This window comes from Cryptomeria japonica, chromosome 2 (assembly GCF_030272615.1).
Source record: "Cryptomeria japonica chromosome 2, Sugi_1.0, whole genome shotgun sequence".
NCBI lineage: Eukaryota > Viridiplantae > Streptophyta > Pinopsida > Cupressales > Cupressaceae > Cryptomeria > Cryptomeria japonica.
The window spans coordinates 187,835,083-188,123,440 of record NC_081406.1 but is presented as its reverse complement, the minus strand read 5'-3'; the positions used below and the strand labels follow the sequence as shown (position 1 = coordinate 188,123,440).

The 288,358-nt window shown below is 36.1% G+C and overlaps 1 protein-coding gene and 1 pseudogene across 2 annotated transcripts; both read right to left on the bottom strand.

Annotated features, from left to right (window-relative positions):
• Nucleotides 1-55,424: 55,424 nt before the first annotated feature.
• Nucleotides 55,425-148,264, bottom strand: LOC131859682 (photosystem I P700 chlorophyll a apoprotein A1-like; annotated as a pseudogene).
• A 5,065-nt stretch (nt 148,265-153,329) lies between these two features.
• On the bottom strand, nt 153,330-273,060 carry LOC131029046 (DExH-box ATP-dependent RNA helicase DExH10). Of its 2 annotated transcripts, none has more exons than XM_057959443.2 (17): nt 271,804-273,056; nt 270,691-270,893; nt 263,500-263,817; nt 263,111-263,215; nt 262,823-262,891; nt 230,068-230,235; nt 229,883-229,954; nt 229,678-229,794; nt 216,021-216,242; nt 215,705-215,863; nt 214,544-214,633; nt 214,335-214,430; nt 206,905-207,058; nt 206,642-206,790; nt 206,424-206,519; nt 173,925-174,017; nt 153,330-153,637 (listed from the first exon to the last, which is right to left on the bottom strand). In XM_057959443.2, exons 1-17 carry the CDS (start codon nt 272,618-272,620, stop codon nt 153,527-153,529), a joined length of 3,039 nt encoding a protein of 1,012 aa, XP_057815426.1. In that variant the 5' UTR covers nt 272,621-273,056; the 3' UTR covers nt 153,330-153,526. The 2 variants fall into 2 exon arrangements, with proteins under 2 accessions (XP_057815426.1, XP_057815427.1); XM_057959444.2 differs by lacking the exon at nt 153,330-153,637 and adding an exon at nt 193,406-193,472 and having other exon boundaries at nt 271,804-273,060.
• Nucleotides 273,061-288,358: the final 15,298 nt, after the last annotated feature.

Genomic DNA, 288,358 nt, shown 5'->3' with positions numbered 1-288,358 from the left:
AATAACATTAACCATGCACGAAGGATCAATAAGCACTCCACGGCAAGGTTTATTTTTGACTTTTGCAACTATGTATAAAGGACCATCAGGTGCTCTAATGGTTTCACTAGAATCAAATGTGATGGAAGGTTCTTTAGGGATTTCTTGCTGCTCTACAAAGTTAATCACATTCGGAGTCATAGACACAAGACCATCAGATGAGAAAGAGGAATCATTAGCCTCAATCGCATTAGAGGTATGAGAGGTATGAGAAGGTAATGGATCAGTAAAAATTTGAAGATTTTGGTTAGGAGGAGCTACAGATGTGTTGCCTTTATCATTCACTCCAGAAACAGAAATAGTATTGTTATCAATCAAATCTTGAATTTTACCCTTTAAAGAAAAACATTTTTCAGTATCATGACCAAGCTGACGATGAAAATGACAAAAAGCTTTGTGATCAAAATAAGGTGAAGTAATCTTTGCAGGATCAATTTGTCGCACAGGAGGAAGAGTAAGCACATTTTGTCCCAATAACTTATTCATAATATCATGCAATGATTCATTCAAAGGAGTATAATTTCTTTCTTTCCTGAAAAATTTAGAAATAGGAGGCACACCTGATGCTGCATTCACATTGTTGTTGATGATGTTTTCATTGAATTTGATGGAATCTCTGTTCGGTTTAAACTTCCCAAATGGTTGTTGACTGCTATCACCCTTATCACTCGGAGCCATAGGATGTGATTGTTCCATTTGACTCACAATCAGTTGATAATTGTGAAGAGTGGCACACAACTGTTGGAAAGAAGTAAACTCAGAAAACAGAAGTTTGTCTCGAATGTCTTTTTGAAAATTAGAAATAAAGATTCTTTGAATATCATTATCAGGCACTGGAAAAGAAATTTGAGCATACAAATGCTTATATCTACCAATGAAATCAGTCACTTTTTCTTTAACACCTTGTTTACAATGCATTAAATCAATCAAAGTAACTTTAGGACTTATATTGTTTTGAAATTGTTGAATGAAAGCATTTGCAAGTTGTTCAAAAGAAGTAATAGAATAAGAAGGCAACGAGCAATACCATTGTAGGGCTTTATCTCTTAATGTTCTAGTGAATAGTTTTGCAAGCAACCTTGGGTCGTAAGCAAAATCAGTACAAATTGTTTGAAAAGTCTTAACATGTGTTAGAGGATCTCCTTTACCATTATAAAGTTCCAAATGCAGGATTTCAACATGTTTAGGAGGGATAGCTCGAACAATGTCAAGAGAAAGTGGGCTCGCAACATCAAATGTGGGCACACTAAACTTAGATTGATTCATAGAGGCAATTTGTTGTTGTAAAGAAGAGACAGTTTGTGCAAGATTATTAATGGTCGCTTCAGTCGAAGAATTCATATTGGATGTGTTAGATTGAGATGGAGGTGTGATGTTATTGAAAGAGGGTAAAGAGTAAGGTGGTGGGACCCTATGATATTCAACCATAGGGGGTGATTGGATAGGAGGAACACTACAAGGAGGAATGGAATGGTTAAATGAATTGCCCCCTTGCATCATGTTCATTTGTGAAGATGTAATAGGAACACTCATTGAAGGAATGTACGAAGAAGTTGGATTGTATGAAGGAAGGGGATTAATTGAAGAAGAGGGATTGCCCCCATGACTGGTAATCACAAGAGGAATGTCTTGTATAGAGGTAGCCATTATGTTTGATGTAAAGGTAGGTATACTAGCAATAGGAGTTGTCAAAGGAATAGAATGATTGACTTGTGTAGGAGGTTGTGTATAACCTAAAGATTCAGCACAACTCTTCATAGGCATCACATTCGAATCCACAATATGTGCAATACCACGCAAAACATCAATTCCATTCTTATCACTTTGAAGCATGTGTTTTAGACCCTCAATTAAAGGAAGAGCTTGACTATCGGGATACTCATGAGACATCCATTGGTGAAAATCGTCAAATTGGTTATCCAATTTGGAAAGTTGATCAACGGAAACTTCATGGAGAGCTTCTTCATCATTCGGAGGATTAGAGGAATTACCCATGTCCTCATTAAAAAGATTATTCAAATTAGGTTCCATCTCCTCGGTAGTTAAACCTCGGAAAGACTTAATTCTACGGCTTCATCTAACGGGAACAGTATAAGTAGGGCTTATTGTTGTAAAACTCATGCACTAGAGAGAGAGAAAAGATTTTGAATTTAGAGGTAGCAATTTTCAGTAAAAACAGCCAATCTTCCAGATTTAAGCTGTTAAATGCAATCACAACAGTCTCCCGAAATTTCGGAAAAAATGTTCGGGACCGTGGCGCTCGGAGTGCAACACGGTCCTTGCAACTTTTTTCGAAATTTGCAGGGATGAAAGGTATGATGATTTTAGAGCTAATCTGAAAAAATTGAGTGATTTTACGATCTGTAGATAGGCCAAATTAAAGTTGCAATCTCAAAATTGAACCCTATCAAGATTGTCGAAAAATGCAAAATTTTGAATTTTGAAAAAGAGAGGGAAACTGAAATTTTGAATTTTATGATTTTAGAAGGAATGTCAAAAGCAGTGCAAATTTTGAATTTTGAAAATTGACTCAATTTCACGCAAAATTCAATTTTGAAAGCGGAAATCAAGGTTGTTGTAATTAAGCACTTAATTTCAAAAGCCACAAAATGCAAAAATTTGAATAAAGCACTGAAATTTCGAATGAATAAAAACACACTTTTCAGATTTAGGACAGTAAGAACACAATTTTGACACAAAATTTCAGTTTCGATAATTTTTGAATGATTAGGAGCCTTAAACCAAGCAATCACAAGACCAACTTTGACTGTAATTTTGAAAGTGTTATAATTGACAAAATCAGCCAAAATTCTGGATTTTAGCAGGAAAATGCAGCAAGATCTCGCTCCCGAAATTTTGGAAAAAATGTCGGGGACGATGGCGCTCGGAGTGCAACACGGTCCTCGCAACTTTTTTCCAAATTTTCAGGGATGAAAGATATTGTGATTTTATTGCAGAATCCAAAGTTACAACTGATTTGGAGATGTTTTGATTGGTCAAATTGTCGGACAAAGGTTGAATCAAGAGGGTTTCAAAAATTAGGGTTTTGACACTTAACCACTTAATTTTCAAAATTAAAGTACAGATATGAATTGATAATTTATAATAGAAAAGAAGATCTGAAGCAAGCATTAATAATTAAACATTTCGCAAGTCCAATGTTCAAAAAGAAAATTTAGGGTTTTTATGCAATCACCTCTAAAATTTTGCAAAAGATCAAACATGGAAATGTAATCAAGGAATCAAATTTCAGATCTAGGCATGAAAAATCAGAAAGGATGTTCACGTCGGGTTCACCAAAATGTAAAGCGGAAAATCGCTGTCGAACCCCAGTTGGTCTCCCCTCTTCCAACTCCGAGGAGAGAGAAGGGAGGTTCGCTAGGATTCGATGGGTTTTCACTTAGGGGGAAGACTTTACATTCAAAAGAGGGGTTGAAACTCATAAGATCCAATCCCACACAAGGTAAGATTGGATGCTAGATGAATTTCAAGGGTTTGGAAAGCAAAGCTACCCTCTTTTGTAAAGAATGTTGATTAAGGAAATTAAGCTAAGAATGCATAGAAAGTCATAAAGATTCGCTTATAAACTGAGTTTAGGTTATAGGATGAAGCTGCGGACCTGGAATTAGCAGTAAAATGTCGATACGACGCTGTCCTACAAATTTGAGCAAAAGTTGTCGGGACGATGGCACCCGGCGCCACGGTCCTCCGAAAAATCCGCGAAACGAAGGGGGATCGGTTCGTCTCTGCACAAGGATTCCAGATCTTCAATCTCAGCCGCGTACCTGCAACCTACACACAAAAAAGCGAAGACGATGGGGGGTTATGGATTAGGGGTTTGCCTTTAGGTCAAACCCCGGTTTTGGAATTAACCAAGAAATGAGCAAGAGCTGTAAATGTAAATGACTGTAATGTAAAACAAGTACTAATACCTTGTTCTAAGGATGTTTGTATCCTTATGTGCGAAGGTTTAGATGTTGTATGTTGTAGTATGTAGCATGTAATAAGTGATCTCCTCTTCAATGGTTGAATCCTTGACTTGAATGCAACACTTAGCCTTGAATGGAGACTTGAAATGATCAATTGCTTGAATGCTTGAATGCTTGAGTATAATTTCCACGCCTTTTCCATCATATGTCCTTCTCATGCCAAATGAGAGAGAAAAATGTAGTTTATATACTTGTCAATTAGGGCTGATAGACTGATTTTCCCGACCTTAGGCCGACCAGGGAAGTATATTTCCAAATTGCAATCAAAAAGACCCGATACCACTTAGGAAACCGGGCCCAAAATAGGACCCAGGGACCAAGGCGCTAGGCGCCATGGTCCTGGAGGACCAGGGCACTGGGCGCCTTGGTCCTGAGGGACCAGGGCGCTGGGCGCCCTGGTCCTGAGGGACCAGGGCACTGGGCACTCTGGTCCCACCTCCGGGACAGCGGGGTGCAAAGGAGGTTCAGGCCAGGGTGCATGAAAAATGCAGTTTTCAGTGTCGTGAGCAAGTTTTGGGGTCTCCATTCAGGTTGCGTGTTGCGTCGCCATCGTGAAGACCGAAATGCAGTCGAAATTGCAAGTGTCACAATTTTAGGACGCTACACAAATGTTCTACAATGATCTCTCTTATATAAGAGTCATTTTACAATGATGCCAAGTCGGCTTCCAAAGATTTTACAATAATAAACAAAATATAATATAACAAAAATCATGTCGGCCTCTGTGTCGGTATGCTTCCTTTCTCTGCCGGTGTCGCTGGTCTGAGTGTCAGTGTAGAGTCTGATCTTGCTAGTGCTGGTGTAATGCCTTGCCGGTGCCATAGGATTCTAAGGTTGCCATCAATGACAAAACCTTCAATCACCTACAATGTCTCATTGGAGTGTGCATATGCCGACAAATTCATCTTTACATGCCTCAATTATTGATACTGGTTCAACTTGTGAAATTAAACATACCTCATTAGTTGTCAGTCTTCTTCTTGTCATCACTCCATTTCTCTTATCCCCAATGATTTGATCTTCAGAATGATTCAATCTCACATACCTAGGAGTATTCTGACTCTCAGTTCCTCTTCCATGTTCTTTAGTTACTATAGAATTTTTTGATGTTCCTGGAGTAACTGATTCAATTCTATGTTTTGATAAAGGTGCTACCGGTTCAGATATAATCATTTCTAGTGTCATTTCCTTCTCATAAATTCTGATATGACTTTTGCTCAGCTCATCTACTTTGACATTAGCACTCTCCACTATTTTCTACAATCTCTTGTTATAACATCTATATGCTTTGTTTTCATTAGAATAACCAATAAATATGCCTTCATCACTTCTAGGATCAAATTTCCCAATAGCATCATCTCTCCTGATATAACATTTACTACAAAGATTTTGAAATACTTAACTATAGGTGTATTGCCAAACCATAATTCATAGGGTGTCTTACCAGTTTCTCCTTTGATATGTACTTTTTTAAATGTATAAACCATTGTACTAACTTCTTCTCTCCAATAGATATGAGGTAGATTTGCTTCTATCATCATTGTTCTAGAAGCATCCAAGATAGTTCTATTTTTTCTTTCCACAACTTCATTCTGCTGAGGTGTCTGGGGAGAAGAAAATTGTCTTCTGATACCATGCTTGTCACAAAATTTATTAAACTCACTCGATGTGAATTCTCCACCATGATCTGATCTGAAACATTTAATCTTCAATCATGTCTCAGTTTCCACTTTAGCCTTAAAGATTTTAAATTTTTCAAATGTTTTAGATTTTTCTCTCAAAAAAGTAACCCACATCATTCTAGAATAGTCATCAATGATTAGCATGAAATATCTATCACCATGAAAACTTTTAACTCTAGTAGGGCCACATAAATCAATGTGAATAAGATCAAGAACATCCTTTGATTTATCTTGTATACTCCTAAAAGAGGTTTTGACCTGTTTACCCATTTGACATTCTTTACATACCGGATTATGGGCTTCATAATATTAGATATATCTCTAATAGCCTTAGTTGAACTGATCTTCATAATGCAATCAAAATTTACATGACACAATGTTTTATGCCATAACCAACTTCCATCAATCTGTGTAATCAAACATGTCTTCTCACCGGAATTCAAATGAAATATGTTACCTTTTGTCTACATACCGGTTGCAATCTCCAAACTAGATTTGTTAATGATTTTACATTTTCCATCCTTGAACTGTAATTGAAATCCCTTATCTACCAATTTTCCTACACTCAAAAGATTATGCTTCAAACCTTCAACATAATAAACATTATCATTATTGTTCTTACCATCCAATGATATAGTTCCTTTTCCCTTAATCATACATACCTTATCATTTCCAAATCTAACTAATCCACCATCAATTTCTTGTAAAGACAGAAACTTTCCTTTATCTCCAGTCATATGATGTGAACAACCACTGTCAATTACCCATTCATCCTTATCCTCAATTTTAGCAGCAAGTGCCTTCTCCTTAGGTACATTCTCTTACAGTTCTAGATCATCTTCCTTGATAGCCAAGAATACCAATTCTTTCCCATTGCCAGTTCAAATAACTGGAAGACAACTGAGAGGGGGGGTGAATCAGCTGTCATAGATTAGTGAAAGTATTATCAATTCAAAACAGCAATACATGAATAGCAGTTAATCCAATTAAGCACAAACAATAATCATAGAATAAAATCCATCCACACAACACCAAGATTTGTATGTGGAAAACCCAGTAAGGGAAAAACCATGGTGGGAAGCCTACCCATAGTCAGATAATACTTCTGTAGTAAGTATGTGAATTTACAATGAAGGGGCCCACACTTGCAAGAAGACCAAAATCCTAGAGCACATTCCTTATTACAAAAGGAGTCTCACTGATCACATACAAATCTACACTACAATTTGGAGAAGTGTTGAACTGCAAAAGATAGCATCTCCTATGCCTGAGTACAGTTTTGGTTAAGCTCAATGTTGGAGAACTGAATCCTCTTACAAACCCAATTCGATCTCCATTGATTGACCAACTCCTCTGTCTGAATGATATTACAATACATTACATTCCTTGACCATGACCTCTTACAATAACCATGATGATCTACAATGAGATCTTACATCTTATTTATACAAACCCTCGACCATAAACAATCAGGTTAGCTACCAGACAATAAACTAATTACATCATAACAAACCATGTCAGCCTTAGACCAAAACAAATAATATCCAACACATAAGGCATCCCAGAAATACAACAATAATTCTTGTCCACATGTTACATTGATGTCGGTCCATAACCTAGATCAACCGGGACCAAGTATGGGTCCATACACTTCAGCAATGATCTCCAAATGCCAAGTCTCGAACAATATTACCAACAACAACCTAAAAATCCATCAAAAGCTGCACCAAAGATCTCCACCAAAAGATCTGTCGGCAAAACCCTTGCCGGAACCAGAAACCAATCTTTTGTGCAAGCATAATAACATACAATCACTAGACGGAAACCAGCTGACCATATATGAGTATAGGCATTATGAACAAGCCAATTCCATCACTAGATTATACCAGAGTTAACCAAAAAACCACTCAACCTACCGGGACCAGAAGGATGTTGGTAAAGCATCCAAATAGCTAGTGTTGACATCAATGACAAAACATCCATGCAACACATAATCAATTCCACCAAATGGCCAACAAGATCTAATAGAGGAGGAGAGTTGACTTCAAGTGAATTTCATATCTTTTGTGAAAAACATGGAATTAGACAAGCATTTTTCTACCCCAAGAATACCTTAGCAAAATGATATTGTAGAAAGAAAGAATAGGATTGTTATTGAGATGGCTAGAACTATTTTGAAATATGCTAACTTGGAAAATGTGTATTGGAAAGAAGTTGTGCATAGTGTTGTTTATATTCTTAACATGGTACAAATAAGAGTAAATCATACTAAGATGTCCTATGAACTTTAGAATGGAAGACCTCTACTATGAAATATTTCTGAATTTTTGAAAGTAAGTGCTACAACAGGAGAGATGAAGATGATCTAGCAAATTTTGATACCAAAGAAGATAATGGGATATTTATGGTATATGCTACAAACAACAAGGCCTACTGGTGTTACAACAAGAGACTAAAAAAGACAGTAGAAAGTACAAACATAAAAGTGTCTGAAGAGTGGGGTAGACTATCTCTAAACTTAAACTAGAGACTAAATTTGAGATTATTTTGGTTGCTAAAGAAGAGAGGATTGGTCCAAAAGATAATAGTAAAAAAGATACAAATGAAGAAGAAGAAGAAGAAGATCCTAAGAAAGTGTCCAAGGCTCCACTAAAATATGTGTGAAAGAACCACTTAGAAGATCAGATTATTAAAGAAAAAACAAAGGTATCCAAACAAGAAAAGTTTCATAAGCCAATGATCAAGCTAACTATTATTATCTTTCACTCGTTGAACAAAATTCTTATGAGGAAGAAAGCAGAGAAGATAGTTGGTTAAAGGTAATGAAAGAAGAACTAAATTAGATACAAAAAATCAAGAATAGGACCTATTACATAGACCAATGGAAAAAAATATGATAGGAACTAAGTGGGTGTTCTAAAACAAGCTAAATGAACAAGGAACAAGGAAAGATTGGTATGTAAAGGCTACTCACATGTTAAAGGTATTGATTTTTAGGGAACTTTTACTCTAGTAGCTAGGATGGAAGCTATAAGAATGATCTTTTTTTTTTTGCTTATAAGAAATCTAAGGTTTATCAAATGGATGTTAAGTCATCTTTTCTAAATGTAAAACTTGAAGAAGAGGTATATGTTGAACATCTAGATGGATTCAAGTTGTCAGAAGATCCAATATGGTTTTCAGATTCAAAAAGGCCTTATATGGACTCAAACAAGAACCTAGGGTTTGGTATGCTAGATTAGATAGATATCTATTACAGTAAAATTTTAGAAAAGGAACTGTTAATAGAAATCATTACTTTAAAGTTCAAGCTAACAAGCTACTAATTTTTGTTGTCTATGATATTATATTTGGAGGAAATGATGAATTGTGTAAGAAGTTTACAAAAGAGATGTAGAAGGAATTTGAAATGTCAAATGATTGATGACCTGCCATTCTTTCTTGGTTTACAAGTTACACAATTAGAAGATGGAATTTTTATTTATCAAGACTAATATGTCAAATAGATGCTACAAAAGTTTTAAATCAAAAATTATAAACCGGTTGCAACCCCTTTGGTTGTTGGTTGTAAATTGAGAAAAGATGATGAAAATTTGGAAGTTGATCCAAAGTACATATCTATGATAGGAGGACTCCTATATTTAACCTCCTCTAGAAAAAATATTATGCAAATTGTTTGTTTAGTTGTAAGATTTCAGGCTAATCTGAAGTAATCACATGATCAAGCAGTGAAGAGGATTTTCAGTTACTTGATAGGAACCCTGAATTTTGCTTTGGTATGAGACGAATGGAGATTTCATGTTGAAAGAATACATAGATACTAATTGGGCCAAAAGTATTGATCACAAGAAAAGTACAAGTGGAGGTGAATTTTTCTTGGGAGACAGGTTGGTTTCTTTCTTAAGTAATAAATAGATTTTGATATCTCTATCTACTACAAAAGTAGAATACATTGCAACAACTTCTTGTTGTACTCAAGTTATGTGGATGAAACAAATACTTAAAGATATTAGCATAATGTGTGATGAGTTTTCTCATCATGTGTGATAATACTAGCACCATAAATATCTCAAAAAATCCAATAATGCATTCAATAACTAAACATATCTCAATCAAGTATCATTTCTTAAGAGACAAGGTTGCAGAAAAAGAAGTCAGATTGGAGTATATTTTTACAAAATAAAAGGTGGCAAACAATTTTACTAAACCATTAGTGAAGGATACCTTTGAGTATCTCAGAGTAAAAGTAGGGGTCAGTGCCCCTGCTTTCTCTAACTAGATGCATGGATTAGGTGCATCTTTCTAAGAGGAGAGTTAGATCTTATTTCATGTCTCCTAGATTGATATTGGTATTGCTCACACGGGGAGTAGTGGAGTATGTGATTTTTCCTTATTGGAGAGTAGTGTTAAATGGAATGATGGAGAAATAAGTATGTCATGTTGTGCCTTGTATCTTTGATGTCAGAGGTGGAGAGAACTATGTTAGGGGGAGAGGACTTTTGGGAGAAATTTTAGTGCTACTATGCTTATTTCTCAAATGTTGTCTTCAATGACAAAGGTTGAGATTGTTGGATATCTAAGTTGTGTTGTCATTGATCCCAAACTTGGTGGTCCAGATGAAGTTTGATCCAAATATAGTATCAAATTAAGAATGAAGTTTCAATTTAAATTAATATAAAACATTAGCTTCATATCAAATGAATTATCTAGATTTCAACTCTTGTTCTCTTGGTCACCAAATGTAGGGGCTTTAGGCTATGGCCACATTCTAAGATGAAAAGTAAATTTAATATTCATTCACAACCATGTTGAAAACACATCATATACTGGGGGGGAGAGTGGGGGAATGAATCAACATAAACTAAATTCATTCATTCAATAATACTTAAAACATTAAATTCAAATGTGTAGAAGTAAAAAGTAGAGCATTCATCACACATGGACACCAATATTTTTACGTGAAAAACTCAATGAGGGAAAAAGCACGGTTAGGATCTACTAACAATATATAAAGCAAGTATGACAATGTTTGTTTTAGGCTCACTGCCACCTAGACTTGCAAGGTAAGATGCACTGCCCTAGGAAAATATACAAGGACTTGTAGACTAAAGATCACTTCTTGAGAATAAGGTACAATATCACAATATTACAATAAATCATGTTAGGTGAACTATTATAAAAGAAGCATCTCAAATGTTGATAGTGTAGTCCTCTTTGTAGCCCAAAATTAGTTTATCATACTGATTTCACACACTTCATATGGTTCTAATATCTCATTGTCTTATTTCATAATATATGAAACTTCACATCAACTCTCACATCTCCATCAAGATAAGTATTTGTGAACACCATAAAATGGTTTATTCTTATATATATCCCAAAACATCAAGTAGGTTAGCCCAATAGGCCCTAGTAAGTAAAACATATGAAAAGGCACAAGTCAACTCCAATACATGATGCATCATCAATAAATGGGTTTTGTATCAACCCAACATCATAGTTGGCATAAAAAAGTGATAACACACCTCTAAGAATTCTTCAACAAAAGTAGAGTAGGTCAAGAACCACCACAATTAACAAAATACACATAGTTAGCTTCAACCATCAGACTTGCTTTTCAAAGGTTGATCCCAAAAAAAATTTACATCCAAAACATACTGCAAACCACCAAATAATACATGTGACCCATAGACAATCATCCTAGAACCATCTCCTATAGTGGTGATTCCCCAACTACTGATGCAAAGGAAATGTCATATTAAACAGGTAAGTATTGTTTAGACCTAATAGATTGTGTAACAATAGTACACAAAGAAAAATCCACTAAGGCACCAATAGACCTTAAATTAATTTCATTGATCCACAACACCATCCTTATCATATCCTCAAATCGGCACAATCATATCTATTAATATAGGAGAATGAAAAGAATTCTTTCGACTATCCTAAAATTGTTTCTTTGTCAAACTAGAACCAAAAGATAAGACACATATTTTTTATGTAGACAATTAATCAATAGAAATATTGATAGTGAATAGATAAGACATTACCAAGCTTAACTCTAGAAATACATAACTAAAGAATGTAATGTGATAAGATGCAAAGAAAAACACTAACCTGTGGTCATAAGACAAACCCATTGTCACAACACTTAGATATTTTTCTTCAAACTCTCACTCATGAAATTGAACCAAAACTAATATTAGGACATCTCCCAAGAATGCAAACTCCAACCAAATTGCCTTTATCATTAAAATCTATATATCATAAGATCCCATACATACCATGAACTTCAGACTAATATGCAATCATCTGATGAATCTCTAAACGACCTTATCCAACACAAATCCATCACCTCTCAAATATCCCAACACACATCATCTGATCTACCAATGTTCTATCTAATGAACCTAGTTGCAACACATATTTCTATACATCAATGTTGACATCAATGACAACACATTTACAAACATACTCTCAACAAATCTCCAAAAAACTCCCCCTTTGTCATTGATGACAACACTATGTATAAATATCTTTATAATCTCCCACTTTAAAGTCAAGGACAAAGTTCATAGTATCAACACCAATCAAAAAAAGAATTGTACATACTCCCCTTAACAATTTGCATGACTATAAAAATTCTCCCCCTCAAATAAAGAGCACTCAATAAGATTATGTATAACAATATTTTAACTATTTATCCAAGATTATAACCAAAAACTATGCTTTAGTAGATCCTTTGGAAGGTAAAATGGCTTTATATTGCATCTTAAGTTCTACAAGAGTAGTCCCCCATGTAGATATAGTCAAAGAAAGAATCCAGTTTTGATATTCAAACTATAAGTACAATTACTTTGCTACATCAATGTTATCTATCACCTTCATTTATTGTACAACCTTCTCATCTTTTCTTAAAATACTAGACAAAGAATCTAATCTCAATTTCACAGACTCCCTTAACATGTATAACTGCTTATTGATCTAATCTCTCTATTTCTTCAATAGGTGCAACCGCTCATGTGATTGTCTTATATGCTTTCTAATTGATCTATCTACATTCTTCTCTAAATCATAAATACTAGTCATCTGAAGAATCTGAGACTCACTTAAGTCAATTTTCCCTTTAATAATCTTGGTAAATTTTGGCCATCCCAAACAATATTTATAGAGGGTTGTAGCCTCATCAGTATATCCCTTAAATTTCTTCAAAATCTCTTATAGTGAGGAATGTACATTAGCATCCTGATCAAAAACTTCAATCATGTTCTTGTCATTTATCCTTAATGTTTCCTCTTCTACTTTCTTCTTCATTGTTTTTGAAACATCTCTAAATGAATACATTAATAATTTTAATTTATGCTCCATGGAAAAGGATGTGTAAATATTTACTTTCAGTGATCCATCCTAAATTATCTTTATTGCATCATCAATAAGGCGATTTTTCTTCATATGATCCTATGCAAACTTCTTTTAACCAATGCATTTAATATCACTCAATTAAAGTTATGGAGGGAAGAAATGGTAGATAGATCTGAACCAAGGGAAATTAGAATGAAAGAAAATGGTTAGTTTGAATAAAAATAAGCCTTAAACATTCGAATAAACCCAAGAGACACCATTATACCTCCATAGATCTCCACTTGTTCCTCAGAGTGAGCTGGATGAAGTGAAGGCGCCCCTTTGATTTCTCCACTTGATCTTCTCTTTGCTTGTTGTGGATGTGGATTTCTCTCAAGTTCTCAACAAGATTGATGTATTAAGGATCTAGATTTGGATGATGGATAGAAGGATTTGATAGAGAATTATGAGGAAATATGATATGAGGAGAAATTGGCAGCATAAGGATAGAAGAATGGAAGACTCCCTTTTAGAAGGAAAGATGCTCCAATTTATAGATTGGAGGAGGCCAATGGAGGGCCAAGATTGATTTGATTATGAAGGGATAAGATTGATTCAATATAGTGGACATGGATCAAGGATGCATTGGAGAAATAAAAAGGAATATAAAATTCCTTGGGAAAAAAGGGGGGAAAGAGATTTGAATTTCAAAGTGATGATTCATAGGGGGATTAAAAGAAATTTGAATTTATTTGAGAGGTTCAAGATTTATGTGACATGAGTAGGGGAATTAAAAAATTGGAGAATAATGATAAGTGGGATTATGAGAGATTCTAGAAGGATTAATTAGGCTAAGCAGGGATTAGGAAAAAGTGATTTGTAGGAACCACATGATTAGGTTAATTAATTAAAATTAATTAATTGAGTGGGTTTAGAGGAAATAATTATTGGAGGAACTTTAGAAGAATGGGGAAATAATTAATTTATTTGATAAATTAATTATTGGACTATAGGATTAATTAAATTAGATTTAATTGACACTGAGAAGAATAAGGATGTTGGGTGAATATTTTGTCACTAGCATGCCAATGACAAAATATATGATTCACACACAACTATGTTGAGAAATGAATCCCTCCTCTCAGCAAGGGGAGGTTCCCTTTGAAATTTCTTCTCTAATTACAAGACACTTAAATCTGTGGGTAAGTTTCGGGCATATAACTCTCTTTTTTCAGAGTTTATGTATTCTCCCTCCACTTTATTACAATTCTCTATCACTTTTCATACTTAAAGAAATTAACAAACTACTCCAACAAATTACACCAAACTTACAATCAAGATGCACAAAGTCTTTCTTGAATGTAATTCTAACTAAGCTAATCACTACAAATGATAAAAATGTTAACCTGTGGCCAAAGTATTCAAGTATAAATTCCCAATTCCTTAAACCACAAGTAATAGCAACAATACAAAGCCTACCACTAATCACTTAACATCAAAAAATTTCCCAAGTATGCAAGGAGCACAAAGTCTACTTCCACAATTAGAAAGCTCTCTTACTCACATAAACAATATCACCAATATCAAGGAATTAAAGAACATACATAAGCAATGAACATAGGAACATTAACTCATATAAACAATCTTTGACACAACACAAAGTTTGAGATCAAATAGAATTGATTTCTTTATTTGCTTGATTGAATCTTCACAACAAAAGCTCAAAGTCTTAGTTGAGGCAAAAATTTGGTAGAGTCTTGCTTAGCATAATAAAAGATAACTATTTACAAATTAGGCTCCTCTATATATAGGAGAGAAAAGGAGAAAAAGGTGGGCATAGTTGACTAATTCAACTGCATAGTCCCACTTGACTACAACTACAACATAAAGGGAACATGTAGCTGCGAGAAAACTTATAGCATCTAAAAATGCATCTACATGAAAAAATAAGTGCCAAAAAGGGGACACTTTATTCATCTTTCTCCTCCTCATTGGATTTAAATTCTTCAAATTTAGCCAAGATGGATCTCATCTCAGCTTCATATGGCAGGGCAATGGAACTAGATATGGCATTGATCCAGCATATAGCATCTCCTATCTTCACATGTTGCTTCTTTCCATCCTTGAGCAAAGAGGCAAGCAACTCTAAACCAACCTGTATTTCAAGAAGTTTATCAAAGGTGTTCAAAGTGAAGTCTTGCTCTGTCCAATGTGAGATCAAAGAGTGGAATTCTTGGATGAGGGTATCACTTGAGACTAATTATTGATTATCCTTACCATATAGGTAGCAAGGGATATCAGGTATTCTTCCTTAAATCTAATCAATATCATTATCACAACTCTTGGTCTCACTTTCAAGATCAGTGACCATATGCTTGATCAGTTCATTCCTATGTGTTAGTAGAGACAAAAATTGAACATATTTTCCTCTCGTTTCTAACACTTTATTATCTACAAGAAAATCAATGTCAAAATCCTCCATCTTTTTCCACACTTGCATGTTTCTTCCATTAGCATCCATCTCTTGTGTGAAAGTAGCTTTGATTCCTTGCATCTGACTTTGCATGATTTCAAAGTCTTTCAGCATCTTGATAGTTGAATCTAAGAGGAGGGAGCCTTCAGATTTCAACCTTTCAATCCATTGGTCAACCACTCGACCCTTAGCCCCCACTTGTTCCATTCTTTTTTGGTGCTTTTGTATCAATGGATGAAAAAATGGGTTCCACCTGTTGTGAAGTATAGGTTACCTTGATCAAAACATTAGTCAATTGCTCACACTTTTCCTTGAATTTGATCTTCTTAGCACGCTTTTTGTCCAGTCTTCTCATGATAGCTTCACTTGCAACTCTTGAGTTGTGCTTCACACTTTCATGGGTTTCTTCTCCAAGCTCGACAGTTTGAACTGTATAATCTGCAGCTTGGATGTTTTCTTTGGTCTTACTTGTTGCTGGCACAATTACTTCAACATACTTTTTTACTAACTGGATCAAAAAGAACCCTTGATATTGTCTTGGGATTTTTGGCTACCTTATCCTTTGAAGAAATTAACTATTCAAAATCAAAATCATCGGGTGAGATAACTTGATTCTTCCTTTTTGGTGCCACTATGTCCAACCAAGGAAGCAAGACTGATTGTGTGGTTGGAGTAGTGACCTCCACTTGTGTGGCCACATGAAAACTAGTGGACAGATGGCTGGAAGATACTGCTAGTGCTGATAATCCCACATGTACCAAAGCCATTGTAATAATAAACCAACTGGAATTGTAGAAATTGATACTGGTAGTGGCAATAGCATAGAGTTTGGTAGAATGTTAATTGTCTCAACTGCTGCATTTGTTGGTAGTGTTGATGTAATAATAGGAGTCGTTGCCATAGAAATGACAACTATAATTATCAAGGGTGAAGTTTTTGTCATGGCAGAAGAAACTGACAGACTCACCACCTGTTGTTCCTTGGTGACCAATTCCATAGCTTCATTAAAGTCCAAGATTGATGACTCAATCATTGAAGTTAGAATGTCATCGAAACTAGGAAGATTAGAGAGAGTTACAAATTTTGCATTTCCCCCTTCTTGTTCTTGTTCTTCCCCCAAGTCAACATCTATTGCTTCTTCATCATGTACTCGCACCTCCTCATAAGAATTGGAGTCAATAGAATGAAACACAACATGATTTGATGATGATGTGTGAGAGACAGTAGGAGTAGAGCTTTCTCCTTGTTCTTGTTCTTCCCAGCATGAGGAATTTCTCCCTCTTCTTGTTCATATTCTTCATCCATGTCTTGATCAGGCCCTTGGACTGATTCTTGTTGCACGACCATGGATGAGGATTCCTCTTTCTTTGGGCCTTTAAGTGTGAACTTGAATTTTGGTGCCTTTCCCTTAGATTTTGTTGGTGAAGGTGCCTAAGTATCTTCATTATTCTTGGTTCTCAATTCTGAATTTTTTCCCATTGGACCATAATTATCTTCCTCACCTAAGCTAGCAGGAAATTATTTTCATCTGGATTCCCTTCTTTAGTAGCCATTGGTTTGTATTTTCCATGATAGGCGTAAACCTCTTAGAAATTGATTTTCTCTCTTTCTTTGACCATTGAATTAAAGGAAAGGGAGTATCAATGATTTTCTTCTCATAGTAGACTGGGTCCACTATATCATTTGTATCTTCCATGGTATTTAGAATCTTTGCCAAATCCAAGTTCTCTATTTGCTCCAATGTAAGACGACTATAGTCCATCCTCCTTAAATATTCATCACTTTTACAATTTGCCCAAACATCCTCAAGCCTATATACATGCACATAGGTCCTCTTGGTCTTTCTTCTCATATTGTGAAAATCAAAGTTTTCTCGAGCCTTAAATATCCTCATTGTGACCCATAACATTTCATTTTTCATATTCTTGGCCTTGGGCATGGTAAGCACTAAATACCGGCCAATAGACTTAGGCCATTTGAGACCTTCTTTATGAGCATAAGCTTTCCTTGCATGCACATGTACCAATTGATGATAAATTTCCATGAGGGCAATATTGTCTAAGGGATACCAAGGCAACATGAATGGCTCACCTGTAAAGCATTCAATGCGGATATACGTAAATGTAGGAAATTGCAGGAAAACACAACCAAAGGAAGACACCAAGTCATATGCTGCTTTTGAAATTGTCTCCTTGTGTAGATTCTTATTGAATTAACATCTCCACACTGCGAAGAAAGCATCATTAACTCTTTGGAAATGAGCTCCCTGATTATTGATGACAAACTGATCATAATAATCCCAAACAGGTAACAGCCTTCTATCTCCTTTTGTAGACAAGCCTGGATATTGCCTCATTGAGGTGGCTGCATACACAAGATATGAATTCATATAAAATTTCAATGATGTTTTGACCTCTTTTAACTGAATACAGAGAGCATCACTGGTTTTCTCCCCCCAATCAATCTTGGTTTTCCCTTTCTTAATGATTTTCATGTAGTAGCACATCCACTCCTATAAGTAGTAGGAGTCTTTCAAACCTTTAACTCGTGCAAGCATTGTAACCATTGTTCAACCCAATAATAAGAATAATAACTATAGTTAAAGTCTCAACCTAAAGTTTGGACATTTACTCTATGAAGTTACTATCTCCATAGCTGGTGTTCATTTGTTTGTCAACCTAAGGACATAATACTTGAAATGGGTCTGCATTATATATGCACTAAGTTCCTATGATAGCTACCCTGCATTACTGTAGCAACTAACATCTATGCGGGAAAAGTAAGAAAGAATCAAAACAATTGAATGGCTACAGAAACAACTTTACATTAACATAAATTTCACTCAAGAAATACTAAATAAGTCCAAAGTTGTCAAACAAGAATTACTTTGTTTGCTTTGGTTGTAGGAAAAGTCAATGGATATGTTTCCAATGGCTGCAGGAACAGTCAATGCAAGAACTTCTACTACAGCTAAAGAAGAAAATTAATTTTAACAAAGGCATGGGAACACTCACCAAGTGGGCCCCTTGGATGAGTACTTACAGGCTTCCAAAATAACTCTAAGTGCTCAGAATAACATATCTTATTCCTTGTTCCTCAAAATTCGATACATTATTCAGAATCAAAAGAAACTCAAAACACTTTGTAACTTTATTTTTAAATCTTCTGCTCTTTTTCTTCTCTTTTCTTTCTAACCCCTAAAAAGAGACAAAGACCCTTATTTAAAAGAAAACAACTACTTCCTACAACACAGATCACACCAATGAGAAGAGGCGGATAATATTCATGAAGGGAAATAGTCAAAGTTAAGCCACAGATAAGGTGGATCTAAACCAAACCACAACCATAACATAGCGTGGCGGTATTTACAATATTGACACCCACTTGAGTTAGACATCAATGAGTATTGCATGCCTATTTCTCCTCTGTCGTTCCTTATGCTCATCATCTTCTCTACTAATTTGATCTTTTAGTCACCTCCTTGAATATCTCTTACTGCAATTGGCATGACATGAGATCTTTCACCGCAGCATCTTATTTATTCCTGCAATTCAAAAGAAACAACATACAAGCACATACACATCTATTTTAATTAATCAAAACATCTATTAATTTCACACATGATATTTCCTAACACAATCTGTATGGCAATAGGAATGAATCACATGGCTGTAAGAACAACTAGAAAAGACAAAACATGATTTAATAGGTTCAGCTAACATCTGAAATGCATATAGTCAACTTTTAATACATCATCACTATCCCATCATATAAATCAAAACATGGGAAAAACTTATAAATTTTGGGAATAAAAAGAGCTAACGTCTCAACTCATCATGCCCCCCAACTTAAGGTCTTGTTGATCCTCCAGCAAGAGGAAAATTCCTAATTTTGGCACTAACTCTTTAGTCACCAACAGTTCCTTGACCTGTTCCTCCTGAAGCCAAATTCCAATAAAACCCCTTCATCTTTTCTAGCTTGGACCATCTAGCCTCTTTTGTAACTGCTTCATAGGGTTTGTCTATAATCCTACATCCCAACAATGGCCACATGAGGATAGGGGGCTGAAATATCAAAGGTAACCAGTTATGGTTTTTCATCCTACCCAGATGGATGTATTTAGGGGCTCTTTGTATAGCTACATGAAAATTTGGCAGTGAATTAGGTTCTCCCTATTTTAATTCCTCTGGCAAATTGTTCCAACACTGATTCAAATAGTCGATTGCAGTTGCACTTTCATTCTGAATTAAGTGTTCATATGCTTGGAATATTTCTTCCCTCATTGGCAATACTCGGTCCCTTACATTTGGCCTTGCCAATAGCTTCTGCCAATCATAATAAAGAACCCTTGGGTCTTTTGCTTCCTTCCTAAGTGGCAATGGAAAATCAAATTAAATATTCTTATGTGTTTTGGCCTAAGTTCCCATGTTGATCTCATTCTGAATCCATGACATTAAGGCTTTTATGTGGATATCACCAATGTATAGCAAGGGATTCCACTCACTGTTAGAAGTCATGACATAGTTATGCAAGTAGAGTTCCCACAATAAATTTTTCATAGCTACTAGAGAATTCTGATAGGCATCATAAAATTCTTCAGGGGTGTCTAAAGAAGGGCTAAGGTCCCTAATAATGTGACTTAATTTAAAATTTAAATACCCCTCCTTTAGATGCAAAGCATAAACTCTTGGCGGAGCCCTACATTGCATTAACTTAGGGACCATACTAGTAATTGTATCAATCTTGGCTTCTAATTATTCAATTTTATCATCCCTTCTTTCTATTTCCCTTTGTTTCTTATCAATAATTTCCTGTAATATAGCCCTCTCTATCTCCCACTGCCTATAGAATGTTAATGCAATAGATAAACTGGTGAGAGATGATGGAGGTCTAATAGATTTTACCTTAGGATGTGGAATTTCTTCAACAAGTTCCTCAAGTTGTTTTGTCACATATGCCAGACTTGAAATTCTATCAACGTCATGTTCCTCCTGGGTTTCAACCTTTGTTGGACTCTCCCATTCCTCTTCTAATGCTTCAACTGAAATAACCTCTATTGCATCACCTGTTGGACAGACTTTTTGGGTACTACTCCGAGTCCTTGCATAAACCTTTGGAGAGACTACAAAAATGGTTTCTACAAAAGGCTTTGCTGAAGGGGTATTTCCCTTTGGCTTACACCTCTTGGCTATAGGAGAAACCTGTGTTGCCTACGGTTGAACCATAGTTTCATCTTCTGCATTAATTGCCTCTAATTCTTTCCCTTTTCTTTTAGAAGATGTCACTCCTCTTTGGAAAGAAGTGGAGGGCTTCTCAATGTTTGTTTCTATCATCTCTTCCTCCGTAATAGTCAAAGCTTCTTTGGTGAAAAGAGATTCATTCTCTGTAGAAATTATAGGAGACAAGGGCCCTTTTGTATCCTCCTTTTGAACTACTAACTCGTCTGCAACAGGAGCATCTTCAACCCTAAACTATAGTATGTCTTCAAATACCCCCATGCCATCTGTGAAACATCCCTAAGAGAACATTCTACCAACAATTTTATCAGACCATGATGACTAACAGAACGATTTCCATTCTTTCGTATTTCTTTGGCACTTGTTGAAATGAGGTGGTATAATTACCCTCTAGTCATGCCGTAAATGACTAAGAAATTTGAAATGGGTTGAATGTAAATTTGAATACCTTCCATCTCACGTAATGTACTTCATTATATACAAGGCCACCTGGGTCCATTCTGCTAGAAGAGACACCCATCTGGTTCCTTGCTTGCCCACCATTAGAGGTCCATTTGTGGGTTGCGTAAATTCTGCTCTGGTGCTTCTTGCATCCTTTGATTTAGGAAACAGTTCTCCTTCGTGGAACAACCCAGTAACTTCAAATATTTGTTGTTCTATAGCAATAACCCTTAATCCTATGACAGAAGCTTCCCCTTGATCGAATGAATGCATGAACTCGAAAGCAATTTCCCCATTATAATTTGTTATTTTCAGAAAGTAGTCAATCCAACCATGCAGACAGAAATAATGCTCACATGGGGAATCCTATAGCAATGCATCATGGATTACTGGTTCATGGCGGATAGGATCTCTACCCATGACTACCTTAGCTCATAAAATAACTTCCGCAGCTGAGAATGAGGACCTAAAGTAATCTGCAAACTGAAAATATTTGCTTGAAACTTCCTTCCTTACTTCCAGTTTTGGTGGGAAAATTCATTACTTACTCATGCCAAAGAATATCTCATTAAAATAATGATGGTAAGCAATCAAATCAAGTTACTGAAAAGGACGAATAATTACTAATTTTGGAAATAAGACCATAAAACACCCCTCTAACTTATTTTGGCACGTGTCCACACATGCAGAAAGGATTTAGGGAAGTGTACACATATTTGGCATAGGCAATAATCATAGTGAAATAATAAATGCATAATTAAAAATAATGATATATGTACATACCTGCAGTCGTGCGAATAAATGTTGCATGAAAATGGTTAGCCAAAAAAATGGTGAAATGAAATGATTTGACATGAATGAAATGATAGATAAAGAAATAAGATGGGATGACATGGATGGAAAATTTATTTATGGAGAATAATATTTCCATAAGACATGGAAATATCTTTATGAAATGATGCTTGAAAAATTATAGTGTTAGGAACATTCCCTGTAGAAGCTGCAAGAACCGTACCCCGAATGCTCCCTTCTGTGGTAGTAGGAACTTGCCCAGTTATTGCAGGAACTGATGTTTGATCTTTCTTGGTGAATTGCTACAGGAACTGCTCTTTGGTTGCAGGCTTATGATAGAGACATAGTCGGTGACCATTTACTAAAAGCTTAAATCAAACTGGATCAATAGTGTTCAAATGAACAACTTCATTTTTTAAAACTTCCTCTATCTCATATGGGCCTAACCATCTGGTTTGCAACTTTCCCATAGTATCTTTATATCTTGAATCATATAGCAGCACCCAATCACCTACTTGAAACTTCTTCTCCTTGATGTATTTATCATGCCACTTAACTCTTTGATTTTGAATTAGCTATGTCTATTGGACAACCATTTTTCTCCACTCATCCAAAGCATTCAATTGTTGAATACAGTCTTTTGTGCTTCAGAAAGTGGCATATTCAAGTGCAGAGTTGTTCTTAGAGTTTTGTGTTCAAACTCAATAGGCATCATTGTTGCTTTCCCATACACCATTTCAAAAGGTGTAAAACCAATTGGTGTCTTCCATGTTGTTCTATATGCCCAAATGGCTTCTGGAAGTCTATGAGACCAATTTTTTTTATGAACAGCTACTGTTTTGGTAAGAATGGCTTCTAGCTCCCTATTTGTGACCTCTACTTGTCCATTTGCTTGTGGATGGTATGGGGTAGATATTTTGTGCCTTATATTGTATTCATTGACCAAGGCTAGAATCAATGTGGAAGTAAACTGTGGTCCTTGGTCTGATACAATTTCTCTTGAAACTCCATACCTAGTAAATACCTCTAAATAAAGAAACTCAGCCACTTTATTATCTCTTGCATGTGTCATAGCTCGAGCTTCCACCCATTTGGTTACATAATCAGTACATACCAGAATGTAAGATTTTCCATTAGAAGGGGGATCAATTGGCCCAACAAAATCTAATCCCCATTTATCAAATGGTGCAACTATTATTTGTGGGTATAATGGCATCTCATCATATTTAGTAGGCCTACCCATGCACTGGAATCTATCACATTTCCTTGTATACTATGTTGTATCCTTATATAATGTTGGCCAATAATATCATGTGTTCAGTATTTTAAGCGTGGTTCTCTTAGTAGAAAAATGTCCTCCACATGGTTCATCATGAAATGCATGCAAGATATCATATAATTCATCCTCTCTAACACATCTTCTCATGACTTGGTCAAGTCTAGTATAAAACAAACAATCAGCAATCCATGAGAAGTTAAAGTTTTTCTCAACTAACAACCTTCTTTCTTTAGGAGAGAAATGAATTGGCATTTTAGCAACAGCTAAATAATTGGCAATATTAGCATACCAGGGACTGTAGGATTGTATAAGGAATAAATGTTCATCTGGAAAAGCATCATCTATGGCTACAGGATCTTCCTACAATTGAAGCCTTGAAAGATAATCTGCAACCACATTGGACTTTCCTGGTTCATCAATAATTGTGATATCAAATTCCTGCATCAACAATAACTAGTGAGCTAATCTTCTAGTAATTGAAGGCTTAATCATGAGATATCTGATTGCAATATGATCGGTGTGCACAAATATAGGATATCCTATTATATAGTGCCTGAATTTGTTGAGTTCACATATAACTGCTAACATTTCTTTTTTAGTGACTGTGTAATTTAACTCAGGCCCCTACATGTTCTATCCTAAGACTACTCCTATTGCATAATCAGATGCATCTGTATGAATTTTAAATGGTAAGGACCAATTTAGACCTTTAAGAACTAGTGCTTGGGTCAAAGCTTGTTTGAGCTTTAAGAAAACTTCATTGCATCAAGAAGTCCATTTAAATTCAATATCCTTGGTAAGAAGAAAATATAAGGGACTTACAATTTTGCTGAAATCTTTGATAAACCTTCTATAATATCTAGCAAGACCAAGAAAACTTTTGACATCTTTCTACTTTACCAGTGCAGTGATATTTTGAATAACTTCATTTTTTGTTGAGTTAACTTGTATTCCATTTATAGAGATATGATGACCAAGGACTATACCTTCTTGTATCATCATGAAGCACTTTTCACTATTTAATGACAAATTATAGTCTTCACACCGTTGCAAAACTTTCTTCAGGTTCTCCAATGCTTCTTCAAATTTTGAACCATAGGTTGTAAAATCATACATATAAATTTCCATGTTGTCCTAAGAAATATCTAAAAATATGCTTATCACAGCTCTTTGAAAAGGAGCTGGAGCATTACATAATCCAATAGGAAGAACAAAATATGCATATGTTCCCCAAGGACAAGTAAATGTAGTCTTTTCTTGATCCTCTGGGCCAATTTGAATCTAGTTGTAGCCACTGAATCCATCAAAAAATGAGAAGTATGACTTCCCTGCCAAAGAGTCTAATACCTGATCCACAAATGGCAATGGAAAATGATCTTTTGTGGTTGCTAAGTTCAAGGCTCTGTAATCAACAAATACCCTTCATTTTCCTCCTTTCTTAGGAACTATTACCAAAGGTGATACCCATTGACTATCAGAAATAGGATAGATAAATCTAGCATTCAACAACTTCTACAATTCCTCTTTAACTATTTCTCTTAATGCAAGATTGATTCTTCCTTGTGGCTGTCTAAGTGGTCTACAGTCTTATTTTATGTAGATGTGATGGGTACAAACTGTTGTGTCAATTCCATGCATATCCTTGTAATCTCATGCAAAAGCATGTTTATGACATTTGAGCAAATCCACAAGTGCTACTCTTTGAGTATTTGTAAGATTGTTGTTGATATTCAGATATTTATTTGAATCAACTTCCACTTTGATAGTAAGATCAATCTGAGATATATCAAAAAAATGAGAAGTGCAGACTTCTTGCAGCAATAGAGTATGCAATATATCAATGGCTACAAGAAAGTCTGATTCTGCAATATTTGGTACTAACTCCTGAGATTGTTGCTCTTGTCTTAACTCATTTGTCAGAATTTTATAAAGAATTGAGTCATCATCATGAAATTGGATGAATGGTCCTTTATTAATCATCATAAGGTGATTGATAGAGTCAACTCCTTCTTCAAATTCTTCTCCCAAGTTAGGCCAAACAACTTGTTGTTGATCAAATTGGGGCTGAGCAAGAGAATACAAAGCTAGTGTTTTGGTAGAGTTCCCATCTGAAATAGTCATATCCTCTAACCTACATCCAATATATGCATCAGTTTTAGCAAGCCAAGGTCTTCCCAAAATCACTATATATCCTCTCAATGTGGCCTTAGGAGATAGGATCATAAAGTCTGCAGGGTATTCCCAAGAATCCAAAGCAACAACTATATCTTCAATCATACCATCAAGTCAAACTATAGAACTATCAGCAAGTTGTAGGACTGTAGGTGTAGGTCTGAGACTAGTGATTTCAAGCCACTACATAATATCCCTTGTCATAACATTAATGGTTGCTCCCAAATCAATCCAAGTGTAATTTATCTGAGTGCCATTAATGATTATATTCACAACAGAGCTACCAGGATCAACATACTTAGGAATTGAAACCTTTCCTAGCATAATATCTATCAATTGACCCATTACATGCACTGTTTGCAGATCTTTCTTCTTTCTATCAGGCTTCTTTAGACATGCTTCCCTAAGTGCCTTATTGTATACAAGAACATCCTTTATTGCTTGTAACAATGGGATTTTAACACATACATGTTTCAGTTTATCTATAATATCAAAACCTTGCTCTTGTTTTAGAAGAATCTCTTTTTCTTGCAACCTCTAAGGAAATGGAGGCAGTTGTTATTTTTGAGGTATTGGGACTATTGGACTAGAGATTTCTTGTTCTTTGGGTATTTCAGTTATAATTGGAGGGGATGGATTAGGCAAAGTTGTCCCAAATTTGAGGTGAATATCACTTATAGATAGAGAATAGGTTGGGTATTGATTAGGATCAGATGAATAAACTTGTTGTTGTTGTTGTTGAGATTTTCTATTAGGATTCAGCATTGGTTGAGTGGGCAACTATGTGGGTTTAGGTGGAACAGTAGTGGCTGCAAGGGGAGGCATTATTGTAGGTGGTTGTTCCTATTGAATAGACTGTTGATATCTAGAAGAGTGATTGGTCCATGGTTGACTCCCCCTCCATTGAGGAGTAGGTTGCCAATTTCCTTGAAATTGTTGCCATTTTCCTTGAGGTGGAGACCAATTTCCTTGTGGTTGTTGCCACTATGGAGTTTGACTGGCAAAATGTTGCCCTTGGCCTTGAGGACCATACCGGTTTGGATAACTACCAAAATTTTGAGCATATGGTGATTGCCATTGATTATTTGGTGCATAAGAATTTCCACTATAACCAGAAAAAGAAAGTGGATTAGGAGGCATACGTTGTCTTGGAAAATTTGGCCTTCTTTGATCAACATAGAAAACTTATTCATCATCACTTTGTATTGTCTTGAAGTTAGGAACTTCAAGATTTGTAACCATTTTACATCTGCAGTCTCTTTTCCTTTGTCTACAATGAGGGCAGAATTCTATAAGAACTGCATCAGCTTCCTCATGCTTCTTCTTAGCTGAGAGTGTATCCAATTCAGTAGCCATATTATTTATGACATCCTCCTTAAAGTCCTTCAACAAATGGCTAAGTTCCATTCTATAAACTCCAGTACTAGATGTTGATGAAGAAACTCCTAGCTTGAAACACCTATTTTTTTTAGAAGCAGATCTAGAATACTTCTGACAAATTCATCAAATGTCATTCCATGTGGATTGTGTTATGTCGCCTCCTCCCATAAGATCCAAAGCATCAGTGCATTCATCATTGATTCCTCTCAAAAATATCATCTTGAGAGAATCTTCATTTAGAGTCTTATGCTTGGACTTTTTGACACTGAATAGAAACCTCTCCAGATAATCTTCAAGACTCTCATCTTCTTTCTATGTCATTCTAAAAATATCATCTCCATGGTGATCAATGCCTCTACAATAATCCTTATACTTTGCAAGAAACAATCATTTCATCTCATCCCATGTAGTAATTGTGCTACTCCCTAAGCTCATAAACCATCTTAAAGATGATTCTTTCAGAGTAGCAGGAAATATTTTGAGTCTATGGGCATTTGTAGTATAATCAAAACTCCTACAGAGAACATCAAACTCAAACAAGAATGTGTCTAGATCCTCTGTCACTAATCCATAGAATTTAGGGAGGGAAGACGCTGGAATGTTCTTGAGATTAGCATTATCATGCTAATCAGAGATAGGAAACTCAAATGTTCGTGCCAAAGGTGGGGGTGGATTTCCTTGCATTTGACTTTTAGGGGAGTTTATTATATGAATTTCTTCTTCTGGAGGTCCAAAAAGGAAATCGAGGTTGTTCTCAGGAAATTCAAATTCATGGTGGTTCAAATTCTCTGAGGTTTGATAAAGTTTAGAAAAAGGATTTACATCTAGGGGATCAATTCCTGCATGATTAGGATAACTGGGGAGGAATCTACCTTGATCATCTCTTCTTTGCCTATGCATGCAAGTTCATAGAAATTATTTAACAATCAGGTTTATCAAAAACAACTAAAATGAAAACTAAAGATAATAATCATAACAAGTTCTTAGTTTGACACCATCCCCAACAATGGTGCCAAAAATGTTCAACCCAACAATAAGAATAATAACTATAGTTAAATTTTCAATCCGAAGTTTGGACATTTACTCTGTGAAGTTACTATCTCCATAGTTGGTGTTCATTTGATTGTCAACCCAGGGACATAATACTTGAAATGGGTTTGCACTATATATGCACTAAGTTCCTGTGATAGCTACCCTACATTATTGCAGCAATTAACATCTATGCAGGAAACGTAAGCAAGAATTGACATATTTGAATGGCTACAGGAAACACTATGCATTAACATAAATTTCACTCAAGAAATACTAACTAAGTCCAAAGTTTTCAAACACGAATTACTCAGTTTGCTTTGGCTACGGGAACAGTCAATGCAAAAACATCTACTGCAGCTAAAGAAGAAAACTAATTTTAACAAAGGCACGGGAACACTCACCAAGTAGGCCCCCTTGGATGAGTACTTTTAGGCTTCCAAAATAACTCTAAGTGCTCAGAATAACATATCTTTATTCATTGTTCCTCAAAAGTTGATACATTATTTAGAATCAAAAGAAACTCAAAATACTTTGTAACTTTATTTCTAAATCTTCTTCTCTTTTTCTTCTCTTTTCTTTCTAACCTCTGAAAAGAGACAAAGACCCTTATTTAAAACAAAAACAACTACTTCCTATAACACAGATCACACTGATGAGAAGAGGCAGATGATATTCATGAAGGGAAACAGTCAGAATTAAGTCACTGATAATATGGATCTAAACCAAACCACAGCCATAACATAGCATGGAGGCATTTACAATACTGACGCCCACTTGAGTTAGACATCAATGAGTATTGTGCACTTGTTTCTCCTCTATTGTTCCTTACGCTCATCATCGTCTCCGCTGATTTGATCTTTCAGTCACCTTCTTGAATATCTCTTACTGCAATTGGTGTGACAGGAGAGCTCTCACCGCAACATATTATTTATTCCTGCAATTCAAAAGAAACAACATACAAGCACATACACATCTATTTTAATTAATCAAAACATCTATTAATTTCACACATGATATTGCCTAATACAATCTGCATGGCAACAGGAATGAATCACACGGCTGCAGGAACAACTGACAAAGACAAAACATGATTTAATAGGTTTTCATTAACATCTGAAATGCATATAGTCAACTTTTAATACATCATCACTATCCCATCATATAAATCAAAACATGGGAAAAACTTATGAATTCTGGGAATAAAAAGAGCTAATGTCTCAACTCATCAACCATGTCAGTGTACTCTTCACTGAAATCACTTATATGAAATTACTTAGGCCATCTGGTGATAGTTGAGTCATGTGGAGTAGATAAAAACCCGGTGTTAATGGTTTTCTTACACTTATCTGTGTGCTTCTCATAGTATTCTTGTGCACTCTCCAAGGTTACATCAGCAACTTCAACTTCCTTTAGGCCCTTAAAAAGACTGTTGAAAAATACACTATCCAGTGTCATCACCACATTATTATCAGCTTCCTTTACCTGATGAGTGTTTGCATCAATGTGCTCTGCCATAGCCAACACAAATTATGGGTCATGAGCTGCAACAAGAAAAGACACATATTTGTGTAATTCTGACCTCATCAAATTAGTGACACGGGATGGAGCCTTCTTGCATCTATCTTCAAACTCTTTCATGTCCACATGCCCAACCCATCTGTTTCCTATAAGGTCAATGTTGTGTTTCTTTCTGAGGTTGTTGGAAAAAGTTGTGTGTATGTATCCAAGTGAAGAGATACGTGATTCTTGCCAGACCAGAGGAGAGAAGTGATACCTGCAGAGTGTAAGTACAGAAGGTGAAGAGGAGCTAAAGTGGATCTGCATTGGCATTGAGTGTTGTTACCAGATCATTGTAATACCTGTTGATCTCTAACCACTTCAATAATTGGGAAATCCCTTAACAGGGTAGCTTTAACTGACTTACTGTAAATCTTTTGATAGGGTGACTTAAAACCATTGAGTTCTTGAAATCCTCTAACAGGTAACCTTTAACAGGGTTTAACCCTTAACTAGGTATTCTAGCCATCCCTTAATCGGGTGATCCCTAATAGGATCGGTTCCTAACAGAACCTATTGTATCAGTCTTTAAATGGACAAGGCTTCTAACAAAGTGGACTTCTAAAGAGTTCAAAAATAGCTTATGGGTATTCATCCCCACCGTGGTTTTTCCTAGTTGGGTTTCCACATGAAAAAATTTGTGTGTCATGTGTGGTGTTATTCATGTGATGGTTTAAGTGATTTGTGTCTTAAGGTAAATCATGTTGATCTAGCTATTTATATATTTTGATGATAGATTACCTGTTCATGCACTAGGGTGAAATAGAAATAAAGTATTAGGTTGTATGAAAAGATAAGTGTCAACCGGTTTATGCTTGTCTCAGTTATTCTGGGTTTTGCTGGTTGTACTCTGTTCAAGACCGGTGTTACTGTTTGTCTGCTAAAGCACAGTGTCTGGTGACAAACCAGTTTTAGGAATGTGTTTTTGTCTATACTGACTCGCCCCCCCCCCCTCTCAGTACCGGTTTGGTACCATCCGTTTATCATTTATTTATCAATTGGTATCAGAGCATCCTCCAAGTCCTTTGTGTTATAAGCTTAACCGCTTGAGAAAAAGATCCTAGTCTAATGATGAAGAGGGAAGGTCCAAAGTTCAATAGAGATAATTTCAATATATGGAAAGACAGAATGAAGATATACATCAGAGGCATGGGTGCTCAACACTGGAGCTATGTTGAGAATTCTTATGTTGCCCCTACTGGTACTCTCACTGATGACCAAAAGAGAGAGATGTAGGAGAATGGGCAAGTCATGGAAGCCCTAATTAGTAGTTTATCTGAGATTGAGTTTATTGATATCCAAGATAAAGTTAATCCCAAAGTAGTATGGGATACTCTTGAAAATATCTATGGTGGTGATGAGCATGTAAAACAAGCTAAGGAAGAAAGCCTTAGAGGGAAGTTTGAAGACATGTGGATGGTTGAAGGTGAGACCATTCAACAGTATGGAATAAGAATCAAAATTGTTGTCGAAGATATCAAAAGTGCAGGTGGTAAAATGGAAGATTCCACTATGGTAAGAAAAGTTTTGATATCCTTATTACCGGTCTATGCAATAAGGGTTGCTTCTATTCAGGAGTTGAGATCAATAGACAAGACTAAGGTATCCCTAGACTCCATTACAAAGTTGACAGCCTATGAGCTAAATAGTTTTGATGGTAGTGTTCAAAAGATAGAATCAGCTTTTAAAGCTTCTGTTGTACCATCCAAAATAGGAAAAGAAGCAAGCGCTAGTGGAGAACCAAGACAGAGCAGAGAAATGGATGATGAGGAGATTATGATGGAATTTGAAGCTCTTCTTGCCACGAAACTTGCTAAAGGAACCGGTAAATACAGAGGTAAGCTCCCTTTGAAATGCTTTTCTTTTAGCTAGATAGGACATATTGTTGTTAAATGTCCTAATGGTGACAACAAGGACAAACCGGAAAGGTTCAAGAAATTCAAAGGAGGAAACCAAAGAAACTGTTTTGTGCCAGTTGATGAAGGAGTCACAGATGAGGAATCAGAAGATGAAGAAAATGAAGATATTATGTTTGTTGTTGTCAAGGAATATGTGTCAGACAAGAAGGCTCTTGTCTCGCGCTTTGATAATTCCAATGAGTGGATTACTGATAGTGGTTGTTCTCACCATATGACTGGTGACCGGAGCAATTTTCTATCCTTGGAAGAGTATGATGGTGGTGTGGTTCGCTTTGGTAATGATGCACCATGTATGGTCAAAGGTAGAGGGTCCATCTCTCTGAATGGAAAGAGTAGTGCTGACAATGTGGATTGGGTTGATGGTCTCAAACACAACCTTCTGAGTGTTTCCCAACTGAATGATAGTGGTCTCACTCTGGAATTCAAGAGTGGAGTGTGCAGAATCAAAGGAAAGAATGGTGAATTGGTGGCCACCAACATCCAGACCAAAGGTAACCTATTTTAGCTAAATGCAAATATCAGTACATGTCTTATGGCCAAGTTCGATGACAGTTGGATATGGGGAGACTCTACCATGTAAACTTTGATAACATTGTGAAGGTCTGCAAGATCAAGGTAGTTAGAGGATTGTTGGTGCTGAGAAAACTAGAAAATACCTTGTGCAGAGAGTGTCAACTGGGGAAAATGTCTTCCTCAACCTTTAAAGGTAAACCTTTCACTGCTGACAATTTACTTGATCTTGTGCATACTGGTTTGTGTGGTCCTATGAAAACTAGGAGTGTGCAGGGTGATAGGTACTTCATGATTCTCACTGATGACTACTCAAGAATGATGTGGGTCACATTCTTGAAAGATAAGTCTAAAGCTTTTGGAAAGTGCAAAGCTTTCATAGCATTAGTGGAGAAGGAAATCGGTAAAAGGATCAAGTGCCTTAGAACTAATCAAGGAGGGGAATTCACTTCTAGTGAATTCAACTACTGTGAAGAAAATGGCATCAAGAGGCAATTGTCTGCCCCGCGAACTCCACTGTAGAATGCCTAGTAGAGAGGAATAATCAGATTGTGGTTGAAGCAGCAAGAACAATGTTGATTCAAGGAAAGGTTGCTCACACCTTTTGGAGAGAAGCGGTGAGAACTGTAGTCTACACAATGAACCGGGTACTCATCAAGAAAGGTAAGGATAAAACTCCTTATGAGTATTGGACCGGTAAGACACCTGTGGTTAGCTACTTTAGAGTGTTTGGTAGCAAATGTTACATCAAGAGGAGTGAACATCACAGCAAATTTGATGCGAAATGTGATGAGGGAATATTCCTAGGGTATTCCACCAAGAGCAAAGCTCTCAAGTGTTTCAATACTAGGACTCAGAGAATTATTGAAAGCATCAATGTGAGAGTTGATGAAACCTCTAAGAAAACTGAGGAAACCGGCAGTGAGCAAGCAGTAAATGAACCAGTTGTAACCTTTTGGGAACCGGTTGCCAGTCAACCAAGTACCAGTAATAGTGTTCCTACACCGGTAGATGTAGATGCTGATACTGATGGAGATGAGGATGAAGAAGAAAAGCAAGAGGAATCTGTTAAGACCATTCCTCGATATGTCAAGCTGAATCATGATCCTAAGCAGATCATAGGAGATAAGGATGCAAGAATCCTTACAAGAAAAAAGGTCAAAGAAAACTTATGTATGATCTCTGAATTTGAACCTAAATCATTCAAAGAGGCACATAAAGATGAAGACTGGATCAAGGCAATGGAAGAGGAACTTGACCAGATAGAGAGAAATGGTACATGGTCTTTGGTACCCAGACCGGAGCATAAAAATGTCATCGATACCAAATGGGTTTTCAGAAATAAGCTAAATGAGGATGGCACAGTGATTAGAAACAAAGCTAGACTGGTGTGTAAAGGATATGCCCAAGAAGAAGGAAAAGACTATGGAAAAACCTTTGCTCCTGTAGCCAGATTGGAAGGAGTTTGTATGCTTCTTGCATATGTAGCTTTTAAAAGGTTCAAAGTATATCAAATGGATGTAAAATCTGCATTCCTAAATGGTGTACTTGGAGAGGAGGTGTATATAGAGCAACCAGATGGGTTTTCCCTATCTGAAGACACTGACATAGTGTGTAGGCTACATAAAGCCTTATATGGTCTAAAGCAGGCACCTAGAGCATGGTATGAATGCTTGCACTTTCATCTTATGAAGATTGGATTTGAGAGAACAAGCGAAGATAGCAATATCTACTTGAAATCTGAAGGAGATCAAATCCTTATCTGTGAGGTATTTGTTGATGACATTATCTTTGGTGGAGATGACAAGATGAGTCATGAGTTTGCAGATGAGATGAAGAAAGAGTTTGAGATGTCACTCATAGGGGAGATTAAGTTCTTCATTGGACTGCAGATTTAGCAAATGAAAGATGGAATCTTTATCACTCAGTCCAAGTATGTCAAAGAGGTGTTGAAGACCTTTGGCATGGAAGATAGCAAACCAGTTGGTACATCGATGGTGACTAGTTGTAAACTATCCAAAGAGGATGACTCGGTATTGGTTAATGAGAAGGAATACCTATCAATGATTGGTAAGTTGCATTATGCAGTGCATAGCAAACTAGATATTGCACATGCAGTTGGCATTACTGCAAGGTTTCAGAAAAGTCCAAGAGAATCCCACTTGGTTGCAATCAAGTGGATTCTTAGGTATCTGAAGGGAACTATTGATTATGGATTGTGATATCCATATAGCAAGTATTTCAACTTGAAAGTATTCACTGATGTTGATTGGGTAGGTAATGTGGACGATCGGAAGAGCACAACCGGTGGTGCATTCTTTCTTAGTGGTAGACTAGTCTCATGGATGAGTAAGAAGTGAAGTTGTATCTCTCAGTCTATAGTGGAAGCAGAGTATGTTTCAACTTTCATGAATTGCACTCAGACAATTTGGATGAAGCATGTATTAAATGGCTTCAAAGTTCCGGTATCTAAACCGGTAAGTATATTTTGTGACAATACTAGTGCAATTAACATCTCCAAGAATCCGGTTTTACATTCTAGAACCAAGCACTTTGAGCTTAAGTATCATTTCTTGAGGGAAAAGGTTCAAAACAAAGAGATTGCACTAGAACATGTTTCTACTAAGGAGCAGTTAGCAGACATATTCACCAAGCCTCTCCCAAAGGCTACATTTATGTACTTAAGAGGTGAATTAGGGGTGTTACCCCTTCAAGAGGTGAACTAAAGGTATATGCTCCACATCAATTAGGTATTGCATAGTCAAAAAAAATTTCAAGATTGATGTGTTGAAGGATGCTACTCCTCAGGGGGAGCAACATAATGGAACAGGGCAGCTTGTGCCTCCACTTTGGCATTATTGTCAAAGGGGGAGAAGAAGTGAAGTGGAGAAGATATCTAAAGCAATTGGGGGAGAAGATGTGAAGCGGAGAGATATCTTTGTATATTGCCATCAATGCCAAAGGGGGAGATTGTTGGCATTATGTGAACCAATATGAGGATATGATGACACTGTATGTTGTCATTGATGTCAATATGCTGAAGAAGAGAGAACTGGTGTGTTTGTCCAAGGTGAACCGACATGTTGATATGGAAATCGGTACATGGATGCTTTGTATGACTATCGATTGGTAGTCTCAACTTCAGGGTTTCCAGTTGAAGTGCTTCAAGCTTGTAAGACTTAACCAGTGACTTTGTGTGATGAGTTAGCATTGTAATGAAGAACAGATCATGTTGCCACATCATCCTTGTGTACGTGAAGGAGATTGCTCCTATCTACCTTGGGAATGTGCGAAGTCTGTAAACAGTGAAAATGCGTGATGGGTTATCAGTCGCCATGAAAGCAGTGGAAAATGAACGATGGAGAACATCTTGAGATTGATTCAAAACTATTGCATTTAATGCAATGTGCTCAACAGTCAGGATTGAACTGTTTGAATTGTTTAACCTAATAGGTTTAGGGTTTAGGGTTTATGGTACCAACCTATCTATTTCCTATAAGGTCGATGTTGTGTTTCTTTCTAAGGTTGTTGGCAAAAGTTGTGTGTGTGTATCCAATGAAGAGATACGTGATACCTGTAGAGTGTAAGTACAGAAGGTGAAGAGGAGCTAAAGTGGATCTGCATTGGCATTGAGTGATGTTACCAGATCATTGTAATACCTGTTGATCTCTAACCACTTCAACAATTGGGAAATCCCTTAACAGGGTAGTTTTAACTGGCTTACTATAAATCCTTTGATAGGGTGACTCAAAACCATTGAGTTCTTGAAATCCTCTAACACCTTTAACAGGGTTTAACCCTTAACCGGGTGATCCCTAATAGGATCGGTTCCTAATAGAACCTATTGTATCAGTCTTTAACTGGACAAAGCTCCTAACAGAGTGGACTTATAAAGAGTTCAAAAATAGCTTGGGGGTATTCATCCCCACTATGGTTTTTCCCAGTTGGGTTTCCACGTGAAAAAATCTATGTCATGTGTGGTGTTATTCATGTGATGGTTTAAGTGATTTGTGTCTGAAGGTAAATCATGTTGATCTACCCGTTTATATATTTTGATGATAGATTACCTGTTCATGCACTAGGGTGAAATGGAAATAAAGTATTAGATTGTATGAAAAGATAAGTGTCAACTGGTTTATGCATGTCTCAGTTATTTTGGGTTTTGCCGATTGTACTCTGTTCAAGATCGGTGTTACTGTTTGCCTGCCAAAGCACAGTGTTTGCTGACAAACCGGTTTTAGGAATGTGTTTTTGTCTGTACTGATTCACCCCCCCTCTCAGTACCATTTGGTACTATCCATTCATCATTGAGTTATTTGGAACTTCCTCACATGTCGGGTTTCAAACCCCGACATGTGAGTTGAAGGTTACTGTTCAACTCACATTTTTGGGTTTGAAGCTCGACATGTGACTTGAGGATTTTACCTCCTCGCATGTCAATTTTTGAACCCCAATATGTGAGTAAGGTTACTCACATATCTCACCTACATTTTGGGCTTCAACACCCAACATGTAGGAGGATTTTTTCCCCATGTCGGGTTTTGAAGCCCGACATGAGGGCTGAGGGAAAGACAAAAAACAAATCCAAATTCGGGTTTTGAAACCCGAAAAGAGAGATGTAACACAGGAGAAGGAAGACAAAGAAACAAAATAGGAAATCAAAAGAAACAACGAAAACCTAATACCCTATTGAAAACAAAATAAGGAAAAACCCTGACTTTCGAAAAGATGGAGATGAAGATGAATCTAGGTAGCAAATCACCAATCGTGCTAAAAGAGGGAGGAAACGAGCTAAGATGCCTAACCAAGAGGAAACAAAAACTTAAAATACCCAAAATAATGATTAAAAAGCTATTAATAACAAATCAAAAAGATAACATGACTTGTAGTAAATGCAACTCATGTTGATAGGTCGGTGTTTAAAACCCAACCTGATAGCTTAAGACCCTGATAGGTCGGTTTTTAAAACCCAACCTATCAGCTCATCAAAACAGTAGGTCAGATATTAAAGTCATGTCCGACTTGCTAGAAAAGCACAATGACAGGTTGAGGTTTAAAACCTGACCTGTCAGTCTTAAACTGACTGGCACATAAGACTTTAAAGTCCAATGTGCTAACTCAAAAGACTGACATGTCGGGTTTTAAAACCCGACCTGTCAGTAAAACAAAGAAAACTTCAAAACTCAAAAAATACCAAACAAAAAGACATGAAATGAAAAGCGATTAATTGACAGAGTCGATTAGCCTCTCTCAGAGCCCATGAGGTACGAAATGGACGAGTTTTGTAAGGTTGCCTCATGATTTAGGCCGAGCCAAAATTGAGGACAACAAAGGATAACACAATTAAATCAATTAATTATGTTGACAGACTTAAATTAATTAAATATTGATTTAACTAATTTTAGGTGTCTACATTTTGCCCCTCTTTGATATAGAGTCATGAAGTGATGTTAAATCAAAGAAGAATAAAACATAGTGGAAGAAAAGGATAAGGACATAGTTTTTTATTTTTCTTTTGGGGCCTTTGCGGCCTTTTGGATTGTCCTTTCTTTCGGATCATATTTTTATTTTGAGCATGTCATTTTGAGGGGACATGTTGATCCTTTGATTTTTATGGATTTTGAGCTTTATTCTTTTTAGATTGGGCATCCAAATTGCTTCCAATAGCAATGGGATGGGTGCATGAGAATTAAGGGTTTAGGAATTTTATGGATGGTGGGATGATGGAAGGAGAGTATTGGGAGGCATTCAATGATGTGTGCCTTTGTTGATCTTTCTTAGGGATTATTTGAGGTGATGGAGTGGTGGATGGAGGGATGTAAGGGCCCAAAAGGGATGGATGGAATGGAGGATTTAGCTTTGGAATATAGGGTCCCAAAAAGGATGTGGAAGATGAGGGATCGTGGGATTTTGACTAATATGAAGGAATTTTGGATTTAGGAGGAATAGAGGATGTACCAACATCTTGAGCATTAGCTTGAGAACCCTTATTATTTTACAAACAATATGCGAGTCCATTTTGAGGGGGATGGGATGTGGAAGGAGGATTAGGATGTTTAGATGGATTGTGATCATGACATGGAGATGAAGGGATACTTTGATCTTGACTAGGGAGGGTATCATGAGATGGAGTGGGAGGGATGATTGGGTCATGATATGGGAGGAGAGCATTGGATGGAGGGATTATGTGATCATGAGAGGAAGTGAAAAGGATGATATCATTAGATGGAGTGGAGGATAGACATGGATTTTGAGATGGAGAGGTATCATGAGATGGATGGATGCTTTGATCTTGAGATGAAGAGCAATCTATGATAACATGCATTGGAACAAGCTCTTGGTATGTTTGGAGTTATGGGGGTGGTGTGATGGAGGAGGATACAGAAACTTTGATGTGATGAGATGTAGGAATGGGGGTATCATGAAGTATGGGGAATTAGGATTTTTATTGAGGTGGATGGAGGACTTGAGGAGATTCGGCAACTTTGTTTCAAGGTGAAGATTTTGTCTCCTTTGCTAGCATGTCTTGCATAAGATTTTTGGATTATGGACTTGGAGGATGTGGATAATAAGTATTTTGGAGTATTAGGATTAGATGGAGGATTGGGATTAGATGAAGGATTGGGATTGAATGGAGGATTGGGATAATGAATTGGGGAATTAGGATTAATACTTGGACGAGTGTGGAGTAAAGGATTTGGATGGGGAGTAGAGGTAATGAAGGTGATGCTCTGCAAAAAGGATTAGAAAATCTGTTTGATGGCAACACACACAAGAGCACAAGAAACAAACGTTAGTGTTAGCAACAAAACATTATCCTAAATAGGCATATCAAGAGAGATATTAAGCATGAAATAGAAAGCATATAAACATAGAATAAAATAGCTAATCAAGATGCTCATAGTTGCTCCTCCCTTGTTCCTCTCCTCTCCAAGTCCCAAATGAGTGTAGCTCTCAGCTTTTAGCACTAGCCATGGATGCCATATGGAGATTCAAGATAGTTGAATATGATAAGCAAATGCTATGCAAGTGTAGATAGTGATGCTATGAAAAAGCTCTATGCTAATGCCAGTATAACAACAATACTCTAATGCTTCCTTTTTTTTGCTTGAGGAGAAGGGTTCTATTTATAGAAGAAATGGGGAAATGAAGGGTTAAGATTGAATGGTTTAATCAAGGGCCAAGTTTGAAAGTTGGGGATCCATGTGCACAATTGGCACCAATAAAATGGTGACAAGTGTCAACATAGGATTGGGTTGAGAGAAGAGGTTGGAGGCATTAAAGGCCTGAGAAGACCTCACGGTTATCTAGAGGCTAAGGGTCAAGTCCAAATTAAGATTACCCACTGGATTAAGAGTTAATCCAAGGATAAACCTTTGTGCAAATGTTTAAGAGATAATCATGGTCAAAGCAGTAATGGCCTGATGAGACCTTTGGGTTGGGTAGAGGTTGAGTCAAAACAAATGTTTTAACCATGTGGGAGGGTTTGAGGTAACCATTAATGGTTATTGGAGACTTTGGGGATAAAGTGGTTGAAGGTTGAAAGCCTTCAATGGTTATCAAAGACTTTGAGCCATTTAGTGGTTGAAGGTTGAAAGCCTTTAATGGTTATCAAAGACTTTGAGGGTTTGAGAAGTGACTTCCCTTTTGCTTAGGAATGTGACAAAGTTTAGAGAAGGGGTTAGGTTATTTAGAAGTGATTAGAAAATTCTAGAAGGGGTTTATGCAAGTGGATTTTGTAGGAAAATGCAAGTGGGAGAAATTTTGGTATTTTCAATTAAAATAAAATCATTTATTTCAATTAAATGGTGTAATTTGCATTTGGATAAATATTCAAATAAATATTAATTTATTTAAATGAGAAAAATGAAGATAAAGCATTAAAATGCTTGAAGACTTTGAGGGAAACCATTAAAGGCTTGAAGACATTAAGGAAAACCATTAAAGTCTTAAGAAGACTATAGAAGGAAGCCATCAAGTTTGAAGACTTTAAAGCCATCAAGTTTGAATACTTTAAGGGAAACCATTAAAGGCTTAAGAAGACTATAGAAGGAAGCCATCAAGTTTGAAGACTTTGAAGCCATCAAGTTTGAATACTTTAAGGGAAACCATTAAAGGTTTCAAGTGGGTGAGGATAAATAGGATTTTAAATAAATAATTTATTTAAAATAGTTGTGCAACTTGCTTTTGTAGGAAAATACAAGTGGGTGGAGGATAAAGGTGATTTAAATAAATTATTTATTTAAAATAATTGTGCAACTTGCTTTTGTAGGAAAATACAAGTGGGTAGAGGATAAAGGTGATTTAAATAAATGTTAATTTATTTAAATGTGAGAGGTGGGATTTTGGGGGATTTAAATAAATATTAATTTATTTAAATGTGAGAGAAGATTTAATTAAACAAATATGATTTATTTATTTAATTAATGGTCTGAATTTGGTTAAGTGAATTAAATCAAATAAATTCAATAATTTATTTAATTAATAGGAGAAGAGGGTTAAGATGAATTAATTAAATATTAATTTAATTAATTCATTAATTGATGGTTAAATAATCAAATAAATACTAAGTATTCATTTAATTAAGTGGACAGATTTATGTGACTACAGAAGGTATTGTAAAAGGATGGGGATTGTGATATGGATGGGAGGGGAGATGAAGGTATAGATGTGGATGAGGGATAATATGGAGATACGGAAGGGGAATAATATGGATTTCCCTTGTATGGATTGGGGAATTAGGATTAATGCTTGGACGACTATGGAGTAAAGGATTTGGATGGGGAGTAGAGATAATGAAGGTGTTATAAAAGGATGGGAGGGGAGATGAAGGTATATATGTGGATGAGGGATAATGTGGAGATACAGATGGGGAATAAGATGGATTTCCCTTGTCGAAGGTAGAGGAAGGATAAGATATATGATATAGATTGGGATTGGATACATTGTATTGAGATGAAATGTATGGGGATATGATAGATGGATGGGAGGTTATGAGATTGAATTGGTAGGAAGGTTGGGGTGGTTCATGAACTTCCATGACCATCTACTCATACCAAGCCTTGAAATTTAGGGTAGCCATGTTGAGAATGAGGGACTAGATTGGAAAAATGATGACGATGAGGATTAGGAATTGGCTTTCAATGATGATGGATTGGATTGAGGATTGATTGGATTTGATTGGATTGGATTGGACTTGATTTGATTGGATTTTATTGGATTTTATTTTATTGGATTAGATTGGTCGATGGCTTGATCGACGATTGATGAAGATTGCACCCTAGTCCTTAGATTAGGATTTTGGGTGGAGGGTTTATGATAAATACCACAAACCTAGGTGATGACCAAGGTAGGGAAAAATTTAGACCTTATGAAGATTGATCAAATCTCCCTCTACTAAGGATAGACTTATGACACTAAGCAAATAGGATATGAAAGGATAGTGGTCTGGATCGACCACAAAAGGATTGGGCAAATATGTTTGGGGGAGACGATTCCCAAAGCACACAAGCCAAGGTGATTGATTTGATTTAAAATAAAGGTCTAAATAAAACTCTCACAAGGTATTGACGTTGGATTAGGGTTGATGATTGATTGGGGGGATGATTGGATTAAAGGATTGGATGATTGATTGATGGATGATTGGATCACTGGATTAGAAAGATGGATTGATTGATTGATTAGAATTTTGGATATTTGATTGGATTAGAAGGTGAATGATTATGGAAGAATGGATAGATAATAGGAAGAAGAAAGGAAAAGGTTACCCAAAGTCATATGAATGGTTTGGACAAAAATGTTGGTTGAGGAAGGATGATTGTTTGGATGGATGAAAGTAAATTAGGGATTTGATGATGACAAGATGGAATTTGGAAAGAGGGAGGATTGATTGGTTGGAGGAAGGATGTACTTGGAAAGAGATATCAAGAAAGAATACACATTGGCCACATGGCACGCTATCCTAGGAAGTTGGCTGAGGAGGAAAACCTTTTCTTGTTGACTCAGGTACACACCCAATAGCTAATCAGAATATGATCGTTGAGTCTCACGCAATGGATTCTCAACATCGTATTAGTTGACTCCAAATGCTAATGGGAGCATAATATGGCAAGTCTCTTGGGGGAGTTACTATCTCCCTTGCACAAAGATTGTCCACCTTTCAGAGGTGAACTAGGTAGTTTTTATTTCTAGGGTTCTTGGTAAGGGTTTCCGTTCGAAGACTACTCTTTGCAGTCATGCAAGCGCGATTGAGGCCTATAGCCCTACAAAGTACCAAGAAAAATGGTAGTCGTGCAAGCATGATTTATGATGGTATGATGAAAGAATAAGTATTTGATCAACTACTGAGAGGGGGGGTGAATCAGTAGATAGAAAAATGCATACAAACTTCACCAATCTCAAAATCAATCTCTCAAAGTAAACTTAGAACTGTCAATATAATACCACTGTCAAGATAAAAACTCATAAGATAAATCGGTTGATTGTTACAACAAACTAACAGTAAACAACTTCTTCATTTCTCAATACTTCTGGTTATCATGACTTATCAAAGTAGTTAAGTAGTTAAGTAAATCAACCATAAAAACATAAGCACTAAAACATTCACCACTTGACACAAATATTTTTTGACGTGGAAACCCAAATAGGTAAAAACCACGGTGAGATGAGACTCACAAGATAACTACCTGAACTCTTCTGAAGTCCGCCCTATTAGGAGCTTAGCCTGTTAAAGCTTTACAAAAGTCCTGTTAAGAACTAATCCTATTAAGAATCACCTAGTTAAGGTATTGACTACAATAACTTGTTAGAGGATTTGAATAACACCGAGCTTGTTAGAGCTTACCTAGTTAGGGGATTTCAATTTTGTAGTAATTGTTAGAAAACAACAAGAGTTTGTTGGTCTGTTTGAATAGCACTACACTTGCTTGATCAAATCCATTTCATGCTCCTATCTGCCTTTACTCTAACTGCATATACATCATCCGGTTTGGCAACCACACACTCAACTGATCTTTGCTAACTCTTTGCCAACTCATTAAACTAAACAACTTCATCGACCTTATAAACAAATCAATTAGGTCGGTAACACAACAAAAACCTAATTCTCATAGAGATTACAAACAAATTGGTTCAAGTATGACCATTGGATTACATAGCAATCTTTGCACATCAATCAAGAAAATATTGAATGCTCCTTAATCACCACTTCATCAAACTTAGTAACTCATCATGTGCTTTGCATTAGATGAAATACTTTTTCTCATTCCCTAGACAAAAATCGTAACAACTTGCCAAAATCTCTTGAAATTGTCTTCATACAATAATCATACGTGTTATAATCATTACCTCTCCTCATCAGATAATAAACCAATATAACCAATTCACCAAAATTAATCAGTTAGGGTTTATTAAAAACAACAGGTAAGGTTTACCAACTACATCAACAGATAGGGTTTATAATGGTTACAAAACAATAATACAACAATATCTACAATATCATTACCGGTTAATTGACATCAATAACATAACATATCATTAATGCAATCTTCATGCAAATGCTAACAATTTAGACCTCAAGGGGCCCTACAAAGTGCTCCATATGAGTATAAACTCAAAAAGCTCCATCCTCAGAGATTTTCATCTCAAAATACCTATTTATTATAGTGAGTTGGAATGCTTGGGTTGTTCCCCTCTCACCAAATCGGGAGGGCAGGCCCGCTAAGAGTAAAAAGTGTGCAAGCAAACTAGAAAATCTTCAAGGGTCTGGATTTCTAATTGTCTATATAGACAAGAGCATACTCGCCTACCTCTACACTTTTCTCAAACACATAAAACAAACATTTTTTTTACCCAATGATATTTAAATGCCTAAGAAAGCAATTAAAAAGACACGATGTTTGTTTGTATCTCCTTAGGCAACCTGCAAAAATAGTGGATTAGTAGTCTCAAAATATGTCTTGGACCACTCGGATATGACCTATAAAACACAAAAATCTGGATAATAGACAAAATTCTGCAAAAATAACGCTCACGTTGTTTTGTAGACACATGCACTGAAATGCAGGTGTACACGCTGTAGGGGGTCAGAAAAGCCAAAAAAATAGGAAATACAGAGAATGAAAAAAATTCCTGAAAAGCACAGATTATACCTGTAGTCGGTCATGTTGCTCAGATAGCATTAACGTTGAAGTGTGTGTGCTCATACCAAAACAAAAGGGGAGGTTAGCAGTTAGACAGAAATTTAAAAATTCAAATTTTGAAAACGAGCAGGATGCACTGGAAGTGCTCACGCTATTCGCAGAGTGCTTGTGCTAAAGCGACGCATCTAGATAAAAAAGACTAAATTTAAAGGATTAACTAATTTTTCTTTTTATTTTCTTGGTTATTTTTCTTTTTATGTGTTTTTTAGATGACTAATTAAAGAACAAAAAGCAAAATATGTAAAAACAAGAATAGGAAAGTGAATAGAAGAATGTTGCAGGCGGATGTGCTATTCCAGAAGTGCTCATGCTAATCGGGAGACCTACAAAAAGGCAGGTTAGACAGATTCAAATTCAAATCGCGTGCTCTAAAGCATGTGCACATGCGCCAAAGGCCCTGTCATTGTACTAATCTCATGTCGCTCATGTTGGAGTGCAAGCACTCGTGCTATTCCGACACCTGCGACTAAAAACTTGCAAAAACTTCACAAAATCATCAAATTTAGGGATGTGCGTCCCACCGGGTGTGTCAAAATGAACCAAGGGAAATTAGAATGAAAGCAAATGGTTAGTTTGAATAGAAATAAGCATTAAACATTCAAATAGACCCAAGAAACACCATTATACCTCCATAGATCTCCACTTGTTCCTCAGATTAAGCTGGATGAAGTGAAGGCGCCCTTTTGATTGCTCCACTTGATTTTCTCTTTACTTGTTATGGATGTGGATTTCTCTCAAGTGCTCAACAAGATTGATGGATTAAGGATTTGGATTTGGATGATGGATAGAGGATTATGAGGAAATATGATAGGAGGATAAATTGGCAACATAAGGATAGAAGAATGGAAGACCCCCTTCTAGAAAGAAAGATGCTCAAATTTATAGATTGGAGGAGGCCAATGGAGGGCCAAGATTTATTTGCATATGAAGGTAAAAGATTGATTCAAGATAGTGGACATGGATCAAGGATGCATTGGAGAAATAAAAGGGAATATAAAATTCCTTGGAAAAAAAGGGGGGAAAGAGATTTGAGTTTCAAAGTGAGGATGCATAGGGGGATTCAAAGAAATTTGAATTTCTTTGAGAGGTTCAAGATTTATGTGACATGAGTGGGGGAATTAAAAAATTGGAGAATAATGATAAGTGGGATTATGAGAGATTCTATAAGGATTAATTAGGCTAAGTGGGGATTAGGAAAAAGTGATTTGTAGGAACCACATGATTAGGTTAATTAATTAAAATTAATTAACTAAGTGGGTTTAGAGGAAATAATTATTGGAGGGACTTTAGAAGAATAGGGATATAATTAATTTATTTGATAAATTAATTATTGGACTATAGGATTAATTAAATTAGATTTAATTGACACTCAGAAGAGTAAGGATAACATAATTAAATCAATTAATTATGTTGGCAGGCTTAAATTAATTAAATATTGATTTAACTAATTTTAGGTGTCTACAAGATCAACTTTCTCCACATGAAATGGTATCGTCAACAATTGCGGTCACAAATAGCTCAAATTATATTTGAGGATCTAATAGATCTTTAACATAATCAAAACATCCCTCGTCACTATTTGCACCATTGGAAGCAACATCTTGCTTCTTGTCTGTCTGTGCAGAAACATCTTAAACATTTCTTGTATTATCTTGAATTTTCTCAAGAGAAAATTCTTCCTCCTCTTTTGTATCAATTTTCATTACATCATCCTTCTCCTTTTCACCTTCTTCAACATTCTCTTCAACACTAGTCATTTCCACATTCTCACTGTTCTTTAGAACATTTTGCTCAACACTTTGATTTGTATTATTTGTAGCAAGGACACTCTCCTCATTTCCTTTCTCTGTCTCCAAATTATTATTACCAAACTTCTTCAGACGGGAAGTCTCCATCATGGGAATATCATATTTATTAGTAAACTCGCCAACAATATCTTCTAGACCAATCTCCCCTATAGTTACTTGTGCTTTTGTAAGTGTACCTCCTTTGATTTCCTTTAGAATTCATGATGTGAGTTCTTAGTCTCTTTTGTACTTCATCATTTTCTTAGTCATTAAGGTATTAATCCTCTATTTTGTTCTTAGTTTCTATGACTATATCAATGTCAATTTGGTTATCTCTTCTTTAGTTAGAGTGGTACCACTTTGTTTGACAGCTTGCTCCCTCATTCTTGCTTCTAACTTAAAAACCTCATTTCTCTTTTTCAACAAGGTGTCTATAAGACTCCAAAATTTAATCTATGATATCACTTAATGTATAGTTATGCTTCATTAAATATATTATTATTGCTTTCTCTATAATCTCCTTGTATTTTGTCACATCTGGGTACAAATCAACGGTAGTATTCTTCAATGTATGGTGACATTCTATAGCATTCAATATGGCATCCAGACTAAAAGGATCTTTCTCATGATACTCCCAAGGATTTTTCTTTGATTTCTTAGGTTCTTTTGTTAGTTTCCCTTTTCCTTTATCCTTTCTCATTGAAGAGTCTTTTTCTTCACTTTGTGTGGTCTTCTTTTCAATTCCATTTTTCTTTTTCTAAATATCTTCTTTTAAAACTTCCATCAACTTCTCTTTCCATAGTTTTATTTTACCTTTTTATCCACTCAAATGCCTTCATTTGTTCTTCTTCAATATTTACAACTTATATCCTCTCTCTATTTTCCTTTTGCTTCTTTCTTTATTTTTTTTCTATCGGAGACGTACATTGCTCCAAAATAACAGTATCATACCTTTATTTTCTTTGAGAGGTGGTTACAAAAGGTGTAGGAAATGAGGCAATGGTAGCATTAGACCATCTAGACATCCTTTGTCCAAGTTGTGCTTGTGATGTATCAGCTAATGCCTTTATAGAGTTCTGACCAAACTTCTTTTCTAAATCCTTTTTATCTTTTTAAAATTTTCATTTGCATTCTTCTTAATCAAGGTGTTTGTTATTTCATCATAGCTACCAAAACTTTTTTCATTCGAGTCAATAGGATTCTAAAGTAACACATTTGCATATGTCATACATTCAGGTCGTGAGACCTCATAAGGTAATTTGGGAAACCATGTTTGTCCTAGGCTCAATAGCCTCCATGTAACAGTTATCCTTATCCACCATAAATGCAATCACCTCTATATATGTCTCCACTACAGCTGGTATCTTGTATCTCATCTTGGAAAGTTTTAATATAGCCCCAAGAAGAAAAATCACTAGCTTTCATTTTTTGAAAATTACAATCTTATTTGTGAACCAACTGAGACTAAGTTATTTCTATTAGGCAACTCTATTAAGAAATAAAATATTAAGCAAATGATAAGTGAACCATACCAAAATGGATATTTTTATTCTTTATTCTTTCAAATTCTCTATCAACTACAATCACAATAGTTCACATAGGTTAATATCCTTACCCTCCTTCAACCTCTGATATGCAATATGTAATGCCTGCCAAAATACCCTAGAGAAATATAGCTAAAAACACGCTAATTTAATTTTTTTTTTCTTTGCAATACAACACATGACATCTCATAAGCAATGCAGCGAGCACACAACAACATTTAACTATTATGAACATAGAGTAAATCACTCAAGCTTATTCAAACAATTAGGCAAGCGGAATACATTAAATCATTACTACTAACTCCCTAGGGTATCTCAATGCCATTACTTAATCTACCTACATAAGAAATAAGCATTTACTTTCTTCTAGATCAACCACATAATCTTAATCATTATACACCCATAGATACATCATAGCAATACCTAACACTCATGATATGCAATCTACTTAATCTTTCACTTAACATGAGATTATATCTTTCAATGCACATATATTTCCCTTTTCACTTAGATTCATTTTATACACCAAGTCCAAATGTTCCTATTACCTTTAACCGACCTTCGACTATCGATATCACCATTCATATATCAAGATTAACCCTTACATTGCATTAACATAATTTCCATTTACGATTAACTTCCACATAATCCTTTATGATTCTATGCTTCTAGCATACTTATTACTTCATCATGATTCCTAAAGTACATAAGGCAATACTCACAAACCATTTAATCCATAGCCCATTCAATCTTCATGAAATCTCTTACACTACATCAATTAACCAACAATAATCTTATTACAAATTAAGAACTACATGAATTCATCTCAACACAACTAAGATACAATATCCTAATTCCATAACAACTAATAGCATCCACCAAATGGAGACATAATCTTAAACCATAACACATGATACATTCTAATCCTTTCCTAAAAGACAAGCATTCATTTTACCATCTACCCATACACTTACTAGTAATTTCCATTATTAAGATTAGCAATTCATTCACCAAGAACATCCATACAATATTTCATAAGGAACCTTCAATTACATCCCAAGCATTATAAGATTTCAATCCAACTATTAGATCACTGTCTATGAAGTATAATACTATAATTTCAAATTTATTAATCGCAACTCATAAACATGTCCTAAGATATCTTCCAAAATTACTCAAACTCATACATCCTATCAAGACATAGCATTTCTTCTACTTAAATCATTAGTTAAAGACATCATTTCAAATCTAATACCATTATCATAACATTTACCCGATTTACTTTTAACATGGCTCATCAAGAATACAAAATACACTATTTCATTTTAAACAACAATACTTATCCACATCTCATGCATCCATTTCATTTAATATAAATATGTTACAATACAACTCAAGGTTCATCATTACAATCACATACCATAACCAAAAGCTATCACTATAACTAGAACAACATAATCATTTCTCATAGGCATGATTTGTTTTACAACCATTACATAAGAATTTTATTACATAAATCACACCATCATTTACATTCTTGCTGCAATTATTATCCATGAACTATCTAAGGAAGCATCCTCATCCACGCAAGAAGAATTCAAAGACAGGAACATCCCAATGGTTTAAAAGCACTAACCACCCCCCATGCTAGGAGATGACACAAGGTCCCAACACACACTCTACATCTAGGCTAACACTCAAAACCAAAGAGACTAACCAACAAGGACTCTCAAGAAAGAACTCACACAGAGCCACAAGAATAAACTCCCAGAGGCATAAAACTCATCAGGACATAAATGCATCCAATAAGCATATTCATAAATCATAAAGGGGGAAAACATGTAGGAGTGGAGTGTCATCACATGCCATCTTCATAACATAATAACATAATAACATGTGGCACTAGCCTGATGGACATGTGTAGCCATCTCAACCTATGAGAGATTAAGGGAGATTAGCTTACCATCTTCACGGCCTTCTCATGCTTATCCTAAAACATCCTCCCTAGGACTAAGCCATGAGGCTCAAAACTATTCATTATCTTGTTTAAATGAGTTATAATTTCTCATCCCAATTAATTCATTATCAATGTTATCACTTGTTTACAAATCATGGAAAACTCCAATGTGCCCTGACGATCTACACTTCATGCATCCTTACAAGGAACCTCATGCAAGTCTATCTCTCATGACCCCGGTCATCACAAGGAAGCCCACTCCCCCTAACATGGCCCAACAACACATCACAAGAGGCTCTACCACATAAATACATGGAAACAATACTCAATGCAACCAACAACTTCCAAAGATATTCTTACAACATAAACAAGGCTACCACAACATCAATATAACAAAATGAGCCTCTTGGCTCGCAATAAACAAAGTCATAACAAGCCATCAACTGTTGTCATCAAATAAGGAATAACATCATAGCAAGGCCTACTCACTTGCTAGTCCAAAATAGCATAAAAATCAGTTCAATCATCCATGGCCTATCCACATGGAAGAGAGTCTAAAACACCCACAATGGTATAGAGAAATAAATATACAATAACCATCAAAATACATCAAGACTGATAAAAGACAAATCTGGAAAGTATTAACAAACTAAAAACAGCCTCTGGTACAAAAATCCATTCGGGAAAAATACTTCAAAAATGACCAAAAACTCACAAAATACAACACACAGACAGATTAGCATTTTTGCACAGTAGGACAACGCTTCTACCAAAAAGGCAGCGCTTCTACTGAAAGCAAAGACATAGTTTCTGCTGAAAAAGACAGACAAAGTTTTTGCCAAAAAAAGACAGACAGAGTTTCAGTCGAAAAAAGACAGTGCTTCTGCCAAAAACAAAGATAGAGTTTCTGCCAAAAAGACAGACAGAGCTTCTGCCGAAAAAAGACAACGCTTCTGCTGAAAAAAGACAACACTTTTGCCAAACTTACGGAAATCCCAAAAACTTTCAGGTAAAATAATAAAATCCAGACTTAACAAAAAGCCACAAAAAACATATGAATAGAGACGCCCAGAAACAAGGAAAACTTGGATACACACAAAAAAATATCTCAAACTATAGATCAAGATTTAATCAAATATCTTCACAAGAGTTTTCACAGAACCAGGAATGGCATACACAAGAAATACCAAATACTCATTTTCTAGCAACTATACAAAACCAAAATAATATAAAGTTCTCCCCAAATATTTCCCTTCAACAATAATAAAACTATAGCATATAATATTATTTCAGCCCAATACCCAAAACAATGCAGACACAAGCATACACGGAGAAGTCATTGAAACCAAAAATACAAAGTGAAGAACTCCAACCTGCAACTTTGAAGTAATGGATTGAAGCTGAAGAAGAGCTCCCACAAGCCAAACTAAATCCAATCCAAGTTCCAGCCAAAACCATGAAAGAATAAATCCAAAGACAAGAAGAAAACTTGCTAGAGAAAAACTTTTCCAGAGGAGAGCCAACCCCGAAAACTTCATAGGAAAGAAAATAAAAAGACAAACAATAACTAAAAACCCTAGCCTCAATCTCGGCCAATCAAAATATTCCAATCTATAATATATTTTACCAACCCCACCATATAATATAATTTTACCTCCCTTTTCAATTTCAACCAATAAAAGAAGAGGGTAGGTAAGATAAATATAAATCATGTTTTTACAATTTTGTGGGAATGTTTTATCATTTTATTTTAAAGTGAATTTATACAACCCACCTAACATAAAAGTCAAACTAATAAATAAAACATGAGCCACAATTAAATAAATCAAATGGGGAAATTAAATTAAATAAACCAAATGCTCATAAATGAATTAATGAACCAAATAAACATTAAAAGCCAAATAAATATTAAACCATAGGCGATTAAATAAATAAATAAATACCAATAAAAGTCAAATTACAAATAAATATAAAACACATCATAAGCTAAACAATAAATATTAAATAAATATTAAATCATCATTAAAATAAATAAACATTTAAATATCAAATAATCAAATAACCAAAAAGGCAAGAATCCAATAAATTAAATTAAACATTAGATAACCAAATAATTAAATCGCTATTAATCAAAATAATTAAAATAAACATCATTAATTATTTAATCTCACATCAATAATCAAATAGTCAATCTCAACATAAAAGGAATAATCAACCAATACTAACATACTCACAACACAGAAGAAACCCATCTTACTAACTATCATGACGACTTGCACCAAGACACTGACGACTCACAGTGAACAACTTAGATCTAGAGTATGTGAGGGGAAAGTGTGCCAACTCCGAACCACATACCATTGGGATTTAAAGACATGCTCAGACCTATGGAGCTAGGTGGAGTCGATGTCTGGTACCTGCAAATCCTGCATCCACAAAGCAACGATACGACATATGCATATATATATATATATATATATATTATAACAGACAAGGGTTAAAGAGTCACAATGACACATCCCGCTCACAATGAGTGATGTGGAATTGTCCCTATCCCGAAGACAATCATACAACAATCAAACACACCATAAGATCAACTCATCATAGATAATCATTAAATATGGTTAGTACATAAAAACATCATCAAGTGCATGATTAGTATAATTCACGATTATAGTAAGGCATGTAAAATCCATCAACAATTATGCTCATCAAATCACATGTTCAATATAATCTTTCGATAGTCAATCACATAATAAGCATATAGTGTCTAATAAATCACACAATCATTAATGATAGTATCAACATCCTATAAATCATTTGAAATAGCCTATGCCCAATAGTGTCTATCACGCATGAATTAAAAGTCAACTCTAGTCAAAACAAGTCAAGTTGAGGGTGGACACTACACAATATATATGACGGTTACAAATGTAGAGCCCTCTCTGTTAGTAGAGTATAGTTTATATGTGATGTCCATAGTTGCATACCTAACTCCTAAATCAATAATGTCATCAATTGTGAGAGCCCTCTGTCGAATTTAGCTCTAGTTAATCTCATGACTTCATTATTTTTTACAAATTTTAGGTAGGAACCTCTCCATTGGAGCACAATCCAAAAAGATCCCTAACAGTATCTTTAGTTATCATGTGGGGTTTATCTAGCCAAAAGAATTCTTCATGGATTCAACTTATATTAATTTATGTCATCTCTTCTTCATTGAACCAAGGATAGCCACTCTGGACATCTTGTTTCTTTTCATGCAGATTAGCATACTCAAGTTTTAGAACAAATTGATCATTTACTAGATTTTCATCCCTGAATTCACTTATCTTCATGTGGTTATATTCATCCATGGGAGAATCAATGTAAATTTGCACATCCTCTATATGAATTACATTGATGGGTACTTGAGAGATGCACCAATGGTATCATTTGCACTGGATTTGTGTGTTCTCTTCTTGAAAACATGTCAAGGTTTGTCCACCACATCAAAACTCTAGGGCTGGCCATTATCGCACTTCAAATTTTAGGTTTAAATAATACAATGAGAATTACCTGACAAATGATGCCTAGGGTTTGCAAATGCACACACTTGCAAATTAATCATAACTCTTGAGCTCCTCAAGCACTTGTATGCATTGAATGAGGTCAAAAGATGACCAAGCATCACATATATACAATTCTCATCTACTCTAAGAGTTTTGCATTAAATGATTTTCATCATTATCAACTTTTTACTTCTTCAATCAATCAATGACGTGTAAAAGTCTTCACAATCCTCTGCAAGCAAACCAACTACTCCAAAATTTGCATCAATTGTCTCAATATCATAATACCATCATGTCAATATTTTTTAAACAACCATGTTGAACATTTTGACATTTGTGCTTCTCAAGATTTTGATAATTCTATAGATATAGCTCCCCTTTAGACAATATTATTTCTACTTAGTGTCCAAAATAAGTATCTACACCATCCTGGGGTATAATCCACAATTTGTTTCATTTTCCTCTTTCTTTTCATCACCACCTTTGGATTTCTTTACCCATTATTCCTTAATCTTATTTTCTTTCTCTACATCATTTTTCTTTAGTGAGATAGAGGACCCTACATTCTTTTCCCTACAACTTCTAGCAATGTGTCCTTATTTATTACAATTTTCACATGTAGGACCATATTGCAAATCATTTCAACTCTTGAGATTAGATCTACCCTCAACAGCCTTGTGGCCAAATTTGTTGCATGTATAACAATAACCATTGAAAATTTTATCATTCTTAGCATTCTTTTCATTCATGAAACCATTCCTCACCATTCTACTTCTACATTCATTGGCTTTATGTCCAAATTTGTTGCAAGCATAGCATTGACCATTAAATGGTTGAGGTCGCGAGAATATAAAATAATTCTAATTCATCTTACTTCTACATTCAATACCTCTATGTCCAAAATTATTGCAGCAAAAACAATTACCATTGAAATATTAAGAGTACCTGAATCCAAATAGACTGACCTATTGAGATTCTTCTTCTTGTTCCACATAGTGAAGTTTATTTGGTTATCTTCGGTCCTTTTAGATTCATCTTGTACTTTTTCTTTCCCTTTATCATGCTTAGAGAATTCTCCCTTTCCAAAAACCAAGACCACCCTTGTCTTGGGTGATTCTAAACACTAAGCATTACATGAAGCAAATCCCTACCACCTATTAATTTCAACCCCTTTTCAATTTGTTCTTTTGCATTGTTCAACTTCTTTCTTAATGCGACAAGTTCTTCCTCAAGCTTTGTGCATTCATAGATTGCTTTCAAGGAAATCAATAGTCTTCTTTCCTTCTTCAACTTGAATCTCCAGAAGGACTATGTCATATTATACTTTCTTAAGTTTGCATGATAATTTTTGTATTGAGCTCTAGCATCATCCATATCATCAAAAGCACTTTTAAGTTCTTCAATATCTAGATCTTCATCTATTTAATCAACATCCCATCCTTTAGCTTCCATTGCATTTAAATCTATTTCCAAAACAAACATTTTATTTTGGCCTGCTCTAGACCCCATGTGTTCAAATGCAAGATCTACCTCAATTGTTAGATTGTTGTTCGGACAACCTTTCTCTAATACCAATTGTTGAACACACTTTAGATGCTAAGGTGGGGGAGGGGATGAATTAGCATAAACTAAATTCATCCATTTGTTAATACTTAAAACATTAAATTCAAAAATGCAAAAGTAAAGAGCAAAATAAAGCATTCATCACACAAGAACACCAAGATTTTTACATGGAAAATCCAATGAAGGAAAAACCATGGTTAGGATTGACTCACAATATATATAAAAATATATTATAGTGTCCATTTTAGGCTCAGTCCCAAGGAAGCTCACTGCCACCTAGACTTGCAAGATAAGGCGTATTGCCCTAAAGAAAGATACAAAGACTTGTACACCAAAGATCACTTCTTCAAAGCAAGATACAATATTGCAATATTATAATGAATTTCTACAGAAGAAGCATCTCAAATGTTGATAGTGTAGTCCTCTCTGTAGCCCAAAAATAGTTTGTCATATTGATTCCTCACACTTCATGTAGTTCTAATATCTTATTCTCATATTTCATAACATATGAAACTTCCCATCAACTCTCACATATCCATCAGGATAAGTATCTGTGTGCACCATAAAATGGGTTATTTTTCCTTATATATATCTATCTTTATATCCCAAAATATCGAGTAGGTCAGCTCAATAGGACCTAGTAAGTAAAATGTGTGACAAGGTACATGTCAACTTCGAAACATGATACATCATCAACAAATGGGTAGTAGATCAACCCAATATTATAGTTGATCTTAACAAGTGGTAATACACCTCCAAGTATTCTCCAACACAAGTAGAATAGGTCAAGAACCACTACAACAAATGAAATACACAGTCAGCTTCAACCATCATACCTACTTATCAAAGACTAATCCCAACACAACCTGACATCCAAAACAATGCGGAATACCAAACAAGACATATGACCCATAGACAACCATTCTACAATCATTACCTGTAATGACAAGTCACCAACTGGTGATACAAAGGAAATATCTTATTGAACTAGTAATCGGTGTTTAGACCTAACAGATTGTGTAACAACAATGCGCAAAGAATCCATATATTTAGGATGTCCTAAAGCACTCATAATATTATTATGAATATATAGACTAAAACTATGGAAACCTAAGAAAATACATGCCTAGTTAAGGTATGATACAATTGCATCACAATGTCTCAAAACACGGTCTAAAAGATAGTTATATTGAGTAGTCGGATCAATGTCTTATCATAAAAATGTAGATTTTGGTCTAATAATCTTGTCATTGATGTCAAAAGGATATGTACTGAAGGAAGGGATCGGTACCGAGATGGATTGACATGACAAAGAGAAACAAAGATGTCTTTAAGATGCCATGAGGTTGACTAACACATTGTAGTTGTGCACCTTTGGGCAGAACAAATAGATCATGCATAGGAGTAGACCATGGAAATGAATATCTTCGCTCTTTATCCAACATTATTGGTGTAGAAAAACTATTAGTTGTCTATATAACCTGACGTACAGTTAGTGAGTGAGAAAATAGCTCACATGGTCTTGCCACTTGATTTGGAGCATTCTCAGTGCAAGTTGTGTTGACAAGACAGTGTTGTGGAAGCTTGTCAAGGAGACACTATACTTTTGACATGAGTTGATCTCAGTCTCTTCAATATGAATGTCTTTTCGATCAAGAGTGTGGAGCGGGCATTGAGGTGACATGCTCATGACTCTTTGATCACGATTTTGACAAGGTCCATCGATAGGAGATGTGTTATCTATAAGAGATATAAACTCATCTCTTGATATGATGTTGCCACACTGATATGGTAAGTGACAAGTTATATGGGACCCGTGAAGTTGATATCGATAAGACTGCTATTTCAAGGAGACTCTTTTTTAGTCACATCGATCTTGAGATGTCTCTTTGATTAGTTGCAAAGTTTGAAGAGTTGACGAAGGTTAAATGCATGTCAATGAGACATGACCTCATCAAAGAGAGACATTTCCATGTCTCTTCAATATAGTTGGAGAATTAAGTTAGAAGCCTAAGAGAAATGTGAAGGAGAGTGTCGACAAGAGATTTTCCAAGTCTCTTTGATATGACATATTGTATACACATAAAAATGGCTATGAGCAATTAAATAAATATTTTATATTTATTTAATAATTATTCTTCTATTAAATAGTTAATTTTAAAAGATTAATTTATTTAATTGAAACATTTTATTAATTAATTTGTTATATCCTTTTCTTCTAATCAATTAATTAAATATCTAATATTTAATTATTCCTCTATCTACTATCCTATAGTCTCATTAATAATTTCTTAATTATTTAATCTTTTTTCCAACTCACCTTTCATTCTCTACATCACTTATTCTTTGCCAACTCATACATCATGTGGCTAAATTAATTCAACAAAATAAAATCATTTATTAGCCACTTATCTCCAACTTCCAAAATAAATGAAATATTGTGTACGTACACATATTTCCTAACTTTCTTCTATATTCTCTCCAACAACCCTATATCTTAGGAGGACTTGAGTTCATTTGTCCTCTCATTCCTAAATCTTCTCCAACTATCATATATCCTCTCAAGTCTTCAACTCAGTCAAGGTGAGATGAGTGACACTTGTCTTCTCCTTCCCCTTTTCTCTCAACCTTCAACTTCTTGCTCATAGCCATCCAATTTGCAAGATTTGATCATGATCGTTGATCTCTGCCACCTAAGCTCATGCACTAAAATATCTATAAAAAGAGATCTCCTAAGCCATTTTGAAACTAATAGCTAATCTTATAGTCATTCTAGGAGTCTTTATCTTGCATCTGTGAGTTTGAGTTTGAAGCAATTAGCAATTTTAGAATTTCTTTCATAGCTTAATATCATGTTAGCTTAAATCATTTGCATATGCATATCTTAGTATCAGTTAACTATAAGTCCATTTTTCATATGCCATCTTGGAATCTACTTGTGCTTGTCTAAGAGTAAAATCATCTACAACTAGGAACAGTGGAGTTAGGACACAATGAGACATAAATCATGAAGGTATAATCTCTTTTTTTTACTTGTATTTAATGTTGTTTCATTGGTTGAAGCTAAATATTTCTTGTAGCTTTCTTTTATATTATATGATGGATTAACAAGTTTCAGGTCAATTCTCTGGAGTTCAACTTTAGCCTCAACATTTTTGGCGCCCACCGTGGGGCTGATGCCTCACACATATCCTTCTAATATCTTGTCTAATTCTCATAAAAATCAATTTAACGCATTTGTAATCCAGTTTCACATGTGTGTGAAATTTGCCAGCGCATTCATCTAATAGGTTAGTGCTTTTGTAGTGCAGGTTAGTGCTTTTGTAAACATAGGTTAGTGTTTTTTAAATGCAGGTTAGCACTTTTGTAACACAGGTTAGTACTTTTGTAATGCAGGTTAGCACTTTTTAAATGTAGGTTAGCGCTTTTGTAATGCAGGTTGGCACTTTTGTAACAAAGGTTAGCGCTTTTGTAAACGTAGTTAGTGATTTTGTAATGCAAGTTAGCACTTTTGTAATGTAGGTGAGTGCTTTTGTAATGTAGGTTATCTCTTTTGTAATGCAGGTTAGCGCTTTTGTAATGCAAGTTAGCGCTTTTGTAGCATAGGTTAGTTCTTTTGTTTTCAAGGTAGCGTTTTTATTATTCATTTAGGCATATGTTATGCCCTATTGAACATATGCTCTGCCCTGTCAAACATATGCTCTATCAAACATATAATCTACAAAGGTAAATTTTCACAATTTGTCAGCTAACATAATTTGCAAGTTCGACCGCCCAAGACCAATTTTTTGAAAAACTACTGACTTATCTTCAGGTAGGGTTGATTTGAGCAAATTTCATGGATTTCCTCACTTAGCTAAATTAAGGGTTTTTTTTTTCAAGTAAAAGATCATTCTTGTTTCATCTAGCTTAACTAGGAGCATAATGAACATCATGCAACTTGCATTTGAGTGTCTTCTTTAAAGTAGTTGCACATAGATTTTACAAGGCTTAAAATAATCCTTTGTCTTTCATGCTTGTTGAAGTAGTAGGCGAGTATGCTCTCACCCTCATACGATGATCAGAAAACCAGACCTATTTCCTTCATGTGTAACCTTTAGAGGGCCTACCTTCTCGAGTTGCCTTGAGGGGGCTAGTGAGAGGGGAACAACCCAAGTGGAAATGGGATAATACCGATTCCTTTCGATCCACTCTAAATAAATCATGTCTGTGATGAAATTCATAGACAACATGTGTTGATTAATTCATACCGACACTATGTTTCCCCATAAACCCTATGGAGCATAACCTCTATAGGTTGGGAACCTTCTATATTTACAAATTTTAAAGTGTCGCATGTATGGCTACATGACCAAAAGCCCTTACTAAAAACCATTTGTATCTAGTTGTCAAAATCCTTCTAGTTGTTGTCACAGGAGGTCGGACCTCTAAAGGGGCTCACACACATACGGTTCTTAGTAGAGATATGAAATTTTTCATGGGGATTTTTCATGGAAACCGGTGCTTGGATGCCTCGGAGAAGTGAGTGCCAAGGGTGGAGCTAGTGGGGTCAAGCACCTAAATATCCACTATGAATAGTGTAGCCTCGGGGGAAACCCCATGTGAGATTCAACAATTATTGTCTCAGCCTACCATAGGATTCGTGCTTGCTTGTGCATTTTGTTTTTTTAGAACATTGTGTCTTTTGTGTCTACAAAAAACATTCTAAAAAATAGTCAAAAACTTGAAAAATCATCAGTCAGAATTGAGATAAAAACTATCACAAGTCTTCAAACTAGTTAGATAATCAGGTTACCAATCCAACGGGCTATTTCCAAAGGTTTTCATAAGCATAAAACATTCAACAAGATAGTGATTCAACCATCTCAAGTGCAAAAATCAACATCATTATCAGTTTCTCATCAGGATATATCAAATCCTTTATCACAAAACTTGATCATATCAACCTTTGTTTATTATCTTGGATATATCATTCCTATTTGAACATAGGTTATATCAAAATAAAATATTTCACTCACATTGGAATCAAATAAACTTGTAAACCGTCATATGCTTATATGACTTTTAAATATCACCTTAAGAAAACAAAACCCAGTTATAAGGCTACTCTGAAGAGGATAAGATTCTTGTATATCAATTGCAAGATCTTGTTAAAACATAGGACATTCCTACACCATTTTTGTCACTATTTATGTGGTTACGGGATAGAATTTGATGGAGAAATTTTGCAAGCACATGCCTTTCAACAATAAGATGCTTTATCACAACGCACTAATAATAGTGGTAAAATCAACAAAGCTTATCTTCCTAAACCAACAATCAGTTATTGAGCTGTATTTAGAAGGTCAAAACTTGAGAAGTTTTTGAATCAATCACATGTCAGTTTGGACTAGAGCTCAATACGAGCAATTTAGAAAACAACAAAAACAAATGGACGAAGAAAATTCAATGCTTCAAACTTTTGGATACACAGATGTTGATGAAGAAGCGGTCAATAACACCATTAGAGACCTTGAACAAGATTTTAAATTCGACAAACTAATGGAAAAGTTATTGGAGAAATAAAAGGAAAAATAACTTCTAATGTTGGCAAACTCAGGAGCTAAATTGCCACAAGACTTTAACATAGAAAGTTTGAAACAAGATACAGAGACGAGTAACAATCAAAACACTGATGATCTAAATAACGAGGATGTAAATCAAGTAAATCATCAGGAAACAAGAGGAGATAAAACAAGAAAATACCATGATGATACAAGAAGAGATCCTGATGATAGAAGAACTTATGAAGATACAAGGAGACCCTGTATTGATAATCCTTTGTTAACTCTCGCTCAACAAATGCAGGATATGCAGAATGGAACAAGTTTCAAGAAATATTCAGTAGAGGACATCTGCCCATATCCTTTTGACAAAATTTTAAACATGATACCATTCCCACAACATTGTGAAATCCCTAATTATGATAAATACTGTAGTCACATATATATGTCCACTTAATTAAATGAATATTTAGTATTTATTTGATTATTTAACCATCAATCAATAATTAATTAAATTAATATATTTAATTAATTCATCTTAACCCTCTTCTCCTATTAATTAAATAAATTATTTAATTTATTTGATTTAATTCACTTAACCAAATTCAGACCATTAATTAAATAAATAAATCATATTTATTTAATTAAATCTTCTCTCACATTTAAATAAATTAATATTTATTTAAATTCCCCCAAAATCCCAGCTCTCACATTTAAATAAATCATTTATTTAAATCACCTTTATCCTCCACCCACTTGCATTTTCCTACAAATGCAAGTTGCACAACTATTTTAAATAAATTATTTATTTAAAATCCTATTTATCCTCACCCACTTGAAACTTTTAATGGTTTCCCTTAAAGTCTTCAAACTTAATGGCTTCCTTCTAAGAGTCTTCTTAAGTCTTTAATGGTTTCCCTTAAAGTCTTCAAACTTAATGGCTTCCCTTAAAGTCTTTTTAAGACTTTAATGGTTTCCCTTAAAGTCTTCAAACTTAATGGCATATTTCTAGAGTCTTCTTAAGCCTTTAATGGCTCCCCTTAAAGTCTTCAAACTTAATTGCTTCCTTCTAGAGTCTTCTTAAGCCTTTAATGGTTTCCCTCAAAGTCTTCAAGCATTTAATGTTTTATCTTCTTTTTCTCATTTAAATAAATTAATATTTATTTAAATATTTATCCAAATGCAACTTACACCATTTAATTGAAATAAATGATTTTATTTTAATTGAAAATACCAAAATTCCTCCCACTTGCATTTTCCTACAAAATCCACTTGCATGCTTAAACCCCTTCTAGATTCTTCTAAACCCTTCCTAATTAACCTAATCCATCCCCTAAATATTGTCACATTCCTAAGCAAATTGGAGTCACTTCTCAAAGACTCCAAAGTCTTTGAAAAGCAATTAATGCTTTGTGTGTTCAACAAATTAACCTCTAAAGTCTTCCAAACCACTTATGGCTCTTACATGACCATTAATGGTTAATTCCACTTGCACCCATGGTTAAGGACTTTGACCCCTAACTTAACCCTCATGTAACCCATGTGTCTCTTCAAAGCATTTATTTCTTTGACTAGGGTAACCATCATGTCCCCTCAAGCATTTAATGCTCCTTATCTCTCCTCTCAAGCCTCCTCATGGTGACACTTGTCAACATGGGATTGGGTTGAAAGTCCTCACATGGATTGAATACCATTCAATCCTAACCCTTGTTGAGATTACTCAATCTCAACCATCCATTGCTCCATTTTCCCTATAAATAGAGCCCATTTCTTCATAATCCAGATCCTGAAAACTTGTATGCATTTAACCTATAGGCATTTTAGAGAGCATTTACCATAGCAAACTAAAATCTTGTTATTTTGGTTAAAATCAATCATTTCAATAGCATCTAGTATTTTATCTTTTCATTTTACATTTGGAGCACAATACTAAAATATCAATCCTCCATAAGCATCCATAGTGCAAAAAGCTGCTGAGAGCTACACTATTTTGGAACTTGGAGAGGAGAGGAACAAGGGAGAAGGAGCTAAGAGCATGCTAAGAGGCATTTGGAGATGCCTTATTATTTTTGTTCCATTTGTTAGATATATTAGCATGATTTTAGTATCTCTTTTGATATGTTTGTTTAGATTAGTTTTTGATTGACTAACACTAACGATTTTCTTGTGTCTTGTGTTGTTTGTCATTTGCTAACCTTGTCCATTTATGAAGTGCATCAAATACGATGGGAAATCTGATCTTCAAGATCACATTAGGTAATTTTGCACTATGAGTATGGAATTTCCACACGATGAAACTTACTCGATGCGTCTATTCCCTAGAAGCTTAAGCTAACAATCAATGGAATGGTTCTCAAGACTACCATCTAGAATTAAATCTTTTGAAGAACTTGTGAACATATTTATCTCACAATACTCCTACAATGTAAGAAATGAGATAGCAATGCTACATTTATGTAATGTCAAGCAAAAGAATGGTGAACCTTTCATGGTCTTTTTACAATGATGGAAACATATGTTCAATAGATATCCAGGAGATATACCCTGAAAATGCAATTTCCTCCTTCTTTTTCTAAGATGATTGAAAATGAAATGTCCTCCTTCTTTTGCTAAGATGATTGAAAATGGTCTAAAGATAGAAGATGCAACAGTAAAGAAAGGAGAGTTAAAATTTTACAACAATTCCTACAACAATAACAATAACAATGACAAACCTAAATTTTGGTCAAAGAATAGGAATGATGGCAGTAATGCTACCAAACAACAAGAAATCTTCAACTTTTCAAGTCAAGTTCCAAACAACAACAATCAAGATAATAGTAAATCCAAGTCTTTCTTCTCCAATCCTCGCAGAAAATTCACAAACATTGGGGAACCCTTGGAATCAACTTTGAAAACTCTTCTTGCAAATAAATTGATTACTTTACTAGAAGCAAGAAATTGTGAACCTCAAGTCAAACCTAATTGGTAGAATGGCAATCATTTTTGTAATTATCATCGAAACAAAGGACACCAAACCAATGATTGTCAAAAATTGAAGCACCTTATTCAAGATTTAATCAATAATGGAACTATTATAGTGGATGGTCATAAGATGAACGAATCTCATCTAGCATTCAAAACTCCACTTCCAAACTATAAAAAGGGTGAACAATATAAATCAAAAGATGAGAAAGGCAAAGCTAAAGTAAACTACACTTACACATATGATGATGTGGTAAATGTCATCATCATTAAAGATAACGCACCTTTGGAACCAATCAATGTTATTACAAGAAGAAAAGTGAAGGTTACATTTTCTAGTATAACAAATGAATCAACATCCACTTCAAGAAAATACAACTAAGTGGAACAATTGCAAAATATACCCGCTCAAATATCAATTTTGGAGCTCCTAAGAGTTTCACCTATGCATAAGGAAATAATGGAGAAAGCTCTAACAAAAATAACAGTTTCAAAAGACCTAGATGTGGATCAATTCCAAAACATAGTGGGACACCTCAAAGCCCATCATTGCTTATCCTTTTTTTCTAAAAATGATGGTGCATCCTTGCAAAACCCTCACAATGCTCCCTTACATGTTGAAGTCACCATTTATAAAACTTGTGTCAAACGTGTACTCATAGATAGTGGAGCTAGCTTAAACATTTGTGCGTTAGGTTTAATAAAGGCTTTAGGATATTCATAAAATGCAGTAGATCCAAAGAAGTAAATAACTATCAAGGTGTATGATGAGGAAGAACATTCTTCTAAAGGGACTATGGTATTACCAATCAAAATAGGACCTGTGGAAAGACATACAGTGTGCCAGGTTCTAGACTTGAATTTATCTTATAATATTTTTCTGGGATGACCATGGATCATGGCATGCAAGCGTTTCCTTCGACATACCATCAGTATGTTAAGTTTGCTCATAATAGACAATAAATCACTATAGTCATAGACTCTAGTCAATATTGCAATAATTTGTGTAGCATCCTAAAATTGTGACACTTGCAATTTCAACTGCATTTGGGTCTTCACGATGGCGGCGCAACGTTGAACCTGAATGGAGACCCCAAAACCTATTTACGACATCAAAAACTGCATATTTCTGCACCTTGGCCTGATCCTTCCTTGCACCCTACTGTCCCGGGAGGTGGGACCATGGCGCCCAGCGCCCTGGTCCTTTAGGACCATGGCGCCTAGCACCCTGGTCCCCCAGGACCATGGTGCCTAGTGCCCTGGTCCCTGTCCCTATTTTGGGCCCGGTCTCTTCTTGGGCATCGGGTCTTTAAGTTTGCAATTCGGAAAATAATGCTTCTAGGTCAGCCTAAGGTTGGAAAAATCAGTCTCTCAACCCTAATTGACAAGTATATAAACTACATTTCCCCTCCCGGAAAAGGGGAGGAAATACATATGTGTGCAAGAGGCGGAAGCAATATTCAAACATTCAAACATTCAAGCATTCAAGCATTCCTTCAAGCAATTGAACATTCTAAGTCTCCATTCAAGGCTAGGTGTTGCATTCAAGACAAGGATTCAACCATTGAAGAGGAGATCACACACAACATACAAACATACAACATCATTACACCTTCGCATGTAAGAATACAAACATTCTTACAACAAGGTATCAGTACTTGTTTACATTACAAACATTTACATTTACAGCATTCTCATTTCTTGGTTAATTCCAAAACTGAGGTTTGACCTAAAGGAAAACCCCTAATCCCTAACCCCCCAATCATCCTCTCTTTTTTGTGTGTAGGTTGCAGGTACATGGCTGTAATTGAAGATCTGGAATCCTTGTGCAGAGACGAACAGATCCTCCTTCATTTCGCGAATTTTTTGGAGGACTGTGTGCACTCCGGGCGCCATCGTCCCATCAACTTTCGCTCAAATTTGCAGAATAGCATCGTCTCGACATTTACTGCTAATTTCAGGTCCGTAGCTTCATCCCATATCCCTATCTCTGTCTACAAGCGAATCTTTTTTACCTTACATGCATTCCTAGTTCAATCCTTCTATCTACATTCTTTACAAAAGAGGGTATCCTTGATGTCTTAACCCTTGAAACTCATTTAGAATCCAGTCTTGCATTGTGTAAGATTAGATCTTGTGGGTTTCAACCCCTCTTTTGAATGTAAAGTCTCTCTTAAGTGAAAACCGTCAACCCTAGTGACCTCCCTTCTCTCTCCTTGGGGGGGGGGGGGAACACCTAGGGTTCGATTTTTCCGCTTTACATTTTGGTGAACCCGACGTGAACATCCTAATTTTGATTATTCATGGTTAGATCTGAAAAATTTGATTCCTTAATTACATTTCCATGTTTGATCTTTTGCAAATTTTAGAGGTTAATTGCATAAAAACCCTAAATTTTCTTTTTAGTAATTGAGCTTGTGAAATGTTTAATTGTTAATGCTTGTTTCAGATCTACCCTTCTATTGCAAATTGTTAATTCATATTTGTGCTTTAATTTTGAAAATTAAGTGGTTAAGTGTCAAAACCCTAATTTTGAAAACCCTCTTGATTCAACCTTTGACTGATAATTTCACTAATCAAAACACCTCCAAATCGGCTGTAACTTTGGATTCTACAACAAAATCACAATATCTCTCATTCCTGAAAATTTTGAAAAAAGTTGCGAGGACCGTGTGCACCCCGAGCGCCATCGTCCACGACATTTTTTCTGAAATTTCGGGAGCTAGATCTTACTGTATTTTTCTGCTAAAATCCAGAATCTTGGCTGATTTTATCAATTCTAACACTTTCAAAATTAAAGTCAAAGTTGGTCTAGTGATTGCTTGGATAAAGGCTTGTAATCATTCAAAAATTGTTGAAATTGAAATTTGTGTTAAAATTGTGTTTCTTACTGTCCTAAATCTGAAAAGTGTGTTGACATTCATTCGAAATTTCAGTGTTTTATTCAAATTTTTGCAGTTTGTGACTTTTGAAATTAAGTGTTTAATTGCAACAACTTTGATTTCCACTTTCAAAATTGAATTTTGCGTGAAATTGAGTCAACTTTTAAATTTCAAAGCCTGCATTGCTTTTAGTATTCCCTCTAAAATCATAAAATTCAAAATTTCAGTTTCCCTCTCTTTTTCAAAATTCAAATTTTGCATTTTTTCAACAATCTTGGTAGGGTTCAATTTTGAGATTGCAACTTTAATTTGGCCTATCTACAGATCTTAAAATCACTCAATTTTTTCAGATTAGCTTTAAAATCATCATATCTTTCATCCCTAAAAATTTTGAAAAAATTTGCGAGGACCGTGTGCACTCCGTTCGCCATGGTCCCTGACATTTTTTCTGAAACTTTGGGAGATTGTTATGATTGCATTTAACAACTTAAATCTAGGAGATTGGCTGGTTTTATTGAAATTCGCTACCTCTAAAATTTGAAAATAGATTCAAAATCTTCTCTCTCTCTTTAGTGCATGAGTTTTACAACAATAAGCCCTACTTACACTATTCCCGTTAGACGAAGCCTTAGAATTAAGTCTTTCCAAGGTTTAATTACCGAGGAGATGGAACCTAATTTGAATGGCCTTTTTAACGAGGACATGGGTAATTCCTCTAATCCTCTTAATGATGAAGAAGCTCTCCATGAGGTTTCTATAGAACAACTTTCGAAATTGGATAACCAATTTGATGATTTTCGACAATGGATGTCTCAAGAATACCCTGATAGTCAAGCTCTTTCATTAATTGAGGGTCTAAAACATATGGTTCAAAGTGATAAGAATGGAATTGATATTTTGCATAGTATTGCACACATTGTGGATTCGAATGTGATGCCTATGAAGAGTTGTGCCGAAACTTTAGGTTATACACAACCTCCTACTCAAGTCAATCATTCTATTCCTTTGACAACTTCTATTGCTATTATACCTACTTTTACATCAAACATAATGACTACTTCAATACAAGACATTCCACCTATGATCACCAGTCATGGGGGCAATCCTTCCTCTTCAATCAACCCTCTTCCTTCATTCAATCTGATTTCCTCATTCATTCCTTCAATGAGTGTTCCTATTACATCTCCACAAATGAACATGACGCAAGGGGGCAATTCATTTAACCATTCCATTCTTCCTTGTAGTGTTCCTCCTTTCCAATCATCTCCTGTGACTAACTATCATAGTGTCCCACCACCTTACTCTCAATCAATATCTTCTTTTCATAACATAATACCTCCATCACAATCTAACACGTCTAATATGAACTCTTCGACTGAAACGACCATTAACAATCTTGCACAAACTGTCTCTTCTTTACAGCAACAAATTGCCTCTATGAATCAATCTAAGTTTAGTGTGCCCACATTTGATGTTGCAAGCCCACTTTCTCTTGACATTGTTCGAGCTATCCCCCCTAAACATGTTGAAATCCCACAGTTGGAGCTTTATAATGGTAAGGGTGATCCTCTAACACATGTTAAGACCTTTCAAACAATATGTACCGATTTTGCTCATGACCCAAGGTTGCTTGCAAAACTGTTTACTAGAACATTAAGAGATAAAGCCCTACAATGGTATTGCTCGTTGCCTTCCTATTTTATTACTTCTTTCCAACAACTTGCAAATGCTTTTATTCAACAATTTCAAAACAATATAAGTCCTAAAGTTACTTTGATTGATTTAATGCATTGTAAACAAGGTGTTAAAGAAAAAGTGACTGATTTCATTGGTAGATATAAGCATTTGTATGCTCAAATTTCCTTTCCAGTACCTGACAATGATATTCAAAGAATCTTTATTTCTAACTTACAAAAAGATATTAGAGAAAAACTTATGTTTTCTGAGTTTACTTCTTTCCAACAGTTGTGCGCAACTCTTCACAATTATCAACTGACTGTGAGTCAAATGGAACAAGCAAATCCTATGGCTCCGAGTGATAAGGGTGATAGTAGTCAACAACCATTTGGGAAGTTTAAACCGAACAGAGAGTCCATTAAGTTCAATGAAAACATCATCAACAACAATGTGAATGCAGCATCAGGTGTGCCTCCTCTTTCTAAGTTTTTCAAGAAAGAAAGAAAGTTTACTCCTTTGAATGAATCATTGCATAGTATTATGAATAAGTTATTGGAACAAAATGTGCTTACCCTCCCTCCTATAAGGCAAATAGATCCTACAAAGATTAATTCACCCTATTTTGATAACAAATCTTTTTGTCAATTTCATCGTCAACCTGGCCATGATACTGAAAAATGATTTGCTTTAAAGGGTAAAATTCAAGATTTAATTGATAATAATACTATCTTTGTTTCTGGTGTGAATGATAAAGGCAACACATCTATAGCTCCTCCTAACCAAAATCTTAAGATTTTTACTGATCCATTACCTTCTCATACCTCTAATGTGATTGAGACTAATGATCCCTCTTTCTCACCTGATAGTCTTGTGTCTATGACTCCGAATGTGATTAACTTTGTAGAGCAGCAGAAAATCCCTAAAGAACCTTCCATCACATTTGATTCCAGTGAAACTATCAGGGCACCTGATGGTCCTTTATATATAGTTGCAAAAGTCAAGAATACACCTTGTCGTGGAGTGCTTATTGATCCTTCTTGTATGGTTAATGTCATTAGTGAAGAATTTCTTTTTACTTTGCAATTGAATCAAGTGATCTATGACAAAACAAATGTGGTTGTGAAACTGTTTGATGCATTTTCTTCTCCTGCAATTGGTTCTATTACATTACCTCTTGAGGTCCATAACAAATCCCTTGATGTGAGATTTTCTATTATTCCATCATCCGAACAATTTTGTGTGAAGCTAGGCTATCCTTGGCTATCTTCCATGAAAGCTATTGCTTCTCCTATTCACAAGTGTTTGAAATTTCCCCATAATAGTGAAGTTGTTACTGTCAATCATAGTCTCTTTAAACCAGCTGAAAGAACTTCTAGCGTTCCTATTGATTATTTTTGGCCTAAACAATTCCAATCTCTTCCACCGCGAAGTGATCATCTTTTCAAATCTTATCAAAAGTGGAAAAAAGATATGATCCTATCTCTAAGTGAACCTAGAGCACCTAAACTTGATATTCCTATCGTTCTTGAGAAGGAGGTTCTTCCTTTGAAAGATAAAACTAATGTCTTTCCTCAAGAAGATTCCCAACCCATCCCTATGAATGTGACTATGTCTACATCTAATAAACTTCCTAAAAGTAGACCTATACCTCCTCGTCATGATGGACTTGGTCTCCTTCCTAAACCAAATATCCCTCCTTTATATGGAGCAGTTCCTCCTCCTTCCTCTTATAGAGAAAAGAAACCTTCTTCTTCTCCTATTATTCAACCTAAGAGACCACAACCTAAACACCCAAGTGATAAGGATGAGAACATTCCTCCTCCTCAATCTTCTCAACTTCCTACTAAGACTAGACGAAATTGTTCTGCATGTGAACGCCGACGAAAGCATCATCTTAGAGCTTGTGCAGCTGCTTCTCAAACTTTGCAATCCCCAAAAACACCTTCAGCTAGTATTATTCCATTTTCTCCTCAGCCGAAAATTGAGCCAAAATCTCCTAAACATAAGATGCATGATGGTCTTGATCCTGTGCGAGTTAAAGATCCTATTTTTATAAATCTTGATGATGATAGTGAATATGAATATGTTGATGTTGATAACCATTTATCTAATGAATTTTCTAAAGCACTTATCCTAGCTCCTAGACAAGAACAACATGGCTTGGAACATGAACATAGCCCTTGCTTGGATCTTGTGATAGCTCCATCTGCTATGTTGGATGTTCCTCCTCTAGCGTGTTTCCTGCCTTCCTGAAATGTTGATCAGCAAGATCAGGGGGTGGATGACGTGCTGGACTAGTTTCATTAGCATAGCAGACTCTCTCCTCCTCTCTTGATCTCTTTTGTTACTTCTTCTATGTGTTATTCTCATTCTTCTATTTGTTGTCCTTAGTGTTGTCTACTTGAGGAGGATGCAAAGCATTGAGATCTCTTTTGGTCTATCTCATGTTGACTCAAAAGACACATGTGTTCCCTTCTTCTAGGTGACCTTCCTTGATTAGGGAATGAAGAAACAATTATGCATACATACATATGATATACATGAATTATCATACAGCATACTGACCCCGAGGAAAGAGAAGTCACCTCGTGCTTTGTGTTTTGTGTCTATTATCCTTGGGCTTATCTCACACTTGGGGGCTAAATCCTTGTGATAACGTGCTCCTTTCCCTTCTCATTTCTTATATGTATTACTACCTTAAAGCAATCACCCCCGATGAGGCATGTGCGATCTCTTTAACGTAGGGAGGCATACACCCCGTTCATATCTCTTCAAGATACTTGAAAATTTCTTAGCGAACTTAGCTTTGCCTTGAAAATTTTTGGTATTTTTCTTGCATGACTCATAGTGAGGGAACCTTACTACTGACAGTCATGGTTCTCCCTCATGATCTTCCCTTTTACTTTGTCAATTGAAGTCATAAGATCCTTAGTCCACTGGGGGCTTGGTGTATCTTGCCTCCTTGACGTGGTGAAAGTCTTTCAATGTTGTTTCCTTGTACTTTACCGGAAGTATGGGCGTACGCTTATACTCCCACTAAAGTGGGGGCTAAATGTAACGTCCTAAAATTGTGACACTTGCAATTTCGACTGCATTTGGGTCTTCACGATGGCGGCGCAACGTTGAACCTGAATGGAGACCCCGAAACCTGTTTACGACATCAAAAACTGCATATTTATGCACCTTGGCTTGATCCTTCCTTGCACCTTGCTATCCCGAGAGGTGGGACCATGGTGCCTAGCGCCCTGGTCCTTTAGGACCATGGCACCTAGTGCCTTGGTCCCCCAGGACCATGGCGCCCAGTGCCCTGGTCCCTGTCCCTATTTTGGGCCCGGTCTCTTCTTGGGCATCAGGTCTTTAAGTTTGCAATTTGGAAAATAATGCTTCTAGGTCAGCCTAAGGTCGGAAAAATCAGTCTCTCAACCCTAATTGACAAGTATATAAACTAAATTTCCCCTCCCAGAAAAGGGGAGGAAATACATATGTGTGCAAGAGGCGGAAGCGATATTCAAACATTCAAACATTCAAGCATTCAAGCATTCCTTCAAGCAATTGAACATTCTAAGTCTCCATTCAAGGCTAGGTGTTGCATTCAAGACAAGGATTCAACCATTGAAGAGGAGATCACACACAACATACAAACATACAACATCATTACACCTTCGCATGTAAGAATACAAACATTCTTACAACAAGGTATCAGTACTTGTTTACATTACAAACATTTACATTTACAGCATTCTCATTTCTTGGTTAATTCCAAAACCAGGGTTTGACCTAAAGGCAAACCCCTAATCCCTAACCCCCCCCATCATCCTCTCTTTTCTGTGTGTAGGTTGCAGGTATGCGGCTCTAATTGAAGATCTGGAATCCTTGTGTAGAGACGAACAGATCCCCCTTCGTTTCGTAGATTTTTCGGAGGATCGTGTGCGCTCCAGGCGCCATCGTCCCGTCAACTTTCGCTCAAATTTGTAGAACAGCATCGTCTCGACATTTTACTACTAATTTCAGGTCCGTAGCTTCATCCCATATCCCTATCTCTGTCTACAAGCGAATCTTTCTTACCTTACATGCATTCCTTGTTCAATCCTTCTATCTACATTCTTTACAAAAGAGGGTATCCTTGATGTCTTAACCCTTGAAACTCATTTAGAATCCAGTCTTGCATTGTGTAAGATTGGATCTTGTGAGTTTCAACCCCTCTTTTGAATGTAAAGTCTCTCCTAAGTGAAAACCGTCAACCCTAGTGACCTCCCTTCTCTCTCCTTGGGGGGGGGGAACACTTAGGGTTCGATTTTTCCGCTTTACATTTTGAAACCAACACAAGATGCAAGAGTTCCACATAACAGAGAATCAGTCTATCCCACCAAAGAAATTCAAGAAAAATTATGGGAAACCTTTGAGAAAAAGATAAAACTAAATGATGAATGAATGGGAAAGTATTCTTTGCATAGCTTGCCACTTTCACCAAAATCATATGGAAATCCTACAAATGTTCAACCACAGATCTCAGAGAAATCAGTTGAAATGTTTTATGGAGCATTTGTTAGAGATGGAACACTTGCAGAAGAAACTGAAGACAAAGACATTCTTAGTTGGTTGTACAGAGATGAAAATGAAAATATAGAAATAGTTGCAAAAGTTAATATTCCCATAGAACAATATGGCAACGGTTATAAGATCATGCAAAAAATGGCATATGAAGGAAAAGGACCAATTGGTAAGCAATAAGAAGGTATCTCAAAACCTATTTGTCCTCACACACAATCTAAAGAAGATAAATCGGGACTTGGATATCCTAAATCAAAGAAAAAAAAACATAAATATCAACATCCAAGGTGGAGAAAGAAAGCAGTCCCTAAAGAAGAACCATGCCAAGAAAGGCTACACCAAGCAGCGGAAATAGTAGCTAACAAACAAAAACAAGAAGAATATGAGAAACAAGAAGAAGAACTTGCAATCAAAAGAGAAGAAGATCTCTTGCAAACAAGTTCAAGGAATACAAACAAGCGTGGAACCTGATCAAGATATTTCAGAAATGGTGAAAGAACAGATGGCCAAAATCAGAGAACTCTTCTCACCATATAACATTCCTGTTAGATATAGTGGTGTGATTCTAGACAATGGTTCATAAATAGATTCAAATGAATATGAATGGGGTCCAAATCCATCATCCGATGTATCAAGTGAAGAAAAGGATGAAGAACAAGTAGCTATTACAAATAAAGACTCATCTTTAGCAAAACAAATAATAGAGTTGGAAAGAAGACAAGAAGAGATCAGAATTCAAAGGAAAGAGGCATATGAAAGACAACAAAAGAAAGAGGATGAAAAAGAAAAAGAAGTAACACCATAGGAAACACAAGTAGTTATTGATTAATCATTAGAACATCAACAAAATTTTAGATCTACATCAAATGTTGAGCCAACAATATTAAGGTATGGAAGAACCATGGAAGAATTAATAGATAGTCAAGAAGGATTGACTATTAGTCCAGAAGAAGCTGAGTTTGAGAGAAGACACAAGATAGAAAAAGAATCATTTATGTCATGTGCATAAGTATGCCAACTTCAAGATACAAATAAATTTATTGAAATTGATCAAGAGGGAACCTGTATTATCAAATATGTATGTGTTGATATAATCCATTCATTTGAGGGACAAACGTTAGATGATGAGTCACATGATTGTGAATCACAAAATATCAATCCTGATTTCGTCAGAGTTGATTGGAGAGCACTTGGGAGAGACTATCCTCAAGAGAGTTCTATCTATGACATTACCTAATCTATGCCAGACTATGACTATTACGTCATGAACCTTGAAACACCCAACAATCACTATGACTTACCCCTACTTCATCTAGAACTGTTTGATTGGGATAACTTAGAAAACCCTGAATTGGATGTCTTTTCCAATGATCATAATTTAGCCATATATCTTAATGTCATAGAACCAATAACACCTAAGATATCTTCCACTGCAGAATCAAGTAATGCTTCTTGCAGTTAGGAGAGTGTCAAACTTTCCAATCACAAAATTGAAATAAAACAAGGAAAAAGACCTATTGTTGAAAACCATTTCATGGCAACACTAGATCAATCAAGAGGAAAAATAAAGGATGTATGTGTTGGTGAAAACCTCCTTGAGGCACCAGAAGATGGAAATTTTGACACCCTCCCTACATATTTTTAGGAGAGATCTGCTATATTAATAGAGCCAACAGAAGCAATAAGCATTGGCACACCAAAGGACCCCAAGGTCCTTCATCCTGCTACATCATTATCAGATGAAGAAAAGAAAGAATACATATAATTCTTCAAATAAAGACAAATAAATTTTGCTTGGTCCTATGTAGACATGCCAGGACTTGATCCATATCTTATCATGCATCATCTCAATGTGGATCCAAAAGCAAAACCAGTTAAACAAAAGCTAAGGAAGATGAATCCACACATCGCTCTCCTTGTAAAAGCAGAGCTAAAGAAACTATTGGATGTGGGTTTCACAAGACCTGTTGCCTATCTAGAATGGGTCTCAAGTATTGTGTCAGTGTCAAAGCTAGATAAAAGCATAAGAGTTTGCAATGATTTTAGAGATTTGAACAAGGCATGTCCTAAAGATGATTTCCCATTTCCCAACATTGATATAATTGTAGACTTGTCAGCAAGACATCAGATTTTTTCATTAATGGATGCATTCTCAGGATACAATCAAATAAAAATTGCCCCTGAAGATCAAGAAAAGATAGCATTCACCTATGCATGGGGTACTTACTACTGGAATGTTATGTCATTTGGGCTTAACAATGTAGGAGCAATTATCAGAGAGCCATGACAACAATTTTCCATGATATGATGCATACTTTTATGGAAGATTGTGTAGATGACATACTTGCAAAATCTCATACAAGGAAAGAACATTTGAACATCTTGGGTAAGATCTTTGACAGGCTTGAACAATATCAGTTAGATTGAATCCAAAGAAATGTGCATTTGAAGTAATCTCTGGAAAACTTCTTGGATACATTATATCAGCTCGTGAAATTGAAGTAGATCCAAAAAAGGTCAAAGCTATCATGGAAATGGAGTCACCCAGGAACATAAGTCAATTGTGGTATCTACAACGGAGATAACAATCAATCAGAAGATTTGTCTCTCAATTAGCCTATAGATGTCATCCATTCACTCATCTCTTACACAAGAATGTTTCATTCAAATGGGATCAGAAGTGTCAAGAAGCTTTTATGCAAATCAAAGAATATTTGATGAATCCTCCAGTACTTGTATCACCAATCAAAGGGAAATCATTGTTACTTGATATCTCAGCAACAAATGTATCATTGGGAGCTCTCTTGCCATAGCCTGATGAAGAAGGGAAAGAAAGAGAAATGTATTACATGTTGGTATTTTGGTATGGTTTTTTCATTGATGTCAACACCTACTGAAAAGAAGCACTTTGGAGATCCAGCAACATTCATCGGCAAGCAAGTAACTATTGCAACAGTTACTGGTATATGGTTCACTGGCAGGATATAATGTTCACCGGTATCTGGAATGATATGGAAGACACTTGGTAATGTCGAAGACATTGTGTGGACACTTTGTTTTGAATAATTAATTATTGGTATATTCATATTTACATATTTTCTTTTACCGGCAAATAGGTCCAGGTTATCTAGGGTTACACCAGTAGGTTTATCTTTTCCAGATCAGCATGGCACGCTATGGAGATGATTTATTATTGTTGTAAATGCATTAAGCCGACATGTTCAATCGGTTATTACATCAGATATGATATTGTATGTAAAATTATTTTATTGTAATATCTTGTAGAGCTGACCTACTAAAATTGGTCTTAGGGTATGGTATATATGTAAGATCAAGTGTGGAATGCGAAAAAGAATTGAGTGAAGGTATATGCGAGATCAAGTAGAGGTATACATGAAGACATAATTTGAAGGTGAAGTTAGGTTTTTGTAGAAGCATATTAGCATTACACCGGTACTAAATCTAGCATATGAAGATGCTATTTTGTGTAGTACATTCTTATTGGATTTAACCATCCAACTGTAGTCAATGTGACTCCCATTTTGTGATTGAGCAGTGAGCTCTAGGCTATTGGCCTTTCTACATGTGCAGACCCCATTATGTACACTTACTATCTGCAGTAGTATCATCTGATTGTGGGTAAGGTTTCCCACCGTGGTTTTTCCCCTTACAGGGTTTCCACGTACAAATATTGGTGTTATGTGTTGTGGATGACTTCATGTTTATGTTTCATGCATTAATCCTTACTGGTATAGCAATTTACTGTTAACACTGTCTATTGGCATACTTAATTGGTTTACCAGTATTAAGCATTAAGTTGGTTAATTAGTTTTTGGTTTGAATTTATTAGATAACTGATTCACCCCCCCCCACCCTCTCAGTTGTCTTCAGGACCTAACAATTGGTATCAGAGCTTAGTCCTCTTTTGCAGAAGTTTAACAACTTGAGGAGATCCAATGTCTACTAATTATTTCAGGAAGGATGGTCCTAAACTTGATGGAACCAACTATGGGATATGGAAGATCAGAATGGAGACACATCTGAATTGTATTGGTAAAGACATCTGGGAAGTTACTAAGAATGGTTATACTGCTGCTGTAGCTGGTCAGACTGCTCCAACTACCTTAGCTAAAGATGAAGAGAATGATTGCAAAGCAAGAGAAGCACTTTTGGGTGCATTATCAGATCAACAAATCATGGGATTATCAGATAGGTCTACTACTAAAGCTATTTGGGATCATTTGGAAACACTGAATGAAGGAGACTCCACAGTCAAGATTGCAAAACTTGAAAGCTTCCGAGTCAGGTATGAACTTCTGAAAATGGAAGAAGATGAAAGGATTTTTGCTTTTATGGAAAGAGTAAATGAAATTGTTTTGGGTATTAAATGTTGTGGAGGAACTCTGAGTCAGGATGAAATTGTTTCAAAAATCTTAAGAGGTTTGCCACCGGCATATAAAATGAAGGTTACTACTATAAATGAGTTGAGAACAATGCCTAATACATTAGTAACTAGGGATACATTGATTGGAAAACTTTCAGCCTTTGAAATTGAGGAATTTGGTCCTGTTACTACTATAAAAATTGATTTGGCCTTTAAAGCATCAACATCATCTGCTCCATCATTTGACAAATTAGACTCGAGAGCCTTTTATGCAAGAGAACTTGAAGAATCTAGAAAGGAGAATGAAGAACTTGAAGAACTTGAAGCATTATTTGCAAGAAAAATGCCAAAAGGTCCAATTGGAAGTAAGTATGAAGGTAAAGCACCCTTTAAATGTTTTAACTGCAATAAGATTGGTCATATGGCTTTGAGATGCCCTGATAGACATGCTAGACTAAAAGAAGAAGCTAGAAGAACATACAAACCTAATCCTGAATATCAAAGATGCAGATTTAAGAAGAACAAAGACAAATCTTGTTACATTGTTGATGAAGGTGTGACTGATGATTCTGATGAAGATCCAGTAGACAATGGATGGGTTTTTTTTGCTATAACAGAAGATCAACCAGCACCTACTGCTCAACTGGTAGAATAAGCCCTAGCAGCTAAAGTTGAAGCAAAGGATGAATGGATCATTGATTCAGGATGCTCACATCATATGACTGGAGACAAAGGTAAATTCTTGAACTTTCAAGAATACAATGGAGGTTTAGTAAGATTTGGAGATGACAAAGCCTGTTCAATCAAAGGTAAGGGTTCAATATCTCTTGATGGTAAGCATAACACTGACAATGTCTACTATGTTGAAGGATTAAAGCATAATCTTTTAAGTGTTGGTCAATTAGTTGAGAAGGGATTTCAGTTACAATTTAAAAATGGAAAATGTAAAATCATGAATAGAACTGGTTTGGAAATTGCAACCAATAATCAGAGTAGAGGCAATATCTTTCATTTGAATAACAATGAAAAGGCATGCTTAATTGCACATATAGATGAAATTTGGTTATGGTATAAGAGACTATGTCATGTAAACTTTGATTGCATGGTAAAAATCAATACTTCTAAGGCAGTTAGAGATCTACCTAAAATTGTGAAACCTCATAATACAATTTGTAAGGAATGTCAATTTGGAAAACAAGTTAGAGCTAGTTTCAAAAGTATTCCAGAAAAATCCAATAATGCTCTTGATTTAATTCACACTGATTTATGTGGTCCAGCTAGAACTAGAAGCTTACAAGGTGATAGATATTTCATGCTAATTATTGATGATTATTCTAGAATGTGTTGGGTTACTTTTCTCAGAGAAAAATCAGAAGCACTTGGAAAGTTCAAACTATTCAAAGCAATGGTTGAAAATGAAACCGGTAAGAAAATCAAATGTTTAAGATCAGATCAAGGAGGAGAATTCACATCTAAGGACTTTAATACATTTTGTGAAGTGAATGGAATCAAAAGACAGTTATCAGCACCTCGGACACCATAGCAGAATGGCGTTGTTGAAAGGAAAAACAGAACTATCTTGGATGCAGCAAGAAGTATGTTATCAGAAGCAAATCTATCACATGCGTATTGGAGAGAGGTAGTTAGCACTGTTGTCTATACATTCAACAAATTTCACATCAAAGGTGAAACCGGTAAGACCCCTCATGAACTATGGTTTGGTAATACTCCTACTCTTAAGTATTTCAAAATTTTTGGAAGTAAATGTTATATTAGAAGAGATGAGTATATTGGCAAATTTGATCCTAGAAGTGATGAGGGAATATTTCTTGGTTATTCATCTAAGAGCAAGGCATATAGATGTTTTAATAAGAGATTGTAGAAAATTGTTGAGAGTACAAATGTAAAGATTGATGAACAATTCAGAGGAACTTCAAGGTATATAGACTCTGAACCGGCAATAGAAATTGTGACAAATGAACCTATACTGAATCCACCAGTACAGAATGAAGATCCAGTTACACTGGTATCATCAGAGGATTCCACAGTAATTGAAGAACAACAGCAAACTAAGACACCCTGGTATGTAAGATTGAATCATTCTGAAGATCAAATAATTGGAAACAAATTTAAAGGAGTTATGACAAGAGGAAGATTGGAAAATGAAGAGGTATGTCTTATTTCTCAAATTGAACCATCATGTATCAATGAGGCATGTGAAGATAAATTTTGGATTAAAGCTATGGAAGAAGAATTAGGACAAATTGAGAAAAATAGTACTTGGACATTAGTTCCCCGGCCTAAAGATAAAAATGTAATTGGAACCAAATGGGTATTTAGAAACAAACTTAATGAAGATGGTAAGGTTGTCAGAAATAAAGCAAGACTAGTGTGTAAGGGATATTCTCAGAAAGAAGGAGTTGATTACAATGAAACCTTTGCACTGGTAGCCAGAATTGAGGTAGTTAGATAATTCTTGGCTTTTGCAGCTCACAAGGACTACAAAGTTTATCAAATAGATATTAAATGTGCATTTTTGAATGGAGATCTTGAAGAGGAAGTATATATTGAACAACCTAATGGATTTTCTTTGACAGATGACAATGATATGGTTTTCAGGTTAAGAAAAGCTTTGTATGGATTGAAACAAGCCCTAAGAGCTTGGTATGCAAGGTTGGATAAATATCCTTTGAAGATTGGTTTTACTAAAGGAAATGCAGATAGCAATTTATATTACAAAATAACTAATGATGACATCTTGATTATTGAAGTATTTGTTGATGATATAATCTTTGGAGGAGAAGATGGATTATGTAAGGAATTTTCTATTAAAATGCAGCAAGAATTTGAAATGTCTATGATTGGAGAAATAAAATTATTTTTAGGTTTGCAGATTTCTCAAACTAATAAAGGAATATTTTTTAGTCAATCCAAGTACTTAAAAGAATTACTAAAGAAATTTGAGATGGAGAACTCTAAACTGGTAAGCACACCTATGACTACAAATGACAAATTATCTCAAAGGGATGAATCTACACCTGTTAATCCAACTAGATACAAATCTATGCTAGGAGGTTTGTTGTATTTGACACAAACCAAGCCTGATATTAGAATGCAGTATGTATTGTTTCTAGATTTCAGAGTAATCCTAGGGAAAATCATGAATCAGCAGTATAAAGGATTTTCTCGTACTTACAAGGCACAGCAAATCTTGGATTATGGTATCCTAAAGATGAAAATTTTGACCTATGTGCATACACAGATGCAAATTGGGCAGGAGATGTGGATGATAGAAAAAGCACCACTGGAGGAGTATTCTTTCTTGGAAAGAGATTAGTTTCTTGGTTGAGTAAGAAACAGAGTTGTACATCTTTATCAACAGTAGAATTAGAATATGTTGCAGCAGCAACTAACTGTACACAGGTACTATGGCTTAAGCAAATGTTGAAAGACATTAAGGTGAAATGCAAGGAACCTATTACTATCTACTGTGATAACACTGCAGCAATTGATATATCTAAGAATTCGGTATTACATTCTAAAACAAAACATGTTTCTATAAAACTAAATTTTCTAAGGGAAAAAGTTGAAGAAAAGGAGATAAAACTGACTTATGTGAATACTAAAGAACAGCTCGCGGATATTTTCACAAAACCTTTGCCTAAGGAGACTTTTGAATATCTCATAGATCAGCTTGGAGTCATACCACCACCAGTAGAGACTTAGACAGTTGATGATTGTCATCAACCGACAGAATTAAAAAGACAAATCTTTATTCCGGTATTTGATGAGGAAGCTACTTCTCAGGGGGAGTAGTTGGTATTTTGTATGAACTTGAATTTTATAGCTTTGGAATTTGATGTCAAAGGGGGAGAGATATCTATGGAAAAACACATTATCTTTTGAGGAAGAGATTGGTATTGAAAATAAATCTTTGGATAAACACATGTTGCTCCCATGGGGAGAAATGGAGATTGATTGGTTTTTGATATTTGGCATTTCTGTTTTGGCACTTTGATGGTTTTTCCCTCTTGTGTTGCCATCAATGCCAAAGGGGGAGATTGTTGGTATTTTGGTATGGTTTTTTCATTGATGTCAACACCTACTGAAAACAAGCACTTTGGAGATCCAGCAACATTCATCGGCAAGCAAGTAACTATTGCAACAGTTACTAGTATATGGTTCACCGGTAGGATATAATGTTCACCGGTATTTGGAATGATATGGAAGACACTTGGTAATGTCGAAGACATCATGTGGACACTTTGTTTTGAATAATTAATCATTGGTATATTCATATTTGCATATTTGCTTTTACCGGCAAATAGGTCCAGGTTATCTAGGGTTACACCGGCAAGTTTATCTTTTCCAGATCAGCATGGCATGCTATGGAGATGATTTATTATTGTTGTAAATGCATTAAGCTGACATGTTCAATTGGTTATTGCATCAGATATGATATTGTATGTAAAATGATTTTATTGTAATATCTTGTAGAGCCGACCTACTAAAATTGGTCTTACGGTATGATATATATGTAAGATCAAGTGTGGAATGCGAAAAAGAATTGAGTGAAGGTATATGCGAGATCAAGAAGAGGTATACACGAAGACATAATTTGAAGGTGAAGTTAGGTTTTTGTAGAAGCATATTAGCATTACATTGGTACTAAATCCAGCATATGAAGATGCTATTTTGTGCAGTACATTCTTATTAGATTTAACCATCCAACTGTAATTAGTGTGACTCCCATTTTGTGATTGAGCAGTAAGCTCTAGGTTGTTGGCCTTTCTGCATGTGTAGACCCCATTATGTACACTTACTATCTGCAGTAGTATCATCTAATTGTGGGTAAGGTTTCCCACCGCAGTTTTTCCCCTTATAGGGTTTCTACGTACAAATATTGGTGTTATGTGTTGTGGATGATTTCATGTTTATGTTTCATGCATTAATCCTTACCGGTACAAAAATTTACGTTTAACACTGTCTACCGACATACTTAACTGGTTTACCGGTATTAAGCATTAAGTTGGTTAATTAGTTTTGGGTTTGAATTTATTAGAAAACTGATTCACCCCCCCCCCCCCCCTCTCAGTTGTCTCTGGGACCTAACATTACATCAGTAGAACACTTGTAGGCTATGAATTGAACTATACATCAGTTGAGAAGACATGTCTAGCAGTTGTATTTGCAACTCAGAAATTGCAACATTATATGCTAACTCACTATGTAAAACTGATAGCAAAACAAGATCCACTAAAGTATTTGTTGAGAAAGTCAACTTTAACAGACAAACTAGCAAAATGGGTTATGGTACTAAGTGAGTTTGATATAGAATATGTTGATTGAAAAGGTATCAAAGGACATGTCATTGTTGATCAATTGGCTGAAGCACCCTTACAAGATGACACATTGTTGCACATCGAATTTCCTGATGCAAAAATTCTGACAATAAGCACAAAATTTTGGGAGTTGTACTTTGATGGCTCCTATACACAATATGGATCAGGTGCTGGAATCTTCTTCATCACACCTCAGGGACACGCAATTCCAAAATCATATAAACTATGGTTTCCATGTACAAACAATACTGCAGAATATGAAGCATTGGTTATTGGGCTCAAAATGTCTATTGAATGGAACATCAAGGAATTGCATATTTATGGTGATTCACAGCTTATAATCAACCAAATAAATGATGATTATAAAACTAAGGATGATAAGATCGTGCCTTCCAAATAGATGGTTGAAAATTTTAAAGAGAATTTTGAAAAAATAACATTTACTCAGATCCCAAGAAATGAGAACAAAGCAGCATATGCAATGGCTACAATAGCATCTCTTTTGCAGAATCAAGAAAATCAACAATGTTACGAATTCCTGATGGAAGATATCTTGAATCCTTCCATTGAATCCCAAAATACCCACATGATTTTCCATATATCGGGAATCGATCAATCCTTATACAACCAAACTTATCGATACCTAAAGGAGAATATCCTTCCTCCTGACCTATCTTGCAATCAGACAAGAAATTTTATCTGTCAATCATCCCACTATACTATCAATGCTGATATCTTATATAGATGAGGTCTAGATAGCACTCTATTGATATGTCTCAAACAAGAAGATTCTAAGAAAGTTCTTAATGAAGTCCACATAGGTATTTGTGGAATGCACTCAAGTGATTTAACACTGGCTAATAAACTTATTCGCTTGGGTTATTATTGGCCTACCATGGAGAGAAATTCATTTACATATGCTAAGAGATGCAAACAATTTCTGATCCATGGGAATCTCATCCATGCATGAGCACAAGAACTACATCCTATGGTAGGTTCATGGCCATTCTCCCAATGGGGTCTTGACTTGGTAGGTAAGATAAACCCTTCATCTTATAATGGACATAAGTTCATTCTGACTGCTACAGAGTATTTCACTAAATGGATTGAGGAAATGCCTTTGACGAAAGTGACGGGAAAGCAAATATCATCATTCATCCTGAATTATATAATCTATTGCTATGGAGTCCCTATGACCATTATCACTGATAATGGAAGACCATATAAGAATCAAGATGTGAAGGAACTATGTGAGCAATTTCATATTCAGCATAGGTTTTCTACCCCATATTATCCATAGGGAAATGGTCAAGTTGAGGCATCAAATAAAATAATCTTAAAGTTCTTGAAGAAAATAGTCAATGAAGCTGGTAAAGAGTGGCATATTCAACTAAATCCTGCTCTTTGGGCATATCAAACCAATATTCCTACACTAACAGGGGCAACCCCATATTGGTTAGTCTATGGATCAGAAGCCATATTACTAGTAGAAGTAGAGATACCTTCTCTACGAGTGTCCTTGAAAGGTCTTATACCAGAAGAAGAATAGCGAGTCTCTAGACTTCAAGAACTTGAGCTAATTCAAGAATGTCGCCAAAATGCTACAGATCATTTCAAGGCATATCAACAAAGAATGGCAAGAAGTTATAATCACATAGTTAAGTCACACATTTTTCAGATTGGAGATTTAGTATTAAAGGAGAATCCAAGGAATCAGCAAGACCGAGAAAAGAAGGGAAAATTTTAACCGAACTAATTAGGTCCTTTTGTTATAGCAGTGGCATATGGCTCAGGAGCATACAAGTTATCTACACCTGAAGGTGATTGGTTTGATGAGCCCATAAATTCTGTTCATCTCAAGAAGTTATATGCTTGAGATATTAAAGTCCTGAAGAAATCAGTAAAAATCAGAAAAATAGAAAATCTCTAAAAAGCTTAAAACAGAGAAAATAGAACAAAAAAAATCAAATATGGAAAAAATGCAATAAATTTAGATAGTGAAAACCGAGTAAATAGACATTATCTAAAAGTGAGTTCTTTCATCTATGAGATCGCTTTGTGCACCTATCCACTCCATCCTATTTGCATCTATCATTGCCATCTGTCTTAGCTTATCCATTTCATCTTTTGCATTCATTGCTCTGAACCATTTAGCAAGAAATATGTAGCTTACCAACAATTATCAATCTTTGACATACTTAGTGTAGTCACTGTCTTGCATTTTATCAATCATATTTGCATTATATCCCACCATGGTTTGGATCATCCTTTTGTACATCCATAATAAATTTTTGTTTCCACTGGGGGAAAAATCCTAATTCCTTTTGCTAAGGTGATCTTTTAAATTTTTGAAAATCCAAAACACTCAGAAAACTTAGAAAAAACCAAAACACCTAGGGTTTTGAAACAAATAATGAGCAACAAAACAATGAAGATCAAGGTATTTTGTAGCAACTGAATCGTGAAACTTGGAAAACAAAGATTCAACCAGCAAGTAATAAAGGATTATCAATGATTATATCAGTTAATGACCATGAGAACATGTGTATGACATACAATATTCGGTTTTTATATCTTGATTTTTTTCCTAATCATGTACTCTATGCGACTCAAGGATGTCCATGACTAGAGTAGCTATGATGGGGTATAATTATTTTCTTTGTTTGTTGTTTGTGGTTTATCTCTTATTAAGGTATGTACTTGTCTAAGGATATGATCAATAAAAGATCAAAGAGGACGTTTCGAGTCATGCATGAAAGGGGATAATCCTTGTTTGTCCTACAAGAAATACTCAGGTCAGCTTGATTCATCATATTAAGTTGCCTGTATAAACTTTCTATATCAAAATCCATGTAAGAAATACTCAGGTCAACTTTAATCATTATGTCAAGATGCTTGTATTTTCTTACAACATTTTAAAAGCTCAATGATGAAATCAATCACTATTATAAGACAACATATGAAGAATGGAAGTATCATTTTAGTTAGATCATTTTAGATTAGCTCATTATTCATCTAAATTATAAGAATTCATTGTCAATTGCATTATAACCATTTCATTTAGAGATCAACGGTTATAAATAAAGATTGAGTATACTTGGACAAACTAAAACAACTTGCATTTAGGTTCATTCATTTCATTAGGCTTTCATTTTGATCATAATCATTTGCATTGCATTAGTTTGCATTCCATTAAGTGCATTTCATTAATCATGTAGTATATCATCATTATTATTTGCATTAGGATCGTTATCATTGTAGTTCTTTTTATCCATTAAGGTCATTTAGTTGCATCTTTGCACTTAGATTCATTTATCATTATAAGCATTGCATTACAATCATAAGCATTACATATAAGCATCCATCGCATAAGTTTGATCAAGCATAGCATTCATAATCATCAAAATTTAAATCAAATACATTTCATGTAGATCATTTTCATTTCAAATCATTATATGCATACACATTAAAAATTAAAAAAATCAACATTCATTTGCATGCGTAATCATTAGAAGCATTCTCATATAGATCATTGCATTTGCATCATTTAAGTAAATCATTATATAATTAATTTCATTTGCATCATCAAAATCATTTTCATTTCATCATTATTGCATGATATAGAACATCATCATCATGAAAATAAAGGAAAGAAAAGATCATCATAACATCATCCATCACTTCATATATAGGTCAGTAGAGCATAATCCATGTAATATTGTATATCAATGCATATAGATCATCATCATATAGAGTTTAACATGCATAATAAATCATTAATCATCAGAATCATATAGGGTCCATGTCTGTATATCATCATAAAATAATAAAAATTCCAAGTATACAATGATATCAAAGAAATAATCAATAAAATACAATGTTCCATGATACAAATCAATGTCTCATATCAATATGTCAACTGGGACGAAGAGAACCACTCTTTTCAAATGTTGTAAGCCTCGTTGATCATCTTGTTTCCCCCTGGATGAATCAATACATCTAGATCTTCTTGCAACATGATATTAACAAAATGTCAGTTCTTGATCCAACGAATTGCTTTGATCAATCAATCAACTATCATATCCGCTCACTTGAGATTTCTATCAATCTCTTTAACCACATATTAGTGATTCTCATTCATCATGAGGTTACGCATCTAGTCTATCTAATCTTGAATTTACATCATTGGCATTCATCAATCATGAAGTCAATCAAACTCTATCCTATCAGATCATCAAAGCTTCGAGTTTATATCATTGACCCTCATCGATCATGAGGTCAATCAAACTCTATCAATCATCAAATTAAGCAAAATATCAAAGAAATCAAAGAGCGAACATTTTCATCAACCAAAGTTGTAGAAATTCCAATCAATTATCGTGAGATCAATCGCTCAATCCAAATTTTTCAATAATTTCATGATCAATCTCCTGAGGGGGCATACTGATAGTTCTGATACTTAATATAAGTACAGATCCAAGAGCCAACAAGATGAGAGGGGGGGGTGAATCATACAAACTTAATCATCAATGAAAACATCAGATTCAACCTCGGTAACATATATCAGTCATAGAATAAAACTATCAAACATGCAAACTCAAAAGCATATGAACTATATAAACCTCATAACACCAGATTTAACGTGGAAACCCAAATAGGGAAAAACCACTATGAGATTTCAGACCCACTAAGAAATATACTCTTCTAGAGTATGCTCGGTTAAAAGCCAATCCTGTTAAAGATTACAAAACACATTGCTAGATGTGACCCGGTTAAGGGATTTCCTTCAGATCTATTAGGATCTTCACTTTGTTAGAAGTGACCTTGTCAAAGGATTTCAAACACTCATTTAGAATGTCACCTTATTAAAGGATTTACTTATAAGACTGTTAAGTCCACTCAGTTAAGAGATTTTCTGTTACTTTCACAAGCTAACAGTAATACAATCTATCTGCAACTTTACATCTAAAATGCTAAAGCAGATTCTTATTTGTTCAATCACAATCTAGACATAGAACTAATCTTGTATGTCTACTGGGCATCAATACTCTGTTATTCCAACAGGTCTTCAAGCTTCTGTGCTCGGTGATCACTATATAGCATCCCTGTGCATACACTTGCCCGCATACACTGTTTATCAACAGTTCCTTATTTATAAACAATCATCTAACCGCTTAATCTCCTTGATCACATTTCCCATGATCAATCATAGCCATCAGATCTTCAACCCTGTCTAGGTTCATTGTATCTTACGATCTGAAAAATGTTTTACCTTGCCTTGAAACTTGTACAATCATCTTGGAACTTGTGTTAGGGTAATGCGATTCAATCTGAGCTATAGATCTTCTTGCCGACTTTCCATTGCCTTAGATTTGTTAACAAACTTCTTCCATGGCTTGCCAATCATTGATCCACTCCATCTCAGCAGCTTCTTTCATTAAATATCACATGTAAACATTTAATGCATTCTGTTACAGCTCGGTTACAACTTGGTGAATACTAAACTTTACTCGGTAGACATTCTGTCTTCATTAACCGATTGCGATAACCTTAGGGTTTACCGACTAGGTTCCTTAGGGTTTACCGACTAGGTCCTTTGGCTGATAACATAATGTAGTATTAACCTTTACATTTTACAACATATGTATGATGTTAAAACAATCTAAAACATCAAGATCTCATTATTGTCTGACTCAGTAGAGTTGCCCATTGAATAACTTATCCCTTTATTCATCATATTCTTTCCTGTGTCTTTACCAACTTCTTTATGATCTTCATATCATATTTCTTAAGATATGGGAACATCATACTGAATTAGAAAATCAATTTATTGACATCAATGACAAAATAATAATATCAAGATAGTAAAACATCTTTAATCAGTTATGTCCATAATCATCAACAACCTTCTCAATATCCTTGTTATATTGCCAACACATACAACCAGGATTTTTATCTTCATCGGGTGCATTATCGAGACGTGATTTAATCTTTGAAACAATATTGTCTCAACATCATTTCAAAGAGAGGTAAAATGTATACACATAAAAATGGCTATGAGCAATTAAATAAATATTTTAGATTTATTTAATAATTATTCTTCTATTAAATAGTTAATTTAAAAAGATTAATTCATTTCATGTCCTTATATTAATTAATTTAATTGAAATATTTTATTAATTAATTTGTTATATCCTTTTCTTCTAATCAATTAATTAAATATCTAATTGTTATCACTCAAATTGCACCTGTAATGCACAAGCTGAAAGCTCAAACAACTTACTCACACATGGGATAATTTGTAGGCCTGTGGGTTGCCTATAGTGATAATTAGCCTCCAGATGAAGGGTTGGTTCCCTGTGAATAACTCTAAATTATTTACTAAGGAAAAGGATAAGAAACTAAAAATGAAACTAGAATGACTTTGTGAATTCTAAACTAAGGTGATGCATCAATATGATATCTCAAAATTATAGAAATACACTCCTAAAAACACCAATCTGCACAAATAGACTTCTAGTTCACAGCACATAAATATTTCATGCAAAGGATTTAAACTCAAGAAATTGAAAGGGAAGAAAACTTTCACAATCAACCAAATGAACCAATTAATCACAATGCACAACCTATGACTTAAAAATGAGACATAAAATTTAAAGGTTATCTAGACAATAACACAATAAACTAACTCTCAATCATGAATAAGAAAATGAACTCCAAAGATATAAGGAATAAGCTAATAATTTTATTCAGTATTATGTCATAAAACTGCACAGGAGCTACAAGAATGTATTCTCTGCTAAAACCAGCAAGAGAAAGATAAAAAAAATTCACTTTATACAAAAACCTTCCACAAAGGTAGAGGAAAGATGACTCCAGCATGACTGAAGATGAACCCCTACTAAAAATATCTTCTCAAAAACTGATCCTCGAGCAAAAATGAAAAGCCACCAAAATAGGCTTCAAAACATGCAAAAATGTGGGTAACTCAGCTCAAAATCTTGGTCAACTAAAGGTTGACCCATGTGGCACTCAAAATCAAGCCTTACCTCAAAATCATGAGAAAAGCTCATGTAAACCTACACTCAAGCTCAAATCTGACCCCAAACTGCATGATGACTTCTCATAATGAGTTTGATCTTTTAGCATGTATGCATATTAGGAAGATTTCTAAAGTAAATATCTAAGACACATCATAATCAACACTAAGTGGATTCATAATTTATCCAACTTAGATATTTATTTTACAATTTTTCATATTGTGTCTACATGCTAAAGACCAAACTCAAAGTGCCTATTAAGATGCTAAATATTAATTACCTTGACATATATATAAGGATATAGAAATTAAAAATATTCAGTTATATGTGTATGAAAATAATTAATAATAATAATAATTAATTATTATACTAATATTGGCTCATGATTTTTTTTTATTTGCCAATATTAATATATTAATTAAAAATTTACACTGATAAAAGAAAGCATCTTTTACAAAGTTAAGTCTTAAAAGACTTAAGGGTTTTAAAGCCACCCCATGGCTTAGTCACGATATCATATGAAAGCTTATTCTTTTAAAAGAAACCTAAGCGAAGTAAAAGGGTTTTCAAACCCTAAAATTGCTCATCGAACATTTGTTGTTTGAGATGATTCACGGGAAGCCTAGCCACCATGCTCTATGAGAGCTCCAAGTAGGGCTTGATCTGAGGCTTTGAAAACTGAACTGGACATCAAACATGAAGTTTATTGATCGGGTATGCTTCTCTTTTCATCAATCTTGTCATTTGCAAAAATATTTGTTGCAAAAGCTTTTTCGTTTTAAATCCATGCATACATAGGGTTTTTAAAAAAATAAATTTCCAGATATGTGCCTTATGTGCATGATCTCGGACTGTAGTTTTTACTTTCATGTTTTTTCTCTATCTCACCTTTGCTTTGAAAATGGTTTACTGTGTAAAGAAGTCGAACCCTAGCCTGTTTGAGGTTTCTATGCATGGATACTCTATTACAAGCTCTATTAAAAAAAATGCTCCATATAATCTCTTCACAATGATGAAATACATGATACTGCTCACTGTTACATATATAACGGATATGCCACTATTGTTTACTTTGTTTGCTTAGAAACCCTGAGGCCTAACCTCATGGCCAAAATTTGCGATTATGAAATATGGGTTTTAAAACAAACGGGTTTAAAAAACAACCCATAATGTATTATTGGCTATGATCATGCTAAGGAAGTTTTGTGCAGCTACAGTCACCTTTCTATTTTGATGGTTGTATTTTCCCCTCTTGGCCCTTTGGATATGCTGTATTTGTGAAATGTGTTGCCTTCCAATCCTTTATCATTCTATTGTTCATTGAATTCTTTTGGGATGACTATGAAAGGGCCGCACTTTTCTTTAACCAGTTTATTAGCATTTGTGCCTTCAAATCATAATGCCTTCCTGTCACATGCTACTACTGTTATATAGGGTAGTAAGGTTTTGTATCTCCTTTGATTTCTTTACTGTAGTTGTTGCTTCTGTTATTATATAGTGTGTTCCATGTATTTACTGTATCACTATATTTCTGAGATATGTGCTACAAATTCTTAGTTGGTTATTCTTTATGACTATCAATCATTGCTCTTTTGGCATGTTTAAATTAGGGTTTATATGAAAATTACATTTAAGATTCTTTACTGTTGAAAAGGTTGTTCTATCATCATTCTTTGGTACACTAAGTTTGTTGCTAGTAATTTGTAGAATCTCTTTCTCTATTCTCTAGGTACTGTGTTGTCTTTTGGAGTTGTACACATTGATTTCCCTTATGACTTTGTCATTGTGTTTATCTTTCTTCCTTATGATGACTGTAGTTGTTACTTTCTCAGTCATTCTCCATTGTTGACTGTGTCATGCTCACTGTAAAATAAATCTCTTTCCAGTTGTTGTTTTATCTTTTGTGCATATTTGAATGTTGTATATGTTGCATTTATGTCCTTCCTGTCACGTTTTTGGACAGGGATATTCTATTTTTTATTGCAGCTCTTGTCACATTTTCAGATAGGGATATGTTATTGTAGCTCCTTGTCTTAAATTACTTGCACACTGGGCTCAACCCTTGTGGGAGCCTATTTTACCCCACATGCATAATTCATAAATCAGCATCAAGACTTTTCCTATGCCTGCACAGTGAACAAACAAATTAGCAAAAACATGATGAAGCCGAAAGCTTCAGTGAATTTGAACTCCTTTTTCCCTTCTGATCTTGATGACTAACACTTAATGGATGCCTCTGATGATTGTATGTGATATGTCTAATTGTGATGCAGAAATGCAAATTGCATTTGCTTCATCATTGCTTGGAGCTTTTTCTCTAACCTTTTCTCTTTTATTCATTGTTTTTTGCAGGACTAGGAGAACCTGGACCTGCCTTCTTTGAGACGTTCAACCATAGCTAGAGGAAGATAGAAATGCAAACATCATAGCGCAGGCAATGATGGAACACTTTCCTTCTGTCTTTTTTCATTATAGTTATCTATACCATTTACATTTATCAAATGTATTCTTTACTTGTTTCATGCATCATGAATCAAATGAGGCTAATCCCATGGCTTGTGTGGGATTCTGATTTTTACATTATAAATACAAATACAGAATTTATGTAAATGTAAAATATTTTTTTGTTTTATGTATTTGCAGAAAAACTGAAAATGACAACTGTAATCAAATCTAAATCAATTATGTTCATTAGAACATTTATGTACCTTTTCAATATGAATGAATGCAAGGCCTCATTAGGCCACCAAATTTAGCATGTGCAAAAATTTGGTAACACTAATATTTAATTATTCCTCTATCTACTATCATGTAGTCTCATTAATTAAATAATTTCTTAATTATTTAATCTCTTTTCCAACGCACATTCCATTCTCTACATCACTTCTTCTTTTCTAACTCATCCATCATGTGGATAAATTAATTCAATAAAATTAAATTAAATTAAATCATTTATTAGCCACTTATCTCCAACTTCCAAAATAAATGAAATATTGTGTACGTACACATATTTCCTAATTGTCTTCTATATTCTCTCCAACATCCCTATATCTTAGGAGGACTTGAGTCCACTTGTCTTCTCATTCCTACATCTTCTCCAACTATCTTACATCCTCTCAAGTCTTCAACTCAGTCAAGGTGAGGTGAGTGACACTTGTCTTCTCCTTCCCCCTTTCTCTCAACCTTCAACTTCTTGCTCATAGCCATCCAATTTGAAAGATTTGATCATGACCATTGATCGCTGCCACCTAATCTCATGCACTCAAAAATATATAAAAAGAGGTCTCCTAAGCCATTTTGAAACTAATAGCTAATCTTATAGTCATTCTAGGAGTCTTTATCTTGCATTCATGAGTTTGAGTTTGAAGCAATCAAAAAATTTAGAATTTCTTTCATAGCTTAATATCATGTTAGCTTAAATCATTTGCATATGCATGTCTTATTATCAATTAACTATCTGTCCATTATTCATATGCCATCTAGGAAGCTATGTGTGCTTGTCTGAGAGCAAAATCATCTGCAACAAGGAATAGTGGTGTTAGGACACAATGAGACATAAATCATGAAGGTTTAATCTCTTTTATTTTCTTTTATTTCATGTTGTTTCATTGGTTGAAGCTAAATATTTCTTGTAGATTTCTTTTGTATTGTATGATGGATTAACAAGTTTTAGGTCAATTCTCTGGAGTTCAACTTTAGCCTCAACACATACAAAAGAAGATCCAAGGAGATTGAGCAAGTCGTAAAATGATCGCATAGAACCACCACGGTGGCAACAATGACCAAATATTTTGGTCAGACCAAGATGATCAACGACCCATATTTAAAAATTTAAAGGAACTTGTTTTGGCATGATAATAGAGCATTCTGGGAACTTGCACAAGTCAACTTAGATATCTATATATTGAATGCAATTGGATAAACTATGATGAGTAACAAAATGGGATGGATTATTTATGTTGTGATGATAAGAACTAAATGCAAATCGATTTAATGAATGATCCCTATTGCAAGCATAGAAAGATGTATAGATCATGTTCCATGATTACGATGCAAACAATTTTTCGTATGATATTTGGAGAGGTATTGTGAAATTGGGTCTTGACCAACTTCATGGAGGTGAATGCAGAGCATACAAATAGAATGTAAATCGATATAGATGTAGATTATGTTGCATTGAGAAGAATTATCCAGAAGTTGTAGATAAGAAGAACAAAGTGTGAGCACATATTGTTTCATCAAACTAGACAGTAGAGAATTGAGAGTTGCATAGCTGAAAAGGGTGTGAACCAAATTTTTTGAGAGATAGAGAAGAACTACTGAGGTTCATGTTAATTCATTTTATTGAGATTAAACTTATTACATCAAGATTGTAGTCTTGTATGTTGTAAAGGGATTGGTGTCCCAAATTTTCAATAAGTTATTGTAAGGGAATTGGTGCTCCTTTGGATTGGTGTCCATAAGCATGGGGATTGGTCTCTCCTAAAGGTTTGTGCCTTCAAATCAATTGTAATTAGTTGATAAATTTGTGAGGTTGGATTTGGACAGTAGCTCCAAGTAGCATTTTCTCACCATGGTTTTTCTCATCTTGGTTTTTCCACGTATATCCTAGTGTTGTGTGTTGTGTTATTGATTTTTCTCATTCTTCTACTTTGTATGATTAATTACTAGTGAGTGCTGAAAAGTGTTTTCATAAGTGTTAAATTGGTACACTGATAGACCCCCTCCCCACTACTCAGTTTATTTATGTGTTCAACAAAAAATAGCTACATGTGCAACAGTGCCAACTATGACAAAAACAAAAATCCACATATGGTGCGTGAACAAAGACAGTTGGGTACCATAGTAGCCAAATATGGATACAGAGATAGAATACATATGGTGAACAACAACAATAGTTAAAAACCCTAACATAGATAAGTTAAGAGCTAATTAAGCATACCATGAAGTAGTTAAAATCTCGTAAAGACCTTTATGTCCTTCCCCTACAAATGGACCTTTATGTGCTTCCAAAATATCCTCTAGGTTATGGCTAATAACCCCGTTGGTTTAATACATATGACCAATGATCAGAAAAAGAATGGCAATAGATAAATGGTGGTGTGCAATACTAGTCAGCCACAAACCCCTCATTACTAGGTTGAATTCTCCACAAAAAGTCAAAAAATATGAATATTTCGACCAATACAAGGTCAAAAATGGGATCAATCCCTTAGCAAAACTAGGATAAAGTTGAGCTAGAAGCTCATGACTTCAAATAAACTCATTTGGAAGTGGTGTCTCTTTAGAGTCCACTCCAACATCTAAGAGTTGATTAATAGGTAAAGAAACATGTATTTGGTGTCTTGCCTGTAATGCCCCATGTTTGGGACATTAGGAAATCCATTTAAATAATTAAGTTTAAGTTGTAAAAACATAAGAATTTAAAAAGATAATTTAATTATTTATTAATGCAGATTAAAAGTGACTTTTTATATCGACATCAAATTGTTAAGTAAAGTCACTTAATAAATATAAGGGAATTCCAAGAGACGGGTAGAGGGCGAATGAAGAGTCACAGGTTGGTCTATTTAATAACTTGGAGAGCGTCATTTTTTCATGCTTGGTTATATGTTTGGAGATTGTTTCTTTGGAGAGTTTCTGGGAATCTCTAGTTTTTCAGCGGATTTGAGGATGCAAACCCTCGAGCTTGGAGGCAGTGGATGGAAACCCATTGTCAGTTGGAGTTATCATTCAGGTGGCTTACTTTGTGCTTCAGTTTTTATTTGTTGGTTGTCCAATCCAGCTGTAAATGTTGTGGTTGTCCAAAGGTTGATTTTGACACTTGCATTTGCTAGCTATCCAAAGATTGATTTTCACACTTGCATTTGCTTGTTGTGCCTCTCCAAAGATTGATTTTGATTGTGGTTGTCTTGGCTCACTTTGTGCTTCAGGTTTTATTTGTTGGTTGTCCAAAGATTGATAATTTATGTTGTTGTTCTACTAAGGATTTTAATCTAATGTTGATTTCTAGTTTCAAAATTATTATTTCAGTCTGAAAATTAATGAATTTCAATTTGATTTGATGGTGTATTGAAAACAATTGCATGCAAATTGTTGTTTAATTTTTTTGTGGATCATTTGGTAAAAATATGGAACAAAAATCCTAGGGGGATATTTCAGTTGTATCAGAGTAGGTTCGCCTGCCAGCCTATCACAGAAGTGTAGCTTGATTGTCGAGATGGACTTATCTTATTCTTCAAAGATAAATTTTGCAAAAATAAAGGTATTTTATATATGATGCATACATCTTTGGTGTGAGATATTTGGTTGCAAAATAACTGAAGGAGGAACAAGGTTTTTATTGGTCATGATTACATAACTCAGCTTGATTTATATAAAACAAATAGTCGTGAGAAACTTAGAAGCCAATATTAAGTCCAAGTCAGTGATTATTTAACTATGAGCGAAAATTTGATAGGGGCTCGATATAATTTTGGGGTTTGTATTGAGTTGAAGGAAATTATTATTTCCCTGGTTAGATTGAAGGTACATATTCTAGTGAATATTTCAACCAAAAAAAAATTGCAATTAAATATTTTGAGCCAATTAAAGTCATCTTAGATTGTGGCAAAGTCTATATGCAATATGACTTTATCAGTGATAAATATTTCAGCTAAACTATAGTGGGACTTGCACGAGCGGAATATTTGTTGTCATGAACTAGTTCTCTCTGGGGCGAACATCAACGCAATGTTTCCCTTCATTTAGCAATATTCATTGTGTGGAATTTTTTTTCATGGTGGAAAACCAAACAGTAACTCGGTAAGAAAATTAGAGAAGCTGCATGAAGAAGTGTTAAGACACGGCATGAGAAATTCTAGCAGAAAATCCTTAATATGGCATTTCATTATATTTGTTGTGGGTATCGATCATGGGGTACAAGTTGTGATGCATTGAATGTCAATCATGGAGGCTTCCTCTTTTCTTTGAGAAGGAGAATAACGTAGCTATTTTGATCGAACTTTCTTGAGTTGCCGCCACATGTATTTTGAAGATTCAAGGAATCGAGTTTCTATGATGGTGTGAGTTCTGAAAAGAGTTCTTTCAAGGAGAATCAAATTATTGGGGAAAACTAATGTTTTTTTCATTATTATGGAGAAAGGCTATATGCAAAGGGAGTCGATATTTGATTAGATTCATGAGTTACAATGGCCGCTATTGGGGAAATCGTGGATGATTATTTTTTACAAATGTCAGGAAGTTAAGGCTTTTTGGCATGAATTTGGCAAAGACAAGGTAACTTTCCATATCTAAAACATTAAAGAAATTCAGTGAGAACCATTCTTAGTAAAAAGAGTTTGTAGAAGTGAGGTTAATGAAAATTAATTCTAGCATAATCTTTAATATGATAGTCGTGGATAAATCTGTTGTCCATGCAATTTGTTTTGGACTGGGTGTTAGTATCTATTTGGTTGGGCATAGTGAAAGATATTTGGTTGGACCTTATCTATTGTAGTTGGGTGTAACTTTTCTAGTTGGGCACAAATCTTATAATTGGTTGGACGTGAAGCACTAAAGAGGTTGGGCGTGTTTCATCCTTTTTTTGGTCGTAATTAATTCCAATGTCTGGGCATTAGACTTATTGCTATGAGAAACTATTCTTACATGTCAGGCGTATTCTTCTTTTGGGTGTGAATACCTTGGATGGGCATTGTGGACCACATCTGTTGGGTGTAATACTTTGGTTGAGAATAGTAACAAATTGGTATTGGGTGTGGCAGTTACATCCTTCTAGGCGTAGTTATTGGCTATGCATGGAACTATATTCTGTTGGGTGTTGGAACTATACTGAGCGTAGTTATTTGGTTGGGCATTGGGCACCATATATAGCAAATGTACAGTCTGTGAATGTAAAAAAAAACTCCTCAAAGGTGTTGCTAGAATAGATGGATAGGTATTGAGCGATGTCTTGAATGGAGAAGTTTGATTGATTGTCAAGTTCGCTTCAAGGTGTAAAATTTTCTAACCTGCATAGTATGGATCTAGCAAGAAGAGAAGAGAAAAACGTACAGAAGAAAAATAGAACAAAGAACTCATCAACCATTGTATTAATTCGTTATTTTTAATATATTATGCCAAAGCATGATTTTATACAAATCATGAACCAATGCATGAACCTTGATCATGCAGAAATTGTTGGAATGAATGGAAGAGGCAAACTGAGTTTAACTTGTTTACATGGTTCGTTTAGTTAGGCTTATGCAATATCATGCAATTATAGATGATACCCATAAATCACAGAGATGAAGGCAAGAAAGTGGAGTTACCATCGTTGGAATTACTATCGTTGCATGATATACACCGCTCACACCCCCCCTTAAGTCTAACTAAGGAGAGATATGGGTCCTGGCAAAAAAGCCTTATTAGGAACCCAATTACAAAGAAGATAGGAGAAAACCCAATTGAGAAAAACTCCTAACTATTATTCAAATTAAAGAAGAAAGTTCCAAACTACAAACAAATCCACACTACAATAGGATTGTACAAAATCATAGAAACCATTGAATGAGTACCTCTGGGATACTTTGAAAATGTAGTTGTACATATTCTACATTTCTCAAATGGATGAACAGACAGGTACACGATCTCTGAATATAGAAACCGATCATCTGAAGACGAGAAGATAAGAATCTGTAGAAATGTGCTCCAAACTGAAGAACTATAAAGATGACCTCTAGTTGGGATGATGCCATTGTATATCCATTGCTCAATAATGTCCCACTAGAAAGAAACTTTGGAAACACTCGAGGATGCTACTATAGATTCTCATGGAGTTAGGAACCCTCCTAGAAAGAATCTCTAGAAGCAAACAAACCTGCAACATTGGAGTCTCATGTAGATAGGAATGTAGAACAAAAGAATCATTTTGGCTATCAATTGGAGGAAGAGTGCATAGAAACTTTACTCTATAAACTTATGATGCCAATAGCTAAAAAGATGAGAGGGGGGGGTGAATCATACAAACTTAATCTTCCATAAAATCAACAGATTCAACCTCAATAACTTATACTTCAGTAATATAACCAAAAACTGCTAAACATGCTAACTCATAAACACTTAATCATCATAACACATATAACACCAGATTTAACGTGGAAACCCAAATAGGGAAAAACCACTATGGGATTTCGGACCCACTAAGAAATATACTCTTCTAGAGTATGCTCGGTTAAAAGCAAATCCTGTTAAAGATTACAAACACATTGCTAGATGTGACCCGATTAAGGGATTTCCCTCAAATCTGTTAGGATCTTCACTTTGTTAGAAGTGACCTTGTCAAAGGATTTCAAACACTCATTTAGAATGTTACCTTGCTAGAGGGTTTACAAATAAGACTGTTAAGTCCACTCAGTTAAGAGATTTTTTGTCACTTACAAAATAACAGTAATAAAATATATTTGCAACTTCACATCTGAAATGCTAAAGCAGATTCTTATTTGCTCAAAACAATCTTGTCATAGGACTTATCTTGTCCCTCTGCTGGGCTCCTTACTCTATTATTCAAATAGGTTTTCAAGCTTTTGTGCTCGGTAATCACTATGTATCATCCTTGTGCTTACTCTTGCCCGCATACATTGTTCATCAACAATTTTTTATTTATAAACAATTTGCTAATCGTTGAATCTCCTTGATCACATTTCCCATGATCAATCTTAGCCATCAGATCTTCAATCTTGACCAGGTTCAATGCATCCTTTGATCTGAAAACATTTTACCTTGCCTTGGGACTTGCATTCCTTTCTTGGAACTTGCACAAGGTTATTGCGGTTCAATCTGCACTGTAGATCTTCCTACCTGATAACTCAATGATGAACCACTAGTACCAAACCGGTACTGAGAGAGGGGGGTGGATCAGTACAAGCACAAATATAGTCCAAAACTGGTTTGACAGCAAATACTCCAAATGACTGGCAAATAGGGATACCGGTTTGAACAGAGTACAACCGGTAACGCCCAGAACAGCTCAAACAATCATAAACCAGTTTTTCACTAAGGTTTCCTCTTAGCTCAATACTATAGTACCATTACACTCTCATGCATGAACAGGTAAACTAACATCAGATCTTCATAATAGTAAGTTCAATATGTTTTATAGACAGGCATAAAACATAGAACCATCATATGCTCAACAGGTAAAAACAAAGCATCACAAGATAAAAGCATTACACATGACACACATATTTTTAATGTAGAAACCCAATTGGGAAAAACCACAGTGGGGATGAATATCAACAAGCTACTTTTTGAACTCTTTTGAAGTCTGCTCTGTTAGGAGCCTTGTCCGGTTAAAGACATTACAATAGGTTCTGCTAGGAACTGATCCTTTTAGGGATCACCCCGTTAAGGGATGGCTATAATACCCAGTTAAGGGTTAAACCCAGTTAGGGTTACCTTATTAGAGGATTTCAAGAACTCAATAGCTAAAGGATCTCCAGAGCTCTATAGCTTCTCAGAACTCATTAACCTCAAGTTACCCTGTTAAGGGATTTGAATCAAGCTGGTTAAGACTACCCTGTCAAGGGATTTTGCATCAAGCCCAGTTAAGGCTACCCTGTTAAGGGATTTCACAATTGTTGAAGTGGTTAAAGATCAACAGGAATTACAATGATTTGGTAACAGCACTCAATGCTAATGCAGATTCATTTTGGCTCCTCTTCTCCTTCTACACATTCACTTTGCAGGTATCTCTTGTCTCCTTTGGTCTGGCAAGTATCACGTGTCACTTCCCTTGGATACACACTCACAACTTTTTGCCAACAACCTTAGAAAGAAACACAACATCGACCTTATAGGAAACAGACAGGTCGGTAGCAAAAACCCTAAACCCTAAACCTGTTAGGTTAAGCAATTCAAGCAGTTCAATCCTGACCGTTGAATCATACTGCATTAAATGCAACAATCTTGAATCGATCTCAAGAAATTCTCCATCATCCATTATCCACCGATTTCATGGTGGCTAATAACCCATCACACGTTATCACCATTTAACAAACTTTGCACATTCCCGAGGTAGATAGGAATAGTCTTCTTAATGCAAGATCCTTCATGCACACAAAGCTTACGTGGCAACACGATCTATTCTCCATTATATTGCTAACTCATCACACAAAGATCACCGATTGAGTCACATAGGCTTGAGGTACTCCAATCGGAAATCCTAAAGTGGAAACTACCTACCAACCGGTAGTCACACAATGCTTCCATGTGTCGGTTCCCATAACTACATGTCGGTTCACCTTGAACAAAATATGCCGCTTCACTTTGGCATATAAACAGGTTCATACATATGTCGGTTCTCTCTTCTCACCTATCACTCGCCTATCACATGTGCCGGTTCACATTATGTCACATATTGACATCAATGACAATCATACAATGTCATTATGTCTTCATGCCGGTTCACATAATGCCAACACCTGTCAATCTTCTATTGCCATAGATCCTTAACAAACTTTATGCGCGGCATACCAATCATTTATACATCTCCAGCTCATCATTATCCTTCATTAAATAATGCTTTTATCCATCCAATGCGATCTGTCATAACTCGATTGCAACTCGATAAATACTAAACTTTACTCGGTAGACATTCTGCCTTCATTAACCGATATCGATAACCTTAGGGTTTACCAACTAGGTTCTTTAGGGTTTACCGACTAGGTTCTTTGCTCGGTGACATAGTATAGTATTAACCTTACAATCAACAACATATGTAGGATATCAAAACAATCTAAACATCATGATCTCATCATTGTCTAACTCGGTAATAGTTGCCCATTGAATAACTTATTTCTCCCCTTTCTTATCACATTCTTTTTGTGTCTTTTACCGACCACTTAATACTCATCAAAACAATCTTCTTAAGATATGGCAACATCATACTGAATCAGAAAATTAATTTATTGACATCAATGACAAAATAATGTTATAAAGATAGTTATCATCATTTTTCAGTTATATCAAATAATCTTCAACAACCTTCTCAATATCCTTAATTAATATCAACAATCTTTCTTTCTATTGAAATGCTAACAATCTCCCCCTTTGGCATTGATGGCAAAACCAACTTTTAAAGGTAATACCAACAAGATATTCAAATTGATTCGGATTCAGATTGTTGTTAGACTTCTCCTATTATCCTTGAGCTGTTAAAATCTTCTGAAGTCTTCTCTCTTTTTCATTAAGCTTCTAAGTTGTTGACTTGTATTAAGTCTTCTCCCTTTTGTAATCTTCTCCCCCTATCATTAGTCTTTTGTTATCTTCTTCATTTAGGATTTTACCATTTAGTCTTCTCCCCCTTTGACAACAATGCCAAAAAGTAAAAGAACTAAATCATGATTTCTTCCTCTGTGAAGTGATTTGCCTTGCTGTGTATCATCTCAGTCTCAGTCAGAGCAACTTGTCTCTATTCACTATTTCCTGCACACCTTTAGAAAACCTTCTAAAGTGCATAAATAAGCATCAATCCACACATAATATTATATAGATTCATCGAATTGATGCTTTCACCAAACTCTATCAGTGAGTAGAAGATAGGGGTAGGACCCCTAACTTGCTTCTGAGATACTCAAAAGTGTCCCTTGGCAGTGGCTTTGTGAAGATGTTTGTTAATTGCTCCTTTGAACTGATATATTCCAGCACAACTTTCTTCTCTTGAACTTCTCTGAGATAATGATACTTTATAGATATATGTTTTGTCTTAGAGTGCATTACCGGATTCTTTGAAAGGTTAATGGCACTAGTATTATCACATAATATAGTTACTAGCTCGATAACTTTCTCATTTATGCCTTCCAACAGTTGTTTGATCCATGCTATATTGATACAATTCAATTTTGTGGCAACATATTTAGCTTATGTTGTTGACTGTGAGATACATCCTTGTTTCTTACTAAGCCAACTCACTAGTCTTTCTCCTAAAAAGAAAGCTCCACCACTTGTGCTTTTCCTGTCATCTATGTTGCCTGCCCAATCAACATCAGTATAAAATTTTAAATCAAAATCATTTCTCTTTTCATATACTAAGCCATAATCTTTAGTGCCTCTCAGGTATCTGAAAATTCTCTTGATTGTTGTCATATGGGTTTCCTTGGGATCTACAGAAAATCTTGCAACAATACCTACTGCATGTGCTATATCCAGTCTACTATGCACAACATATTGCAACTTCCCAATCATAGATTGGAAAAGTGTCTCATCAACAGATGCAGACTCATCATTCTTTGATAGTTTATAGTTAGTAGTCATAGGAGTACTTACTGGTTTAGAATCATCCATTCCAAATTTCTTCAAGATTTCCTTTATGTACTTGGATTGAGTAATGAAAATCTCATATTTCATTTGCAGTATCTATAAACCTATAAAATATTTTATCTCACCGATTAATGACATATCAAATTCTTTGCACATTTCATTTCCAAAGTTCTTGCATAAGGAGTCATTACCACAAAAAAGAATATCAACAAATATGGCTGAGATCAGTATACCATTTTTCTCATCATTCTTCATGTACATGTTGTTGTTTTCACTTGTCCTTATAAAACCAATCTTTATTAAGTAAAAGTGCAGTCTTTCATACCATGCTCTAGGTTCTTGTTTCAGACCATATAAAGCTTTGTTCAATTTGCATACATGATCTTTACTTTTGTCTTCAACAAATCCTTCAGGTTGTTCAATATAAACTTCTTCTTCTAGTATACCATTCAAAAATGCAAATTTAACATCCATTTGATATACCTTGAAATTTTTGAAAGCAACATATGCCAACAATGTTCTTACTCCCTCAAGTCTAGCCACAGGTGCAAAAGTCTCACCATAATCTATTCCTTCTTCTTGAGCATAACTTTGCAAACTAGTCTTGCTTTGTTCCGAATGACCTCACCTTTTTCATTTAGCTTGTTTCTGAAAATCCACTTTGTACCGATTACATTTTTGTCCTTCAGTCTTGGGATCAATTTCCATGTGTCATTCCTCTTGATTTGATCAATCTCTTCTATCATAGCATTTACCCAATCTTCACTGTTAAATGCCTCTTTAACTATTCTCGGTTCAAATTCAAATATCAGACATGTGTTCTGTCTCGGTTTGTTCCTTGTCATCACTAGATCATCCTTATCTCCTATAATCTGACTTGATGCATGATGTCTTCTAACATATTTGGCTAATATAGGCTTGGTAGATTCTATATGATCTTCTTCATCACTCGGTAACTGGACATTATCTTCATTTTCTTCAGCAAATTTCTCGGTAGGACTTCTCGGTTGAACATAAATGAATTCTTCATAATCTTCTAGTTCTTTGGAATTTCCTTCATCATTTCTTTTTGCAAATTCATCAATTTTCACATTTGCACTTTCTACTATTTTGTTAGATGATTTGATCAGACATTTAAATGCTTTACTTCTAGAAGAATAACCAAGAAATGTTCCTTCTTCACTTTTCTGATCAAACTTTCCATTTCTGCCATCTTTGTGAACATAACATCTACTTCCAAAGATTTTAAAATAACTTACATTAGGTTTCTTGTCATACCAGATCTCATATGGTGTCTTCATAGTTCCTTTCTTCAGTTGAACTCAGTTCAGGGTGTAAACTACAGTGTTGATTGCTTCTCTCCAAAATGTTTGAGGTACCCTCTTTTATATCATCGAGGTTCTAACACAATCTACAATTGATCTATTTCTTCTCTCGGCTATCCCATTTTGCTGAGGTGTTCTTGGTGTAGATACTTGCCTTTTTATACCATGATCATTGTAGAATAAGTTAAATTTATTAGAAGTGAACTCTCCTCCTTTATCAAATATAAGACATTTCAGCTGTCTTCCTATTTCATTTTCAACTCTTTCCTTGTACCATTTAAACATTTGAAAAGCTTCTGATTTTTATTTTAAAAACATAACTGACATCATCCTTGAGTAATCATCCACAAATAATATGAAATATTTATCACCATAATAACTTTGAACTTTCATGGGACCACAAAGATCAGTGTGTACTAGATCTAAAATTCCTTTAGAAGTGTAGGACTTACTTATAAAGCTTGATCTTGTCATCTTACCCATTTGGCATCCTCGGCATATAGCATTCTCAGGTTTTCCCAGACTCGGTAGACCTCTTACTCGGTGCTTCTTGCTTATTTTGATCAGATTATCAAAATTTACATGACAAAACCTTTTATGCCATAACCAGGTATAATCTATTTTTGCATAAAGAGACTTGTTCTGAGTTGAGTCAAGATGAAATGTATTACCTTTTGTTTGTGTCCCGATAGCAGTTAACTTTCCATGCTTGTCATGAACTTTGACAATTCCTTTCTGAAATTCTATTCAGTGTGTTGTATTGTTTAGTTGTGCTACAGTCAACAAATTATATTTCAATCCTTCAACCCAGTATACATCATCACATTTAGCATTGTCAAGAAGTGTTATAGATCCTTTACCTTTCACCGGACATGGTGCATCATTACTAAATCTTACATAGCCTCCATCATAGTCTTCTAATTTAACAAACTTGTGTTTATCACCTGTCATGTGATGTGAGCATCCACTGTCTATGATATAAGAATCGTTATTATTTATGTGAGATATTAGGGCTTTTTCTTCATACCTTTCTTCATCTGATCCATCTTTAATAGCCACATAAACAACTTCCTCAGTATCAGTTTCATCGGATTTATCATCATTGGATTCCTCATCAACTACTAGGCATGTCTTTCTGTCTCTCCTTCTGAAGTCTCGGTGTCCTCTGTATTGGTTATCTTTTTGCCTATTATCTCAGTATTCTCTCTTTTCACTAGATTCTTTATCAGGTCAATTAGAAGCCATATGTCCTATTTTATCACAATTGAAACATTTTAAAGGTAGCTTTCCTTTATACTTACCTTTTCTTCTTGGTAACCTTCTAGCTAATAATGCTTCAAACTCTTCTTGCTTCTTGATTTCCTCATACAGTTTGTGCACTTCTTCCATGTTCTTGCAAAATCTTTCACTTGCTCCATTGTGATTCCCTTCAGAGTACTTACTCATTCTATCATTGTAATCATCAGATTCACCAATATGAAAAGAACTGAATGCAGATTCTACTTTATTTACCGAAGACCCACTGTTATCAAAATTACTTAACTCAAATGCATGTAGCTTGCCAATAGTAGCATCCAAATACACTAGCATGTTTGGTACAGACCTTAGTTCATTGATTGCAGAGACTCGAATGGCATAAGCAAGTAGAAGGGTTCTAAGCAGCTTACTTGTTACATCCTTTTCTTCAATAGTTCCTCCTGCTCCTTTAATTTGATTGATAGTCTCCTTTAATCTTGTACTGTATTGGATTATGTTCTCACATTCATTCATTCTCATGGATTCAAGTTGTCCTCTTAGAGTATCTACTTTTTCTCTTTTAACATGTTCATCACCACCATACATAGATATGAGCTTAGTCCACATTGCTTTTGCATCATTACAGCCTTCTAGATCATTAAACTCTGAGTTGGTCGATGTTGATGTTATTTCAATCATAGCTTGAATGTGTTCTTGTTTTGCCTTTATCTCTTCCAAGGTCATCATATTGGTTCTTGGTGGTATGTAATCATTCTCCAATTAATATGTTGCATATTCTCCAATTCCTGATAAATGCAGCTTCATCCTTTTCTGCCATGTGGAGAAACTTGACTTGTTCAGCTTCGGTGCATCCCTTTTATACATCTTTGGATCTTTGCCTCAAGTACCTTTAAACTTTTCTTCTAGAGTCCAAAGCTCTTATACTAATTGTAAAGCTGTGATGCCAATAGCTAACAAGATGAGAGGGGGGGGTGAATAATACAAACTTAATCTTCCATAAAATCAATAGATTCAACCTCGGTAACTTATAATTCAGCAATATAACCAAAAATTGCTAAACATGCTAACTCATAAACACTTAATCATCATAACACATATAACAACAGATTTAATGTGGAAACCCAAATAGGGAAAAACCACTGTAGGATTTCAGACCCACTAAGAAATATACTCTTCTAGAGTATGCTCGGTTAAAAGCAAATCCTGTTAAAGATTACAAACACATTGCTAGATGTGACCCGGTTAAGGGATTTCCCTCAGATCTGTTAGGATCTTCACTTTGTTAGAAGTGACCTTGTCAAAGGATTTCAAACACTCATTTAGAATGTTACCTTGCTAGAGGGTTTACAAATAAGACTGTTAAGTCCACTCGGTTAAGAGATTTTTTGTCACTTACAAAATAACAGTAATAAAATATATTTGCAACTTCACATCTGAAATGCTAAAGCAGATTCTTATTTGCTCAAAACAATCTTGTCATGGGACTTATCTTGTCCCTCTGCTGGGCTCCTTACTTTGTTATTCAAATAGGTCTTCAAGCTTTTGTGCTCGGTAATCACTATGTATCATCCTTGTGCTTACACTTGCCCGCATACATTGTTCATCAACAATTTCTTATTTATAAACAATTTGCTAACCGCTGAATCTCCTTGATCACATTTCCCATGATCAATCTTAGCCATCAGATCTTCAATCTTGACCAGGTTTATTGCATCCTTTGATCTGAAAACATTTTACCTTGCCTTGGGACTTGCATTCCTTTCTTGAAACTTGCACAAGGTTATTGCGGTTCAATCTGCACTGTAGATCTTCTTGTCGATCTTCTATTGCCATAGATCCTTAACAAACTTCATGTGTGGCATACCAATCATTTATACATCTCCAGCTCATCATTGTCCTTCATTAAATAATGCTTTTATCCATCCAATACGACCTATCATAACTCAGTTGCAACTCAGTAAATACTAAACTTTACTCGGTAGACATTCCGCCTTCATAACCGATATCGATAACCTTAGGGTTTACCGACTAGGTTCTTTAGGGTTTACCAACTAGGTTCTTTGCTCGGTGACATAGTATAGTATTAACCTTACAATCAACAACATATGTAGGATATCAAAACAATCTAAACATCATGATCTCATCATTGTCTAACTCGGTAATAGTTGCCCATTGAATAACTTATTTCTCCCCTTTCTTATCATATTCTTTCTATGTCTTTTACCGACCACTTAATACTCATCAAAACAATCTTCTTAAGATATGGCAACATCATACTGAATCAGAAAATCAATTTCTTGACATCAATGACAAAATAATGTTATAAAGATAGTTATCATCCTTTTTCAGTTATATCAAATAATCTTCAACAACCTTCTCAATATCCTTAATGAATATCAACAATCTTTCTTTATATTGAAATGCTAACATAATCTTCTATTTTTATTCAGGAAACTTATTGAAACAAACCTATACTAAATACATTATGCAAAACCCCCATATAAACTTTCTAAAAGTTCTTTTTTTTTTACAAAGCCCCAAATTTTCTAGATCTTTGTCATGCAGTGCTTGCAAAGCACATACAAGTTTTAAAGAATCAATATACGAAAAAAATGCAAGGAAAATGCAAAAATTAGAGGAAGAATATGCATGCATCTAGAAACAAAGTGTATGCAGGAAAATGTGGTGACAAAATGAATAAATTGAATCTAAAAGACACACACACCAATGAGACTCTTCATGGAAGTATAGGAACTAATTCAATTAGTTCAACCTCCCAAGGGATGTCCAATTGTTCTCTATCTCACAGGATACCTAAAGTCAATGTTTTGCTCTCAGATCATTGAGCAAATGACTTAGGAATGACAACTCCAAGAACAAGTGATATTTGATTTATCTACTTGAATGCATTCTAAGATATATATATATGATGTTAAAACTATGATATTTAAGCTAGTACGAAGATAGTGATATGATAAAGATATTGCTAAATTATCCTAATCATGAGATGCTAGCATGGATATACTATTGATATGAAAGTAAAATGCGTTTAAATGTTTATGTTGATGTTTTAACAAAGAGAGGCTAAGATGCATGAAACTTGGATTCTATGAAAATGAGGAATGAGAGCTCTATTTATAGGGGAAATAGGGCAATGGATGGTTAAGATTGAATAATCTTAACAAGGGCTAGGATTGAACGTTAATCAATCCATGTTTACAATTCCCACCAATGAAATGGTGACAATTGTCAACAAGAGGTTGTTTGAGAGGAGATGCAAGAAGCATTAAATGCCTGAGAAGACATGAAGGTTACCCTAGAAGGTAAGGGTTAAGGTTAGGTTAGGGTTATCCAATGGATAAAGATTTTACCCAAGGGGTAAACTCTTGTGCGAGGGTTAATAGGATAACCAAGGTTAAAGCCATGAATGGTTGATGAGACCCTTGAGTCAAAATGATAGTTAACTTAGAGGAAAGTCTCTAACCAAAGATTAAAGATGAGTTAACCATAAATTATTATGTAAGAGCCTTTAATGGTTTGGAAGACTTTTAGAGGTTAACCATTTGAAGACACAAAGCCTTTAATGGTTATTGAAGACTTTGGAGGATTTGAGAAGTGACTTCTCTTTTCTTAGGAATGTGACAATAATTAGGAGATGAATTAAGCTAAATTAGAAGTGATTAGAAGAATCTACAAGGGGTTTAGGAGGCAAGTGGGAGATGTAGGAAAATGCAAGTGGATGAGGGAAAAGGATTTTAATTATAAAAAAAAATTCTTTATTTCAACTAAAATATATGCAACTTGCATAAATACAAGTGGGGAGATTTAATAAATAAATTAGATTTATTTATTTGCAAGGATCAATTTAATTAAATGTAAATTTAGCTAAAAAGGGAGAAAGGGGAATTAATTAAATAAAGTGATTTATTTTAATTACAAGCTACAAAAGGTTTATGTGAATTTAATTAAATAAATTAAGTAATTTATTTAATCAAATAGATGAATGTGAAGAAATTAATTAAATAGAATTTAATTAATAGGAGGAATGAGGTTAAAATAAATATTAAATATTTATTTAGGAAAATGGTCAGATTTATACGTCTACATTTTGCCCCTCTTTGAAGTGACATGTGTGCACATGTTGATTCAAAGAAAATTGCTAGATATGCCACCAAAATTTGATCGATATGATGTTGTGTGTCAAATTCGTCGATATGATGCCCCAAATGTAGATTTGATGAACAATATTGATGATGCCTCCTCGAGAGATGAATCAAGGATTTAGTGAAAAGTTGTCAAGTTGATGAGCATTTTTTAATTAATTGCAATATGAGAATATCGACTGCGTTGTATGCACATTATTGATTCATCTCCCAAAAAAAATGATGTTGATAAGGTTAAAAATGAAAAAGTGGGAGTAAAATACATGCCCCACTTATTAACCCTTAATTTTACCCTATTAAAAGGTAAAAAGTGACTTTGAAAAATCATTTGCACACTTGTCTCTTTGTGATTGTGACATTTGGAGCTCTGACAATGATGCTAATTCCATACTCCTTGCACCAATTTGAGCATGTTAGGCGATACCGGAGACCTGCCGCATATGGCTTACCAGTAAGTGGCCAAAATCCATCTTTGTTTTTTATTAATTTTATTTATTTTTGTCAAGTTTTTCAATTTTGGATCGGATTTTGTCAGTTTAGCTCGTAGGGTAGGTTGTCTAGTGCATACAATAGCAGTTTTAGCATCTAAAAAACCCTAGGTAGGTTTAGCATCTCAGGGTTAAATGGTGGGGCAGTCGGGGGGTAGGTTATCACGTAGGATGGTTTTAGCGCATAGGGTATGCAAGGTAGCACAATGGGTAGGTCAGTTAGCATGTAGGATAGCTTAACGTGTTGGGTAAATAGGGTAGCACAAATGGTGTGTCAATTAGTGCATAGGGTGTGTTTTTCAGCACATTAGTGGAAAATTTTAGTGTATATGTGGCAGCTTAGCACTTTGGGGCCCTGATTTAGGGCATGGGGTCCAAAGTTGGAAAAAAAGTGTTGTAAAAAAATGCATCATGAGTCAAACAGATTAGATAGGTTGTGTAGATGTCGATATGGGTCCATTGATTACTCTGATATGGTTTATAATCCAAAGTGAGTCCTATTTTGTGATGATGTATGATTCTGATATGTTGCTGGATTACGATATGAGTCTGTAGTCGATATGGATCTTATTTCGATATGAGTTTCTTTTCGATATGGATTGTTGAGTTGATTTGAGTCTTGATTTCGATATGAGTTTTGATTTCAATATGGGTCTAATTTCGATATGGATCTTGATTTTTGATATGGGTCCTTGATTTCGATATGGGTCTTGATTTTCGATATGGGTCCTTGATTTTTTATATGGGTCCTGATTTTGATTGTGATATGGATCTTTGAGTTTGATTTCGATATGAGTCCTTGATTTTGTATATGGGTTTTGATTTCGATATGGGTCCTGATTCTGATTTCAATATGGGTCTTTGAGTTTGATTTTGATATGAGTCATTGATTTTTGATATGGGTCTTTGATTTTCGATATGGGTCCTTGATTTTTGATATGGGTCCTGATTCTGATTTCGATATGGGTCTTTGAGTCTGATTTCGATATGAGCCCTTGATTTTTATCTTTTTCTTGAAGTCTATGGATAGAGACTTGAGTTCTTCTTGATGATTGGATGTTGAGGAAGCTTGGGCCTCCCTTTAGTGTGGAACCAGGCTATCTTGAGTTACCCCCATAGCATTGCAATACTGAAAAAGGTTATTATCTGCAGATATTAAAATTTCTCATCCATTATAGGGGAACTTGATACATTGATGGTATGTGGAAGGCACTGCTTGTATTTCATGGATCCATGGACGACCCAATTGTATATTGTATGTCAAGTCTATGTCCAAGACTTGGCACTTGGTGTCTCTTTGTACAGGACCAACCTGAATAGGTAATATTACAGTTCCTTCGGATGATCTCTCTTCATCATCATAGACTTTGATGGTGATTTTCTTTTTGGGATTAATAGATTGCTCAGAGAAGCCCAATGCACGGATAAGCTTTAGAGTACAGATATTGAGACCAGCTCCTCCATCTATTAATACTCTTTTTACTTGATGTTTATAGACTAAGACCTCGATATGTAGTAGAGTATTATGCAGATCATTCAAGGAGACTTCATCCTGTTCAGAAAAGGATATGTGGTGTGGCACCATCATGTGGGCCACCATGGCTTGGAATCAATCAATATCCATATTATTTGAGATGGTTGTTTCGATAAGTGCTTGCTCCAAGATATCCTTGTGTTTTGGTGAAAGTTTGAGTAACTCAAGTATAGATATCTGAGCGGGTGTTCTCCGTAGTTGGTCGACCAGGTTATAGTGAGTTTTGGGTGGATTTGTTGATGTTGATGTGTTCTCTTTTTAGACATATTTTTGCGCTCTTGTGGTCACATTTATCGATGCATCTTCTTACTTGTCTTTGATTTTTATGACATTTACTTAATTGTCATATGTCGATACGTGATTGATGGTGTTTTCGTATATGTGATTAATACGAGCTCCTTTGGTATTCCTTTTGATAAGTGTCTTAGAACTAGGTTGTCTCTTCTTCAACTTAGTTTTTTGATGAAGACTACTTCTTCTCAAAATATGAGTGGTCATACACAAATGATTAAATGTTGATTTTGGATATGGATACTTCATTTGGAAACTCAAGTTTAATTTATCAAGTAGAGGTTTAGTTTGATTCGCCTCCACGACAAAGTGTGTCAAATGATATGAGTCAAGTTTGCTGATGTAGAAACTTAATTTGACAACTTGAGGACCTAACTAGGTATTGTTTTGATAGGATTTGTTGGATGGTGGAACTTTGATCACTATTCTAATACTCTTTAATTTTGTTGGATGACATTTGATCTCAAGCTAGTTTGAAGATTTGAAAACTCTTTCTAAGAGTGCTTTGTTGGATTTGGAACTTTCTCTCCTATGATTCTTTTTTGAAGTTTCACTATTGGATTTGTCAGAGGACCCAAAAGGGTATCTAAAACTATTGATAAAAAATTTCCAAAGCGATTGGTTTGCTCTTTGTTTTTCACTATTATCGACCATGCACTAAGACAGAGACTCGATGCGCTAAAGGATGTTCTCAATGCACTACAGAATGTTCCATATGTGCTATGTTGTCTCTCCCATGCGTTATTTTAGAATGTTGGATAATAAAATTGCTGGATAGGTTATGCACTAATATGTCCCTTTGATGTGTTGATGTTTGGTATGAAAGTGCTATAATATGCTTTGAACGCTCTAGGCTGATGCTTGTATGCGCTACAGTGATGTTGACAAGTGCTATCTGAATTCTTATCAGTATGATATTGATCATGCGCTAATGTGAGTGATGAAAGCACTAATTGTTGGTTGGAATGTGCTACTGAATGTTTGAGATGCGCCAAGATGTTGCTCCTACGTGCTAACTATCCTAATTTCTTTGTTTTGATGCTTTTGTTGTGATGTTGAGAAATAAGTCTTGTGATTTTGATGGATGGTTTTTCTGAAAATGACTTGAAAACACAATAGATAGAAGAGATAACAACTTTTCTATGCTAAACAAATAGTGTATGTTCTTTTGAGGATGTTTTCAAAACCCCGACGTTTTCACTGGTTTGGATTACAAAAAGACAAATCAAGCAGATTCTTTTTTCGAGGGTCATTGACAATATCATAGGCCACTAGTCTCGATACTCCATCAGCTCAAATAGCCTTGTCACCCCCTAAGGGGCGCCTGTTTTTTGCCTTTTGCCAGAAAGTAACCCAAAGTGAATTGCTTCACAATTGAGTAGTTATCTTGGCAGATATATGGTGAGTGATCTTGGGGGCGGATTCTTCCCCACCCTTGCACTATGATATTTCCAATGTTTGGCAACTGACTCGGTTCAAATTTTCTAATGCTAAGGTTCATAATCAGGCTTATGTTCGGTCTTCAATGATAAACTCTCTCGGGAGGCTTCCCAACCTTTAGAGCAAAGGTTTTATGTATCTTAAAGATACTAGGGGAAGGTTAATCACTGAGCAAAACTATTGGAGGGGACTTTCATCAACCTCCACGTTTGATTATAGTGGGTTGGAACACTTGGCGATAAAGTCATTTCCCACATAGGTCATCCCCCTCTCATCGGCCTTAATGGCACCCTAAGGGCAAATCGGGAGGGTGGGCCTTCTAAAGGATTTAAGTTCTTGAAATAAAAGAAAGCATGAAAGAGTGGTTTGGTTTTTTGGTCACCCAATTAAGGGGAGAGCATATATCTTCCACTTTCGAGACAAGGAAAACAAGTGTTCTTTTTGAACCTTCAAAGCAATGATGATCTATCCTCTATTTGGAGATGTTGCTCCAACAAGCATGGTGTTCTTCTTAGTTTCTCATAGCAATTTGTTTGCTAATCTAGGAAATGAAATCCTAGTCAACTTAAAATAATGCATGTTGCTTGAAAGTGAAATGCTTTTGTAAGAAATGGACAAGTTGATTGTTCTTTTTAATTTTGCAAGAAAGGGTGGATTGTTCTTTTTACCTTTGTGCAAGAAAATTAAAAAATTGGTGTTCTTTTAGAGTCCAAAATAAAGTGTTTTTCCTAATCTTGCAAGAAAGTAAATGTGAATTTTGTTGTTCTTTTTAAACTTGCAAATTTTGATTCTTTTTTATCCCAAAGAAAAAATGTGGTTGATTTTAAGCCCAAAAGAAAGATGACGATCTTTTTAATCCAAAGGAAAAAAATAAGTTATTTTTATCCAACTTTAAAAAGCTAGAAAGAAAACATAAATCCTAATTCTAACTCCTTCAACTTGCAAAACACTGTTAAAACCTATAAGGAAAGAAGTTAGAAAATCAAAGAAAAATATGGTGGGCTTACACAAGCCTAATTTTTCTAACTCTGTTACAAATTTTTCCTTTTCTCTGTCAGAACTATACGTTAAACTTCTACACAAATGCACTACACAATGGTACCAAAGCGCTAAAATAAAACCCCTACGCGCTACTCTGATGCCTAAATTCTCTACACTGATACTTCTATGCAGAGTCAAATTAGAGAAGGTTATGTGCAAAAAAGAAGTTCAAAAGCACTAAAAGATGGGTCCTATGTGCTAAACAGTGTGATGATTGTGCTATTGTTTTCCATAGATGTGCTAAAGTATACTCTAGATGCGCTAAAAGGGTTTTCCAGTGTGCTTGTAATCCTTGGCTTGCACAAAAACTGATGTTATTTATGGGGACGTGCCCCACGGTGGGCGCCAAAAATGTATGCAGGAAAATGTGGTGACAAAAACAAATAAATTGAATCTAAAAGATCCACACACCAATGAGACTCTTGATGCAAGTATAGGAACTAATTCAATTAGTTCAACCTCCCAAGGGATGTCTCATTGTTCTCTATCTCATAGGATCCCTAAAATCAATGTTTTGCTCTCAGATCATTGAGAAAATGACTTAGGAATGAAAACTCCAAGAACGGGTGATATTTTATTTATCTGCATGAATGCATTCTAAGATATATATGATGTTAAAACTATAATATTTAAGCTAGTATAAAGATATTGCTAAATTATCCTAATCATAATATGCTAGCATGAATATACTATTGATATGAAAATGAAATGCTTTTAAATATTTATGATGATGTTTTAACAAAGAGAGGCTAAGATGCTTAGTAAATTAGACTATAATGTAGATGCACGAAACTTGGATTCTATGAAAATGAGGAATGAGAGCTCTATTTATAGGGAAAATAGGGCAATGGGTGGTTAAGATTGAGTAATCTTAACAAGGGCTAGGATTGAAAGTTAATCAATCCATGTTTACAATTCTCACCAATGAAATGGTGACAATTGTCAACAAGAGGTTGCTTGAGAGGAGATGCAAGAAGCATTAAATGTCTAGGTAGAGATGAGCGTTACCCTAGGAGATAAGGGTTAAGGTTAGGCTAGGGTTATCCAATGGATAAAGATTTTACCCAAGGGGTAAACTCTTGTGCAAGGGTTAATAGGATAACCAAGGTTAAATCCATGAATGATTGATGAGACCCTTGAGTCAAAAGGATAGTTAAGTTAGAGGAAAGTCTCTAACCAAAGGTTAAAGATGAGTTAACCATAAATGGTTATGTAAGAGTCTTTAAGGGTTTCGAAGACTTTTAGAGGTTAACCATTTGAAGACACAAATCCTTTAATGGTTATTGAAGACTTTGGAAGCTTTGAGAAGTGAGTTCTTTTTGCTTAGGAATGTGACAATAAATAGGAGATGAATTAGGCTAAATTGGAAGTGATTAGAAGAATCTAGAAGGGGTTTAGGAGGCAAGTGGAAGTTGTAGGAAAATGCAAGTGGATGAGGGGAAAGGATTTTAATTAAAATAAAATTGCTTTATTTCAACTAAAATAGATGCAACTTGCATAAATACAAGTGGGGGGATTTAATAAATAAATTATATTTATTTATTTGCAAGGATCAATTTAATTAAATGTAAATTTAACTAAAAAGAGAGAAAGGGGAATTAATTAAATAAAGTGATTTATTTTAATTACAGGCTAGAAAAGGTTTATGTGAATTTAATTAAATAAATTGAGTAATTTATTTAATCAAATAGATGAATGTGAAGAAATTAATTAAATAGAATTTAATTAATAGGAGGGATGAGGTTAAATAAATATTAAATGTTTATTTAAGAAAGTGGTCGGATTTATATGTCTACACAAAGGTCTACGTCGGCTTCCATGGTGATGGCAATCTTCATAAATCTGACAACAAATAAATGTTGTGCTCCTTCCTTCTAGATCGAGGCTCTGATACCATGTAAAATTTTCTAACCTGCATAGTATGGATCTAGCAAGAAGAGAAGAGAAAAAATTGTAGAAGAAAAATTAGAATAAAGAACTCATCAACCATTGTATTAATTCATTATTTTTATTACATTATCCCAAAGCATGATTTTATACAAATCATGAACCAATGCATGAACCTTGATCATGCATAAATCATTGGAATGAAAGGAAGAGGAAAACTGAATTTAACTTGTTGTTTACACAGTTCGTTTAGTTAGGCTTATGCAATATCATGCAATTATAGGTGATACCCATAAATCACGGAGATGACGGCAAGAAATTGGAGTTACGATTGCTAGAATTACTACTGTTGCATGATATACACCACTAACACAAGGGAGCCATAGACCATTAGTCACAAAAGAACAGCATAAGAATACATTGTTGGGTATTACATAAAGGTATCAATCGCATTGTTAAGATTGTCTAATCTCCCCTTACCACTTTTTTTTTTGAAAAATGTGAATTGGAGGAGTGTTGGAAGTCGATTGGTTGTGGTAGGGAAGAAGCCGCCAGCCAAAAGAGCAGTTGTGGCCCTTTGAGTTTGGACGTGGTGATATAAGGTTGCCATTCCCAGTATCATGAACACATCTAGCTGTTAGTGGTGTTGGGGTTGCAATTAGCTTGAGCTGTAAATTTTTTTGGACGTGGTATATGTTGTTTTGACTAAGTAAAAGCAGGTTTTTGAAAGGAACCTGAACCTCTTACAAAGCAGGATATATAGAAAAGACTAGAAAACAACATGCCTGATCACTTCAAATGATAAAACAGATCCCAACCTAACAAAAAGGGACCACAACCAAACCAAATGCCTTAGTATTCTTGCAATGTGGAGTGGAGATATAACAGGATATAAAAGAAAGTGTGTGCAGGCTATGGGGCGTGAAGGCTCAAATTGATTCACAGCGATAGCTTGTCCAAAAGTCTTATAAGTTTGTCTAGTCTTTGTGGGCTACATTGTTCTTCCTAACCACGGCATTCACAGAGTGTTATAATCACAGGGGTGCCTAAATATTGCAATAGTTGGGTGTTTACCTTATTCTCTCTAGTCACTAGAGTTTGATGCTTACTCATGGGAGTAGCATATTCACATAGTTACCTCGTCCGCAGGAAATATGGATGCATAAGATTAACTTTGTCGTGAAGATCCAAGTTTGAAATGAACCCATCTTAGCCACAGGTTTAGGCTGAGTATCTGTGACCTGGGTGTGTCATGAAGGAAGGATGTTGGAGCAATAGATTTTGCATGTTATGCTAGTATATGAGGGAATTTCAATGTGTATTGTTTGAGCATAAGCCAATTTCTAAGAATTAATTTCGTACAAAAGGGGAGCTAGTTGGAATCTGTTGGCATTTTTTATGTTTATGTTGTGATTGTCATTGATGGACACACACTTGTATTGAGATCCCCTTTGTATGTACGAGGTATAGCTCAATCGGTATTTGTTCCAACCGGTATGTTGTATTCTAGTCTTTAGACTATTGGTGATTTTGCAGAATGTGTTTCCCAGTCTGAAGTGGCATGTCGACCCCAAGTAGTTCATAGATCTCAAGTGATATGAGGAAGCAAAGTGGCATAACACATTCTTACCAGTCTTCATTTTTGTTAAACCGACAACCGGTAATACTTTGTGATGAGTTACCAACCGGCATTTTCTGATGAGTTACCAATCCACCGATTGATTGATGGTGTCGACATACTGATAGTGTTTTTTGTGTCGTATTACTGAGTATGTCTAGATTCATTGAACCTAAGAAATTGTAATGTAATCCAATTGGACCGACATGAAATTAGATTCCTTTAAAAGGACATCATGTCTAGGGTTTTAGGTAGTTGTCAAAAGGGTATAAGGTGATTGTTGAGTTGTTGTAAGAGCGATCTTATCTGAGAAGATCAAGTTGTAACTAAGAGAGAGATAGAGAAGACTGAAGTAATGCTGGAATGCATTATCAATGAGCAATACTGGATCTAACCAAGCAGTCTGTGCTATTAGATAGATCAAACACTTGTTGATTACTCACATCTTTGACAAGTTTGTAGCCCTTAACCGGGTAGGCCCAAAAGCCTTTGTAAAATCCTCTAACAAGGTGGTTCACCTCTGTGAATCTAAAATCCTCTAAAAAGGTAGTCTTTAATCGGACTTATCTCCTAACAAAGATTGAGATTCCTAACAGGATCTGTTCTGGTGAAGAACATTGTAAGACCTTAACCGGTCTGACCTTAACCGGTCTGGTTTCTATTATGCAGATAGTGACTTGTGAGTTCCATCTCATCGTGGTTTTCCCTTTTGGGTTTCCACGTCAAATATCTTGTGTTATGGTTGTATTGTTTTTGTGGGTGAATGCTTTATTTGCATTTTGGTTTGCATGTGTGATAACCGGTCTGTCTGTTAAACTGTTTTACTAGTTTATCTTCAGATTGTTTAAGTGCTTAAGTACAAAGATTTTTGGCATACTAATTCACCCCCCCCCCCCCACTCTTAGTATTCATCAATTGGTATCAGAGCCAACCTTTCTATAAGCTTAACCACTTGGAAAGAGACATGGGGGAATACACCTTGAGGGAACTTACTCAATGGCTCACTCAGTCTTAGCAAGCCTATGATGATCTTATGGTCAAATACAAGGCATCTCAAGCAAAAAGGAGAGAACATGCAGAGAAGCGGATGGAGCTATCTGAAAGTAGTTCTGAAGATGAAGCAAATATGGAAGCTATGATTGCAGAAGTAAATAAGTTGAATGATTCAAACTCCAATCTAAGAAAGGAGTTGGAAGGACTGACTATCCGGTTTAGTCAAGAGCTTGAGAACCGGAGGAAAGCTAAAGATCTGGTAAAGGACAAAGATCATGAGATCTCCAAGTTGAAACAAGAGATTAGTGCACTGACTACTCGCCTTCATGAGAGCAGAATGGAGAAAGGAGTACAAGATGAACTGAACATAGCTATCTCTAAAAATGCAAGCCTAATGGAGACAAATACTGCTATTTCCAAAGAACTCTCTGAGTCAAAGGAAATACTTGCTAAATTCAGCAAAAGTACTGTCAAGCTAGAGCAAAAGCTTGAGTCATCTAGACCGGTAAAGAATACCAATGGACTTGGTTTCTCTGGACATGAGGAAGGAGACTCCTCAAGAACAAATGCTAAAGCATCAAAGAAGCAACTGGCACTCAAAGGAAAAGGTAAGCAAAAATTCAAACCTGTTTTCTTTAACTGTCTTAAAGAAGGACACGCTGCCAATGTATGTAGGAGCAAAGCCTACAATAATTTTCCTTATTTTATCAACAATGTACCTAGATCCAATAAGTTCAATGGTCATTGTTATGCATGCAACAAGTTTGGGCATAGAGCATCTGAATGCAGGTCTGTCATGAACAATATCGGAAGATATCCTCAGAGGACCCAAGGAGCTGGTCTGGAATCTTTTGTGAACCGGAACCCTAACCAGTTTAATGCTTACAATTATCAGTCAACAACAATGGTTATCAATAGGCAACTAGATGGAGAGAAAACTATTGGATTTGTCATGGACATGATCACACTGTTGCTACATGCAGAAGGAAGAATGGAAACATGAACAATGGACCTTGGAGAGCACCTGGATTGGTTTGCTATCACTGCAACAAACCAGGTCACATTGCAAGATTCTACAAAAGCAGAAAGAGTATATCTGATGATATACCGATCACTCAAAAAGGAGAAGTTGATGTTGAAAAAGTTCAAGCAGACATGAACAAAACCTGGAGGAAGAAACCAACAATGTTGGAAGAGGAACCGGTTTCTGCACCTAGTGTGGAAATATCAAAACTGGCAAACTAAGCTCCAAAGAGGCTTAGGGGGAGCAAACGGCGAAATTATTGTGAACCCCCGATTACACCGGTGACCTTAACCGGTATGTAATACCTGTCGCTTGGCAGAAGACCAAAAATGGTAAAAGAGGCAAATTAGGGTTTACGCCCTAATGGAGGAGCATTAATGGTGGTAGGTGAGAGACATGTATAAAAGCATATTTCAAATCATTTCTCACTATCTATTTTCGAGCGAAGAAAATTTTTTCAAAGTGTAGAGCGTAGAAAAGGTGATTTGAGATAAGATTTCAAGAAATTGACAAGTCTTGAAGGAGATTCAAATCCAGTTTGCAAGCGGTCATGGAGAACACAAAGCGGTGATTTAGCAACCGACGGAGAGTGGAGTGAAGAAGAATTAGGAAGCCCTAAATTTGCGTTGTAAAGGTATTTTTCATTTTCTTGAAATACTCAACAATGGCTTCCGCATCTCATACCAGTTCTAGTACATCAATTGAGTCGGAAAGCTTTATTCAAAGGAAGTCCAAATATAATGCCTTATCACAAGTTTCGGCTGGAGTCATAGTTGAAGAGGGAATTTTAGATTATATTGATTGCAAAATAGAAGACCTAGGGTCTTTAGCGATTCACACCCAGTTAGGTTTATTTTGTGGCAAGGACAAGAAAATCAAACCGGAGTTTAGTATCCTAGAGAAGAAGAAACTCCATAATGCAGTATACTTTCTGGAAGACTTTACGGAGGATCATATCAGGATCATTTTGAGCAGAGTCCATGGTGACAAGATGCACCTGGAGAGGACACGTGATATCATGCCTCAGGCAATTCATGCAGTCACTGGCTTCTATAACACAGGGGAAGTGCCAGCCCTCAGAACGGTAAGCAAAATGGAAATGACCAAGCTCACTAGTTCAACAAGTGACTCACGAGGTATGACAATTAACCCTATCAAGGATGATCTGGTGAAATACGCCTGCATGGTGATAGGCTACAAAACATTCTCAGCCAGCAGGATTAATTTTGTATCTGTTGTAGCAGTAAATGCTGCTTACTGGATGATTAAAGAGGACGCATCATTTGACCTATGAACCGGTATGCAGAGGCAACTCCTGTCTAATCTAAAGTCGATTAAATAGGATAATTGACTAAGATTCAAGTTTGGACAACTATTGGTTGGGTTGTTTTTCTATTTTCAAGGCTACTTTCCTAGAGTAGGAGATGTCCAGTGATCTCCTAACCAACTGATAACCAAGCAGATCAAGGAAACCATACAAGCCATTGGAACCGGTTACCCTAAGGTGTTGAACAAATATTTTGATGAGTTTAGAAGGAAGATGAGTCAAAGGGTAACGATCTCAGGTGACATCATTAAGAAATATGAAGATGACATATGTTTCACCATTCAGGTGGACAAATGCCTAATGGAGGCTGTTGAGCCTAGAATGGATGAAGTGGAGCCAATGGGCTGCGAGGTTATGTATGATATGCTGGAAGGTTATGCCTCAACCCTTATTGCCTCGCCTCTTGATCCTAAGGCTAAGAGGACTGGAACCTACTTGGAGAGGATTGCACTGGCCGAGGAACCATCTTTTAAGAAAGGAAAAGAACCGGCTACAAAGAAAGCCAAGGCAGTGCCTGCAGCATCGGCATTGGCTACTACTACAACTCCAAGAGTGACCAAGCGGTCACCTGCAAAGAAGAAACTAGAAGTGGCACCGGAAAAAGTCTTCGAAAGAAAAAGGAAGACTAAGTTAAATGAACTGGACTGTGAAGAGACTGAGTCTGATGAAAAGCCAAAGAAGGCCAGATAGACAAAGAAGATGAAGAAGAATGAACCAGCTTCATTCACACCGGTAAATATTGATATCTCCTCATACAAACCTTTGACACATTATCAAAGGACAATAAAGAATATTAGGAGAAAATTACTTCATGATTTAGTAGATTATTATGATGATTTCAGTGATGAGGAAAAAGAACAAGTATTACAAGAAATCATTATTTATTTGTGTAAAAATGACTGATCGCCATCAGAGATTAAATCTCAGACACCAGATTCTTTATATAAAGCATTAGATAATAAATGGCGCATTGCCATTGAGAAAGAACAGGAGATTAGGGAGAAAGTCTTTGCACAGTACTTTCCTGACCTCTCAAATTCAGAATTATTTGATGTTTTGGATCAGAATAAAGGACTCTTCTTCACAAGGAGAAGAAGACTATGGCTATTAGAGGGGAGAATTAATGATGTTGAAAAAGACACTCATTAGCATATGGACTATGCTATCAATTCTCACAAAGAACGAATGGCCAACCTCCAAGTGCAAAAAGAGTCGGTTGTATCCAAACCGGATGAAGTTTTTGATGAAGAAGGAAACCTGGTTGAAAAACAAATCAACACTATTGATGTCGATGCACTAGACATAGAAGATGTCACTTAGGACATACCTTCCGAGGGAACAGAACAGGGTCAACAAGCCGAACAGGGCAGTGAGCAAGCCAAGGACACACAGGAAGCGGCTAAGGAACAAGAAGAGAAGAAGAAGAGGGATGAAGATGAGAAAAAAAGAAAAGAGGAAGAGAAGAGAAAAGAAGAGGAGGAGAAGCGAAATGATGAAGAGAAGAAGAAGCAAGAAGATGATAAGAAGAAGAAAGAAGAAGAGGATAAAGAAGAAAAGAAGAAGAAGGAAGAGGAAGAAAAGAAGAAGAAGGAAGAGGAAGACAAGAAAGAAGAAGAGAAGAGGAAGGAAGCAAAGAGGAAAAAGAAAGAAGAGGAAGACAAGGCACAAGAACAGAAGAAGGAAGCAGAGAAAAGGAAGAAGGAAGAAGCAGACAAGGCAGCAGAAGAAATGAAGAACACATAGATGGAGACTCCGAAGGCAATCGGGAGTCAAGCCAAACCGGCTGATATCTCCAGTCCTATCGATCTCCAGTCTGCAAGTGAGTTGGAGCTTATGCAAAGAATCAAGGATGCTCAAGAGTGCCTTGAAATCATACGAAGGAAAAAGGAGCAAGACATAATTCAAGCAGTTATAGACACACTTACCAGTTTGATCCCCGGTACCAATCTTCCTAACACTGAATCATCACTAGCACAACTCAAACTACTATGTACTGTAGTGGATGATCAGGTGCAGAGCCTGGAAGAAGCAGCTGAGGCAAATGTCAAGAAAGAGCATCAAAAGGATCTTAACATTGCTCTGGTGAAAAAGTTGAATGAGCTCCAGTCTGAACGTCTGAAAGACCAAAAGGATATAAGGGATGCTTTGGATGAGGGAAACTTGCTACTTAGCAAAATCTATCAACACCATCTATTTTGCGATGATGTGCTAACTCATAAGCAAAAGCTTCAAACGGACTTACAGTCCTACTTGAGCACATTTAAGCCACCCTATGATTCCTTTGCAACTTATGGGCAAACCGTTCACCGATTCCAGATCCAGTCAGCCAAAATGGAGCAAGAGATCAGTACATGATCTAGAGATTTGTAGGAGCTACAACTGGTTTTACTTCCACGTCTACAAATTCTTCAGAAGTGTTATCTGAACCTGGATGCCTTGACAGTTACACAGGAGCTAAGCATAGTTGATGCCATGGAGGAATAGGTATCCCAAATGCAAACAAAGAAAGAAGTGGTCACCTCCCTACTTAAGTCCTGGTCTCTATCCATGAAACAATTTTTGCAGGACTATAAATCAGTTTTTGACAAGTATTATTCATTGTTGTGATAAACTTTTATTATTTCAATATCAAATGGAAAGAGGGTTGTTCAGGGGTACTTTGTCATTGTTAGCAAAGGGGGAGAAGTACTCTATCTATTTTGGAGAAGAATAGGGAGAAGTATCTAGTTTTAAAATTTTGATATATGCTATATGCTCTGATATCTCAATGTTTATGCTCTGTATGCAAAATTTCTATACATTGTATTGATTAAGGGATAGTGTATATGCTTAGGGGGAGCAATTTTGTTAATGGCATATTTTTATTGTACAACACTTAGATGTCAAAATTTAATTTTCCTAAGTGTTGCCATCAATGTCAAAGGGGGAGATTGTTGGCATTTTTTATGTTTATGTTGTGATTGTCATTGATGGACACACACTTGTATTGAGATCCCCTTTGTATGTATGAGCGAGAGCTCAATCGGTATTTGTTCCAACTAGTATGTTGTATTCTAGTCTTTAGACTATTGGTGATTTTGCAGAATGTGTTTCCCGGTCTGAAGCATCATGTCGACCCCAAGCGGTTTGTAGATCTCAAGCAGTACGAGGAAGCAAAGCGGCATAACATATTCTTACCAGTCTTCATTTGTGTTAAACTCGCAATCGGTATTTTGCATGAACCGGTAATACTTTGTGATGAGTTACCAACCGACATTTTGTGATGAGTTACCAATCCACCGATTGATTGACGGTGCCGACACTGACAGTGCTTTTTGTGTCGTATTACTGAGTATGTTTAGATTCATTGAACCTAGGAAATTGTAATGTAATCCTATTGGACCGACATGAAATCAGATTCCTTTAAAATGACATCATGTCTAGGGTTTTAGGTAGTTGTCGAAAGGGTTTTAGATTGTTGAGTTGTTGTAAGAGCGATCTTATCTGAGAAGATCAAGTTGTAACTAAGAGAGAGATAGAGAAGACTGAAGTAATGCTGGAATGCATTAACAGTGAGCAATACTGGATCTAACCAAGCAGTCTGTGCTATTAGATAGATCAAACACTTGTTGATTACTCACATCTTTGACAAGTTTGTAGCCCTTAATCAGGTAGGCCCAAAAGCCTTTGTAAAATCCTCTAACAAGGTGGTTCACCCCTGTGAATCTAAAATCCCCTAACAAGGTAGTCTTTAATCGGACTCATCTCCTAACAAAGATTGAGATTCCTAAAAGGATTTGTTCTGGTGAAGAACATTGTAAGACCTTAACCGGTCTAACCTTAACCGCTCTGGTTTATATTCTACAGATAGTGACTTGTGAGTTCCATCTCACTGTGGTTTTTCTCATTTGGGTTTCCACGTCAAATATCTTGTGTTATGGTTGTATTGCTTTTGTGGGTGAATGCTTTATTTGCATTTTGGTTTGCATGTGTGATAACTAGTCTGTCTATTAAATTGTTTTACCAATTTATCTTCAGATTGTTTAAGTGTTTAAGTACAAAGATTTTTGGCATACTAATTCACCCCCGCTCTTAGTATTCATCAGAATCGCAGTCAAGTTGCAGTCACATTCAGGTGCCTCAAAAAATACTTTGTGTAAATATTGTTATCTTTAATTGAACTGGAACTACAATGATGGTGCAACACGCCTCTTGGGTTTTGGATTTTTTTTGTTGTTTATGTGTTGGTAGATGGTCCTACACCCTAGAATGGTGGTTTTGAATCAGTGTGGATCTTTGGAAGAATTAATGTAATAAAGAACCTCTTTTAAGGTCAGTTAACCCTAGGTCATTTATAAAGCTAGTGACCAACTTTGACCAAAGGTTCATCTAGGGTAGGAGGTACGTTTTTAATTTGACCGCTTAGTTGTTTTAGGCTTATGGTTGGTCTACAAGTCCATTAGGAACTCTGGAGTATCAAAATTGAAAAGTTGTCAAAAGATGTAAAAATTTGTAAAAGTTGCTAAGCAACATTTCCCCACCGATTGGCAAAGAAGTTCCAACGGTCCTAACAAATTGAAAATTAGTTGTCGTTGTTGGGGGGAGGCCTATTTGTGCCTTGGAGATCATCGGTGAGTTGTTTGGATGATGAATGTAAGATGTTGGTGGTTTGAATAAACAAAAACTCAAGTTTTGCGCATTTTCACTAGTTTTTCATACTATACAATTTGATAGAGCATTGGTTGGCATGAATTTTTGAATTGGTTTGATTGTGGTGTGAGTTTAGGTTCGAATACAAGTGGTCTGACTCAAATTGGTGGAGTCTGGAGCAAGTTGTAGGCAATTTATCAAAAACTATCACTCAAGGACCCGGTACATAGGGTTTCACCAAAAACATGACCCTAACCTACAAATCCTATTGAAGAACTCATCAGCCCTTTGGGAAATGGAAGTTGAGGGTGTGTATATTGTGATTCCAAGGGGGTGGAATCTAGGACTGATTTTTGGTGTGGTTTCCACCATACCCTAGGTTAAACAAAACCATGTGTTTAGCCTAGCCTTGAGGAGGAATGAGAGAACAGTCACCTAAGGAGAGTTTGGGAACCGGTTTAAGGGTGGTTTTGGTTCATTAGACACCTAAGGAACATTCTTGAGTGGTGAGTTAGATTCTACAACTCCATTCTTAAGTAGTTGCTTTGGAAAATAGACGTAATTAGGTCTATTAGGTCTGCCAACCCAGTAGGTTCTTAGGGGTGTTGGAGAAAGTTCATAACTCCATCTCTTCGAATTTGATATAAGTCCCAAAAGGGTACTCCAAAATGTAATTTTTTCCTAGGGTTATTTCAAATAAATTTGAATGATTTGATAAATATCGGTCAGACAAGGCTACAAAAAATAGGCCTAATTGGGGGTTCCTTGACCCGGTGTAGTAGGAAGTCTTCAAAATTGGCTCAAAGGCATAGGATGAGTGTCCTTGGTTGAAAAATATCCCTAACCCTCCTTATAAAGTTCTATGGTTTATTGAGTACATTGGTGTGTTGGTAGAATCCTAGTTGTGGGTTGAGATAAGCCTTGTCTAGGCTTAAAAAGGGTGATTTGAGTCTTCTTACCTTCTTGTTGCCCACTCTGCATCAGGTGGTATCACAGCTTTAAAGGTTCTTCAAGGTGGAAGAAGTACATTGGTAAGATATCAGAAGGAGAAGACACTAGTGATGGAAAAAGGATGACCAATGTTGAATTGGCCAAGTCGGTAAGAGAGTAGGCGGCAACCAACAAAGAGATGAGAAAAGAATTGGAGAGGTTGAAGGGTAAGATGGAAAAGAAGCAAGGAGACTCTGAAGAAGAATGGGAATAAGGGAATGAGGATGATGCCCTTTTGCAGGCAAGAGAAAGGATACTTGCAGATCAAAGAAGTTTCCTTGAAGCCCTTGAGAGAGTAGGTAGTGGAGATGACAAAGCAAGCCTACCTATGTTTACTAGGAAGATGAACCCAGAGGAAGTGATGGATTGGTTGGAGGCCTTAGATAATCACTTTGAGTGTGAAGATGTTCCTGAGAACCAAAAGATGAAGACTTCTAAGTCCAAGATAAAAGGATTTTCCCATAGTTGGTGGAACTTCTTGCAAAATGAGAGAGTAGAAGAGGGAAAGAACCCCATCTCATCACGGAAGAGGATGGTTGCAGAGGTGAAAAGACAATTTGTACCTAAGGATTATGAAGTGACAATTCACAAGAAGTTGCATAGCTTAAGACAAAAGGATTTGGATGTCATTGGATACATAGAGGAGTTCCAAAAACTATCCTTGAGAGCAAGGGTACCAGAGAATGAAAAGAAAAAGTTGGCAAGATAGATGAATGGCCTCAAGTATGCCATTCAAGATAAATTAAGTCTCTTCAATTTGGAGACAGTTCACAAATGCTATCACATGGCACTAAGGATTGAAGTAAATTTTATTAGAAAGGGAGACCAGCAAGGTAGAGGAAGAGGAGGTAACTTTAGAGGAAAAGGTAGATTTGGTGAAAGAGGAACATCTCCTAAACCACAAGGAGAGTCAAGTAATCATGAATCAGAAGGAGAACCAAGTCACAAGGAGAGTTTCAGAGGAAGGAGACCAAATGGTCAAGGTAGATTTGGAGTTAGAGGAGCCAATGTGTTCACTGGAAGGTGTTTCACATGTAATCAAGTTGGCCATCAGTCATTTAGATGCCCTAAAAAATAAGGCTCTAACAGTCAAGGTGGAGAAAGAAGAGTTTATTTGGTACAGGAGGACACCCAAAGTGTGAACTCACCCTCAAGACATGTAGACCCAGAGAAACAGGAGTGTCTGTTGTTCCAAAGGACCCTCTTGAAGGTACCAATTGTAAAGGAGACACCACAGAGGAAGACATTGTTTAGAACTACTTGCAAGGTAAGTGGAAAGGTATGTAGAGTCATTGTGGACTCAGGATCAACGGATAATCTTCCTTCAATTGAGATGGTCAGAAAACTTGGATTGAAGAAATTTCCTCATCCCTGCACCTACAAAGACTCCTGGTTGAGCAAAGAGAAGCAAGCCTTGGTAAGTGAACAAGTCTTGGTTGAATTTCAAATAGGTGAATATAGAGACAAGATCTTGTGTGATGTTGCAGAGATGGATGCTTGTCATTTACTCCTTGGAAGACCATGGCAATTTGATGTAGACTCAAGACATCATGGGAGGAAAAATGTCTACAAGTTAACTAAAAATGGTGTGCAATACACTATGACTCCACTACCAGATGATGGTAAGGACAGTCACGTTGTGACTAGTGTCATGTTAGTAGGTAAAGAGGAGTTTATGCAGACAATCAGAGAGAAGGGTACCCCATGCTTTTCCATAGTGTTGAATCCAAGAGAAGAAGTGAGAAAGAAAATGGAAGATAAGGTGCAAGAAAGGACTGCAGGTCCTAGGGAAGTGAAGGAGTTGTTGGAAAGATACAAGGGTATAGTTGCAGAAAGCAAGCCAAAGACCCTACCACCTTTCAGAGATCTGAGTCATTGTATTGACCTTATACTAGGCTCAACATTTCCCACCAAAGTAGCATATAAATTATGTTGGCATATGGACACTCCAATGAGACATTGTATGTGATTGAAGGTTTTGTCATTGATGGCAACCTTGCAATCCTATGGCATCGGCAAGACATCATACCGGCAAAGAATTACACAGGCAAGATAGTGCACCGGCATCAACAAGATCACTCTACACCGGCACCGGCACAGAAGAAAAGATGTATACCAGCATAGAGGCTGACAAGATTTTTGATATGTAATATTTTTTTTATTATTGTAAGCCGACTTGGCAAATTGTAAAATGACTCTTGTATATAAAGGAGATCATTGTAGACATTTAGTGAGGTAATGTAGCGAGCATAAAGAAAATTATTAGGCAGACCTAATGTGTGAATCATAGGTCAAGGGTATATGTAAATAACAGAGTTAGAACCGGTACTGAATCTGGCATTGGAGATGCTATTGTAAAGCAGTACAAGTCATTGGATTAGTATAATCCTCATTGTAAGTCAGTGTAACTTCTCATTGAGCAGTGAGCTCTAGGCAGTTGGCCTTCCTGCATGTGCAGGCCCCTATTGTAAGTAATATTATCTTATTGGCCAGTGAGTGAATATTGTGGGTCACAAATCTCACCGAGGTTTTTCCCACACCGGGTTTCCTCGTTAAACATCTTGTGTTATGGTGTTGTTTTCATGTGGATGTTTTTTATTTTGTTTATTGCATTAATTCTTGCATACCGATATACTGCTATTTTATGTTCTGCATGTTTCAAATTAATAAATACTCATTACTGGTTAGATAATGATTCACCCCCCCCCCTCTCAGTATCTGTGGGAATCCTAACAATTGGTATCAGAGCTTGGTCCTCTATTTTCAGAAGCCTAATAGCTTGAGGAAGATCTTGACACCGATAAAGATGGAAAATCTAATGAAGCAACTTGAAGGAGCTCTTACTGACTATGATGCAGAGAAGTTGAAAATATCAAATTAGAAGATGATTTAAGAGCAGCTCAAGATATCATTCAGGCACTTCAAGAAAATCTTACTGTTGTAAGAAATAAGAGAAGAGAACTTTGTGAAAAATTGCAAAATGAGAATGATGAAAAGGAATCTCTTAATGATATGATAAGCAAGTTGAAACAAGAGATCATGACAACAAAAAATGAAATGTAGGATATGACTATGAGATTTTGCAAAGAAATTGAGGATAGAAAGAAGAATGAAGAAGAATTGACCAGAAGGCTAAGTGATACAACAAATGAGAACACAAGACTTAGCTATGAAAATGACATGTTGAAGACAGATCTGGTGCATACTCAGAATGACTCAAATGAACTAATGAGACAAAAAGAAATCTTGGAAAGGGAATTGGAAACTACAAATCAACATAAAGAAAAAATCAAGAAAAGCTCAGAAGAACTTGGTACCTTATTGAAGAATCAAAAACCTAAAGGTGACACTTCTGCAATTGACTTTGAAGTTGGTGAAAACTCTGGTACTGCAAATACTCAGGATCACAGCAAATTGGTAAGACCATCTAATGCGTATAAATTCAATGGAAAATGCTTTAACTGTAATAAGTATGGTCATAGGGCAAATGAATGTAAATCTAGGAATTATCATAATATCAATACACCCACCGGTCAATGTTCCAAATGCAACAAAGTTGGTCATAACTCTGAAAACTACAAAATGAATGTGAGATGTTATGTTTGTGGAAGATTTGGACATTTATCTAATCAATGCAAAACACAAACCGGCATAGGTTATGGGAAAGCTATTCAGAAAAATAATGTAACTTGTTATGCATGTAACAAGATTGGGCATATTGCTAAATTTTGTAGAAGTAAAGGTACACCGGTAGACAACAAAAGTGCTAGCTTGAAAGGAAAAGAAAAAGTTGAAGAGGTTAAGCAAGAATTCTCAAAGCAATGGATTAGAAAAGATGATCTAAATATTGGGAATACTCCTCCACCAGTAGAACCAACAAATGCTTCACTGGTAGGACAGAGTGATGCTTCACTGGCAAGACAGAGCAATGCTCCACCGGTAGGAAGTTCTTCATCTAATTGAAGAAAATTTCCTTGAGGGTTTGGCAATCTAATGATACATATGCTATTATTCCCTCAGTTAGAGATAAGAAGTTGAAAATTACTCATCACCGGCAAACAATGTTAAGTGAATACTTCACCGGCATGCAATTAATTTGGTAGATGGCGAAAAGACATTATAAAAATAAGGTTTTGGCTCCATTTCATTTCACCATGATTTCAAACTTTCAGAGAGTGCAAAGATTCCGAGCTAAGGCATTTCGAGCAAGAAGCAAGCACACTCCAAGCAATCATCCATCCAAGACAAAAAAAAAAGGTATTTAATCATGGCATCCACCTCTGCAATTGAATACATAGCAAACCCTACTGTTGTGGAAGTAATCAAAAGACCTAGGCCCGTATTTCAATTAGTCCCTGAAATAGCAAAGAAGGATGATACCTTAGGTGCATTTTCTCAAATCCCTAAAGGTGTTGCATATGTTGAAGACCCTAGAATGTACATCCACTGCAACATTGAAGAGTTAGGAGACGAGGAAATCAAAACCATGTATAAAACCAAGATATGTGATGATACCGGCAATGTTAAAGCTGAACACAAGATTATTGAAACCCTAGGATTCACAGAAATCCTTTGCATCCCTGAATTTCCTAAGGATGTGATTAGGATAGTGTTAAGCAGAGTTCATGGAGAATTTTTCTAGTTAGATGCAATTCATAGGATCACCAAGGAAGTCGTAAAGACTATCACAGGGTTACCGGCCACCGGTAAAAGACTAGACAAAAACAAGAAGGTTTCAAATGATTTAGTCATAGACCTAATAGGTGCAACATTTGATAAGAGATCTCTAAGGGTTAACGATGTAAAGGATACAAATGTGAGATTAATAAGCATGATATTAGGTTACAAAGCCACTCATGCTAATAGACTTAACTCAGTTTCAAGTTTATGCATTAAGAGTGCTTATTATATGATAACAGACAATACAAAAATTGACATATGTGAATGGTTAAAGGATGAACTGATAGACAACCTTGGAAAGATAAAGAAGGATAAGAAAGGAACTTCCAGATTTGGAAATCTGTTAGTATGCCTAATGCTTCATATAACAAAATAGGTTCCCGGTATAGGATATAAAGAACTAGGATATGACATACTGATAGGAAAGCAATTGACATAACTGTTTAATTCCATGGGTGAGAACAAGGAAAACAACATTCATGACTTTTTCCAAGCACTGAAGACAAAAATGAAGAAAAGGATAAGGTTATCTCATAAAATTGTAGATAAATACAAAGATGATATATGCTTTGTTATTAAAAAGGATGAAATATGGATGGAAGCAGCCATCCCAAGGACAATCTGGGTAACCGAAATGGGCTATGAGACAGATGACCACATAGTTGAAACTTATGCCAAAGCACTTCTGGAAGCCCCCAAAGAACCTAAGGAAGAAGTATTTGGTAGTGCTGAAACCATAGAAAGCCAAATACAATCCAAGAAAAGAGTGAAGAAGGTAGAGGCATTTGTGAGGAACTGATCCAGATAAGCAAAGGCCATTAAGGAAGATGTATTAAAGAAAACTAGCATAACAAAAGATGAGTTGGCAGCCCCACAACCTGAAGCTCATCTATCACCGGTAGGTACTTCTTCGGAAGGTGACATGCCAGCAACCTTTAAAAGAGTTTTTAGGAAAAGAGATCCCTCACCAGCAACCACTCCTTCACCTAGAAGGACAAGGTAGAAGCAACAAGCTATGAGATCTCCAGTCAGAAAGGTCACACCTAAAAAGAAGCTAACTCCTAAGAAAAATAAAAAGACAAAAACTGACTTGGCACCTCTAGACATATTGCTAAATGAGATCACAGAGGAAGGAAAACTGAAAAACATAGGGAAAATTTATGACACTCTATCTGTTGATGAGAAAGGGAAAGTTGAGGAAAGTGTAATATTGCATATGGACATGTACAAAAAGTTTTTGATGGAAGTAATCAATGAAATTCCTAATGATTTGTACAAAAGACTTAAGGCCAGAAGACAAGGAGTGATTGAATTAGACAAGAAAATAAAAATAGAAAAACTACTTGTTGTATATCCGGTAAACTCTCCAAAGGAAATTGATGATCTGATTGCTCAGGCAAACCGGACAGTTTTCTCCACTGCACACCGGCATATTTCACTGATGGCGGGAAGAGTTATAGAAGTTACAGAGGAAACAAAAGATGGTTGGGACATATTCTTGGTTGAAAAGGAAAAACAAGAAGAATACAGGAATCCCAAGCCTATTAAGGTATATCAGAAGGATAAGGACAAAGGGAAAGGCAAAGTTGGTGGACCTCCAAGCATAAAGGTTAAAGACAAGCTACCTCCACCTGTGAAAATTACAACCATTGAAGACCAACTGGCAACAGAAAGCATGGATGTAGAGGATAGCAATCCAAATCCTGAAGTCCTATACACTGTAAATGTTGATACCCAAAAGATCAACATAACAGTTGATAAAGATGCAACTGAAAAGTCAGATATGGCTAAAGAGCCTCTGGTAACAGGAGATACAGAGCAACCAGTGGAGGATACAGGGAAAAAGATGGAATCTGAGGTACAAACAAAGAAACCAATAGAGCTAAAGGCTCCGGAACGGGCTCACAAGGAAACAATGCCACCAGTAAGCAATGAAGCAGGAAAACTAGTGCTAAAAGAAATGCAAACACAAACTGACCTGCCAAAGGTCAATACAAGTATGATTATTTCCACCGGCACTCAGACTCTTGGATCATCATCAACATTCAAGTCAACTAATGTGACTGAGGTATTACTTGAATTAATTAAGAAAATAACTGACTGCAGTTCACAAGCTTATAAAGCAATAGATGATTCAATACCAATTTTGAAAATAATTGCTCCTGATTGTAATATAGATAATAAAGATTATTTAGGACAATTGGATACATTATGTAAATACATTTCTGGAAATATTGAGAAAATAAAGGAAGAATCAGTAAAGGACATGGTAGAAAAGGAGAAATAGAAATTCTTTGATGAAGAAATAAAGAAGTGTAACAGAGACTTTGACACACTTCTACCGGAACTATGTAGTTTGTTGAAAGAGTATAAAAATCTGTATAAAGACACATGCAAAACAAACTTCTTGACTGTAGATATTGACAAGAAAATAAGCAAGACACGGGATGAGATAAATAAGCTTGCAGACAATTTTGTCAACTCATCGAATTCACTATCTGTTTTTGAAGATAAGTTAGCAAATTTTGAGGAAGAATTGCTTAAACAAGAAAGAGAGAAAGAGAGAATAATAAACAAGGCAAAACACTTGAGATCTAAACTGAGTCCAAGATTGGACTATCTAGCATCTCTGCGGAAGGAAATCTCAGAGGCATTAGCACAGGGAAGTAAAACACTGGTAGAGCAATTGCAGTATCTCACCAGTACTGTGAAGAGGACTGAAACAGCAATAAAAGATAGCAAAAAGTTTATGGATAGTATAAACTTAATTTTTGGCGATCTTTTTCAGATAATAACTACCCAACTACAGGGTTGAGGATATGGACAGATGTAACTACAAACTCTACTAACATCTTGACAACCTTTGTCATTGATGCCAAAGGGGGAGTAGTAGGATGAGAAAGTTCAAAGACAGGAATCATATGCTCAGGGGGAGCCCTTCATATTTTTGGTAAACATTCTTTTTGGTAAAAAAATTTTGGACTACACATTTTGCACACTTTTTGAAATTTCTCATGAGTGTTGCCATCAATGCCAAAGGGGGAGATTGTTGGCATATGGACACTCCAATGAGACATTGTATGTGATTGAAGGTTTTGTCATTGATGGCAACCTTGCAATCCTATGGCACCGGCAAGACATCATACCGGCAAAGCATTACATAGGTAAGACAGTGCACCGGCATCAACAAGATCACTCTACACCGGCACCGGCACAGAAGAAAAGATGTATACCAGCATAGAGGTCGACAGGATTTTTGATATGTAATATTTTGTTTATTATTGTAAGCCGACTTGGCAAATTGTAAAATGACTCTTGTATATAAAGGAGATCATTGTAGACATTTAGTGAGGTAATGTAGCGAGCATAAAGAAAATTATTAGGTAGACCTAATGTGCGAATTATAGGTCAAGGGTATATGTAAAGAACAGAGTTAGAACCGGTACTGAATCTGGCATTGGAGATGCTATTGTAAAGCAATACAAGTCATTGGATTAGTATAATCCTCATTGTAGGTCAATGTGACTTCTCATTGAGTAGTGAGCTCTAGGCACTTGGCCTTCCTGTATGTGCAGGCCCCTATTGTAAGTAATATTCTCTTATTGGCCAGTGAGTGAATATTGTGGGTCACAAATCCCACCGAGGTTTTTCCCACACCGGGTTTCCTCATTAAACATCTTGTGTTATGGTGTTATTTTCATGTGGATGTTTTTGATTCTATTTATTGTATTAATTCTTGCATACCGGTATACTACTATTTTATGTTCTGCATGTTTCAAATTAAGAAATACTCATTACTGGTTAGATACTAATTCACCCCCCCCCCCCTCTCAGTATCTGTGGGAATCCTAACAAATTGACCCCTGATCAAAATGAAGAACTTGCAAGGCAAGTACATGAGTTGCTAGAAAAGGGATTCATAAGGAAGAGCATTAGCCCTTGTGTTGTCCCTACACTATTGGCCCCTAATAAAGAAGGTACATGGAAATTATGTATGGACTCTAGATCCATAAATAAGATCACAATCAGGTATAGGTTCCCTATGCCTCAGATAGAGGACTTGATGGACTGTCTAGCAGGAGCCAAGTACTACTCTAAGGTTGATTTGAAGAGCGGTTACCATCAAATTGGGATAAGAGAGGGAGATGAGTGGAAGATAGCCTTCAAAATAAATGAAGGACTTTATGAATGGCTAGTTATGCCATTTGGCCTCTCAAATTCCCTTAGTACATTCATGAGACTCATGAATGAAGTCTTGAAACCTTTTATCAATCATTTTGTTGTTGTGTACTTAGATGATATTCTAATTTTTAGCAAAGATAGGGATGAGCATCTAACACACTTGGATTTGGTATTGAAAAGGTTGAATGAAGAACAGTTGAAGATCAATTTGGAGAAGTGTGTCTTCTTGCAAGAAGAGTTGGTGTTTCTTGGTTTTGCAATATCCAAGAGCAATCTCAAGATGGACCCATCCAAGGTGGAAGCAATCCTCAATTGGCCTACAACTAGAAATGCAAGTGAGGTAAAGAGTTTTCATGGTCTTGCAAGCTTCTATAGGAAGTTTATTAAGAATTTTAGTGGTGTATGTGCACCTATGATTGATACTATTAAGGGGGGTAGAAAATGTTAGTTTGTATGGACTAGTGAAGTAGACAAGCCCTTTGAGTATTTAAAAAGGAGGGCATCAGAACAACCTATATTGGTTTTACCTGGTTTTCATAAGGTTTGCACCATAGAATGTGATGCAAGTAACAAGGTAGTAGGGGGAGTCTTGAGCCAAGAAGGTAGACCAATAGCCTTCTTTAGTGAAAAATTGAATGAGGCTAAACAAAAATACTCAACCTATGACTTAGAGATGTATGCAATGGTCCAATCCTTGAGGAAATGGAGGCATGATTTGTTGCCAAAGGAATTTGTAGTCTATACGGATAACCATGCTCTGAGTTTCTTGAATAGGAAGGACAAGTTGAATCACCAACAGATGGAGTGGATGGAATACCTTCAAGCTTTCACTTTCACCATCAAGCACAAGAAAAGAGTAGAAAATAAGGTAGTTGATGCCCTTAGTAGGAGGAACTTGAAAGTAAAAGAGATTTAGTTGGACAGCATAGGCATTAATTACATGAAGGATATGTACCAAGGAGATGAGGATTTCCAAGAAGCATACCAAGTATGTCAGGAAAAGGGTGACAAGTACATACAATGAGTTCTCAGATTGTATTTTGCAGGAAGGTCTACTTTTCAAGGGAAGTCAACTTTGCATTCCTAAAGATTCCATGAGGGAAAAATTGTGAAAGAAAAGCATTATGGAGGATTGTCAGGTCATTTTTGAATTGACAAGACCCTTGAGTTGGTTAAGAGATTCTATTTTTGGCCTAAGATGCAGACTGGGATTAGAAAGTATGTGGAAGGTTGTGTGATTTGTCAGAGGGCCAAGGGTAGCAGTTCAAATGTAGTTTTGTATAATCCTTTACCCATACCAAGCAAGCCATGGGATTCAGTCAGCATGGACTTTGTATTAGGACTTCGAAAGACTAAACAGGGTCATGATAGCATCTATGTAGTTGTTGACAGATTTCCCAAAATGGCTCACTTTCTACCTTGTAAAACCACACATGATGCATCCCATATAGCAAGTATATTCTTCAAGGAGGTTGTAAGATTGCATGGTTTGCCACTATCAATTATCTCAAATAGGGATTCTAAGTTTCTTGGATATTTTTGGCGAACTCTTTAGAGAAAGTTGGGTACCAATTTGTCATTCTCATCAACCTATCATCCCCAATCTGATGGACAGACTGAGGTTATCAATAGGTCACTTAGAAACCTATTAAGGTGTCTGACTAAGGATCAAGGGACTACATGGGATTCAATACTTCCTCAAGCAGAATTTTCTTGTAATGACTCAGTGAATAGAAGAACTGGTCACAATCCCTTTGGGATAGTGTATGGATCACACCCTAGAGGTGTATTGGAGCTAAGAGATGTCAAAGATTTAGACAAAAGAAGTGCACAAGCAAAGGAATTTGCAGAAATAATGAGGGATATCCATCAACAAGTCAAGGATAGGTTAGAACAAACCTCAGATAAGTACAAGCATGCAGCAGATAAGAAAAGGAGATATTTCCAATTTAAGGTTGGAGATATGGTGATGATTTGTCTCAAGAAGGAGAGACTCCCTAAGGAGAAATACACCAAGTTGATGATGAAGAAGATAGGCCCTTTTAAGATCATTCAAAAGTGTGGCAGCAATGCCTACAAGATTGATCTCCCACCGGACATTGATCTCTCTAATACTTTCAATGTTTCAGATATCTATGCATATAAAGTTCATGTTATTGATGTGTGTGATGCAGGTTCAGAAGATTCCAACAGGGAAGAGATGTTACAAAACCTACCTAAGCAGCCTAAGCTTATAGTTGAGCATGTACTTGACAGGAGGGTGAGTAAAAAAACAAGGAGGCATACTTATTATGAGTACCTGGTCCAATGGAAGGACAAACCCTTAGAAGATGTAACTTGGATGACAGAGCAGGCTTTGAAGAAGATTGGATGCAAGGTTCCAGCTTTGCCAACTCAAGAGACTTGAGTTTTTTCTAAACCAGGGAGTATGGTGCAGGGCACCTCTTGGGTTTTTGATGTTTTTTTTTGTTTGTGTGTTGGTAGATGGTCCTACACCCTAGAATGGTTTTTTTGAATCAGTGCGGATCTTTGGAACAATGAATATAATAAATAACCTCTTGTAAGGTCAGTTGGGCCTAGGTCATTTATAAACCTAGTGACCAACTCTGACCATGGGTTTATCTAGGGTAGGAGGTATGTTTATAAGTTGACCCCTAAGTTTTTTTAGGCTTAGGATTGGTCTACAAGTCTATTAGGGACTTTGGAATATCAAAATTGAAAAGTTCTCAAAAGATGTAAAAAGTTGCAAAAGTTACTAAGCAACATTTCCCCACCGATTGGCAAAGAAGTTCCAACGATCCTAACAAATTGAAAATTAGTTGTATCCATTAGGGGAAGGCCTATTTGTGCCTTAGAGATCACTGATGAGTTGGTTGGATGATAAATGTAAGAAGTTGGTGGTTTGAATAAACAAAAACTCAGATTTTGCCCATTTTCACTAGTTTTTTGTACTGTACGATCTAATAGAGAATTGGTTGGCATGAAGTTTTGAATTGGTTGGCTTGTGGTGTGAGTGCAGGTTCAAATGCAAGTGGTCTGACTCGAATTGGTGGAGTCTGGAGCAAGTTGCAGGCAATTTATCAAAAATTGTCACTCAAGGACCCGGTACATAAAGTTTCACCAAAAACATGACCCTAACCTGCAAATCCTATTTAGGAACTCATCGGCCCTTTGGTAAATTTAGGTTGAGGGTGTGTATATTGTGATTCCAAGGGGGTGGAATCTGGGACTGATTTTTGGTGAGGTTTCCACCATAACCTAGGTTAAACAAAACCATGTGTTTAGCCTAGCCTTGAGGAGGAATGAGAGAACAGTCACCTAAGGAGAGTTTGAGAACAGATTTAAGGGTGGTTTTGGTTCATTAGACACCTGAGGAACATTCTTGAGTGGTGAGTTAGATTCTGCAACTCCATTCTTAAGTAGTTGCTTTGGAAAATAGACCTAATTAGGTCTATTAGGTCTACCAACCCAATAGGTTCTTAGGGGTTCTGAAGAAAGGTTATCACTCCATCTCTTGGAATTGGATGTAAGTCCCAAAAGGGTACTCCGAAATGTAATTTTTTCCTAGGTTTCTTTCAAATAAATTTGAATTATTTGAGAAATATTGGTTAGACAAGGCTACAAGAAAAAGGCCTAATTGGGGGTTCCTTGACCTGGTGCAATAGGAAGTCTTCAAAATTGGCTCAAAGGCATAGGATGAGTGTCCTTGCTTGAAAAATATCCCTAACCCTCCTTAGAAAGTGTTATGGTTTATTGAGTACGTTGGAGTGTTGGTAGAACCCTAGTTGTGGGTTGAGATAAGCCTTGTCTAGGCTTAAAAAGGGTGATTTGAGTCTTCTTACCTTCTTGTTGCCCACTCTGCATCAAATGCACTATTGGCTGCTTTTTTGTAGTTTAATAATTGATGTTTCTTGAAATGTTGTTGGTTTCATTTATCACCTATGAACAACAAATGTTGTTTAAAATTATGTTAGTTAATTAGTGTTTTGTAATACAAACTGTGTGTTATCAAGGAGACCCTACACAATTGAAATGCGCTAGGTGACAACTAAACCCATAAACAATATAGAAAGACTGAAAAATCAGTCCTTTAATGATAATCTGTCAACTATTTGTCATAATACCACCAGCAAGTTTGATCAGGGAAGTCATAGCACGCAGGACAGCATATTACAGTGGTGAATGCGAGACAACTGTTTGACTAAATCCCTTAAGTTCATCCTGAGAAGAAAATTGTGGTAAATAGGGGCAGTCTAGTACAACATGGCACAGGGATAGCCTATTTGGGTGTTACAAGAAGCTTGATTTTAGTTCAAACTATGGCAGTAGAGGACATTAAACAATTGGCTAGAACACTTCATATAGCAAGGTGCAAGCTCAGTGAACATTCTCAGTCAAGGGATGATGTTTCGAACACTTTCAATAAGGTAGAGGAATGTTTGGTTCTTGTGGACCAATCACCTCATGATTTGTTATAGTTGGCTATGTCTCCTATAGTGGATGCCTTAAAGAAACTCGAGTGACTTAGACATCCAAATGAAGAAATTAAGTTATCAGTGACTACCTGCTTATCTGAGATTATGAGGATTACAACACTTGTAATTCTTTATAAGTATGATAATATAAGGAGGTTTTACAGCTAATTGTGGATAGTTTCTATGGGTTACGTCATGTCAAAGCTCTCACTTTTGGTAAGAGGGCTAAACTATTAGATATTATGGCATGGACTAGATCATTTGTCCTGATGTTGGATCTCCAATGTGATGAGTTGATTCTTCAAATATTCAATTGCTTTATTGTTGAAATCAAAAAATGTCATTCAGATAAGGTGAAGACAAATATTTTTGACATAGTGTCCATGATCCTAGATGAGGATGATGATATCTGCAGGTAGTTACAATCAGATTTGTTAGCTATTTGGAGAGAGGAACTGGTACTCTCACCTTGTACTTATAAGTTTGCCAAAGGGTTGATTGAGCAGAAAATTGAAAGGTTTAGGGGATAGATGACTAGAAAGGAACTAATCTCCTTGGGTTTACAAGTTTCAGGATCTCCAAAAAAGAGGAAGAATGAAATGAGAAGAGAGCAGATTCGTTTCACATGCCAAGAGGCTTGGACATAAAATCATAATTGTGGAGTTAATAAGAAGGAAAATCTATCGCAGCCAAGTAGAGATGAGGACCAAGTTATCAATGTTAATGGTGCCTTGATTATTGAAGAACAAGCTAAAACAAATATGCCTGATAGTTCCCAAACAGCTAAAGATGATATTATGGAGGAAAATCAGTTGCCACGGGTGAGAGGTATACAGAACTCCTAATTGTTGATTTGCAAATTATTATTGATAAAACTAGTGAAGAGAAGAACTCCTTTGGTGAATATATATATATATATATATATATATATATATATATATATATATATATATATATATATATATATATGTTCACAATGTTGTTCTATTACTACATCATGAAGAGTACATGGCATCATCTAGAGATTCCATTAAGTGCGATAGTGATAATGCTTCCACAATTGAGAACAAATCAGATAATTTAATGTGTGATAGCCCATGTTCCTTGGATGAATTTGAAATTAAGCCTTTATCATTGCAAGATGTGGAGGACATATTTGTAGCCATAGAGGAGAGAACTATGCAAGCATTAATAAGGGCAGATGAATCTCACAAATAAATTGACGATCTTACTTGGAAAACTCAAGTTGAGGATAGACACAAGGGAGTTACAAGTGGAGTCACTGATACTTAGTTGGGCACTATCAAAGAAGCTTTTGAAATGATGAAAACAGATTACTTGCAACTGCTGATGGACAACGATCTTGCTATTAAGTTTGTAGAAGATAAGGAGAGGGAGTCGAATGAGCTTTGTCTACAGCTGAGTATGATGCATTATAAATTATCCAAAACAACAAATCAGACTACTCCTACAGCAACTCCTGAGGAAGAAAAAGCAAATTCTAAGAGCATGGAGATGATGCAAATCATTGAAGGGATCAATACTAGTGGTAGGGACGAAACAATTCACAATGTTCCTACCATTTGTTATGTAAATGATAACAATGAAGAGCAGAAGGACCAGCAAGGAAACAAACCCATAAATTTTGATGATGAAAAATCAATTTGCAGCAATGAAATGCTTGTGACAACAGGGTATATGTAATGCCCGCCAAAATACCCCAGAGAAACTAAACAATAACAAGTAAATGGAGATAAAAAGAATTCTTAATTAACATCTAATAACAATTAATGCAACACATAACATCTCCATCTATTTACATTCATTAACCAATTAACCAATATAAACATACATCATTGCTCATTTCATCAAATAAAGCAAGCGGAATTAACATAACATCATTAACTTTTCCCTAGGGTACTTCAACATAATTACTTAATTCACCACCATAATAACATACTACACACATGACAGGTATATTTCATCTTCATTTAATGCATCGTATTCCAATTCCCTAACCATGAGATATGCAACCTACAACATTACTTATTCCTCATGATATGCATAATTTCCTTTCTACCAATGTATCTATATGAATCATTCATCTTTACTAAATCAAATTAACATCTTCTAACATATTCATTTATTAATCTATGAATGTTCCTCTTTCAAGATTATTTTACATTCTAACTTGCCTCTAAACATTCCATGAAATAATACAATTGAACCATAATGCAAATCCATTATATTCCAACCATAATCCACTTATATCCATGATCCATAAGATCACATCTCTACAATAGTACAATTACATCCCTAATGTTTCATTACAAATATGACTTAATTCTAATCTCAACTACAATTCATCTTATAAATACAAGTACATTAAATACATCATGATCATAGCTCTTTCTACTGCAAGAATTTGTCTACTATATACAAGAATATTACATTACATACATTCCATCTTATTCATTACATAAATGTGCTACAAGGTACATCCATAGTCCATCATGAAGAAGAATCCACATCCACACAAGAAGAATCCAAGAGAAAATCCCAATGGCTAAAAAGCACCAACCACCTGACCATGTGGAACCAAAGGAACCACCCCCCATGCTAGGAGATAACACGGTCCCAACACACACTCTAAACCTAAGCTAGCACCTATAACCAAAGAGACTAACCACACAAGGATTCTCAAGGAAGAAATCACACAATACAACAGGAATAAATTCCCAGAGGCATAAAACTCATCAAGACATAAATGCATCCAATAAGCATAATCATAAATCATAAATGGGAACACATGTAAGAGTGGAGTGTCATCACATGCCATCCTCAAAACATAATAACATAAGGCACTAGCCTGATGGACATGTGGAGCCATCTTAGCCTACGAGAGACTAAGGGAGATTACCTTACCATCTTCATGGTCTTCTTATGCTTATCCTAAAACATCCTCCCTAAGACTAAGTCATGAGGCTCAAATCAATTTATCATCTTTATTAATTAATCTAGCTACCCAACCCATCAATTATTAGGTTATCACTTATTTACAAATCATGTTAAACTTCAATGTACCCTGGTGGTCTAACCTTCATGCATCCTTAAAAGGAACCTCATGCAAGCCTATCTCTTGTGACCCCAGTCATCAAAAGGAATCCCACTCCCCCTAACATGGCCCAACAATAAATCGCAAGAGGCTCTTAACCAAAATAAACACAAAGGAATAACACACAATGCAACCAATAACTTCCACACATACTCTCACAACATATGCAAGGCTACAACAACCTCAATATAGCAAAATGAGCCTCTTGGCCAACAATAAACAAAGGCATATCAAGTCATCAAATGTTGTCATCAAATAAAAGATAACATCACAGCAAGGCCAGCTCACTTGTTGGTCCAAAACAATATAATAATCATCTCAAACATCCATGGTTTATCAACATGGAAGAGAGTCTAAAATATCCATAATGGCATAGAGAAGTAAATATACTTAAACCATCAAAATACATCCAAACTGATCAAACCCAAAACTGGAAAATATTAGCAGACCTCAAATAAAGCCTCTATTAAAAAAATCAACTAGGGACAATACCTCAAAAATGACCAAAACTGAGAAAACACATAACACGGACAGTTTAGCGCTTTTATCCCATAGAACAATGCTTTTGTCCAATAGAACAGTGTTTTCATCCCGTAGGACAGTGCAAACATTTCCAGAATCGCGCATACATATCCTAAGACAGCGCATGCATTCCCAGATTCGTGCTTATGCCTTATGAGACAGTGCTCGTGTTATGCAGAACAGCGCAAACACAATACAGAACAACACTTTTACATATTTAAACAACGCTTTCACTGAAACAATGCTTTACATATTTCACACAGAAAACTCAGAAAACTTACGCCAGAAAAATAAATTCCAAACTTAAACAAAGGGGCTCGAAAAACACATGAATAGAGATGCCCCAAAAAAATGAATACATAGGTATAAACAAGATAAATATATTCAAACTATAACTCAAGATCCAGCCAAAATTTCTTCACGGCAATAGGCATACATAACCACTTCAAATTTGCAAAAAAACCGATGAAACCAAATCCAAACACTGTCAGACTGAAAGACTCGCAAAAGGGAAAAATATACATTCAAACTCCCATGCAAAACAAGAGATTCAACATCCCAAGCTTATACAGAAATCTGACAAAACCGTGAAATGGCATTCCCAACAACTATATAAAAACCCAAATAATATAAGGTTTCCTGCCCAAATATTAATCTCCAAACAATATTTAAACCATAGAATATTGTAATATTTAAACCCAAGCCCAATACACTTGTAAACACAATGTATACACAAAGAAACCATTAAAACCAAAATGCAAAAGTAAAAGAACTCCAACATGCAACCTAAAGTGATGGAATGAAGCTGAAGAAGAGCTCCCACAAAGCCAAACCGAAATCCAACCAAGCTCCAGCCAAAACCAGAAGTAAAAGAGATCTAAAACCAACAAAGAATGCTTGCTGGAAAAATTTCCAAAATTTTCAGAAAATAGCCAATCTGAAAACCATCACGGGAATGAAAATAAAAACCAACAATAACCAAAAACCCTAGCCTCAATCTCGGCCAATCAAAATAATCTATTTTAGAATATATTTTACCAACCCATCATATATTATAATTTATTCTCTCATTTTGAATTTAACCAATGAGAGTAAAGGGTAGGTATAGTATATATAAAATATACTTATCCAACTAAGTGGGAATGTTTTATTATTATTTTAAATTTAATGTGTTCATACACCCCACTTAGGAAATAGAAGTCAAACTATTAAATAAACATAAGCTATAAATAAATAATCCAAATGGGGATTAAAATTAAATAAACAAAAAAATAATTAAATAAATTAAAGAACCAAACAAATATAAGATATCACATAAATACTAAACCATAGAAAATCAAATAAATAATTAAACAATCAATAAGGCTTACCAAATATTAAATAATCATAAAATCAATAAACGTTAATTATCAAATAAATATAAATGCCAAATAATTAAATATTCAAAACTAATAAAATAAATACATTAAAATAAACATTACTAAATATAAAACCACACATCGAGAGCCACATAATTACTCTAACATAACCAAGTAAATCAACTGACATAAATCGAACTCACAATACCAAGAAAACCAATCTAATTAACTGACATGGCGAATTATGTTGAGACACTGACAACTCATGGTGAACAACTTAGACCTAGAGTATGTGAGGAGAACTCATGCCATCTCCGAACCACATAAGCCATTGGAACTAAAGACACACCCAGACTTGTGAAGTCAGGTGAAGTCGATGTCTAGTACCTGCAAAGTCCTGCAACCACAAAACAACAATACAACATATACATATACATATATAGAACAAGCAAGTGATAGAGAATCGCGACGACACATTCCACTCGCAATGTGTGATGTGGAATCGTCTCTATCACAAAGACAATCAAACAATAGTCAATCACATCTCATCAAATGTAATCATGAAGTAGGGCTAGCGTAATCGTAATCGTAATCATCATCAAAACCCTGATAAATATAATCTATCAATAATGCATCACATAATGAGCATATAAAATCCATCAAGTACATATATCATCAAATCACATGATCAATCATGATAGTACCAACATCCATATAGATCTTCAAAATAGCATATGTCCAATAGTGTCTAACATCAATGATAAGTAACTAAAGCACATGAGTAATCATCATCCAAATCAAGTATAGCCTAGATAAGTCTATCAAACATAATATAAAAGTCAACTCTAGTCAAAATAGGTTAAATCAAGGGTGGACACTACATTATACAAGCAGATTTCAGAGTAGTTTCAGTCATAGGGCAGTGATTACTTATGAGCTTCCAAATTTGGAAGAAGTCATGCTTCAAGATGATGATAAGAAGGACTTTACCAACTTTAAAGTTTCACTTAATGGTGATCAATCTATGGGTGAAGAAGTTGTTTTTATTAGTAACACTTGTAGTGAACCAGGCTTTCAAGAGTTATCAGTGTCGGGCAATGATGGCATACACACCTCATTCTTGAGACTATCGTTTATTTATCTTGATAGGGTAGCAATATATTTGTTGCTTGGCGACTTCATACTCTTTGATTTTGTATGGATTGGTGGCTGTTATAGTTGGGATCATGTAGCATTTCCTAATTTTTTATGGAGTACATCAATGATTCAATGGTTTGGGAGTGTTGAGGGGTGCTTCTTTTCAATAGAGATGGAGTGTGGGTTGTTTTTCTCTAATTGGCATTGGTTTGGAGACATGTTTGAAATCATTTGTGTTGTTGGTCAGAGTTATGGCAACGAGATTTGTATCATTTCATGTTGGTTTATAGGCTTGAGGGGGTAGATCTTCATTTTGTCAAGGTGATTAGTTGACAAACTCCTTCATTGCTTATAGCAGATTCTACAAATTGATATGGGATCCAGACAGTGACATGTTTGGTGCATTAACTCTTGTAGACCAAGATATACTACTTCACCATGGGTATGCAGATGTTTTAATTAGTGTGGCGCAGTGGATTGGCAGAACAGTATTCCTGAGGATGGTTTGGGATCCTAACATTGGTATGCAGATTCATGATTGCTCGAGGACAAGCAATCTTTAAGGAGGGAGGACTATAATGTCCCCTTTTTGGGACATTAGGAAATCCATTTAAATAATTAAGTTTAAGTTGTCAAAACATAATAATTTAAAAGGACAACTTAATTTAATTATTTATTAATGCAGATTAAAAGTGACTTTTTATATTAGCATCAAATTGTTAAGTAAAGTCACTTAATAAATAGAAGGAAATTCCAAGAGATGGGTAGTGGGCGAACGAAGAGTCACAGGTTGAGTTATTTAATAATTTGGAGAGGTTCTTTTTTGCATGCTTGGTTATATGTTTGGAGATTGTTTCTTTGGAGAGTTTCTAGGAAGTTCTAGTTTTTCAATAGGTTTGAGGACGTAAACCCTCGATCTTGGAGGCAGTGGACGGAAACCCATTGTCAGTTAGAGTTATCATTCAGGTGATCTTGGAGGCAGTGGACGGAAACCCATTGTCAGTTAGAGTTATCATTCAGGTGGCTCACTTTGTGCTTCAGGTTATTTTTTTTATTTTTTATTTTGGTAACCCAGAGGTATCCCCGCGTCTCATCCCAGCGACCAACCCCGCCTTACCTTGGACTTATGGGAGCCAAGTTGGGGTCAGAGGAGAGGCGAGATGAGGCGAGACTAGTCCTCTGCAGGCGGATGAGTCCGCCCACAGTCCCCAGCCGTCGGGATAACCTGGCAGGGAATCGAACCCGAGACCAATGGGGAGCAAACCCACGGCCCAAGCCAATTCACCTACCATGCAAGACTTGTGCTTCAGGTTAATATTTGTTGGTTGTCCAATCTGACTGTAAATGTTGTGGATGGGATTGGTAATTTATGTTGTTGTTCTAATAAGGATTTTAATGCAATGCTGATTTCTAATTTCAAAACTATTATTTCAGTCTAAAATTAATGAATTTCAGTTTAATTTTATGGTATATTGAAAACAATTGCATGCAAATTGTTGTTTAAATTTTGTGTGGATCATTTGGTAAAAATCAGGAACAAATATCCTAGGGGGATATTTCATTGCCCAAGATAGAGAGCCAAGTCCTAGTAACCCTGCTAAAATGGTGGTTCAACATGGAATCTACATCTTAGATTTTCAATAGGTTTGAGGACGTAAACCCTCGATCTTGGAGGTAGTGGACGGAAACCCATTGTTAGTTAGAGTTATCATGCAGGTGGCTCACTTTGTGCTTCAGGTTATTATTTGTTGGTTGTCCAATCTGACTATAAATGTTGTGGTTGGGATTGGTAACTTATGTTGTTGTTCTAATAAGGATTTTAATGCAATGCTGATTTCTAATTTCAAAACTATTATTTCAGTCTAAAATTAATGAATTTCAGTTTAATTTGATGGTATATTGAAAACAATTGCATGCAAATTGTTGTTTAAATTTTGTGTGGATCATTTGGTAAAAATCAGGAACAAATATCCTAGGGGGATATTTCATTGCCCAAGATAGAAAGCCAAGTCCTAGTAACCCTGCTAAAATGGTGGTTCAACATGGAATCTAAGTCTTAGAACCAAGCCAATTTTGGAGTATCTTTGTGTTATTACCACCAACCAGTAGAAAGCATTAACGCTACAAAGATCAATGCACCAATTGTGGTGCCATAGAATTGCAATTCGCTAGTTATTTTGGATGCTCACCAAATCTGGATGAACCCAGAGGGTATTTGTATTCCTCGAAAACCTCCACCCACATCTCCATTCAAAATTTATTGGCTATTATTGCCCAAACTACCTGAGCACTGGGTTTAATGTGAGTAGAATCTCCTAGACATGCTTCGTAATTGGAGAAGTGAGTGTCATGAAAGTCCATCCCACTTAGCCAAATTAATATTATCGCTATTTGACCAAAATGAGCACTAAATACTTTGCGAGATATGTCTACCAAATTTTTGATGTGGCTATCAAAATTGTGAGCATCAACATGTAGGTATCAGATCCATGTGGTTGCATTAGGTCCCTTAGCTAGTTTCTTTGAGAAATGACCAGGTTTAGCCCATTTTTCAAAACAAGTTTTAACAAGATCCCCATCCACTATGATCTTTATTTTTGGTTCTGGTGACCATACCAAGGCACAAATGGACCTGAAATTCATGCCACTAATCCACAGCATCATCCTTATCATATCCTCAAATCCACATGGTCATATCTATTAATGCAGGGGAATGCATGGCATTCTTTGCAGTGTCCTAAAACTGTTTCTTTGTCAAATTGAAACTAGAAGATCAAACGTTTATAACTTTTTTTGTAGACAATGTAAATAGTTGGAATCTTGATAATGAGCATGTAATGCCCCACCAAAAAATCCTAAAAGTTATGACTTCAAACACTCGAAAAGTGTGCAAAATATTTTTTATTTTTTTTATAACTGCAATAGAAGTTGCACATGTGGAAGACTTAACTCAAACTTCTAAAGGGTTTCCCAACGTGAAATACTCAATTAAACTAATCTTTACTTAAGATCAATTAATCACTTAAGAAATATATTTAACCATTAGGAACTTGGTTACACTAATCAATGATTGTTTTAACCATCCAAATAATGTAATGCGGTAAGAATTATATTTAACCATCCACGCAAGCCATCAAAAAGTTAACCATGGTCAACGAGGTCAAAAAGAGTCTGATTAGGGTAGGGGTACTATAGAGCACATAAGACATTACCAAGCTTAACTCTAAAACCATACAACCAAATAATGTAATGCGGTAAGATGCAAAGCAAAACACTAACTTGCAATCATAAGACAAACTTACGTTCACAACACTTAAATATTTTTCTTCAAATTCTCAATCATGAAATTGAACCAAAAATGATATCAAGACATGCCCTAAGCATGCAAACTTCAACCAAGTGTCTTTATAGTAAACATAAGTTATATACCTTGAAAAGCTATACATACTATGAACTCTAGACTAATATGCAATCACCCGATGAATCTTCAAACAGCCTTCTACATCACAAACCCATCACCTCTCAAATATCCCTACATACATCATCTAATCTACCAATGTTCCATCTACCCCACCTAGTGACAACACATATTGTTAGACGTCATTGTTGACCTCAATAAAAAGACATTGCCAATATACTTTCAACAAGTATCCAACAATCTCCCCTTTATCATTGATGGCAACACTATATAGAAACATTTCTAACTATTTTAATCTTTCATTTAAAATCTGATTCAAGATTATTGGGTTTGAATCAATCCTTTGATGCTTTGTTTGCTATAAAAAAAACTCGTACATGTCTTTTCCATACTATTTGATCTTTGAAGTACAATGAAAGTAACTAGTTGAAGCTAACCACTTTGCAATGTACCACAAATTTTAGATGCTAGATGGCTTCCTATAAATTTCTCACAATCCTAGACGTCTTCTCCAATATTTCAAAGTAAATAGAAGCTTGAGTTACTTGTAAGAGTCTTACTTATCACAAGTGTCCTATAAGGCAACTAAAGCTTTTTTGTTGAAAAAGTGGGCAGGAAGTGCTTAAAAATAAAAGGAAGTTGAAAAGTCTTGATTGTCCAAAATAGGTTCAAAAATCCAAGTCACGCCACAACCCAAAAACAAATAGCATGAGCACGTCTGTATGATAGCTCCCTATGTTGACATGTAAAATAAATCAGGTATACTATTTAATTATATATAAGATAAATCAATTAAATAAAATCACTTTGGAACGAGTAACAAATTGAGATGCATGTCAATGTATGGAACAAGATTCTTCCAAATAATTTATCCAATGTTTCATTGACAATTTAGGTTTACCTTCATAGTTATCTTATCGGCTATAATAGTGGCCAACTAAAATAAAGTAATTCAAAGTCAGTGCTTTGTAATTGCAGGAGATACATTCCCATATGGTACACAATACATAGTATACTATTTAATTAAATATAAGATAAATCAGTTAAATAGGCTCACTTTGGAACAAGTAACAAATTGAGATGCATGTCAATGTATGGAACAAGATTCTTCTAAAAAAATTAACCAATGTTCCATATTCTTCTAAAAAAACTAACCAATGTTTCAAAGACAATTTAGGTTTTCCTTTATAGTTATCTTATCGACTATAATAGCAGTCGACTAAAATAAAGTAATTCAAAGTCGGTGCTTTGTAAACCCCGTCTTTAGCTTTTCCTTCATAGTTATCTTATCGGCTATAATAGCTGCCAACTAAAATAAAGTAATTCACAGTCAGTGCTTTGTAAACCCCCAGTATATTCAAAATGGGACTGAACAACAAAAAATTTAATTGCAGGAGATTCATTCCCATATGGTACACTACATAATATACTATTTGATTAAATATAAGATAAATCAGTTAAATAAGATCACTTTGGAACAAGTAACAAATTGAGATGCATGTCAATTGTCTGCCTACAATGTCGTCTGCCGCTGCGAGGGCTTCCGTCACGATGCCATATGCGGTTGTGACTAAGGTCGCCGCTGCGACTGCGAGGGCTTTCGCCGTGTTGCCATCTGCGACTGCGACTATGACCACCATTGCTGCTTGTGAGGCCGACCCTCTGCAATCCGCCCTAACCCCTGGTGCGGCTACGATTGCTGCTAAGGTCGCCGCGTTGCCATCTGCGACTACTATTAAGGCTGTCGTTGCTGTTCGCGATGCCGACTCTGTGCATTCTGCCCTAGCCCCTGGTGCGGCTAGTCCTGGTGTTGTTCTTGGGAGCTCTGTGAGGGTTTCGGATGGTGGTACGATGCTTCCTACGCCCTCTGTAGCCGATTGGGGTGCCCGTGGCTTAGGGCCTGTGGCGGTTTCTGTTTGCAAACCTCTAGTTTTCAAGGTGTCTGCAATTACGGACATGGAGATCATCCACACTTCCTCAGTGTTTGAAGCTCATGATTTGATTTGCAGATTCTGGGGTTTTTGGTCAAGCCTTCCTCAACTGCGTACTTGGATCTCCCAAAGCTGGGAACCGATCATAAAAGGTTCAGTTAACATTTTTCCCTTAGCCAAGGGTTTTTTCATTGCTAAATTTGAATTTGCAGAGGATAAATCGAAAATCTTAGGGATTAATCCTTTCAACTGGGAGGACAAATATGTTTTGATGGTTAAACCCTGGTTCTCAAGCTTTAATCCATCTACTGATTCATTTAATGAGATTCCTATTTGGCTTAAGCTCCCCAACCTTCCCCTTCATCTTTGGACAGATTCTCTGCTAGAGGAAGTGGAGGAGGCTTTAGGTGAATTCCTAATGATTGATAAAGAATCCTACCAAATTTATCATTCTACCTATGCTCATATTTTGGTTAACATTGATGTCTCTAAAGGGCTTCCAGCTGAGTTAGAGATTGAATCTTCCTTGGGATCTTGGGTCCAACAACTTGACTTTGAAGGTATCCCCTTTAGATGTCGAAAGTGCTTCCAGACTGGACATGTTGTTGCAGGGTGTAAAACAAATAAAAAGAAAAAAAGATCTGCTTCTTGGTGGAAAGGTGCATCCTCTTAACATTATTTTGTTAAAAAGAAAAGTTTCTCCCAAGTGGTGGCACAAGTTCCTCAGACTAAGGGTACGCCCCTTGTTTATGGTGTTGTTGTGCCTCAGGAATGTGTGAATGCATGCAATGGCACCCCGAGTGAGAAAAATGATTCGATGGATGACCCTCCCGCATCTCAAATTGTTGTTGGATCTTCTGCTATCTTTACCTCTGTGGATGTTGGCTCTGCTCCTCCTGATGATGGGAGGTCCTCTATCCTGGACCCTTCCTCTCGACAAAAAGTTGCTACTAGGGTTGAGGAGGGATGGATTACTATTAAAAGTAAAAAATCTAAATTGTCCCAATCCTCTTTTGATATGACCCTTTGATCCCATAAGGGTAGGTCAAATTCTTGATCTTTCCTGGTTGGGGTAGGGCTGTTGGTTTTTGGCAGCTTGTTGGTTTTTGGGTGGGGGTTAATGTTGTTCCCTTTCTGTTTTTGGCTGGACCAATTCTCTCGTGTTTTGTTTCTTTGAGTGGTCTTTCAAGTTTATCTTTCGGTTCGGGTTGCAAGTCCTTCTAAAACCTGTCTCGTATAGGGTTTTGGGTCCCTTTAAAACTTGCTTTTACTTAAATCAAAAACAAATTGAGATGCATGTCAATGTATAGAACAAGATTTTCCTAAAAAAGTTAAACCAATGTTTAAGACAATTTAGGTTTTCCTTCATAGTTATCTTATCGGCTATAATAGTGGCCAACTAAAATAAAGTAATTAAAAGTCAATGCTTTGTAAACCCCAGTATCTTCAAAATGGGACTGAACAAAAAAAAATTTAATTGCAGGAGATACATTCCGATATGGTACACAATACATAGTATACTATTTGATTAAATATAAGATAAATCAGTTAAATAAGATAACTTTGGAACAAGTAACAAGTTGAGATGCATGTCAATGTATGGAACAAGATTCTTCTAAAACATTTAACCAATGTTTCAAAGAAAATTTAGGTTTTCCTTCATAGTTATCTTATCGGCTATAATAGCGGCCAACTAAAATAAAGTAATTCAAAGTCGGTGCTTTGTAAACCCCCAGTATCTTCAAAATGGGACTGAACAACAAAAATTTTAATTGCAGGAGATACATTCCCATATGGTACACAATACATAGTGTACTATTTAATTAAATATAAGATAAATCAGTTAAATAAGATCACTTTGGAACAAGTAACAAATTGAGATGCATGTCAATGTATGGAACAAGATTCTTCTAAAAAATTTAACCAATGTTTCAAAGACAATTTAGGTTTTCCTTCGTAGTTATCTTATCGGCTATAATAGTGGCCAACTAAAATAAAGTAATTCAAAGTCAGTGCTTTGTAAACCCCCAGTATCTTCAAAATGGGACTGAACAACAAAAAATTTAATTGCAAGAGATACATTCCCATATAGTACACAATATATAATACATTGAGAAGTCATGCTTTCAAAATATACAATGCTGTTGAGTGAACCCACTTTGCCCAACAAATTAATCTGACTTATAGCATAAGCATGGCTTGAATGCACTTCGTCCAACAAATATATCTGACTCATGGCATAAGCATGGCTGAAATGTATTCAATGCAATGCTCGTCTAATGTACAAAATTTTTGTAGAGTAGATTTTGTTTTCTGACAAGGACACAAATCTATACAGTTGAGATGAAATTAAGAACAATCAATCAAAAAGACAGACCTCTTGAACAAGTCAAAAAAGGTATATTTTATTAATTCCTATAACTGTAGTCCATAATACCAACTTCAGGTTAACCATCAGTGTACAGTTTGTCCATGTCAGCAAAAAAAAAAACCTCAACAGGTCATGCAAAGAGACCTGCAGCAATTGCAACAACTTCCGCAAGAATGAGTATAACAAATTAATTGCTTTCTTTTCAGCTACAAATACAATGAATTGGCAAAAATAATGCCATGTCGAATGCTTCCACTGCTAGCCTCGAATTTCTTCTCTAGTGCTGCATCTCCAATTGCATTTGCTGCAGCTTTCAGCTTCAAAGGATTCACCAGAGGAGTTAGTTACAAGTTTTATATCTATAAAAGTACCTGTTTCATATTTTTAATATGACTAATATTTTGGGATCTAGATACAAGTAAATATTCTGTTGAAATAAAAGCTTCAACTCCTAAAAGTTTCACAGACCATATTCACCGTGGATCTTCTAAAGATACAGATACAAATTTAACGGATCTAAAGAAATTGAGAGTGAACATCACAACAAAAGAAGTACAAAGGATTTATCTGGGAGAAACTCGCATCAAGGAGAAAACTCCAGTATAATGTGAGCTACAACTCACTTCAAGCACTCAACTCCAATGGCAATACAGATCTTGTACCTCTTACGCCTTCCAACAAGCCAAATCTAACTTTATTCAACCATAAGATCCCTTTGATTAAGGTTGAGATTCAAATCAAAAAAATGTTTTCATGGGAAATCAATGTTCTGTGAAATATTAAATGGGCAATTAACATATTTGTGAAGAAGCTTTAAATTAAAGAAAACTTTAGATATTGTTTTTGCCCTCACGGTAGAACAGGAAAAGTGTAGCCACGTGAAAACCATAAGGAGAACATGAACTTTTAACACAAAGGAGCTGAGTGGGAACATTTTCAAATTCAAACCTGCAATTCAAAGAGTCTTTCACACTTTTATTATTTTCTCCTCTCTCTCTCCCTTCTATAAATATCTGCTATTTTCAAATTGTAGAGAAGGATGAATCATTTTACATACCCAAGCTGTTGTTTATGCCTCGTCTGTTTTATTTTTTCATCTCTCTTTGTTTCTGTCTCTATTCAACGTCCACCACCAGCACCCACACCAGCTCTCCCTTTCTATCCCTTCTTTCTAAAATTGTGAATATTAAAATAGAGATGCTTGACTTTTTTATATATAATATCAGGATACCATATACAAGTCCCCAGCCCAGCAACATAGAAACACAACTAAGAAGCGAACAAAAGTTAGGCTGATCAAAACTATTCTCCAAAAGCAACCACAAGGCTAAAGAAATACAAACTATAGCAGCCAAGAACAAGCCAGAAAATCATATCAACCAGCACAAAAGACACCGCAATGAGATTGCATATACCCACAAACCATGCCACTGCCAAGACACCTTGTGTGCAAATGCTAAAGGCGCATAATTATATGCACTGTGACTAGAAACCATGGTGATCTAAACCAAACGCACAAAAAGTAGGGATGCTTCTCATTGACATTGGATCAATTGATTTCCAAATTAACAAAGTTGTATATATTTCAGCTTCTTCTACTCATTTTATACATTAATAATAAATTGAAACTTCTACTTCCATTTTTTTAAATTAATTTTGTATATTATTTTAATTGTTCTCTCTGGACTGTCCACAAAATCTGGAAAAATAAAATGTCCCTGAATTTGATCACCGTCCCTGAGACTTTGACAAGCACTTGTCATGCTAGATCATACCATAACACCTTAAACAACTTTTGGCTCCCTAAACACATACTACACAGGTTATGTTTGAACTACGGAACAATAAGAAGAATTACTTGTTCCATTCTTCATTGCAAGATTGACTCACCATTACTCAAAAAGGGATACTCATTTGATGATGATCCATTGTGCTGTCTTTGTAATGACCTCTGCAATGGTTTGACTATGTACATAGGGATACATAGGTTGTGGTTGTGTTTAGTTGCTTGATCTTCTGCTTCATTGTGCTCATTGCGACTGGTACCCTTATGATTCATGGTGTGTGGACCACCCGCACGTTCGAGATGGTGTTCCTCAAAATGTGGGTCATTGGTGTTATTTGCATTGAGATGCATGTGTGGTATTGTGCCAAGTTCCTTGTGAGGACTTGATGTATTCTTTCCGAGTGATATTTTATTGATGCATATGAGAAGGTAGCATACTTGATTGTTATTATGCTTCAATTCAGTGATTTACGAGATGTTATTTGAATGTGGTTTAAATGTGATTACGAACATAAGTTTTGAAGCATTAATATTTATGTTTAAATTAAATGATAATGTGATTTAGATCAATAAAATGCAATAATATTATATATGTGATATTGCACTCCATACTAACATTCACATGAGATCTAACTAAAATAGAACACAAGATGTATACGTGGAAACCCTTATGGGAGAAAACCACAGCAAAATAGCTTCCTTATATACAAGAAACTCTTTTACAAATTCGTAGGTACTAGAGGCAGCAACCCCTCATTCTAATTCGTGAGCACTTGCCAACTATACGCACCAACCCCTCATTCTATTCGTGAGCCCCAAGTCACTAGATGAACCAACCCCTCATTCGAATTGTCTTCTAAATTCTTGATCACCAACTTGCTAAAAACTCTTTTTACAAGTCTTCTATAATTCTGCTCTCATATCTGCTTATAAAATTTCACTAATTTTTGCTTGACTTCTGCATTAGTCTTTGCTCCAAATTTGACTTATGTCTTTACTCAAGTTCCTCTCATAGTTATGCTCCAAGAACTGCATCACATATACTTATGAATCTGCTTTTAATTCTTCCATAAATGATTTATACAAATCTGCCTTGAATGTATATGTTCTTCTCATAAATCTGCCCCACACACACACACACAGAGACACACAGATATATATATATATATATATATATATATATATATATATATATATATATATATATATATATATATATATATATATATATATATATATATTTCTCATACAAGACTGCTACTATATAGAAGATCTGTTTCTTTTTTAATTCACACCATCACATTTCTCACACTTTTCAATAATCACTTATATCTTCATCTTTCTTATGAAAAAAGACATCTCTCACAAAAGATACAACCTTTTTCAATGGTCGTGTCTTTTTGTTACCACTCATTAAAGTATTGTATTTTTAACAAAACTCCCTCAAATAGAATCGCTGCCTTTGTTTAAATGCTGCCACTTTAGTCATCGTCTTTAACAAACAAAATATCTCTTCATAATCGCACATTCTTTACTTAATCACCATTAGTTTAAGTGCTTTTTACTTTAGACCAATTGCCACCTTTATCGCTGCATTCTAAATGAATCGCTATCTTTATGACGAAAGCTTTTTCTTAAGACTTTATTAAATAAGCATTGTTCACTTTATCACTGTCTTGTTATTTATCTTAATCGCTGCACTTTTCTTGTGAATAAGACAATTTTGCTATGTTACCCCAAGTTTCCGGGACAGGGACGGCAGGAGACGGGGGTACGCGTTTCCAGGTCAGTGATTGTTTTTGCCAATTTTGGGGACGGCTAGGGGACAGCTATATAAAAGTAGGGAAAATTAAAATAAATAGGGAAATTTAAAATATTCATATGAAAACATGGATAAAACATGCACATATCCATTATAGAACCTTAACATATAAGAACTAGTAGAGTTCTTATGGCAAATTTGTGTTAAATTGAGAGTCAAAGTCAAATTGCTTATAGAATTCATTGTCTATATGCAGAATTTATGGGGACGTCACCTAGGAGTCCCGTCCCCGGGACGGGGACGACTGATAAAAATACCGGGGACGCGTCCCCGGGTAACATAGCAATTTTGTCTTATTTGAGATTTTGTCTTATTTGACTTTCTGTCCTATTTGAATTTTTTGTTTTGTTTTTGTCTTATTCCTTTTTTTTTTTCTTTCGTTGCCCTTAGGAAGCAAACTCTGCTTTACCATACCAATCGCAGCCAAACAATTCTTGCTCTTAAGTAAATTATAATTGCTGCTTTATTCTTTAATAAAGTAACTGCTATAATATTTAAGGAAGTCGCTGTTCATCCTTTGTTCATAATGAAATCACTGCTCTAAACAAACAGTAATTCCTGCTATCTTAATTCTCCACTTAGATTAATATAGATTTCTTTGTTGCACTAATGTAGTCATCCACTTCATGAAACAAGTTGGCCATAATGGTTCATTTAATGAAGTATCCAAATTCATTAAGATTAATATAGATTTCTTTGTTGCACTAATGTAGTCATCCACTTGATGAAACAAGTCGGCCATAATGGTTCATTTAATGAAGTATCCAAATTCATTAATACTGTTTATCGATTAGTGGCCCACAGCCTTTTATGATTTCCTTGACATGGATCACGTTTGACATCAATGACAAATTCTATTAATCTCATTCATTCATCAGGGGTAAAGAATATCTTCTTGACGTCAATCACAAACTTTCCAACACTCCATTGGGTGATTTTACTATGCTTCAGCTATTATGTACATGCAAAGGCACACTTGACATTTGTCGAGTGATACGGGTTAGGGTATTTCTTCACCTGGCTACACAGGTCTAAGTTATACCCCAATGGTGGCTATATGGGAGACGTCATATCAACCGCAATTATTAATCCTTAACCATCTCCTATTAGGTTATTTCTATTATTTGTCTTGAATACCGTAAAGGGTTGTATTCCAAAAACCCTAATCCCTATTGGGAGTCCATTAATAAGTGTTTTTATGAAAATTTCTAATTTTGTAAATTTAAATGTGAAAATGTGTTTTTTATGGATTTAAAATGGTAATTTAATGTTGAAATTGAAATATGGCTTATATGTACTTGTTAACTGTGTGTTTAGGGAATGAGGATAACAGAAATGATTTGGGGTAATAAAAGAAACATTTAATTGTTTTATTTTCTAAAAGTGAAATTGAGTCGGGTTTTTAAAGGGGCAAAATGAGTTCATTTTATACCTAGCATTTTGGGGAGCAAAATTGAGAGGAACAAAACCCTCCTTCGGAGGAAAATTGAGGGCAATTCTAAACCGAATTGCATTTCATTCATCGCATTCAAAGATCTCTTTGTTTGAAGTTTTTGCTTGAATATGAGGTATTTTGTTGATGCTTTCTTTATATTTGTTTTTAATTGTTTTGAAAGGATGCAATCAATGTTCCATGGAGTTTCCTAACTAGGCAACAAGGGGATGCTGGGACGGGTTTTGGGGATGGGGGGACCAAGGGCCTAAATTTTGGGACGGTGAGGAGGCGGTGGGGGGACGGCAGTGGAGTGGTGGGGTGGGTGCCGATATAGAAAATAGAGGTGAATTCAAATCTTCTAGACAAACTCTACAAAATAACATCTCCGTGTGTACCATAAAAGGTCAACTAGTTTTCATGAAGTTAAAGGTTGCAATTAGTATGTAATGGCATGCGACATATAGCAAGTGACCCAGTGGCGTCCTCACCAAAGGTGGCAGAGGTGGTGGTGCTATGGGGGACATTTCCCCCAAGTTCCCAAGTCTCGAAAACATCCCCCTACAGGAGACAAGTTTTTGGGGGGGGCACATGTCTCCGCGGAAAACTGGTTGCAATAATATTGGTAGGGTATCATAAACTAGGAAATAGGAAATCAATTGGTCAAGAAAATAGAGCTATATTAAGTTAATAGGCAAAAAACGCCAAGAAAAAGGAAAAATGGTTATAGTAATAAATACATTCACCCTCAAAGATTCTATGAGTAAAGCTCATCACTCTCACTCACTTTTACCCTCTTGCTCTTAAACTCATACTTAGCTCCCTGCATCCATTGTGAAACCCTAGTAAACCCTCTCTACTTTGTTGTTACATTTTAAAGCTATTGAAAATTGTTGCACCTATCCTTATTGACATTTCTTAGAAGCCTAGACCCAAGTATAAGAATTTCCATACGAGGCAATGGAGACAAACCCACAAGATTATTCTCTAAGGTGCCCGCAAACGTGATTTACACAAAAGACATAGGAAAATACATCCATGCTTGGCTCATAAAGATTGACCACACAAAACTCAAAGCCCTTAGGGTTACTATGTTGCAAACTAACACAAACACTTACCTGCCCTAGTACAGCAGAATTACAAAGAAGAAATTGGACATGTTGAAAGAGTTTCTAGACTTCACCGCAGAGGATGAGTGGGTTTCCATCATTCTTAGTTGATTCCATGACAAGTATCCATACCTAAAGAAGCCCCACAACATCACAAAAGAAGCAATTAGGGCAACAACCAACTTATGGGTACAAGGAGAAGTACCACCAAAGACGATCATTAAGAACGCAAAAGTCACCAAGCTTATTAGAGCTACATACGATGGAAGAAGCCATTAACTGATGAAGATTACCAATCCAACAATGGAGTATGCCACCATGGGCATAGCTATAAGCTTTATTACATTAACTAGGAGGACTCTACTACCACTACCGCCATCCATGCTGCCTATCGAATGGCCACTTAAGCAAAAGATATTGATCTTCACGAGATCCTACAGCAAAAGCTTCTAGACAACATCCAACGCACCATGCAATCTTACTATCAATTTATGTATGAGACCCTCATTATTTGTTTAACATGTTATTCTATGAACGAATTGTCGTCCTTTGCAAGGAAAGTTTGGGATACCTCTTGTCCAATAGCTACACAATCCCTAACCACATCAGCCATTTCAAAGATGCACCTCATACACCTCTATCTATTAGGCGTTTTTCAAATCTTTTCAACAAAGGATGAGAGAGAGAGAGAGAGAGAGAGAGAGAGAGAGAGAGAGAGAGAGAGAGAGAATTTCCTATAATATGGTCTGCAAATACGTGGACATTATTGTTTTTCTAGTTGACAAAGACTTCACAATGATGGAAGCTATTGAACTCCAAACCCCCTAGATACCCAAGTTACCTTATTGAGTTACCCATGCAAAGAAAGACACATATGTGGAAACCCTATCGAGTCTTCCTAAAGACCCTAGGGCAGAAAAGTTCCAAACACATTGTGCATACATGGATTTCATGGCTAAGGCTAAATCTACAAAGCATTTGGAGAAGAATAGGTAAAACTTCCATGAGCAATGGGGACTACATAAGAAAGAACTAGGGGAGTAGAGTGAAACCAACCCAAGAAGATTTGGAAGGTTACAAGTAGGCACCCCTTTCATAGATCCCGCACAAGGAGCGAGCAGTTGGCCAAGGAAAAGGAGGCTTCCCATTGCACCTCCTAGAGAGACCCTACCAAAGAAGAAGCATTGAAAGCCTTGTCACAAATGAGTGTCGAAAGGAGACAAATGAAAGAACGAAAAAGCACAAAGAGCAATGTCTCCACAAACGATAGATATAGAGGAGGAAGTAGGACAAGAGGATGCTACCCTACCCAAACAACCATCATGCCCTGAGGTGTCCCCCATGCTAGATGAGGATCAACAATATAGCAAATTATTCAAAAGAAGTATTGGTAAGGACAATTCAGACATACACAAACATGGTGGTTGAAAATAAAACGATCACAAAAAAGGCCTTAATAAGATACATGGTGGCCTCCAACCACTCAAGCTATGACAGGAGAAAGTAGCAAAGGAAGCGAAGAAATTGAAAGAATCAGTGATCAAAGAAGTGGTTTCCAAAATTACACCAGCTAAAAAACAAAGGGTAATAGAGATAGAAACAAAGGAGCTCTAGTCTAAACAAAGGTTGGATAGGTTAATGTTGGAGAAGCCAAAAATAACAAAAAATATACAAATGGAGATTAGGGAGGAACCAATCAACTTTGAGAGGAAGAAGCAAAATATAGAAAAGTCTCTTAAGAACCTAGCCACCTTCAACAAGGTCCACCATCTCAAACACAACCAGAAACAACTTCCTCATATGCCACCTATCGCATGCAATCCATCAAGGACTTTTTGGCCAACCAAACACAAATTCAACGAGTAGCCTCTCCACAACTATTGCAATTACTCTTAGCTATATGGCAGGTACATCTTTGAAGCATTTCACCCCTTCATAAGTTCCAATTTCGGGATGTACTACATTAAACAACAAGGGAAGAGATACTAAAACATGTGGAGAACTTTGAGCATAGAGACGATTTAGTGAAGGATATTCAAAGTAAGTTCCCTCAAATCAAAGGGGATTCATCACAATCACTGGCAAGGCATTTGAGAATCCTAATTGATGGTATAATTAGGTATACAACATTAAAAAAGAACACAATGAAACTAAGATGTCGAATCTAGTACTAGTACAGGGATGTGTATGTGGGTATGATAAGCAGGTACGACAATTATTTTTAGGGGGCCTAGATACGTTCGTACAAAAAACATATAAAAATCATAAATATTAATATTTAAACTATAAGCAACATAATAATATTTTATATATACAGTATTACTATTAATAATAGAATTTTCAAAAACATTTACATTAATAAAAAAATTCATATATATAATAATTAAATAATAAATATTATATAACATTAAACTTAATAAATAAATAATTTAATAGTAATTCATAAAATAATATATATTTTAAAAAATCATACTTCAAAAACAATAAAATTCTATTTAATAGTATTTTAATTGACATTTAATAACAATAAGCTTAATTAAAATAATTGCAAGATTATTAATTATTAATAAATGATATTAAATTAAAAACTAAAAATTCAACCTAAAATTATTTAGACCACTTTGGGTGTGGGATCAGCCCTCATGGTGGTCACACGTTGAAGTATGGAGCTACGAACTGTTTTGTTTGATCGATTCATGGACTGTTTTGTTTGTATCAATTCCGATGAAAAAAACATTGTCATAAAATGCATCCTGATGATGAGCATTGAGAAGAACAACGGAAGAAACAATAGTAAGCTAATGATGCCAGACTATTTAGGGAGTCAAGAACAGCAGAAGAAGTCCTTTTGAAATTGTGTTGCAAGCTGACCAAATCGAGATTCGTTTTGGAACCATCAACGGATCACTGGAGTCACCTAGATTCGAGAGGAAAACCTTCAAAACGTTCAAGCAGAAAAAATGTGTACCCTAGTCAAATCCATGGACAATTCAACTCAAAATCCGATTCGAGGACGTCTCATACCCATAATCGGTCTGTATATGTGTCGATTCGGTAACCTACCAATGAAACAACTGACAACAGAACTCCAAAAATTTAGGATTGACAAAGAGAGGAAGAAATGTGCCACTACACATGTTGCTTTGGAGAATCAAAACAATACAATAAAATATACAAAGGGAGACTTGAACAATCTATATGTTTTGTCTACAATGGTTGAATGTGACAATAAGAATCAAAGCACAAATGGGCCAATTAGAACTACATATACTTGAGAGATCAACTAACTATGATACCCTCAAGATTTGAATGGCCAATCTCAAGTACGGATAGAAGCATTACATGGACAATTTCAACAACTATAACATCAATTGAACAAGACGAGGCACCGCTTTCATCAGCTTAGAGAGGTGGTCACTCTAAGGTTCGCCCACATCACTAGAGTACTCCAAGAAGCTCAGCCCCTGGCCCAACAAATACAAAAAACTACCATAGTCTCGAAAGCAAAGAAGCTATTGTTACGAATCCAAGTACATATCCAAGAACTTCAAATGGCAAAAACTTAATGGGACAATAATTTTGAAATCCTAAAAGATATATACAAAGTTATCTTCCAACACCACAGAATTGAATTGAGGACAAGTCAGGGTTTTGAAGGGGGGATGATGTTGGCAGGAAAGATGAATGGTCAAACACAGTCTCGAAGATCCTACAAAATCAAGCCCGCATAGCACATGATTAGAAAGATAGTATATAGAATAGGGAAACTATATATGCATCACGTCTCGTCCCTTATATATAAGAATATTGTAAGATGTAAATGGCAAAAGAAGCATGTAGAAAGATATGAGATATATATAAAAGATTGTAAATAAGAATAGATAATAAATGGGCATATGAGAAGATATAGAAGAGTAAAGAGGAGAATATGATGTATTTAATGTACAAAGGTCATGCGAATAATACAAATACTTTTGAGTTCTTCACATGAAATGTTATGTGATGTCTTTACATTTTTTTAAGTAGTTAGTGTTGATGTGCTTTTTATGACACCTCAAACACAGAATAAAATACTAAGTAATTTATCCTCTCTTAAACAAGGAAACATCAAATGCTAAACGAGTGATCAAGTAAAGACTCAATGAAAAGATGTGATATGCTACTATCACAAAGGGACTTACGCTTCTGCAAAATAGTTGTAACTTGGAAACTAAATTTACTTCTACCAAACAAAGATCAAAGGGAAAGAGATAGAGAATCTAATCTAATTTAGACCTATGAACAATGATGATGATGAATGATGCTCATATAAATAAACTCCTTAAATCAACTTTGCTTGCCCATGATGACAACCGCACAAAAATGATGTGATCTCCAAAGGTAGTAAATATATTCATATTACAAACATTCATTCAAATACCCAATGATGGCGCAATCCAAATGAACATCCATAATCGAGTTGTTGCAACAATGAGGTTCAAACTAATCATGCACTGCAATTCACAATCAACAAATCATAAATGGTATGAACATCAAGAAATTCATCACATATCATCGCATTTCTCCATCAAAATCAATGAACTTGAAGGAGAAGAAACCATGCAACATGTAGAAACATCACATAAAGATCCACCATATTTCAATGAAATCATATGTTCATTCCAACATAGCCTTGGCAACAATCTTTGTCTCCTCCTACTACTCTGTTATTCTCTTCTATTTTATTCTCTTATTAACCCCTTACAAATGAAAAGAACAAGCCTTTTATACAGCTCAAATTACAAATGAAGGGCCAAGTTTGACTCTAAATCAATGGGCAAGATTTGGACAACAAAAACCCTAATTAGGGTTAATTACAACTAACACCTCATTGACCAATGAAAAAATTACATTTGTTTAAATACACATCTTTTTAGGTGAAGGACCAATAAGAAACAAGGTTAGGTATATTCAATAATATTTTATGTAGTGCCACATGTCACCTGCTCCTTCCTTGAATGAAATAGGTTCAATGCACTTGGACATGTTGACATGGCATCACCAGATTATTTGATAATGATCAAGCGCCACCTCAATGTAGATATCTTTTGATGCTCAACATCATCACCTTGCTTGATTGATTGTGATATTTCATATTCCCAAATTGCATCATCTCTGATTAACTCTTCTAAAATTACCTTCTTTCCTTGATCACTTTTCACTTTTCCATCTTCACATTCAAGAATTTTCCTTCTTGTGATGCATTTCCACTTTCAACCTTGGAATCTTTCACCTTGAATGATCTTGACATTGATTCTTTGATGCAGAACTTCCCATGTTGCAAATATTCTTTTCACGTTGCAATGACTTTCTTCCTTCATGCTGATGAAGTACTATTCTTCTTGTTTTGCCTTGGAATGAAACCTTGATGCTATTCAATTTTACAGCTACCTCTTTGTTCCTCCTTGAACTTGATAAAGGCGTTTGCTAGCTTATGGTTTACAATCATTTCAAGCCCTTTCAAGACCAGCCAGCATGAAATCCTTTATTTGTGCTTTGAAATTTCCTCGTCCAAATCAGATCGGCCCTCTACCTTTGCATTTTGGAAGGATTATCAATTTTTTTATCCAGGAGGGCCCTCTTTGAAACTGCATTTCTCCCAACCTGAATACATATAAATGTAAGGGACAGTGCTCAGCCTCCAAAACACAATTCACACGTGCATAAATAGTAATTCTGCTCTGCATTTTAGATCTCATTCGCACCTCTCTGCCTTCAAATCCAGCAAATTCGTTTAAGTTGATGTTGGAAGTAAACGTTTTTTATTTATCCTTTACAGCAATTAGCATTTTTTGAATTTAGGACTACTCCAACTAGGCCGACCTAGCATAAATGTATTTGCAATTTTCAAATTTAAATAACCCCTAAACAAGCCGACCTAGGCATAAATGCAATTACTTTTGCCTTTTAAAGTTTTGAACTCCCATCATGAAGGCCGACTTGACACTTAGTTTGAAAAACTCCCTAATTTCCAAAGGAGACCAATCTGACTTTCTAGGAGAGCGCATTTCAGATGCTAGGAGGAAAATTCCTTCAAGGGAGCACAATTACACTACACTAGAGGATTAGCGCCCATGTTTGAGTGGGTTTGAGACACGTATAGGCAATGTTTGACCGCATTTTCAAGGTGGTGAAGGAATTTCATTTGAGCACAATTTCACCTTGACAAGAAATTTGCTATGTATGAGTGCAATTTACCCTTGGGCACAAATTAGAAGGGGAGAAGAAATTTCTTCCTTGGGTGCAATCTCATGCATGAGAGGAAAACAAAAATTCCCTTGTTATCTGCGCATTTCAATAAGGAGCAAGAGATCGTGGGCAGAATTCTTCATGAAGGAAGAAATCTTGAGCGCATTTGGAGCATGGAGAGGAAATTTATTCTTTGGGCAGGATTTCATGTTGGGAAGGAAATTTTGAGGTTGCAATTTCATGTTCGAGGAAGGAAAACTTGAATGCATTTCAATATTTAAGGAAGGAAATCTTTAGTGGATTTCCAACTAGGAAAGGAAATTGCAGTGGCTGCGTTTTCTTATAGACAAGGAAATGGAAATTAAGAATGCATTTCCACTTAGGAGTGGAAATCTTCATGACATGGAAAATCTCCATCTTGGAATGGAAATCTTGGGTGGAAATTTACCAAGTGGAGGAAATTTACCTGGGTTCGTGCCCGGTCCTGGTCCGGCCCGGGTTCGACCTGGGTCCTTCCCAGGGGGGCCAGGTTCGACCAAATCGCGACGCCCCATAGAGGATCATCATGACTTCGAGAAGACAGCAACAGAAGTGTTGTCCGCTAGGGATAAGGAGACACCAAAAGAGCACAATGATGTATGGAGAAAAACGCAAGGTTCGTGGCCATCGTGGTCGACTTAGCTCAAATTCGCAGGTTTCTATTCAACGGCATGCTTAACGCTTGTGATCCCATGGTGGCGAAGCTCCTCACGCAACACTCCTCTCACCAACCGTTCTGTCGTCACGCCTTGCAGAAATATATTGTGCCCTAGCTGCGAAGAGGAGGAATTCTGTTGTCAAAAAAACCTAATTAAAAATGTTCCATACGAATTTGGCAACGAATTTTAACGAACTTTATATATTTCTTAAATGTTCGCCGAATTTCTAACTCCAACCTTGAAATTCGGCGAACCCGGTGACTTAGGTTGTAACTGCTGTTTCAGAAGTTGCAGTTGCAGGAGTTAGGAATATCAGTCCCAGTTTAGTGTTGTTCTGCTCATTCTTTAGGGCAGTTCTGCACTATACTTGCAGTTATTTTTTGTGATTGCCATCTCATTCATGAGTATTTGACAGGTGGTTGCAATCTGATTTAGCCAGTTTTCTCTGATACACATTCTGCTGGGAGTCCATTTGTTGAACTCAGAAGATTTACAGTTAAGGACAGAAGCTAACAGTCATATGCTGCAGTTACATTAGATGAGGAATGAAGACAAAAAGAAAACAGAAGCATGTTCGTGATTATTGAATGAAATAAAAAAGAAGACCATATATTTTGTGATTAATGGAGTATATTGTTATGGGTAGAAGAAGTTTCCGGTTACTTGGATAACTGGTTTCTCACATATCATTAAAGCATATTGATTGCAGTTGTTTGCTTCCTGACTGTGTTTATTGCCAGTACTCTTATGCTCAACACGTAGCTGTTCTTTATACAAGTGGAGAACTATTCATAAAGTTGGCAGTGATCAGATAAAAAGACTGATTGCTGTGAGCATACAGATGTTGAGAGTTGATTTGGGAAGTTTCTAATGCAAGGCTGTGCACAGAATGATACAATTTCTAATAAAGAATCGTTCTTCAATAATGGTTTGGTGTAGTTGATTGGTTTGAACTGCTAGCTTAAACTGTTTTTTCTTTAAAGGTTTTTTGAGTTAATGTGGTGTGTATGTAAGTTTTCTGCAGCTTGGAGAACCATGGTTTGATGCTGAACAGCATATACAAGAATATCAGAATGTTATGAAGGCAGATTGATTTTGAAGAAATGAAGGAACAAGTTTTGGAGAGACTGTTTGATCATACAGTGTTTCATTCAGTGATCTTTTTCAGTTATGGTTGGGTGTTGTCATGTTTATTGAGTGCTGAAGAAGAAGTGCTGAGTTTTTGTACTGTATGTTTGAATGGCAGTATATTGTATTGTATCCTGAATTTTTCAGTAAGTGCTGCTGGACTTTCAGAGTTCTCATTTTAGTAACCTTGTTTTCAAAAGGATGTTAGTGATTTCTATTGAGTTGTAGCTCAAATAGAGGTTGCAGCCTCTGCTGTTTTGGGAGTTGTTGCTCTCTAAAGAGTTGGAGCTCTTGAATGTGACTGGGTTGGTCCCCATTGGGTTGGAGCCCATTTTTGGTTATGAAAGCTATTTTGTGCCGTGGTTTTTTTACCCGAGAAAGATTTCCATGAGATAAACTTTGTGTCATCTTTGTGATTGTTTGTTCTGCTCTTTTCATTTGGCTATATCTGAAATACTGATTCACCCCCGCCCCCACTCTCAATATTTCTGTTTTGGTTTTCATGCTTGTCTTTCTTTTTGTGGTCTTGAGACCATGTTCCCTAGTGATTTGGCATTGGCTGTTTTTGTGGAGGTGTTGAAGACACCGAGAGCCATGTTATCTGATAGTATGATGGTGCCCATCATGTCATTTTGCATGTGGGTTCTCTAACTACACGTATGGTTGACTGTTGACATCGTGTAGACTGTGGGTGGTGCACTAGTTACTGCTTTGGCACATATTATTTGTATGTATGATATTATATCTATATATATCTAGCTATTGTTTGGCTACCTATTGAGGTCAGCCTTGTGGTTGGAGGAGTCCACTTGGCCGTTTTGATGTGTCTATAGCTTAAGGCTAGAAGAGCATGCAATTCTTGTATGAGGAATGGGCTATCCTATGTGTGTTCCCTTTCGTGAGTGCATGATGTTGAACCTTGTAGAGGTTCTTGATCACCTTGTCAATCATGATTTCATGATATTGTTGGGTTGTTTGGCCCTTAGTTGGTCATAGTTGAGCTGCGTGGTGCCATCAAATCAAGTTCTGCTCCTATGCCTTGTGTTCAATTGCCTCTAGAGTTGTTTTACTTGTGAGTTTTGGAGTTTTCGACCCTCACTAGTGTAGGTTATTACGCTTGTGATAGGTATCTTTCTAGAACCTTGCCTCTAAGAACCCCTAAGTTGTCCCTAGTATTTCAATTAGAAGCAGGTGTGTTAAGGAAATCCTCGCTATTTAAAGTGATACTTGAGGAAGGACCTCTTGAAGTAAGATCATGTCTAGAAGAAAGGCATGCTCTTGGAGAGCATGTTAACGTTTTCTCTAGCCTTGTGGGATAGATTTCCTCATGTGCAGGCTTCCAGGCTTAAGCCTAATTTTAGTGCGGGAGGATGTAATGCCCTTCTTGTTTGATGATTGAAGATGTGTAGATCTTGGCAATGCTTCAACTAAGTATCTAGGGATGCATAAGTTGTGGTTGTGTTTTGCTCTTGAGTGGTTGCTCAGTGTTTTTGGTTCCGTGTTTATTGTGATTGGTGCCCTTATGATTCATGGTGTGTGTGGACCAAATGCATGATAGAGATGGTGTTCCTCATGTCAACCATCAATGTTATTTGCATTGGGATGTGTGTGTTATTGTGCCAAGCGCCTTGTGAGGACTTGATTATTCTTTTTCAGTGATATTTCCTATGATGCATATGAGATAGTAGAATATCGGATTGTTATTATACTTCAATTCAATGATGTGCAAGCTATTATTTAAATGTGGCTTAAATGTGGACCCCATTGGGTGATTTTCGTATGCTTTGGCTATTATCTAGATGCACAACTACACTTGACGTTTGTGGAGTGATTGCAGGTATAGGGTACTTATTCACCTAGCTCCGCAGGGGTCGCATGGAGGGGGCTTAAGCTCTATTTTTAAGGAAGACGTGGTCTTATGAAGAAATAATTTTTCTGCTATGGGATTATTTGGAATCGTTTCCCAAAAAATAGGAGCCCCTACTTTTTACGCATGTAATTTTAAGCGAGCAAAAAATGGGGTGGGGCTAGAAATTGCCCCACCAACTTAGGAATATTTTATGGCGCTTGTCAATCATCTGAAATTTTAGAGAGAAAACTAAATTTATTTATAGCCAGCTTGCTTAAATTTAAGAGTTTAAACTTAATATGAGACTGCCAACATCCTTAAATTTAGGAGCTTAAATTTTTAAGTTGAAGTGCAATGCAAAATTCATGGGACCACCAACTTTAACATATTCCTAAACAATCTCACAGCTCCAGCTCTATTTTTTAGGAAGCCCCCCTCCATGGGACTGCAGCCTAAGTTATACCCCAACAGTGATTATATGGGAGACGTCACATTGACTGTATTTATTAATCCTTATCTATCGTACTCAGTTCGAGTACGGTCTACTTTTAGATTGTTTCCATAATTTGCCCCAGATACTGTGGTTGGTAGTATTCAGAAGATTAATCCCTATGTGGACGTCCAATGATGAGTGTTTGAATCGTTTATGAAAATTTATAATTTTTGTAAATCTAAATGTAAAAATTAAATTGCCCCAGATACTATGATTAATAGCATTCAGAAAATTAATCCCTAATGTGGACATCCAATGATGAGCATTTGAATCTTTTATGAAAATTTATAATTTCTGTAAAATCTAAATGTGAAAATGAGCTTTTATGGTTTTAAAATCGTGAATTAATGTAGAAATTGAATAATGGCATATATCTACTTATTAATTGTGCTTGGGGACTGACGATAAAAGAAATTAATTTCAGGAATTAAAAGAGATATTTTATTTTATTTTATTTTTCAAAAAGTGAAATTGGGTTGGGTTACAAAAAGGCACAATTAGAGTTCAATTTATAGTTAGAATTTTGGAGAGCAAACTTGAGAGGGAAGAAAACCCTCTTTGTGAGGAAAAGAGATTTGTTGATTGAGAGGGCAATTGGAAACCGAATTACATGGGATCAGTTGCATTGGGAAAGGAATTGGGAAGGGAAGCTGCACCTATAATCATGTGTTCTTTCATTCCACCGCATTCGAAGATCTGTCCGCTTTAAATTTTTGCTTGATAATGATGTATGTTGTTGATTCTTCATTTATATTTCGTTTTAATTGTTTTGAAAGGTTGCAATAGTATTAATAGGGTGTTATTACTCTCCGTTGCACATAGTTTCTTTCAATTTGAGTAAATATGAATGTATAGATTAAAAAAATAGTAAACTTTCCAAAATATGGGCTTTTTATGCCCAAATTTTTAAGAAATTACGAAAATATGAATTTTATGTTAAAAGAGAGGTGTTGGGAACTTTTGGAACCAACAGGTATGTTTAGATTTATTTATTTTTGAATTTTTACGAAATTTGGCGCTACTACAACAATTGTGAAAATTGGAAAAATGAGAATTTATGATAAATTAAAATAGATAAGTATGTGGGAACAAAGGCATACTTTGTAGTTTTTGAAAAGATATCCATTGGGATCATATTTTTGAATGAGATTGTGAAGATGGAAATTATGTTGTGAACCAAATGTGCAAATGGAAAACTGTGCATTGTTTGGTTTTCTACCTCATTCGTTGGTGAATGTGATGAGCCTAAGACATAGGCACTAAATAGGGTTAGGGAGTGGCTCCCAACGTGTCCCTTGCCCAAAGTGGTATGATAGAGGCAATCATATGTGGCAGTCGATTAATCAAGTGAAAAATAATGAGACATGGGTAAATAATTAACCAAGGTAATGCAAACCCATTGCATTCCTTGAGCACTCATAAAGGCTAGGGATGATGACTTGGGAAGACATGTCAACTAAAGGAAAATGAGATGCGTATAGTCGACTGTGCTCTTAAACACGAGAGGCTACTAGGTTCCACATGCAACTATCACTTTGAGCTTACGATGACACTCCCTAACTAGCGCTCTAGCATGTAGTCTAGTAGCACCTAAAGGATGACTTGCCCCTTTCCTATTGGTGTTAACTCCATTCTTGCATTCTTGAATGTCATGTATTCCTTGTGATTGGATGTTGTGTATTCTTTGAGATTGGATGCCTTGAATTCTTCATGCTTGGATGTGCTTATGCCTTCTCCCCATGTGTCTTGCATGTGTGAGTGTTCTAGCCTTATAACTATCTCCTAGAATGGGGGAATGGATCTTTTGATTCTACGTGGTTGGGTGGGATCTATACCACTGTTGGGGTCTAGAGGATAGTAGTCCAAGATTTCTCAAAGGACTCTTCTCTCATCTATTTGCTTAGGCCTCTTAGTTGATTCATTTTAATGTAAAAGGTTTGAAAAAACATTAAGTCCTCATGTAATGTAATTTGTAATATTTTTTCATTGGACTTCTCTATTGAGATAGTATGTATTTGCATGGACTTTGCTAGTGATTTGAATTAGATTGTGTGACTTCATGTTGGAGTTGAACACGATGGTATAATGATTTTATCAAGTTGCTTGTGTTGGTTAAGGTAAAATGAATGTAGGATCTTGTATTTTGGGCTTAAAATGAACTTACCCTTTAGGAGTTAGATCATATCCTTGCCAAGTTCGTTGGGATTTGGACTTCAATCCTTCGACTTACTGCTTACATCCTCGCCAAGTAATGGGTAAGTTATTATCTCTAAAACCTTGATCTACTTCATCGATCTTTGGACTTCGACCTCTCTTTTCCAAGCTCCTTTGTTTTGCGAAAGAGGTAAGGTGAAACGCCGAGACTCTAACAATAAAAGTCTAACAGGGTAAGAGGTAGTAAGGCCGCTCGATTTGGAAACCTTTTGTCTAGGTTGCCTTTGTGTTGAGGATCGTCCTTTGTCCTATAGAGTGGATTGAAGGTGAGAGTGCCCTCGTCCTACTCCTTGTCTAAGAAATCAAAAGTGTCCTCATCTAGTCGAGCAATGTTGGCTCCTAGACAACCATAGTTGGTTTTGGTTCCTGAGTATGTTGTAAGTATTTTAAAGTGTGCTTTTATATGGATTGGAGGTCGATGATTCCTTCATCCTATCATTGTGTGGTGTCACAAGAGAATACAACAATGGGTTTGTACCCAATCGTCTCTTAGGTGATGCTCCTCTTGTAGGTTAGTCAAGGTGGTTTTGTCCAATGATGGTTGAATCTTTCGCTAATGCCACCTTGCATATGCAATGGTGCCTTTGTGTCATAATATTCCATATAACACTTGTGTGCACAATGCAGTGCAAGTGCAACATGTTGTCGTCTCTTTGGTGGTTGTGTTGTTCAAAAATAAAAAAAATGTTCCATTGGATTTTGCTTTGGTCCTTTGGACAGGGCATTATAGTCTGTGTTAAGGATATAGCTTCATTCGGATTGAAGCAAGTAATATATAACGACATTGAATGAAGGGTCATGTCCCCATAGGGTCATGACTCTACGTGGCATAAGCCACATAGAAGTCATGCCCCTACATGGACATGACTCTTCATCCTTTTATTTATAGGCATCGACACTTGCTGTGAGAACTAAAACCAATAACCGTGGCAGTTTCACGAACCAGCAAGCTGTCAATATTGTCATAGAAGATTAATAGGTAGAGTTAGTTATATATATATATATATATATATATATATATATATATATACACATCGGAGGTAAAACATATTCATTGCAGTGATCTTATTAAAGTCTATCCTCACTTCATATTACCAGACTATTGTATTCTCTATCTCTGATCTAAATTCCTTAACAGTCTGAAGGCTCAATTTGATTTTTCTTGTACAAACACATTAGTAATATGATATACTAAATAAGTTGTGTTTAAACTACAGAATAATTATATGAAATGCTCGTTTCATGCTTCAATGCAATCTTGCCTTACCATTAGTCAAGAAAGTTTACTCATTTGATAATATGAAACACCCTATTGTCTTAAGGCTTTTTTCAAGTTTCCCTGAATAAGTATAGTAATGATATGATGTATTTTCTATCCAGAATGTGGATCCCATGTACTACTCTCCATTATTTGGAAGTCAGACAAATTGGAGAAAATTAAAATGAGAGAGACAAATAGTCAGTCATGTTTGAATCATTCGTGATGACATTATCTTATATATAGTCTACCAACCAAGTTCTCTAAGATTAACCATGATGACGATCAATTCACTAAGATTAGCATGCTAAAAAGGATAATAAGAATGTAGAAATGAGTTATCTATCTTGATTAAAACTATAACAAATTACTAATTGCTAAAATTGTTGGCAAAATAAAGCACCATAAAAAGGCAAAAAAACACTTCTTGTGACATAAAATTTTATGTAAAAACATGTCCAGTTCAACTAGACTGAGTTGTCAACCTCACTCCTTGTCACAGATACCATCTACAATATATAAAAACGAACATATTTACCTGACACAACATTAAAAAAAGGAATGCATAACAAAAATATATCATTTACCTGATTCAGGAACTCCTCCAACCTCCTGGTTGTGCGTATAATACTGCCCTCAAACACATCTGTCCTACTGGTAACTTCTGCAAATGAAGCACCCTACAAAAAAATGTCAATCAAATTTTAAATGTTAGTGAAGAAAAATTGATACTACATCAAAAGCAATTAACAAATCTAGCCAGCAAGATATGGCAAGGGGTAAGGTTCAAATAGATTATTCCTATTGTAAGCAATGACCAAATCACAAAAGTATCGATTGCAAATGTTAACAGTAAAAAAATTTCAACCAGAAAATTGACTATAGTCCCAGTTAATTTCTGTCACGGCAAGGTAGCACATAACTTATGTAAGTGAAGTTCAATTAATTTGCAATTGTTAAATACAAAACTATATATAACACATGAATCCTAAGATTCCAAATACTTTGCAGGGAACCATAGTACCCATGTCCAACTTTAGACAACAGGTTCAACAGTAGTCAAATGTGGTAAAGACTCAAAACACATCACCTACAGATCTACCAATATGGTAATTTCTCAGTGGTTGACAAGTCCCCTAGGCAATTGGATTACCCAAGTGGCTTCCCTTTAGCTGGTTATCTCTCTGTTTCCATACAAACCCAATTTTTGTCCCCTCTCTTTCAAAATGAGTCCTTTTTGTCTTTGATCTGAAATGGATGATAGAAATCCAAAATTGTGGTACAAATCATTTTCAGACATCAAAGCTCCTAGAATAACTAGGAAGTTGTGACAGTGTGAAACCACCTGTTCCTCACAAGGGGTGGTGGCTCTGAAATAACCTATACCGGTTAGCCTGAACTATTAATGCCGGAGTTTCAACAAACAGAATGACTTTTCCTCTTCATTTTCTCAACTCTTCAACATATTTATAACAGCTTACTCAAGGTAAATTAGTTTAAGGTGAATAGAATTAAGTGTTATAGATATTTGAAAGCAGAAAACAATCTGTAATAGAAACTATAGGCTTGAATATTCTGAATGCAACCAAGGGGAATATAGGGAAGACTGTGTCCACACTCTTAGAATCTCATTGTACTTGTCTAAATCATAACAGAAGTACAGTTGCCACCGTCAAACCTCGTCTTTTCTCCATCTTGGGAGCTTTCCAGGGTAAAAATTTCCGTGTTCACTTTCTTTGAATAACCTTCCTCTCTGATTGTCATTTAATCTTGTTTATTAATTAACACAGTCCATTATTTTGTGGTTCTTAATTTCTTCAATCATTTGAATTGATGAAATTACAAATCAACCTGGTATAATAAAAGTAACTAATCATTTGGATTTGTAGTAGCATGGGCATTTTGCGAAAAAAGTAGTAGCATGCTATATTTTCATGGCAATGTTTCATTGTAACATAAACTGTACCACTTTTTGTCCATAGCAAGTAGGGAGGAAACAGCAATTTGTGAAAAAGTAGGAGCATGCTAATATTTTCATGGCAATGTTTCATTGTGACGTAATCTGTACCACTTGTTGCCCGTGCAAGTAGGGAGAAAACAGAATAGCATTCCATTTCTAACCCACAAGAGCCATTCTAGCATGTCTTGACCATCAAAAGGAGTTTTAGCATGGAGAGTTTCAGCTGCCAGCATAAGTTGTAAAAGCAACCACTATTAATATGATCTTGGCAAGCACACCAAGGAAACTCTAATCCTCATTTCAGGTTGCAAAATGTGTCAGAGCACCACTACATTCTAACATAGAGCATTGCCTTAGAGGATGAACAGTGTGATATGAGCGAGTCGTGCTCCAATCACTAGCACACAGAAATTCCAGAGAAAGGCGGGTAAAACTATTCTATATTTCAAGTGAGGCTTTTGTGAGACTAAAAGCTTCTCTGAAAAGGGAGGTATGATGTGAAATGAATCATAAAAATCAGAAATTGTTTTGAGGATTCATTTTTGGAAATCACAATTTTCCAAATCACCCAGAAATAGCATTAATGTCAAGCTATCAGTTCCCCTCAGGTAGCAATTTCTTAACTGCTGCATGTTGAAAATAAGTGATTTCATGCAGAATGTTCCTGCAGGAATTTAAACAAAACAGATGCCTGTGTCCATCCATTTCCTTGACTTGGCGGCCTTTCACAGCATGGGAAAGACTCTCTAACATCCTTATAAGGCCTTACACAAGCCAAATTAGATCAAGGAAGGTAGAAATTAATGTTGTATACATTCAAAGTATAAATTTCAATCTGTTATAGAAGACATATGCTTGAAATCTGTGAATTCAACCAAGCGGAACAAGGGGCAGATTGTATCTACACCTAGCATCTCATCGTACTTTGTCTACATCTTAATAATGTCATCATAGAAGTATAGTTGTCACAGACAAATTTGATTTGTCATCCATCTTGAGGGTTTCCCAGGATAAAAATCTCTCTTGTTCACTTTCTTTGCATATCGTTCCTCTCTGACTGACACCTAGGCTTGCAATTTAAGTAGCATAGTCAATTATTTTGTAGTTCATAATTGCTACAATCATTTGAATTTTGATGAGATAATGTGAATCTTCATCTGTCATATGCTGGGAAAGAGTTAGAAAGTGACTTTATTAGATTGTTAATTCTTTAAACCAGCATAACTTATCCATTTCAGATAACTCCATGCACCATTTGTGATAGATATTGCATATTATTTCTAGTTGTAATTGTTTAGCCTAACAGCACTGACATTTAACATAAGCACAAACTACCACCCTCAAACTGATGTTCAGCATGAGATAGCCAGTAATGGCTTGAAGGCTGCCTAGGGTTGTGTTGTGACGTTTTCACACATCGCCCCATTGCAAATGGGGACCCCCACTTTTTCGCTTTCTAGGTTAGTTGTCTTACCTTAGCTGTTGGTAGTTGTCAAGTCTTTGCTATTAGCCTATCATTTGTAAGACATGTAGTTGTTCAAGAGCCGATCAAGTCCCTCTCTTTAGGATGAAGTGAGGTACAACACTTCCTTTGCCCTCCAAAGCTTTCGACCTGCCTCTCCCAATATAACTAGTGGATGCCCAAGCCCAATCGCTTCCCTTCCATCTCTCCATCATTCATCCCTTCCATCTCCCTTCTCCCTTCCTTCCATCTCCTACCTTTCTCCCAACATATCCTAAACCTCCTTCACTATCCCCTTATACCCCCATCCCATCCTTTACTACCCTCTTTACCTCCTACATTATCCTTTCTTACCTTTCCCCTATCATCACCACCTAACATCCATCTCACCTCATAACCTATACCTCCCTTATTCCGCTAAGCTTACCTTCTATATCACCCAATTTTAACCCTTACCCATCCATTACCCACACTCTCCTACCATCCTACCCATATTCTATCCTAACTCCCTTCATTACCCCTTATACCTCCCACATCATCCTATCTTATATTCCCCAACACCCACTCCTTGTATCCTAAACCCCCCTTTTCTTCCCTAAACCCCATCCCATCCTAACCTATCCTTTCACTACCCACCACCAACCCCCTTTTATGTCTCCATATTCTGCAACACCTATCCTTATTTTCCCCTTTCATTTCCCACACCTTACACCTCACTCTACCCACACCCCTTCCACCTTATAACCCAACCCCCCCCCCGCCTCTCCCCCCTCCCCGATGGCATCTCTTTACCACATCTCTTCATCCTTCCTTGCCACGCATATTTGGGCCTGTTGTGACATATTCACACATCGCCCCATTGCAATTGGGGACCCCCACTTTTTTTGCTTTCTGGGGTTTGCTTTCTAGGGTTTTTAAGGTTTTGTCTGTTAGCCTTTGCATTTTGAGTGTCGCCAGGGGGATCACCAGGATGGTCGGCTCTGCTTGAGCCAGGGTGAGTCCACGATGCTCCAGAATTAGGGTTTCTTTGAAAGTCTCCCTTAGACCTAGTTTTTGCTCTTGTTGCTTATCGTGTCAGCAGGTGATTGAATCTTGGTAAGGGAATATCATCTTTGAAGGTCTGAGTTGGGCAAAATTTGCAAGGATAGGGAAGGAAATGGATCTAGTATCAAGTCTAAGGCAAAGTCAAGTCAAATCCAAGGTGAATTGAGCCTAGAATAGGAATTTCGCTCTTGACCCTTCCAAAGGCTCCAAAGCGAATTCCTCTACAAGACACTCCACCTTGACCCAAACTTAGAACTAACTCATTCTCGGGCATTTGTGAGGGCAAAACACTTGTGTAAATGAAGCCAGGACTTGAGCTCAAGGAGGAATTTCGCTCCTGACCCTTCCAAAGGGTCCAAAGTGAAATTCATGTAAAACCCTATTTTTCAAGAACCTTGAGTTATATGTCAACCTAAAGAGTAAATTTGCATGATCATGATGGAAGGAACCCTAACAAAGTGTGTCCAAGGCATGAAAAGGAGGAAGCAAGTGAAAGATTAGCTCAAAATGAGAATTTCACTCCTGACCCTTCCAAAGGGTCCAGAGCAAAATTCTTCTTGACCCTCAATTTTAGCCTTGGCCATCAAAAATGAAGATCTTGGAGCCAAGTAGATGGCAAATAGACTTGATGGTGATAAGGAGAGGTGAATTTGATCAAGTTTGAAGGTGAATTGAGGCAATGGAGTGTGAAATCAGCCTAATTTGTGAATTTCGCTCCTGACCCTTCCAAAGGGTCTAGAGCGAAATTCCCAAAATCTCTCTTTTCCTTCATTTTTGTGTCGAGCCAAGTGTTGATGAAGGTGAATTGGACTTAAAGATTGCCAAGGCATGTATTTGAATGGGTTATGAGTTCAAAAAAAGTAAAGATTTTGAGCTAAAGAATGAATTTCGCTCCTGACCCTTCCAAAGGGTCTAGAGCGAAATTCCCAAAATCACCTTGTTTGCCCATTATGAAGGTCAAGGTATGAATTCCTCAACCTTGGTGGAGAAAAGACTAGTGTATGCTTGCCTTGGAAGGCATTTTGGAGTAGAGAAATGATAGATTTTGTCCTAGAAGGAAAATTTTGCTCCAGACCCTTCCAAAGGGTCCAAAGCGAAATTCCCTATAGGTCCTGTCCTTGGCCTAGGTCCAAAGCAAAATCCTCTTTTTGGTCTTTTTGGGAGTCAAATCAATGATGTCTTCATTAGAAAGCGATTCAAAGGTCAAGAGAAGTTCAAGACAAGGAGATGATGAAATTTGAGCTAAAATGCAAATTTCGTTCCTGAACCTTCCAAAGGGTCCAAAGCGAAATTTTTATAGGGCCTATCCCTAGGAAGGATCTTGAGCGAACTTCATTTTGATGTCTTCTTGTTGATGTTTTAAGGTAGAAAATGCTAAGTTGAATGAATTTATTATGTGTCCTTAATCACCTTTTGGTTTGTTTTGCAGATGGAAGAAGATCAGGACAAGGAGGACTTGTTCCAGTCCATCATCATCAAGGACATTCCACATGCATAAAGGTGGACTCAAGGTGCTTCTAAAGCGTTGGAAGACTTCAAATGTTCGAGGAATTGCAAGCTAGCCTCAAGACCTCATTCTACCACATAAAGGAACTACATGATGACAGAGAAGAATGACCTTACCAACACTTCCAGGCGAGACATGCTACCAGAGAAAGAACACTTGACAGTGAGGAAGCCTCATCAAGCACATGGGAGTAAAAGAGGTACATCATTCATCACATCAAGGACAGAGGAGGATTAACCAAGACATAGACGTCAGACAAGGTGCAATCCCAATCATTGCTCCTGCAATCAGATTGCTCCACCTCAACATGTCCAGATTCAATGTACCTGACTCATCAGGGACGGCACAAACTTAGGTGTACCTACCCCTGCTTCCTATTGGTCCTCGCTCTAGGAATGTAATTTTCTAATTGGCTAAGGAAGTTTGTTGTAACAAACCCTAATTAGAGTTTCTATCTTGTAATCCTAGCCATTGATTCTAAGACAATCAGAGTCGTCTGTTTGTAAAGGGTTCTCTATATAAAGCCCTAGCTCCTCATTTGTAAAGGTTAATAGTGAATAGTCAGAGAGTAGGAAATAGTTAGAGTAGAGTAGAAAGAGAGGGCAAAAATTGTTGCCAAGATATTGTTGCAAAAGACTTGTAAACTTCATTGAAGAAATGGTGAATTCTATGGGTCGATTCAACAATTTGCATGGTCTCTATACTTCTCAAATTTGATTTCATGTTATTAGGTGAATGGAAGAAATTTGTATGATCAATGGTGAAATTCGTATATCCATACTACTAGCGGTTTGTTGATTGCAAACTTGCCTTGCATAGTCAACTGGAATCATTCAGCTTAAGCTTAACTTCAATTATCGCATCTTCATTGATATGCATCAACCTGACGGTGTCCATGCTTGTAGCGGTGATCTAAACATCATAAAGCTTTCCTCAAAAGATCGCACTAATCTTGTGGAGATGATCTTGGGATGTCAAAGCAAGACTTAGTTAGAATTTCATCAAAGGTCATTCATTGCTCTTACGTTCGTAGTGTTAGAAATAGATCCCGTTCCAACCCTTATCCTTTTTCCTTTTTTTCAAAATCAAGGGCTAGTGAAATTCCACGTTCCAGTAATATCCAAAGCAAATCAGACGTTCAGGTCATTGAAAGTAAGTCCCCTTGTGATTCCAGCAAAATCACATCGTACCGCAAAGAGCTTATCCACACGTAGAGAACCTACATATCAGAACCTTGGAGTTACTCCGACTGATCCTTCGGCGAGATCTTCAGAAGTCAGGAAACTTTGTTTAAGAGAGGATAAGGTACCTTTAGGTATTTTATTCTGTGTTTTGTCGTGTACAAAAGACACATCAACAGGGGCCCCACCAAAACTTTAAGATGGAGAGGATGGAGCATTTCACAAGCCCCACAACATAAGGAATTCTTTTAGGATCATAGCAAGGAAGAAATGAATGATTCTCATACAAAGGGAAGAAGATAGACTACTATCAACATAAAAGGAAAACATTCAGCATTCTCAAGGGCAAATTTTAGGAATAAAATCATTGCAAGCAAGCAGTCAAGTGTGTTGGTCCCTCACTAAAGCCCTTACCACTTTCAAATTCTGATTTCTGAGTAGTGATCAGACCTCATTCACCCTTGATTCAAAGGCAAAAAATCCGAGAATTCAATCAATGATTCTAAAAAAATTTAATGTGGAAGGCAATTTCCAAGGTTTTGGTGGATTAATATTTCTGGGTTTGGACCATAATCAGACCTAATTGTTATTAAGGTGTATGATGTCTGAATTTAAATTATGTCTCTTTGCAGGTATGATTGTAAACGAATGAGGAATGGAGCAAGGATGTGAGACAAAGAATATAAGGACCGCCAATTTAGAATTATGTTTTCAATTATTCAAGTTTGGAGTTGGCAAGGTGAAAACAGTACAAATGAGATCAAAAACACCACTTGACAATGAGAGAATTGGCACTCGGAAATATAAGTAACATGTTTGTCAAATTTTGTTTTGTATAAACAAGGCTTCAAAGACCAATTTGTTTTGGTAAGGAGAGGCAAGCAAAATTTGATTGATCAAATACTCTAAAACAAATGAAGCCCTAGTGACAGATTCAGCAATGAAGGTTTTTGATCATACAAGTATAAAATACTCTTCACCAAATGACTTTGTGCAAATGAACACAAAAATGCCGAACTGTATTGGTGAAGAAGGGCAATCATCGCTTGATCAAAGGGATAAGCTAATAGAAATGAAGACAAAATCACCGATTCTCAATGAGAGAATTGGTGCTAGAGGATATAAGTGATATGTTGGACAATTTCTTGTCTTGTGCAAACAAAGTTCAAAAATCCAATTTGTTTTGACGAATGAAGGCAAGTAAACTCAATCTTTCAAATGACTTAAGTACGAATGCAACTCCAGTCGCCGATTTGAAAATGAGGTTTTTAATCATAAAAGAATGAGAATGTCTTTTCACTTAATTGCTTGACTACGAATAATCTTGCAACAGCCACTCAAGTTTGTCAAATACAAATAGAGGGAAAAATGCAACCCAAGTTTGCTAATACAAATGGAGGCAAAAATGCCACCCAAGTTTGCTAATACAATGGAATTGAAAATGCCGATCAAGGTCATGTGCTACAAATGAAAGGGAAAAGACCATTTGGGTTGATGAATTTCACAAAGACAAAGTTGTGATACAATACAAAGCCCTAAGTACGAATGAAACTTGAAATGTCGATAACATGTTAATGCAAATGCTGATCAGGCTTCCGTGTGCAAACCAAAGGGTGATGACCAACTAAGTTGTCAAGTGCAAATGACATGCTAGAGGCCGATTTGATTAATTAGAAAATGGCAACTAAAGTTTGATCAATCAGATCAACTACTACAAATCAAGCATTAAAGCCGATTGGTCTTGATAAGGTGAGATAATCAAAATTTGATCAAGTAAACTTTTCAATGCAAACGGACATGAAACTACTACTTAGCAAGCTGACAACAAAATGATCAAAAGTTGATCAATTCAACCAGATCATACAAACAAACCTTGAAAATCCAACTGGATTACTTGCAATAAGGCAAATCGTTCAAAGCATCAGGTACGAATCAAGCTAAAAATGCTGATTCATCTTGACAAGTTAAGACAATTAAAACCTAATCGGTCAAATAACTACATACAAATGAGGATGCAAATACCGATTAAGGCCTTATGGTGCGAATGAAGAAGAGATAGAGAATTGCCTTAATGAATTTCACAAATGCAAGTGATCATCAAACAATTGAAATCGCCTACACTAAAATGCAAATAAAGTCTTTAAATCCCGTCTAGGTGTGGAGATACAAATGGCTTGACAAATACCGATTAGGTGATGCAAACAAATAAGAAAAAACCGACCAAGCCATACAATTACAAAAGACATGGCGAATGCCGCCAAGAGTCTAATACAAAGGAAGGCTAAATTGCCTACATATCACTAAACACCATCAAGCAGGAATCAATGAGAAATCGGCTATCACATCAAGTATGGTATTAGTGCCCAACAAAGGAATTAAATCATTTTAAGTAAAGCAAAGTCGACCTAATATAAAGAGAGGCAACCCTTAACATCCAACGCCTATATAAAGGACGTGTTTCACATCATTTCAACATCATTCAATAAGTTAGTCTGATCAGACTTAGATCAGACTTTAATCCGAGCTAAGATATCATTTGATCAGACGAATCAGAGCACATAAGAGATGAAAGATAGGTAAAATTAAATATGAATTATATATATTTTTTATGCCTCCTTGTTTGTTTTGCAGGTGACAACAAGAGGAGCATGATACATTCAAAAATTTCATTGCATCATAGCAACATGAAGAAGTTTAGTTGATCAAGAAATCATCTCAATACCAGGAAGTCAAAACCTTGGAAGCATGAAGGAAAGATAACTTACATGATGAAGGAATGTTTTACAATCTTGATGCAATGCACCTCAACCAATCAAGCGGTTCCACATCAACATGTCTAGATGCAATGCCCCTGACTCATCCTACGGAGGCAGGGACTTTGAGCTACCTACCCTCATATTTCATTGGTTCACATTCAATATTGAACCTAAATGTAATTTTCTCATTCGCCAAAAGGACTACATTGTAACAAACCCTAACTAGGATTTCTATCATGTAATCTTGGCCATTGATTGTGAATCAATCTGAGCCATTCATTGTATAGATCTCATTTGTAAGGGATTAATAACAAGTCAACAATAGTAGAAGAATAGAAAATGGTTATTAATTAGAATAGAAATTAGATTAGGAGAAGGCAAAGATTGCGGCATAGACTTTGTTGTGAAAAGCATATGATTTCATTGAAGTTATGGTGAATTTGATATGTTATTCCAACAAGTTGCATGGTCTCTACTTCTCAATTCATTTGCTTTCATGTTAATTAGATGAAAGAAAGAACTTTGTGCATGATCAATGGTGAAAGTCATATATCCATACCACTAGCAATTTGCTGATTGTAAATTTGCCTTGTGTGGTCAACTAGAATTCTTGAATAAACTTAACTTCAATTACTATTCACACTTTGATATGCATTGCCTTGATGATATCCTTCTTGTTGATAGTAATTTGAACATCATTTTTGTTTTCCTTAGAAGATAGCACTAAGCTTTGTGGAGTTGGTGCTTTGCATGTCAAAGCAAAGCTTAGTCGAGTTTCACCAAAGATTGTCCATCATTCCTACATTCTCAGGATTAGATTAAATTCTCAAACCCTATCTCTTTTGCCATTTTATTTTCCTAGCAAGTAGTTAGAATCTAAGTTCCGGCAACATCCAAACATTCAACATAAGTCCCCTTGGATTACCAGCAATCCCATCAACCAATTGAGCTATTTACATGTCAAGACCTGACTATAGAAACCTTGGAATCATCATGGTTGATCATTCAATTTAGCATCTAGAAAGATTTTGATCGAGAGAGAATAGAATACTTTTAGTATTTTATTCTAAGTTTGAAGTGCATACAAAAATATCAACAGGTTGTACACAGACAACAGAATACTTGTATCTAGGAGAACATGAAATAATACCACACAACTCACCTATCAAAATGACACTTTTCAAGCACTCCAAGGAAGGTACACTAACAAGGCAACTGACATGATACAAGAGATGTAGAATACCATAGTTGTGTTGATGGGCAATCCGGCTATGAATGCAGATAAGATGAGGTTACAAGTAGACACACAAATGACCAAGAGGGAATTCAAAGCATGGAATATGACCGTTGTCCATCTACAACCACACAAACAATTAACATTTAAGAAGGTAAAGTTAAGGAAGTGATCAATGTGTCACAGCATGCAAAGGTAGTAGGAGCAGCATACATGTTGAACATGCAAAACAAAGAACCATACATGACAGGTTTCATATTTCATGCCTAAAGCAGGCAGGGTGCATATATCACAACAGACAGAGCTATTAGTGAAAGGTGAGGATGACAAGCTTGCTTAAGAACCAAGTAAAATGGGCCAAAGATATGAAAATGTGATTACAGGATTGTGCAAAACTTTGAGGTGAAGTGGAAGGGTCTATTGAAAGAGGGAACAAGGTTGGAGAACAAGGTGTAGATACTGAAATCTCTCTAATGCTCATTTCCTACCATCACTCCATCTTGATGCATAAAAAACATTAATTAATCCATTATCTGCAAATATCCAAATTAAAATAAATATCAGCAAATTAATTTAATAAATATTACAATCAAATAAAATCAGTCGGTTATCTAATTGCTCAAAATGCCCAATAAATCATTGAATAAAGAAAAAAAATCAAATTAATTAATTGTTTGTGTTAAAATTAGTCTCAGTCGTAACTAATCTGGTTATTAACACCCAGAAATTCGATTTGATATACTTGCGATTTAATTGAGATTTATGTAAGTGAGTATTAAACTAACACATTAGTTTGTTATTGTTATGTTTGGTTAAGTAATCCCGCCGGTGTAAAAGAATCGTGGCTCCACACAGGGGTCACGACCCTATGTGGAACCACGTGGTTCCACATAAGATCGTGACCCCCTGTGGAGGCACGATCCAATGAAGACAAGTAATATATATCCACCACCCTCGTCGAATGAGAAATAGCGTCAGACAATACACGTGGTGAACGTAGAAGATATAATTGCTTGGTCTTTGTATCTGCAGAGGCAAACTTATAAGACATAAATAAAATCAGTTTATATTTCTTTAAATCAAATACTAACAGTATAAATTCTTTGTCTCAGAATTTTGATTGTTCTGAAAGTCATCACAGTCTATTTACATTTACATGGTATCAGAGCCTAACTACTTAAGATCCAAATAGAATAAAAGCGAAGTTGACATATCATATCAAAGATTTCTAAAATGGCGAACACAATCAGATTCGAGGACAGACTCGAAGGAACAGCAAATTTTGTGGCTTGGAAAGTCAGAATTCTGATAGTATTAAAAGAGAACAAAGTAATCAAATTCATAAAAGAAGACAAGCCCAAACCTGCAGACGAACTTGAGAAAACTGTGTGGAATGAAGGAAATGATAAAGCTGTAAAAATCGTGATAGATGCAGTAAGGGATCACATAATACCACTTATATTAAAATATGACAACGCTTATGAAATGTTCAAAACCCTTGAAACGACGTATGAGATAAACAATTCGAGCAAAACCCTAGCTCTAAAAAGACAGTTGAACCACATAAGTATAAATAAAAGTGAAACAATAAACTCATACTTCATGAGGATAGGTTCACTCAGAGATCAACTGCAAAAACTTGATTATCATGTCGAGAAGCAAGAACTATCAATGATTACTCTAGATGGACTATCTGAATCCTGGGAATCATTCAAACAAGGCATAAATGCAAGGGATAAATTTACAGAATTTGATCGACTAAGGGATGACTGCCTCCTTGAAGAGTCGAGGCAAATGAAAGGGGGAAATCACAAAACTAAAGATGAGGACCTCCACATTCTGAATACCAACTCTCGTAAGAAAGGCAAGAAGAGAAACTTCAAGAAGAGAAAATCCCATCATGGGAAAAGCTTTCATAAGTAAGACATGTCAAAAATCCAATGTCATAGATGTGATCAGTATGGACACGTCATTTAATTGTCCTGATAAAGTAAAACAGCAAGCATCATTCGCCAAAGTAGAGAAGAACACAGAACTTGAATCTGAGAAGTTTGTATTATATTCAGCACTATCAAGTCAAGCTTCAAACAAGTCTGACACTTGGGTGATAGACAGTGGATAGTCGAGACATGTCACCGGATTCAGAGAATTACTAGACTCAATGGAAGAGGGATCAAATGAAGAGGTAACAATAGGGGATGACTCTGCACATCCTGTAAAAGGTGTCGGGACATGTACAATCAGACTGAAGTCTGGAATCTCAATCCAACTCATCGGGGTACTATTTGTACCAGGCATCAAAAGGAACTTAGTCTTTATCTCTGCACTTGAGGATGACGGATATAGAGTCTCATTCATAAAAGGAAAGGTAATGGCATGGCCAAAAACATCCACCTTAAAAAGAGCACAAGTGATTGGTTACAGACAAGGACACCTATATGAATTGTGTAATAAGCCAAATCAAACCTTACTTCATGAAGTCATGGATCAAGCAGAAATTTGGCATAGAAGACTAGGGCACTTACATTTTCGTGCTCTACCCTCTATGGAGAAATTAGTCACAAGACTACCTAAACTAAAGCCAATTCATTCAGATGTTTGTAAAGGATGTGCACTAGGGAAAAACACTAAAAGCTCTTTTCCTTGCAGTTCTAGAAAAACTAACGGAGTACTAGAACTAGTTCGCTCTGACTTATGTGGGCCTATGTCTGAACCATCACTACGAAACCCATCATACTATGTAATCTTTGTAGACAATTTTTCTAGGAAAACTTGGATTTACTTCCTTAAAAGTAAAGAATCTAAAGGTATTCTTAGGAAATTTAAAGAGTTCAAATATATCACAGAAAATCACTCTGGTAGGAAAATCAAAACTCTTAGGACTAACGATGGTAGGGAATACACATCAGAAGTATTTAAAGAGTTTTGCAAAGATGTTGGGATTAAGAGGGAGTTCATTGTACCCTACAATCCTCAATGAAACGGGGTTGTTGAAAGAAAAAATAGAACAATAGTAGAAGCGGCAAGGGCTATGTTGTTAGATCAAAACCTAGAAACTGCACTTTGGGGAGAAGCCACTAATACCGTTGTATACATTCAAAACAGATGTCCTCACTCTCATATTGGTGACAAAACTCCTGAAGAAGTCTTTACTGGAATTAAACCTGATATTAGCCATCTCAAAATATTTGGATGTCCTGTTTATATTCATGTACCTAAGGAGAAAAGAACTAAATTAGAACCTACTGGACAGAAAGGGATTTTTGTAGGATATAGTGAAACATCTAAAGCCTACCGAATATTCATCCCTGGTCAAAGACAAATAGAATTAAGCAGAGATGTCATATTTGAGGAAGATATAGCTATTAAAAAAACAAGGAGTTCCATCACACCTGAAATCCCAACTAATTCCCTTAATTTGGAAGAAGATTCTTTTTCTGAAACTCAGAGGGAGCATCCTAAGGATATCACCTTGGAACTTGAGAACACTACAACAGAAAATCCTAGGAAGAGACCACTATGGGCCATTAAAACAATACAGGAAGCAGAATCCTTTGCAGCACCTAGAGGAACATTTAGAGAAAGCAAAAGACCTTCAAAGTTCTCTAGCTATGTTACTCTAATGACAAACCTCATAAATGTTGAACCTTCAAGTGCCGGAGAGGCTCTTAAACAGCAAGTATGGAAGGATGCGATGATAGAAGAATATCAATCTATCTTAAAGAATGATGTGTGGAAAATTGTGCCTAGATCTAAAGGAAAATCATTTGTATCTTCTAAATAGCTCTTTAAAATTAAGCATGTTGTTGATGACAGTATAGAAAAACATAAGGCAAGATTTGTTGCTCGAGGCTTCTCACAGAAGGAAGGAATTGACTATGAAGAAACATTTGCACCTGTTGCACGATACACTTCTGTCAGAACAATCCTGGCTATAGCAGCATCTAAAGGATGGAAAGTTCATCAAATGGATGTAAAAACTGCATTTTTGAATGGAACAATTGAAGAAGAAGTATATCTAGAGCAACCTGAGGGATTTGAGGTAAATAATGCTAAAACACATGTATGCAAGTTAGAGAAAGCATTGTATGGATTAAAACAAGCTCCCAGAGCATGGTACGAAAGAATTGACAGTTGCTTATTAGAGATAGGTTTCTCTAAAAACATTGCTGATCCAAATTTGTATTTCAAAATAAGCAAAGGTGAAATGTTGATACTCATATTATATGTAGATGACTTATTAATTACAGGAGAAGATCATCTCATTGCAAAATGCAAACAGGAACTAGCTTCAGAGTTTGAGATGAAGGATTTACGTCTACTCCATTATTTCCTTGGATTAGAAGTATGGCAAAAACCAGATGGTATTTATCTAAATCAAGGTAAATACACCATTTACATTCTGAAGAGATTTGGAATGATGAATTGTAAGCCAATGTCATCTCCTATGGAAACAAACCTACATAAACTAAAAGAAGCTATAGCAGATTCCAAATTTGCAGATCCAACATTATACAGACAGATTATTGGATCATTAATGTACCTAGTCAATACCAGACCTGATATATGTTATGCAGTAAATGCACTCAGCCAACACATGGTTGAACCCAAAGAAATACATTTGGTTGCAGTAAAGCATATATTGAGATATCTACAAGGTACCTTGGACTATGGACTGCATTATTAACACACTGCATTGAACCTACATGGATACTCTAATTCAGGCTGGGCTGGAAGCGTGATAGACAGGAAGAGCACTTCAGGATGCTATTTCAGCTTAAGATCAGCTATGGTATCTTGGATCTGCAGAAAACAATCATCCGTAGCTCAGAGCTCCACAAAAGCTGAATATATAGCTGCAACCATGGCAGCTAAGGAAGCCGTATGGTTGAGGAAATTGATAGTAGGACTGTTTGGTGAAAGTCTGAAACCTGCAATCATTCATTGTGACAATCAGAGCTGCATTAAACTTTCAGTGAATCCAGTTTTCCATGATAGATCCAAGCACATTTAGATCCCATATCACTATGTAAGAGACATGACAGAGAGAAAGGTAATAAGACTGGAATATGTCAATACAGGATATCAGGCAGCTGACATTCTCACCAAACCCCTAGCAAGAGTGAAAATTGATCACTTCAGGAGGTACCTTGGTATGGTTAAAATGTAATTGATGTCTAAAATTATGTAAACTTCTTGGTCATATATTTGAGTATATGAAGTATGTAACCTTTCCCTATGTTCATTCCTAAAGGATGACGATTCTTTAGTTAATGAACACTTGTATTTTAAGATTGTAAGGTGACGATCTTATAAATGTTTGGAAGATCATATAAACTGAAAATCAGACAATTTGAATATCAATAATATCATAAGTTATAGTAGACATTATGTAAGCGGATTAATGTCAGTGCACATACTATAACAAGGATATCAAAGTGAGTATATCCTTAGTATCACAGGCTGATACTTAAAACAGGGATATCAAAGTGAGTATATCCTTAGAATCACAGGTTGATTCTTCACACCTAGGTGATGTAATTATCATGAGATTAGTGTGGAGCTAAATTAAGTTTTAGGTCTATAATCCTAAGACTAAGAGGGAGTGTTAAAATTAGTCTCAGTCGTAACTAATCTGGTTATTAACGCCCAGAAATTCGATTTGATATACTTGCGATTTAATTGAGATTTATGTAAGTGAGTATTAAACTAACACATTAGTTTGTTATTGTTATGTTTGGTTAAGTAATCCCGCTGGTGTAGAAGGATCGTGGCTCCACACAGGGGTCACGACCCTATGTGGAACCACGTGGTTCCACATAGGATCGTGACCCCCTGTGGACGCACGATCCAATGAAGACAAGTAATATATATCTGCCACCCTCGTTGAATGAGAAATAACGTCAGACAATACATGTGGTGAACGTAGAAGATATAATTGCTTGGTCTTCGTATCTGCAGAGGCAAACTGATAAGACATAAATAAAATCAGTTTATATTTCTTTAAATCAAATACTAACAGTATAAATTCTTTGTCTCAGAATTCTGATTGTTCTGAAAGTCATCACAGTCTATTTACATTTACAGTTTGTGAAAATAAAATTAAAAAATTCAGTAAATTATTAAATCATCCAACAAACTAATAATAGTCATCTTATCCTTATCCAATCCATCTATCCTCATCCACATCCTCGAATAATTGGTTTTCCAACTTGTTTTGAATCTTATTTATTTCCGCTATAATCTTGCATGTCACATTCGGCATGCCTAGTGGGACTCTGACTCTATGTTGAGCTAACCTTTCACTTGCAGGATCAATTTTCTGATCTGTTTTCCAGGTTTTGAGTTCTTTCCTTTTCATCATTGCTTTTAGCAAAGGAAGTTATAAATTATTGCTAAGTCTATCTGGGCTTCTTATCTTTTTCCTCTCTCACAGTCAAGTGGCATGTACTTCTTGAAATGCCTTTCTCAATGCAGTTTTCTCAATGTTACCCCGAGTTTCCGGGACGGGGAAGGCAGGGGACGGCGGGACGCGTTTCCGGGACGGCAAATTTTTTTGCCAAATTTGGGGACGGCGGGGGATGGCTATTAAAATATAGGAAAATTTCAAAATTCTAAATGTTCATATGAAAACATGGATAAAGCATGCATACATACATTATATTCATATGAAAACAATAAAACATGGAAATAGCATGTGTATGATACTATGAAAAGTTGAAGACATTTTCGAATGTAAATTCTGAACATACAACATTGTTAATACTCAATAGACAATATGCAATTATGCATTCATAAATCAGAATTTCAATTCATTCACATTGTCAATATGCATATCATAATAGATATTAAAGAAATAACATACAAAATGTCAAAACAAAGAGGTTAAATTTTCCCTACTTCTATCGACGCGGTTTCCCCCCATATTTTTCAACGGGGGTTTGGGGGCAGCTCCCCCAAGGTGGGGTCAAGGGGCATCGCCCCTTGCAGGGTCAAGGGGCAGCGCCCCACGAGGCCAAAAAAACTTATTCTTTCATAAAGGTGTTGGGTGTTATTTTTCTATTAACTCGCCGAGTTTGGCGATTTTTGGGCAATTTTCTAATCTCTGTGTCAAAATGCCCAAAGGCTACACTGCTGCCATATAGTTTCATTGTCAAAATTATGAATTAAATTAATGTTATCTTTTAATTTTTTTATTTTTAATAACAATTTGAATTAATAAGGGGCCTATATTAGAAAAAAAAAATTAAAAATTGAAAATATAACTTTTTTTATTTTTTTAATATTTTTTAATGGCCTTAGATAAGGTGGACGTTTGGCCGTCCCCGGGACGGATTGGGGACGTCCCAGCCGTCCCCAGCCGTCCCTGGGACGTACGGACGTCCCACAAGGCTAGGGCAGGCGTCCCCCCGTTTCGGGGACGTCCCCTAAAAATATAGGGCAATTTGGGGACGGGGGGAAACGTCCCCTAGCCGTCCCCAAGTCCCCGAAACGTCCCCGGGCCGGCGACGGGGGTTTTCAGGTTGGGGACGCGTCCCCGGGTAACTCTGAGTTTTCTGAGTCTGGAGATTTAAGCAATAGCTGTTGGAAGCTAGGATCCGTAACTTCTCCCAAATAAAGATGTATTTGATGGCTATAGAGATAGCTTCCATATATGATGGGAGTAGAGTTATGCTGGGTGGGCATCTTCAAGATGGTTTACTTTCCATTTTCTATTAAATGTTGAAAGAGCATAAGCAGCATCCATTATCTTTTTATGTGGTTTCCTTTTGTCTTACCTGTTCAAAGGCAAAATTTTCCAACATTTATTATATTAATCTGTATCTATTGGTGCTTGCCATTGTTTACACAACCACCATTGGTAGTTGCTAATGTTTACACAACCAAAACGGATACAGCTGAAGGCTATTCTGTGATGGGATGCAGATTAGATTTGCTTTTATAAGTGTTGGCATCAGAATCCTCAAATCAATTTTGAATCGGATTTAGGATTTTTCTTCTCTAACGAATCTCAGAATTGTTTGTAGCAACATGTATTCCTTATGCCCTTAGCAGTGAACCCTGCATTCCCACATCATACCAGAATTGGAATTTTGGCAGTCTATTCTCTATCCCTGGCAGTTTTCTAAAATATAGCAAACCAGATTTATTGTGAATAAATTGAAGCGGCAGCTTTAGTCAGTGGAAACATAATTCAAAATCATGCCCCATGCCAACAATTTCAGGCAGTTGGCAAATTTTGCTTTGATAAGGTCTCGTAATATTTCTCCCTAAAAATTCTGTATATTTATTTTTTTGTTTAAGCAGCTGCAAATATCTTGTTTTAAATTTTGAAAAATTGGTGAGTGGATTAAAGCAGCAGCACAATGCTTTGAATATTTTTTATTTTATATTTTGGAAGTACGAGTACAGGAAACTTCATGCTGAATATATATAATATGGTGATATAAAATTTCAAGTGAATGCATCACATGAGGTGAAGGAACAAATCTATAATTCTCGCATTTTTTGGATGTGAAAGAGAGACATTATGACTTGAAATTTGAAAAAAATATGTAAAACCCAAAGACTCGTACATTTCTTGACAGTAACCAATTATTTTTCGTCAAGAAAAACACAAAGTTCAGTGATCTACTTTACGTAAGGGTCTCATCATGTCGTCATATTTGTGATCCAAAATATGACAATGATAGAAATATAGCCTGATTCAGCAGTGGAATTAAGAATATGGTAATATAAAATTTCAAGTGAATGCATCATATGAGGTGAAGGAACAACTCTATAATTCTTGCATTTTTTGCATGTGAAAGAAAGAGATTATGACTTGAAATTTGAAAAACTATGTAAACACCGTAGACTCTCATACATTTCTCGACAGTAATAAATTATTTTTGTCAAAGAAAACATAAAGTTTAGTTATCTACTTTAGGTAAGGGCCTCATCATGTCGTCATCTTCATGATCCAAAATATGACAGTGATAGAAATATAGCCTGATTCAGCAGTGGCATTAAAGGGATAAGATTGTCTGCTACAGATCAAAGAAAAATTAACGAGAGTAATTACCACCAACGTTCCGCATTTTTACAGATCAACTTTTTGTTTATTGTGAATAAACTGAAGTAGCAGCTACATAGAGATTGGTTTTACTTCTCTAGAACAAGCGTTCTCATTATAAATTTGAAATTGGCAAATACTAAACATACCACACAATACATTTAAGCCAGACACAAGACCTACAATCCTACATTCCAAATCAAAGCTTAAAGATAGGGATTCCCAACCTAGTATCTAATCCACATAACCAAATACCTCCAAATCCAATCTAAGTCTAGCTTAACTATGTATCCAATCCATCAAGTCAAAGCTCCTAATTATCCACACACCACACAAACAACGTCATTGAACAATCTTACTAAATATAGCAATGCAACCCAATGCATATCCAATAGAAGGGTTTCATAAGCTTTATCCTCGGTCTTGCTAAAATACAAACCTTGTTAAAAGCAACTAATCATCATCATCAAGATATATCATTCCCAATCCTCACATTGTTCGCTAGATATATCATTCCAATATCAAGAGTATTATCTTTGTCCTCAAATCAATCAAATGTTAGCCTTTCACTTGATTGGAGGGAAAAATATTGTTTGTCTAGTCTCTATATGTTTCATGCATGTTTTCTTCCTTGTTTTTGTGTCTCTTGTTGTTTTTCTTTGTATTTATGATAAAATTAAAAAATTGAAAAAAAAAAAAAAAGTTTGCCTTACTTCCCACAACATACTTCCTCCAAGGACACCATAGTTCTTTATACTATGTTGCATCTCAATGATATAAAAAATTGGACACGAGTCATGTTTTTGCTTTTATCTTTATTGTTGCTCTTCATTCATTTGTTGTGTTTACCTGCACTTATCTGTGTCTTTATTATTTTCTTTGTTTTCTTTTATCTTTTGATTTATTGTTTCAAGTTAGTTTTCTACACATATAGCGCATTGTCAACGTGATCAATTATATCATGATGCATAAATTATATGCAAAATAAAAATTGTTCCTCAAACATATTGGAATCTCTTTGTAGATTCCCAATGTCTACCTATGCACAAAAGTACTCAAAGAAAATCTCATAATTCTCCATTTCCATTTCTACTATCATAAGCCATAATAAAATAACCTCATCTAATAAATCTATCATCCCCAAGAAATCCACACCTATTTATCCTTTTACTAATTTCAGCTTCATCCATTTCAAGAGCACACCTATGTTCTTCAAACCTGCTCATCCTCTTGAGGGTGCACCAACATATCATTATCCATTCAATCCTAAATCCATCCAAATCCATACTTTGAAGCTTCTCCAAACATCCTCACATGGTTTTTGAGACATATCATTCCCACCTCAACAACGTTGTTAATCAATCAATCCTTGATCTTTGATGCTTGGGGCATCTTCCATCAACAAGTGCCTATTGGCACTTGTAGTGTTGTTGTCATTGATGTCAACCTGCAGCTAGTCTGTTGTCATTGATGATATCTCTGTAATGAAGATTAGGGATATAGTTGTTAGATAGATTTTGGTTGCAGATGCTCTGTCTTGTGGATGTCCACCTTCTTGGTGTCTGATGTCTACAATCAGCATGATAATATTAATGGTATAATGATCATCTCATATTAAAATGAGAATTAGATGCATTGAGATGAGGAATATTAAGATGAGGATCAGATGCATTGAGATGAGGATTACAAGCATGGCAATATTAGAATATTGTAATGTTTCCTTAATGGTCATCTTAGTCATCTTAATCGTGTTTAGTTAGTTTCTATTTTTCAACTTTTGTTTACGATTGTTTCTTTTAGAAACATCATCTCTTGTAAATTCTTTATATAGAGCTCTTGCTCTATTGCTTAATAACATCGGATATTTTAACATGGTATCAAAACAAGTCAATGGGATTTCATAAATTTGGGGAATTTTTTCTCAAAAAATTTGTAACCTCTTCTTATCTGGAATTTTTTTCCAGAAATTTGTTTTTTCGGTTTTTTATGAATCATTGGAGGTTTTGTTGAAATCTTTGCAAAGTTTCGTGGGCTAATTTGGAGCTATAATTCGACATTTTTGTGGGCTCGTGGACCTGTGTTCGTGGGCAGTTTGGGTGCTACGTTTTTTGTGTTGTTTTCTTTGTGCCCACAGATTTTTGGTTTCTATTTGCGACAATGGTGTTTCAAATCTGCAATCCTCTATACTTGCGGTCTAGGGCTTCGTGGAGTCGGGCTTTGTTTAGTGTCTTTATCTCACTGCAACAATGTGACTAGGGCACGAAATCTGCCTCTTTGTTTGGTCAACTAGAGATGTTCTGTTGGGTTTATAATTTTGCCCTTAAAAAATTATTGGTGAGTTTTAATAAATTTTTTCCCTTAAAAAATTTCTAATGGGTTTTAGTATATTTTTCTCCTTAAAAAATTCTAGGAGGGTTTTTCTAATTTCTATCCTTAAAAGTTCTTTTGGGTTTTACTGTTGTTTCCTCAAAATGAAGTTTTGTATTTTGATCCATGTCTCGGATTTTGTGTCTTGGGTTTTGATCGATTTTTCATCTCAAAATCATGTTCGATTTCGATCAATTTTTCTCAAAAATCATGTTGTAATTTGTGATGTTTGCATGGGATTCTAGATTTTGCATGATTTTGTCCTCAAAATTCATGTGTACAGGTGTTCTTGTCTTAGGGTTTTTACCCTTTTTTTCCAAAAAAACAATGCTTTGTAAACTTCAGTTTCTAGGTTTGACAATTTTTTCCTCAAAATCATGGCTTCTTGCAATCTGTTTAGGGTGTCATGCTCATTTGCAAAAGTTTGTGGACGATTTGTGTTATCCGGAAGTTCTCCAGATTTTGGGAGGGTCAGTGGTAGGCTCATCTCAGTGACAGGGTCAGTGGAAGGTTCATGTCGTAAAACGTTTTAAGAAAGAGCCAACCTTCTCTATTTTTCTTTGGGTAGTTAGAACGATGACCATTAAGGGAGGGTATTAGAATATTGTAATGTTTCTTTAAAGGTCATCTTACTCATCTTAGTCATCTTGGTCATCTTTAGTTAGTTTCTATTTTCAGCTTTTGTTTACGATTGTTTCTTTTAGAAACATCGTCTCTTGTAAATTTTTTATATAGAGGTCTCGCTCTATTGTTTAATAACATTGAATATTTTAACAAGCAATAAAGTGGGTACGACTATGATGACCTTGTGTATGCTACAGGGTGACAATTTATGATACTTTCAAGACATTCTAGTCCTTGGAAGATTGATGGTGCAAGTAGTTGCAGGAATGTATGCTGACAACATCTTTGAAGAATGCTATGCATTACTTCACACTTAATGATTTGGTCTTGTGGATTTGAACATAATGTGTATGCTTTGTGGACATTGCACTCCTATCTTTTCAAGCCCTAGTGCTACAACTACTGTGGTTGGCAATTGCAGTTTGTTAGTAATCTGGTTATCTGTCAAGATTGGTCTGGAAAATGCTCTACATTTCTTTGCATTGATGTTTCTGGTGCTACAGCTTGGAAGACATGTAATGTAAAGTTTATGTTGTGTCTCAATTCAAGTTTCAAGTGTTGATGTGGTTTGCAAGAGTTGATAATGTTGTTTTGTTCATGACAATGATAAAGAAGTATATGGAAATGTTGTTGGATGTTCAAGGAACATCCTAATGTGCTTGGCATGATTTTAGATGGTCTGTCTGGTGTCATTGTGTTTGATGTTAGTTGTTTGTAATTGCTTTGCTTTGGCCATCACGATTTGTTCTCTTACTTGTAGTGTATCCTTCGGTGTCTCTGCTTGCTTTGCAGATTATATTGTGTCGTATTTGCGTTCTATTTTGGCGTATGGGGATCCGCATTGGATTAATTCCAATGAACCACGGGGACGTGTTCCCCCCCCCAACCCTCGCATTTCTGAGACGAGGACATCTTCGGGACGAGGAGTCGAGGACGAGGCATCCCTCATTGTCCCACCACTGCCACCAGAACGTCTAGAGACGCCGAGGACACCCAAATGTCTCAAGGACTCCTGGGAGTCTCTTGGCCGTCTCAAGGACGCCTAAGAGTCTCTCATAGCCCCAACTTAGAAATTTGAACCCTAAGCAAAAATGGTGGAAAATTTGTAAGAATGGCATCCTTGTCTTCAAGCCAGTCTCATCCTCTAACCCCTCTCTTGACCTCTCTCTATCTCACTCTCTTCTCTTTTTCCCAAGATCTAGACCTATCTCTACATCTCACTCTCTTACCTAGACCCATGCCAAGGGTGCTACCCTCAACCTCGTTTTGGTGTTGCCCCCAAACCCACATCAAACTATAATTCTAAGCAAGTAATAAGCCAATGATGAATCATGATCATATATCATATTTTCGATATAATATAAATCTCCAATTTGACAATTTCATTTGTCAAATTTTATTTAGTATTCAAAAAATCTTAGTATTTACTATTTAGTATTTGCAATTTTGTTATTTTACTAATTTGCCAAAGTTTCATTTGAAATATAATTCTTATACATCTTTTCATAACTAGTTTTTCAAGTACTATATGTATATCAGAACCACCCCACCAACATCACCTCGTCGTCCCCAAACTTTGGCCCTTTGTCCCCCTGTCCTAGAAACTCATCCCGCCATCCCCAATGGCTGTGGAACAATGGTTAATTCTCTTGAAAGATATGTTTTCGAGTCGACTAGTTATGTGTTACATGATTTATCTACATGTTACCTTGTTGCTGACTTTGGAGGATGTATGCTAGCGTGTGTTATATTTGTTGCCGCTTAGAGAGATGTTATATGATGTTTTAGGTCCTCTCTATCTCTTCGATTGAACCACTTTCACCACAATTGTGCTTCGGTGGCCAACTTGATAGGACTCATGTTTGTCCTTTGTTCTAGCCAACCTAATTAATGTTTTGTGATGAAGAGGATGGTATATATAGAATGAAGTACCCCTCCTCAATCAGCCTCTTTTGTATGTTTTAAGTTACTTCAGTGACTATTCTATGGAACATTATTGTATTTTGACTCGGATATTATGCGATGTTATTTCATGTTTTATCCGGATTTATGGTGTATGATTTTATGCAGTATCTCAGTGCTTATGAATAATGTTATTTTATGGATCTTTATCATGGACTGACACTTTTCCCTTATATTGTGATTCGTTATTTATATGTTGCGTGTTTGCAAGTGTATTGGGATGCGAGGGGATGATTTTCCTTCACTCACTCTAGTGAGACAGGGAACGTCATGATTCTCCTTCATCGGTGTGCGTGTCATGTCTGTATATATATATATATATATAGGTCTATATGCACGTGTGGTTCTTTGGTGCAAGACATTGCAGGTACTAGTACTGGGTAAGTGTCGGGTATTGACTCCACCTGGTTTCACAGGTCTGAGCATGCCTGATATATCTGATGGGAGTGGAGGAGATAGTTGTGGTACCCCATCTTGACCCGCAGTTACACTCGTATGAGTGTTGTCAGTCAGTTGTGTTTCCCTGTCTGGCTGTTATGCGTATCATGGTGCCTTGATTTGGTCATTTGAGAGTCGTCATTTGATCTGTCTTGGTTTTGCGTGTTTCCGTTTATTTAAATGGTTATTTCACTTAAATGGATGATTTTTATCTTGTGTTGGTGTAATCATTTAATTAATATGCTCTGTGATTATTGATTTATTAAATTGATGAATTGCTAGATTAAGTAGTTAAATGGCTTAATGTATTGTGTAAAGTTGCATTGATATTTTTGTGAAATAAATAAATTGCCTAGCCATTTAAAAAGGTTAAATGCTTATGTTGAAGGAAGTATTTATAGAAAAAGAAATAAATAAAAGCTTCCCTTGTTATTTTTCCATTTGGCATTTTTTATTTAATCATTGGAAAGAATTATTAGTTTTGGGAAAGAAATAAATCTGATTGCCTTTTAGTTTTAAAATATTTAAATCTGATTGGATGAAATAACTTTCAAACTAGAAGCTTAGGTTAAAAGATATTTTGGGCATCCATTCTGGGCATTCACGGCAAGAGAAGAAGAGCAATTTTGAGAGAAGGAGAAAATTATGGAGAAACTTCCTGGAGGAGCTCGAAATTCGACCTGGTTGCAAGACTGGATTTTCTTCATCTCTTTGCTTGCCTTTGCTTTAGGTTGGATAATCTATTCTGATGTTTTGATTTGATTTTGTATATTTCAGTTTTCTTCCTACGTGATTCGAAAATGCAATTTGCCTGTAGATTCTTTTTGGAATGTTGAAATGGAAGAAAGACTACCTGATATAGTTGATTTTGTGATGCTATTAGCATATGGTTGCATTCAGGAAAGGAATTGCTCATTTCTTCTTTGTTGTGTGTTATTTGTTCATAGCAAACAACTTCTTGATTTACCTCTTCTTTTGAAAGAAAGAATTTTAGATTGGGTTTGTTGGGTGCATCCTTGTTTCTATACAATCAAGAATTGGCTAGTTATTCTTTCCAGTGTGTTTATTTCACCATCTAGCTTGCTGGTAAACTTTTCCTTGAAATTTTGGAAATTGGCACTATATGTGTGTGCCCATGAAATAATTCTGGAAATGGAATGTTCTTTGTGGTTATTGATTTGTGACTTGTTGATTTTAATGCCTTGGAGGCATGTGTTTTTGTTTGTTTCGTAGACTTTACCGCTCCCGTGATGGGCTTGCCTCATCACGTGGGTCAATAGTGTTTGCTACCCGTAGGTAGCAGAACTACCGGTCGGCAGCACCGCTACGGAGTAGCAGTGCTACGGGTCGGTAGGACTGCCATCGGTTGGTAGCAACACTACCGATCGATAGCGGTTGCTACCAACGGTAGCGGCACTACCGATCGGCAGCACTGACTATGTTGGCAATTGCTATTCTCAGTTGCGGCATAGTTTTAAGAAGGTCTGCCACCTTGATGGGTATGGTTGTTTGTAGCACCTGTCGGACTATGTTTTTCTCTAACTCCCACAATGACATACTTGTTCCTTCGCCAACACTTGTTCTACTTCGGCTTGTTCCTTTTCCATACCTGAGTTTGAATACATCGCATTCTTTGTTTGTGCTCTTGTGATTGCCAAAACTATGTCCTCTTGTTCCTCCACATCCAGCATATTAATACCCTTCTAATTCGGGCAGTTGTTGTCTTCATGGTCACCTAGTCCACACCATTTGCACAATAATTGTATGTCGTCTTTCTTGTTATGGAAGTCTCTGGCAAAGTGTCCCCATTCACTACATTGTCGGCACTGTATGATAGGACGTCCTCTGGAGTCGTACTATATTTGGTTTTGCCCTCAGTTGATTTCCATAACCACGTGGTGATACATTTTGTGATTTCGATGGGTTGGACTCTCCCTATGTGAAGAATACTTGTGTACTTCTCATCTTCAAATTGTATGGGCACTCCTTGATTGTATGGGCACTTGGCAAATTTCACAAAACATATTTCTAGGACAATTACCTTTCGTGTGCCCCTCCCTTTTGCACTCAATACACCATAGTTCATTACCTTCATTGTTGGTTCCTTTCTCATCTTTCAATTCTTTCATCATTCTCCACATATCCTGTCGAAGGGCTCGTACGGTTTTGGATTCTTCGTCATTGCTACCTTCGGTGCTCTCATCATCATCGGTGTCCATCGCTCGATTGTACGCATTGGCGTATGAGGACGGAGGCACTACTTTCATCTTCTTGCGCAGTGAGGGTATCAATCCCTCCGTGAACCACCTCTTCTTCAACCCGTCGGCTGGCCGGTTTTCCATCTTGTTCAACAGTTCTTTGAGCCTACGGTTGGAAGCGCGTACACTCTCATTTTTCCCTTGCTTAGTATAATAGATTTCGGCCACGATCTCATTATCATCCCTCAAGAGTTTGAATTCCTCCTGGAACGACCTCTTCAAATCACTCCATCTCATCTTGTGTTGGGCGTCGAGGTTTGTGTACCAGTCAATGGCGATCCCCCGAAGGGTGGCGGGAAATGCCTTCAGCCAATAGTCCCTGTCATCTTGGCCATTTGCCTCCCAAATGGTTATGCATGTTTTGCAATGTCGTACCGGGTCCTCCAACCCGTCTCCCGTGAACTTCGACAGTTTTTGCTTCTCCTAGGTGTTCAATATTGTTTTCACTCAAAAGGTACATGTGTATTTGCCTTGTGTGCTGAACCTAGGTGGACTGTTTCGACCGCTACATTTTGGTGCTTTCCCTGCACTCTCGGCCACGCAAGCGTCCTCTACATGTCCACCTTCAACATCCCCAACACTTCGAGTACTTCCAAGTGTGTCGAACCTGAGTGAACTATTCCGACCGCTACATTCTAGTGCTTTCCTTGCATTCTCAGACACGCGCGCATCCTCTACACGTCCACCTCCAACGTCCCAACACTCTGAGTACTTCCAGGCTTTGACTAGTCTTTGTGCTCCCTTTGGCCGAGGGTCGACAGATCACCTAATCGCTTGGTCTTGACCACCCTGTGTCCTCTTCTCACCTTTGATGGGATCTACGGACATGAATCACTCAAGGCTGACCCGACTTCTTTTAAGGCAACGGCGCCAAAATGTTTACTGCTACAACTGCTAAATTAAATACAGGAAATAATAATGTACATGACAATGCATACCAGACACAGCAGTAAAATATATCTTTATTCGCACATTCAATTATTACAGAGAAGAGACCAAAGATGGTCGGCCAAGGATTACAATAGATCTGACAATACCATGCCCTTCCTTGACAGTACACGACTTATTTAAAGGACCCGATAGTTGCCAAGAGGTACACAACCGTCAACCAACTGACACATAACTACCCAAGATTGACAACCCACTCAGTACAATTAATTAATACCTTGTCGGATAACAAATATTATCAAACATAACAATAGGCAATTTATGCCGACGACACCCTTCCCTTACATTGGACAATGTTCTCATCAAACTTGCCCAATATGGACTCCTTGCCACGTTGAAGGAATGTTGTTATAATACCAAAAGTTTGGACAAGCCTTCTCTACTTGACTATGCACCTCTCTATTCCACCTAGTAGCTTCAAATGAAAGTTGTGATATTGGTTCATTTCTAGGCACAAAAAACATTGAATTTTCTTTAAGTGGGGAAAGATTGGCAATGTACACATGGACTATGACTAGAGCCAACAATGTGTTGCACATCCACCTCATCTTCTATTGACATATTAGGAGCAATAGCCTCTTGGATTGCTGCTTGTTGCCTTGCCCTCTCCAATTTCTTTCCATCTAGTGTTGCAAGGAGGGCTATTGTCTCTTGTTTGACCTCTTCCATTGCTTCTATACATGGCTTGCATTGGCAAACACAACCAACCATCAGACCAAATGAGTGAGGTCTTGTAAGCTTGTTTGATCTTAGTCCAATACACCAAGTGTCCATATACCATATCACAAAAACGCATCCAAACACAAGCCCAAAAGAGCGAAAGATATCTAATTTCACTTATTAAAAAATAAAAGAACACATAAAAATGAATTAATAAACATGAATTATTTACCACATAGCTTTGACTTAAACTTAAAATACATGATATTTAAACTTTAGAATACAATATTTTTATATGAAAATAAAAAAACATATATATACAATTTTAATTAAAAAAAGAATTAATAAACTATAAATATAAAAACTTTATATTAAATTTTTTTTGTGCATCTAAATTAATCTCCAAGATTGTTGCAACAAATATTGTTCAAGAGGTGTGAATATGAGTTGTGACACTATCCATGTCTAACATTTTTAAACAGAGAAAAATTAAAAAAAGAATAAAATAAAAAACAATTACAAATCTTACCTGGTCCGCTCCCAAAACCCTCGAGCGATCCAATCGATTTGCAAAAAGAAAAAATCAAAATTGATTCTTGGGCAAAGAAGAGGCGGTGTCACAATTTCAGGGCTTGCATTGGCATTTTTTTCCTTCTGCTTTTTGTCGAGCTTTATGCCTTTCAAACCCAAGTTTGACCTTTTAATAGGCAATTCATTTTTTTTTGGTGCCTTGGGTCCATTAAATACCCTACAAGTCAACGCAAGTACTCAACGAGCAAGTGCAAGTTGTGCAAGTCAAAAGAACTACGACGAGTAGTGAGTAAACTTGTGAGTTACATGCTATGCCTAAAAACGTGAGTACTCATTGAGTTTGCAATATTTGTGCATTGATACATGTACAAGAGATTGGTACGGATACAAGTATGTCTATTTTTGAAAAATAGGAGATGAGGGTACTTAGAGAAACCATAATAAAAATAATAAAATAATATTTTAAATATATAAAAATTTAAAAAATAATAAAATAATTAAAAATCATATTTAAATATAATATAATAAATAAATAAATATAATCCATTTTATACAATATAATGCAATTTTATTTATATCCATTTATATTAATAAAATATTTAAGGTATTCGAGATGTATTAGACTTTTGTTGATACCCAAAAGCATAACTAATTATGTACGTCTTATTTGTTTCTGAAAACTCAAGATAAATATGACCATGCTAAATGCCAAAGACACTAAACAAATCTCGCATAACCCTCTAAAAACATCGTGTTTTGTTCACTAGGACATTTAATACTTGTAATTCACGTTGACTCCAAACCCTCAAAATCAACCTCAATGGCATCGCATCAACTATAAATGCAACAAAAGGCCTCATGCGACATTTGCTTCTTTTCCCCACTCATTTTGTGCTAATCTGAAGGTTTTTTTAAGGTTCTTTGTTTTTTGACAGAAACAGCAAGAGTTGGCAGCGAGATGACATCTTCGCCCATGCCTCCGGTACCAAAGACTCATCCCTAAACTCGAGACACGTCCTAGGGGGTCAAATAAGCATCTCCCTACAACCATGGTTTAGAAATAGTGAAGAACTATGTGAACAATCAGAATTTTCTTCCCACAATCATAAATTGAAAGAAAAAACTTAGCAATTTATCTTTTACCATTTAATTATTAATCTACTTTGAGTTGTTTGTGTGATCTCAAGTGTGTTTACACTTGGATTTGAAGTTGATAATCCATATTGGTTGTGCAAGTGGTCCAAATTTAACATTTCACTTTTCAGCATTTGTTTGCAATTTTATTGCAGATCTTTATTTCCATTCTTTTTAATAAAACAAGTTCTATGTTCTCCTCTTTCAACAAGAATTAGAAAAAAATTCTTATAAGATATTGCTCATTGTTGATCTCGTCATATCCTAGCAGATATTCACATATACCATATTATAAATAATAAAGGATGAACATATCTTTCCTATGGCCATCGCATAGAAAATCTCTTTTATTATTTTATTTATTCAGCTGAACCCAAGGGCTGCCCAAAAAACAATCAGAAAATAAAAAGTTATTTTTTAAAAACATTCTAATAAACAAAAAAGTGCGCTTGTGTACATAATTTTGACCTTGAGTGATACTATTGTGAAAATAGTGTGCATCATGAAGATTTGTGTGGTTTCAAAGCCCTTAATTTGGGCTTGGTGGTGGGGGCTCTACTCTACCCCTAAACACCATTGGGGTTTCCGCTCCTAGACCTCTCTAGTTATTAGGATCTCTTGTCATGTAAGAAACTGGACTACAATGAGGTGATGATAAGAAATTGGGATCTAACTCTTGAATACTTAGGCATTATTGTTGCATAACTTGCCAAAAAATATCTTTAGATGAGGCAGCTGGTATAGTACATGATTACAGGAAGTGGCATTGTAACTCATTGTTCTTCAACTGAAATTGAACCGAATATTGACTTTGATGCCTTCAATGAAAAGAAATATGAGTATTATTAAATATTGAATGTAATTTTCATTGTGTACTGACATTTGACAAGTCACTGAATTATGAGTTTATGAGTATTTTCATTTTTTGCAAATCATGAGGTATTTAATTTTTTATTGGCAATTATAAATATCACTCTTTTATATTATATAATTATAAAATTTTAAAAAAATTATTGAAACCCATACTCATATCCAAGGGGGAAAAAATTACTGTACCACCATACCCAAAACCCATACTAATACCAAAACAGGTAACTCAGAATATATACAATAGAGCTGATTAGATCTTTATTCATGGCTAAAATAAAAAATTATTTATGGCTTTTACAGGTTTTCTGTGTGAATGAACCCAAAACAAACCCAACACCCCAATATTACTTGCCAAATCCGCATACTGAACCTGCAAACCGAAACTGGCTGCTTATAACATTTGTAAATATTAAACTAATAAATAATAAATATATTATATTATTATTAATGTCTTAATTTAAGTCTTCCCCGTGACTGCCATGCTTTCTCTGACACCACTCTCACTATTTTTGTTGAATCTTCATTCTTCAAAGAACTAACAGTGAAGCTAGGGAATCTGACCAGTCTAAATGACAGGAGCTACACAGTTAAACACAGGAATTTCATCATTCTTGAATCGTTTTATTTGTCTTCTTTTTGGTTTTTAGAATCCCTAGAGAAGTCATTGGAAACTTGCAACTATTTCCGGTTCCTCCCCTCACTACTAAGCCTTAGGTGTCTGACATAAAAATTAAGAATATTTGATCAACTTGCTAAAGTTAATTAATAAACTATGCATCCAAGTAAACAAACAAAAAGCTGTTTTTATAGTCTACTTGCCTCCAATAACAGTTAAATATCTTAGTATGGTCCAGCAGTTACAATGAGGAGGAGGGCTTCATTTCATTATAACATGATCAACATATAAGTCCAGTTAATTCACAGATAAGAGTGTTCACTATTAGATTTTCAAATGTGTAATGCTTAGTAAATAGAATGTTAGAGCTGCCTATAAACCTACTTGTAAAACAGAGGCTACTTCCACTCACTGACCACAGCATGCAAACCAGCATTGTTTTAAGACACCAAACACAAAAAATGAGAAAAAAAGCTAACCTTAGACCAATGGTAAATAATATCCATCAGATATGGACGGCTTATTGACTCAACATATTCCTCCGGGTTTACATCTAACTTGCACTCGCGCTGCACCTGTATTGGGAAGAATGCATATATGTATATATATTTCAAAAACACCTTCTAAAGAAATTTGTCAAAACACGACACACAGAAATTATTCCAAATTATGTTTACTTTGTTATGCTCCAGCTCACCTCTGCAATCCGTCGTGCACTATCCTGAAGTTGTTGTAATGGCTTTTCAAGCTCCTTACTCAGATGTATAACATCATTTGATTTGTCACACGGAATGAAACAGCTTGCAAGTGACGCTACTTGATGATGGTCTAGCTCATTGAATATGCCTGCATATCAATAGAAGTGCAACAAAAATCACAATATAACTATCAAACATGCATTAAAGTATAAAACATTACTTCCTACACCTATTACTTGCATTCAAGAACATATTAACATACCATTGAACATCAGTTCTGTTGCAAGGAGCTCATCTCCTGTGTCTATAAAACATGCAGCCCGTCCTTTCAATTGCACCACACCATCAGCATCAATGTGTCCAAGTCGCTTAAGTACTCTTGAGCGATTTCTTAATTCTTCCCTAAATTTATGAAGCTGCTCCAACAGCAAAAAGAATGAGGGTGGGTAAAATAACTATGATAAAACAACTTAAGAGATATGAAAATAGATTCACATTCAAACATACATACAGATAGGGAGAGGCATGAGTGTATCCCGCTATACATACATACAGATAGGGAGGGGCATGGGTGTATCCCGCTATACATACATATATAATACACACACACACACACAAAGTAATGTCCCCACTTTCTAGGACGTCATCCAGATGCACAGTTTCTCCTGTTAATCCACCTCCGTAGGTGAAACCAGTGGTTAGGAGGTGATGGAGTGTGCAAGGAGGCCCTATACTTAGTCATTTGTTTGGCCTTCGCAAGTTTATAGTGTGTAAACTTTATAATATTACATTATGTCACTTTTTCTAAAATTGGAAATATTTTATAGTGCGACTTTATAGGGTGAATTAATGCTAATATTATATATAAAGTCTAAGTTACCGGTACGTCACCTTTTTCCCCAAATTCGGGTACGATACGTATCCAATTCGGAAAAAATTCCGTTTTTTTCCTCCTAAAACGAATCCGCTTTTTGAGTCACGAATCCCAACACATCCGCTGCAAACGTGGCGATTCCATTGGGTTTTATTCACGAATCCGCGTCGCGCACGAATTTCAAGGGGGTTTTACTAACTTTTCATAGGATGTAATCGCGTCGAATAAGTTTTAAACCCTAAAGCGAAGTTAAAAATGTAGTGAAAACGGCAGGCACCATTCCTTCAATGCACAGTGAAAACCGAAAACCCATTCCTACGAGGGCACGAGGGCATGGAGAAGGCACGATGACAACACAGAGAAGGCGAGAAGGTGTGACGGGGGGCGCAACAACACAGAGGAGGCACGATGGGAGGCATAGAGGAGGAGCGACAGCCATCCCTACCAGCGACAACCATTCCTACCAGCGACGGCACAGGTGCTAAGGAGCTAAGGAGGTACTCTTTTAGACTTTTTCTATAGTTTGTTTTCAAATGTTTGTTTATTTTAAAATGTTTGTTAAATGTTTATATTTAAAAATTAAAATCATATTTGTCTATTTTAATTTGTTTGTTTTTATTTAAAATCATATTGTAAAATTGTTAAGTCTATTTTCATATTTAAATATATATAAATAATAGAACTATTTTGGCATTTTGCTAGTTAAAATATGAATATTCATTTTTAAAATAATAGTAAATACAAATCAAAATTAAATATGATATTTAATTTTAATTTGTAGTATTACTATTTAATTTATTTTAAATAGTTATATTTTAATTAGTTATTGTGTAACTTAGAAGTTTGTAAATATTTAAATGTTGTTATAGGTTACTTTCATAATTATAATAATTTCACTTTCATTTTAAATTAAATTTAAGTATTTAACATTTATAATCTATTGTTTAATATTAAATTTTAATAATTATTTTTTAATTTGTTGTAGAAATCATAATGGCAACGACTGCTAGCTCTATTCCTCAACAAACTTTCAAAACCGACCCAAATTCACCTTTATGGAAATATGTCAAAATAATAGACCAAGTAAAAGGTGGTGGAACATTAGCCTGCTAATGGGCCTTTGAGGGCTTACCCTCCTAGGGTTGGTGTTAAAAGTCATGTGTGGATGCCGCCAGACAAGGGATGGATCAAGATCAACTTTGACGGGGCATCCAGGGGGAATCGCAGGATTTCCGATGCAGGGATCATAGCTCGAGATGAGAAAGGGAGTATTTTAGCACTTGGAGCAAAAAGATTGGTGGATGGAACTAACAATGAAGCTGAGTGTCAGGCAGCAATTGAAGCAATTCTTATGGTAAAAAACTGGAGGTGAAAAAACTACACCTTGAAGGGGACTCCCAGCTAGTGGTGAATGGCATCGCTAGGGGTAGGATGGAGGCCTGGCACTTGGATAAACATATCAAAAGAATAAATAACCTTCTGAAAGGGTTAGAAGATTTTAAAGTATCGCATGTTTTAAGGGAAGCGAATGCTGAAGCTGATGTGTTCTCGAACGTAGGTGCAAATGGTTCCTTGGAAGAACTTTTTTATTTATTTGAAGACTTAAGGGATTTGGATCCCTTAGAATTTATATGAAGGTGCTTTGAGTTTGTAAGGGGAACTCGAGAAGTTGTGATGAGCTATGCAGGAACCATTTTAGATATGCATGTTAAGGGGTGGGGATGGCTCACGTGGTTTGCGTCCACCATAATGGCAGCAAGTTGCGAAATGGCGGTGTAGGTGCAATGATGATAGTGTATGGAACCTTGGATTGCTAGCAATGTGTGGTATGAGGTGGTGTGTGCGATAAAATAAATGGATGGGGTGGCAGCGTGTTGCATCATTATGGTCCTCGTTTTCTTTTTGGCACTGCGCAAAGGACTACATTTTCTCTTGCGAGTTCTGTGTTTTGGATGTGTGACAGGGGAACGATGGAAGCAAATTTTTCACTGCTCACACAGGGCCAAATGCCTACTTTTCGAGGCACAATTTCATGCCACCGCTTGAAGAATGTTTTTAGGGTGGATGAGGAAGAATTTTGGAGGGTTGTTCGCTCGATGTTTGGGGAAGAATTCCTAGACACTGACTGTCGCCCGCGAACGAACTTGGACGTATCATCCCTATTTGTGGCTCTGGCGCTGATGGTGGGGAGTTCAAGGGAGGAGGTGTTGCGGGTGACGTCTCTAGTGTTGAGACCAAACTGGTGGAGGCGCTTAGGCGGGCAGGATGATGCAGTGCAGCCTCTGGTGGTGTGGTCGGCCTCTCGCACGGTCGTAACCCAATTGGAGGATGCAAGGCAAGGGTGGCGGGAATTGTTGGACTTTGTGCGGAAGATGGGACGGACAGACGGAGCGAGCGAAATTGCGTGGCAAGCAAACCCCGGTGAAGTCGCAGGCTCCGATTGGTGAAGATGGGCGGCCGTTGGTGCGTCACCAAATCCCGCGAAAGAGTGTGAAGAGCGTGGAACGCAGTGAGTTGCGAGGAGGATGGCCGGGAACCTCGACATGTGTTGGGATGGTGCTGCCCAATGCAGGAACCAGTCGGGCCTTCCCCAACTTCTCCAGGGAGGAGGCCCTAGGCAAGTTCTCGTAGGTTGGTTTCCTGAGTAGGCCGTCGGTTTTTTGGGTGGTTTTTCCCTATTGTATGGAATGTATCCGTAGTGGTAGGCATAGTTGGAGTGAGTCTTGTCTCGGGTTCCATGTTGATTTTGTAGGGGCGAGACCCCATAATCTTTAGATAGTGGAACGCTACAAAGCAGCTGAAGGCATGTATTTTTCCTTTCAAGCAATATAAATCTTAAACCTATTACCGATCAAAAAAAAAGGTGGTGGAACATTTAATTGGCTATGCAACTTTTTTAGTGTGAAAAAAACTAGCTCCTACAGTCGTGTCAAAGCCCATTTTTGTGTCATTCCCCAACAACGAATCAAACCATCTCTAGGAAAGGATGGAAATGGGATGTCACCTCAAGAAATAGAAAGATATATTAGAGAGCAAGAGGAAGCGGATGCAAGAGTTGGTTGTGCCTCAAACCATCCTTTGTTGATAGGAAGAGGAAGTCGATCAAAGAGGCCCTCTACTTCTCCATCTTATAGTAATTTTCCTGATATCGTGGTAGAGAGCCACCCATTCTTGGATCCAATTAGTGAAGAACCTGTTATTGTGAAGAGAAACAGGGGACCATTAGAGAGAGCATTTCAGAATGATGCTAGAGAGATTGCAGATCAATCCGTTGGAAGATGTCTATATTCAAAAAGTTTGTCATTTAATGTGGTGCGATCACCATATTGGCAGGATATGTTGAAAAAGGTAAATGAGGCTCCACAAGGGTACACAGGGCCTGGTTATGAGAAGGTGTGTAGCACCTTACTAACAAAGGAGGTAAAAAACATAGACAATGCATTGGCTCCCATTAGAAATTCATGGAAACAAACAAGGGTGTCCATCATTTCAGATGGGTGGAAGGATACCAAAAATCGGCCATTAATTAATAATTGCAGTGTGCCCTAAAGGGGCAATGTTTCTGAAAGTTGTGGATTGTGAGGGATAGGTGATGGATGCACAATTTATTGCTAACATCCTTATACAATGCATTCAAGACGTGAGACCTCAAAATGTTGTCCAAGTAATAACAGACAATGCAAAGAATTGTAGAGTTGCAGGTATGTTGATTTAGACACGGTTTAAACACATATTTTGGACACCTTGTGCTATCCACTCTCTCAACCTCATGCTACAAAAGATGGGCAGGAAAATACATTGGATCAAACAAATTTACGCTGAGGCTGAAGAGATCCAAATGTTCATCACAAACCATAACATGTCACAGGTCATTTTCAGATCATTTTCACAGTTGGAGTTGCTAAAGGTAATTGAAACACTTCAATTTTTAAAATCTACATTTCACTTTGGTAATCATTATTTTTTATTTTATTTTTATCTTGTCTTCTTTGTATTCTAATTTTTATTTTTTATTTTTGAATAGGTTGTCGAGATTCGATTTGCATCCAACACAATCGTCTTGAGGCGACTTGTGAAGGTGCGAGAGCCACTTGCTAGCATGGTAATTAGTCAAAGATGGTCCCTATGGAGGCAATCCAATACTGAAAGGGCAACAAATGTAAAGCACATGATCTTAGATGACACTTGGTGGGATCGAGTGGAATATCTTTTGAGTTTCATTGAGCCCATCATGAGTATGATCCCTTATACTGACATGGATCACCCATGTTTGGGAGAGGTATATGATGGCATTGACTCAATGATTGAGAAAATAAAATTCATCATCAATGCAAAAAAGCAAGATCCTGAAGAAACTTTCTTCAAAGAGGTTCAGTCAATTTGTGTTGAGCAGTGGAACAAAATGACCACCCCACTACATCTTCTTGCATTTGCATTGACTCCCAAATTTTATAGTGATGAAATGCTTGCGAAGCCATCAAGGGTACCACCATATAGAGATTCAGAAGTCAATGAAGGGTAAGATTCAGAAGTCGGTGAAGGGTGTAGGACAGCACCTACTAAACTCTTCCACAATTCTGAAATGGAAGATTTAATGACAAGTGAGTTTCCTGATTTTGTAGCCTCCAATGGTCAAAGTGTTTCCGCTCTCCGTGACAAGTATAAGAAGGATGCTCATACTTGGTGGTACCTCAATGGCCATACATCACCAAACCTTCAAACTCATTCAATCAAACTTTTATCGGAAGTAAGTTTCTTAATTTTTATTGCTCTCTAAATTTATATTTTTTACAATTTTATGATTGTCGCCCTCTCACTTTGTGTCAATTATTCAATAGGTTGCTAGTTCCTCTTCATCTGAGCGAAATTGGAGCACATACTCCTTTATCCACTCAGTGAAACGCAACCGACTAGCAGCAAGTAAGGCGGAAGAGCTCGTTTATGTGCATTCAAACTTGCGTCTTCTTACTCATAAACAAAATGAATACAAGATGGGAGCACAAAGTTTTGGGATGTAGATCCAGAGCGAACTGATTTGGATTTTTCAGCTGCCACACAATCTTTACTTTCTGGGGAGTCCAATAGCCAATTTGCTGCTAGTGCAAGTGGCAGTGAAGCTGCATGTGGTTCCACTACTCTACCTACATCATCTAATGTCAATGATGATGTTGATCTTGACCTTCCTAGTGACCCATATGATGCTATTGCTGATTATTAATTGTTTTCTTTTATTGTTGAACCAATGAACAATGAATTCAATATCTATCATAACATAACATTCAAATTTTGACAAATGGATGTTTCATATTAAGATTAGACTTACGGTAAATTTGTAATTTTGTTATATTTATATCATATATGATAGTTCCAAGTTTTGTTTAGTATATGGATGATATGTGGGATTCTAAATTTAATTTTTGTTTCTACTTATTAGATTGCATATACGTATATATTTATGATTTTTACCTTTTTTTTTGTACGGACGTACCCAGACGTACCCAGCCCCCCCCCCCCCCAATTGTCGTACCCATGTACCCGTACCCGTACCAGCAACTTAGCAATATAAAGTTACTTTTACCTTGTGGCAATAATACATAAAAGTGACCTTATAAGTTACTTTATGACTTAATAAGTAACTTTATTTTAAAAAGTTACCTTGCTCATCTCCCTAGGAGATTATGTTATTTTAAAAAGTGGTCAATTTGCAATGATGAGCTGACCCTTCATGCTGGGCGAACTTGAGGGAAAAAGATTCTTTTGGCATCTTGGAATCTTCCCAAAGGAGGTCGAATTAGGGCTAGACGCATAAAGGTTGTTGTACATGACATTTTGCTCATTATGTTTTGATGAATTTTGAAGAATTATTTACCTTCAGCAGGTCTGCAGCATATTGGCAGAGTTCTGGAGCAAATTTGGGGACAGAAACCCTCACATCTATCAGCATATTGATCTTTATTGGAAGCTCTTTTCAGGTCTTTGGGACCAAATTCAAGAGCATTTTGGTAGATTACAGCAATATTAGGGTCTGAAATTCTGATTTGGGCAGAAATAACATAATTTCCAGCTAGCATATGTTCCTAATTAGCAGGTCATACCTTTGCCAGGCTGGTCGTACCTCTATTTCTTGCCTGGGTTTCCAATAAAATAACGGTATTTGCAGCAGTTTTCTTGTTCAAAAATTATTGTTAGCAGCTAATAAGAAGAATTCCAATGGTTATTAGGTGAAATTGGTTCATACTGGAGCTACAGGAGCAAATCAGTGGGTAGAAAGCACACCAAATTGGAGCCTCTCCTGGGAGAAGTTCAGGAATTGCATTGGATTCAGGATTTCTTCACATATTTGTTTTAGATAATTATTCTTTAGGTGAATAAAGCTCATTGGAGTCATTAGTTGCAAATGGAGGTGCTTCATTCAATCTTTCCACCTGTTCAGGGAAATAAATCACCTTCAATCCCAGCGCTGGACTCCTGGTAGGCCATTATTGGCTTGGGTTGTTGAAAATAATCATTTATTTCCATTTGTTCATTGCTGACAAATAAAATCAGAAGTCTGAGAATCATTTTCAGTCAATTATTTTATGTGTTGCTATTGTTATTCATTTTTGTATTGTCAAATCCCTAAGCATAAACCTCAAAAAAACATAAAATTCCTTCAAAACCTCAAGCCATTAATACGCTGGTCAAAGATTAATATTGGAACAAACAAATCAGAATTGAGCCATCTCCTAGTCGGCATCTCACACACACACGCACACACACAGAGTTAAAAATTGAATGGAGAGTTAATTGTTGTCAAACAGACCTGCATAGATTCATACCTGAGATTCACGCATCTTCAAACGAAGTTGATGAGCTTCATTATTTAATTCTGCTTTTCTTTGAAATGACTTATACTGGTTCTCATCCTGTTCAGACTGTAACTTAAAGATATTAAATAAATGGCAAGCTGATTAAAACTTACATCTAACATAAAGGCTGAATAACTAAAACAAGCCTTTGCATAAGAAAAATGAACATGAAACCTCACCTTATGCATTGGATGACAAAGCAGTTTTTGTTCAGTCTCTTCAACTTCCTTTACAATCTTTACAAAATCAGGATCATCAATACCCATATCCTGTAAAATAAGCAGTTTAACTCATTAGACAACACATAGTAGCAGTGGTGCTCTTGGGGGTTCCGTCCCAAGACCCAAATCGTGCACAAAGGCAGACCAAAATATTCAGCAGGCCAATATACACCCACTTGGGGCAGTACATTAAGTTGTAGTAAAAGGCAAGTAAACAATCTGATTGCCTTCAATGAAGGGATGCCAATCTGTAAAGAGACCAACCACTGTTAGCAAGGACTTGGCTGAAGTTGGTAGAAGCTTCTAGTCATCAAATAGTTGCAGACAGTTGGCACACACTTGGCACACAGTTGCCAAAGAGAAGTCCTAGGGCGGTTTGATGCTAAAGACAAAACAGATCTAATTGCCCTTCTAGGATACAGCTGTCACCACAAGACAAATTGGATACAGATGTCACTACAAAAAAAAACTAGGCTTCTTCAAGAAGTCGATGGTTCTAACTAGAACATTCCAAACCAAATCTGATTTTTTTTTTCCTACAAAAGATAAGACTAACAGCTGGCAGAAATCAGATTTCTTCCTCTGATTTTTCTGGAAGGAGACAAACTTGCACAGTTGGCAGCCAATACTGCCATCCACGCCAGGTGGCCTCAACATTCACAGGTTCATCCTAGTTGGAGTCCCTTTTTGGATAAAGTGTACCATGATTTTTTACCCTCGAAGGTTTTCCATGTAATAAAAATTTGCGTCTCTTTATTTTGATTGTCATCCTTTCATATTACGTTGTTTTGTATGGATGTTCAGTTATTGAAAGGCTAAAATACTGATTCACCTCCCCACCCCCCCTCTCAGTATTTTCTGTTTGTTTTTCAAAAGTTCACATTATCATATAATAGACAAACCATTCTTTGTTAAACAAACAAAAAAGCATAAATAAATCCACATGTCAGAGCTTTACCGTAACACTTCAAATTTATCATTCAGAATTCGGAATTTAATACCAATCTGAGTACAAATACTGGAACACGAGGCCATTTTGTAGTCGAATTGCTGTTTACATCAAAATTACATAATGGAATTTGAAACAGAAACTAATAACTTCATAGTTTAAAAACTCACCTCAATAGGATCAAGCTTTGGGAGTCCTTTTGGAAATCTTTTCTCTAGCTCTTGCACTGCCATAAGGACACTCTGTCTTGCTTCTGGTGGCCGTAGATCTTGGGGAATAGCAACTCTCAATGCACTGAGCGAGCATATGAGTGGCAGTTGAACAGGCACCTTCATAGCAAAACAGAAGACAAAAAAGCACATCAAACCCAATATGAGTAATCCTCAGAAATATTAGAGAACATGATCAACAACTAAAGACATTTAAACACTCACAAATGCCAATAAATGACAAAATTCAAAATCTTGTAGTTCATGTCCCACTCACCACATGCATTTCACCTTTCTGACCAGGAAGAGCAGGACGTGGCTTTGGACGGGGACCATCACTTGTCATTGTAGAAGTACAGTGTAGAAGAGTGTCCACTAAATAACTACTAGTTCGATTAGTCAATATTGTAGAAGGTAATATACCAGATGCCGGTGGCTTTTTCACTGTATTTACAATTACTCCCCACCCCCATTCAGTGACACCGTCTCTTACCTTCACCTGCAAAGCACAAACAATATCTCACAATCTCCAATGTTGATGAAATGGAACAAAAACTATAACACAAAAGCCCTAGCTTATAGAGTGTTGCTTGCTTGCAAGTTAACAAACATTTGTGTTTGTATAACATAATAGCAATTATATGTATTACAAAAAATGAAAGCAGCAATCAAAGCTAGACACTACAGTTCTTTTTAGCACTACTAAGTCACCTTCGAAAATAATATTCTGTGTTGTGTTTCCATAATATTTGTTGTCTATGTTTATAAGATTCCATAAATTATGAAGTTTAATCTGCTGAGGGTTTCTGTGTTTGATAGCTGGCTTTGAATATTGAATGCCTGAAATTACTTACAATCTATAGCCTCTTACTTCCTTTCTCCTACTGTATGTGATCCTTCACAGATTCACTGGCTATTTCGTGAATTTTTCAATAAAACTTTGGCATAGGGAAATGAATGTGTGATATGCATTCAACAAAATTCTTCTGTTAGCTTTAGCATGTTTCTTCTCTTATTAGCATATTTCTGCTCAACAAATATGCAACTACGTTCCTTGCCATGGGTGCATTGTAGGATTGGATGCACATTGGCATGAAGGGGAGAAAAATAGAACACAAAAGAGTGTGAGCTCTTTCATATCCTTTTTTATAGTATGCTTTATCTATTCCACTATTTTATGTAATTTTCTTCATTTTAGTGTACCATTTGACATATTTCCACTAGCACTCTAAAAATGGGGACAAAATGTAACATCAAATATTGCTTGCTTTGAAATCTCCACCTATTGATTTTGCATCTTTTCAAATATACATTGAACTGAACCCAAGCTAGGAGCTCCATATGAAAAAGCGCCCATTTAAAAAAAGCACACCAAATTAAAAATTAAAAAAGCAGCTTCAAGGGTTGAAAGCTCAAATCCTGGTTGCACAGCATCAGTCAAAAGTTTCCTGATATCTATGCTCCCACAAGTTTCAGGGACAAGGACATCAAGGGATGGCGGGACGTGTTTCTGCTACGGGCATACTTTTGGCAATTTTTTAGAGGACAACAGGGAACGACTATAAAAGAAAAGGGAAATTTTTTAAAATATAAAAAATTTTAAAATATTTATATCATAACATTGATAAAACATTCATCATACAAATTGTAGAAGCGTAATACATAACATTAGATTTGAATTGAGATTTCACATGAATATTGATAAACAAATTAACAAAATCCAAACGCTTTCATTGTCAATGTGCATAGGTATTATATAACAATTATAACAAAATGCTCAAAAACTCCAAGTTCAACTATAAAATGACAAAAACACAGAAAATATATGGCTGTCCCTAATCAGCAGATACAACTAATATGTCTGTATCAAAATCGGAGCTTGAGTTCGATTCACTGCTAGAATTAGGGGTTGTCTCAGGCAACAAAACCCAAGTCACCGAGTCCTTGAAACATTTCAGAGATGTTGACGGGGGTGCCAAGCTAGGGAGGGCATCCCCGGTGAGCATCGCAGCTGATACCAATCATGTTGACAAGATCCTAACTGCCAAAGTTCCATGGGGCTGTCTCGGGCAACAAAACCCAAGTCCCCAAGTCCCCAAAACGTTTAAGGGACATCGACAGGGGTACCAAGCTAGGGAATGCGTCCCCGAGGAGCAGCGCGGCTGATACAAAATTTTTAAATGCGAGAAATCACATAAAACTTACAGAGAGTTATCAACAAAACATCAACACTAGATTTCTCGTGGAAAACCCTTACAGGGGAAAAACCATGTCATACAAAGCTTTCATTAACAAGAATGGGCACCAACGCAGATAACAAATGTGACCATCAACTCACAAAGAGCACCAACTCCAAACTATGTTCCAAAACAAGATTTGATAAAACGTTTTTTAAATACTTTGCATAGAACCATTAATGATGCACTACGGTAAATTGTATTTTGTTACTTAGATTTCCCAACTCTATCAAAGGTGCACACGCAAAAATTATACTGACATCCACATCTGTCACTTCAACTACCTTTTTCAACACAAAGAATAGATTCTGATTATTGTATCAGTACTCAACACATGAACATCTCACATCATGAAGATATATTTTCTTGTTAGAATAATATTTCATTTCTGTTAATGGTCAATAATGTCTACAGTTCTTGGTAGTTAGAAGTAGGTGTCTTCATTAATATCTACAATATTATGTTATTTCTATATATTGTAATCTTTCCTTTAGTAATAGATAAGTATTTTTACCATTGAATCTCTCTGATTTTCACATGGTATCAGAGCCTAGGTAAGGAAATTTTTCGAAAAATTCTATGTAGTTTAATTTTTTCGAAATTTTCTAAAAACACATCTAGGAGTTTTTTGTGCCTGGTTCCTGTGCTAGGGTTTTGAGCTTCCGTCTGCAGGTCGAAGGTCGTGTTTTTCGCACGTCTAAATTTGTGCCAGTGTTTTTTCCGTCATCTGTCTTTTGCATGATTTTTTGCTTCTGCAACCCGCACGAAATCGCAAATTTTTTTCGCATTTGTTCTACAACCTGCGACAGCCATTTTTTCAGTGCAATTTCGCGCGATTTTGCTTCTTCTGCTTGCGCGCCAACAGTAGCCCGTGTTTTTTCGCATCCTTCTGGGTTTTTTTTCCAACGGGATTTTTTGGCGAGAAAAAAAATTTGCGATTTTCTTCTACAAACGACTTCTATTTGCGACCTTCGTCTGCATTTCGCTATTTATTTTCACGCTGCAACTCTTCGAAATCCGCAAATTTTGTGGGTTATTCTGCCATTTTTTGGATGCAACTTTTTGTGGGTTTGTGTTTTCGTGCCTAGGGTTTATTCGAACCCTCATGCCTTTCTGACCAATCTAATTCACATGCTAGGGTTTGCAGACATTTGATTTTTTACAATTTTTATGAGCTTTAATGGCCGCCTAGGGTTTTTGCAACTTCGCCTAGGTTTTGACCCTTTGTTTCAAGGCGAAATTTTTTTTTTATTTCAAATTCTTGGTGAGTTTTTCGAGATCTCTTCCGGGTTGCTTTCAAATTTTTTGGGTCTTCCAAAAAAAAATTGCCTTGAAAACCATGCTAGGGTTTCAATTTCTACCTTCAAATCCGACTTGCAGAAATTTTTAAACAGCTCTTTGTTTTCATCTACTGGTTTTCATGCATTGTAATTCGTGCCTTTACCAATTCGACCTTGAGTACATGATGGCATTTGTGACAAACATTATGATCAAAAGTAGCCAGAAATTCAACAGCCGCAACTACAACACCTAGAAGCAACGCATGTTGACAATTTTTGAGTACCAATGTCTTGATGCAGTTATTTTGGGCACGTCTCAACTGTTGTTTGTAATTGGAATCTGCCTAAGGGAGCCAGCCCCTTCTCCAACACATAAGGGTTGGGCCCTATATCTCCACGCTTCACCTCCACGCTACCCTAAAGTCTACACGCCATCATGATAGGGCCTATCCTAAACATTTCGCATTAAGCAATTAAATAAATTAAATAATTAAAAATGTAGTCACATAAATCTATCCAGTTTAATTAAATGAATATTTCCTATTTATTTGATTAAAAATCCACTAAGCCATCAGTTAATTAAATTAATATTTAATTAATTCATCTCCAAACATTCTCCTATTAATTAAATAAATTATTCAATTTATTTTAATAAATTCATTAAACCAAATTCAAATCAATTAAATGAATAAATCATATTTATTTCATTTAATCCCCCTTTTCCTCTTTTAAATAAATTAAATAATACATTTATTTAAATCATAAATCCCCCCCCCACTTGCATTTTCCTACAAATGCAACTTGCACACATTTATTGAAATAAATGAATTTTATTTTAATAAAATCTTATTTTCCCTCACCCACCAAATCCGCTTGCATTCCTAAACCCCCTTCTAGATTCTTCTAACCCCTTCCTAATTAGCCTAATCCATCCCCTAATTATTGTCGCATTCCTAGGCAACTTTAAGTCACTTCTCAAAGACTCCAAAGTCTTTGAAAAGCATTTAATGTTTTGTGTGTTCAACAACTTAACCTCCAAAGTCTTCCAAAACCACTAATGGCTCTTACATGACCATTTATGGCTCTTACATAACCATTTATGGTTATTTCAACTTGCACTCATGTGTATCCTCAAACATTTATTGCTTTGACCATGTTTATCCCTTTTGCCTTTGCACAAGAGTTTATCCATTGGATAAAAGCTTTATTCTTTGAATAAAGAGTTTATTCATTCAACTAACCTTGACCTTAACTCCCAAGGTCATGTCAAGCATTTAATGCTTATTCCCTCTCCTCTCAACCTATCTCACATTGACACTTGTCATCCTAGGATTGGGTTGAAAGCCCTCACATGGATTTGAAATTATTCAATCCTGACCCTTGTTGAGATTGCTCAATCTCAACCATTCATTGCTCCATTTTTCCTATAAATAGAGCCCATTTCTTCATAATCCAGATCCTGAAAACTTGTACGCATTTAAGCTATAGGCATTTTGAGAGAGCATTTTAGCATAATCAACTAATATCTTGTCATTTTGGTTAAAATAATTCATTTTGGTATCAATAGCATAGTATTAGCTTTTTATTCACATTTAGAGCAAATACTTCAATCTCAAACCTCTATAAGCATCCATAGTGCAAAAAACTGCTGAGAGCTACACTATTTTGGAACTTGGAGAGGAGAGGAACAAAAGAGAAGGAGCCAAGAGCATGTTAGGAGGCATTTGGAGATGCCTCATCATATTTATCTTCCTAGTTAGACATTCTCTCATGCTTTTGGTATCTCTTTTGATATGCTTGTGTAGGAAAGTATTTTGTTTATGATTTCTGACACTAACAATTTGGCTTTTCTTCTTGTTTGTGTTTTGTTATCATTGACTAACCTTCTCTTTTTACAGAGCATCAAAAAAGGTTTTAATTATTTTGCAAGCCGACATGTTAAAGGGGTTTGCTCCTCATATATATAAACATAAAACCCACATCACAATTCATTCAATTCAGTTCTCACTTCATGCAAAATATACTTGTCTGGATAATGCGAACTTCAGGAAGGAAGACTACATCTGCACCTACAGCAATTACATCTGCTACATCAGCAATTTGGATCTGCTAGTTGAGGTGTGAATTCCATCATTAGAAGTCAGCGAACTTAGTGAAGATAGTGCGAATTCCTTGAAGGTCCGCAAATCTGGGTTAAAGGAGCAGCAAGTCAGCAGCAACCAACACACATGTAACAGCCAACCAATCTGTCATTCTTTCTGTGACAGCAACATCTGCTTCTACAAGTTCTTGAGATAAGTGTTGTAATGATTGCATAACCATAATCCATAATCAGATCCGAGGATCTTTTCTGGCTGGGTTTTTCCACCTAGGAGGTTTTCCCAGGGTAAGTGTGTCTTGTCTTTATTTCATTCTCTTTCCTTACTTTGCTTAAATCTGAAACTATAAATCTCTAATCTAATTAATCCAATCAGTAAACAAATTCTGATTTTCTTAGTTTAGTTAATTTGAAAGTGTTAAAATTAACATCAACGTCCAACTATTGCCGGAAAAGATCAGGACAAATGGGATGAGCGCAACCGGGACGAAGTCATGCTCATTAAACTCTCTGTCACCAATGAGCAGGTATCGTCTGGAAAAACTGCGAAGGAGATATGGGATCATTTGAACAGTCTCCATAAAACCTCTGACAAGAGCCGAGCATTCTTTCTAAATAACATGCTCCTTTTGATTATGATGGACGAGAGGACACCTCTGCAGGATTACTTGACAAAGATCAAGGACATCCGTGATCAACTTGAGGCGATTCGTAGCACAGTGTAGGAAGAGGACAGGGTCGTCATCGCTCTAAAGAGTTTGCCCAAATCTTATGAGCATTCATCGAAACACTCAATATCACTTCCACTAACGTCGATTTGAAGTTTCCTGATCTTTGTAACAAGCTTTTACATCAAGATCGGTGGCGCCAACAATTTGGAAGTAGTACCAGTTCCACCTCCACCGAGCGTTCTCTACCAAATCTTCTGCTAAGAACAAGGGGAAGGTTCAATCTTCTCAACTGAAAGGCCCTAGTTCTTCTCATGACAACAACAACAACAAGAACGTTCGATGCAATTATTGTCATAAGTTTGGTCACATGAAGGCCGAGTGTCAAATTCAATTGGCTTCTGAACAAAAGAAGCAGGGAGGGTCTCAACAAAAGGCAAATGTCGCAGAATGCTCTGAGCAAAAAGAATCTGATTTCTATGCTTTTATGGCTAAGTGAACAGCAGATCCATTACACTCTTTTGCCCGGTATATCGATTCAGGGGTTTCGTGGCATTTTACTCATCATCTGGATTGGTTCACAAAATTTGAACCATTCTCGGATTCAATAATCTTCGAAGGAGAAGAGTACACAATTGTTGGTAAGGTCACTGTCCAGATTCACTCAGGAGGTATGTATTTATTTTTTCTTGATGTCTACTATGTTCTAGGCATGGAACATAATCTCCTCTCCGTCAGCCAGATCATGAGGCATTCTCCTCAATTAGATGTTATCTTCAATTCGTCCACCTGCAGCATTGTTGATAGGGAGACTCGTACTACAACATTTGATTCCGGCAATTCTCAGGAGCACACTCTAGTTGCTAGAAGAACACTTTGGCATCAGCGTTATGGGCACTTAAATGTACACTATCTCTCTCAGCTATATCAAGAGAGTTTGGTTGTTGGTCTACCTGAGATCCAACCTCAAAATCATGGAGTTTGTGGAGCCTGTCAAGCTAGGAAGTAGCATCGAACACCATTCTCGGATGGTGATTCTTCGCGAGCCTCCAAGGTCCTTCAGTTGGTTCACGTTGATGTATGTGGGCCAATAAATACACCTTTTGTTACTGGTTGCAGGTACTTCTTGTTATTTGTTGACAATTTCAGTCGTAAAATGTGGGTGTATTTTTTGAAAAATAAATCAGGTGTGTTCAGTACATTTCAGCAATTTAAGGCCTTAGTTGAGAAAGAATTTGTTTCTCAGATTGCAACTATAAGGTCAAATTATGGGGGGGAGTTTTGTTCCACTGACTTCTCTACATTTTGTGCTACACATGGCATTAAGCGCCAACTCACCACACTATACACCCCTCAATAGAATGTTGTCTTTGAACGTAGAAATCGCACCATTACTGAAATGGCTCGTTCTATGATAGAGCATCGCAATGTTCCTAAGAAATACTAGGCTAAAGCATTTTACACTGCAGTCTACCTCATGAATCGGTCACCTACACATGTTGTTAAGAAGATGACTCCTGAAGAAGCTTGGTCAGGACACAGCCCTAAAGTGGGCCATTTGAAAGTCTTTGGTTCTACTACTCACGTATGGATTCCAGACGCCAAGCGTGCTAAGCTGGATTCAAAGAGCCAAACACTTATGTCTACTGGTTACAGCAACAACCACAAGACCTACGGGCTGATTGATGTGGAGACAGATCGTCTCATTTTCAATCGTGATGTTGTGGTTGATGAGAGTATTGGTCCATTTATGCCTTCTACTACTCCTAGTCTTGCGACTCCATCTATGAAGACTTTTGATGTTGGTGTTCCTCTTCCTCTTGGTTCTAATGATGGGAGGGCTTCAAAGCATTCTGACTCTGAAGATGACTTTCTTCCAGAAACTCCAAGGGATGTTGTAGATGACTTTGTTCCGAAAACTCCAAGGGATGTTGTTCCTCCAATGCCAGATGTTGGTACTTCTACCCTCAGGCCTAAATGGTGGGCCAAGACCATAGGAGATCTTCGTGATGATGAGCTTCTTGAAGATAGAACAGTTCGTCGAAAGAGAAAACAACAGAATACAGTCAACTTTGCACTTATGGCCAACATCCACAACATCCATGAGCCCCAAACATATTCTGAGGCTAAAGGCATTCCTGAGTCCGAAAAGACTATGGAGACAAAATACCAGTCTTCTGAAGAATAACACTTGGGTTCTTTCTCATTTGCCTCTTGGGAAGAAACCTGTCAGTTGTAAATGGGTTTATAGAGTCAAGTATCATGCAAATGGTACTTTGGATAAGTACAAGGCCAAATTGGTTGCTCAGGGATTTACACAGTGGGAGGGCATTGACTACGAGGAGACTTTTGCTCCTACTACCAAGATGAGCACAATTCATCTTCATCTCGCCATTGCAGCTCAATTTGAATGGAAACTTCACCAGATGGATGTTAAGAGTGCATTCCTCAACAGTGAGTTGCAAGAAGAAGTTTCTATGACTCAACCTCCTGGCTTCAAGGTTCCTGGTAAGGAACATCAAGTTTGCAGATTGGTAAAAGCCCTTTATGCCCTGAAGCAAGCCCCTCGGGCTTTGTATTTCAAGATTGATAGGTATTTGGTTGAACATGTTTTTCAGCGCAGTCCCTCTAACACTAATCTGTATGTCAAACTCTTCGGTGATGATATCCTTTTTCTTGTTGTCTACGTGGATGACTTGATCATTACTAGCATTTCAGCACAATTGATTACAGACATCAAACAAGACTTGTGCCAAGCTTTTGACATGACAGATTTGGGGCTTCTCCATTATTGCTTAGGTATCAAAGTCTGGCAGACTGATGACAGTATCTTTATTTCATAGTCCAAGTATGCCCACAAATTGCTTGACAAGTTTCGAATGCAGGATTGTAAACCTGCTTCCACACCTATGGAAAAAGGGCTGAAGTTATCAGCCAAGTCTAATTCACCTGCAATAGATGAAACCAAATTCAGGCAACTAGTAGGCAGCCTCATCTACCTCACTGCCACTAGACCTAACATCAGTTTTGTTGTCAGCTACATCTCTTGCTTCATGACAACCCCAAAAGCTGATCATTGGATTGCAGCAAAGCGAGTGCTGCGATATGTAGAAGGCACTTCAGACTATGGCATTCTGTATAGCAGGTGCAACAATCTAAATCTGCTTGCTTATACTAACTCAAATTGGGCCAAATCAGTGGATGACAGAAAACCCACTTCTAGGTACGTATTCAGTTTGGATACAGGTGTCGTCACTTGGAGCAGCAAGAAGCAACAGGTTGTGGCTCTTTCCTCGACCGAAACCGAATACCAAGGAACAGTCAAGGCTGCATGTGAGGCAGTTTGGCTCCGAACGATGCTTTCTGACATGCAAATGTTGCAAGCAGGTTCTTCTCCCTTGTATACTGATAATCAAGGGGTGCTCAAACTAGCCAAAAAACCAGTCTTCCATGAACGTACGAAGCATGTTGAACTTCATTGCCAATACATCCGCAAGCTAGTAGAAGATGGATCAGTTCAGTTGCAGTATGTTCCGACAGCAGATCAAACTGTGGATATTCTCACCAAGTCTCTGAGCCCGGATAAGTTTGTAAAATTTAGGGGCCAACTTGGTGTTTTTGATATACTAACCATTAAGGGAGGGTGTTAAAATAATATTTCTTTACTGTTAATGGTCAATAATGTCTACAGGTCTAGGTAGTTAGAAGTAGGTGTCTTCATTTATATCTACAGTATTATGTTATTTCTATATATTGTAATCTTTCCTTCAGTAATAGATAAGTATTTTTACAAATGAATCTCTCTGATTTTCACATTTCTTTCTAAAAAACACAGAGTCCCAACCACACATATAATATTGAAGAAGAATGGCTTATAATCACTGTCAAAATTTTGTTGGCACTACCTTTTCACTCTACAGCCCGATCATTTCATTTTTTTTTAAATTTGCAACTCTCATCTTCAAAACACGTCTTTTCCAACTTGTTTTACAGAATCTCCTCTTTAACTAAAACCCAAATCAAAACCTTTGCCTACAGCTTTTTTTAAAATAACTTGTAATTGACATCGCCACCAATAACCCCACACACGCACCTCACAACTTCTGTAAAAAAAAATTCATTGATCTCAAAAACACAACAAAAATAGAAACGAATTTTTACTCTTTTCGAATCACTCAAAAAAATCCTCAAGATATCTCCACAGTCGTCACGATAACCTCCTCTTTTTGCTACGTTTCATAATCATGATTGTTTAAACAAAAAACGCCAACTGTCTTTTAGCAAATACGTCAAAAACCTTTTTAAGAAAGACAATCGCCGCATGCACATCATTGCAAAATCTCAGTCATCTCCACGCATCTTTCAACAGCCAACATTCATCAAGAAAAAAATTTGACACATCACAAAAAACAAATAGAGCTATTTCCAATGATGTGCATGCCAATTCTTCAAAAAACGTTATCAATTCGTGTCAATCCTTCTTATTAGTGCTCCCCGGAGATATCAACCCATGTCAAAAACATCCATATGGCATAATCAAACCAAAACATTATTGGTAACACCCATCTTTTCTGTCCAAATCACTAGTCATAAAAACATATGTCACCTACATTCAAGCCACGCCACCTTCGACAAAGACAAAACGACAGCGAGAATTAATATATCTTCAATTAAAAGGGAATTGGTTTCCTTCTCACAAGCAAAAAAAAACGCGCTACTCAAGAATTGTCAACTCTAAAGGAAAACAATACCAACAGCTACCATATAAGCACGTTAATAGGCCACTTAAGCAAATACGTCACCTTGCTAATAGAAGCTTTGAATAATCCTTAAAAAAGGTAGAACAACTCTTGGCACATAAGATGACTAAGCACTTAGTCTGATTTGTCACACACAACCAGCTCATGCTGACAACCAAGTAGTCGAAGTAGACAAACTAGTAGGTCAAGCAACCAATCAAGTAGCTCAAACAAGCAACTAGACAACTCAAGTAAGCACCCAAGTACCTCAAACAAGCAACTAGACAACTCAAGTAAGCACCCAAGTAGCTCAACAACACAATCAGGAAGCTCAAACAATTCAACACAAAGATCATACCAAAAACTCTAATTAGAGGCTTTGACCAATATCCTTTGACATCAATGATAAAATGCTCAACACCTTTATCTAGAGACACCGAGATTAGCTTCTCAAAAAGCTTCAATAATTGTTGACAAAAAAACTAAAACCACAATTTTGTGGAAAAATCGACAAACCCTCCATGATTTTTTTGGAAAAAATTAGAAAACCCACCACCATGGTTTTTTATGGAAAAATCCAAAAACCCAAAAAACAACAGCACCCAAAATGATTTTTAGTGGAAAAAACTAGAAAACCCTCCAGCAGAAAAGGAATTCACAATTTTTGTGTGAAAAAATCGTGCAAAAAAGAACAAAGAAACCATGATTTTTGAAGAGAACCAAAACCCTCCATGATTTTTTGTGGAGAAAAATAAAAAAATCTATCCACAATTTCTTAGGAGAAAATCTTACAAAACCCCCAGTCTATTCACTTTACTCGCAGCCATAACAAGCAATAAACAAAAATAAAAACTCCCTAATTTTTGTGGAAAAAATCAACCAAAACCCTTCCATGATTTTTTGTGGAAAAAAAAAAAGAAAACCTAAGAATTTTTTTACTAAAAGAATTCAACAAAAAAGAACCTAAGCTTTGATACCATGAAATGATAATTTGGTGTTGTTAATAATTAAGGAGAGGAAAACTCATTATAGAAAATTACATGACAAAAATGATCAAGAATAGAAAAACATAAAAGACAAAGGAAACTTCCTAATACTAACCAAAGATGAAAGACAAACAAAAGTTTCTAAATACTAACTAAATGACTAAGATGACCATTATATCAATATTAAAATATTACTTTAATAAAAAAATCGGCAAACCAAAAGTATTAGATTTTTAAATTGGTAAAAAAATGGATTAACAAAATAATAATATAATATATATAATTATAATATCATATGTAATTATAATATTATTATAATTATATGGTATATATTATATAATTATTGATAATTTGAATGTATATTTAAAAAGTGAAAACACGAATAAAAAAATAAGGCATGGTGGCCAAGGTCAATGCCTTGCACACACACCTTGTTGCACAAGGGCTTGACACCATGGGCACAACTGCAGTGGGTATCGCAGCTCCATGGAGAGCAAACGACCCAAATTTTTTTATTGAAACTATTATTTTTTTTACCATGAGATTTTTATTCGAGATACAAGATATCTAAGGTCCAAGAGTCTCTTCAACATTTGTTTGCATCCAAGCCCAAGTGCGTGTGCAATCATTTTAGGGAAACATTGTGCAACTGGTGTTTTATAAATTTTTTTGCTCATTTTGCAGGTTCACAAGTCATGTGAAAGTAAAATACGAATTTCTCTAGTTTTAAACACGATTTAAATGCCAAAAAAACATTGACTGATGGTCAATGATTTTCAATAGAAATCAAGGAAAAAATCATCACCGGGTCCAATTATGTAAAAATCGTGATTTATTGCAGATTTGTGCTTCTTTGGTTTTAAAGCGACTCAGTATATCCAATAAATTGGACCACAAATTACAAAAGCCACGTCACAACTATTTTTTGCTGGGACCTACCTCTAAAATTGTTTGTTATCTACATAAATTTACAATTATTTACACAGCCTCTTGTAAATGGGGAAGGCAAATCTTGAAATAGATAATTAATAAGTACGCTTTAATTCAAGTAATGAAAACATAGTAATTGTAGCAATACTATTAAGGCGATGAAATGAAGAATTACAGAACCAGTCTTAGCGGTGATTATGTTTATCAAAATGATTAGGATATGGAGAGCTAGAGCCACTCTAAATATCCTGGATAGTTTCAAAATTCTTCTTACTCAACATTAGAGTTAAACAAAGTAATGCTTCCTTGCAGACAGTGATGTCATAATTTTATTTTTGTACAAAATTTTATTGTGCCACCTATAGTTTTGAGTTTGACAGGGTGAGAAGTGGTACCAGTTATCCTTCAATATAACACAAACCTCTATTTCCCATCACTTGCTCCAGATAATATGGTTTTTTAACTCCGTCACTGACCTTAAGAGTTTGGAGCATTAGTAGAAAGCCATCCTTCAAAAAATTATTCTCATTCTCATTCTCATTCAAATACCCAGAACTAATTAATACAAATTCTGCTAATAGGTATGACCACAGAATAAGTGCACAGAAATTTCAGATTGGATTAGTTCACACATTAAGAGTATGTCCAAATTACACATGTGCACTAACTATCAAGTTAGTTAGCAGATTAAAAAGGCAAAATTAAACACACTGAGATCTCAGATGTATCTCTCATGGAAAATTCACATTTTTTAGGGTTAAGCGCAATGCCATCATAAAGAAATCATGGGCATGCCATATTTAAGGCTCTACCAGCGCTCATCTGCAACTGTAATCTAGGCAGGGCAAAACCCAAAGAAGTGTCAAATGATAGGCAGCTCCAAGTAATAGAGGAAAGGCTTATTTGGAAATTTTGCACAGATTTGAAGGCCAGATCAGCATAAACCATAATGGATATTAGGACATTCTGTTAACACAAAAATATCAAGAGACATACCAGTCTACCAGGTACCAAAAACAGAAGAACCCTCTCAGGCCTGGATATTTCATGCATCATTTGCTTCTCTAGCTGAGATATATGAAGCCTTAATTTATGGTACTCTGCAAGTGCGGCCTACAGAAAACATACAAAGATTATTAATTCAAAAAAAAAAATCTTCAGTGTCTTAAATTAACCTGGCTAATCAACACAAAGAATTTACCTCCTCTGATGCATCAAGTATGGCTGCTTCCTGCTCTAGCTTGGAGACCCTTGCTTCAACTTCAGGTAGTGCCTGCAAATATTTTACTCATCAGTGGTCCCGTAAAAAGTATTTGTTAAAATTTTAAAAACGAAAAAATCTGAATCAAGAACAAGAAAATAACAAATGAAAGGACACAGGTAAACCTTCTCATGTTGAAACTGATGGAAAGAATTTTTTATCACATATTCTTGATCAAACTGGCCCTCAGCTCGACTCATCAAATTTAACAACGTGTAGTAACTTAATCTGAACGTACTAACTAACGGTGCAGGTTTTCCCATGATCATTTCCTTGCACGTTTTCATCTCCATCTGTAATTTTAAGAAATAAAAATTATTATTTATATCACTTCTGCAATATTCCAATTCAAAATGACTTCCTATAAACTAGGTCTATTAATACACCTCGAAGAATAAATCTATATTGAAATTTGGAAATGTAGATGACAAATCTATATTAAAATCTGAGGTTTATTCAGATTTCCTGCATAACACTCTCCCCCAGAGGCCTCACAATCAAAAGTGTACTAAATAGCTAATCACTGCAGGAAGATAGCAGCTCAGCTACGGGAAATGAATTTAAATACAAATAAAAAGCAGCAGTTCCTCATACATCGTTTCTAATCTAAAGCAATAATCTTAAGAAAAGTGAATACATCAGAGAATAATTATCCCCGTGAGAAAAACCCAAACCAAAAAGGATAATCAAAACTTTCTACAAAGATTTTTAAAAAAGTCAGTCAGGCAAAACAAAGAAGCATACACCAATGGTATAAGAAACTTCCATGTCAGGAGAAACGTTTTACAGTGACTTACAATTGTATAACATACAGCAATCTACTCATGCTGAGAGCATTACTTATAAGGAGATCCATTGACAAAGTCAACTGCAGAATAATTGAGAAGAAAGAGATAAGAATGCATTACGTTTGCTAACTGAGATGAACAATAACAATTTCCAAGTTGAAAGCTAAGATTCAATTTCAAAGTGCTTTAAACCTTTGAATAAGGTAGGCCTGACATTACAATTGAGTCCAAAAAAGCTAGAATGTACCAAAGACTTGATTCATACTAGATATAATAACAGCTTTCAGTCAGAAAAATGATATGTAATTCATCCAAATATTAGACAAACATAACCTAAGCTCTGTAATGCCACTTCATAGGATATCACTATGTAGGAGGATATCAATAAGATGTCATGGTCCAGTCAATGGTTGAAAAGTCATGGATACAAACATATTAAATACTAGAGAACTTGGCGCACAACTAGTTTTTTCATGATCAATGTATGCCATTTCTTCAAAACCCATCTGTTGGTCTCTTAAAATTTAATAAGCTTCAATGACAGTCAAATACAGAGAACGCTTTTGTCAATGTTAATCAAACAGAAATCGCATCATAGAGATGTTAATTAAACAGAGATCTCATGACATTCATTGTTCAATATAAAAATAATTATATCAGCAGTAATTGCCATACGTATCTTCATAACGAATGTCACCATCATCATTGACATAAGATGTGTAGATAGTTTAGAAGAAACACAAAGTGTGTTAAAAGGAGTGCGCCCTTGATCACCTTGTGCTGTGCATTGCAGTGCTCAGGTTTGCAATATTGCTTAACCGCCTCCAGTGGATTCATTATATCTCACGGTTGTATCAAGCATTAACAGGTCAATCTTTTGGTGCAACGGCAACCATGTTTCTAACAAGTGGTATCTGAGCCTAGGCCACAAGTTCAAACCCCTTGCTTGAGCTGGTGGAGAGGGGGAGGGCGGATTGTTACAAGGTGTGTGTCGTTTATATCCTTCTGTTGTGAAGCGCAGTGCTCGGGTTTGCGACATGGCTTAACCGCCTCCCACGGATTCATTAAATCTCGCGGTTATATTGAGCATTAACAAGTCGATTTTTTGGTGCAATGGCAATCGTGTTTCTAACAGAGTGTGCACTAAAAGTATGTTGGCTAACTCCTCAAAAAATCTAAGTTGCAGGGTTCGCCCCTGGGAAGCCCTGGTACGGGTCCGGGTTCGACCGAGTCCGTGGTACGGGTCCGGTTCGACCTGGGTTCGACCAGGGTTCGTAAAACCCAGGGTGGGTTCGACCCGGGTCGAACCCACTCGAACCCGGGGTTGAACCCAGTCGAACCCGGGCGGACCCAGTCGAACCCGCGTGGCTGGGCGGCCCAATAAGTTAAAAAACAAACCAAATTTTTTTTTTTTTTCAATTCCGCCTTTAAAAAAGCGAAAATTATAACCTAAAAAACACTTCTAAAACATCTTATTGACACATTTCACCTCATTTGTGTTGCAAACAAATTTTTTATGAGAGCAGGTTGAAGAGAGGTTGAACAAAATTTGGCTTCCAAGATCAAAGAGGAGGAGTTGAAGACTGATTTTAGAAGCTTCAACAAGTGTTGCAGCATCATTTCCATACATTTTCAAGCTTCCATTGGCAGCAAGAGGTAGGTTTTTAAACATTTTTTTCCAACTATTTTTGTTTCACAAATTGTCAAACATGAAACTTGAATTTTTTTTCATTATTTAGTTTTTGTTTTTGAATATGTTTATTTTATTTCTTGCCATAGGAACTAGAATGGCATCTACATCTTCCTCCATTGGCAATGAACAAGTAATTGCAAAACAAAGAAATGATCCAAATTCTCCCTTATGGAAATATGTGGACATTATAAAACAACTTCCGGGAGGTGGGGGATTCCGTTGGAAATGCCATGGATGTGATATTGAACGTAATAGTTCATATTATCGAGTGGTAGGCCATTTGTGTGGAATAAAAGGAAGAGGCATCAAAAAATGCCCTGGCAAAAATGGTAAACCTATACCAGATGAGATAGTGATGAAATATATTAGGGAGCATGCGGCGGCAGAAGAGAGGGAAGCCCGTAGATTGAACCAAACCGCATCAAAGAAAACAAGGGGAATGCAAGGCCCTTCTAATCCCAGTATTGTAGTAGAAGACCACCCCTTCTTTGCCACAAATGAACCTCAAAGTGAACCACCCTTGACACGTAAAAGAACAAAAGGGCCTTTAGAAACCGCATTCCAAAATGAGAGTAGAGACAATGCTGATCAAGATATAGTAAGGTGCATTTATGCAAATGGTTTGTCATTCAATGTTGTTCGCTCCCCATATTGGAAGCAAATGATAAAAAGTGTTAATGAGGCACCAAGAGGGTATAAGGGCCCCGGTTATGAGAAGGTACGTGGAACATTATTGGAGAAAGAGGTGAAGAGGGTTGAAGATGCATTGAAACCCATAAGGGATTCGTGGGTTGAGACAGGTGTAACAATTGTTTCAGATGGGTGGAAAGATGCTAAAAACCGTCCCTTGATCAATGTCATAGCGGTGTCCCCTAAAGGGGCAATGTTTTTGAGAGCTGTGGATTGTGAGGGCCAAATAAAAGATGGCGAATTTATTGCAGAAATTCTCATCTCTGCCATTGAGTCTGTGGGACCCCGCAATGTTGTCCAAGTCATAACGGACAATGCAAAAAATTGTAGAGCTGCTGGTTTGTTGGTTGAGCAACGCTATGATCACATCTTTTGGACATCTTGTGCGGTACATTCACTCAATCTTATGCTACAAAGGATTCGGCAAAAAATAAAATGGATCAGAGATGTGTATGCAGAGGCTGAGGACATCCAGATGTTCATCACAAACCACCACATGTCTCAAGGGATTTTTAGAACCTATTCGAATTTGGAGCTATTGAAGGTAAGTGAAATAGTAATTTAATTTTACATTTTCTGATTTTTTTGAATTTTCAATGTTAATAATATCATTGTGTAAGCTATATTGTGTATTCTTCTTTAAAGTTTGGCTTTATTTTTTAATAATTTGGCATTAATTTGTGTTATAGGTTGTTGAGACCCGTTTTGCATCAAACACAATCGTCTTAAGACGACTTGTGAAAGTTAGAGTGGCACTATGCAATATGGTGATCAGCACCAATTGGACTGTATGGAAGCAAAGTAGCACTGAGAGGGCAGGAAAAATTAGGGATAGAATATTGGATGAGAAATGGTGGGATCTTGTTACATATCTCCTAAGTATCACTGAGCCCATCATGAGCATGATTCGCTATACAGACATGGATAGGCCTTGCATAGGTGAGATTTATGATGGCATTGATTCAATGCTTGAAAAAATAAAGTTCACTATAAATGAAAAAGAGAATGATCCTCAGGAGAAATTCTTCAAAGAACTGGAATTAATTATTGTAGAGAGGTGGAATAAGATGACCACTCCTTTGCACCTTCTTGCCTATGCCTTGACACCTAAGTACTATAGCAATCAGTTTCTTGATAAACCAAGAAGGATTCCACCATGGAGAGATCTAGAAGTATCTGATGGGTATAAGGCAGCATTTCTTAGACTATATCCCGATGATGATTTGCGAGATGTTACAAATGAGTTCATAGAATTCGCAAATGGGAATGGTCTAAGTGTTGATGCACTTCGTCATAGATCCAAGAAAGATGCTCATAGCTGGTGGTACTTCCATGGCACATGCTTCCAACACCTACAACCCCTCGCTATAAAAGTTTTATCACAAGTAAGTTTAATTAATTAAAATTTTTAATTTACAAGTTTTAGTTTATTAATTATTTATAGTTTAATTTGTCTTCATAGGTTGCTAGTAATTTTATTTTTATTAATGTATAACTTTAATTGTTTACTTTGTCTTCATAGGTTGCTAGTTCATCTGCTTCAGAAAGAAATTGGAGCACATACTCTTTCATCCACTCAGTAAAGCGCAATAGGCTGCTATCAAAAAGAGCGGAGAATTTAGTATATGTGCATTCCAACCTACGTCTTCTTTCACACAAACAACATGACTACACACAAGGGGAAACAAAGATGTGGGATATAGAGCCAGAGCATACTGATTTGGATGCTCCTGGTTCTCAGCTTCTTGCATTGACACTTGATGACTCGGAAATTGAGCCAACTTATAGTGCAAGTGCAAGTGGCATTGGCTCATGTAATGTCAATGTCAATGAGGATGAGGAGGAGGAGGAGGAGGAGGATGAAGAATTAGATGATCCATTTGATGATTAAACTTTTAAGTTTATATTGTTGAAAGTTGAAACAATGATACTTGAATATTTTGTCATTTTGATATTAAACTTGATGTATATGATGCTATTATCAATTATGGTATGATCATGATGCTATGATTACAAGTTTATGTTTGTTTTGTTGTTCATATGATGCTATGTGACATGCATATTTTAATTCATGCTTATAGGCTTTGATATATATATAATATATATATATATATATATATAAATTTACATGTTTTTGTACTAACGAACCCAAACGAACCCAAACCCCTTTTCAAAATTTTGCCGTACCGACGTACCGGGTTCTTCGAACCCGAACCCGAACCGGCAACTTAGCAAAAAATGAACATTGACAAAAACCAGAAGCATGAAGTCTGGTTGCTCTGGATCTACATTGCACAACTCTGATGCCCCTTTTTACAGTTATTTTGTCTGTATGACAAAAGGCACAATGCAAACTAATCCGTGTGCCTTTTTTGATGCCAATCATCTGCACTTTATTAAGTGAATGAAGTTACTCAAATTCCACTCAAGTAAAGAACTAACAAACTATTGAGGAAAACTAAAAACAGTTTAGTTATAAAATCAAAAACCAAAATTCAAATTTAAAAAAAAACAATATTATTTCAAATACAAAAAGAAATTCAAATTTAGAGAATTTAAGATGTTGTAGATATTGGAATGCTTGGCCAAGGATGCAGCGCCAACTGATCATTAGCATCTTTCTTATGCTTGATACAAATAGAAAAAATATTATGACCATTGAGGTGTAAAAACTCAGCAAACTGATTCCTAACTACATCCTCTACATAAAAACCAAGGAAGAATCTTGCAAACTCTAGCTCGTAAACTTACACTGCCATCCACATCTTTGTATAATACAATCCTACTTGACATAAAAAGAATCTCAGACATGCAATGTTTTTGAGCCAATACAAACACAAGGAAATGTAACGGGATAGTAACCTTGTTCCACCACTCAACAAAAAATTGTTTGCAACTCTTTTGACTAAGTATCTTTTGCTATTTTTCATTCATAATAATATTCATCTTCTTAATCATTGACTCAATGCCACAATCAACCTCTCTCTAGGATGACTTATCCATGTTGGTCAAACAAATCACACTCAAAATAGGCTTGTTGAAACTACAAAGATATTGCACACAATCCCACCAAGTATCTCTAGGATCATATTGTTTACATTCACTATCCTCTCAATGTTGGATTGTTACTATACAAACCAAAGTTGGCTGATGATCATGCTAAAAAATGTGTCATGCCTTTCCAAGTCATCTCAAGATGATTGTATTGGAGGAAAATAGGGTCTCAACAATCTATTGCAAACTAAAAATTAAAAACATTAAAGTTCAAAATAAATGAAAATATACTTAAAGTTTAACAAATAAATCACTAAAAGGAAACATTTTTAAATTTTTGCACTAATCTTCAATAGATTGGATTTCATGAATAATCTTGATATAACTTGTCACATGTGGTTGATGATGAACATTTGGATTACTTTATTTTATGTTACATCTTTGAGAGGATTACTTTATTTTATTTTCTTTTATTTCAATTTCCCACTCACAAAGTGACCCACTTTATAATAATACATCAAGGAAACTCAGGGACACATCCCCGGCCTTTTTCGACACGTCCACATTTCTGAGACATTTTGGGGACGGGAGAACACCTAGGGGATGCCAACTGGCCATCCCCAAAAATACAAAAATGTCATGAAACGTCCCCACAACGAGGGGACGCAACAAGAGATTAGAGGGGTCGGCTGGTTGTCCCAAGGACAGTCAAGAGACATCAGAGATGTTCCTGGCTGTCCCAAGGCCACCCAGCTATCCCCTTCAAAAATTCACATTTTTAAAATTTAAAAACACTCAAAAATTTAATAAAAAACATATTAATACTATTTCTTGGTGAGCAGGCACACTCAACTCACCCTACATGAGGATTTTAATTGTTTAGATCTGTTGTTCATGGTAGTTATGTTGTGTATATGAGGGTTCCATATTTATATCAACAATTAGTACTCAGATCTGTTGTTATATTAATCATATTTTCCTCATATAAATAAGTTTATATCAGCCACACAAATAATCATAGTTGATTATTTTCAGCTTTCAAAGGTTCCTAAATTCATATCACCATTTTTGATTGTTGGATCCATTGTTCATAGTTGGATACTTTGATTGATATAGTTTGCTTAGTTTGTTTCTGCTACTTTTACTGCTGATTGACATTATTTCATTAGGGTTTCTTTATCATCTCAACTTGCATACATCAAGATATTGCATATTTCCTAAGGTTGTCAAGTTGGGGACATTACAAACTTGGAGAGTTTTGTAACACTACCAATCATCAAATGTGTTTGTGGCTATTATAATTAGGAAGCATTAGGCACAAACTGCAATTATAAATTGTATCATATGGAGAAACAACAGGGCATAAAATGCCATCAGAAACTGGATGAGTAACAAAAGTTTTAGAAATAATTGCACGTTTTATCAAATGTTGTAGTAGATCTATCAAGACTTAAAATTCATGTGTGTAAAGTTTCCTCAAATCATAAGCTTTATCCAAGACCCACACAAAATCTAGTATTACTCGATTGCAAGGGCTTTATCTGATTTTAATTGAGTGTTGAGAGATGCAGATTAGGGGCAGCAGTGTACTTTCTTTTTATGCATTATCATATTTTAATTGAAAGTGAATCGTGTAGCCTTTGGGTATTTTGTTGTAACTTGTATACTATTTTTTAATATCACATGCTGATGCATATTGACAATGAATTCTAAGAGCAATTTGAATTAAGTTTTCGCATTGTCACATTTGTTATTTATTAAGGTTCTACAATGTCACATTGTCACATGTGAACTCTCAATTTAAGAAAAATGTTATATATTAAGGTTCTATAATGTATACATGCATGCTTTATCCATGCTATCATATGAATATTTAAAATTTACCTATATATTTTAAATTTTCCCTATTTTTTATATAGTTGTCCTCTAGCCGTCCCCAAAAGTGGAAAAATTGGGCACTTGAAAACACGTCCCCCTACCCTGGAAACTCAAGGTAACATAGCTTTTCATTGACAAAATAAAGTCACTTTATTAAAATAACCAGGGTTCAGCTTTTAATTAATTATATACAAATAATCCCTAAAGTTTAGGATGATTTAAAATTTAATCAATTAATTATTCCCTTAAAACATCTGACTTATCCTACAAGAATAAAATAGCAATCTCCAAGAAATGACTCATTCAAAAAATGGGGCCATTTCAATCTCCTACGATTTGATCGTTCCTCATAATGAATTAACATATGAAATGACCATAATCTTTGCTGGTTGCACAAGATTTAGAGGTCTGTAAAGACCATATAAACTTTTACAACATTCGCAACTACATGAATCAATAAGCTTTTATCTTCTCATTATACAATAAATATTTAGCCAACACATACATATCAAGATATACAAGCCTACACTATTCAACTTAATTCCCTTCCTTCCAATGCAAACATTCATAGACGATGGGAATTCTTATTACACAATGCATATTAGCCAACACATGCATATCAAAATGTGAACTTAATTCACTTCCTTCCAATGCAAACATTCATCAAAAATGGGAACAAACCTTCTTCTTAAAACATTTCATAAATGAACTCCATACACCATTTTTTTCGTTCCGTAGTATTTACAATAGACCATCTATTCCACTCTAAATTAACACTACTGCAGCCATAGCTGCAGCCTGGGCCCTGCACTACAGTCCACGACTCCACTTTACCAAGCTCCAATGACAGCGTGTTCAGGAAGGCGCCTTTTTTTGGCTGCATTCAATAGTCATAGTCCACAGATACAAGAAATATTTTATAGTTTTATAATTTTTATTTTGCCCGACTCATAGTGGTTTATTTTGCCCGACTCGGTGTGATTTATTTTTATCGTTTTATAATTTATTTTTTAGTGTAATAATTGTTTTTAAGAAAAAAAAATTATATAATTTTATATTTTATTACAGTGATTTTTTCATTATTATAAAAATATATATGCAAGCATTATAATAAAGCTTATAATACTTGTATATATTTTATTATGATGATTTAATAGTTTTTATTATAATGTATCTTATTATATATTTTATTACATTGATTTTAGCAATGTTAAGCTATTTTGATAATTTATTAGAAGTATACAAATATTTAAAAATAAACAAAATTATATAAGGCAAATTTTATCCGAAATTTTTTTTTCGAATTTTTCCCTTGTCGAATTTCATCCAAATTTCATGGTTGTCGATTTTGAATTCAAACCATGTGACTTAGCTTGGAAATGCCTCAGAGAATTGAACCTCTAGTCACTAACATTCCACTCGGTGGGTGTCGACCAGCACAGTATCAAGTCGTGGGGAAAGTTGATGTCGCAGGAAGTGATGATCGAGACGCAATGGTTCCTCGTGGACTTTGTAGTCATCTCGTTGTAGAACAAGGCATACGATGCACTGCTCTAGAGGGGATAGTTGATTACTGCAAAGATGAACCACAACTGGAATTGAAACACGCTCTCGATCAACAGCAAAGGAAGTACATTATCAACCTAAGGAATGTCCTATGGTTGGCATCATTTGAGTCAAAGTCGAAAGACAAAGAGTTTGAAATGGACAAAGAACGTAAATGCACGGAATTGATTGATGAGGGGGTGCTAAATCTAGAAAATTGTTCCAAAGATGAGACAAGTTCCCTAAACAAATTGTTTCACTGGCAAATGGAGAATCATAAAGTTTTTCATCCAAAATGCAACATGCTACAGATTGAGGAAATTGAAGATGGAGATCAAGGTACAACGAGTAACAAATTTTCTCCAGACTACGAAGAATACAAGGAAGGAGTAGCATAGGTGGATGATATGTCGACTCATCATTTCGAAAGAGACAAGATAATAAAGTATAAGGAGCCAAGTGTGAAGAAAATAAACCTAGGTGACAAAGACAACCCAAGAGTAATCTTGGTCGGTGATGACTAGGACCTAGTACTGAAGGCAACAATATTCAAGATATCCAGGGACTATAAAAACACTTTCACCTAGACATACAAAGACCTTAAGGGTATACCACTAGATCCTCTCATACCTAGTGCACAGCGAATGAGAAAAAATCCCTACAGAATGAATAAGAATTATGTTGCCAAAGTACAAGATAAGGGTAATTATGCAAATGGAAGCTCCGAAGAATATCACAAAGGTCAAATCATTTCTTATGCATGTTGGTTATTATAGGAGATTTGTTAAGAATTTTGCTCAAATTTCTTGCCCACCAAACATACTGACAAGGAAAGGACAACCCTTTATATGGATTGAAGACCAAGAAAGGCTTTTAATGAACTGAAGATAAGGCTGATAAGTTCGCCAATCATGGCGTACCTAGACTGGAGAAAGGAATTCCACGTACTTGTCGATGCATCAAATTATGCGACTAGAGCAACACTCGCACATGTAAGTCCCCTAGGATTAAACAAGCCTATAATTTTAGCCAAGTCCTCTACTATTAAAAGCATAAAAGAACTACACCATGACCGAGAGGGAGGCACTCAGATGGTGTACTTGATACAAAAATTTAGACAACACCTATTGGCTACACCATTTACATTCTACATGGACCACCAAGCTCTTATGTATCCAAGGACAAGTGAGTAGATGATTGTTGTTACATAAAGTGTTCACATTCACCATCATCGTTAGACCAGGGAAAAGCCATAAAATAGCCAATCAAGAAGAAGGACCAAGACTCGGTCCAATACTAATAGCACCTCCAATAATATTAGTGGCACAATATAGCTACAATGAATCGATCATTGAATATGCAAAGGAAAAGGGGGTTACTACAGCCCCTTAGACTGCTCCCCTACTAGAATGTGGTGGGTGGTCAACAAACCTACTAGAACTCCAATTATACAAGGTGACAATGTCATATGGAAACAACAACACGAAGAACAATTATTGGATGGCTACAACCTGAAAAAAGATATCGTGGTAGATTAAAAAAATTAATCTTGAATACATTGGTATGTTGTGAAGAGGAATGTGTTAAATAGCCATTGAAGACATGTAAATGGAGGCATAATACAGAAATTATAGAGAATTGAGGCCAAGGGGGAAAATGAAAAAATTTACAAAAAGCTCGAAGAATAAAAACAAAAGAAAAAGTAGAGGGTAATAGAAAAAATCAATAAATTAAGACTTAAGCCAGTCTAGGGAAAAAAATTAAATAGGTACTAAGGCCGAGAAAAATTAAATCAAAGAAAACAAATTTTCGCAAGTGAAAGAAAACAAATTTTGGCAAGTGGAAGAAAAAGAAGTTTGTCATTAAAATATTAGAGTTGGAAAGTGTTAAATAGTGTTGTTATCACAAAAGCTCGCACCCTTGCAGAGCTATCAACTCAACAACCTTGTGAAACATGGAGACAACCCCGAAGTGTGGGACCTTGCGCAAGGGGGTTGAATCTTCGGAGAAGGTCGGCTTCCTTCTCAATCCAGGTGCAAGAGTTGAACCAACTCAACACTTCAAAACTAACTCCTAGGCCTATCCTTACAAATTGCAAAGGTAAAGGGAAGAGAGAAATGCTTGAAATAAAAGGAGGTGATGCACCAAGAAGAGATTGTTCCTCTCCCTACCCGAAATGACACAAAAAATCAACTCAAACACCGAGGAGATGCACAAACTTCAGTTGTATGAGTGACCCCAATGCATGCATGAAGGTTAGAATTCACTGAATGCCAAGAGGGGAGAAGGTTTCCCACAAGTCACACTCAAAAATATATTTAACACAGCATATATGAGAGAAGAACCACAAAACATACACCTATGATGAATGTAAGGAAACATACACAACATACATAAGTTGAAAGTAGGCAAGAAGGGTGATTTCAATTAATTATAAGCCCAATGGCCAAACTTACAGTTGCACAAATGCAAGATAAATACAAGAGAAGTGGGAGAGCATGGAATAGCTCAAGCCAGCAGGGAGAGAACCCTTTACAATGAGGCTTAAAAGCCCTATATAGAAAAACGGCTACAAGAGTGATCATAACCCTTGCATGTCAGTCTGGGAGTGTAGGGAAGTGCATGCACTTGAATTCAGTACTTCCAAGCAACCTAGCCATACCCACAAAAGGCAACCCTGAGAAGGTGGATTGACTGACCTTCCAAAGTCAGAGTATGCAGACATGACATAAGTCACCACAACAAGCATGGCGTCGTACCTCCCTTGATGGAAATCCTACCAAAAACATTAAATGCACCCCTGTGGCTCCACAAAACAAAGTGTATAAGTCACCAAAATTGTCGGAGCATTTAAAGCCTTGAGTGTCGATCACGCCATCCGCAAGTGTCGCCAGTCAGAAAGAAACTCGGGGACTTCGGAAACTCGGGTTCCCGAAGTGGGGAAGACAAGGAAGGAACTTCGGAACCTCGAGGTTCCAGAGTTCCGGGGAAGAGGAAGGAGAGCAGCAAGGAACTTCAGAACCTCGGGGTTCTGGAGTTCCAGAGAACTAAAAAAAGGCTAAGGAAGGAACTTCGGGTTCCAAAGTTCCGAGGGAACTAGAGAGAAAAGGCAAAGAGGGAAGGAATTTCAGAACCTCGGGGTTCCGGAGTTTCGGAGAGAAGAAAGGTTAGCAAAGGAAGAGAACTATGGAACCTCGGGGTTCCAGAGTTCCGGAGAAAGGAAGGAAGAAAGGCTAGGAGGGAACTTCGGAACCTCGAGGTTTCGGAGTTCCGGAGAAGCTCAGGGAAAGGAACTTTGGAACCTCGGGGTTCCGAAGTTTCGAGGAACTAAAAAAAGGCAAGAAAAAGGCAGAACTGGACAAAGGAACTTCGGAACCTCAGGTTTCCGGAGTTCCACGAAAGGGAAGAAGAAAAGAAAGGAACTTCGGAACCTCGAGATTCCGGAGTTCCGGAGAAGGAAAAGCAAGAGAAGGCAAAGAGAAGGAACTTCAGAACCTCGGGGTTCCGAAGTTCCAAAGAAGGAGAATAGGAGAAGGCAAAGGGAAAAAACCTCGAAACATCGGAGTTCTAGAGTTTCGGGGAAGAAAGAAAAGGCCAACACAGGAACTTCCTCCAGACAAGGCAACACTTCACACTTCATGATTCTTCAGCTTTCTCCTTGATCAACTAGGGCAGCGCTGGTCCATGGATCGTATCTCTAATAGGTTCTTACTGATGGACCAAGGGTGTCATAAATGGACAACAAGTGCAAAGGTCGATTTATTCAAGTGTCGAGAAAAGTAATTATAAAGTGGGGCGAATTAAATACTATAAGGCGTGCAGGATCAAAAGTGGGGACATATTATTCTAAAAGAAATTTGATTTCACTGTCAGTGCTTTTATATTTCTCACTCTAGACCTTTTATATTTCCCGCTCTCAACGAGGTTGTATTTCATTTGTAGAGTACAGCCTCAAACTCATCACCGTTATCATAATTGCTTCCAAAGGCATTATACATTTCAAGCATTGCTCGAGGGTTACTATTCATTGTCAAGAGTACAAGTCCCATTCATGGCAACTAGTAGCAAAGGGAAGGGATCAGCACTATTCAGACCCTGCACTGCATTGCGGAAGGTAGCAAGAAACTATAATATTTATGCTAACACAATTACTTGGGAGAATCTAAGTGGCAATGAGTGTCACACTTGATGGTAAACACAGAAGATAATCATCTGCTAAGGGTAGCACTCTGCCACACACAAGTGGACAAGGCCGCTCAATTACGTTTCTTCAATGCTCGAGATTTTGAGCCATGTCTGAGAGCTATGGTTCTACAATACAATTGGCATTCTCACAAATAAGACCATCGAGGAGAGCTTTTGCCGCCAAACCCAGTGGAAAGATAACATGGCTACATAAGGAGGCCCTCCTAAAGAGAGTGTGTCAATAAGACCTCACCAAGGAGAAACAAGACAAATTCTAGAGCACTGGTAATAGGGGGTTGAAAAGGAATTTTATTACAACGACTGAATGTAGAGGTATACTTGACTTAATTAAGTGCAGACTCACAGGAGCTAATAAGGCATCCGACATTATCATCTAGATGATAGAACTAATGGTGGGACAGAGCATTGGCATGGCATATAATTGGGCAAGCATGCTCTAGGAGAGGATCAATGAGTATACAATGTTGGTATATGATGGCATACAATCTTGTGATGAAAATGTTTCCTCCCTTATGAATGCAAGGGGCCATTGACCTTTTTTGTAACATCCCTTTTAGAAGGGTTTCTTTTGGCCATATAAATATCTCTTTTAGTAATGCAGTCTTGGTTTTGAATCAAAAAAAAATCTTCTAAGTAGAACCTACACAATATAAGAACATATATAAAGACACAGATGCATATTTATCTTAGGGTTAGACAAGGTAATACTAATCAAATGCCAAACCAATATCAATTTAATACCATGTTTGAACTTCTACTTCTTTAATCTACTCGTATGGTTCCTCCCTCCTTGTCTTCTTTCTTGGATGAACCTGCACTTAGATTAGTAGTAGCAAACATATAATCATATAAACCAAAGTAATGATAAATGTTAGAGAGATTACTACTTAGTTTCTATTGTATATATTGAAACTTGGAGGGATTGGCTTCCTTGAGCCATTTTCCCAACTTGAGAGAGACTAGCTTCCTTGAGCCATCTTCGTCCAACTTAGGAGGGACAAGCTTCCTTGAGCCATTTTGCCCAACGTGAGAGAGACTGACTTCCTTGAGCCATCTCTGTCCAACTTGGGAGGGACTAGCTTCCTTGAGCCAATTAACCCAATCTTGAGAGAGACTAACTTCCTTGAGCCATCTTTGTCCAACTTGGGAGGGGCTAGCTTTCTTTGAGTCATTTGCCTCCCCCATTGCCTTCCTTGAGCTCTTATACTTAGAGAGGATTGATCTTCTTTGTGTCATCCTACTCATCTAGGGTGTTGGCTTCTTTGAGCCATGCCCCCCCATATTGGCTTCCTTGAGCCCGTATACTTAGAGAGGATTGACCTTCTTTGTGTCATCCTACTCATCTAGAGTGATGCTCCTAATTTATCTTTTTACCCTACAGGATGGCAGGATCATGCTATGATACCACTGTAATGTCCCCTTTCGGGATTCACCTAATGTAGTCTGAAACAACGATTCTAACTTAAAATGAGAATTGTAATACATTTATAAATGTAATTTCATTGATTCTAAAGACATTCTTTCATGATATTTAAAGCATAATGCTAAGAATAATTTTGGAAGATGTAACTTATCTTGATGGCCTTCTTTGATTTATATACATGAGATATGTGCTTTTATATTGTAGACTCCTATTCCTATTTTCCCATGCTTATCCTTTCTATATATTCTTCTCCCTCTTCTTAAATTAATGTATGTACTTGATATGTCTCCCTTATACACCATGTCATAATCTTCATATAACTCCCTCTAAATCAGTTGTTAACTCTTACCGCTGATCTGCAGCTTTAATCTGATCGGTATCTCCCAAGTAGTGGAGAATGAATAAAAAAGACAAGTAATTTTCCCAAACAAGAAATCTTCAATATTCAATATGTTGCTGACTTCTCGTAGGCCTTCATTAACCCTTGGGTAGTGTTGATTGCTCAAATCACATTTAATAATCTGCAAGTCTTAAGTGGGCTAAAAAAAAACCACAACTCCTATATTCAAAAGGCTTCCGAGTGGGTCCCATTTCTTTTAGTGGAGCTGCTACTAAAAACACAATATTCATTGAGGAATTTCCAAACCTTTTCTAATTGCTGCAAACACTGTTTGAGAATTATTTTAACATAGGAATATGAATAGTTATTGTGTGGGGCCCACAAAGCACTTTAAGCTTATTCCAATACAATTAATTCTAAATTTCTATTGGAGTCTCCTTCCTTCCATTCTGATATCAGTTAGTTCCAAGACCCCCCCACGTGGTATTCCTCCCTTTATAATCTTAGCCTTACTTTGACTTCAACTTGCAGACTTGTCAAAGTAGTTTCTGTGTCATTTAATAATTGCTTATATTTTCTTGGAGGATGAACTATAATGAAGAATGTAATCTTTGTTCCTTTGATTTGTCTTTGCTGTTCTATGAGAATGGTAGTATTGTTGTTAACAATTATTGTCTTGTCCAACATAGTCGCTACCTCTTCTTCGTAATCGTTGTTTGTTGCTCCCTGATAGAATGAGTTCAATCTTTCTTATGTAGTATGGGAAACGGTCATCTCCTAATGGTTATGTCTCTTCATAATTGCACCTTTCCACAGCAATCAGTTTGTAAATCATAATCATCGTTCACCTTGCTATTTCAAATCATTGTTTTATTTATGTGATGTGTATGTGGTGAATCAACGAAGCTCCCACGATGCAAAATGTAATATAGACCTTTCAATATTAATGGCCATTGTTAATGCTTCATTTCCTCGTTCACTTAATTGGAGCGAACTTCTCCATACTTGGACACCATGTAGCTACAGTCTTAGCCAAGGAAAGGCATCGGTTATCTACTCACTGAGACGTCAAAGTCAATTGACACTTACGCTGTTTTTGAACTTGTCTTTGCATTGAATGATTCTCTATTCCATATTTTCAAAAGGCTCAATAAACTACCATTCTTCATCATTAATCGATTCTTTGTAGACCTCAATTAAAATCATTACTTCATCCCTCATAGGATGGATCTTCGATACGTCTTCGTACACCATATAAATGATCGTTGCCTAAGTAGTTACTATTCTTTCTTTGTATCAACTTTGCTGACTCTTGCGTGGCCTATTTTCTTCTCTTTTGCTGTCCCCTCTATAATTGGCTGGTCATCTCATAACCACTGATTAGTCCCTTCACTAATCGTTGTCTTCATACATAATTGATATCGATTAGTTCTATTTATCGATTAAGGATGCTTGATTGCATTTGTCGATACCCTTGTGTTTGTTCTTCATCGATCTCTTAATGCTTTAATGCTTATGCGTCGATTGTATAGCTATACTTCAATTTCTAAGCTTGAACTGCTGCGATCTTATTTCTCGATCCATCTTATTATAATTCCCGATATCCTTAGGTGTTGGGTTGCCATGGTATAAAGCGTGGGGACATTACATTGGGAGCATTAACCAGTCCAGTACACTATTTATATGTAGTTGTTTATACTCAAGATCTCTCTGATGTTATCTAATAATTAAACATCTATTACTTGATAATAAAGATACATCTCCTGAATATGTTACAATGAATTATATTCCTATGTTTTACATTTTCACTTTGTAATATTTCAAGTAGAATAGCAAATGAACAATAGTTATAGCCCCTTACAGTGGTTGTCTGCCCACCAAAGTTAGACTCTCATTGGAATCTACTAGTGTCTCTTGAGATCATGTTGAAGTAGCCAAGCGGAAGTCCCCCTTGTCATCTCCACCAACCAAAATAAAATATTCTAATATTAAATACTCTAATCTAATTAATATTATTAATATATAAAATATAACAGTTTCATAAATAGAGAGTAATTAAATTACATCTTCTACATTATATTCTATTTTTGAACATTGAATAATTATATAAATATTTAATTAATATATATAATACAAGTAAATATTTAACTTATACTTTTTTAGTAGAACAAAGTTAAAGAAATAATTTAAATATTTAAATATATATTTAATTACTAATTTCACATATAAATGGGTGCGAAATTATGTTAAGAGGCTTTTGTGATTACACACTATATTATAATCCACCCTTGGTAACATTGTGGTTAGCCTCTCAACGTAACTGTAATATGCAGCCTTGTTTGTACTTTGATTTTTTGTTTGCATTTTTATTTTTGAGTGTTTTCGCAACGGATTTGAGTTGCCAAATTAAGGGCAAATAATAAAGTACTTTATAATAAATGAACAACTCAAACAATTAAAGAAACTCAAAAATACAAGTAGCTGGAAAATTCCAAAATTAATTTATGATCTAACTTTTAAAAAATCTATCAAATGTAAGAGCAACCCAGATCATAAAACGATATTACATATTATTCCCGACATACCCATTTGCTGATTTGATGAAATAAAGGTCTGCTACAGAAATGACCAGCAAATACAATGTCTAGAAACCCTAGGTACTTCACCAAGTGACTCCAAAATGGTACGGTTGGGTGTTGAACTGATTAGCAGCAAATAATAAACACCAAGAATGCAGATTTAAACCTTCAAAGACCAATCTTCTGCCATTAAACCCTCACATCCAAGATCTTGAAATAGTACTGCTAACATTAGGAAGTATAACCAGCAATGAACAACAACAAAACCTCCAAATCACCTTCCAAGTCGATCTCTATCAATTAGATATTCAATAAACTCTCCAAAAATTGAAATGTAGATCTTCTCCAATGAGCACAATTGTGACCTTTGAATGAAATCACCAAGTATTCTCTAGATTGTATCTCTCAACAACGTACAGAATGTTGCCTGCAAGGGTTTTTCGTCCTCACAAACCAAAGATGAAGAAGTAATCTCCTCCGAACAGAAGCAATATCAAAATCCAAACACAACATATCAAATGAGCTCTCAATTCACCTTTTTATAACCCTTCTAGGGAACTTTCCAGAAACTCCCTTTTAAAATCACTTTATTAATTTATTAAGCCTTTTAACTCCAAAAAGTGACTTAATTTATTTTTAAACATTTACAGCACTTAAAAGTCACTTTTAAGTGTCTCAATATTTAAAACTCTCTGATCTCTTTCCAATGAGCTATAACATTGAGGTGCTTGATACATTATTTTAATTAAAATGGCAACCTTAGTGAAATTAATTAAATATAGCTCAATAATACACCCAATTAGCAACAATGGTTGAAAAGCATCTGAATTAAAATATGACTGCGGAGTGATCCCAATGATGAAAGATGGTAAACAGTCCCAATTGGGTGACCTACTAAAAATAGACACTCCCTCCAAGAATCTTGGAGCCCAATCCATAGGCCAAAAATAACATTTGAAAGTATCATGTGACTCCTCTAAACCATCTAAACTCACTGGTAACATCAAATTGCCCCTCTAAATAAGCTGACACAAACCCAAAAAGTCAGCGACAACTGCACTGCTTGAGAGCTTGAAACTAGGAACATTACAATAACTTGGTGCATATTATATATTATTTGTGCCATTGTCCACTCATTGTCCTTGAAACCTGTCCATGTGTCCCCCACTGTGAAACTCTATGAAACACTGTTTATAAAATATTACTTCATTCCAAATGGAAAAAACAGTAAGCACGTCATGATCTATACAAACATAGAAGGGTTCCAATTTGACTGCACTACTAAAATATCGTTGATGCTAAATATGCCTATTAATGTCATCTTTCCTTTGTTTGGCAGCTTCATACAAAAAAAATTATAAATAGTTTCTTCAGGCAGCTTAAAATTTTCCTGATCGGAAGAATGGGATTAGTGTAAAGTCCCCTACTTGGTTTAGACCTGTTATAACCATAATTAATCTATTTCTATGACTTATGACTTAAACTAACTTGATTAAGAGACAAGTCTATCTTAATGTGAATCAAATCTATGATATTCTCTCTTTCATTTGTCTATGAAGTATTTGCTAATTTACCATACTAGATAATTGATCTTATTTTGATTCATTATAAAACATTTACATATTTATTACTAACTAGTTATATGAATTATTTTTTTGCATTACTGCAGAATAGTTTCTAAAAGATATTATAATAATTATTATTATTATATTAATATCCATATTTATAACCATTATATTAATATCTATATTTATATTATTATTAAATTCTGCATATGATCATTATTGGGCTTCCAATCTTACTCATCATATTGAGCACAACACCGTGCATGCCCCCAAGAAGGGAATACTGCCAATAACTTAATGACAGTTATGATCTGATCTGGACAATCTTGCTGACAATTATTATATAGATAAACGTATTATCCTTTTCAGACTTGAATAGAAATAAATAAAGGAATTGAGTTATATTATCAAATATTTATGTATCTTCTAATTACCGAATATATAAATCAATAATACCATCACTACCTAAAAAGCAATAATTATATTTAGTTGGGGGTAAGGGCAGACAGATCTGGCCATGCATCAGATCTGGTCTCCCACTATATAAGAAATTAAAAATGACTGTCATACGTGTTGCAGTCTATATTAATATTACTGCTAATATTCTGCATTCAAACCTTCTTAGCCGTCCTTTCCTACGCATACGTGTTCAGCCTCCTTTTATATTCTCAACTCCCAAGGGTCATGTCCTTTGGAAGTAGCCTTCCCTTGAGGAGACATGTCTTATATTAATGGCTTAATTGCTCTTCAATGATTAGTTTATTATATAACTTGTATAATCGCTGCCTATCGTGCTTGACGTCAGTAACAATTCCCTTCATACTATTGACATAGACCAAGTAAGGATCATAGCGTTGCTTGGCATAGCTTGTGTTTATCGGAAGTATTATAGTAATCTATAGTGATCGATTCTTGGTGCTTTTCATTGATGATTTCATTATATCATAGACCCTCTTCATGATGTATTGCTGAATGTAGGATTGTCTTGTCTGTTACCCAAAGTCGTGGTGCTTTAATAAGCAGATCAAATTAGATACAACAACCAAGGCAAATTTCTCCTGATCCTCATAAGCAAGGTTGTAAATATCGGCAGAAAATTGCGAAAATCGCGATATATCCCAAGCCATTCAGCCCACCGATTTTATCGTGCAAAAAATCGTAAACGATTTTTTTAGTAAAAATCGTGCATCGTTTACCTGAAAATCGCGATTTTATCGCGTAAAAATCGCTCGCCTAAAACGACGTAACCCTAAAAAGTAAAAAAGTTGAAGTTAAAAACAAAAAAAGAGGTGAAATCGGATATCATATTGCACGCAACGCAAATTCGCAAGTTTCAACTGCAGCTTCCCCACCGACACGGCATTCAAACTGTGTTTGAGGTTTTTACTTATTTTATTTGCTCATTTGTGATTGGAAATTTCCACCGCACGGGCATATACTATGTTAAATTTTTATTTTATTTTTATTTTATCTGCTCATTTAATTTGTGATTCGAAATTCCCAATATACTGTGTTAAATTAACATCTTTGTAATGAATAATAAATTTAATTCAAATAAAAAACTAACCCAAAACTGTATACTGGCAAGTGGTAACTGTATAATGCTATGCGATATATCCCGACTCATTCAACTATATAACCCAAATCAAATTAATAATAGTGTGTATACTGTATAGTGTATTACTCTATAATATATATTATATATTATATATTAAATTTACAGATCAATATTTATTAATTGATTAAGTGTGTAACTGTAACTGTACATTATTAATTTACAGTAATTTTTCTGCAACATAGTATGAAATTTGAATAAAAAAAATGTCACAAAATTAATTTACAATTACACTGTAAAATTCATATTAAGTTATTAACTATTAATTTGCAGTAGTTTTCCTAAGACTGTAGTTTACTATAGTTTCCTAAGACTATAATTTACTATTATTATTGATGCAAGTATTATCATTGATGTCAAATTAATTGAAAGCAGGAAGCATCTATAATGACATCACAAAAAGAATAAAAGTATCTAAAATATATCCTAGAGTCGGGTGTTGGTTCAGAAGTTTCCTGGCAAATCAGCACAATGAAGCAAAAAATTACAGTGAGCATGGTTCGCATCTATATCATTATCTAAAGGCAAAAATAGAAATCAAATGAAAACTATTAATGGAAAGACTTTATAAATAATCCGATATATTTATTACCCGATATATAATATGGAAAGACTTTATAATTATCGGCAAATATATTAATATAGCGGCAAGTTTATTAAAGCGAAAAATGTTTTGATGGCGGATGTATTAACCAAGTATTTTTTACAGCACTTCATGAGTGTTAATATATTGAACAATATTATTGGCGGCACACTTTAAATTAATTAAAGCTGAGATAGATATGGAGCGGCAAAATTAAAAGTGAAAAATAAATCTTGACAGCAAAAATTATTAAACTTTGTGTTTTGTGGAACTTACTACCGCCTGGGAGAAAATAATATCGTAAATAAATTACATACCTTATTTTTACAATACATATTATCAGGCTTCATTAAGTTCAATGGTTTGTTTATTATGAAAAGTATTGTCTAAGGTATAGTGGCATAAGAGTTTATTAATATAAACAAAAGTGTTTGGCAAACAAATACTCCCGTAAAAAGTTTATTAATAGAATTTAACAAAAAGAAGTTATTGAAATATTGAAGGATATGACTTTTCAAACTAGAAGTCATGTTGGTTTGCAACCGGTGGAACTAGCACATATATATATGAATTTTTAAAAATGCTTTGAGAAGGATGTTGATATGTTGAATATATATACTTTGTATAAAACTATGGATTTCTGAAAGTATACCTCACATAGGTGAAGTAAGAGGTGTGCAAAGAGAAACATGAACAATCAATCCTAAAAGAGCATAAGTTTAGAACACAATAATAGATATATAAACTTAGCACATGCAGATTTGAAATGAAGAGTAAGGCAGATTTATGATCAGCTTACAGCAGATTTAAGAAAGAAATTGTGACATATTTGTATGAAGATGTGTATGCAGATTTAAAGAGTGTCACCATTGTCCATCATCCATTGTTACAGCAACATGTTCAAGATGGAAAATTAGATTTGTGAAGAGTGAGTTGGTGCTCACAATTTCAACAGAGTTCGGGGGTTGGTGCTTCCAATGGGTTGGTGCTCACAAAACAAAGTTCGGGGGTTGGTGCTCCCAGTGGGTTGGTGCTCACAAAACAGAGTTCGGGGGTTGGTGCTTCCAGTGGGTTGGTGCTCACAAAACAGAGTTAGGGAGTTGGTGCTTCCAATGGGTTGGTGCTCACAAAATTGTAAAAAAACATAAATATATAGCATTCGTTTTTAGTGGTTTTCTCCCACATTGGGTTTCCACTTAAATCTTTGTGTTATTGTGTTCATATGCAAAATTATTTTTAGTGATTGATTCTATCATATAAAATATTGAATTGAAAAGTTTCATTATACTGATTCACCCACCCTCTCAGTATAACTGTGTGCTCTTCAATTATCTTACAGTTACTTACTCTATTATTAATTTACAGTTTACTACACAGACACTTATTAAAATTTAATTTATTACTATTATTACACAATACACTGTATTGTGTAATAATAGTAATAAATTACTAATAGTGGTGTGTCACTGTGTAATAATAATTAACTGTATCCACGATCTACAGTTACACACTACAATAGTGGTTTAAAAATAACAAAATTGAGATGTATCTAATTGATAATGGAGGCACCTACAATTAGCTTGATGAGAGATTTATCTCGATTTTGTAGTTTGGTACTTTGGCTGTGAGTCGTGACCATGCTAAATTGTCCAATTTTAATTTGTGTTCATCTTCAATTTATATTTATTGATCCATGTTTGGTCTCTTTTGATAGGTTTCTTTCGAATTTCTATAAAAGACAATGGCTTTTGCAACTAGAGGTGGTACAAGTAGAGGTGGTGGTAGAAAGAGGGATCCTATGTGGAAACATGGCACACCAGGTGCAGTGGCAGGAGAGGTTATTTGCAACCATTGCACGAAAACTATGACCGGTGGCATATACCGACTCAAAATTCACCTTGCACAAAACAGTGGACAAAATATTACAGTATGTGACAATTGTCCTGAAGAGGTTCAAAGGGAGGCAAAAGCAATACTTTCAGAATTTGACCAAAAGAAGGTAGAAAAAAAGAGGACAGCAGAGGCAATGGCAGCTCCAACGAGGAATATCAATTCTACAGAGTCAAAAAATATTGGGGTGGGCAGCAATACATCTGGTTTTTTCATTCCTCATAACACTCCTGGTGCACAACCTAGATTGTTAGGTACTTCATGGAATAAGGAAGTGTATCAGCAGACAAGAGCGGCAGTGGCTAGATTTTGGATTTACAACAATATTCCGTTTAGTATTATTGAGAGTCCATGCAAATGGTCAGTGGATTGACCATTTTTGGTAAGGGGTTCAAGTCCCCAAGTTGTTATGAGTTGAGTGGGCCATTATTGCAGGATGAGGTCCAAAACACATATCAGCTGGTGGAACAACAAAGGAGGAATTGGGAAAGGAATGGCTGCACCATTTTATCTGATGGGTGGACATATGGTAGGAATAGGACACTCATAAACTTTCTTTGCTTCAGGGGGACAGGTGGTATTTTTAAAATCGATTGATGCCTCAGATCAAGTGAAGAATGCAATAACCTTGTGCAACATGTTGGATGAGGTGGTGACCAAAGTGGGAGTGCAAAATGTTGTTCAAGTTGTGACCGATAATGCAACTGCATATGTGGCAGCAGGTAAACTTCTACAGGCTAGGCATCCGTCATTACTTTGGAGCCCTTGTGCTTCTCATTGCCTTGATTTACTTCTCAAGGACATAGGGAAACTTAGTTGGGTGAAGCATGTGGTTGAAGATGGAAGGGAAATCACAAAGTACATCTACAACCACACATGGGTCTTGGAGCTTATGAGACAACACATTGATGGTAAGGATCTTGTGCGTTCAGGAGTCACACGTTTTGCCACAAATTTCTTCAACTTACAAAGCATATTGCGTGCATTGCCCAACCTGAAGAGGATGTTTGTGAGTGAAAGATGGTTGCAAAGCCCTTATTGTAGGAAGCCTGAAGCAGAGAAGGTCGTGAAGGCCGTTTTTGATGATAGATTTGCCAAACTCATGGAGGAGATCATCAATGTAAGTGTTCAAAGTTCGAATTTCAATTGATGATATATTTTTCAATTTTCTAATATTACACATTGCTGATTTTTGTTAAATTTGTCATGTGTAGTTGTCAGAACCGTTGGTGAGGGTTCTACAGATGGTGGATGGGGATAAAAGCCCCATAGGGTATCCATATGAGGCCATGGATAAGGCCAAAGAGGCAATTCAGCACTTGTATGGATCAGAGAGGACTAAATATGAACCCATATGGCACATAATTGATCAACGGTGGAACCGACAACTCCACCAACATATCCATGCTGCTGCCTATTATTTGAACCCCAAGTTCTTTTACTCCCACAATTTCAAAATAGATCAAGGGGTTCAACTTGGCCTTGACACATGTATTCAGAGGTTGGTTCCTGATGAAAATATTCAAGACATCATTGTTGATGAGTTGCAGAGGTACAAGAAGGAAGATGGGCCATTGTTTTCTTCACCTATTGGTATTTGTAAGAGAGACACCCTGTTGCCAGGTAAAAAAAATGTGCTCTTAAATCTATTTTACGGTTTAACTTTACCATTTATTTCAATCTTTAAGTTTATAAAAATATTTACCAAGTTATAAATGCCAATTTGTATGCTTGCAGATCTGTGGTGGGAAGATTATGGTGCCACAACGCCTAATCTTCAAAAGCTTGCAATCCGCATATTATCTCAGCCTTGTAGTGCTTCTGGTTGTGAGCGCAACTGGAGTGTCTTTGAGGCCATTCACACAAAAAAGCGCAATAGGTTGACTCAGAAGCGCTTGAATGACCTTGTATATGTGCGGTACAACCTTCGACTGCATGAAAAGAGGGTACAAGGGAGCAATTCATATGACGCACTTGACATTGATGAGATTGATCCATACAAAGCGTATTGGATTGCTGAACCTGATGGTGCTACTGGTGATATTGATGTGGATGCATTTATCACTGACGCTCAGTTAGATGAGATGGAGAGGGAGGCAGTTGAATGGGCGATAGAGGTGGCAGAGCGTGAGGAGGCGGGAGATGAGTTTGTTGATCCAGAAGAGGCAGACTCATCACCGGTTGAGCAAAGTGATATACCAAAAAAACAAGTTCAAGTTCTAAATAGTAAATACGATTGAGTCAAATCCATATTGTAGAGCCTAGACCACAAAACAAACCAGTGAAGTTTGAATACATATTAAGTTCATGGTTTCATATCATTGAAAACTGCAAATCATAGATTGCGTTTGCGACTAAAGCTCAAAAAACTCTGTTGCCGCTGAGTGGGTGTTGAAGTAGATGGTGAGCTTTAGTCGCAAACGCAATCTATGATTTGCAATTTTCAATGATATGAAACCATGAACTTAATATGCATTCAAACTTCACTGGTTTGTTTTGTGGTCTAGGCTCTACAATATGGATTTGACTCAATCGTATTTACTATTTAGAACTTGAACTTGTTTTTTTGGTATATCACTTTGCTATATGCCATATGGTATGACTATGTATTTGACTCAAAGTCTCAAACTATGATTTATATATGATGGAAACCAGTAATATGCTATTGTGTTCTATAAATTTAGTGTATACATGTGTCTTTTTAGAATATTTAAAAAAATTATATATTTTCAAATGTTCGATAATTTTGCCGATTTATTGCCGATTTTTTCTCGATTCTCAATTTTTTTTTAATTTTCGGCCAAAAGATTTATTGTCGATTAAGATATTTACATCTTTGCTCACAAGTATATATTTATTATTTCAAATATATAAATTGTGTTTATGATTAAGAATATATATATTCTGTTTATAATATATAAATATAATATTAATTTATTTTTATTTGAATAATTTCGAAATATTATCATTAATGAATATTAATTAAATAATAATATTAAATATTAAATATTAAATAAATAAGTATTTAATAATTGTAATTAACCTTTCATTAATAAATATTATATTAATTAATAATAATTATTTCATTTAGGTTATATATATATAATGATCATGGGAGGGACATGACAATTAGCTCAATCACCATTATTCATGGCAGATTAGAAACAATACACGAGCAAGCCTTCACATCTCCAACACTTCAAATAAAAAAAGAAAAGTATAATTGTAAGATTTAAAAGTGCTGCTGGTGCCAGTGAAGCAAAAAAAAAATGGTTTTTGTCCAAGGATTGGTTGCTATAAACAAAAATAAACAATTGAATAAGAGAGGGGTGCATAAAGAAATGCTCACTGAATCAACCTCCCATTTTGCTTGTTGCTCAAAAAATTGTCGAACAATGTGAAATACAACCCATATAATGACACCAAACTAGTGTAGTGAAGCCAATATTGCATAATGAAATAAGATGGGAACAACAATATATTGTAGTAAACTAGCTGAGAGTAATTCAATAAAGCATATAGCTGTTGAAAGAAGCAGGATAAAATTATAGCGCAAAGCTTTTTAGGAAAAGATAAAGACAATAAAGCAAAAACAAATTCTAGAAGAGAGAATAAAGCAAATAAAGCAATGTAACAACAATATATTGTTTTACATGAATGAAGTTAACAGCAAACTTTTGCAAGATACAGCAGGGATTAGATTATTTTTTAAGAAACTTCCTCTTCTCTAAGCATATTATGGCTAATTGTAGCAAACAGATGATTGTTTATGAAAATTTGTGATCCGATTGACTCTTAACTTCATATTTTGAGGATTAGTTATCTCCACAATTGTGAGTGACTCAAATGAGAGAACTGCCTGTTCCATAAATTGGTTGTATCATAACAGATTTTTACTGTCTTTTTTCTAAGTTATCGAATTGTTAGATTTGCTTACCGATTCAGGGTACTGTATGTCCTGAAATCGGGTACGACTTGGAATCGGTGCGGAATTGAACAGGGTTTGACTTTTCAGGGTGTAAAATGTGTTCAAATTTTTTGGCCCAATCCCAAAGATTCCAACTATTGATGCAAATTTTGAATTTTTTTTCACTTTCAAATGCTGTAAAAAAAAAACCTAACCCATAAAAAAAATTGTTTTGTTTTCGTTTATTCTCATTTTTTGTGTCAGGGCTGATTGCTAAAAATGTGATTTCTCCATGTTGGTAAATGCCAATTTCAAAAAGAGGACGAAGTAGAAGGTCGAAGATAGAAAATGGAGGCACATACACTAGTGGTTTCTAGGTCGTGCAATTTTTGTTTTGTCCCAATCTCAAAAGCAAGGTTCAAATATTAAAATTAAAAGTCCCAAAGTTCTGAACATAAACTATTATAGAGTCGAATCTTTTTTTTTTCAGCTCAAAAATTGAAAATTAAAAAGTTTTTCCTTTTATTTTTGATGTTCGATGTTTCAAATTTATATTGTAATATATAAATTTATAATTTATTTAAATTTTTAATAGTTTTAACTTCTAAATTTTAATAATACTGTATAATTTTGTAATTACAAATTTATAATTTATAATATAATGAATATACTATTTATTTTTTGGTCGGCAATATATATCTTTTATTAATAGAAAGTGCATTACATTTCAGCTTTTCAAAGTATCAAAAAGCCTGCACAATCACTCTCCAAAACCCTACAACCAACCACCCCACCATTCCACCAGAATAGGCCTTCAACCAGTTGGCTTTCTTTAAAAATTGCCAACAATTACATTGTTTCAAAGGATTTCATACAAAAGTTTATCAAAATTGAAACCCAAAGCTAACAACGCAGTGCAGAATTATAGACTACGCGAAACCCAAGTTTCAGAAACGACAACATGGACATCATTTTAAACAGATATAGCAATTTCCATTAAAACACAGCAACTCAACATTACATCTACCATCATTTTGAGACCAAAAAGACAAAACAAAAAGGCACAGAGATCCCAAGACACCTTCCCCTCCAGAAACTAGGGCACGCTTGGAGCTTGTCCGCTCGGTCCTTCACCAACATTGTTCTACACTTCACCTCCCACAGCAGCTCTGGTGCATACAATCACCCTTTTCTTCTGCTTTAACCTCCACACACTAATTGTTTTCCTCTTGCCCTTGCGCCTTGCCCCTTGCATCCTTCATTGCAAATTCACCAATTTCCTTGCCCCGAGACTCCACCTCTTTATCCTTCAAGTAGAGTTGGAGAGAGTCCCAACCAATAGCTGCTTCCGCTTTGCACTCATCTCTATCAATCCCAAAGGACCAACGGATGAAGGGCACCAATTCCCTCAGTTCATGAATACTATCAATATCAAGCCCTTCACCCGCATCAAACCCTGCCCCAAGCATGGTCATATCCAACAACTCCATCAACCCACAAAACCAATCGCCCTCAACAAACTGTCGCAACACCTGGACCAAGACATCTTTCTATTCTATGAACTCCAAACACCAAGGCCATCACCATCGACACCACATCCACATTGGCTTTGTATTTATGCATTGTTTTGAGAAAGAATTCCCCCAGCAGCATCACCATTATTTGCAAAAACATTCATCACCAAACTTGAAAATACACTTAATTCTCTGTGCAGAGACATCACCCACAAATGCCAGATGCTGCCTATTGGTTTACAAAGTAAACATTGCCTCCATCCCTTTCAATGCCTCAGCAACCACCGCCACCAAATGCATCCAAAATTGGGCCCAAACACCTATAAATAATTCCCCATCACATCCCCACATTCTCGGCCTTACCAAATAATTAATGCATTTAAAGGCCCTGTTGTACACAGCCATCCACATCATCTACCTCTAGATCTTTGAAATCTTCAACATGAGTTTCGCCCACCACTGCAAATGATGTCGCCCACTTGGACAATACGTCAGCCACTTCATTGCCTCCCCTTCTCACATGTGAGATGGTATAGTTTCTAAACAAATTTAAATCATTTTTTATTTTGCAAATAAATTTATTTAAATACCATGCTTGAGCTTCACCTTTAATGATTGCATTAGTAATAATTTGTGAGTCACCTTCTAGATGTAGGTTTTGCACACCCAATTTAATCCCCCATTGAACAGCCAAAAGAGCCACTTTAGCCTCTGCCTCATTATTCGTACCTTCCGAGAGTTTTTGAGCTCCCATCACCAAAATATTCCCCCTCCAATCTCTGATCACAAACCCTGCACCTGATACTCCAGAATTAGCCTTTGAAGCACCATCGAAATTTACTTTATACCATCCTTGTTGAGGTACTTCCCACTTTACTGAAAGCCTAACATCACTAGTTGGATTCACCCGACAAGGCCCATAAACGAGCTAAATGAATATATTATTTATTAACATAATAATTCAATATATTGTAATATATATATTTATAATTTATTTAAATTTTTTCATAGTTTTAATTTTAAGTTTTACCTTTTAAATTTAAATTATATTTATAATTTGGAAATTTATTTTATAATATAAAGAATAAATTGTTTTGTAATAAATACTAATTTGTTGGCTCGTTCATGGGCTTTGTGGAGTTAATCTAATTGGGATCCTGAGATGTAAAGTGAAATGGGAGGCACCTCAACAAGGATGGTACAAAACAAACTTTGACGGAGCGTCAAAAGGAAACCCTAGAGTTTCAGGGGCAGGTTTTGTTATCAGAGATTGGCAAGGGAACATCTTGGTGATGAGAGCTCAAAAATTATCAGAAGGAACGAATAATGAAGCTACGACTAAAGCAGCATTATTGGCCATTCAATGGGGGATCAAATTGGGAATACAAAACCTACACCTAGAGGGTGACTCCCAAATAATTATCAATGCAATTATTAAAGGAGAAGCCCAAACTTGGTACTTGAATAAATTTATTTTCAGTATCACAAATGATTTAATTTTTTTCAGAAATTACACCATTTCACATGTGCAAAGGGAAGGTAATGAAGTGGCAGATGTACTTTCCAAGTGGGCGATATCATTTGGGGAATTGGATGAAACTCATGTGGAGAATTTTAGAGATTTGTCGGAGGATGACATGGGTGGAGATGTACAGATTGGCATTCAATTGCCATTATTATTTGGCATGGCCAAGAATGTTGTGATGGTGATGGAGAATTATTTATCGATATTTGGGCCCAATTTTGGTTGTATACGGAAGTGGTGGCTATTGAGGTGTTAACAAAGATGGAAGCAACTTTCACTCTTTACACCTCCAAACAACAGTTGGCGTTCATGGGTGACGTTACTGCAAAGCAAATTAAATGTATTTTCAAGTTTAGAGATGGAGCGTTAGTGTAGATTATGGAGACCCTGTTGGGTGAGTGTTTTCTAAAGACCATGCACAAGTATCGAACAAATGTGGATGTAGTCACAATGGTGATGGCATGGGGTTTGGAGTTGGGCGAGCAGAAGGATGTCTTAGTGCAGGTGTTGAGGGGGTGCTTTGAGGATGATTGGCTGTGTGGATTGATGGAATTGCTTGTTGCCATGCCTAGAGTGGGGTTTGATGTTGGTGAGGGTCTTGACTTTGATGGCATTCATAAATTGAGGGAGATGGTGCCTTTTATTTGGTGGCCTTTTGGGGTTGATTGGGATGCACGTCAAGCAGAAGCCTCAATAGGTTGGGATTCACTCAAGCTTTACCTGAAGGAAAGGGAGGTGCAGTCTCATGCTATTGGAGCTTTTGGACCTGTAATGAGGGAAGTGAAGGAGAAGGGCAAGAGGATGACGATGGAAGCGAGGAGGTTGAAGCAAAAAAAACGGTTGATGGCACTTGTTGGAGCTATGACGAAAGGAGTAGAGATGAACAATGCAGGTGAAGGTTCGAGCGGCCAAATTCACAATGTGCCCTAGCTCTAGGCTGGGGGGTTTTTTGAACGCTTTTTTTAAATTTTGTTTTACAATGTTGGCCCATTTTAAAGCTCGGCCCATTATGTAAAGATTTTGTAATGCTTTTAGTAGTCTAGATCTTCAGGTAGTGGTGGTGTTTGTGGTTTGTCTGTAGGCTCGAGGTGCACATTTTTTGTAATGTTGTTTGTAGCCCTTTGTCGTGTGATAATGTCGGCTCTTTTGAATCAAGCCAACTGGTTGGTGATGCGTTGTAAGGTTTAATGGCGGGGTGTAGTGTCTAGTGTGGGGGTTCAAAAGATGTCCACCTATATGGCTCAAGCGTTTTGCGAACTTCGAAAACTGTTATGTATTTATAGATCTTTTATTAACAAAATATACCTATTACCAACCCAAAAAAATTATTAATCTGTTAAATATTATATATAATAATTTAATTTGTATTTATTATGTTAATGTTTATAGTTTAATTTATATATAATAAAAGTAAATGTTTAATAAAAAATAATATATTTATTATTAATTTTATATTAATAAATTAATATTGTATTTAGGTTGCAAATATGTTTATATTTATTATTTGTATATGTCATTTATACAGACGTACCCAAATGCACACAACCACCTCCAAAAAAGTGTCATACCAATGTACCATACCATGGGCCCGTACTCATACTCGTACCCACTTCGGCAACTTAGCGACGAATGTTTCAAAATATGGATCATTGCATCTAATGGTAATGTACAATTGAAATCTTAAAGTTCATGGCTTTAGTAAAAATTAATGAAGCTAAAATGTTACTTGATACTCAACATAATTGTTGAACAATATCAACAGATCCTGCACAATGCTACAATCTATCATCAAAAGTATTTAGAAAGCCCTTAAAGTGCATGACTTGGACAATATCACTCTGCAAGGGATAACTGTAGGGAAACGTGTCATTAAAAACAATTTTATATTAATCAGGCATAGTCATTTGATGCACTAACTGGTAAAACATCCCAAATTTCAAATTAGCAACAAATTATTTGCTCTTGGCTATATCAACTATATATTCCACCTCTCATATTCTACATAATCTTAGCAATAATCTCAAAGTCTATTAATGCTCAAGTAGTATGTGTATCCTTCTAGTTTTTCTCCAATCAAGAATTACAAAACCTTACAGCTTAAATACTAACCTTAAAAAAAGCACCAAAAGACAACAGAAATTGTACCTGTTCATCAACTATGATAATAGAGATGCCACGTTCATCTTTTCCTCGTCTTCCAGCTCTGCCACTCATCTGTTAATTTTTTGAAAAAAAAAATGAAATTGTTTGGTGGTATACCAGATTCACTACTGCAATCCAAAAAGAAAAAGCAAACCTCCATAAAGTGGACAAGTGGACAAATGAGCATTTATGAGGTTTAAGTAAAGAAGCTACCATCTTGCCTTTGGAATGCTCTACCATATATAGCCTATTTTAGTGCTACAAGATCTTTTGAAATTTTAATAACAGAACCTGTATATATTCTCCAGAAGCCATCCAGCGATGGTTATCACCATCAAATTTTCTAAGCTGTGTAAACACCACAGTCTTTGCAGGCATATTCAGTCCCATTGCAAACTGTTCCACAATAACCAGAAAGCAATAAATCCTAATCATTTAAAAAAACAACAAAACCTACATACCAATCAAGAGATGAACAAGTTAAGTCTGCAGCAAATACATCAGTTGACACGTAAAATTATTTCAATAATTTTATTTTCAATAATTTTATGGTACAGCTTCAAGTCCTCCCAATATACAAGACACAATAGAATATATCCATAAAGAATTTAGATATACAACAAATCATGTGCACCTCATAGGCCTGAAGAAGAAAGAAATTCTCAAACTATAAATCTTACCGTTTCTGTAGCAAAAAGAGCTTTTACAAGACCTTCCTGAAAAAGAAGCTCAACCAACTCTTTAATAATTGGTAAAAGACCCGAATGATGTACTGCAATGCCCCTTCTCAGCATTGGAAGCATTAATTCCACAGCTGGAAGATTTCTGTCTTCCTCATTAAGGCATAGTATCGCATTTTGAAAAACTTGCTCCACATCTTGTTTCTCTTCCTCAGAATTGAAGTCAAGCTTAGACATTATAGAGAGAGCATGCTGTTCGCATTCACGGCGACTAAAACTGAAAATAATGACGGGCTGAAACTTCTTTTCCATAATCATCTGAAAATTTAAAATCATGCAGTATATCTCATATAGTTTCAAGAGACTAGCAATTAAAAAGAAAACAGTCAACAGCAAAAAAAGGTAAATTTCAACAAGCTCTTTTATTTATTAGCTTACCATGTAGGATCAAATATATTGTAACAACAGAGATATTGAACAGAAAAAGAAAGAATATAATGCTCAAAACCTCCCAATAAGTAAACACTCAATGGGACTAAATGCTCAGTACTTAACAATACCATAAACACTCCATGGCACTACTGAAAACTAAGTAATGTAAAGCTAAATACTGATCAGCACCATAAACATAAGGCAACTAAAAAAAATACAAAACAGACAGGGAGAAATTCATAAATGTCCACAATTGACCACAAAATCATCAACAACATCAGTAATTATATACATCTCATAATAAACAATGAGCATTCGTCAATACATCCATTGAATCTAAGCAATTGCACCTTGGTGTGCAATGGTTACGCAGAACAGGTGTGGAATGTCAAGTAGAGAAAATTTTGCTCTAATTTTGTATTCATTTGTGCTACATATGAGGTTAATTAGTAGAGAGAGATATAGGGGTAGAGATATATCAAGAGATAATAATGATATAGAGACAAACAGAGAGATGGAAGAAGAAATATGGAGAGATGGAGACAAAAAGGCAAAGATGTAGATATAGAAGTCTAGGAAGAGGAAGAGAGAGGGAGAGAGAGAGAGAGAGAGAGAAGGAGAGAGAGGGAGACATGTTTAGAGATAGAGGGGGAGAGAGGAAGATAGAGGTGGAGATGAATATAGAGTGAGAGAGGATGAGGGAGACAAATAGATAGAGGGATAGAGACAGATGGAGGGAGAGATAAAGATAGATATATGGAGATAGAGAGGGAGAGGTAGAGAGGAAGAGATAGAGAGATATAGAGGAAAAGAGAGAGGGAGAGGAGATAGAGAGAGTTAGAGATGGTAAGATAGAATGATAAAGAGATAGAAATATAAGCATATATAGAGAGAGGGGGAAGAGGGCAAGAGAGAGTGAGAGGGAGAGATAAAGAAATATTTATGGTAAGATAGAGTGATAGAGAGATATAAGGAGATATAGAGAGAGAGGGAGAGATAGAGAAAGATATACGACAAACAAATAGAGAGTTATAAAATGAGAGATAGAGAGATAAACATATGAAGAGGGATACAGAGAGAGGGAGAGAGAAAGGGAGACAGAGTTATATAGGAAGAGAAAAAGAGAGATAGAGATATATGGGAAGATGTCATGTCCCTAAACCAGATCGCAACACCTACTAATAGCAAACAAAGGGAATAATAACATAAAAAGGCCGACTCAATATCAAAATGAATAAAATCACACCAATTTACATTAGGGCTGACCTCTTTGGTATTCAAACTGAATTGAAATCTATAAATATATACTCAAGGCTGACTCCCCCTTGAAGTAATAACAAAGGATGTACATTTTGTTGAGACATGGACCAGCTAGGACTCGAACCTAGGACCTTCCATACGTTGCTGGAGTGCTCTACCACTGAGCTACTGGCCCCTCTTGGACCAGTCCATCGTCGGTCCGGGTGTGCTTATTTCCAACACCAACACCCCCCCTTAAGCCACACCTCTCGTGTGCTTGGGGTTCCTAGCCTGGACCTGGCTCTGATACCATGTTGAGACATGGACCAGCTAGGACTGCAACCTAGGACCTTCCATACGCTGCTGGGGTGCTCTACCACTGAGCTACTGGCCCCTCTTGGACCAGTCCATCGTCGGTACAGGTGTGGCTTATTTCCAACACAAACACATTTAAGAGGTAGATAGGTGTGAATCCTCCATGCAAGAATCTCATTTTTAGTAAGGAGTAGCGACAAAGTTTAAAGGAAGGAGCAGTGACTAGGCTAAGAATTCAGCAATATTTATATAATAATTTAAGGCAGACAAAGTCTCGTTTAAGTCAGCGATCAGTGAAGAGGTATCTCCTTTCAAAGAATAAGAAGACCCTTGGTAAAGTCACACCCCTACATGTCCCTTAAGGGATATAAGAGGAGAGTCTCCCATTGGAGAAGGGGCATCAAGGAACTACTAAGCATTCAATCAGAAAGGAAGCAGTTCTGACCTGATCTGGAAATAGACAGAGCAAAAATAAGATTAAATACCAATAAAAGGGCATCGATCAGATCAGATTGGAAATTAATAATAAATTAAGTATACAGCAGTTTGAACGCATGTAATGTCCCCTTTTGGGAGGACACTAACTCTTGCCTACTATACTTGTAGAGTTATTGCAGGTTATGTATTTTCTGTCTGCTGTGATAATTTGTACAGATTCAATTCGATGTTGTTTCCTCTTTAAAGCTGAATGCTGCTCTCTTGGATGAGTGCTATTGCTGAATGCTTCAATCTATATTTGATTCCTGAAGATTCTTTCCTCTCTTAGGATAATTGATATTAATTGTATCGGTTTCCTCCATTGATTGATAAGTCCCATTCAATGCTTCAAATGAATTCTAATTTATACTTTATTGGTGGAAGGGTCACCACCTTTCATAAGAATTGAGTCACCACTTTTCATTGTTGCCCTTGAGAATAATATATTATTCTCCTAATTGATCTCCCTTTATTTAATCTCCTCCTCAAATGAAAACTTCTCCCCTTTATATCCTCCAGTGTGAAGGAGTCACACCTCTTCGTAATGGTCACAACGTTTCACAATTACTACCCTTCAAAAGGGTCACAACCCTTCATCATTGCTGCCCTTCAAAAGGGTCACAACCCTTCATCATTGCTGCCCCTTTGAAAGAGTCACTTCTGTATCTTCTTCCCATTAATGCTTCCTTGATTCTTTTGCTGCTTTCTTTCTTCCTTCATCCCTTTTCTCCCCAAATGAAGTTCTCTTCCCTCCCTTTTATATCAAATGTTTGAGGTAGTCACAATTTTTCATTTCATGCCTTTTGACCATTTATTAAACTTAGCTAAAGTTTAACTATATTAAATTTTATTTTTATTCTTTTATATTTTAATTTATTATTGTTATTTATTAATAAATCCTATTTCAACAAGGGGACATTACAACATATATTGTAGGTTTGGTATGAGTTCTTATACATAGCATAGTGAATATTATTTATATCTGCTTATTGCTGATTAATAATATGTTGTTGTTTATGACTGATATACATACATGCATACATATGTGTGTATGTGTGTATGTATGTATGTATGATAGGGGCATTGAGTTCTCTCCTAAGTACGCCACCTCGTTATGGTGACTGAATGGTCCCATGAGGCCAAGGGGGCACAAGGAGTGTTGCCCTTGGGCTTAGGATGGAAGCATTCTAGGGACACCTACTATAGTCATCCCGACTTCCCTATCATGATTGACCATGGGATTAAGGAATTCAGATCATAGGGAGGAAGATAAAGGAAGGATGGTGAGGGGAACGGCTACGGGAATCCTCACTAGGTACGCCACCTCATGGTGGTGATCGAATGGTCCCATGAGGCCAAGAGGGATATAATATCGGCTCTTGGGCCTAGGGTAGAGGAACATTCAAGCACTCTAACATACCCTTTATCTTAGCCTCCCTATGGTTGAGTTATATCATTAAGTTATGCCTATCTTATAATCAGGTTAATGTTCCTAAACCCTAGTAACAAGATCTATGTTTTGCTTACTATTTGTAACAAAAGATTTGTTTAATTATGTTTTCAATAATTATCTAACATGTTTGCAAGACCTCGATTTGGGTGATCTATGTTGGTACATAACCCTATTCCACCTCCCACTTGCTTGGAAATTTGATTTTAGGGCAAAACTAGGGCATTTAATAAAAAGGGGCATTACAGAAGAGAAAGGGAGACAGTGATAGAGATAAAGAGGTAGATAGGGGATAGGGAGGTAATGAGGGAGGGAGAGATGGAGGAAGACATAGGTAGTGAAGGAGAGAAAAGGAGATAGGTAGTGAAGGAGAGAGGGAGATATAAAGAGGAAGGGAGAGAAAAGGAGATAGGTAGTGAAGGTGAGAGGTAGAGAGATATGTAGAGGGGGAGAGAGAAGACGAGGAGAGAGGATGTAATGTTCCCCTATTGGGACTTTACTTGTTTATCCTAAATTTCTCAACTAAGGTTTTGGATTCAGCTTAGAAATAGGAGTTAAATTGTCTCTTGACTTAGAACCACACGATCTATTGTATGGAATTGCTATATGTGTTTGTGTGTATGTGTATGTATGTGTATATGTGTATATGTATATATGTCTATACATATGTATATGTATGTGTATGTGTATATATGTATACATGTATATGTGTGTGTGTATTCCACGACCGTTGGGGACGGGGGGGCGCGGGGATGGGTTTCAGAGACAGGGGGGACAAAAGGGCCTAAATTTGGGGATAGCGGGGGGACGACGAGGGGTGCCGCTGATATACATATAGTACTTGAAAAACTAGTTATGAAAAGATGTATAAGTATTATTTTTCAAATGAAACTATGGCAAATTAATAAAATTAAAAATAGCAAACTTGCAAATACTAAGATTTCTTATATACTAAATAAAATTTAACAAATGAAATTGTCAAATTGGAGATTTCTATTATATTGAAAAAATGATTTATGATCATGATTCTTCATTGGCTTATCAGTTATTACTTGCTTAGAATTAGAGTTTGATGGGGGTTTGGGGGTAACACCAAAACGAGGTTGAGGGTAGCACCCTTGGCAAGGATCTAGGTAAGAGAGAGAGATGTAGAGATAGGTCTAGATCTTGGGGGAAGGAGAAGAGAGTGAGATAGTGAGAGGTAGAGAGAGGGGTTAGAGGAAGATTGATAGGTAGAGAGATAGGCCTAGAGTTGAAGGGAGACAAAAAGAGTGAGATAGAGAGAGCGAACATAATACTGATAGGAGGTTGTTGATAACTGAAATTTGACTAAGTCTGAAAATTTTTTAATCTTCTTAAACCTAGAATGTGCATTATAACTCCTATGTTGTTTGTAACTAGGAAAGAGGGTTCGGATTGCCCTAAGGCAACATCCGAACCCTTATCGGATTAGGTCCTTCCCTTAAAGGTAATGTGGAGGACCAGTCCTAAAAGGGGTAACGTGCCCCTAATTAAAGACCAGCCCCATATTTACCACGCCACACTAATTCAACTTGGCGCCAAAATGCATTCATTCAACAAAGCCAACTTAGGAATTATATGGGTTAAATATTCATATAAATAAAGATCAATTGCAAAATACAATTCACTCATTCCTTCTCATGTAACATGCGAAATTCTTCTGCAACCAAATGTGCGAAATTTAGAAGAGAATTGGGCGAATTTGTTCAAGAAGATCAAAGGCATTTGGTGTTCCTAATTTCGATTATAGAGCAGACTTGATGCAGACCTGGTGTAATTAGAAGGGCAGATCTGATATGATAATAGGGAGCAGATCTGAAGAGTCAAGCTAAGTATTGTATTGATGCAATTAAGATTGAATACATAATCTGACCTGTGGGTCTTTAGTGCTGGGTTTTTCCTCCTTGGACGTTTTCCCAGGGTATTTGTGTTGGTCTCTTGTTCACTTGTTTTCATTCTTGCATTTACTTGTTTATAGTTTACTTAATGTTAGCAAACAATTAAATACTGGAAATCTGATTACTGATCTGGGTAACAAATTAACATCCTAGAGTTCTGAAACCACTCTCAAAGATCCTGTCAATACATAAATGAAACATAACTTAAAATATAAGAAAGAAAAAAGACATTGAAATGTGACTGAGCCAGTCTCATTCTCTTCATCAGATATATACAATAACATTTGAGTATAAGAAAGGAAAAAGACATATTGAAATGTGACTTATACTTAAATGTTTTATTTCATGTATATATCTGATGAAGAGAATGAGACTGGGTTGAAGATAAGGATGCCATTTTCACAAATTTTCCAACATTTTTGCTTAGGGTTCGAATTTCTAAGTTGGGGCTATGGGAGACTCCTAAGAGTCCCCAAGATGTCCCGAAGACGTTTACACATCCCCGGCATCTCCAGACATCCCGATGGCGGTGGTGGCATGGTGGGGGGACGGCAAGGGAGGCCCCATCCCCATCCCCCCGTCTTGGAGACGTCCCTATCTCGGAGACACGTGGGTTTTTTTGGGGGGGACGCATCCTCGTGGTTCACTGCTATATATAAGCAGTTATACTGATCCCTGGGTTTGATCTTGGATTCACCTACTGATTGCTTGTTCTCGGTGATGCTGATTGCTTCCCTCTCTCTTTTTCTGCAGATGTTTAAGTCTGTTGATATTCTTCTCAGAGACTGATTGCTTCACAAAATAATCAACAAGCTAATATGTTTAAACAGATAGACATCCTACCAAAAATGCTTGTACAAAGTAACATACTACAGTGGCATGGTTATAACTGTGGAGGATAATGAACTTTTTGCAGAGATCTAACTCAGTACAGATTACATCACTTCCTAAGAGTATGCAGAAAGAAAAGTTACTCCTCTAGCCCCGCAATGGTAACATTAAGATAAATACAAATGAGTCTGATGCTCTTTTTTGCACACTATTGGTCACCATGCAGTATGGAATACTACAAAGCCAGTCTTTGAAGAGCAATAGGATATTTCTAGTAATCTTACTGACAGGATTCTACACTCACCCTAACCTACATCCCAAGAAACGCAATGCATGCCCAATAAATTACACCACTAGTGAAATGCTACCACCGGTTACTTTTGTATCCATGTTATTAGCCATTTCATACTCAAGCAAAGCTCATAGGTAAGTTTCAGATCTAGATTTCTAAGGGTCTGAGAAACTCAAAGATGTCCACCTCAAAAATTGAAACTACACCAACAAGCTTCCTTCAAATAAAAAACTTACCTTCACAATTCTGTATATGTCTCCCCCAGGAGCTTTCGCAGGCTTTGCACCCTTTGACCCACCTTTGGCATTGCCATGCAAACCGAGACCATTCTTTGCTGGTGCCAATCCATCATCCATTATTTTCTTGGGGAACACCTCCTGCAATTTCATAAAATTATCTTCCCTAAACTGTTCCTTCTCATCCACCACAAGATACAGACCTGAGCCAAGAAAGTTTTCAAGGGAAGATAAACTTCTTATAAGTACAAAAATGTTGGCAAATCCTTCCTTTACAGAAAAGATATACATGTACTGCTTAAGCAGAAAAAATAAAATGAGGTATAATAATATTTGAACATAACATATTTTTGTTTTAATAAGCTGAATAATTATTTGAGGGAAAGCATAGAACTTGTAATCAGTGTTGTAAGGCTTTCACAGTCCATAATGATAATAAATGCTCCTGGAAAAGGCCTCTGATAAACTATTTAAATACATCAAATTTTTCCAATCACACTTCATCTTCAAGATGGATCCAAAACATTGACTTTTCAAATATTGATCAAGTCTTTTCTGAAGCTTTTCTCTATTAAAAAGTATGACTCTGTTAACTCTTATGGAATGTTTTATACCAAAACAAATTGTGAAAGTTTTCTAATCTGAAAAATCACTAATAGCATGGTCCCGTGTGGCTGCTGACTGTTTCTTTTTGGCAGTCTCGTGTAATTTTGTAATAAGCACCGTTCCTGATTTGGAATCTTCTCCTAAAATAGTGGAGCAGCAAGAGTTTAGGATAAGGAAGTTCGGCTGTTGATGGAAGAGGAGTTGAATTTGCACAGCTACTGTTCGAACATAAATTTGTCACATGGCTGCATATTTTGTCTTCCCTTCCTCATTATTTTCCGTTTAAATTTTACCTCCAAAATTTAGGAAATAAAAAATAATCTGACAACTATTTGAAATGAAACGGAAAAAAAAAGATCGAACCACTTGCCCCCAGCTACTTATATTTTAAAAAGCAATGACTGCTCAAAACTGCATGTGACCCTGCTGAAACTAATTATGTTTATTATTGAATTTAACAAAATTTTACCAACTTGAAAAAAAAATGACTCTGGACGATACTCTGACCTGAACCACCGATAGGAAAGGCATAATGCTGAAGCGGAGTTGGCCTGAAATCAGTGTAGACGACGTGACAAGGCTGAGAGTGTAATTTACAAATCCACTCTGCAAATTCTGTGGCGTTAGACATGGTAGCGGACAGAAACACCATTTTAATTGCAGGGGGCAAGAAAATTATACTTTCTTCCCACACAACGCCGCGCTCCCTGTCTTTCATGTAGTGAATTTCATCAAAAATAACCCAAGCGACCTCCTTAAGAAGCTCGGAACCCCTATACAACATCCCTCTGAGAATCTCAGTCGTCATGACAAGACACGTGGCATTGGGAGACAAACTGACATCACCCGTCATTAACCCAACATCCGAGAACTCTTGACTGAGCTCCCTGTACTTCTGGTTACTTAGGGCTTTCAAAGGGGAAGTATAAATTACTCTCTGCTTGTCTCTGAAGGCCATGGCGATAGCATATTCCGCTACAGCAGTTTTCCCTGCGGAAGTATGGGCGGAAACCAGCACCGACTCGTTGCGCTCAAGACATGCCACGGATACCTGCTGGAAGGGGTCCAGTGTAAAGGGGTAGGTTTTCGCCATGGGACCCTTGTATGAGGGATCCGAAATGCTACCATGGAGGGTTTCGTCAACTGTGGAAACATAGCCCGAGGGTATTGCCACCTCGTGAATGCAAGTTCGAACCAGGTTGCGGCGTTTTGGATCGGCTTGCACAGCCTCACCGGGAACATCGCCCCCTTCATGACTTGTGTTGCTCTTGCCGTCGACATTTTCTTCGGCCTTTCGTTTACCTAGAGTTGGAGAATCCTCCATTTTTTCTTGCTTTGTTTAAAAGTTCCTAATAATTCGTCAAAGGAATGAGCTAATGTTTATAAATAGTTCCCTTACGCTGAGGCGTTCCTGTTAGTGGAATTTCCAACTGTGCATATACTCTGAATCTTCAGTGCATATACTGCAAACCAAAAAAACGCACCATCTATATTACAGATAGTCGTTGTTGCGAGATTCGAAGCTATTTAGTCTCCGCGCAAATTACCAACTGTATGCAACCAGCATACACAGTTTATATATCCTGCTAACCCTCACTGTGAATATACTTAAAACCCTAAGTGTAAGTGGTCCGAAAGGGCGCGGATGACTATATTTCGAATGGGGATTTTATTTGAATAGGTGAGTAGCTATTTGTGTCACTGAAGTTTTTTTTGTTTTGATCGGAGTGCAGACAAGCAAGCTGATGGTGGCCATTCTTTCACTTTTGGAGTGTATATATGACAATCTAAAAACTAGAAACAATAATTGGAAGATCAAGGGTCACAACTTAGAAATTCACTTTAAATAACAATGGAAGACCAAGAGTCACAACTTATAATTCTACACAAAAATGTCCCTCATGGAAGTTGAACATGGGTCTCCACATTGAAAACTCAATGCTTGAACCAACTAAACTCAACCCCTTAGACAACATCCTATATTTTAATATTAAGGCTTCCATCTAATGAGAGGTGCAATGGGTACACGGATAGTAATATATGGTTGTATTTGGTTGTATTTGATAGTTGTATAAAATATTTGTGTGATCGTTGACTTTGTGGAATGTTGGCCAACAAAATCAATAAGAATTATGTAATGCACTATATGTTTTCAAAACAGTTGTCAACAACTTGTGTAGTTAAAAGATTTCAACAAAATTATTATATTAAAAAATTTAATAATTATGTGATTTTATGTGAAAACAAATGTCAATTTTCAGAAAACCTTTTTGAGTATTAAATAAATCTGTAAAGATTTACATGCCACAAATTTTGAACGGATATCATTATAGAAATATGTAAGAATATAACCAATATCCAATAGTTCTTACATATAGCTTTTTTCTATCTTAGAGAGATCGTTGTTGTAGTCTTGCTTCTTCTTTCTTCTTGATGATGGTATATGGATTGTTTTGCATTCTAGAGTATCTCTCGAAGGAGAATGCAGGTTCTATACGAAGATCGTCTAGCGATTTAACTTTGGATATGGTTGTGAATGTCAAGCCCTACCTTTCAATTGCTCATATATCAATTGTTGCCTTCTGCAGTGTTGAGCCTTTGGATTTGTGGATTGTTATAGCCCATGTCATCTTAAGTGGGACGTGTCTTATGTTTCCTAGTGATATTGGTGTTATTGGTACAACTTTTGGATCTATCGGATTCCATGGTGGCCTAGTGTAGTTATCAATTCTTGTTATAGCATGTGTTGGAATATCTGGTGGATTGGACCCATATTGATACACAATGTCGAGTACTTCACCCAAGGCTTGATTTGGTCCATATGTTTGTTGTTAGCATTATTCGTTGGCCTTTGCATAATAGAACTTGTTTTTCGAGTTGTTCATCCTCAGATTCAGCATTTGTTTGACTTCGAACATTTGCCGCTTTTCTAATTGCAACTGGACGATTCAATTTTCATAACATCTTTTTGTTATGGCACCTTACCAAGTCATTTGTAGGAAATAGGTGTATTGATTTCTTAAATTATTCATTGTGACTGGGTGTAAGTTCCTTGCTTGTGTGTGACATCAACAATTGTCAATCATCTTGTTTTGGTTGTGCATTTCGTATGTTGGTAAGAATCTATCTAAATCCTGCTTGTGTTGGATCTCCACCTTGTTGGCGAAAAATTGTTTGTAAGCTTACGGTCGTCGTAAATAGGTTTCATGATGCTATGGCACTTCAGTGTGAAGTGTAGATAGGCTTGTCCATTACAGGCGGTAATTGTGCATGGTCATCGATCATATTCATGGATATCCCTTCGAATGGTAAATGTTATCTATTTGGGAAAGCTTCACGTAACCTCGTGTCTATTTGTATAAGTAGTTTTGGTCCTATAAATCTCATCTCATCAATGAGAATGTATCGTATACACTTCATGTCTTCTTGAAATGTGGTCAATGACTAGCCTTGTAATGGGTGCATATATTTAATAGGGATTTTGAGTGTTGAGTGTATTGTTGTTGTGTTTATGTTAAATGTTGCAATTCTTGTTGGTGCCAATATAAGGATTTGGCAGCTTTGGGGAGTGTCTCCTTGAAGTGCATTCCTTATACAACTAATTAGGTAAAATTTCTCTGTCCATGTTGTTCCTTAGATAATCATATATAATGCTTCATTTGAAAGCCCGTTATTATGATTCGTGATTATTGCCAACACTAGTTTTTGCTCCTGATGATAAGGTATATTTAGGTACATTGCGGGACTGGTATAGGTCCATCTAGGCAATGATTTTTTGCCACGATAATGAATTCTGATGCCATATCATGTAGATCATGCGGCACTGTAATTTCATCTCATTTGTAGTTGCGATCAAAGTCACACATGTCGAGCATTTCATTTTCATCTAGGTTAAGATGACTTGTTGTTCCCATTCGTGAGAGTAATTCCCATTCTTGCATTTCCAATACATTCCATGTGTTTATATCATCTTCACTATCTTCTTCTTGTTCAGTATCGGGTTCCACTTCGGTGGTACGGTTTACGTGCCATGCATCATACTTATTTCTATTCATTTGATTCCAATTTGTGATTATTCTCTTCCTGTCAAGGCCTATGTCTTGTTATATGTTCTGAAAGTGTTTGTATAGGAGTGACTCACCCCAGCAAAAAATTTCAAAGTATTCTGAATCTTGCTTTGGAATGTTGTAGAATTTTGGGAAAACATTCACAGTGGCCTTTATTGTTCTTTGTTTCCATTTGCAGCCTTTATGAGTCGTTGCATAGGAGTAAGATCTTGTAGATTCTAATAGTGGTATGGTTTCCAATTATGTTGGGCAATCCATATAAGAATCTAGGTAACTGATTTCCAACCTTCTTTCTTTCCCTTTTGTTCTTAGTCGGTGTAGCACTTTTCGTCCAACATTCAAGGTTGTGAAAGTTTTGTTACACACAACAAGGGGGAATTTCTAGAGCATATGGCATGTTTCTTGTGCACCAACATCGCGTTCTACCAAAAGTTTTGTTATAAATTTTTCATATACGGTCACTGCAACATCTTATGTCCGTTGGCTCGTGGATATTCTTATTAGCATCTTTTTGCAACTCTCTGAGGTCCTCTCTGCTTTTGATGCATATTTGGCAATGCATTTTAAGACAAGTTGTAGCGACACAATAGGTTGGCAATCTATATTGGCTCTCCATATTGAGATCATTTTTGGACTGTGTATATTTAGTTGATCATCATTTCTTGCAGGTTTATACTCCTTTTGTGTCAGTGTTATCACGTGATAATGTGGAGCTTTCTTGCTCTTTCCACAAAGCTTTGTATTGACAATCTAGTTTTTTCCCTTTTCTGTGTAAGCATGCTCCCTCTATGCATTTTGTGTGTCGTTGGACTCAATTAATTATGTTTTCATAGTCATTTGAGGTGTTCACAACCAATATTTCAGACGTATTTAGTAGGCATGGATCATCATGGAGAGAGTGATGTATTGTATTAAATATGATCAATGCATCTCGTGGGTTCCAAGAGTTGACATGCTGGTCAAAGAATGTTCTTTCCTTTTCAACCTCCTCATTATTTTCCCAATCAAGATTGTCCATGTCTGGTGCATCTTGGAGCCAAAGGAATCCATGTAAGTGGGTCATTCCTCGATGTTGCCATTCATATTCTATACAAGTAGTCTTTTGCATTCAGGAGTTTCTCGATGACCTCTTCGTGGAAGATAGTAAATCGTTGATGCAAGTATAATGATGTTGTATGTGGGTTATTGATCACATTTTATTGATGGTGCTTGTTTGATTTCATTGTTAAAGTCATGTCATCTATGAGTAGTTGTTGCAAATTTGGCCACTTTGTGTCAGCTGCACTTTGTGTGAAGAACAGTGTGGGTGATCCTATTTGGTTAATCATGTTGGATAATTCAAGTGACACTTGTTCCAATATGGCCTCGTCCCTCTCATTGATGACCCAAAATGCATAAGCTCTTCATCTAGTTGTGTGTCTGGGAGAGTTTTGAGGTGTGCACGTAGGTTTTCAATAGTGGCTGGTATGTTTTCTTCTACATATTTTTTTAATGGAAATTGTTGCAAGTCGTTGACTGCAATGTCGCATCATAAGATTGAATACAAAATATTGAAACCTTGGATGCCTTCCAAACCTTTGGTCATGAAACCTTATTAGGTGTGATACATACTCATGCATTTTTACCTCTTTTAATCGTGGTTGGGGTTGTAGAGAAGTACCATTTGGAAAAAGTGTAGGGAACTCTATGTCAAGTAAGCCCTTAGTATTATATTCGTTAATTGGAGGCGTGTCAATTGTAGGCCAAGCAATACTTTCACTTACACTATCTTCAAGCTCCAATGATTGCTTCATGATTTCAAGTTCACGGTATCTGTTTGATAATTTAGCCACAAAGGATGATGTGCTCGTTGTATCATTTTTGGCTTGTTCACCATCACTCTCATCACCAGTATTTAGCTCCATAAATTCATTATTAGTTTCAATGGTATGTAATATGCCATAAATATGTGTTCTTCTTTCAAGGAGTTCTAACAAGCGATCATCATTGATTACAACATCTTTATAGTGCGAATCATTTCTAACTTTATATTCCAATGCATCTCTAACATGTGATCTCCTCATGTAGCAATCATAGCATTGACCTTGAGTATTTAGTCACAATATTATAAGTACATCTAAGTCCAAAACTCTTTGTGGAAGCTCCTTTGCTATACTTTTATGTCTTGTGGGAAGCTAAATGTGTGTCCACTATACCTGTATTGACCTCCAATAGTATGGCTCACTTGCAAGCTAGGATTTACTCTAGCAATAAGCATCTCTTCTATCTGAGTTAGCTTTTTTAGGACTACTGGCTGCTCTCTAGGGTCCATGTTATTGGCTAGTGAGAAGCGATGCATGCCTTTTTCATTAAAGCACCTTCGACAAGTGGTGGCAGGTTTTGACGAATAAAAGAGAATGCATGGGTAGGACTCCTTACACGCACTGCATGTTTGTAGGCTAGCTACTATGTCTATTATTTGACGAAATCTCTTCAATGCATTGTAAAGTTAGGATTATTTCTAAATGTAGGCACGTGTAGTATTTGTTGTTATTGTTGGGTAGTTTTTTCTTCTTTTATGAGGTGCCTATGTGCAGCTATTTGATCATCGTGTTGTGTATAATAAGCTTGATTTCTTTTATGGCTTTTCTCTCTTCTTATTTTTATTTGCCTTGGGCTAAGTTGTCTCTTTTCACCATTAAAGTCATCATTTTGTTTTAATGAGTAGGGTTGTTGCCTTTAGTATGCAATTATGAGGTTGAACTATATGCTCTGCTTCTCGTTAGATGTCGCTAATTGTCATTCGTGTAATTGGTGGAGGTATGCCAATATACTTAACCAAAGTTCCATGCGCGTCACTTACATTTTTGTCAAACCAAGTTCTCAATTTCTCAGCTTCAACTATCTTTAGGTTTAGAATTAGGTGTGTATTGCTTGATGCGCTCAATACTTTTCCATTATATTCGCAAACATGCCCACTCTTGATTGCAAGGATCGTGGTCTCTTGAAGGTAGTATTTTTGTTGGAGATGGATACCTTCTTTCTTAGATGGTGGTTCCCATAGTCTGACTTTTATTGTTGTTCGAGACATATCTAGTAGCTTTATGGTACGCGTCATAACCTCTGTTCATTTCTTCTTCTGATCGTAGAGCTTGGTTCTACGCAGATAACAACACCAATAACATCGGTGATTGAATTATTACTTTTCTCAAGTATTTTATTAATAGACATGAACGAGAAATGGTTTTTTGGAATAGAAGGGTCATCTTCATAGAGGGTTACTATCGATTTAGGCACAAGAGTTATTTATATCCCACTGTTAAGTTTGTTATATATTCTATTAGTTGTCTTAACAACTCCACCCAAAAGATTGCATGTAGCTCCAATGTCTATATTACCATAATGAATGTTTGCCATATCATTAAAACATGATACATGTGTATTAGTCCCTTCTTTGTCTATGATGTCAAAGCTAAACACACACCCACTTCCCGTTTGCTTATTGTATCGATGAATATCCTTCTTTATAGTCACATGACCTTTGATGGTCCACCTTGTTTGGAATGGATTCAAGTTCTTTGTAGGCATAATTCTTCTCGGTAGCCCACTTGAACTTTGAGGTCGCTTTAATCCAAATAGTACATTTGTCTAAGAGAGTGTGCCATAATTTTGAAGGGTATTTAATCCAACATTCGAAGTAGGGGTAAGTGGTGTTGTTAGTTCCTCCTACCAGTCCTGGTCTGCATCAAGGGGGACTAGTTCTCCGATCATTTCATGCCTCAAAGATACAATCTCTACACCTATAGTTGTAATCCACCTACACATGTTTAATGAAACAAACTATCAACATTATATTTTCTTATTCTATAAGCGCCATTTTTATTTTTTCCAAAAAACAATGTCATAATTAGCTCCTTACTGTGTCTTACTTGACTTGGGACATATGTACTCTGATAACTTTACTATGGATCCTACTGTGATCTTTGTAGAGAGTATGTAATCATTATACTTCTTAGGCAACGTTGCTTTGTGCTCGTGTGCACCATCAGAAACATCTAGTCTAAATCGTGTAGATTGTTCAAGGTTTCTACCAAATATTGATATGAAGAATACTTGGACACATGGGGATAGGTCTATAGTTCCATCTACCAGAAGCTCGATTGCATTTGTAGTTAGTATTTTCGTTGTTTGGTAATTCCTTCAAAATATTTGATGGTGTAATTACATAGCGTATAGCAAAAAAAATTACACAAGGTCAAATTTTGTACATCGTACTCATCACTTTTTCATTCCTCTATGTTGATATATAGTAAAAATCAAAGCAATAAACATGGAATGAAAATGATCAATTGTTGTAATTGTTTTATTTCAAATGTTCACCTAATTTGCAGACCTACCACTAAGAGGTACAATTTGTACGACGTTTGTTGGTTGATAACCTTTTAGCCCATCATAAAAAACTTCCAACTTCTAGAAAGCTATTTCCTATCCAGTGAGCTAAATGTTATACTTTGCTTGACTACGTTGTAGGTCGTTTAGAGTGTATGCATAGCCCCACTCAATTGAAGTGTAAACCATGAACTTTATCCTTGAATTTTATGTGGAATATAAAGTATTTTATTTGTATTTTAAATGATATCGTAAATGACTAAGCAATATACGTGGAAGGAAGAAAACTAACATTGCAGTTATGTTATTAGGTCGTTTAGAGTGTATGCATAGCCCCACTTAGTTGAAGTGTAAACCTTGAACTTTATCCTTGATGTTTACGTGGAATATAAAGTATTTTATTTATATTTTAAATAATATTTTGAATGTATAAGAACTATACATGGAAGGAAGAAAACTAACATTGTAGTTATGTTATTCAATCTGGAAACTTAATTGTACACTGCAATTGTTTACAATTTTCTCAAAGGTTACATATTTTACACATATTCAACATTGACAAGTACAACAAAAATCTTCCAATTTTCAATTATCATACTATTCAGGGGGCCATGCATGGTTAACGAATTCACTGAAGTTATGCTTTGGTCCAGTTAAATCATTTATTCTATGAAACTCTTTGTATCGCATTTCTCGGATTGATTCATAGTAGGTCTCAAGTACTTTGTAGGTTGTTTCGAGCATTTGCATAGCCTCCTCAACCATTTCAATTTCTTGGTTTTGAAGGTTGTGTGCCTGTTCACATGTTCTCTTTAGTTCTTCGACAGTCTCGTGGCAATTTGCAGTGACGTTATTTGCAAGCAACTCAATATCACTTTCATTATTTTCAAACCAGTCAACGAATTTTGAGTCTAACGCCAAAGCATTAGCATCCTATGGTCTTGGGGGTGTCGATTGATGTTGAGATAAATCCCTTGAAATTGTGATTACATCGAGATCTTCATTTTATCGTGATATGATCTGTTAACACGTAGTAAAATCATATTATATAAAAATAATATTAATATTGTTGAAACGTATTAGTCTAAAAAAACACTTTTTATGTTTTTTTAGTTGTAGTTATCTTTTTATGGTAAAGTGAGGGTGGACATGCATAAATGTGTACCTAAGGTTCAAATAGAAAAAAAATAGGTTTAGCTATGATTTTTGTATCTTCTTAAAAATAATAAATTATATAATATATATAGATTATTTTGTTAATTTTGAAAACGTATTGTAATATGTACAAATAATATGATATTGTGTTTTTTGTACATATTGTAAAATCTAATTACACAAACATTAATACTTTATGAAATTTTAGTACCATATTTTTATATCCACAAATATTTTAATAAACTTAAATATGACACTAATTTAAAGGGAGAGAAAATTATGTCATGGAGGCACCATTTTCATTGTTTGTTAAGGTTATGACCTTAAATATCTAAGCCAAAATAGATTGTTTAGTTATTTGCATATATTTAATGTCTCAATTTAAAATGGACTAATGTCAATAGAAATGTTAAGAATTAGAACGTACTTAATTTCCCCTCTCCACCACAACAATATAGCTCACAGGCAAAGGGTTGAAAATGTTGGCATTATGGATGAATTGATTATGTGTTGCATTGATGTTTTGTCATTGATGTCAACACTAGCTGTTATGGTTGGTTACCGATAGACAAGTTTTGGTTAACGGTAGAAGATCTAGTGTTACCGACAAAAGAGACTATCTGTTGGACATTTTTGACATGTTTGGATCAGTAAAGTATGTTTGATTTCACGTGTTATATGCTCCATGATCATGTTTTGGTCAGTTGGTATTGGCTTAGTAATTAGATGCTATCATACACTCTGGTAAACCCTTGTCGATACTAGTTTAAGGCTTTACCGATAGAGCTTTCATTAAAGAATCATGACAAGCTACATAGTTGGTGTTGGTGCAGCTTCTTCATGGATTTCAAAATGCTGAAGATGTTCTTTGATTATGCTTAAACTATTTCAAGACATTGCTTTGGCGTGGTGGACCCATAATAGGTCTGGTACCTATGTAGGTTATGGATCGGTATCATGCTAATGTGTACTCTACACGTTACCGGGATGCCTTGAGATGATTTATGGATTTAAGCCGACATGGCATATCATTATAATATGGAATTATGTAATGATATTATTGTAATATCTTTTAGGTGGCCAACCTAATTGGTTTAGGCCTTAGGGTTTGTATAAATAAGAGGTATAAACTCTTTGTAAAGTATCGTGGTTATTGGAAAGGTCATGGTTAAGGAATGTAATGTACGAATATTGTAATATCATTTAGGCAGAGGAGATGATCGATCATTGGTGATCGAATTGGATTCATAAGAGGATTTAGTCCTCTGACACTTAGCTTAATCGGGACTGTAATCAAGCATGGTAGATGCTATTTCTAATAGTTCACTCTATTGGATTGTTGTCCATTTATCTTGAGATGGTTGTAGCCTCTCTATAGTCAGTGAGACTCTTTTGTAATGAGCAGTACGCTTTAGGCAGTGTGCCTTTGTGCAAGTGCAGGCCCCTCATTGTAACACATACTTTCTGCAGAAGTATCATCTAACCGTGGGTAGGCTTCCCACCGTGATTTTTCTCTTTCCGGGTTTTCCACATACAAATCATGGTGTTATGTGGTATGGTTGCTTTTGCATTGATTATCTGGTTAATTGTTAAGTTGTATTGTTTACCGGTATCTGTTCCCACCGGCATCTATATGTGCTTTACCGATACTTGATTTGTTTAAGGTTGTATTGTGGATTAAAAGTTATAACATGTTAACAACTAATTCACACCCCCCTTCTCAGTTGTTCACCGGTTATCCTAACAAAAAAATCATCAATTGTTCAAGTAAAAATATGTCTGAAGGCCCATGATTGAAATCCATTTATATTTTTATTTTGTATGAAGTTGTGCTCATGCAACTAAATGAAATGCTATTACAGTATATGTAGCGTCCTAAAATTGCGACACTTGCAATTTTGACTGCATTTGGGTCTTCACGATGGCGGCGCAACATTGAACCTGAATGGAGACCCCGAAACCTGTTTATGACATCAAAAATTGCATTTTCTACACCCTGGCCTGATCCCTCCCTGCACCTTGCTGTCCCGGGAGGTGGGACCATGGCGCCCAGCGCCCTGGTCCTTCAGGACTAGGGAGCCCAACGCCCTGGTCCCCCAGGACCATGGCGCCCAACGCCCTGGTCCCTGGCCCTATTTTGGGCCCGGTCTCTTTTGGGCATCGGGTCTTTAAGTTTGCAAATTGGAAAATAATGTTTCCTGGTCGGCCTAAGGTCGGGAAAATCAGTCTATCAGCCCTAATTGACAAGTATATAAACTACTTTTCCTCTCTTAGAAAGGGAGGTTGAAAAAAGGAAATAAGCAAGAGCAAGACGTGGAAGCGATATTCAAACATTCAAGCATTCAAGCATTCTTTCAAGCAATTGAGCATTCTAAGTCTCCATTCAAGGCTAAGTGTTGCATTCAAGACAAGGATTCAACCATTAAAGAGGAGATCACATGCAACATACAACATACTACATACATTACACCTTCGCATGTAAGAATACAAACATTCTTACAACAAGGTATCAGTACTTGTTTACATTACAAACATTTACATTTACAACATTCTCATTTCTTGGTTAATTCCAAAACCGGGGTTTGACCTAAAGGCAAACCCCTCATCCCTAACCCCCCAATCATCCTCTCTTTTCTGTGTGTAGGTTGTAGGTACGTGGCTGTAATTGAAGATCTGGAATCCTTGTGCAGAGACGAACAGATCCCCCTTCGTTTCGCGGATTTTTCGGAGGACCGTGTGCACGCCAGGCGCCATCGTCCCGTCAACTTTCACTCAAATTTGCAGAACAGCACCGTCTCAACATTTTACTGCTAATTCCAGGTCCGCAGCTTCATCCCATATCCCTATCTCTGTTTATAAGCGAATCTTTCCTACTTTACATGCATTCCTAGTTCAATCTTTCTATCTACATTCTTTACAAAAGAGGGTATCCTTGATGTCTTAACCCTTGAAACTCATATAGAATCCAATCTTGCATTGCGTGGGATTGGATCTTGTGGGTTTCAACCCCTCTTTTGAATGTAAAGTCTCTCCTAAGTGAAAACCATCAACCCTAGTGACTCTCCCTTCTCTCTCCTTGGAGTTGGGGAGGGGAGAACAACTAGGGTTCGATTTTTCCGCTTTACAGTATAATGTTTAATTATTTTGTTCTATGTGTAAGTCACAAAGTATATATAAGTTAAAATTGCAGACCTCAACAAAGACATCTGAAACTTTAGGTAACTTTGTGCGAGGTTTTGAGATATAGTAGACAGGCTTGAATGAGACTCTATGAGGAATGTCAAAGTACTATTGTCTGAGAACTTTTCTAATCCATGAAGTTGTTCTGAAATGGCATTGAGTAGATACAAATTAAATGCTTGACCAAACCCATTAACAAGCTTAATGAGATTATATATGCATCTTTGAATGATGAATGCAAGGCAAATAGTAATATGGTGTGCCATTAGTGTTCAGTGTCGACTATTAATAGAACCGATTGGTGAGGCTGTGGATAAATATACGTATAGTCAAGTAGAAGGAAGTGCATTATGCAATTGCAGTATGAGAAGCAAAATGAAAAGCTACCAAGGGCATCGTAAATATATTATACAATGAAGATGCAAAATAGATGGAGAAGTAAAAACTTTTCTCAGGAATAACTCAGCAAACAAAAAGATACAAGTTTTTCAATTCATTAGGATTAAAGCAGGAATAAAATCAAAATTTTGGGTTAGGGTTACAGTTACGGTTATGGTTAGGGAAAACTGAAAAAACTACCGCAAAAATTGAAAAAATCCCAAAACCCTAACATGAAGTCACACTGGGCCTTTTGAGCAGAAAAATTTCATTATAAATTTCATGATTACATAGCAAAAAGATCATGTATTTTTAATTAAAAACACGGTATATTGACAGTTAATTGGTCAAAAAAGCAAAAATGCATTGACCTAATGAATCCAAAAAAACAGTTTTGAAGGCAAAAAACAACAGAGGCAATGATAAATGATTTATCACGAGAAAACACAATTTGTTAAAGATACATGATTCCATGACTTTAAGGTACAACTCAATCACTCTTAACATCTTGGCTAGGAGAAAAGGGGGGATCACAGGAAGTCACACAAAACACCCAATCGCAGTGATTATGAACTCCAAAATCATTTAATTCCAAGGTGGCGAGTCTGATATTAGTTTATTAGCTATGAAATCACTTGACAAAATCTATGTTCTTTCATTATTTCAATTAGGTTTTATTAGGGAGGGGGGTTGTAAAAGTTGTCAAGCAGGAAAAAGTAAAAATATTGATAAATACCTGATTCCTACGCGAATTCTTTATTTCTTAGTCAGTCGCTACTATAAATGATTATGAGCCTTGGATTCATCATTCAAACGTGGGTCTCACTCTCTATTTTTTCATCTTTAAAACTTCGGTCTCACGTTAAATTTTTCAGATATTTTTAAAGATGTATAGTAAAATTTAACAAAATAACAACTCACCTTAGCTAAATTTTTATGGCAGCGCGTTTGTTGATCTCCACCTCTGATTTTGTTATTCTTTAGGTGGGCGTGTTTAAACAATTAGAGAGCGGTGGGAAGAAAACAAATCAAGTTTTGATCTCACCACCAATTCTCCAAATAAATTTTCCAAATTCATGACACACGGAAGTTTATCCCAGGGAGAAGTTTTTGTCACCAAACAGTAGGCTTTAGGTTTTACCATCCGTTTTCCAATTTCACGCCACACTAAAGTTAACCTAATAAAGTAAATGGGTGTGTGACAGTCTTTCAATTAACCTATTGCGTAAAACGGATGTATGTGCAAGTTGGTGGTTTTTTTAATTAGCCCCTATGGTAAAAAATAAACCAGTTTTATTCTTGTCATTTTATAGATTATGAAAAAATCTTTAAAAAAATATATTTTCATCACTTCAAATTGGAATGAGCCCTAACGGTTAAATTAATATTAAATTGATATATTAATCTAATCTTTTCTTTTGGTAAACCATGCAATTTCATGTTTTTAGTAAATAGAAAGTCTGATGTAGCTGTTGTTTAATTAATTTTCCATTTAATAATATGGTGGTGATGCATTGGAAGCCCATGGACAACACTTGTTGCGTTTAAAGAAACCTCCATTAATTTTTCTGGGAACTTCCACTTTGCCCAAATTTAATCAAACTGTCTTTGTCCAGCTTTTTCTGGGTGCGTGAGACATTTCAAGTGGGCTATGACCACGTTATAATAGCCTATTGGCTAAAAACGGTGTACAACTTTCTATCTCGTATATATGATTCTTTAAATTATTAATAAATTGTAAAAAAACATTATAGATAAATAAAGTAATATTGATATATATTATTTATAATATTTATTATGAACATATAAATTAATTCAAAAGTAAAAAAATATTATCTCATGGAAAGGCATACCATGTAGTGGCAACACAAGTGGAGCGGAATGGCCTAAGCATGTTAAAATATGTCAAATCGAACAAATGAAAAACCGACAAAATAAAGTATTTTATTAAAATTTATAACTTCCTGAACCGTCATAATGTTTCCATTCAAAATAATTAAAAAAATAACAAGTGAAAAATCGAGGTAAATGTGTAACTTGTAAAATAATTATTGTCGAAAGCAAAATAAAGGTGTGAAGAAGAGAAAATAAACTACCGAGTGCAGATTAAATTAAAGAGGAGAAAGGTGCCTAGAGGAAACAATAAATTACCGAGTGCAGTGTTTGTTTGTTTTTTTGAAAAACTGGGGTAAAAATTCATTAATCAACAAAAAATATTACAAAACAACAAAACCAACAAGACCAACAATAGTCCAATAAGATAAAGAAAAGCATCCAAATAAGCAAAAACACTTTTATAAAGAAGAATCATCCTTCCAGCAAAGGAAAGCCACTTACAAGTCCAATGAGTGAGCTTTCTACAAAATTTATCTAAAAAATCCTGCCAAAACTTACTCGACAAAGTGCCTATAGAAATGGGGATACCAAGATACACCAAAGGAAGAGCACCAATCTGGAATCTAAGAAACTGAGTGATTCTGGTTTAAATAGCCTTAGGAGTTTTAAAGAAGAAAAATGATATTTTTTCCTTATTAATTTTTTGCCCAAAGGCTGCCAAATAAACATCCAACAACTCTTTGAGATTCATTACCTCAAGCAAGTTCCGACAAAGCTATATCATCCACAAACTACAAATGAGAGTGAGGAGGCAATCTATCACCCCAATTCGAACCTTGAATCAATCCATTCCTCATCGAAGACTTTGTAAAACCTTCCCAAGCCCTCAACCATTAATATGGATAAATAAGGTGAAAGGGGATCACCTTGGCGAAGACCCTGAGAAGCACCGAAGAGCTCAAAGGGTTCACTGTTGATGAGAATAGAGAAAGGGGAAGAGGTTACATAGCTCATGACCCATTTGATCCACTCACTGCCAAACTCAAAATCTACCACAACCACGACCACATCCCCATCTAAGATTAGCCTACGAACAACAAAAACCCATTGCTCCTTTGAGATAAGAGTGTTAAGCCATGACTTGAGTCTCTCAACAATAAACTTGGTGATAATTTTGTAAACAACATTACACAAGGTTGCAGGTCTAAAAATATCCATAAAATTAGCACCATCTCTTTTAGGGATAAGAGCAAGGGATGTAGCATGCATGGCTTTCAACATTTGTTTATTCCTTTGAGACTCCACAACCACCTCCAAAAGGTTCAGTTTGACAATATCCCAAAACTCTAGGTAAAATTCAATTGGAAAACCATACAGTCTAGGGACTTTCCCTTTCTTCATCTAAAACACAGTCCTTTCTAATTCATCTAGAGTATTGGGTTAGTTTAAAAAATCATTCATCTCACGAGACACCAAAGAGGGAATACATTCCAAAATGAGATATTCTTCCTCCTAAGCTAGGGGAGTATTCTTAGTAAATAGAGTGGAATAGAAATTAATAATCTCCCTCAAAATCATCCAAAAAGATGAGAGTTGGTTCCCTTCAAAAGACTTAAAAGAGGAAACGAATTTTCCTTGCCTCCTATCCCTAACAAAGTGATGAAAAAAGTAGTGTTTTTATCCTCTTCTTGTAAACAATCAATACGAGACTTTTGCTTCCAGAAGATTTCTTCAAGCAACTCCCACTCCTCCAAATCTTTCACAATTGCAGCTTCTAATCTGAAGGATTATTTCGTTAATCCATGATCATCTAACAAGTAATAAAGTTCAAATGAGATTGGGCGTCTACTTTAGCCTTGAAAACATTGTCAAGGCATTGTTTGTTCCATATTTTCAACCTATAATTAACATATTGAAGTCACTTGGTAAAGGAAAACATAGTTGTTCCAAAAGCAAACTTCCCTTTAGACCACCAATTTGCAATAACCTCGTGTAAAGAGGATTCCTGAAGCCACATAAGTTGAAATTTGATAGAAATATTTTTCAAAATTTTGAAAAGAGTATTGGAGAGTTTGGTC

Bases quoted from the DNA above. Each gene is read 5' to 3' on its own strand.
- LOC131029046 (XM_057959443.2), bottom strand. From the start codon at position 272,620: ATGGAGGATTCTCCAACTCTAGGTAAACGAAAGGCCGAAGAAAATGTC. The intron at 230,236-262,822 runs GTACAATTTCTG...TTAAAATTACAG, and splicing joins TTATCATAGTTGATGAACAG to ATGGAGATGAAAACGTGCAA. The intron at 214,431-214,543 runs GTGAGGTTTCAT...TTTAAGTTACAG, and splicing joins TTTGTCATCCAATGCATAAG to TCTGAACAGGATGAGAACCA.